This window comes from Strix uralensis, chromosome Z (genome assembly GCF_047716275.1).
Source record: "Strix uralensis isolate ZFMK-TIS-50842 chromosome Z, bStrUra1, whole genome shotgun sequence".
Taxonomy (NCBI): Eukaryota; Metazoa; Chordata; class Aves; order Strigiformes; family Strigidae; genus Strix; species Strix uralensis.
In genome coordinates, this window is record NC_134012.1 from 72,394,311 (window position 1) to 72,682,668 (window position 288,358).

At 40.5% G+C, this 288,358-nt stretch overlaps 5 protein-coding genes across 23 annotated transcripts; 2 read left to right on the forward strand and 3 right to left on the reverse strand.

Annotated features, from left to right (window-relative positions):
• Positions 1 to 536: 536 nt before the first annotated feature.
• SEMA4D (semaphorin 4D) lies at positions 537 to 104,111 on the forward strand. Of its 11 annotated transcripts, XM_074856504.1 has the most exons (21): positions 1,406 to 1,480; positions 57,109 to 57,172; positions 63,795 to 64,183; positions 66,523 to 66,668; positions 67,903 to 67,965; positions 70,410 to 70,508; positions 71,716 to 71,809; positions 72,748 to 72,861; positions 73,806 to 73,957; positions 75,637 to 75,812; positions 75,924 to 76,080; positions 76,868 to 77,090; positions 77,526 to 77,641; positions 81,439 to 81,611; positions 81,844 to 81,887; positions 83,015 to 83,341; positions 85,850 to 86,056; positions 100,997 to 101,206; positions 102,574 to 102,671; positions 103,237 to 103,308; positions 103,393 to 104,111. In XM_074856504.1, the coding sequence occupies exons 3-20, from the start codon at positions 64,090 to 64,092 to the stop codon at positions 103,264 to 103,266; spliced, it is 2,523 nt and encodes an 840-aa protein (XP_074712605.1). In that variant the 5' UTR covers positions 1,406 to 1,480; positions 57,109 to 57,172; positions 63,795 to 64,089; the 3' UTR covers positions 103,267 to 103,308; positions 103,393 to 104,111. The 11 variants fall into 11 exon arrangements, 10 of the variants coding, with proteins under 10 accessions (XP_074712602.1, XP_074712605.1, XP_074712607.1 ...); XM_074856506.1 differs by lacking the exon at positions 83,015 to 83,341 and having other exon boundaries at positions 103,237 to 103,466; XM_074856505.1 differs by lacking the exons at positions 102,574 to 102,671; positions 103,237 to 103,308; positions 103,393 to 104,111 and adding an exon at positions 98,395 to 98,416 and having other exon boundaries at positions 100,997 to 101,127.
• Positions 104,112 to 105,522: 1,411 nt separating this feature from the next.
• On the reverse strand, positions 105,523 to 134,958 carry SECISBP2 (SECIS binding protein 2). 7 transcript variants are annotated; one of them, XM_074856492.1, is made up of 17 exons: positions 134,655 to 134,958; positions 130,956 to 131,148; positions 128,861 to 128,990; positions 128,236 to 128,459; positions 127,214 to 127,301; positions 124,922 to 125,067; positions 123,584 to 123,739; positions 119,923 to 120,024; positions 118,017 to 118,136; positions 116,717 to 116,849; positions 113,218 to 113,387; positions 111,501 to 111,639; positions 110,914 to 111,043; positions 108,943 to 109,163; positions 108,051 to 108,205; positions 107,413 to 107,614; positions 105,523 to 106,595 (listed from the first exon to the last, which is right to left on the reverse strand). In XM_074856492.1, the coding sequence occupies exons 1-17, from the start codon at positions 134,954 to 134,956 to the stop codon at positions 106,486 to 106,488; spliced, it is 2,721 nt and encodes a 906-aa protein (XP_074712593.1). In that variant the 5' UTR covers positions 134,957 to 134,958; the 3' UTR covers positions 105,523 to 106,485. The 7 variants fall into 7 exon arrangements, with proteins under 7 accessions (XP_074712593.1, XP_074712594.1, XP_074712592.1 ...); XM_074856493.1 differs by having other exon boundaries at positions 111,573 to 111,639; positions 123,584 to 123,742; XM_074856491.1 differs by having other exon boundaries at positions 123,584 to 123,742.
• A 7-nt stretch (positions 134,959 to 134,965) lies between these two features.
• On the forward strand, positions 134,966 to 238,037 carry SHC3 (SHC adaptor protein 3). Its single transcript, XM_074856509.1, has 14 exons — positions 134,966 to 135,161; positions 176,890 to 177,032; positions 177,322 to 178,454; positions 200,429 to 200,499; positions 212,803 to 212,866; positions 215,456 to 215,575; positions 218,653 to 218,706; positions 223,001 to 223,052; positions 227,171 to 227,297; positions 228,418 to 228,571; positions 229,552 to 229,648; positions 230,554 to 230,748; positions 232,941 to 233,236; positions 236,245 to 238,037. Exons 3-14 carry the CDS (start codon positions 177,915 to 177,917, stop codon positions 236,371 to 236,373), a joined length of 1,899 nt encoding a protein of 632 aa, XP_074712610.1. The 5' UTR covers positions 134,966 to 135,161; positions 176,890 to 177,032; positions 177,322 to 177,914; the 3' UTR covers positions 236,374 to 238,037.
• CKS2 (CDC28 protein kinase regulatory subunit 2) lies at positions 136,745 to 140,145 on the reverse strand. Its single transcript, XM_074855511.1, has 3 exons — positions 139,930 to 140,145; positions 138,329 to 138,456; positions 136,745 to 137,208 (listed from the first exon to the last, which is right to left on the reverse strand). The coding sequence occupies exons 1-3, from the start codon at positions 140,097 to 140,099 to the stop codon at positions 137,156 to 137,158; spliced, it is 351 nt and encodes a 116-aa protein (XP_074711612.1). The 5' UTR covers positions 140,100 to 140,145; the 3' UTR covers positions 136,745 to 137,155.
• A 3,900-nt stretch (positions 238,038 to 241,937) lies between the features above and the next one.
• On the reverse strand, positions 241,938 to 253,869 carry S1PR3 (sphingosine-1-phosphate receptor 3). Of its 3 annotated transcripts, none has more exons than XM_074856510.1 (2): positions 253,780 to 253,869; positions 241,938 to 248,551 (listed from the first exon to the last, which is right to left on the reverse strand). In XM_074856510.1, the coding sequence occupies exon 2, from the start codon at positions 248,371 to 248,373 to the stop codon at positions 247,228 to 247,230; it is 1,146 nt and encodes a 381-aa protein (XP_074712611.1). In that variant the 5' UTR covers positions 248,374 to 248,551; positions 253,780 to 253,869; the 3' UTR covers positions 241,938 to 247,227. The 3 variants fall into 3 exon arrangements, with proteins under 3 accessions (XP_074712611.1, XP_074712612.1, XP_074712613.1); XM_074856511.1 differs by lacking the exon at positions 253,780 to 253,869 and adding an exon at positions 253,444 to 253,601; XM_074856512.1 differs by lacking the exon at positions 253,780 to 253,869 and adding an exon at positions 250,292 to 250,315.
• Positions 253,870 to 288,358: the final 34,489 nt, after the last annotated feature.

Below are 288,358 nucleotides of genomic sequence, written 5' to 3' on the forward strand. Positions count from 1 at the left end.
ATCACCCTTTTGAAAACGTGATGAGGGGAAGTGGATTTCCCAGTGTTTTCCACACAACAGTGAACTGTTCACTGGCTATGCTAAAATCCTCCTTCAAACCTGACCGTTTCAAATACCCTGAAATATCAAGGTGGCCAGATCTTGCCTTTCATGTAAATTTTCTTCATCTGACGTTATTATCATGACTCTATGTGTTTAAGATGCCCTGTTTCCTCAATAATTTCATTTTGACAGTATTCTCAGCTATACCTAATGTGAATTACAGATATTAGAAACTGACTGTCATGTTATTGTAACAATGCATACATATTGCATAATGCTGGAATTAGGTCAGCTAGTAAAGCAAATGACAAGACCCGATAAACTAAGTATTTTGTTCAGTCTAGCTTAAATGACTCCTGTTACCAGAGCTATTAGTAATCAAATGACATTGGATATCACCTGTTCCACAGCAATAAAAAAACCCCCAGTCATCCATGTGTTGGTTCATGTCATTCATCAGAACAGTCACCACAGGCATGCATGGACATGATGGTAATCAATAACTCATCAGTGACTCAGCAGAAGCATCCCAGGTGAGATCTGTGCAGTCACTGACCTGTTTGGTTTTTTGTTTTTTTTTTTTTTTTTTTGTGCCAAGCTGCTCCTCCTTTAATATTACCAAGCAGTCACCTACGCGGGCCTATGCTTTAAGGTACAGTAATCCCAGTAATGTTTGCTTTCAATATAAATCATTCATATTTCCGTTGTGCCAGAGCTGCACCCCGGATGCGATTTGCTCTGCGGTCTGCAGCGAGAGGATCCATCCTGCCCGAGATGAGACCGAGCAGGAGTAAGGGAACGGGAATGGGAATGTGACAAGCAGCACTGGGCGCGAGGAGGCGAGGCGGCTGTTGCACAACCTGATTAAATTGCGGGGGCATCGCATCTGCTTTCGGCAGAAGTGCCTCAAAACCTTCTCAAGCCATGCAGCCCTCAAATCGTTAGGGAGGAGCCAATTCGCTGGTACCATGGCCGGGGGTGTCGTCGGGCGGGCATGATCAAGCTGTTGCCCTCTCCGGCCGGACCCTGCAGGGGTGCTGTCGTTAATGGGGGATGCGCTCGGGAAGGGGAGAGGAAAAAACAACAGAGTTTATTGAGAAGAGGACGGCGCAGCCCCCCGCCCGAGCGCCGCCGGCGCGGGGGCAGGCGCCCCGGGCCCCCCCGGACAGCGAGGGCCGGGCCCGCCCCCCGGCGCCGCACGGCTGCAGCCTCGCTCCGGGCGGGTACTGCCGCCCGGCCCTGCCCGCCCCCCGCGGGCCTCGCCGCCATACTGCGGGGCAACCCAAACTTGTTACAGACGGGCACCAACTCCTCCTCCTCGTCCTCCTCCTCCCGCCGCCCTGCCCCCGCCGGCGCCGGGAGGCGGGGGCTGCGGCGGCCCAGCCTGTCGCGGCGAAGGCGCCGAGGAGAGCGCGGGGAGCGCCGGAGACCCCCGCAGGTAGGAGCGTCCGGCCGGGGGGGGGGGAGGAGGCGGCGGCGGCGGGGGGGAGGAGGAGGAGGAAGAGGAGGAGGCGGCGGCGCTGGTGGTGGCGGCGGCGGAGGAGGCAGCGGCAGGGCGGCCGCCGCTGGGGCGAGGTAGGTGCGGGGGCTGCCGGGGCGGTGGGCGGGCGCCCCGGTGGGGGTGGCGGGTCGCGGGTCTGCAGCGCGGCGGGGATCCGGGCGGGCGGTGCCGGCACACCTGCGGAGCGGGGCCTCCGCCCCAGTGGGGCCGAGCCCGCCGCCGGCTCCGGGGAGGGGGCGCGGGCGGCGGCAGCCCCCGCCGGAGCGGCGCGGCCGGAGCGAGGCGGAAGGAGGAGCCCCCCGCGGCAAGTGAGCACGGTCTGGCAGGTTTATAAATGTGCTTTTTCTCCCACCACCCCCACGCCCCGCTGACGCCCGCTCCCCGCGGCGGCTCCCCCAGGTGCGTCCCCGGGGCAGCGCCTGGGCCCCCGTGCCGGTCTCGGCTGCACCTGCCGCGGCGGCGGCGCGGGGCGGGGGCCGGCGGCGCCTCCTGCGTGGTGTGAGTGTGACTGCGGGGCGTTCTCGGGAGGCGGCCCGGTGGTTTCCGAGTGCCAGCCCAGGTTGCCATTAGTGTGTCTGGACACTGGGAGGAGGCTGCTGCCTGCCGGGAGCCGCCGTCCCTTACTCGACGAGTAGCAGGCACTGGTCTGGGTGCTTGCGCTGGGGAAGCCGGCTGCACATGTTTTGAAGAGCTATTACGTGCTGTTTTATTTTCTCAGCTGTCAGGAGAGTTTAAATCAGGTCTGCACAGAAGTGCAGAGTTTGCAAGGGATGGGTAAAGCGACATAAAGAGTTTCCTGTCTATTCCTGTTTGTCCTGCAGCTAATTACGAGGGTATGTCTTTACTGCTTCGGGGAGGTGTGGGCTGTTTGGGCGGCGTTTTCTGCGTATACGAAAGCACTGAGCATCATCGGTGTTTAAGGGAGAAGAAGTGGATGAATGTAGCGATTGTTGCAGCTCGTTTCTATTATGTGACTGCCATTAGCCGGGAGGGGAACAGGAGCTCGTTCCTGCCCTGGTGGGGAGAGAACCTGATGGATCTGCAGGTTGAAGGGCTTTTTCATGTCCGCTCTTCGGTTTCATGCTGAAACATTTTCCTGCCTTCCTCTTACCTCCTGCTTTATTATCGGGTACCTCTTGCAAGGAGATGCTTCAACTGAAAAATGGGAAACATCACCTTTGAGTCTATGACACCCAAGTATTCTAGTAGGCTCTGGAAATCAATGTAGTAGTAAAGCCTCTTATTTCAAATTCCTACAGTAATTAGTGGTGGACTGTTGACTCCTTTATGGCCATCAGGCTCAGAAATAGCTACTGATCTCATACTCCCTTTTGGATACCTATACAGAGGTTTTGTTAGAGAGCTGTTCAATGACTTCTTTTATTAGAAAGCGTGTGAGTTTAGGCAGTTGTGCAAGTGCACCTGAAGGAAACCGTGCTGCCTGCGCGCCTCTGGGGAAGGCGTGTGAGAGGCCGAGCCGGAGTGGGGGTATCATTTACAGGCTGGGTTAGAAAGGGGCCTTGTAAGAGAGAGAACCGAGTAGCTCGTGTATGGTGGAACCCTTTATGTACTCTGTCCCCTGTTGCACAGGGAGGTGTGCGAGTACAGTGTGCTGCCTGGGGTGAGCAGGATGTCCATGGGCGCTCGTAATTCTTTCGGGTAGCAGAGACGAGGAGGTGCAGGCGACTCTTTTCCACTGAAAGCAAATGAGTGGCAAGGGAGTTGGTTTCTACGTTTATGTTCATCAAGGAAAAAAACCCAAAGCGTTGTAAATGTAGAACTGTCTTGACAGATGAAGTCTGTCTGTACTGGGATTTCTTGACCTAGAGAGGAAATAATGCACATTCCCTCCCCCATCCTACCCCCACCCCCCCTCCCCCAAAACAGGCAATTACTTTGTGTACACTTTGTGATGGTCAGGGGTTGCTGCAGAGTCTACTGACAAAAGCTGTTTGCATTCATACCTACCAAAACAGGTCTATAGCTGTTTTCTTTGGGTTTTTTTGAAAGAAACAAAAGCCATTGTAGCTTGGGGGAGGGCGGTAGCTCCTTCCACAGTGAATTTGATGTGAGTGGATTTATTTCAAAACTGTAAGACTGATTCACACATTTTTCTTGACACTGTAAGTACAGGTGTGCCTGGAGACTTCGTTTAATATGCTGTGTTGCCCTCTCTTTGCTGGTGTTATGATTTAGTCCCCTCTCCTCCCCAAATATTACACTAAACACTTGATAACCTTTTGTTAACCTACTTGCATGGGTACAGCTGTGCCCTGCCAAAAGTGTGTGACTTTACACCACTTAGAGGTCCTGCAAGAAGGAGAGATGATATGGATGCCCTGGTGCTTCCCTCACTGGCCTGCCTCTGAGCAGCTGAGCTTCAGCATTACCCTCTTCGAGCAGCCACTTGCTGGGGAGGAGTTGGAGACCTCTTGGAGAGGATCTGTAATCTGCTCAGGGCCTCTTGACTGTAGTTGGAGACTGCACTGTGCTCACTCCGCTGGGTGCTCTCGTGCTCTCTCCCAGCCTACTTAGGGGGGTGCGTATTGAATGAACATGTTGATGTTAAAATATGTTGTTTTAGATGTTTTCTTGCAGTTATGTAAGTGGAGGTCTCTTTCAGTCATGCCAAAGTTCATTCCTGATCTGGGCTGCTAGTGTTAGAATTAATACTTGCATATGCCACCTAGTTTGCAAAAGGTGTTGGATAAATTGATAGATGGTTGTGCCTTACTCCAATTCTAAGGATGGCTTTCCATAGTGGGACTCTTATTTAAATCAGTGAAAATAACTGCGATAGAAGTGCCGCAGGATTTTGTGTTATCTCTGAACTCTTCAAGTGTTTCATTTTAGTCGTCCCCCCCCCGCCCCCGGAAAAATGGAATCTCAAGCCACAGTTGTTGCAATAGGGACTTTGTAGATCATAAGAAAATAAAGTATTTCCCCTGAATGTTCACAGATGAGGTTATTTATCCCAGTTTTTGGTGTGCAAAGGTAACTTGAAATGAGTAGTGACAGGGAAGGAAAGATGTAATTGCCGAGGTTGACTAACGTTTCTTGTATCCCCTCAGTACTTTTAAGTGCTGAATCTTGTAAATATTCATATAATTCTATGATTTAAATGAATTGAAAAGCAGTTTCTAAAGGTGCATGACCATGAAAAGTGTTAATCGTGAATGGATGCTGATGTACCATGCTTCCCTCTAAACTGAGGTTTAATTACTTGTAGACGTGACTGAGAGAATTTTTCACAATGTTTTACTTTTAGAAAAATGCACGGAACAGTAATATATTCCAGGTAGCATGTGGCAATAAGGATGGTAATTTAGAGGTGACAACAAAAAGAAGCAAAGCAGGTCATAAACTTCCTTGAGTTATCCTTTAAAGGTTTCTTTTTTTACACTTGTATGTAAATTACTGTTGGAAGTTTAAAATGAGAATTCAGATTGTCATTATTGTGGTAATATTAAACAGTTTTGGGGTGTTCTTTGTTGTGCTTAATACTCAGCTGCTGTATGCCATGTTTAGTTAGCTGAAGAAAGGTGTGACCAATTGAGAGGTAGTGTAACAAGCAAGGAGCTGGTAAGGGCTTTTGGCTGTTTTATTGGATTTTTCTTTCCCTGAAGCTTTCCCCCTCCTCCCATCTAACTGATCATTTCTCTGATGACTAAAGCGGTGTTTTTTAAGGCCGCCTTCATCTGTCTTTGCATAGTCCCATGCTTGGGTGACTTGGTACGAAGGTGGAAGTGTATTGAAAAGAATGAGGAGGGTCCTACTTGACTGGTGTCTTGAGTTTCCAGAAGGTGAAGTGGCCGCAGAGTTGCTTTTCAGTCTAGCACACAGTTGGTTGTGTACCAGGAGGAACCTGAGAAAGCCAAAAGGATACTGCTGCAGCAGCTACCATTTGGAGAGGTGACTCACCTGTGTGTTGACGTAGCTGTGCAGGCTGAGTGGAAGCTGTTTTAATTGTTTCCCTCCTGAGATGAGGGTTTTGTCTTTGTTTCTTGGATGAGTTAGTAATGAAAGGAAGGAAAATGACTTTTTCTGTTTCCACAACTCTTCAGTTACAAAGCAAAAAGTAGCACTTCATATCTCAGGCTGATGCATGCCATCACCTTGGATGGGGAAGTTACAGGTCGTCTTGTCCAGAACTGGATTAACCAGGTCTTGCATTTAATTGTGTTCTGGCCAGAAAGCTTTTATGGTCTGTCTTTTATCTACCTGTAAACTTCCAGGAATGCAAAGGGCTGCTCAGCTTTCTGGAGACATTGCTGTAGCCTGCCTTCCCTTAGAGGGCAGTTATTACCTGTGGTAAGAAGGGTGTTGTGCTCCACTTCTGTTAACCTAGGGTGTCCAGGAGCAGTTCTGTCCCTTCCTGCTTCCTGCCACACCAAGCAGTGCACCAGCAAGCTTCTGGGTACATGGACACGTTTCTGAAAATGGCATGAGTAAATAAGAAAAAAAATATTTTTGGTACTGTTAGTGTGGTGTGTTTTTTTTTTTTTTATGATGGGCTGGAGAAAGGAAGGAAAAAAGGCGCGCTTTTTTTTTCCAGTGGGGAGGCATGCATGTTATTTGTCAAAAATCTCGGTCACAGTACTACAAACAAGTGTTTTAAAGCACCAAACAGCAGCCTTTACTTCAAGAGTATGTTTTTATGGGGCTTGAGGGGGAAACAGATGACAAATTAGTAAAAATTTGGAGTATTGATATGAGCAGATAAGGAACTTTTCTGAAGAGAATAAAGTTAATTGAACCCCATGTATCAAGTATAGAACAAGTTTGTTGGTAATCTAGAAATAATACTCAATTTCCTGTCTTTCCCTCCTCATCCACCTATTTCTTTTTTCTCTCTGTTCATGTACACCAGTGAACTCATAATCCACCAAGCATTTTCTGTATTGATCCTCTTAAAAAATTAGCATTAGCCTATATATGAGACAGGCCAAAGAGGATTGAACACTGTGCTGCAAAATTAGCACCTCTTGGCCTCGTTGCAAGGACAGGCAGGTTCCCCGTCTCTAAAGAGTGCTTTTGGTGCTGGGGTACGACATGGGCTTGAGAGGAGAACAGGTGATCATGTGTTGTGAGGAGCTTGATTTGTGCATTCCTGTGCAGGGCTGAGCAGATGTGTAGGTGGTGGAGCACTGATATGAAAGTGACTAGGAAATGTATGGAATTAGCAGACTGAGAAGTCCTGACGTCCTTAGTGCATCTGACTACTCAACTGAGCTGTGAGACAGAAGAGGATATGTAAAGCATGGAAAAGTTTATGGAGACAGGCATTTCTGCTGGGAAAGCAGGCAGGAGAGCAGAAACTTCTGCAAACTTCGTTAGCTCTTTGCTGGTATGCAGCAGAGACATCAACTGGTTGTCTGGAATCCGCTAAAGCAGGTCTGACACAACTGCAGCGAGGTGAGACGGAGCGGGAAGGCTGGTGTACCCCTGTGGTTGAATATGGCCTGCCAGGTCCACACAGATTTGCATGCATTGCAAATGGCAGAGCGGGAGGAGAAGGGGGAAAAATGCATGAAATGTGATTATAGTTCTTGCTTTGTTCAAGAGTATTTTTCAGGGGCAGGCTTTAACTGTGTTTCTGCTGAGTTTTTCCTTCTTCTCCTGCTATAAAGCAGGCATTCTTCTTGCCCCAGATGATTGTTTTTTATATGTATATGCTCAGTTGTACTTGATTTTTCTTTTTTTTAATAAACAAATGATGCTCTATGAACTTTGCCATTGTATATACAAAGACATGCATAGAAATGTGAAGGCTTTTTTTTTTTTTAAAGAATGTCTTTGTTCTCATTTCCACTGAAAGAGATAATGTGTTTTGGTTGTTTGTTACTGGAAAAACAATGCAGGATGTAGGGAAGAGACCTAGAGCTGTGAAAGTTCTTGGATTTGTGTTTTGAATCCTCTCAGAGTAAATTGGATGTGTTATGGGGAGAACGGAACAGTATAGACTTTTTTTTTTTAAATGAAGTGCACTATGAATTTATGTCTTGAATCAGGTCATTGAGGTTTCTGCTTGGCTTTGCTTAGGTTGTTGTAGGTTAACTCCCAGGTTTGAAATACTTCAGAAGGAACTAGCTGTCTCTTGCATTGCTTAGCATAAAATAGGCTGGTCAGAGTTTGTGTGAGGACACACTAAATTTGGTAACTTATCTCTGCAAAATTCATTATCGTACCTTCCTGGTTTGCAAGTTGTCTCTTGCGGCAGTAGGAAAGAATAAACCAGCTATACTTTGTGGTGTTTGAGACTGTTGTATGCACGTAGGTAGCACTGGCTTGATAGCCGGAGTTATAGTAACTTGTGAGAATGTATGTCAATATGATATTTTACAAATACCCTTCTCTGTGCTTTTACCTAATCTAGTAATGTGTGAATTTATTCAGAAAACACTTATTAAATCAGATTTAAGAAATAAAATCCCAGTTGTTAGCGCAAGCAGAACACTTCCCTGAACTGTTCAGTGAAACCAGATGAGATTCCTCTTGCTCACCCAAGGATGTAAGGAAGACAGAGTTTGTGGGAAGAGGCTATACCATTCATCGGACCAATTGGTATAATTGGGAAAGTGATGGGAATATAGACAGGCTTTTTGGACAATCAGTCTTTTCTCAACCTAATCTAATAAAATACTTATCACTCCCTCTGTAAGCTCCATCTTGGATGTTCTTGGTAGGCTCTGTAATTCTTGCCAGACATTGTAGTGTGGTCTGTGAGATACTTCTCTGCATAAATGTGTACTTAATTTGACTATAGTAAGAACTGTCTACATTGCATTTAAAAACAGGTGAGTGTTCTTCACGCAGAAGCTAATAATCAGGGCCCTGACCTTGCTAGCACGTTTGTGTGGGTGGAGCATAGCTGAGGTAGGGGATATGCCTGCAGAGGTTTACCTGTAGAACAGGGGCCCTGCACAAACATCCTGTCCTGACCTTTCAAAGAAACCCAAACAAAAAACATTGCAGTAGTAACAGGGCAGTAATGCTCTAGTTTGTCATTTTGCATATAGAAGTCTGCTGTAGCAATGTGGTGCTCAGAGCTTTTTTTTCTCTCCCACATCTGTTGTTGCTTTTAACAAAAAGTTCGTAAAATGGCCAGAGGCAGGAAATTATGCATTCCTGTTTCCACTCAGCAATTGCATAATTACAAAGGATTTGCTGAGATGCATATGTACACGCACACAGATCCCCTTCGGTAGTTGGCTGGAGATGTACCCTACCTGAAGGGTCCATTTGTCAGAAAATTAGTTGTCCATCAGAACTGTAGGTGTAAAGAAAATAAGTAACTTCGATAGAACTAATATTCCGCTTCCCACCCCCCCCCACCCCCCCACCCCCCGAGAACCCAAACCAAAAAACCCTACAAAGCCACTAAAAAGTATCTGTCTTTTTCTAAGGACTAAGATTTTTTTTTTTTCCTGTTAAAATCTGGTATTATTTAGATGAGAGAATGGCTGCCTTTTTCCTCTTGAAATTATTGGGATTTTAAAAAATCTGTAGTTACATGTTTAGATGCTTAGCCCTATTGAAATAAGTTTACTATTCAATTGATTCTCTGTGTCAGTGAAATTGATAAACAGCCTTGAAAGGTCATCCTGATTATCTGCTAGGTAAGTGAGACATATAATGGCCTTTTCATTTCACTTCTTTCAAACAGGAGGGATTATATGATAAATAGGTAGAACAGACCTTTTCATAGGCTTGAGAGCTTTCTTCTCTGTGCAATTCTGTCCCCCCAAAGAATTAAAAAAAAAAACCCAAAACAAAAGGCAAAAAACCCAACCTATATGTATACATTCACAGCATATTAATTGTTTAAACTGTTTAACTAGCTATTTTCAATGAGGGTGGATACTACTGAAACAATTTTGTCTTCAAATATGCAGATAAGTATTTCTGAATGTGTTTTGAAACTCATATTTTATGTGTCTAAGGGATTTATTATTGCAAAGGCAGAGGGTGTGTGACAAATCTATTGCATATGAACGTGTATGGCTGAGTAAATTATATGTGTGCTATTTGCTCACAAAATTACCATGCTGATAAGGATACATTTTCAAATGGTTGAATTTGCCTATTTGGAATTGATTTTTTTTTTTTAAAGGGATCTGCATGCTTCTCTCCTGAAATGAGCGTGCTATGTACATAAATTGATTGTGCATCAAGTGGTACATACTGATATTCAGGAATTCCACTGAGGTTTTTAAGAACTTTTTTTTTCCTACTTTAGTACTGACAGGGGAAAAAGTATGCATTATACAGAGCCTGTCTTCTGTTCTCTAATTTAATTGTTGGCTTTTATGAGAGTTCAGTTCCTGTCGCTGCATGTCTGCCTCTGTTTTTCTTCATAGCTGTGCCTTCATCTTCTGGAATAGGATGCAGATTTATTGTATGTCAATTGCTTTGGAAAAAGAAATTTCTCAGCAGATTATGAAATGATGCTTTTCATCAGATGAAGCATCTGATGGCCTTTGCACTCTGGTTTCTGCTTAGTGTTTGCCGAGAATTCTGTACGCATTGAAGATCAATTTGCTGCTGTATGAAGGATGGTGCTGAAATAGGTGTGGGAGTGTGTGGAGGGGAAGGGGTGAGTGCAGCAGAAAATCCCTTGACCAGGAGTAGTTAATGTTTGTCTGTGAAAGGTGAATGGAGTCAGCGGTGCTAATTTCTATGCAATAAATGGGCTTTGGGAGTCAAAGGTGTTAATGTGACTTTGTCATTACATGGAGCTTGGTGGTGGAGGGAGCTTTGAGTTTCCCACAGAGACATCTTGGCCTGCGTATTTCCATGGCAACTGCCATCACTTACAGATTTATAACCTTTGATTAAAGATATGAGAAGAAGGGGAAAATCTTTTAAACATTACAAATGTAAATCTTTAACTAGATCTTTCATTTTAACAATATTAGTTTTTTATATTCCTTGGAGTGTGGGGGTTTTATAAGGAATGCAGCTGTCCCTTCCCCATTTGGTAGACTTTGATATGACATTTTGGGGCAAATGTGATGTTCTGGAGATAGCTATCTGACTTTGATCATAGCTGCACTGACATCACCAATATAGTTGCTATTTATTTACATTAGTGTATTTTGTACCAAAATTATACTTGAAGTCTGTTGTGCAAGGAGATTTGTCTCTGATGAAAAGATTTGGGGGAAAAATCTAGTTCTCGACTGAATAAAACATATTTTTAAAGAGGAGGAACATGAGATATACCCCAAATTATAGTCTCTTAAGGAGTATAATAGCTGATATGCAAAAGCCTTATGCTAATGGCAAGAACAAGCTGTTGCTGCAGAAACTGAGGCTTATTAACTATGTGCAAGGGCATGTTTATGCTTGATGTGTCTTCCCGTCTCTCCCTCCTCTACCTCCTCTACCCCACTTGCATGTTCTTGAAAGTATTTTACTTCATGGTGTGGTGGCCATGTAGCAGTGCTGTGGAAGAAATGCTCTCTCTTCAAGTCAGGTATTCTCACATCAAATGCTCAGGTGCAGCATGTTACACTTTCTGGGAATTTTTCACTGCTGTAAAGCAATGGAATTTTGAAGCAAATTGACTAATTTTCTATTACGTTTTTCTGCCTTTTTTTATCCTGCTTTTTTTTTTCCCCTTGCCACCTGCCACTGTTTTTGAATCATCCTTGGGGAGATGGAGGAAATATAATGAGTATACCAGTGGATTTCATGTTTATACTACAAATAGTTGAGCTGTAATGTCAGGACTAGTGCAGTGGGAACTCTGAAGAGGGATGAAATAAAGAAGAAATGTTTTTCTTCTGTGCCTTTCAGGCAGCTGAAATGTGGTTTTGCTTTGGACTAATCAGTGTTGCCTGTAGGTTAGGGCAGAAGTGGCTGGCCATGACTAACTCAGTGAGAGAAAATGACAAATGTAAAGGGATGTTTTGCTAGGACTGCATGCTGAATTTCTCCAGCATTTTGCCATCACTTCATTTCTTTCAGAAGAGATGTATAGATACTGCTAAGCCTAATGTCTGGTGATTGGTAGTTTAAATGGACAGGGCTGGCTATGGTTGCCAAAACAGGGAGTTTTACTGCTACAGATGTATTGTTCCATCTGAATTTCTAAGGCTGAGCACACTGTATGGTTATTAGTAGCCTCATGTGCTGCTTCCACTGGGAGCGTGAAGGGCCCCTCGTGCTGCTCTTGTATGAGCCGTTCTCATTATTTGAGAAAGTTTTTAGTACTGAAAGACCTGGTTGGTTACTGTGGAAAGTTCATAACAACTATGCAAACATGACTGGAAAGGTCATGATATTGGGATATTTATAAGGATGTCCTCCATTGAGAAAGAAAAGAACTTAGAGGAAAAGTTACAAGGCATTGTGAAATAATTTTTTAATCCAGGCTAGCTATGGATATTGATGCTGTTATTAATCCATCCAATTTTTGATTGGGAATGGTTTTCAGTAGCTGTTGTGATAGGAGTAAGTACTTCTGGCTACCCTGTGAAATAAGAGAAATAACTTTCTCTTGGGATCTAAGTATGCTTTTGAAAAGCAGCAGCATACAGAGGTCATCCTGATGTCAGGACTGTATATGTCAAATGGATTTAGCATAGTTAACAGCATTTCCCACCATTTTCATGAATCAGAGAGGTGGGGTTTGGGATTAGTCCAGTCTTTTTTATTTTTTTTTTTTAAATAGTCAGAGGATGAGGTGGTGTGTTGACAACTTTAGTTTTTAAGCAGAGTTAAAACAACTGCATTTTAAGGCTGAAGCAACTGTTGATCAAGTTGCCTTACCACCTGAATACAAGACATGTGAGTGTATCCAGTTACACGCATGAAGAGGATGTTCATTTGTCTTTTGATGGTGTCAGTGAATCACCGAAGTCACAAACCCCCTTTCTAAGGTGGCTTTGTGCTAGTGGTGACAGGAAAGACACGAATTTTTTGTCAGTTCCTGCAGTGGGGCAGGAGAGCACTCTCATACCTGTCATACAGTGCAGAGAACGAATTGGGTCAGTTCTTGAGGAAAGATCTTACTTGTTAGCTTGCTTCTGTATCATGTACAGCTACAGTTGTGATTGGTATTTTAGGGTCCTGAGAACTTATTCAGGAGCTTTGTGAGGGTTTATGTCCCATTTCATCACTGAGAGAATAACAACAAGCAAGCTTCACATAAATAGTATTTGAAACTTCTGACAGGCAGGTAGAGATGTAGAGGTGGGGAACTGAGTTGTCAAAAATTAATGATCTTGAAAGTGCATGTTGAAGTCTGAAGATGGGTACTTAAAATGCAGTGCAGACTCTGATGGTCCGAACATGTGCCTCTAATTGGAAAGGTGCTGCAGCAGCTCTGAACTCATGTGTTCAGACCATAACATTTGTGGAGTCTTGGTAATCAGTTCATCCAGATCCTGAAGTGTCTGTCTGGATAAAGCTCAGTGGGAACAGAGACGTACATAGGAGAAAATATTGTAGCCTTTGTTCAGAATTTAAATATTTTTGTGTTGGTTTCTGAAAGATGTTTTAATGGTTTCACTAAAAGACCAGTGTGGGTTTTTAATTAGGTACTTTCATTACAGCCAGTACCACTGTGAAAATGTTTGTTTAGATGTCCATGTAGGGTTGTGATTGCTGCAGTGACTTCAAAAGTTCTTCAGATATGATCAAATGACTTCAGGAGGCTTTTTTGAGATGCTTCCTGCGATGTTGAAAATCCTTTGTGATTACATGAGTTCAAGATGTTCAAACCTTTAGTTTTAAGACTTTACACTTCAAAACTGTAAATGTGTTATTAATACTGAGATGCTATATTTAGTTATCTAGGCAAGATGCTGTTACCTTTTTTTTTTCCACACATGGCCACCCGTGAGTGTGCCTTTCCTTCACAGACAAAGGAACCTTTGATTAGCTTTAAAATTAATCAAATATTGACAATAAAGCCACAAGCATTTTATAGGCCATACATACTATCTAATACTGGCATGCATTAAGATTCTTCTGGGAAGCAAGGATATTAAATAAAGTTTTATTGCTGAGATACTGACAGTAATGATGCCTATTGATTTCAGTGTGCAAAGAGGAAAAATACAGAGTTTTGAGTCACTGTTTTTTTTTTTTTTTAGCAAGTCATTTTTTGAAAATGTATTGATGAAACTATTTGTACTGTTGTGAGCCAGAACACTGTCAGGTGGGTACTGCCAGTACTGGAACAAGCAACTTTATTGTTTCCTGAATCATCCTGAGTAGGAATGTGAAAGCCAAAACTGTAATAAAACGGGATGATTATTTCTTTTCCCTCAGAGAGGAAAGCTGTAGCTCAAATTCAATTTAGTTTTAATTCTTGATGTTTCATTTCCTTTACTTCAAAGCAGTTGATTAAAACATGGCTGATACTTTGCTTTTAAAGACAAGTATATTCCATGGGATTTAGAATTCAGGCTTCATTAAAATTAAAACCACTTTAGTCTAAATTTTAATATCAAACTGTTTAGATATGTACATGGGTAGAGCAAAGTTGGTATTAGTGACCGAAGTGTAAAGTGACTAGTATACATAGGTTATATAAATCAGGCTATATGTATAGCATTTCTAACACTTAGGACAAAGAAGAATTGTACATAAGGTTTGCTTTTTGGCTGCCTGAAGTTCTTAATGTTGTCATGTACAACAAATGTACACATAGCCATCTGTTCTCTTTGCAAATGATGTGCTACAGATAGCCACATTGGCACAGATTTTCCAGACACATTGGGCTGAACCAGCAGTGGAATGTGTGCCAGAGGGTTAAGTGTGTAGAACAAGAGGCAGGGCATGCGATATCCAGCACATCACCATTGTCTTTTCTGGGACTTTGCTGTGATTTGTAAAGTTTGTGCAACAATCCTTCAAAACCTTGTGCTTGTATTACTACTTGCAGTGCTAGGGTTTGTGACAGAGGCAGTGAGTGGGAGGGTGGGAGCTGTTCACTTTCATCTACAGCAAAATTCAGCGGAGCTCTGTCTTGTAAGCCCAGCTATCAGCCAGTGGGCTACTCACAGGGGTAAAGTACTTGTGCTTGTTTCGGGATTGGGCTTTGTGGCAGGCGGAAATTGGAGTTCACCGAAACAGCCAAGTATTTGCTGCAATGGTTGTGGCATACTTCTGGATTTACCACTGCTCAGCTCTTTGGCAGGAGGACAGAGCAATCTGGTCCAGAGCCTGAGGTCAGCTACTCGGGCTTTTACATCTGAGAGGCATGTGGAACAGCCTAGCTCTGAAATTGGTAAAGGGAAAGAAACAGCATCTGCAGAAAGGCCGTCTGCAGAGATGAAAACACATCTGCGAGCTTTAATGCGTGCTGTGTAATGACTGTCTTCGTGCACAGGGGTCATGTATATGTGCATTATACAGGAATACATTGATTAATCAAGGAAGTGTTCTAGTGTGAAAAGGAAACTGTTAAAAATGTGGGCTTTTCAGTAGCATTTCCCTTTCCCCGGCTCGGCTCTGTCTACTGAAATAATGCAGTATATTTGCTTCTTGACTTGAATGTATTAAGCACTTAACTTAATTGTAGTCAAGCTTTCTGTATCTACTTACATTGCTGCTGTGTTTTTTCTACTTAGTAAGTTTCTTAACGTGTCTATGCTTATTTTAAGGATATAAAGCACTTATTTTGGGTCTTCCAAAGCAAGGATTGCTTTCTCCATTTTCAAAACTCCTTGCTTTAATTTTGACACCTAATTATACTTGTTTTTCAAAGTTTGTGTGAAGAGGTTTAAAGGTTTCTGTGTGACTATGATGTGGGATGGACCAAAGGCAGTTTAATCTTCTATAGTTGATGAAAAAGTGAGCTTTTAAAAATGTTCAGGAAGCAGAGACTAAAGCAAGCTGAGATTTAACTGAATCTTTGTGATGTTTTGGAGGAGACTATGAAGGCTCCTGAAACTTTAATCCAACAAATAAACTCTGTCTAATATAACAAAATTAGTAGTTCTCTTTGTGTGGAGGGGAGGGACTTGAGGGCTGGGGAAGGACAGTGTTTGTCACTTTCTCAATTAGTGATTTCCATTTCCTGCAAAAATCTGAAGATGCTAGAGTTAAGTGTAATTGATGATTTTACAGTACTACCAGGGCTTTTGTATTCTGGTGGCATTTGAGGGCCCCAAGCAGACCTTTGGTGTGTTAAGAGTTTATGGTATATAAATACCTGTGGGAAACTCTTTTCCTTGTGAAGTTTACAACATTGTTGGGAACAAGAAGAAAGTGAGCTTCATGGAAGGAGGAGAAGCAGAATTTGGAAGAGCAAATTAAAGGTAACTTGTGTGGTCCTGCTGCATCCAGTCACTGAGCTGTGCCTTTGGCCGTTGTATCTGCAAATTATTTCCTGTAAATCTTGCTGCAGATGTTAATCTCAAATGCATGGGGGAGAGAGAGGGGGCAGTAGCTATTGGTTTACTGAATGAGCTGCAAAATGAAATGGATGTGGGGCAGGGAATATGAGCGTCAGCCGCAGCTTTGAGCTGTGTGACTCAGTGTCAAACTTCAAGGTAACTAGCAAGGGGGCAGAGTTGAAAAGGATGGAAAACTGGATAAAAAGAAACAATTACAGGATTTAAGTGTCCTCACAGAAAAGGTGATTCTGGTGGCTCTTGAAGAATGAGAATAGTGAGGATCATGTCTAGATTTTCTTTTTCAAGTAAATGTGTGATGTGGGGAAAAGAAGGTGACTTGTTCTGGAGAAACACACCCGTGCAATTTCTAGGTGCTGATGTTTCATTTTGGAGTGAAACTACAGCATGCATTACTGATCTGATGAAAGCTGAAATTTGTATTGCTCTGATTCACACATTTCCTTCTTGGTATATCCACTACAAGTGTATTAGCAAAGCCCACAAGCATGTTTTTTCTCTCCATCTCTCCAATTTATCGAGAAATAGATATCTAGTTTTATTTTCTAAGGTATTTCTGTAGAGAGGTAAATTCATCCCATTTTGTAAATCTAGTGCAATTTTACTGTAAGCCTTCCTCTGCCAGGGCATGAGAACTTGAAGATCTACTGCTGCTTGTTACCATGTTCACACTGTGATAAAAATTTGAAGGTAACACAGTTGATTATTGCTTGTATATATATATCTAGGTATACCAAATGTGTTGTGAGTGCATTTCTACAAAAGGATTTTCCCTGGGGTTTGTATGCAGGCTGCACTGATTGATCTTTGGTGATAGCTGTATTGATAAGCTAAGTCGTAATACGCAGCTGGTGTGAAGTGGGTTTTTGGAGGGTGGCCTTGGAATATGGTTCTCATTAGAGGAGAGCACCACATTTGAAGTCATTTTAGTTCTTCATGTTGCAGTAGTGCCTTCTGGAGATGGTGGAATTACTCCAGGGAGAAGGTGGAAATGCCTCACATCACTCAGCTGTCATCTTGCTGATTAAGGAGTGACACTGTCCGGGATGCCTCTTGGAGGCAGGCAATTATTTTCAGCCGGAGAGATGTTAAGCAAGAACTGAAGCCTTAGGGGAGGAAAGGGTGAGCAGGGCTGGAGAGGGAGGGGGTCACTTGTAAAGCGTGTAAGCTTTATTTTGCTGCTTCTAATTTTTCACCATTTGCGTAGTGAATCATTTAGTGCTTGTGGCTGACTCTGTGCAGAGCAAAGTGTTCTCTGTGTCATATTCTTATTTTTACACTTGCTTAAATACAGGACAATCTAGTGCTAATTTGCATCCTGCTGTATAGTTAGTGAGATCAGCATAGAGGCTTTTTATTCTTGTTACTCTTTGCAGATAGTATTGGTGGGTTTTATTTTGTTTTTCTTCTAATATTGATCCCAAATCTAGTTTTAGGCAGCAAAGGGATTTCTATCCAGCAGGCTGCTGCCATGTGGTCATTATTTTTGTGGCAGGCTCATTACCTGATGACAAAATTCAGGTCGTTGCTCAAGGCAACCTTTTGCTATGGTCTTTGTAAGAGAGCTGTGAGAACAGCCATGCAGCTTGGGTTGCAGGTAAGAAATTAATTTTTCAGGTATTTGTAAGGCAGTGTAAATTGAAAGCTCATTTAAGGATTCTTTATCAAGTAAATTAGTTGTCATAATAGAGAATAATTTAGTAGCAGCAGAGAATAATTGTTTTACCTTGTAAAATGCTGCAATCTAGGCTCCAAATGAGAGAGGTTATATAGTGTTCTCACTGTTGACTGACCAATTTTATTACATCATAACTAACAATGAAGCTGTTTGAATTACTCAGCAGATTGCAATTTCTTAAACTGACTGTGAGTCATACTGCCTATGGGGAGATTAATTGTAAATGATCTTATGTTTATGTGTGTATTGGAGAGGGATATCTTTCTCTAACTAGTCGTCTTAATTTCTGTAATAGCATTGGTCCAGTATGAGAGTACCCAGATATACACATGTAGGTGTAGTCCCCATGAACAGCAGTGTCTCAGCAAGTGTTTCGGAGGTGGTGTTATATGACCTATTGGAAAGCTGTCTTTTTTTGTTGATACACTGTGTATAGATACTGTCTGTTTTCTGTTGCCATACAGTTTAAATACCAAGAATTAATAAAAAAACCCTCTGAGTGTATTGTGTAAGTTGTAGCTGAATTGTAGTGGATATTTTGTGTACACTGTGAGTGTGTAAAACTGTAGTTTGAATCTTGAGATCTATTTTGAAGACATCAGACTTTAAAGTGATCTGTACTAGTGTATACAGAATAATCTGTGTTTATATCAGTAACTGGCAGTTGACTATCAGTATTTTTTTCCTAAAGAACAGTCATGCTGAAGTTAGAAGAATAAATGGCGGGGGACAATGGAGACAGGGACAGACCTCAAGTTGTGGTTGTGCTCTAGAATGTATTACTGGGTTTTCTGGGTTTTGCTATTAAATCATGCAGATGCTTTTTTTTGTTAAAACTTAGAGTATGTTACATAACTAGTATATACTTTTTCTGGTTTGGTGCTTTTAAAATTTAACTGTACCATGATTATCAGCATCACTGAAGCTTGCTTGAATAAACAAACAGAACTCACTCCACACAAATCCAAAATCAATAGGGTGTTGTTTGCAAATATGTGCAGAACGAAAGGCAAACCAAGAATAAAATCTGGTTTTTAGAAGACATCAGAATAATCTTTTATGCTTCGAAAAGTTCTCTTTTCCTTAATAACAAGTATCTGTTTAAAATACTGAAAAGAAGCTGTTACATTTTAATGACATTGATGCTTTATGTAATAAGAAACAAAACAAAAGGGGAGGGAGTGAGTGTTTTTGAGAAGCTAAGAGTTTAAGTTAACATCTCTTTTTAATCTCTTTGGAAGGTTTCATTACTTTGGTCAAGGTCTAAGTGAACCTGTTCTTAATTAGGGTTTTTTTTTGGTCAAATTTGATCAGGAAGGGAAAATCAAAACTGTCACACTCGGGGGCAAGGGGGTGGGGGATCGAGGGGAAGAAACCTTTGTTACATGTGTATATATTTATATCTGGGGAGACGAGCAGATGGTGGACAAAATAAGAGCTGACGATGTAGAGTGCATAATGGGGAAGGTTTTTACAGTAAGGGAGACCATGGTGCAGGCAAAGAATTGGGATACCTCTCTTGAGGAAGTCCACCTTTGTTGAGAAGGGAGTTTTTCCTACAAAATGTTGTGACTGAGTAGATGGTGGTCATGGTCAAGCGACAGCGAGTGCAGAACAGGTGCAGGCAGGAGAGGAGAGCAGCGTTTGGCCTGGAGGTGGTAGGTCCTTCAAGAAAGTTTGCTGCAGCAGGCTTTTCTTGGTTTTGGTTTGGCTTTTGGGGTTGCCAGGAGATGAGGTTTGTTTTTGTGGGTGCAGGTGGCTTTTCTCCGTGCTCGGTCTTAACGATTTGAGAGTGTGGTGGGAGATGTGTATGATACAGACCTGCTTTCTCCTTAATGGCCAAAAACTGACACAGGGAGTAATTTTGGGGAATGGTAAGCTGATACTTCTTATCTGGAGTATAGCTGTCTTTGGTGTCTTGCTCAGTGGTTGGTCCTGCTCTCCCCGTTTTCAGTCTGGGTATGTAGCTGTGTCTGCTTTTTCCTTCTCCTTTTTCTTTCTTTTTTTTCTAAGCTAATCAGATGCCATGTGACTGGTGTCTTGTGTAACTCTTTCTAGGGCCTGATTATTAATGTTCTTTAGGACAGACTATTCTGCCTTTGCTTTTGTACCTGTCCCTTATGTTGTAATTAGATTTCCCCTGGCAGGCCTTGGAAGCCAGGGGCAAAGCTGCCAGTACTGCAGAGTGGCTCAGCAGGTCCTCTGCTGACCTGGTGGCAGCGTCTGCTCCTGTGGGAGCCCCACTGGGGCTCCTGCCTGCATGCTGCCTGCAGGCTCTTCTCCCAGCCTGCCTATGGGCTGCCTGCCTGCCTGGTCAACACAAACACCCAAATGGGCTTCATAAAGGGACCTGCTGGGCCACCCAGTATCGAGGAGTAAGCTATAATGAATGGTAGCAAGGAGAACTGAGTGTGTTTCTCACATTAAAGTGGTGTCCCCTTCGACTGCTTCTCTCTTGTTACGCAGAGCACATTTTGCTGGGGCATTTTTATTTTTTTGAAATCTACAAACCCTTGTATTTGCAAAGTATTGTTCATAATGTGATTTTTTTGTGTGCTGAGAATTACTGCTTTTTAGTGGCAGAGTTGTGCTGTTAAGTGTAAGCTGAAGAAGTGTAGTTGCAGATTTGGAGTGGACAGGGTTTAGATTTTCATTGTTCTGTCAAGAGCTAAATGATTAAAACAATGAAGAGAGGTTTCCGGTTATCATATTTGTATCAGTTGACTGTTTTTCTTATTAATGAAATGTGGCTAACCAAGTAGTTGGCATCTGCTGTGAAAGGGGGTGAATGGGAGAGGGAAATACTAAAGATCAGTTTCATGATATTGCTTTGTAGATCAACTATTTAACATAGTGCAGTAAAATTTAGCAATTTCAGCAATTCAGAATGATCCTGGCAGTTTCACATTGTTTTATTTTGTGAACAAAGTAGCTATTGTTCTGGTTGTTGCTGTTTGCCTTCATCAGTGTAAAATAAGGTCCTCAAGAACTGCTGTGAAACTAACGATCTCTTCTGAAAGAATCACAAACATTTGGGATTACTCCGGCATTGCTTCAGCAGCGTGAACAAGGACCAGATGGGGGTGTGTAGCACAGCATGTCAGAGCAGGAGCCAGTGGTACATGCTGGCTTTCGTAGCTAAAGTGGCTTGTAAAAATAATGCTGACAAAGTCGACCCATTGCATTAGCTTCCAGAGATGCAAACAATCAGGAGGGCTTGGGAAGGACTGCAGTGGCTGAAGTGCCACATTTTGTTCAGCCTCTGGGAAAGCCACAAAATAGCCAAATACAAAATGAAGAAGTTTGTTTTTAAAAGTTTTATGGAACTTTGGGTGGTAGCCTCATGATTGTGAAATTAAGTTATGTGAACATCATAAATCTGGCAGTTTGCATCTTACAACTGGGAGGAAAATTTTCAAAAAGCTCTAAGTAAGGTGCTTAAACTTGCCTGAAAGACCAAAGCAAATGTTGCTTTAAAGTTTAAAGCCATCATTCAATTAAATTTTTTTTAAATGTAAGTAATTATATTACTTATATGTTAGGTACTACAATATATATTAATAATATATACTAAAATTATAAGTAGTTATAGTAATTACATTATTAATCATGTAAATAAAATTTTTCTTGTCTGGAAGTCTAGTGGAGGACAGGATCCTGAAGGGCCCCATTTGCTTGAAGTTCAGATGTTATTCTGAGAATGCATTAGGAACTTCGAGAAGAAATAACAAGTTATACCTGTCTCTTTGACTTGAGAAGCTACTAGTTACAAGCTCAGGAATCTTACAGCTCTTATTATAGGATTTGACTTCTTGCTTCGGATTTGTGGGTGACAGAGCAAATGAAATATTTCAGGAAGTAGTCAAGAATGGAGAAGGGAGGCTGCTTGAGCTCAGTGTCAACTGATCAGGTTTTGTCCATCTTTCTAGGTGATGGGGGTTAATTATTTCCAGGCTTGAGGCTTGCAGGGCTCCTTGGGGAGTATGTTTACCTGTGGGTTAAGAGTAGCACTTCCACACCAGGCACTAGAGCAGTGGCCCTGTTCTGAGAATTTGTAGTCTTCTGGAGGGAAGGACTGACAGGGGAAGAAAGATCCTTGCATTGTGCTGGCACATGCTGTTGGCTTCAGTCTGGCAGATGATTTCCAGAGCAATGGGTTCTGCTAGTTTATTTTCAGTAACCTTCAGCCTGTATGTCTTTGTCAGGATAGTAACAGTGGGAACACATATGCTTTGTTTGCATGATAATTTGGGCAGAGATGTGTGATATCAATAGGGATGAGAGAGTTCCTTCAAACCACGTTGCTACCATAGGTTAAACACCACATACTGCTGCTCTACTCTTGCTACAGATTGTCCCAGACGGGTTCAGATCCTGTGTCAGGTTTTAAGAGAAAGTTTTCTGATGTCTGGCATGCATGCAGAGCAGAGTGTCTTGAGGCTGAAATTTACCTTCCCATTAATTTGATTTTACAGTCACTTTCCTGGCCTATGATGAGATTTTTCTTCTCCCCCTGGGATTTCTCATGAAGACTCTTTAATTATCATGTGCAATTCGGGGAGTTCCCTTTGCGTTACCTTCAGCTGATGTTCTGTCAGTGTACTTAATGTTGTAATTTATATTGTGTTATAATTGCTGTTTATGAGTTACACCTGCACTGTGCTAGAGTTTATCTAGAAATTGAGAAGTAAATGGTGTAGCACAATGTAGGCATAACATAGGAAATAAATGTGTACTGAGACATTTCCTTTGCATTAGCATGAAATGCCTCTCAGTTAAATACACAAAAATATGCAGAGAACTTCTGTAATTATGCCATGCAAGGTTGAAGGAGTTAATGTGGAGAACTTGTACTGAAATGATTCATGGCAAGTAAGAGCAGACTTAGAGGAGAGTGGCTTTGTGAAGGAGACTTTTTAAAATCTAGATGGGACTTTTCAAAGCTGTGTATATTACCAAAGAGAAATGAAGAAGTTTTTTTTCAAAATAGTTTTCAGGTAGGTGAATGAGCAGAGTTTTGCTTCCAACTTCCTAATGGGTTAGGCAGAATCATGAAAAAAATCTGTGCTGTAGTGATGAATTTTTTTTTTTGTGGAAAAAGAGAAATGTGTTCAAAACAGCCAGAAGACTGATGACTGTCTTAATCTTTGCTGTTTCTCTCAGAAGTCTTTCTGAGCACTGCATGGGGTCGTGAGGTTTTCTCTAAGAGAGTGTAGCACTTGGAGCAGCAGGCAGGTGTGTAGGTTGCTGCCCTGACAGGCAGTTACGCTGCAGAGCCATGCATGCTACTGCTGCAGCTGTGCTGTAGCTTTCATTCTTCTGGAGCTTGTAGGTACAGCTGCATTGTAGACATATTCGGCAAAAATGTAAAAGTTAGGAAGAATCTTGATAAAGCCAGTTGGACGTCTGGTGAAAACATTTGTCTTCTATCACCCCAGAATTACAGCTGCTGGTATCCTGCCTGCCCCTTCAGTGCCCCCTCTCTTGCCCAAGACAGAGGGTGGTGAGCTACAGCTTGTCTGAGGTGAAAAGATAAACTGGTGAAAAAAGTAATCCAGTGTTTCCTTGAAGAACAGCAAATTAAAGGTGTTGCCTTAGGCCCTGAGTAACATGAACCTCTGTAATGATTGGGCAAAATTCGGTACCGAGCCCTGGGGTTTGTCCCCTGCTCTCATTTTCTCCATTCAGAAAGTGGATCTCTCCCCATTTTGTTTTTAGTGATTGCAAATCCCCTGTATCATCTTATTTCCAATGGTTAATTAGTCTCCTCCTTGAGAGTCTGTACACTTACTGTTAATCTTCAGTTTCTAGCTGCTGGATCTTTTCAGTACTTTATTAAATGAAAGACCATGCTGTTCAAAATCACCTTCTCCTATAAGCATAAGCTCTAAGTTGTGTGCATGTTGCTTAGACTATTGTAATAAAGTGTTTTGGTTTGTTTTTTAAATAGTTTACCGTCGAAAGTGTTGATCTCTGTGTTCAGAGAGTTGTATAAATGTCTAAATGTTATAATTCCAGAATATAGTGTTGCAAAGCTGGAAGTCTTCAAATATTGTAAAATGAGATTATAGGAAAGAATAAATGACTGAGCAAAATCAGTAATAAATCTTGTGGGTATTTTTTTCTGTTGACCTACTAAATGTTTTAAATACAGTGCTAAGTAGCTCACCACCTAAAAGCACAGTCCTAGAACAATCAACCTGATTATTTGGTTTTAAGTAAATAATTAATTTTTCTGCTTTTACCTTTTGTGAGAGCATTGGAGGGAAGGATGGATGATAGTGTTATTGAGTGGAGTAATTAAATAACCCAGGCTATTTACACTGCAACTAATTTTATGCCAAATAACTCTGGGAATTAATTTGTTTTTACTTAGTGTGAATAGAGTTCTATAGTAGTTGCATGCTATATTAAACATGAAAACAGTGTTTAAATACAGGTGGAGTAAGAATTTCTGAACCAGCAAGGGCAGCAAAACTTGAATTAAGTTCAATTAATTGTGTGTTGGTAAGTGTGTACTAATCCATGCACTGGAGCCACATGGTCTGCTGCCGCCCCTCCCCGTAAAAACAAGGTGTACCTTCAGCAAACTCGGCTCATGTCTGCTTTAAGCCCTGCTTTTGCTAGCAAGGGGGAGAGGAGTGTTTTCAAGAAAAATCAAGCCCCAAGGGGAAGAGCGGTTGACCTGTGATGGGCAGCAGGGGCTTGAGGCAGCACACTGCAGTTGACAGCGTGTGTGGGGTGGTTGGAGTCAGTCAGGGTTTGGGTCCTCAAAGATGTGAGGTGGGGCAACAGCTGCTTGGTGCATTGCCTATAGATGGGTATGCTTTGACAGTGAAGGAGACCCAGCAGCCAAAGTTCTAATTCTGAAGTAATAACGTTTTACTCAGTTTTTCTGTAATATTTATATTAGTATAGGGAAAAGTCGCTCTGCTCCTGATTGTATTTCTTTTTTTTTAATTGGTCGTATCTTGAAGTGTGTTTCTGAACCAGGGACCAGCCTTGGTCAGTTCTTGAAAAGCTTTGCAGAGAAGTATGTATGAAATGAGTTTAGGAGAAGGAAACTAGCAGTTGTGTGAAACTGTTCATGCAGATGATGCTGACTTGCAGTGAAAACAGGCACTCCTGTATTTATGCCCTTAGCTTCATGATGCTGATGTGCTTGAGTGGCAATTCTCACAAGATGTACATATGCAATCTCAAATGTCCCCCTTCACACTAGCTTTTTGTGACATACAGTGTGTTTTTCAGCGCAATTTACCTTGACATTTACTCAAGTAGGGGTTTCTGTTGAAAAGGGTATTTTAGCTATCTTATCTAAGGTTTACAGAAGAATTGTGTTTAATTGCTCACACTGAAGTGCTTACCCCTCCCCACTTTGCACACACTCTGCCCATGAAACGTGTTAATCCCCTCCCGCCCTCCCCCCATTGAAGAAGCCTGATACATTTCCCTTTGCATTAGTTAGGCCTTCTGGGAAATACATGCAGAAATAAAAGGCTTTTCTATAGCCCTTTCTCCCTTAGGAATGCACAGAAACCAGCTTCCTTGGATCTGGTGCGCAAACTTGGAACTTCATTTTAGGGGAAAAAAAATTAATCTATAATACTGTACATGTGTTACTGAGAGAGTCCTTATTACAAAATGAGGTAGAGGTATAGGATCTCATAAGATCGCATGGTACTTTAAAAGAAAAAAAAAAAGTTCCTTATTTGCAATCTGTATATTGTGCTGAGGTTTGTCTCCAAAGCAGGTATTTAAAATGCTCTTAGCTTTGTGACCTTTATTTGTCCTTCATCTTTATTAGCAGTGTGTACCCAGACAGTCTGCATAGAAGAGGCTTATTTTGTTTACAAAGATTACTCAAGTACAGTGATGGTTTCTCAACTACCAGAAGTACTCAGACATTTTACCTTAAGTATAGCAATGTGTGCCCTTTGCCTTGTGGTAACTATTTGTGAATGCTAGTTACACATGCATGAAAACCCATGAGAAAAGGTACTGCAGGTTTTTACAGTGGTATCGCTGTATTGGTCATTGATACCAGTGCTGTACAAGAGGCAGAAAGGCCAGGCTGAGCCTGGTGTAGTCTCTACCCCTCTGTGCATTGGGACATACAGGAATGCAGGAATTCCTGCAGCTTGGGGTGGGCTGACTGTCATATTACAAAGGATCCTGAGCTTTGAGCTACCTAGGTGTCTCCAGCGGCTCTTGGGGCACACAGGTGATGTGCCTTCCTAAGAAAGACCTTGTGAGGAGGTAACGTGGGGTTAGCCATGGTGGCACGGTGCTGCTGCCAGAGTAGGGAAGATACCCAGTGGTGCCATGGCTTGCCTGTCCATGTCATTGGGCATGTGCCGGTGTCCATGCTGATTCACGGAAACAGACTCTACAACTCGAAATAGAGTTATAGAGCAGGTATGTTTACTCCGGCCGGGGTGCAAGGGGGTTTCTCCACAAAGCTTGCACACCCACCGCACATTTTACCAGAAACTTATAGAATGTGGATATACATATTCATTGGATTACATAACACAAACATACATATGCATGAGTAAGGCTGGGTTAGTTCGAAAGGCTGGTGTCAGCAGTTTATGTTCTCTTTGCACCTGCGCATTGCCTCCTGGGGGGCGTCTTCGGGGTGGGGGGGGGTGGGGGGGGTGGGGGTGTCTTTTGGAGGAAGGCTCGTAGTCTTTCTCACCTTGTACTTTTCCCCGGAGCATGCGCAGATTCTCTTGGCCAATTTCTTGAATAACAGGAGTGTTTTCAGACGGTTTACTCATTCTATCTTAGCTCAGAGAACCAATGGAACTTCTACAGTCGGTCCGTATATGGCTATCTTTACTCGTTACCAAGACCCAACTAGGTAGAGCACATCTGTTTCCCAAGGACAAAAACATGATATTTTGCTGAACACTGCAGTTCTGGGTAGATTTTCACAGTAAACTGCTTTGTTTTGATGAACACAGCAGTCCTTGGTAAAATTCCACAGAACAGTCTGGGCAAGCAGGATTCTTAGCAATATTCAAAAATACTATAAGTAATACTATAACTTGCTAGAAGTAAGTAAATAAGTTGCTAAGCAGTTTTCTATAAGTAAGTAAGTCTTAAAACAAGTAATCATTTCTGTGTATCAATGCACTCCTCCTTCTGCCTAGAACAGATGTCAGTGTGGCCTGGGACATGTGAAGCATGAATGCCAGCCGTTATTGGTGGGACATTGTGGTGGTTCCCAATGTATGCTTGCCTGTGGATTCATCTTTACCATGGGCAAAACCAGAGTTGCCTTTTTCTCCACCATGAATTATATGTATTCTTTGAGTGTAGCTTGAAAATTGAACAATAAAACTGTTTTATTGTGAATACATATGCAAATACCCAGTGTTGCTGCTTGCTTGTTAGACATACTTGAGAGCGCAGTGGTGGTGTTTTACATGGTTCAGGTGGTCATCGCATTCATGCTTCTCAATGTTGGTGCACCACTGCCATTGCATACGGCAGAAAAAACAGCCTAAACTTTTGCCAATTCTTACTCCCTCTCCGTGCTTCCATGCAGCCTCTTCAGAAGCAGTGGTGCAGTTGCTAGGAGGCCTGACACTGCACCACATCAGTGCTGCTTGCTGATGGTACAGCCCCACCAGCGACAAAGGAGCGCCGCTGCGGGGGCAGGAGCTGCTTCAGCTGGTTTTGCCAGCAACAGGAGTGTTGGTGAAACAGCGGTGAGATCTATGCTGTGGTGAGCTGGAGCATGAAAATGGGCACCAACAAATTGGGGGTGAATCTGACTTGACTGAAGTGACAGTTTCTTTCAGCTGATAAAGATATTTCGTAAATACTGGCTTTCTTTCAGTTATCTAGTGTGGAATTGTAGGTCGTGTTCCTTGGCAGCCACCAAAGGATAAAATTATTTTAATTCCATGCCTCTCCCTGGAGCGAGAGATTATGATCTCTGTGATGACAGGTTGTCAGGTTATCTGTTCTCTCCCCTCAACTTTTAGGATGGAATTGCAGAGGACGGGGTTTAGGAGACCAGTTGCACAATGTTGTTCTCCTTTTGATGCAGATATCTTCACCTCAGGGCTCTGTGATCTCTGCTCCTTGGCTTCTGTTACAACTTGGTTTAATAACAGCATCCAGCACCCTAATGTCTCCTGCTGACAGTTTCTTACAGTGGGCTGCATATTTTGTTTACTCTCTGATTTTAATTTCAGGTTAGCAATTGTTCTTGTTTGTTCAGGCACAGATTTTTGCCCTCTTGTTTGCTCCCTGTAAGTAGCATTCTGTTCTGCAGGCCATCTTGATTTAAAAATGGACCTTCATGGTAGAGGCCTCTCATAAAGTGAGCAAATGTGGTTGTTAATCTGGTAGGTAGGCTTTTCGGTCTGCTTTCCAACACTGATGAGCTTGCTACAATGAATCACTTTGCTACCCTGAGAATCGAGGGTATTTTCTGTGTTTTAGTTACTTTAAGCGGGTGGTGCTTTTTGACAGCAGACATTCTTGCTGCTGAAAGTAGTTTCCCTAAGACTTAATATGCCAGTTCCAACTTACAGTTTTTAATTATGTTGAGCAAGGTGCTGATTTTAATATGGAATAGTCATTCAGTAATGACTTTGCAGGCAGTAGGCAGTGGTTTGCTACAAAAATATCTTGCTTTAGTGCTCACCCTTATGTGACAGTTTGTTGGTCCAGCTGACTTAATGCCAGCCCACTTACTAGATAAGGCTGAAAGCAGAATTTTTTGTTTTAATTTGAAAACTGTTAACTTTCTGTGGATTAATATACCTTCCACAGAATCACATAGTATATAAATAAAGCATATGGGTAGTCTTGTTTGGAAGCATTGTTTGCTTTTGAATGGTGGAAAAATTCTAAGAAAAATGTGTTAGAAACTACAGCTGTTTAATAATGGGGGTCTTAATTTACTCCTTGATTTAAGGTTTTTATTGTTAAGTATACCTTTCTGTATCAAAACTGGCATCACAGGGACAGAATGGTGTGGTGCTTCTTCTCTTTAGTCATCTTCCTGAAGGAAAGGATGCTATAGGCATGATGAGTCTTGAATCTATTTGTTGAAGAGTGTCTGGAAAATAAAATGTACTTAATCAATCTGAGTGTGTCCAGCACTTTAAACTCTTAATTTGCTGGGTTTGTGTTATTTAGACTGGTTTTATTTCAGATAGTACATTTCTCTGTGGAATACGGCTTGGGGATGGGGAATGTACCTTCTCCTTTTACAAGGGGTACAGTATTGTTTTGTGTTCGTGGGTCAGAATAGTGTGTAGATCAGCTAGGTTTCTTCAAAGCAAAAACTGGGTTACAGTTGGGGTTTTTTTAGGGCTTTGTTTTGCTTTTAATTCTAGTTAAAAAAGCGTTTGTGAGATTCTAAGTGAAAAATTTAGGCAAGGGTTTGGAGGTATAAAATGTGAGCTAGTAAAAGCTGTCTTTGTGTGCCTTAGGAAAAGAGGGCTGACCATTAATGTGAAACAAACTGATCAGTTAATGCATTCAGCATGGATATGATGCCTTTTAAGGGCCTGATAAATCAGTTGTGCAGTTTAACATTTGAACCAAGACCTTTTTTTTAAGTAATAAAACCACCTGATATTGTGCCTCAAATTATTAATGGTAGATGATATCTGTAGATGAGGTATTTCAATGTCTGTCACTTAGGGGCCCTGGCTGCTGCAGCAGTGTTGGCCAGCAGCTGGTGGCTTGGTGTGGCCAGAGTCCTTTGGGGCAGCCAGAGGCTGATCAGGGATGTGAGATGTGGTGAGGATCCAGGGAGGCTTTGACCCAAACTCTTCATGGAACAGAAATGCAGCAGGACATCCATTTAGGAAGGAATTACTGCTGTGGTAGCAGGTCTTTCAAGTTTGTATATGTATCATCTGAGGATTTTTTTGAAGAGCATGGATTTAATTTTCTTTCTAAATTAGGTGTGGAGTTATTTACCTTTCTTGTGTTTGATGGTGACTCTTCTTTTTAATATCTGTATGCTCATTTTTGTCCCCCCTTGTAAGTACATGGAATCTGATGGAGCAACATCAGCCCAGTGGCAGTAGGGTTGGTCTCCGTGGCCTTTACGCCTTTCTCGCAGACATTGAGGAAAGACATTCTCGAAAGGGCCTGTCTTGAGACAGGGAGGAACAGCCACTGTCCCTTCCCTGCTTGTGGGTGGTGTGACAGGAGGGCTGTGCCCCTGCGGCACCATCTCTCTGAAATGTCAGCCTTTGTGAGGGGTTGCTGGAGCTGAACGTTGCAGGGACAAACCCTCTCTGGCTGACAGGCGGGAGGCATATTGTTTTTTCTTCCCCCCTCGGGTTAATGATTGAGAGAGGTTCAATGCTGCCACGGCTCCTTTTGGCACCACTACAGAAATGGCCTCAATTTCTAGTAATTTATGCCTCTTACCAAGTTTTTACATGTCACGGTGTTTTCCATCTTGAGCACCAGGTGCTTGATGAGTTTCCTGCCCTGCTGTGTCCCCTGTGCACCTGTCTGCCCCCTCCCAGGCTCCCACTGCCTGCCAGAGGGAGGAGGCCCTGAGCGTCTGGGAAGAGAGAACTATCTTTTGCCCTCCTTGTGTTTTTGGGGGGAACAGTGTTGGGTGGTGTGGTTTGGCTTGTGTGGCAGATAGCTAAAATGGTAGTTTCAGAGCTTATGGATCCAGGCTGGCCTTCGATCCAGCGCAGGTGGGGGAGAGCAAACCAAACTGTCTAGTGCAGGGCTTGCTCCTGCTGGCCTGGGGAGGTGGAGCTGTGACCTTCACAACAGCTTCAGTGGCCTGTGTCCCTTTGTCATGTGGGTGAAGAGCTGTGAACTGCCTCTATGGGTATGTACAAGTGGGATTCATCAAAGACAGCATAAAAAAGCAGGTTAATGAGTAAGCAGTCGCCTTCAGGATTTGAGAGTTGGGCTCTGTCACTTTTGGGTAACAGTGCCGATAATAAGGTTTTCTTATGTGTAATATGGGAGGATTCTTTGTCCAAACTGACGTGTTCTTTCCGAATGCTAACTTGTGCCATCTGGGCCATCAAGTTTCTGCAACTCGCTGAGCTCGGTTACAACACAGTATTGTATTGCATTTTATTTCTGCTTTTCCCATTTTGGTGTTGCTGAGCTCTTTTCTGAATTCCTTTGAGTTCTGTAGCCTATTTTTTAAGTAGGCGTTTTTACCTGTGTTATTAAGAAGCTTTCTAAAGCAGACACAGTAGCCACTACCTTAAATCCCCCTGGCTTCTGCTTTTCTGATGCACTGGATTACCAAACCGAGATGACATCGGTTACTTCTTAAATAAGTCAACCTCTAAACAAAAATGGTCCCCCAAATCAGAAGGCGGACTGGTAGAACAAAAGACAACACTCTTCCTCTTCCCTTGTCTCCACTCTGTTTTTCTTTCTGTGGTGAACAAGGCGCTGGTGTCTGGGAGGACATGAGGCTGGCTGCGGGGCGGGGGCAGGGCAGGCTGTGTCGGGGAGCATGTGCAGCATTGGGCAGCGTGGCATGGGGGAGCTCAAGCCCTCTAGCGTTGCGCTGGGCAACCCTCCACTCACCTTCCCACCATTTCGTACCCACCCTGAAATTTTCATTTACTCTTGCCCATGTAATGTTTCAAAGCTCAGGTGAGCGGAAGGCATTGACATTCTTGCTGCCTGAAGAAAGTGCAGGTGGTAGTTAGTCCATGTGATTTCTGCTGAGTGATGAAGGCAAGAGGTTTGCTGGCGTGTAATGGATAAAAGGGGAAGAAGGAGATGAGTCAGAAGGTTTAATTTTGTTTTTCATAATCCCATTTGCTTCCCTTCCTCCTGGAAACTTTTATGTATGTTTTAGCAGATGGGAATAAGAGGATGAAGGATTTTTTGTTTGTCTTTTAGCAATATGAGAATTGGACTCAGGTTGAAGTGAAGTATGTGTATTCATGGTATGGTCAAAGTTGTGTCACAAGAAAAATCTGTTCTAACTGTCTCGGTAGCTTATCCCATGTCCTTATTTAGGCAGAAGGGTTTCTACTTCTTGACTCAGCTTCTTTACCCACACAAAATGGTGTATCTAGAGTCAAGAAAAGAATGCAGAAGTGCTCTAAAGCTTACTTTTTGCTTCCCCACCCTAGGAGTGCTCTTTCTGTGCACATCTGACTGAAGTTGCATCACTTAATGAAAGATCTTGATATACCAAAATAATAGCTGATTTAAAAAAACAAACAAAAACCAGAAGAAAACAAACATCCAAGAGATGGCCTTACCTATGCCCCTTCTGTTGTAAAATAAAAGTACCTGTGTCTTATATTCTGGAGAGTAAATGCTTGCTGGGGGCTTCTTCCTTTCAGTAACTCTAGAGCTACATAAATTGGCTTGACATCGGAGGAGCCCAGTGGTGACAGCCCCTGGAGGCTGCTAGTCTGAGTCACAGCTTTTGGCTTGGAACCTGGTTCCTTTGGGAAGATGATGTTTTGCACAGCCATTGTCTGAATGTCTCAAAAAACAGATTTAAAAGCCACTGCAAAGGATGCGTTGGAAAGTTTGGGGTTTTTTGTAGTGTCTTAGCCGTCATGAACTGGCTCTATGCATCTTTTTAATCTGTGGTGCTTGTAATGCATATCAGTTTGGCTAAGCTCACAAAAAATTTGGTTTAGTCTCCTTCCGTTATCTTGTTTGCCTGTGGACAAGTACAGGATATTACCCTAGACTTGGAGGGTTAAGTGCTAGAAAATGTGTTTTTAGTGAGACAAATCCAAGAAGCACTACCTGTGTAATTTACCAAAGAAAAGGCGATGCTCATAAATTGAAAAATACAAATGATGCGGAGGACAAATTTAGTTTACTCGTCAGGGTGAGGTACATTGAACACCAGTATTTGGAAGCTGAATGCAGTCATTTCAGACCAGTAATAAAGCACAGTACGTAACAGAAAATTGGTGGTTTTCTGCCTCTGCAAGAGGCTGTATACTGGGGACGGTCTGCTTTTCTAAGAGCAGATTTTCACTTCAGCTGACTCGTGGAAGGGTTTAGCAGCCTCTGTTACCTAGGAGGGCAAACTGATTTTCAGTGACAGCTTTTGGCTTTGTAGCTGCATGTTTTTCCACCTGTATTTTCCCTTCTGTAAATGCTTAACGTGTATTAATTGTTTTTTGTGGTTTTGTTTCATTGCTTACAGGTTTCTCCCTTTCTAATTCATAGCTGTTGTGTTACCTACCCCTGTGTCTCAGCTTCATACATCATTTCTTCTGTACCCTAATTTAGAAACAGAGACGTTTGAAAGTATGAGAAATGCTGGTATTGAGGAGAATTACAGTTTACATCTACCATTCTAATTTCTTTTGGTTTACTTTGAAGACAGCGTTAAGGCATGCCTTCATAAACTTAGGGTCATAAAAAGTAATGAATTTTAAGCCATTGTTTAAAGTCTTCATCTGTCATTTTTGTGAGATTATCACTTGCAGGCACTTGATGTCAGCCAACCCAGATCCATATTGCTAATTGAAAAACATTTTCTCCCTACGTGAATTCCTAAATCATGTGGGCTCATTACATAACCTGACGCTAACAGGCTGTGATAGAATAAATCACTACCATTAGAGGCCCTTTACTTGTCTTAGCTTGTTACTTCTTTTTGTTCAGGGGCTTCTTTCTTTGCTCTTTTCTGAAACATTGGACATTCTTTCACCTGTTTGTCTCAGGAAAATTGGGATGAAAGTATTTCAGTTGGTGCTCACATTATGCCAGCTGTGATTGCTGTTTGCAGTTACTGCTGTTGATAAAACGCCACAGAAACAATGTTGGTATGAATAAGAATCAATTCTTGTTTTTAAATGTGTTGCACAAATTCATGGAATACCACCACAAGCTCAAAATCCCCCTTACATTCCTTTATGCGAGAAACCTCCTTACCTTCTCCTTCTGCTAAGTGTTTTGCAACTTGTTATGTCTGTTTTTTATTGAAGAATAACTCTGTATCAGAAATGTTTTAGGAAAAGTGGGTATCTCATTTTTTGACACATTTGTCTCATATTCAAATGTCAAAATGTATTTTTTCATATGTTTGAAAACTTGTAAAAGAGCACTAAATGTGACAACTTGGGAGGATGGAAGGAGAGTAAACTGGCCTTCCTTGGGAGGCATTTTGTGCTATCTTTTCTAGGTAATGATAGTGGCAAAGTGTTATGATGCTGAACTTAAAAAACTGATGGCACTTATGAAAAGTTGCTGTTCAGTAAACATTGTAATAGAAAGCTTTTAGGGTTTTTTCTCTCAGACTTTTCTCCTTCCAGTGCAAGATCTCTTTTGCTGTTGTGTTTGTTGCTGAGAAGCAATGCTACCTGCAGAAGTTCAAGTCCTTGTTGAATGTGCAACCCTTTTGTTCGGCAGTTGAATATGTAAAGGAGAGGCTAACAATGGTTTCATTATGTGATGGCTCCCAATTTGCCGTTGCCTGATGGGCAAAGAAGCATCAACTTTAATTAATGGACAGTCTGTTAGTACAGTTTGTTTGAACTGTGCTTACAGGCCCATTGCTCAGTCTTACACTAACCTACGGGAATATTTAGTTCTCTGCCTTGGAAACCTTTTGGACCTGGTGTATGAATTGCAAGATCAGAAATCCACTGATAGACAGAAAACTTAAACTTGTGCTGGTAGTTGTGAATTAAGATTTATCTGTGCTGAAGCTCCCCTTTTGGGTGACAGGTTTAGCATCCAGCTTTTATGACAGGGAAGTAAATGGGTACCATCCATCCTTAGGTAGGGTTTTAATCACAGACCTCCTGCTTTCTCTTTGGGACCCCCTGGTGGTTTACATTTTTAGTGAGGTAGACATACCTCACATATCCACTACTCAGGTGTGCATGGCATGAGAAGCAAAGGTTAATGAAATGCCCGTGTGTGAAGGTCTTAGTTGTACGTTAACTTTTCGTTTGGCAGCACTAAGCTTTCCTGACTATAGCTTTGGGTAGAAAACAGTATTTTCTGTCTGCTGCAGACATTGTGGCTGTACCGTATGTCTTGGTGAGTTCGTCACTGTTCGTTGATCTGGAGAGGGCAGCCGTTACTCGTTTCGCTACCTGTTTCTCTAGCAGTTTTGCATTTAGGATCTTTTGATGAGAATATCCATCTAACTTTGATAAAATGAGATGAAAGTATTTGATTAAACATTAGTTTATTTCAAATTAGTTTATTTAAAATGGTTTCTTCAAAGAACTGTGTCTTTCACGTTGATTTTTGTTCTTGCACTCTTCGCTTTCTGTATTTGCATCAAGCTGAGGGCTGTGAGACTTGTAACTATAATGCAGACAGTTTGCATGTTTGCTGTACCGATTGCCTTGGTTTTGTACATGATCCTTTATGGTACATTCTCAGTCTTCAACCTATGAGAAGTGAAGTTTAAACATGCAAACAGTGCTTGTTCATACTTTTTTTGTGATATCCACATAGTGAAACCAACTTGTGGTAGAAATTGTACTTGCTAAACTTGTGGTTCCGGGGTTTATCTGCTCTATCTCACAGGTCTCAAAAGGCGTTTGGGGTTCCAAAGTTAATAAAGTTGCAAGACAAAAATAAGTAAACAGTCTTCAACACAGGTGACTCGTCCCTCTCCCTTCCTCCTCAGTGGTCCTTTTTGGGTCCTGCTGCTGTCCATTTGGAAGCGTTATGTCCCTGCCACAGGCTGCTAGCTTTCATCAGCATGGGAACTGAAGAGGGCTGTTGGAGAGCTGCTGATTTTGTAATCCTCTGTGAGCAGCTCACACTGAGGCTGGGGGTGTGAATGGAGTAACAGAGGCTGGGCATCCCCTATGTGCCGCTGCAGACAGGCTTTGGAGACAGCTGAAGCCTACGTTGTCTGGCTGTTCAAGGGACTGAAACAAGGTACAAGGTCTGGGCTGGGACAAGAGCAAAGGTGGCACCATCTGCGTGAAGTCCTGCTGTTCTGAACTCTGGATCTTCTGCTTTTTAGTTCATCCATGTTACAGGCTTTGACATGTTGCCAGTACTGTTGTAGATCAGAAGCCTTTAGCTGTGTGGTGAGTGTGTTTTTGAAGTGCACTTCTACCTGTGTGTCAGAGAAGCACAGCTCATGCAATTGCACTCATGTTTATTCAGTTCTCTGGCATCAACGTGGGGCTTTCAGAGCCTGCTTGGTCCAGCCTTTCTGTATGCTTCTCACCTTCACTGGAGTTCAAACACAGGTTTACACAGAGTTCAAATAAAATAGGTTGTTTTTTGGCAGTTCTTTCTCACTTGGTTATCAAGAGTGCCCTAGGAGCTGATTAACTCTGTGTGAGCTGTGAGCCAAAGAGGTTTATAACAGAGTTCATGTCAAGTCTCTGGTGCAGGTGTCAGAAAGAAAATTGTATAAAAGAAACTCAAAAATATCCTCATGCAAGCAGAAAATTAGGAGACAGATGGATCAGTGGAAACCCCAGTTTGTGAGGAATGCATTAAAGATGCTTTGGTCCATGGCAGCAACTGTCTGGTAGCTTCCAATCTATTTTCTTTGGTTGCTGGAATTTCAGTCAAAACCTTAACACTTTCCAGAATGGCAGTTGTGCAGAGTGAAACAGAGGGAGCATATTTTTATTGCAAATCTGCAGTTAAATGTGCTCTTGTTTCCTTGCACTAGTATTAAAACTTGTCTGGCTGTACAGTGAGCTACATTCAGAAACTATCTGGCTGAAAAGTGACATATCACAACCTCCTTTTCTCCTCATAAAAGCAAATGGCTTAGTTTTTCAGTTTGATAAGATTCTTAAACCAGCATAAACTTTAAATTTAGTATTTTCATTTATCTCTAAGAGCAAGGAAAAAAACCCGTGCAAACATAGCTTTCTGTGTTTCTTGTACTAGCATGTAAGTTACGTATTTTCTGATGTTGAATTGTCATTCCAGGCGCTATCAGCCTGGTGGCTGTGTAAAGTCTCTTGTGAATTTTTCTGTTTGTGTGCCTGGTCCTGTTCTTCTGGTCCCTTGGGTGATGACATTATGTCCCTGGTTGTGGAGGCGGAGAGGAGATCGTGTCTGCTGCTGGCAAGTCTCTGCATCTCCATTAAAGCTCTGCTAATACTTGTTCAAATTCTCTTCCTTCTCCTGGCCAACACGCTTCAAACAAGTGAGCTTTGGGTCTCTTCCAACTGAGCAAACTTCAAGCAGTTGGTAGTTTACAACCTCTTTAATCCTTGATAAATAACACTGATCAGACAACAAGGGGGAGAAAAAAAAATGCATATGCAGATGTGATTCTAGCACTAGCCTGGCAAATATGTTTTTGCTTAACTTGTTTTTATATATCCCTGAAGAATATTCTCCAGAACATGTCAGGTCTGAGAAGTGCTAAAACAAGTAGCAGTATGGGTTCCTGCCTTAATCCTTTTAGCTAGGATCCCTAGTTAAAAATGAGGTGTGTTTGGGGGAGCACTCTTTCTCTTTCCGCTGTTTTGGTAGGGAAAGCCAGCTTTCTCCCCCTGTAGCCTAGGCTGGTACCGTATGCAGCAGGGGACGAAGATACTCGGAACTTCCCTTGCATGTGAGAAGAGCAAAAGGAGTTGGATCAAGGTGCTGTTTAAGCAGTAATTTGCTAAGCAGCCGCTAACTGCCTAGCACAGACTCCTGTGTCACCTTTGATGGGGAGATCTTTTGCTTCCCTTTTGCACAGTGATGAGATACGTGTTTTTGCTGCCTGTTTTCTGGCCTGAAAACAGGAGTGTTTTTGGGGACTGTTTCATGGAAATGGAGGGCACAGCGTCTCAAATGCATTTGCAGTGCTGGTGTCCAGATGATTTGCAGCAGTGCCAGTCCTGCCATTGGTCTGCCAGACGAGCCTTACCACACAGAGGGTGAGCCTGAATTGGGTCAGTTAGTAAAGTTTTTGCGGTCAGGGCACAATTTCTCAGGCCAGTGCAGAGAAGGAGGGATTTGTGTTCTTGTGTAGCAAGCACCTTCCTTAGACCATTTCCCTCTGAATCGTGGGGTGGTTTTGTTTCTTAGAACAGGAGATGTTGTGTGTCTTCAACACTCATGGCACCCTGTTGGTGCTTCCTGCTTTGGTTTTCATCCAGCCTCATGTTTCAGTTGCTTAACAAGTGCAGAATGAGGAAATAGCATTGTTTGCAATGGGAGAACTGGCTGCTCAGAGAAGTTAAGTTTTGGGCTTATAAAGTCCCTTTGGTAGCTCTGGCCTAGTTTGGGATCTGTCTGTCAGCCACATTATTTCAGGTGAGTTAGCTATGCCTGTAACAGTAGCAACACACTTGCTTTTGGAGAATCCTGGCGCTGGAAAAAAAATTGTCTTAATCACTGCAGCGCCATTTCTACTTCTGCTTCTCCCTGCTATGAAATCCAAAAATGACGGCCTTGCTTTCATTGCTCTATGAATGTGAAAAGGCCATGTTTGAAAGGCAGGCTTTTTTAATGAATAACAAGTCAAGGACTGGTGTTTATATTAGAGAGAAATCTGTGAGAAAAACTGTACATCAGGATGATTTTCTGGTTTTCTTCATGCTACAAGAGGCTTATCTCTGTGAAGAAGCAGCTATTTGACAAAATGTTCTGAAATGTGAATGCAGAACTGGGATTTTGTCACTCAGTGCTGCAAGAACAGAGCAACTGTTCACACGTTTTGGTGTGAAATTTTGCTGATTTTTTTAATAGCAGCTTTACTCTTATTTTTGCCTGTCCTGTGCTACTGCTGTAACTCTCCTGGGCATCAGATGATTACTAAAATTTTGAATATGCACTCTTAGTATGTTAGATGTAACTCCCACTGAGAAACTATACCCTGTACCTTTTGAAAACTGGCACCAGAAAACATTTGAAAGAGGGATTCTTTGTCCCCTGCCTCCCAGAAAGTCTTGCTGTGGAAACAAAGAAACCCAGAACATGCGTGCTGTATATTCAGGCTCTTGCTCTTGGTTGGTGTGTGTAGGCTATGCTCCCCTACAAATAAGTGTGGTTTTTATTATGCCACTCATAGTTATTTGGGGTTTTTTGGTGATATTTTGTTTGTAGCTGAAGACAATGTTTGTGTTTGAAAGTGATCTAGAAGTGCCAGGCAGAATTGAAGACTCCATTGTGCTTGGTACTGTGATGTATTTTCTGTTCCTAGATGACTTGCAGCGCTATTAATTTCAGAGTCATCTTGGAAACACAATGAAACAGGTTTTTACCTTTTTGAACTTGCGTTTTGAGTAAAGTATTTTTCAGTTGGAAAAGCACACTTATGCTTACTTACACTGCCAGGTGCAGCAAAAGTTAATCCTGTGCTGAAGTATATCTCCTTGGAAAATCATGTTTTAAGTTTGCTGCCAGAGGGGTGCTAACAGACGGGAAATTGGAGAAATGTACCCCTAAGTACGGAAGTGTTAAAAGTCAATATACGTTACATATCTCTACTCTGTGTAAAAGCAGTAACTTCATGTAGGAGACTTACCTGTGCTCAGGGTTTGTTCTCACCTGGTTGTGCCTCTTCCAGTACTCTTATCCCATACATTCCTGACAGATGCGCAACATCCTGGCAGCTGAAACTGACCACTGCAGGTGTGTGGCTGTTGTCATATGACAGCCTTTTCCTATAGTCTGTACAGCAGTTGTTTTAAATCTGTATCTCCTGGTTGGTATTTTACAGATGGGTTGGATAAAAGTTTTGGAAACTAAATGAATATAAGTTCTTCATTTCTTGGTTACGCTCATATGAGGCTGTAGCACTGAGGTATTTAAAAATTGTGGATCAGTTAGCTAGCTTCCTTGATTTGACATTTGTTTATTTTACCAAATAACACATTCAGATACTTAAAAACAAGTGCAAGATTCAATATTGTATGTCCATTGCAACCTACTATTCTACTGCCTTTCTTTAAAATACAAATATTGCCAAAAATGTCAATAATATATCTGTATATGAGATATGCAGATACGAAAGTATTTTAACTTACATATGAGCAAAATGTTTTCAGTAATGCTTCTTTCTGCTTCTTGTTTTGTTTTTTGCAAAGGTTGTAGCCTTGGGATATTAGCCAGGCTTTGAACTGTAAAAGGGAGCATAAAGAATGCAGGATGTTTTTAGAATAGTCACAACTGTGAGCAGATGGCTTCATTAAATTCTCTTTAGGAGCAAGGAGAGCAGTTGGTGCTTTTGGAAGAAAACTGGCTAGAGCAACTGCTTTTACACTGCCATCCCAAGTGTGTGGCAGGTAGCAAGAGTATTTGTACAACAATTTTATGTAAAACAATTGGTCCACGTACTTTGAAAAAATAGCTGTTAGAGTGGTGCCGTCGTTCTGTAAACTGATAGGTACAAATTAGAACAAAAGACTTCCTCTGCATGTTTTAAATCTTGGACACTGGAAGCTCTGCTAGTTGCTTTGCTTTTTGCTCCTCAGTGCTGAACACTTCATAGAGTTCTCATTCTTTGCCACAAAATCTTCTGGCTTGTTTTGCTTTTTTTGCTGCCTTCTCTGGAGAACACTGAGGAAAACTACATTTATAACTAAATGTAGTTATAAACTACTTGTGAAGAAGAGTGGTGTACAAAAGGTAGTTTTCCTGTTGAATACAAAGACTTCTAGCAGAAGTGTATCAAGAGTCTGGTTGTTCCACGTTTCAGTGCATCAAAGTTAAGTATGGACAGTGTGAGCAAATTTTTGCTTTGCTCGGACCTAAGCTCTAATTAGGTACTTTATGCTTGATTTCCTCCCTGCCCTTCCACCCCGAATGTTAAAAAACAAACTTCTGAGGTTTGGGTCAAGGCAAATACTCTCAAGCTGTGGTACCTTTTTTTGAGGCTGAATAGCCAGCTAAAAGCAGAAGAATGTCTTTTGGTCTTTAAAGATGGGGATGGATTTAAGGAGGAGAATTTGAAGCTGACTTTCATTCTTGTAGATGAGAAGTTAGAGATGTGGAAAAATGTTGTACCTGTTAAGCTGTTTCAGAGTTGCGTGTTTCCTTTTTAATTTGTTATTTTTAGAATTAAATTTGGAGGCAGTAGACCTGCTAGCAGGAAAGGTAGTGTCCTGCTGTAGTGATTTTGTCAGTATTGATTAATGCATATTCATTCTTTTGGCTGTGAAATGCCTCTTTATAACAGATATTAGCCTATCTTAGTAGCAGAGGAAGACTGGTGGGTCTGCTGCTGGTAGGCCTGAACTCCTGTGTTGAGGCTTGTCTGTTGGTATATGGTACATTCTGGGGAAGGCTTGGGCTCTAACCAAGCTGCTTGGCTGGTTTCAGCTCTAAGTCTGTTAAAATGCCTCCAGCAGGTAATCTGATACAGTGATGTTGAGATGCATTTGCTAGCAGTTTGAGATCACCGAGTAATGGGAATGCCTTTATCTATGCAAGTGGATGCAGATCATTTGTTTCACCATATTGAAACAAATACTTGTGTGTGATAGGTGTGGAGAAGTTGTACGTGTGTTTGCACATATTTGCATAATAGAGCTAGTCCATGTTTTTTTCCCAAGTTTCTTTTTAAGGGTAAATTTGTAATGCTCATGTGTTGCAGAAGCTGTCTGAACCAGGTATCATATTAACCTCTATTGCTGCAGGAAAATTTGTGCTTAATTAGAATCAATACATTCCACAACGAGAGAAGAAAATGACCTTGTATTTGGAATGATGAATTACTGCAGTATTACTGGTCTTATTCTAAGGTTTTCCCTGCGTTATTCTCAACCCAGATTTTTCTGTGAAGTTGTATATGTCTATGGTACTTGCTTTTAGAATACTATCTTTTGTGTGTGTTCTCCACGACTGTGGGGTACTCAGAGGAGATGGACGGTACTATTATTTTGATAAAATCATGTGAGCAGGTCCCCTGTAAATACAATTCTGGCCCTAGTTATCTCATGCCTGCCACCCTCTGTAGGACAGATTTTTTGAGCTTATCCTGGCACATCTTTATCAAACGGAACGCGTGTGTATCAAGTCTGTAAGTGGAATACTTCCCCCCACCTGTGGTGTACCAGGTATTTTCCAAGATGCTCAGGCTGGCAGCATTTTTCATATCTCATTTCTCTGCTCCACCTCCTTGTTGCTGACAGGTGCAGTAGTGCTGCATAGGGGCAAGGGGACCCTAATGGTCAGTTTTTTTACAGCCAATTTTCACCTTTGGACAAGAACTGAAGGTTGTATAACTACAGTTGTGGTACATAATTGAGTTTTTAGCAATATGTGCTACCAAAAATAGTCTTGTGAAACTCCAAGCCTTGCACGTATGCTGGACAGGAACTTGGTCATGTATTTGTGTCTGTCATTCTTTTTTGATGTTTTGCAAACATCTCACAACAAAGACTGCTAAGCCATTCGGACATCTGGGCTGAATCACATTTAACCAGCTTATGTGAGCAAATGTTTCTACCCATTCACATAGTGAAATGTTAGCTGCAGAGCCTGGGACATTCTGCCACAGAGATGAATGGCTTAATGTGGTTATGATTAACTGAATTCACTCAGCTTATTCTGACTCTAGCTTTTTCCCATGAAGACAGAAATGATTGCCACTTTGCAGTCTAGGTTTTTTTCATTTTTAGACCTGTGGAAAAATCTCTATTTTTGCACTCACTTACTCTGTTTAGCTTTTGCCAGCCATAGAACCTTTATAAGCAGAAGAAAAGGAAAGACTGCAGACATATCATAGATCAGGCGCCTCCCATGTCTGGTCAGCCTTGGTTTGGACCAAATAATGCACAATATCTGAAAACATCCTTTTGTTGGTGATAACGGTGTTTTTCGGTGCTGGTGGAATAAATTATCAGCTTCCTTGAAACTGGAGCTGTAATAGTGGCTTGTATGTTAAAAAGATAAAATGTCCACTAAGAATGGAGTGTAAATAATCCTCAGTTGGAGTTAGTCTGCCCTGTTTCCAGAGCTTTCCTAATGTGCAGTAAAGGAAAATTATCTGGCGTTCTCATATTCACTCCTGCAGCTTGGAGCTGGTTGTCAGTGCTGGAGCTGATAGGTGGGAATAGCTTCACACTGCTCCAAGCTGCTGCAGGAAGCAGCCCAGGAGTAGGGCAGGAAGAAGGACAATCCTTCAAGGATGCAGCCTCAAGTCATGGCTTCGGGTTATGCTTAATTCAGTAACTGCAATTGCCTGTTCCTTGTCCTGTTCTTTTCTTCCCCGACCTCCTGTGCTGCTGCTGCTTCCCTTGAATGAGATCTTAATGATGATGGGACAGTAGGGTGTCCTCGCTAAAAATGTATTCTTTGTCTTGTTCCCCTGAAATAGCTTTTTTTAAATTTCTACTTTTACTTTTTATCCCCACCATACCCTTTGGCCATCGCTGTCTAGTGCATTGCTTGCCCAAGTCAGCAGTGTTTCTTCTGGTCTTGTACTGCAGTGTCCTCTTTAGTGATGAATGCAAATCCTGTTAATCAGCAAGGAGTTGTTGACTGTCCAGGTGAAAAAAAATTGAGGCAGTTTTAAACTAGCTTCCTTAAGTCCCAGCTGACGGGCAGCATCCACTGTGTTGAGAGTCTGAACCAAAGCCTGTGCTCCCTGTCCTGGATGCTGTCTAAACACTGGCCTTACTATAGTCTTGTCTGCAAGAGTTGACTAATACTTGACTTTCAGGCCGGAAGACTTGGCTTATCCTCCTTTTGCCAGTGATCAGCCTTCCGCAGTCTCCTGGATATAATTGTCACACCCAGGCTTTTCTAAAAGTGATGTCACCCTTACTAATCCAACAGAGTTTAATCTTTTGGACTATGAACAATTGATGTTATTGAAATGGGGTTTGACCATAATATATGTTCCCTAAGCATTTTAACTTGCTATTTTCCATTTAATTCAACAAACCAACAGCAGAAACAACCCCATGTTCTGTGGTACTTCACAGCTCTGAAGACCTCTTCATTCAAGAAACAAGGATTTGTGTTTTGGTCATGCTGCGGTAACATGTTGGAAGTGTTGCTCCATCTGCTTTAATAGATTACTAGAAGATCTTCTAATTTTATTTGTCTCAATTTTGCAGCTATTGAGGGCAAGGAGTGGAGGACTACAGGATTTTATTTTATGAGCTTTTCACCTGAGAAACATCATCCAGCTCTAGATTTTGTAGTGCCTTGGGGCACTCCACCACCTGGGCAGTGAGGTGATCCAAATGATCACTCATTCATTTCTTGAAATTGTGCATCTTAGGTGTCCCAGAATAGGCCATGCACTTTGCTGTCAAAGAGACAGTGCACCTTGTTGCTTCTTGGTCTTAAAATTTGTCACCCATACAGGAGTGAAAATGATGAAACAGGACCCTGCGTAGCAGTGGGATAGAGTTGCCCACCTGGCTCTTGGCTCTTCTGGCACCATGGGAGGTAGTGTAGGGGCTGGTGTGAGGCCCTTGCTTGCACCTGTGTCTTTAATGTACCAGAATTGTGTGGAGATGGGTTTATTTAGGGCACAGGGGAAGTCTGAGGATGCCATTTTAGCTGCAGCTCCTTGGGAAGCAGATACCCTGCTGCTTTAGCAGCTCCACTTAATGTGTTTTACACTGAGTTGAGAAGGAGGTAGATGATACCCGCTCTTGTAAGGTGGTGGCAGAATCTGATCATCGCTGCTGCTGCTGTGATACTTTTGTACATGGTGCAGTGTTAGTCTGCTTGATTTCTGCATGCAAGCTGTTAAAGACCAGATAGGGTGATACTGTGAGAACAGGCACCCTTTCAAACCTGCCTGTATTCGTATGCGTAAGAGTAAGAGTGTAATGCTGCTGGTGTTTTCTAACCTTGCACGCTGAAAGTGTGGTGACACAGCCTCATGACAGCCATGGTTTGTTTGATGCAGTTGGAAGAGCCCTATGGTGGTGAAGGAGGAGTGGCTGCTAGGATGCAGCTGCTTCAGGAGGTGGAGAGGAGAACTGTGAGTGGCTGGGAGATCCTCACAGAGGTGGATGGCAAGTGGTGGGAGATCCTCACAGGTTGTGCTGCCGACTTCTCAGCCTGTTAAGGAGCCAGAAAAAAGTAATTATTAAACTTGTTTTCCTGCCTGAAAATTTACGAAGTGTCTTAGGTGTAGGAGAAAACTGGTGAGTGACATAAGCATTCTTTAAACTGAAAGTGGTGCAAACTCTGTGTGGTGCAGACTTCCACTTTCAGGTTCAAATTGTAATTTTTACAAGGGACACAAAAATCCTTATTACAGTGCTGTGGATCTCGGTATGCAGTCCGCTCACCTTCTTTCTATTGGAGTTGCTGAAGACTTTTCAGGTCTTCCTGGTAAGCAAAATTTTTTGTTTGAACTGTCGTTCCTGGGCTTTACAAGGAAGAACCTTTTCCTTCAGTCCATTGTGACACTTCTCATGGCTTCCTGAGCCTGGCTTTCACCAGGAGCCTTTGCGCACCACAGGAGCTGATGGTGCACTCTGCTGAGCAGCTGTTTTCCCAGGGATGGTAAGCTCCTGGTTTTGCAGTTACTGTGTCCTTCAAAGTCAAGTGGCTGATCCCAGGCTTTTGCAGTCTTTCTCAGGCATGGAACTGACAACTGCACTGGCACATGTCAGGGAAGGTTAAACCTAACATGTCAGTGAGAGCTGGAAACGTACTAAAGTGTTGGACAGGAGATAAATGCCCTTGAGAAGTTCTGGGCCTTGGATGGAAAGACCCATCCACCCACAGAGGGTCTGAGATTGTTAGCAGCTCATCTTCAGACAGGATCTGACTAGATTGTCTTTAAGACATGCTTTCTCAGAATTGTACTGTGAAACTTCACACCTGTCAGACACGAAGGGTTCCTGCAGGAAATCCTGCAAAAAATCCTGTAGTAGGGAGAACGAAGCAACCCGTTTTCATACCCAGAGAAGCAGAAGGAGATAGGAAATCTTTGGTTCCCTGTGCACTAGGAGTGATGTGGTGGACCTAGGTGACCATCAGTGCAAAGAAGCACCTCACGTGCATTACAGCAGTGATATAAATAAACGTTAACTTTTTAGCTTTCCATTAGTTTGTCATTGTCTTGAAGGTAATTTTGAGCAGTACTTTCAGACGTTAATGTTTGAATACTTTGTTTTATGTTAACAAAAAGATAAGTCAGCAAGGGCTTTTTTCCCGCTAAAGTGGTATCAGTTCATATCATCCGAGATGACCTGCAGTGTGACAGTATTTTGTTAGAAGTCTTGAGGGAAGGGTCAGCTTCCCTTTGCAGGAATTGCAAAGCTGTTGGCTGTCACTTAAACGTTGACTGTGCCACCACTCTCTTTCAAAGCATGTTAGAATTAAAAAAACCTGTAACCTATTCAGATACTTTTAAAGCACCATGGCTCAAAACAAAAGAGGTAACAGTAAAATGCACAATATCCACCGTGTTAGAAAGATAGAGAGCTGTTTGAGCATAGCTAATTGAGTACCTATATTTTTTTTTCTGCAGAATGACTGTTGCTTTTGGGCTTTCTCAGAGGGAAGTCATGGAAGTTTTGGGGTCAGTAAGGAGCAGCATGTGTTGTAGTTCGAGGTGTGCAATCAGCTGACCTTGCTGGTGAACTTCTCAGGCCATTGCATGCAAACTGTAGCGCAGTTTCCTGTGTATTGCTGAACAGTGAATCTGTTGTTAAAGACGATAAGCGTTTTTGTCAAGCAGAAATATGTCTGCAGCTTTTAAGAACAAGGAAGCTTAGATGAAGCTTGCTATTTAAAATCTGCCATAAGTGAGGATTCTCAGCAAACAGACCAACAGGAGACAGAACTGTCATTCAGTCCTTAATTGTAGAAGAGCAGTAGCAAAACGGCTAATAAATGCTTGTTAATCTGGAGTACTGATATTCAGCTTGTAGTCTATATACTTCTGGGTACCATGGGTGACTTCTAAGAGATCTGCAAAAGCTACTTAAGAAAAGCGAGCTGATTGTTAGTAGACTTAATTCTCAATGCAAATCTGCATATCTTGTAGGAAACTTGAAAATTAGTGGTTTTTGAATTTCTAAGGAAAAATTTTCTAGACTTAAGTTTAAATCATAGTTTGCTTAGAAAGAAGACTCTGTGAGAGGCTCCTCTGTTCATAAGTAAATAATATTACCTAGCTAAGGTCACATTTTAATACTGGGGCATGGTTTTGCTCTGCTGTTACATACTCTTGCTAATATTCCAGTTAGAGAAAACTGAGGGAAGCATTAAGGGAGAGAAGGAAACTAATGTTTAGTAAAAATAGTTTTGTTTACTGTGTTCAATCTGTCACTTTTAAAAAAAAAAAAAAAAAAGGCAAACCAGCAAATTTTTAGCAAATGAACTGCATAACAATTGAAATTTATATTTGGGAAATTAATATATTCACAGAGAACTTTGAACTTAAAAGTTTAATTGATTTCAGTTAATATAGAAAGATGATCTCATAGACAATGACAGTTATCTTCTTGAGTCCTATCTCTGCCTGTCCTGAGTCATGCAGCAGGAAAGAGGGTATAGCTGTCTCAAGGATGTTCTCCTTTTTCTTTGCATACCTTTTGATGATGTGATACCTGTAGCTGCTGAACTCAGTAGGTTATAAAGTGATACAGGGAAGCAGCTAACAGCTTGAGCACCTCTACAGGATCTGGTTCACAAGTAACATCAATTGCCATCAAATTCTCTGACATATCTCTGTAGGCTGGGATTAATTTTTGCATATGGCTGAGTTTAACACAATTTTTCCACCAAATATGAAAGCTTAGAGTGGTCTGGGGTGGGGATATCTGGTTTGAGATAAGACATGGATGGCTGTTGCTGCATTTGGAGGTCAGCTTTGCTGAGGAAGGCTTTGTATTTCACTGTTGATCCGTAAACCTTGATGGAAGCACATAAATCTTACCTTGCTTCTAATGCTTTCATATCATTTTATAGTTCTGCTTTTCTATAATACTAAAAACCTCAAGTTTAGTGTTCAAGGGCTGGAAACTTGGAGTAATTACCAGTTTTGTCAAGACACTTTAAGGCAGAACCTCTGTAGTGTGCAGCTTTCACATCTATCTTTCTCTTTCATAATGTCCTTAATGATAGTGCAAACAAGATTTTTAAAAGTTAATTATCAATTGTAATAATGACTCTACTACATTTCATTTGGCATAAGAAAAAGCTCATTTTAGGCTTGGCAGGAGTTAAAATCCCAGTAATGCTCATGAGAATGTTCTACAAGCAAAGCTTCTGTTAATCCTGTTCCTTGACATGCTCACACATAATTTGATGTGAAATCTGAAGTACTTATACTGAAAGATCTGCACCTGTGTTTTTGAATGTACAGAAGGCAGTAACATGGCCACAAAGCAATACTGTTACTACCTAAAGGTCAAAATGACCTTTGCATTGTTAATATCAACACAAGGGTTGTATTGAGGCAGGAGCAGGTATGATTGATTTTCTACAACCTCACACAGTGGATGTAGCAATATGTGATAAATCACTGCATTTGTCTAAGTTCTCCCAAAGTCATAGCTGATTTTTTTCAAACTTGAGTTAGTCATTGCTGAGTTGTTGCTAACCAAATTCTGCAAGGAAACACCTATGTTTAACAAGTTCTGTTCTGCAAACTTTTTTGTAGTTACTGGTATGTATAATTTCTTTGTATATCTTACGGAAGCTCCCTGGCTGTACATGGTTAGTTTAAAAAAAAAAGTGAAGGTTAGTGAGAAACAGTATAATAATGTAATGATGATTAGTAAAATCTGTTGCCTGTGCTATCTGTGAAAAGCACTACAGCTTTTTTCAGAAGTATGGTTGTTTTACTTTTTAAGCAAAAAATGCCAGGGCTGCTGTAGAGGTTTTAACATGGGGGAAGAAAGGGGAACTCTTTCCTGAGATATCATAACCTTAACACAGCAAAACCCCAAACATTTTAAAATGCTTGCCACTGAAGCTGTTTGCATTAGGTGTGTTTCTTACAGTAAACTGATGTTTTCTTAAATTTTAAGGCTATTTTACTGCATTTCTGTGGTGTTTGCTAAGAAAACATGAGTTGCAGTCTGGTATTGGAGATTAATCTCCTTGTCGAGATCTCTGGTATTTAAAATGACCTTTGCAGTGTGGTGTGAATTCTGGATTTTGACCCTAAACCTGGTCTATCCTGATTTGCATGGGGTTGGCTGGGACATGCTGTTGTCCCACGGGTACGTGCTCTTTGCCAGTCCTTCAGAGGCAGCTGAGTATCTTGAATATGCAAGTAAATGTAAGGGTAACACCCTTGTGGCCTGGGTTTAGCTGACGAGAAGGAACTGTTGTTTGTTACTCACCACTGGCAGAATAAAGTAAATTGTTTCCATAATGATGCTGCATCAGGAAGAGAGCAACATTTACCACTGGGGGACATAGCCCTACCCTTGGGTGGTTCTGACTTCTGTCTTTTCAAGATCTCTTCCAGCAAGGAGTCCTGCAGAAGGTTCTGTCCCATGGTGGGTGCTGTGCAGCATCAGAGGGGAGAGCTGCATCGTGTCCATCACAGGCCTAATCCCAGACAGAACGTCAGTCTTTTAGGGTTTTCTTTTTCAGGCAAGGATCCCCCAACTCTTCCTTGCTTTTTCTTATTTTGGCCCTGAGGTGACACTGGGAGTACTTGGAGGAGTAAGTGTAGCACTTACTGGACTTCCCACTCCTTTTTTTTTTTTTTTTTTCCCCCCAAGGAAGGCTCAGACTTAATGTCTCTAATGGTGTTGCACATACATCTCCTCTGTTACAAGCTAGCACTGCTGGTGAAAGAGGTGTGGATGGATTTAAACCACCCTGACTCTTCCCCTCCCCAAAGTAGGTTTTAAGCTGTGGAAGTTGATAAGTTGACTTCCCTAACTGGTTGCACAGTGGCACAAGTTTGCGCTAGGAGGTGGGGATGGGTGGAGACTCGGGGACACAGAAGTGGCCAGAAGTAGCAGGTAGACAGAACAACTTAAGTAAGCAGGCTTGACCCCTCGTAACTGTAAGGGGGAAGCGCAGTTACTAGCTTGTTTCCTCCAGTCCCATTTTGGGGATTCAGGGGATGATTTTTAAGCCATTCATCTTGGGACACTGCTGAATTTCTGATGTGTGTCTTAAGAAATTATGTGAACATCCTAGTTTTATCAGTGCATAGTTGCTGTCTAGGACCTATAAAGCCTGAATGTGCTGTAATTATATAAGACTATGGATGGAAGTATGGGTTACCACATACTACAAGTTGAATACTTCAGGAGAAGGAGGAAAACACCAGTGACTTGGTGACAAGCCAGGTGTGAGAGCCAAGCATGTCAAACTCTGCTCAACAGTGAAGGGAAAACAGCATTGCTGCTTGGTGCAATTGATGCTGTACCTGGAAATAGAACTTGACATCTGTAGTCTGAAGGTCAGATATCAAAGAATGGGAATGGAAGGTAAAAATAAGATGTTTCTACATTTGTTCCATTAATATGGGGATGAGCAGACCTGAAGGAAATTACCAGTTTTAAGTGGGTTTTTTGTGTTGTTAGTCTTCAACCTGTAGCGGGTTCTCCATGGAAATAAATTTGGAAACTTGGCTGATTTTAATTTGAGAAGGTTCCAGGTGCAGCTTCCATTCCACGACTGGTTGATGGGGAAGAAGGAGTTGCTGTTCTGTATAACTCAAAATGCTGCTGTCCATCTCTTGTACGGAAATGTGACTGTTGAAATCCGCTGCAGAAAAAGGAGCTTACAAAACCAACAGCAGCTGCATAGAGGCACTGTGCCTTCAACTCAGTACTTATGAAAGAGAATTGACAGAACTTGATAGTGATTCTTCAAGAAGCTGCCATACAAATACAATATGTGTTTTTCTTAAGCGAGGGAAAAAAAAAAACCTGGCATTTCAAGAGAGGGCTTTAACCACACCACCTTCAACATATGTACATGCCTGATGTATGAAAAGTTGCACAGGTCATACTGTTTAGCCAGCATGATTCACATCAAATGCAAAGCTGGTTGTGTGTAGTGGGCAGCAGAAGCAGCTCCGTGGAGTATCAGGTGAAGTGCTGAGAGCAGCGACTCTTGCCATCTCCTCGCTGTATCTGAAATGGAAACCTCAAAATTATTATCGCAGAGCCATTTGCGAGTTGGATGTTGTAGTTCTTTGTCCCAAATGAAACTGGAAATGTGATACAGGAGGCTTCAGAAATGTATGAATTTACTGTGATCTGTTCTGTTTGTTTTGCTATTGAGAAGGCATGTTTTTAACATAATATGAAGTATCATCCTAACCAGTCTAATGACATTCTCATTACATTATGACTTTGTGCAATTGGACATGAAGGAGAGGAAGATAGTTTTAAAGGGGTGTGTGATAAGGGAGTTGTAATGCATGATCAGTAAGATAAGGATATTCAGAAGCACAACAAATTTTATCTGTGTTCATAAGTCAGAGATGCACTTACATAACTTGTAAAGCTTGAGGAAATCCTTTTTTATAGCTTTTTTTGGGTTTTTCTGGACATGAACAGTTTTGTTTTGTTTTTACAAAAAAATGGGTAAATTCCACCTGTGAGTTATAATTGTTTTTTAATAGTAAATACCGCTGCAAGGTTCAACTTCTGAATTTCATATAGCCAAACACATGGAGTTTTGTTTTTGTTATTCTCCACTGTTTTGAATAACTTGGTTCAAATCCCCTACTTCAGCAACCTCACGCAGCTCCCTCGGGGAGGTTGTGCTGTGACTTACACAACCAGGGAGCTGAGTCTCACTCCTTGAACTGAAGTTCGCACAGAAGCCTTTATTCGGGACGGACAGGTAACCTCTACCAAGGCTTCTCTTTAAGTTACAAGATGTTTTGCTATGCTGGTTAGAGAAGTGCTGTTTTTTAATCTTGTGTGCTGAGATGAAAATTACTCTTACTTTTCCTCCTCTTCCACCTAGTTCTAATTCATTTTAGGGGAAGAAAAAAAAAAAAAGGAAGGCAGTGATTTGGATGTGCTTTAAAGGTTTGTTTAAAAGCTGGCTTTGCATTTTGCCTTCTCTCTCAGGTGCCCCTGAGCAGTGAATAGGGAGGGGTATGTACAACTTAAGTTGGGTGTTTACAGTGGGCAAACTGGCTGAGGATGTTTTGGTACTGAAAACCTCTGCTGTGTGCACAAGGTGGCTTTTGTATTTTCTTCCTCTGAGAGTCAAGAAACTTCAGAGGCTGGCACCTGTCAGTAACTGGCATATTTGTTAAACTGTCTTGAAAACGTGAATCTGTTACTCAGTAACAGGGTTCTTCTACACTATTGTGATGGTAAAATACTCTGTTCTTTGTGCAGTGAAGACTCACTTCCATGTCTTCTCATTGTCTGCGTTTTTTGGAAGAGGCCATGCATATCGCAGGGCAAGAGCAGATCGAGGGGAAAAAAAAAAAGGCAGGAGAGCATTGAAAAATGCTAAATACAGAACACTGAAGTAACACCTGGGTGTTTTGTAATCTCAGATAACTTTCCTGAATATATTCAGACTATCACCTGTAAACACTGGTAAGTGCAGTTTATGTAAAGAATCCGAGAAAGTAAAAAAAGGAAATGCTGAAGTAATAAATAGTTGAAAAGTGATAAAACGTGTACCTGAAAGTGACAAAAGATGTGATCCAAACTTTTAAGAAATTATGTGGTGTAATACAACATGTTGATTTTAGCTTTAGCTTTTCTGGGTTGCTGTATTGTCATAGTGAATATGGAAATACATGACATTAATTCACTTCTCTTTTTAATATTATGAGGTGTTTCCACATAATTGCCAGCTGATAGTCTTTTGGGTAAGACACATCTGTGAAGTGAAGTTTGTAGTACAGAGTTCCTGGTTGGTGGTGGGGTTTTTTGTTGATGTTTCATTTTGTTGGGTTTTGTTGGTTGGTTTTTTGTTTTGGTTTTTTTTTTTTTACTCTTGCTTTTCTTGTAGTGTGTTTCATTCCTTCTATTAAAGAACATATACCAAGAATACAGGCAAAATTTAAACTTTGCTTGCTGTTGTTTTTCATTGAATACTCAAGAGTAAGATTTGGAGGATCATCTGTTGTTTTTTCTTGTTCAGGTTTTAGCACCAGCAAATCATTTGCTGGATTGTTCCTTTTCTGATAGGAGGAGACCTTGTAGGATAATAAGGGATGATGCTTGTATGGTGAGAGGAGAGGTAATTTTCTCCTTTGGTACTGCCTTTGCAGAAGTAAAAATATGTTGAACATGGGGATGCTCGCAATGATATCTGTTCTTGAAAGACTACATTGTTTATTGACCAAAATATTCTAATGCTGCCTTTGAAAGAACATTTGCTTCCCTTAGCAAATGCACCCTGTTTTGAGTACGTATAAATTTTACGTGTCCCTAAAGTGGTGGTTTCAAAAGTTTAATCTGAGGCCAAAGCGCTGGTATTGGCTGTTTTCTTTGTGCAGTTTCTTCTTTCATTTCTCTAGTGCTCTGTGGCTCTTGGTCTCACACAGTTGTAGTGCTGGTGCCCTCTGTCTTTACTGGAATTTGATTCAGAACCACTACCATGTTTTTGATTAAAATTTTATTAAAATAATATTGTGTTGATATTTGTGTACTATTGTAATTGTAGGAAAATTAGAACTGTGAAATACATTCAGATCCTTTCCTGAAGAATGCTGCCATCAGTTTCGTTGAAGTTAGATTACTTATTTACAGTTTCTTGTAATATCCTTAAAAACAGAGGAACTCCACTCTCAGCAGTAGCTGGCCCAAACTTGGTATTTGTATTTTGTCACTGGGACACAGGAGGGATTCATAGCAGTCCGGGGCTTTCTGCCTCCGTAATAGCCTCTACGTTGTTCTTGGCTTTTTTGAGGGTGCTTGCAAGATCTGAAGAGTGTCAGGGTGATGAGGGAATTGAAAGCTGAAGTTCCCAGTCCAGTTTGGGCTAAATTAAAATGACTGTTTGAGACATAACAGAACTTTTCTGCTTTGTTCCTAGTTTAGCATGGGGCTCTGCTGCAGGCTCATGCACATAAAGTTAGGCCCAAGGCAAACCTATCTTTAACATAATGTTTAGAAAAAGTAGGGGGGATGTTGATAGGCCAGTAAATGGTTCTGTGAAATAAAGGTGTTTTTATGAAAAGTGAAGCTTCACAAGTGGGGAGGGGAGAAACACTTGAGGCTTTGCTCTGTAAATCCTGTAGTGTGATTGTTACTTGACTTTCTTCCCCTGCAATGTCTTGCACAGGTGACTAGCAGATATCGTGACTGATCACATTGTGAGAGGATGGGAGCTAACAGAAATTGCTGCAGTCAGCAACAGTTATTTTGATATGCCATATACCCAATTATTTAAACAAAGTGCACAGTTGAATTTTGCAGTCTAGCCTACCTTTCCATATAATTATTTTAGAACTCTAAAACCACACATAGTATTCACAGGAATGTTTTTAGTGTGCTGCCTGTGGGCAGCATGCACAGCCTTAGTTATTCATAGCTATATGTCAGCTTTACCTGTGGCTTCCTTACAAGCATTTAAAATAAGTTTTCTGAGAAAGCTAGCGCATAGAGGTTGTGGCTGACTTGAGATACAGATAGCAAATATACCTCTAGTTGCAATCATCAAGGTACTGGAAATTGTATTTTGGTAAGGTTGGTGAATAGTGCTGTAATACTACAAACATTTCCAAACTTAGAGTTTGCCTTCATGGTCTCCCAAAGAGTTCTCTGAGTAATTAAAATTCATTTATATGCTGTTTTCTTCTCTATTTCCTTTCTCCTTCTTATTTAGAATCCCTAGGACCTGGTTCCAGCAGGTGTATGCTTGAATAGAGGATTAAAGAAATGCTTCTGATCTGGATGGTAATTGATATGCAGAAAGAAGTAGTACAAGTTATGTGTTGTTTTGTTTGTTTGGTTTGGTTTTTTAAGTACAAGTAGGCTGTGACAGCCAGAAGTACCTTTAATACATTAACGTGCTTTGGAATTTGACAGATTAGAAGAAAGTACTCAAATTAAATATATGCAAATGCATATATATGAAGGATTGTGGCTCTCTTATGAAAAATTTCCTTAAGGTGACTATCTTGCTAGTCTACATAATATATTCCAGGCTGCCTTTCATTTATAGTCTGGTAGGTGTTTTCTTTAATCTTTGAGGACTTAGTCACAGTTGTCAAAATAATGAGCTTTTCGTGGTGTAATTTTTTGTTGTTCCTGTATCCTGCCCTTAAGCTTAAGTAATTGTTACCAGAAGAAACAGGGTTTTTTTTCCCTTAAGTTTACACTGAAATATGGTTTTCACTCTTAAAACCTGACAGCGTATAAAGTTTTATTAGGGAGCTCCTGCAGTGCCTGCTTTGAAGGATTACCTGTGAGGCCTGATTCAAACAAGAGGACCCAAAGTGTGCACGCAGACCTGCAGTGCTTATGTGTATGTTAATTTCATACTCAAGTCCTGGTTGGATTAAAGGGTTTAATTATGTCATAGCTTTTGGCAAGCTCTGAGTAGTTACTCATGTGTGTAGCGTGACTACAGGTGGTGTCCAGACAGGCAGCCAGCAGCGGTGTGATCAAAAGAGAAGAATCAGCCCCTACTTGCAAACCACCCTTCACCTGAGCCCAGCCTCTGTTGCACCCAGCCCCGTGTCTGTGGCTTCTCTGCCAGAAACAGCAGTGGTTAGTGGCCCCTTCCCAAGGGGCAGGCCAAGGAGGGATACACACTGCTCTTAGAAGCAAAGTTCTTGAGCTGAGGTGCTGCAGCTTCAAAGTCCTTGTGGCTCATCTGCTTCTCCCCACCTCCATGGAGATCCAGGGGCTGGCCTGGGCTCCAGACGCCTGCTGGCCTGGCTGAGTGGCCTCTGACCCTAACTCAGAACCCTGGGGCCACTTGTGGAGATCTGGAAATCTCCATGGCAGGCTGTTTCGAGAGCTATCTGAGTGTCAGCTAATTTTGCTGCAAGGGTTTTTGTGAGCAGTTTGACACCTACTGTAGCTAGCTATTTAGGTGCAAGTGCTTCGATATAATGAAAGTGCTTGTACAAGCCACAGGCTGCTGGAAGTCCTTTCTCAGCAGAGGCAGAAGAGAATTTTCTTTTCCTCTTAAGGTACCTACAGCTAAAATGGATGATTAGACCTTTGGTCCGCAAGCAGTAAGCATACTGGGATCTGAAAACTCCAGTTAGTGATAGTGACTGTGGCAATTGATGGCCTCTTGTGGCAAGCAGCAATTTTTTGTAAATTTTAGCTCTTCATTTAAATATTGAGTAGCTACAGCCATAGAGGTGATCTGGTGTAAGTTAGTTCATAGAGAGCTTCATAACTGGTCGGATGATTCACAGTTTGCCTGCTCTTTTTTCTCCAGCAGAATGAAAGGTAGACTGTTCTTTTTACAGCAAAACCAAGTCAGTTATCTCCTGCTAGTGCTTGTCAAAAATACGCAGCAGATAATAGCATAGATGGGCTACAGATTTCCATGGTGTATCTTGTCGAAAAAACATCATGGGGAGAGTCAGACTAGGTTGCCCTCTCTAACACAAAAGATCCAAAAGATTTTAAAAATACTTTTTTGTAAGCGAAAGCAAAAGTGAGTCTGATGTACTGTTTGATACCTGCTACCATACTGGCAGCCCCAAAACATGCACTGTTGAAGGACAGGGCAGACACTGTGCCTTTGAAAAGACCCTGTGTAGGCTCTCCCTTTCCTTAGAGACCTACGGTATTGAGCTGTTTCTTGTAATTTTGTCTGGCCTGTTTCTTTTGGGACCTTCTGCCTTGTGAGCCTTTCATTGTAATCTTCTGGATCAAGAATTAAGCCTTCAGATGTGCAATGGAGATTTTTTTTTTACGTGCACCCTCTTCCCGTTTGGATCTGTGGGAACCATCTTACTGTTGACTTCAGTGAGATCTAGATCAGATCCATGGTGACTCACATTTATAAAACACTATCCCTTCAGGTAGCACACACCCTTCTAAAAAGCAGTTGGGTGAACAGGAAGTATATATGCTAAATAAGCTGATGTTAACAGTATTATAAGTCTTCATATTTAGAAGTATGTTATCTAGGACAGTGTTGGGATAAACGCATCATTTGCCTTGTTGTGATTGCTCTGGAGTGGCCCACTGTTCTCCTTTGATTACACCAAAATAAATATGAACGTGTGAGGTTTCGTTGTAAATATCCAGGTATTCTTGTTCTAGACTTGTGCATAATGCGGTCGTTCAGTAATGCAGGAAGGTGTTGGAACTGCTTTATATGGATTTAGTAAAGGTAATTGTTTGTGGGGCTGGCTGGTGTCTAGCCTTTCTGAGCTTTATTTATACATCCCATACCAGCCTGAGAGGGGTCTCAGACCTTTACCAGGATCAATATTTGCTACTGCAATGCACATGCTAAATAATTTTGTACTGAGTAGTTACCAGCCAACTTGGGGTGGAGGAAACTGAGTTTGAAAAAGGCTGGTGGTGCATGCTTTTTATCAGGACTGCTTAATAGTTGTTTTGTATTAAGTGCAGTGTTGGAATCTTGGCTCGTTGGATGCAAATGTGTCTGTTCTGGTTTCTGTCAGAAACGGACTGCCTGGTAATCTAGAACATAAAAGCCAAACTTTTGGGGGAGGATTTTATTATAATTCCTGTATCAAAACTTGCCCTTCGGGTTTTATGTGGTAATGATGTGAAACCCTGTTTCTTATCTCTTTGCAGAAAGGACGTGTTTCTGACATCTCCCCATCTCCAGGGGTGTGCGGGAGGCTCCAAGGGGCAGTAGGTACGTACAGTGTAGCTAGGGGTACCCCACCCCCCTGCAGCCAGGACGCTGTGGTACAATGTCTTTGTTAGGAAAACAAATAAATACACTGCAAGAACACTAGGATCTTAGTTCATACAGAAAAACATAGATAAGGTTTTAATGATATACTCAATTTATTACTTTGTTTTACTTCAAGACCAGAATACTTCTCAAGAACCTTATCAGAAAAGCGACTTTTTTCACTTGGGAACATACTGTATGTTTACTTGTGCTTTAGTTACCACTAAAAGGTCCTGTTCAGGATTGCAGCTCTCCTTGTGTTATGCGCTTTATGTGTGAGGGGTTACCGGGCTTGCTTTCAGAGACATCTGAATCTTTGAAAGTGTCACCAGACACTTAGGATAGTTTTTTTTAAAAGCACATGTGCCTGTTAATTTAGACACAGGTACTTTTTTTTGCAAGTGCCATTAGTTGTTAGTAGGTATGTTCAGATAACTTCGAATGACTGACTCAGTCCTATGAGCCCAAGAAGAAATGAGGAAGAAGCTGAGCAATTTTGTGAGAGTGTGTTTAAGTGGTAGGGGAAGACTGACTTAGAATTTCAGGAACATTACTTCTTGGTCACTGGAACAGTGTTCACTGTAGCACTGACTCTGTTACAACTAGGTTCAATATCTGGGAGAAACCAGTGAGGTAGGAAAGGGTTTTAAAACACATCTCTCCCCTGTACAGCTCTTTAATTCTGGATTTGGAATAGCTCAATATCTAAGTTAGCAGAAGGTGCTGGAACTGCAGCTGTGGTTGGGTCCCACTGATCATCCATGTAGTTTTACATTAATAATTTCTGTTTAGATTGCTTTTATGCAGCCATGCTGAGGATCCACGACAGTGCCTATGGCTTCTGACAGCTCAGAGGTTGACTTGTCCAAGGCCAGAGTTACCTTTCTTTTTTGTAAAGAAAGTCAAAGCAAGCAGAAGCAAATCCATTTGGTCTTTCCTATTACTCTTTGGAATTACAGGCTGACATGATATTTCTAACAATCCACCCATAATAATCTGAAAAATAAGAATTTTAATCTACTATTTGTCTTGTAATATTTGCCTTTTTTTGTTTTTTGTTTTGTTTTGGTTTTTTTTGCATAATACTTTGCCGCCTTGTAATCTTTGGACAAAAAAAAAGCACATAGTAGTAAAGAAAACTACAGGAATGTGAGTTAAAAAAAAAAAATAAATGATTTCTTCAGGTATTCCACTGAAGATTATATTCTCTGCTTTAAGCTCAAGCATTAGTTTCCAGAGTACTACTTGATAGCATATTCAGAATCAGGAAAATATTAAATTTCTGTCTTCACACAAGGTTTCAGCCTAATACTGGGAATTTCAGTTTTCTCAGAATTTTTATCCTCTTTTAGCACTAGTGTACTTCCTCCAGCAAGTTTTATGGTAGAGATAAAGACCACATCAGATTATTTTAAAAAGCTTCATCTAATTTGTAAGCACCTAGCAACTACAAAGTATTTTGGTTACAAATTGAAATGTAAATAATCCCATGCTTTTACATTTATGTTAGTCATAAAGGGCTACTGGTCTGCTAGTTTCACGTTTTAACTTACCTCAGCAGAAAATGAGTCCATGCATATTGTATAATAAGAAGATTGTAAAAATGATGTTTTTCATGAGGCAGTCTAAAAATGGTACTGTGCTTGAGGTTTTTGAAAGGGTGAGAACTAAAGCAAAGGATATATCCAGCCTGTCCTTACCAGTCTAAAATAAACAAACTATGTAAATAAAACTCAGCTGTCAAAGGTAAATTGTGCACTTTTTACTGTGTAATTTTGATTACTTAAAATACAAGCATTGCTTACTTTTTCCTCTATTTTTGGAAACAAAACTTCGGGCAAACTGAAAAAAAGCAGGTTTAAGCAGAATCTCACAGTGGGAGTTCAGTGGGTTTGTTTTTTCATGTATGAAGTCTTAAAATCTTTTATCAAACAGGCATCAGTAGACATTGAAGGAGGTCTGTATTCTGTTAAAGCTTTCAAAAGCCTTTGAAGAAAGTTATTTTGGGAGAACTTGCAATTTGTGCCCTCTGACAGATGACTCCTTTAACCCCGCCCCCTTTTCTGCCGGAGGAAGCAATTCACTTGTAAATTTGCCTGTCTCCACATATCCCTTTTCAAATCCCTCACCATGGTAACTTAAAAGTTTTACAAATGCATAATTATTATTTTTTGATCTTTTAAAACCTAAAAATAGCAAGGTAGGCTGTCTGGGAAACCTGCATGGTTTTTTATTCCTGGTGGTGGGAAGGGAGGGTGCCTTGCAGTCAGTTGTTGCTTATTGTGAGGCCGTCATTTGCTGTGCCTGGACAGCAAGTGCTGTGAAAGGGATTTTGTGGAGAAGGAAAGTATATATATTAGAAGGTCTTCTAGCCCAAAGAAAGGTGGTCTTTTGTCTGGCAGCCTCTCTGGGTCTTACATCACCTGTAGCTGTGCACTGCTTGTGTTGGGGAGGAGGATGTGCTAGCAGCACGGATGGGAGCATAAACGGGGAGTAGGTGGGGGATCGCAAGAAAAAATAGCCCTGGAGAGGAGAATAAAGTGCATTACAAAATGGGAGGAAAGTGATGTGGACGCCTGGTGTGCCTGGGGAGTCAAGAAGAGAGTTGACAGGATTAGGCCAGGAGGGCCAGTGCCTGTTTGGCTTTCTGTAGGGAGAGACTGGATACTCTGTGATGTTAATGGTAATTTCTTGGGAATTGCAAGGATCCCCAGTTACAATGATGACTACTGTAGGTGTGTCAGTAAAATCTCATACGGTTTTAATGTTCATAGAGAAGATAAAGGTACATACATTTAGAAATTTCTGTAATAACCGAATTCAGAATTTGCTCAATGCAACTAAGTATTTATTAGAAGAAAAAAAGATTTCAAAACCAGAGTTGCAAAATGGGGCACTTTCTAACTTCGAAATTCCTAAATTTAGATACCTTGTGCGAGTGTCATGCACACAAGATGCACGTTTGAATCCAGCTTTACAATGCTGTCTGGGGAAGAAAACACTGACCTCTGGGGTTTTGATATTGCATTTTATTACTTATCAAGAAGTTAATTTGGTACTGATAAGGGTTGCTGAATTGACATCTGTGAAAGGGGAAATTTTATGTTCACAAATACCTCTTTGTGCTTGTTTTGCCTCTGGTCTTGGAGGATGAGAAAGATAGCAATTGTCTTTCCATTTTTGGTTTCTCAGCTTCTCTCATTGCAGGGCTAGTATTTTGATTTGTTCTAGAAGGTGGACTGGAGCACTGTTTCTTTGCCCATTGACACAGGCGGTGTGAGGGACAGATATTTTTCAATCTTTGTAACAGTCAAGACATGCCATTGCAACTTCCTGCTTTCTTAATTTGTGCTAATGTGCACTATTAGCACTTAAGCAGCCTGAACAGTTTTGATTTTCTGTCCTTTGAGAGAGTAGAAACTTGTTTCTTCCTGTTTCTCTGCCTGTGCACTAAAATTACATGTGTCAGTGGGAATGTTCACAGCTCTGAACTTCCAGCTGTGCTCTCCCAAACTGACAGGAGCTCTGTTGATTGTTTCTCTTTCTATAGTTTAGTCACCATAAATACAAGCATTATGGAAAACTCATGCAAGTAGTGTACATACTATTTTGCTTCAGTTCATCATTATACATCGATTTAAAATCATCATCAGAGTAGCTAAATTAAAATTACTGGTTTAAATTTACCTCAGAAAATTTTCAGCAGTTTTACAGAAAACTGAAAAGTAGACCTGTGGTCATTTTAATTAGATTTTAATTACGTAATGAAGTATTTCAGGTTTCTTTCTGCTATACTTCTTAAATGTTCTTGTTTTCAAGCAAATTATGTCTCATTTTTAGGAGTAAAACCTAAAGCATTAGGAGACCTAACGTTTCAGAAATGCAAAGCACTCAAATCTAATCAAAGCCAGTGAACACTGATGGAACTGAGCTAATCTGGAAATTAGGCCATTGTCTGTGCTGTTTTTTTTCTCCTTCTACCCCTTGTATTATATAAAAACAGGTTCATATTAGATTATGGATGACTTCCCAGTGGATGTCAGTGAAGGAGTTATCCCAGATAATTTTCAGCATGGGGGTGGGAGGAGAAGAGTAATTAAATTGAAGGATAAATTAAAGGACAAGGTCCTGAGTGCATTTTCATCTCTATTTAAACTAGTAGGAATGAGAACAAAGTGGATCTTGTACAATTGGACATGTAATGTTCACTGTAGTCTGTCTCACTCCCTTTTTTAACATGCAAAATTTTACCTTAGATTGACAAATATTGTCCCACAAACCAAACTTATTGATGTGTGAAGAAGGGCCTGTCTTGCAAACCTGCACAGTGGGAATAAAATGACAGATTTCTGCTTTGTGTGGCCAGAGCAATTCTCCGGCCACACAGCAAAGTAGGCACTAACTTACCCAGCCAGACCTTTTGCCTTCTTCAGAAGGTGATGTAATTTTTGTTTAAGATTTTGTCATAATTTTGCCTTTTCTGAAGTAGGTGAGCTAGGCTAGGAGTGTAACTGTGTCTGTAGGGAGACTCAGGATTTGCCTTTATGAGGGCATAGGTTTGCTAGTCCTATTTTAAAGTCCAGAAGATCTACAGGAAGTCTTCTCTGGAGACATCTCTACTGTATGGTATTGTACATAAATGATTCCTTATTGTTGGGACTGGTACCGAGTAATGGTGTTCTGGCTGTCTCTTTTTTAAAGAAATCAAGAGTTAACAGGGAATTGATTATTATGTGGGGTCTTCTCGGTAACAAAAGGTGGCATAAAAAAAAAGAATTAGCAATGTGTAGAAATAATGGCTCAAAGATCTTTCTTAAAACTGCTGTTTTTCCTCTTATACTTCCATTAAAATAGAATTGCTAAACTGTCTTGAACTTAATCATTGAGCTACTGTTCACTCTCCGAATACTTACCAGTAAAGCTATTTGTCTCAGAATATGTTTGTGTGATACCTTGCAACTCTGGGCATTTTTTAATGTGTTGGAGAGCAAAACATGGAATTGCTTGTATGTGATGATAAACAGGAAGGATGCAAGACAGACAAACAAGCCTAGTAAGCTTAACTGAAAGTATGATGCCTTAAAAACCAAAATGACTTATATGATCCATTACAAACAGTTGGATCTCATCTAAAGTGCTTACCAAAACTAAAAAAATCTAAAAAAATTAAGTCACAGATTCAGCTTGAGCAAGTTGTGGTTTTGTGTGGGTTTTTTGTAGACAAAAGATTTGTAGGAATAAAAGATATTTTAAATTTTTTTAAACCTTGCCTGTGATCATTTCATAAAGCAGGTGTAAAAGCTTCTAGTGTATTTGTCTGTCTTCTACTCAACCATGTTACTTTTGTGTTTGTAGCAGATTGATGGCTGCACTTCCCAGAGGTTCCTAGCCTTTGCCTGCTTAAACCTGGGGCCTCTTCCCTCCTAAAGATGCCGTCAGCATCACACTTGTCCTTAGAGACATTCTTGCTGCAGTTTTCCCTTGTTTTTTTAATTCTGTCCTCCTTGAGTGCTGCCCCTTTCCTCTTGAAATCTACTACGGATCTTGTAACCCTCCCTTGCCCTCATGCTGACTAACCTCTAGGCATTACAGCTATCTTGGATTGTGGCTGTCCCTGAGTAGTGTCACACTAGTGTCTTGGGCTATGGCACAGTGTAAATCTAGCACCCTCTGTGTACTGCTGCAGAGGACAATGTACTTTTCTCACACCCCCAATGTCCCCCAAGTGTGCATCCCTCAGAACGTATCCACATGCAGTAATCTAGTCATCGATGAATATACTTGCTTCTCCTGGTAAATAACTTAAATGAGTCTTGACATTGGAGTGGTTGTAGGAATACAGGAGCAGTGGGGACTTGTGGTGATGGTGTAGAAAGCAGTGAATGGTTTTGTTGATTGCTGAGTACAGAACCCTTTCTGGACATGAGAGTAATGGGTGGCTGAGAGACAGAGTGACTTTCACAGGACTATCTAGCAGTTTTGGTATTGAAGCATTTTCTCCCTTTATTTTTGTATGCAGTGCATTAGCTCTTTGTTTCCGTAGCGGTATTTCTTTCTAGCCCTGCACACCTTGACTGCATTAGTAGCATGAAAAGACTGCTAAAAATGACACTTCTGTTCATAAGATTCCAAGGATGGGAGTTGTGGCAGGTTTGTGTGACCAGTGCTTAAGATTAATGCTGCACTTCTCATGTCTTTTGCTCTCTGAACTTAGTCATAGTGATTTTTATTATCTTTGTTTATTATTTATCAGAGGTGGGATTTTCTTCAGCTTGCTATTAAAAGTAAGAAAATATGTAAACTAGAGTTGAATTTTATGCATTAAACATAAGTGACAGTTCAAAATATTTATATTTTGCATTCTAGATTGAAGTGATTGCTTTCAGTTATTCCTGTTTGACATGTAATGTGTGGCTTGTTTTTAAGAATTATATTTTCACCAGTTAATGTACTCTCTATCCAAATTAAGCCATGCAGACAGCTGTAGAAATATGGTAAGATCAGTGCATACAATGTGCTATTTTGGGGAGTACTTGGTTTGCTTTCTCTTCTACTTCTTTCTCCCCTCCTCTCTCCACAGTATCATTTACTTCTGCAACAAAACAGAAGAATGCACTCAGTCACACCGCTCTGCAGCCTGTGGAGAGTGTGGGCAGTCTCTGTATGCAGCATCCTGGAAAATGTGCGTTCCCCTGAAGAAGTGATCTGCTGAAAAGCACGTACTTGTACAGTTGTTCCAGCCTGCCTTGTTGCACTGCTCTCAAGGTCTGAAATGCCTGGTCTCTGATACTCCCCTGGGATTTGCATTTCTTCTGCCAAAGAAACACTACCTGCCACAGTTACCCAAGGAGCCCTGAAGAGCAAGGAGACTGAAGATGACTCTGTGTGCTTTTTATGTGGTTTGGGGTTTATTACTGGAACTGGCCGTAGCATTTGGGCCAGTACCGAGGATCACTTGGGAACACAGAGGTAAGAAGAGAAACTCAAGTAGTGTAATATGGGACATTGCCACAACCGTAGGTTTCTGTGGGATCTGAAACTCACTGAGGCTGTATATTCTTCCAGCCTGCTTGCTGTAAGTTTGGTCAGGTGTTGCTGGCTTTGCTCAGCTTACCAAGTGCTTAGGACGAGAATATTTGAAAGTGATTCAGGTACTGGGTTAACTGATTTCAGATCCTTCAAGCAGTTCTGAAAACATAGATTTTTAAAGGAGGAATTGCAAATTTGACTTTCTCAGCTGAAGGATCTTGCAGCTGAAACTTGCTTCAAGAGAAGAACCCAGCAGACATACTTTGTTTTAATCAAATTATTTTTACTTTGAGTCTGAACATATTAGCAAAATGTACCTCTCCAGCTAGTAATCTTTTTAAATGCTTTTTCAGACTGAGATGTATTTTGACACTAAGCTGTCCTGTACGCTAAATAAAGGACCAGATGAAGGAAAGATAAGCGTTTGGCCCTCTTCTGTCAGCATTATATGGTGCCTAGAGTTGAAACAGTCTTTCACAGGACACCACTTTCCCTGTATTTGAAGTTGAAGCAAATATTTATAACCTCACAATACAATTAGTAGGGGTCAGCAAATGTGGTGTGAAGAGAAGTAGTAGGGATCAGAGAATTCTTTAGCTTTTGGTTTAATAATATAGCCTGGGTATGAAGAGAACTCTGGAGCAAGGACTATAGACCAGTTATTTGTTGCTGTTTGTAAATATATTCCACCACCACCACCCCCCTCCATGTGCATGGATGTTTTAGGTTTTACAAGGTTTTATGTTTGGATTATCCTTTACTACTAGTTAGTTAGCAACAATTACTTACCCAAGTGTGCTGTAACTGAACAAAACCAAGCAAGTATATAGGCAGTACGAAGAAGTAGCATTAAATAAAGATGTTTAAGTACTGAGCAGTCATAGTGTAGGTTCAGGTAGACGGAGATTAAAAATGTAGTAACAATAAACTGATCTGAGATGACTGCGGAAAGTGTTTTTCCTGTTTATTGGTATAGCAGTTAGTGAGTTGCTGATGTAGCTTTTCAGAAAGAATGGTCTGGACAAGGCTTGTAGTTCCTGCTTAGACTCCTTGTTGCTCCTATCTTGTATAATAGTTAAAATTTGGCAAGTTACTGTTTAATGGTAGTATGTTAATGCACTACAAACCCACATCCAAATTAGTCAAAATAAATGGAAATTTTAATCCCTGCTATTTCTTCCTGTCTCTGTCTACTGAAGATTGTTGCATTTACATATAGGAAACCTACTTTGACTAGGACGGGGGAATTTAGTTCAATGGAGGAGTGAACATGTGGAGTTGTAGGAACCAGTTAATCTGTTTGGGGAAAATATTCCTGCCAAGTGAAAGATTTTAAGATGGCATGCTTGAGAATCTAGTTTAAAATGAATGTTTCTGGAGCATTATAACTGAAAATGTGCTATATCTGATGTTAGAATTGGGAGCCATACTACATTGTTTTCTGCCTGTATTTTAAAAAGCCGCACTTAATTAATCTTCTGGTAGTCTCTTGCACAAAATACAGTCTCCCAAGCTTTCAGTCATTTTTCCATTATGGTTGTACATGCAGGAGAAATCTTCTTGTATATTAGTCATTGTGTGTCATCTTTCTCCAAGCTGTCCTGTTCCAGTCTGCATGCTTCCTCATTCCACTGCCTTTTCCCTTGGGTCTCCCTCTTTCTCTCATCTTCTTCCTTTTCATGTTGATTTTCCCTCATTTTATTTCTTTCAATTGTGTGCATTTCGTCTCTGGTCTCCACTTCAAAATCTGCTTATTCACCCTCTGACCCTCCGTCTTAGCTTATGTGTCTTTCTGCTATGGTAATATGCTGGAATGTCATCTTTTAAGCTGCAGGAATTTTTGAGAGATTTGTTTGGGGCAGTTACAAGGAATGTGGTCACTGACCTGATTTGCCACAGTAGGTGGGTACGTGGAAGGGAAAAGGTGAGGAAGGACCTCATAATGGATGTGTGAAATGGAAGGTTAGAAAAGAGGGAATTAACAGGTATTAAAAAAATGAAGGAAGATGCCAGTTATAGGGATCACTACCAGAGGAGGTATTTAGGCATTTGAAATTGAACGAGAAAGCGGGGACCAGTGGTTTTGATGTTGATGATGGGAGCTGCTGGTTTTGCTGAACCAAGCTTCTGAGGAGTCTGTTACATGGGTTGTCCAAACTAACCTTTGTTGTTTTCAAGATATCCAACATCTGTTAGACAACTCAGAAAAATGACCCATTAACTTGACCCTAAGTGATCATGTTTCTTCATGTGGTGCTACTTTTCTTTCATTTCAACAGAGGTCCAGCTGATACATTTTCATGAATCAGAAGTGTCAAACTATTCAACCCTGCTGTTAAGTGAAGACAAAGATGTTCTATATGTAGGAGCCAGAGAAGTGATCTTTGCATTAAACGCAGTGAATATTGCTGAAAAGCAGCACGAGGTATGCATTTTAATACATTATCCTCCATGTAAAATTCATACTCCAAATTTAACTTCATTTCCTGCTATCAGTAACGCTGCACTTTAGGAAAGTAGGTACCTAAAGGAGAAAATACTCTGTGTGGGCTACTCCTCTGTTATTTTTGGAAGACTCAGTAGAGTAAAACGTGCCATCAGATGAGAGGAGGAAAGAAGTTAGATATAAACAAGTAATTAGAAGTCGCCATAGGTGTATTCTTCTTGGGGACAGGATGCTGGACTGGAGTGACTTTGGGTATCATCTGTAATCGCGGTTCTTATACATGTTTTTATTATCAGGAGTTGACTGTCTCCTATTAATGTGAATCAGAAGGTGATCTAATCCAAAACAGAAGCAAAGTTGGAGCTTGCTGAGGAGTGGCAGACTGCAGACGTGCTTTAAATGAAATGAAGGCCCTGTCCTTTTGGTTTCAGCTTGTTATGTGTCTCTAGGTGTGTCTGCTCAGCAAGTGGTGGTGCAGACAGGTCTGATCCAACTTGCTCAGAGAAGTACTCTGGATGTGCTGACATTGGCTTCTCAGAGTAGATCAGCCTGTGCAGAAGTCTGCTAACGTTGTATTGCTTCCAGTCGTTCCTAGACTCCTGCTTTTCCTCCCACCAGCAGCACAGGCTGACACTCAGAGGTGCAACATGGAGTCCGACCCAGGATGTTTTGGAAGATGCTCATGTGATTTTTTTAACCAGAACAAAATGTTTACGGGTGGTGGTGGGCAATTTCACCAGCATATAAAACTTGTTTTATGAGTGCATGTGACAAAGTTGAACTTCTCCCTATAGTGTAAACTGGTACAGTAGTTTTCTCTGATTATACCCCACCCCCCAAGTGTTTTTCATTCAACTGTGAATGAAATTGAGAAGTACTTAAAATTGAGAAGTACTTAAAACAGTTAGAGTTTCATTTCCCTGATGCATATGGTAATGTAAACTTCATTAGCAATTTGAGGGGAAACATCATGATGAACCCAAAAGGTAATAGCAGTGGTAAAGCCCCACTTAAGGCACATGCATTTGAAAGTGTCACCTCCTCAGGAAAGAAAGGCTTTGTACCTTTGAAAGCTGCTTGCAAAATTGCTTGTACTTGATGCAGATAGTCTTAGGATTGCCTTTTTTTTTTGTGTGTGTTGCAAGATTTTCAGACTTTGCATTGAATTAAAGTGCTTTGAATGTGCCTTTTTGTTGCTTGTTTTCTCACTTAGTTACATTGGAAGGTCACAGAAGATAAAAGGACTAAATGTGCAGTCAAGGGCAAATCAGAACAGGTATGTACTTTTATTGAACTTTGAGAACGATGTTACACATTTACTTCAAGAGGAATGATATTAAAAGAAGGAAGGCTCCAACTGCTTGAAACTAAAATTTTCAAAAATCACCTAAATTCTTTAATTAACTTGAGCTTTAGAAACTGCCCCATGCTTAGTCTTCTTTTTTTAATTCTTAGTTCATTATTTCTTGCTAGTGGGTATTATTTGAATGTTTGAAAATCTGAACACACCCTGATGTGTACTTAATGTTACAAGATTTTCTGTTAAAATGATAAACCAGTATGACTTTCACTGAGGTAATTGATAGCATCTGTTCTGTTTTATTATTGCAGTAATTCCTCCCCAGCACTTGATTTTACAAAATGACTGATAATTTTGTTTGCTTTGCTTTAGGGCATAAGGTTTATTTATTAGGTCAGTGCTGTTCCAGCAGTGTGTTTTTCCACTAGCTACATATATCCTTATTGTAGTGCCCAGCAGGTGTGCCCTTTGCGGCTGCACGTTGCTGGTGTGGCTGCTCAGACAGCTCCTGGGCACCTGAGCAGCCTGATCTCCAGCCAGCTCGGCAGTGCAGGCAGCTCAGCCACTGCGATCACTCGGTGTTTCTGGGAACCTCGTGACTGCCAGTACACAGGCTGGCTTGCTCGTTTTTCCTCTCTGTGGAATTGACTTACTTGAGGTGGCGGACTGTATGTGGATGTACCTTTCCCTTTGTGTAGTGCCACTTCATTCGTGATACGGTGAAGTGAGAGTTTGCTGGGCAAGACTGTTGATCAGGCTTTTAGCGCAGGTTTGAAAGTGGAAGTCTGCAAGCCTGTGAATACAAAAAGCAGTCCTACTCTACGCTGGCAAGGATGTGACATTGGCACCCCCTTTTTGGTTCACACTGTTATAAAACCCCAGGTGCTGCATCCAGGGCTCATAGACATCTTGCATTCATGGGGCTTCTAGAGGTGGGAGTGGGCTCTCTCTCCCTTGGGTCAGTTTACTGCCTTTCCTTCGACTGACAGCCATCAGCCACCATACATTATCCTAAGGTGAAGTGTGACGGGTATGTAAGAGCCATTTCCTCCTTGTCTGTCTCTTCAGGATGCACTCAGAGAGTATTATTTGTGTTCTCCAGGTTCAGTTGGGGTTACTAGTAATAATACTCACATATGGCCACGATGAATATGAGATGTGAATTTGTCATATGCATGTGCATACAGTTTAGTGGAGGGTGTGTGCATCTCCACCAGTCCTCTGCAGTGATTATTGGTGTTAGTTAAAGGGATGTTAGGTCCAATAAACAGATACTTTGCCAGAGCTCCAAACTTCCTTTTTTTTACCCCCGCCCCCAGTTTAGCAAGTCACACATTGCCAGCCATGCATTTTTCTTATTGTACTTGTAATCTTTTGCTAGTCACATTTACGTTGTAGCCATGATGTTTTTCATAGTGCAATAGTTTCAAAAGGGTCACAGAATTAAGCCACTGATGCTGTTTCTTTCACTAAAATGGACAGTCCTCTCCCCCATCCATCACCATGTTATTTAGTGCCAGCAAAATGTATTTATGCATCTGTTCAATGACATCATCTGGCAGAAAATTTGGTTTGCTCTTCCTGCCCGCCCCCCCCAAGTTTTCTGCCATACCAAACTGACCATACAGTCACAGAAATACCTGCTTTGGCTCATAAGAAGGAAGAGTAAGAACAGTGCTTATGGTTTCTTAAGTAGTTTATGGAACTGTAGTACAGTGGTGGTATCTGGCTGTGTACCAGCAAAAATTAAGGGGGGTTGTTGACACCATTTTTTACCCCTCTAAGTGAGTGCTTAGAGTTGTTTTTCTTTGTTGTTATTCTGAAACTTTATGGTATCCTTTATTCAAGGCTTTGCTCAAACTCCTTGTTCTATTTCAGAGCCAAAGGAATTAAGAAGCTTCCTTGGATGAAAGAGCAATTGATACCAAGGACGGGGGGGGGGGGGGGGGGGGGGAAGTGACAAAGCTTTGTAGCTAACTTAATGGTATTAGAGGTTTCTCTCTTAAGAAACAACCTTGACTATCACTGTTTCATCTAGGCTTACAGGGCATGACAAAGTCTAAAACTTATTCTATGTTTAACTAGTTGTTCCCATGGATCGGATATATCTTTGAAGCTTGTGCTTTCATGGAACAAATTGAGATGCACCCTGCTGAGCACTTGGTCGTGCTGCCCTGATAGGTATGCTGAGGCAACTGCGCACTACTGGCTGTAGGAAACCAGACGCTGCAGGAGTAGACCTCCTGAGATTGTAGGGAGATGGTGTCCCAGTGGTGATTTTATCACCCAGCCTTGCTGGTATGCTGTGTCATAAGTAGCGGCAACAGATGAGCTGACAGCACAACTTTAATTGTTTCTTTATGTTGGAATGTGGAAGCTGTGGTTTATCAGACTGGTCCCTTTTTCATCCTTTATTACAGACAGAGTGTCGTAATTATGTGCGTGTCTTGCAACAGCTGAATGATACTTTTCTCTACGTGTGTGGAACTAATGCGTTTCAGCCAACATGTGATTACCTGGTAAGAATGTACATATGTTTTGACCCAATAACAACTGTAACTTAAAAACAGCTCATTTAATCAATGAGTTAATCTCCATTCCCAAAGACTGTTGCAATTTCAGTGCTGGTCCATAGTGTTTGGAGCATTTACTACGCTGTCCCACAGTAGTGGTAGAGTATGGAAATAAACTGTACTGTTTCTTTTTCAAAGTGCTTACTGAATTACTGATTCATCTTGTTTAACTGCAGATTTACTTTTTCGTAACTTTCATAATTCTTTGTGTATTGTGTGCTAGCATAAAAACAGTTTCTAATACTGAAGTGACATTCTTTGCAACTTCCATCCATTACCAAATCTCCCTGACATTTCTCAGATTCCTGTCTCTGCTTCTGGCTGTGCTACAGCTTCATAGTGCTGAATACTTCAGAGTGAAGTCTTGGCGCAAAATCAAAACTTGCTTTTCTCACTGCTGACTCTTGTATCGTTCTCCTTACTGTGGCTCTTAACAATTCTGAAATTGAGAAATCTTGTAATTGTACTTTTTTGTCTCCCCTGCCTGCAAGTCTGCCTGCCATCATGTCTGGAACATTGCCAGAAGTCATTGCCCTTAGCCTCCAATGTCTTCATTACACAGTGTAACTGATCGCTTCCTCAGTACTATGGCTATGGTTCTCTGTCATCTTCCTGATACTCACTCCCTCGGTTTTTAAGAGAGTTATAAAGTAGCAGCCAAAGTACTCTGTTGCTTTTTAAAATTTAGTTGTATTATGCCCCATCTCACAAATTTAACATAATCTTGAAAATGGCTAAATCCAGTTCAGAAAGTCTCCTTGATTTCTAAAAACTCCCCATTTTTGTGTAGGCTAATTCAATAATTGTCCACTCTTTCCATATATCAATTAAATTCTCTGCTTTTCTTGTTGTCTGGCTTTTTTAGGTGCTCTTTCTTGAGATCTGTTTGGATTTAACTTTTTTGTCTTCTGTTCTTTTCTGCTCCCCCCCTCACAAATCATAGGATCACATTTCCTCTCTGTTTTCTGGACTCGATAAGATTTTCTGAAAACACATATGCCTTTTATAATCTTAAAAAAACGCCTTTGATGCTGGAAGTTGATTGTATAGTTCACTATTTAGTGTTGATTTTTCAGTTACCTTTGCATGAATCAAGTGGATAAAGAAAAAGTGCTAACACTTGTTTTGTGGTTTTCAATTTAATTTTTTGCAGAACTTAATTTCATTTGAACTTGGAGGTAAAAATGAAGATGGTAAAGGCAGATGCCCATTTGATCCTGCTCAAAGCTATACATCTGTTATGGTTGGTAAGTTCAGCCTTTGCATACCTCATTATGATGTATAAAAATGTTTGATCTTTTCTGCTGTAATTCTCCAGGCTCTCAGTATCAAAATGGTAGATTGCATTCATATTTTTACATCTTTACTGTCTATCTAGAGAGACATTAAAATACTGATGTAGTCAACCTTAACATGTTTCTTAAAAGAACTCAAAACTCTGGGTTGTTTTGGAAGTAACTTTAAAAACGCTAATTTTTAAACAATATTTTCAGGTGTTTAACATATTTAGTCCAGGTAGCCTAAATGTACTTTCACTGCCTTTGTAGTATCAAGTACTTTCATTTCAGTAAATTTATCAAGTAGACTATTTTAGCTATCCTGAAGACATATCCATGAGACAGAATAGGGAAGTGAGATATTTGAGAGTATATTACTTCATGGTTAGACACCACTGAATCTTGATTGGGTGAAACCAGAGTTCACGGCTGTACCCTGATGTCACGAGATTGTAAAAGGCAAGCTTAAAGTAACGTGAAACAGGAAATGAGAAAGAAAAGAATATGCTCCCTGCATTGATGCCTAAATCCTTAAAAGGTGAGTTTGGATAATGGTGACATTAGAAAGAGAGTAAAATAATTACTTCCAAAACTTGTGTGGCATTTCTTAAGTAAATTTGCAACTTCGTACATAAACCGTAGGTTTACATGTTAAGTGTTAAAGTACCACAAAAACAATGCTGACTTTTGCCAGTTGCTTGTGTTAAAGCGATAATAAACCCGAGTGTGGAAGGGTTAGCCTTGAGAATGGTCAGCAGAAATGTAAACATAAGACATGTCTGGGGTGATTTAGAGAAAATACTTGTTTATCTCTTCTTGTGGGAAGTTTTAAGCTTACATAGTCTCCCGAAATACTTATGTGCCCTTTTGCGTAAGAAAGTCTAAAATACATGTTTTTTTGTTAAAAGATGAGGAGCTTTATTCTGGAACGTCTTACAATTTCTTGGGAAGTGAACCTATCATTTCACGGCACTCTTATCAGAGCCCTCTGAGAACAGAGTATGCAATACCTTGGCTTAATGGTAAGTGGGCCTGAGAACTGGCCCAACCAAATTGTTTTTCCTTCTTCAGTGTCACACTTAACAGACAGAGAATTTAAGTGTCTTACCTGGTGTAAGGGGCAATTGTCTAATACCTCAAAGAGACTTTGTTATACTGGCATACACTGATATGTGAGTGTGTGCCCTCATGTGTGCTATCAAGAGATTTTCTTTTGAAATTTCAGGATTTTTATCATCATTGACGATGAAAACACCTTCAAGACATGCAGGCTTCAACTTGACATTAAAGGGCTACAGTTTATTTTGTATCTACTTGTTTGTCCTTGCCAGCACAGTTACAATATAGTAAGGAAGTATAGTAACTATGCAACATAGTTACAATAGAGTAAGGAAGAGAATGGTTTTGGTCTCTAATGGCTTTTCAAATTGAGCTGATCATGGTTCAGTACCTGAATTTCAAAATTGACCAAGTTTTGTGAATGCTCAGAGGTTTGTGGCTTTCTACCAAAAAGGACCAAAATCATGAAGTTAGCATATTCCAGAAGATGCATTATGCCCCAAAAGTACAGGAGTTTTGTAATACATGTTGTAATGATACTGCCATTTTCAGTGTTTCAGCTAATAGCTGAAATAGAGGAGAGGCAGGCAAGGGAGGATACATCTGCAGGCCATCAGAAAACCACGCTTGAGTGTGGACTGAAGAATGTTGAAGTACAAGATACCGGACCATAGAGGTCTCTTGGGTACCTTAGTGCTTTCACATAGGGTTTGTGGTTTTGTTTTTTTCTCTAGTTCTGTTTTTTTAGAAATGCTATTCATATTATGAACAGCAAACTGTAGGCAGGTCAGTGACTGGAGAGCAGGTAAGTGCAGCATGAGGACTGGACAAAAAAGGACTCCTAGAGGGTCTTTGAGGGAATCAAGTTAGTAGTCTCATATATAATATAAAATTCTTCTCTTTGTAGAGCCCAGTTTTGTTTTTGCTGATGTGATAAGAGCAGATCAAAACAGCACAGATGGAGAAGATGACAAGATATACTTCTTTTTCACTGAGGTGTCTGTGGAATATGAATTTGTTGGAAAACTGATGATTCCAAGAATAGCTAGAGTGTGCAAGGTGGGACATAGTTCAATTTACTTTTACTAATTAAACTAGAATTTTGTGTGTGTGTGTTTAAAAAGAATTTATTATTGTGGACTTATTGCCAATTAATTGGAAATGGTCAAACTTAGTGCATGCTAATGAATCAGCAATTTCAATCAGTTCTTCAGAACCGAGAAAGCCTAATTGTTGCTTTGGGAACAAATACTTGATTTAATTTTGCACACTGGTGAAATGTCAGTATATCTGACAGTTCTTCCCGGGGAAAGAAAACCAATCACTACAAAACCCAGGAACAGAAAAAGTGTGTCCCCAGCTGTCCTTCTTACTTTTTTTAAACAACTCAAAGTACAGCTCCCTGGGAAGAACTGACTTTGGAGCTGAGCGGATAGGATGTTTGTCAGTTACGTTCAGGTAGCTGTATACAAACAAAACTGTAGCTGTGTCCACAGCAGAATAGCTCTTGAGTATGGTGTGGCAGATGGGACTTCCCTGAAGCTGTTAGAGCTGCCAGAACCTCAAGGGAAGTGGTCACCAGCAGCCTGATTCTGTCACAGTTGCTGTGTTTAAACCTCAATGTGTTGGTCTGATTCAAGTACGCACTCAGGAGTGTCGGTTAAAAATCTTGCTGATGAACCAGTTTTTTTCTGGTAGAAAACATTGATTTAACAAAAACTTTTCCAGTGGAATGTATCAGTTTCCTCAGGGTTTTTTTCCAACAGGAAATTTATCTAGATGTTTTATTTTGATGAGGTTGAAATGTTTTATTTTGACTTTACTGTTTTATATTTAAGCATGGAAGTCAAAACATCAATAACAAGTTAGTGCCCTTGAGATTTCCATTAAACAAGCAGCTGGAAACAGGTTTACTTGAGGCTTATTGTTATGGCCCTCTGCCCACTGACAGCTTGTGCACTCTAAAGGGGAGTATCATGGCATATGAGAGCTTTACTGCTGCTGTTTGTTTGAAATAGGAATCAATGGCAGGTTGCAAATGTGTAAGCATTTACACTTAATTGTTTTCATAAATTTTGCAGATTTCCTTTAACACTTTGCATAACAGCATTGGATAATGAATGGAAAATATTAATAATGTTCAAATATGATCTCCTTTTGAAGAGAAGTAACAGCTACAGCTCAAGTATCAAATATTTTGAAACATTTCTAGTCAATATATCTTTACTTCTTTAAGCCTTGGTACTGCAAATCCTTAATAAAGGTGGTAATTGCTGCATTTCTTCTAATGAAATAATTAATGTCAGGCAAGTTTAAGTGCATATTTCAACATTAGAATTTAAATCATGTTTTTTAGATGTCACAGAACAAATGAAATGCTACTTATTTCTCTTAAGGGACAGTATAATACCTCCATGCTTATTTTACTTGTTCCAATAAGCAGGTTTTTTAAAGGGTACATTTCTCACTTCAATTTTCCAAGTGTTGCTGAAGTATTTTTTATAAAAAAGCCTCATCTCTTTCTTCTGTGTTTTGATAGAAACCATTCTGTATTTTTTTTTTTTCTTGAATCAACTAGTTTTCCTGTGGCTTCCTTACTTTTCTGCTTGTGAATGTGTTAACATTTATCAGTGTTGCTATAGATTAAATGTTAAAAAATAAGTATAGCTGTGTTCTTAAATGCAAAAATGCTGCTAATTCTCCTCACAAACACTTTTTTATTTCCTTAATACCAAAAGAGGGACCAAGGAGGATTAAGGACCTTGCAGAAGAAATGGACTTCCTTTCTCAAGGCCAGATTGATTTGTACCATCCCGGATAAGAATTTAATTTTCAATATTATCAATGACGTTTTTATTCTCAAGTCTCCAACTTTGAAGGAACCAGTGATATATGGAGTCTTTACCCCACAACTGTAAGTGTGATAGAGCCTTTTCCTGAATAAATAGTTTTAATCCCAGTTGGTCACTACAAGAAGTAATAATTACTCCTATGATTTATTCTTTTTCTTTTCCTGAACTTTTAGGAATAATGTGGGGCTGTCAGCAGTGTGCGCATACAATCTGTCTACTGTAGAAGAGGTTTTCTCAAAAGGTAAATACATGCAGAGTGCTACAGTAGAACAGTCTCATACAAAGTGGGTACGATACAATGGAGAAATTCCTAATCCACGACCTGGTGCGGTAAGTTTCTCTAATCTTGGATCTGATGACTAGTCTTTTCTTAACACTCAGGAGTAAACAAACTAGAAAATATTGGGTAGCCTATTAAAACTTAATTTTAATTTGCCCTGATGTGGATACTTTTTGTTGTAAAGACTTTGTAGAAAAATACTCAAGTGATTTACTCTGAACTCTGTATCTGGGAATCAGGGTGGAGTTTTTTAATTTATAATTGAGTTATTTGCTAGTTTTATATTTTCATTATTTTGTTACTAATGTTCTATGGTGAAATAGATGTCAGTATACACTAGGCAACATCAAATACTTTTTAGTTCAGATGAACAGAAGTATAGCAATTGTTGCATTGTCTCAGTAGGTTCAGCAGGTTTATCCAATGCGGTACATTGCTCTGCAAACAAAAATGTTCACAGTGGAGGGCCTTTTTCACACTTTTCTTACTTTCTTATGTTGTCTGCGGTCATCTTGTTGCTACTGCTGAATAAGGTGACAGTTAAAAGTAGTCAAGAAGCATGAGAGTCCGGAAAGAATATTTTCCTGAAATGTATTTTGGGCCCAAACAAAAATGTAGTCTGAAGCTCAGGGATTAGTACAGAAGCAAAAGTACTATGAGACCTGAGGACCTTCCTCAGTAGAATGAGTGTAATGTAGAGGTGTGCTTACTGGCCAAAGTAATGCAGAGAAGAAAATGCAGGTAGCTGCTGTTAATTGTCTTTATTTTGTTACAAGTAAATGATTATAATTTGGTTGTATCTCTTTTTTGGTTTGTTCCTTCCCACCCTGCCACCAGTGTATAAACAATGAAGCCAGAGCATCAAACTACATGAGTTCTCTGAACTTACCAGACAAAACATTGCAGTTTGTTAAAGATCATCCTCTAATGGATGACTCAGTGACTCCAATGGGAGACAGACCTCGGCTAGTAAAACGAGATGTGAAGTATACCCAGATTGTAGTAGACAGAGTCAGAGCACTCAATGGCACCATATATGATGTCATGTTCATCAGTACAGGTGAGTTCTGCAAAACACTTTTTTTAATGATTCATTGATTCTTTAGGCTGAAGTATGTTCTAAGAGAAATTCTTGAGATTTCCATATTTACAGTGCTTTTACATCAGCTAGTGTTTTCATTTAAAAAGTAAGGGGCCATGTGAGTAAATGGAGAATCTTACGTGCTTTGAAAAAGTATTGCAGGAAAAGAACTGCAAAACTGCAATGAGTGCAGCAAAAACATACATGAAAGAAACCCTAAGTGGTCATTCTTTGTCCCAAAAGCTCAGAGCTCCTTATGGTGGCAGACTTAATGGTTGCCATTGGCAGAGAGTTTTGTGAAATCTTCAGCAGAACAGCAAGCAGCTTATTGAGATAAATTATAGCAATTGTGCAATTTTTTCCTGCTTTTTTGTTTTAAGAATCTTACTTAAATATATTGCTTTGTTATTTCAGATCGAGGAGCCCTGCACAAAGCTATCAGCTATGAAAATGGAATGCATATTATTGAAGAAACACAGCTTTTTCCAAACTTTGAGCCAGTCCAAAGTCTCTTGCTTTCATCCAAAAAAGTAAGTGCTATAAGCATCGCGGCATTCATCTCATTTTGCTCTTCCACAAAACTTTTTAGTACGACCTTGTAACCCTGTCATGACAAAAGATGACCATTACTGTGTATAGATCCAAAAGCTGCATCTGTAACTCCTCACACTGGAGCAATATCACATACTGCCTGCTGCATTTCAGTGTGTTTGGTAGGTGGCAAGGTTCTGAAGGTGTGTAGATATGGGGAAGGTTGGAGCGGGGGGACACAGGTGTGCAGGTCTTCTCTTGGATTCCATGTGCAGAAGCTGAAAGCTGTAACTTGTTTTAAGGTACCAGTTTTCAGATTAGGAGTAACATTAAAATCCTGACCCCTTGTGGCCATAGCAAATCTGTGAGGAAAAATCATTAGGGGGTTAGCAGAGGAGTGGTGTATCTTTCTGAGGAAATAAACTTAAGAAGAGAGAACAGTCTTGTCTGGCAGAGAGACTTATAATTGTGTAACTAATTGGTTTCTTCGTCCCAAATCTTGCAGGCTCCTGCATGCTAGATGTAGCATGGGAGCAGTCACATTGGTGTGGCTGGGGGTGAGGAGCTCTGGTTAGGTCCTGTCTGCCCATTGGGGCACCAGTTGCAGCTCCATGTGGGGGACACAACCTTTGCCACAGGCTCCCAACCCAGCGGTTGTTCTGCACTATTAGTTGCTTGGTTTAATCCTGGAGTGGTTTTGTGACAGTAGGAGGATAAGCGCTGTGTGTACTTTGTACGCTAGTTAGGCTTCTGGCCCTGGTTACTCAGACCTACAGGTCCATGAATGTATATGAAATTATTACCTTAAGCAGTGGCTTGTAGCATCAGACCCCTCAACTCGTGTGTGTGTGTGTGTATATGTGTTGTGTGTGTGTGTATATATATAAAAAAATAAATCATTTGCTGGTTTGTTTTGCTTTAGCTGCAAAGAAAGCTTCAAACGTCCTGCTTTGGCAGGAAGTTTCATCATTTTCCCTGTGATAGAAGATAATGATAGATAACTCTTCTGACAAATATGCTAATGCCCATTCTTCTAATTGTGGGTAAATTGTGGGATCATTCTACACTGGCTTAATTACAATTCCTCCATTTCTGGGGAGTGGAAGAGAAGGGATAGGCATTACAGCCTGATACAAAAGACACATGATCTAGCTGTTTCAGTACACAGTTGGTAGCCAAGGCTAGCATAGAAGTGATGGCACTGGATCTATTCAGTCTGAATCCAGGTGCCACATTCTCAGTTCCTCAAGAATATCCTGAAAGTGGGAAGTGTAAAACATGGCATAGGGGCTGTGTAGGGAACGTGCTGTTTTTTCACAGAGAAACTTTTCTCAAAGCTTAGAATTGAAACAAAACACTGCTTCCTGCATGGCACTGTGGAGAGTAACAGCTTATATCTCCTGCAAGGAAAGATTTCCATGTTGCAAGAATAACTTTCAACATATAAAACTAACACCCAAAACTGAAGCGGTGCTGCCCAGTACATTCCCATAAAAGCAGTGGTCCTTTTCAGTGATGATGAGTTGGAGGTTGCGTTAGGTGCCAGAGACACAAAAGTTGTATAGCTGCGGTACACCCAAGCAGGGATTACTTCTGCTCCCCAGTGTGAGAACACAAGTTTCTACTTTCTTGGACATCACAGCAGCAATCACAGTCTGTTGCTACTGAATTCCTTTATAGAACTGCTATTGTGATATGTATAGTGGCATCCCACAGTAATGGATTAACCACAAGAGGGTAATAGTTGTTACCCTGATGGTGGGCTTCAAACCGTCCTGGAGTCAGAGTCCCTTCTGAAAAGACTGTTGCAGTAGTCTCCAGGCCCTTCATACCTTCACCTTGTTTGGAGGGTTGTGGGCAGTCCGATGAGCCAATGGTAGATCCACATAACTACCATTTGACTGAAAGATGTGTCTAGATTTTTTGAAATGGTCTGCTCAGCTCGCTGCATGTTCTCTGAACTCATGGATGTACCAACTGGGAACCATGTCAAGACACTACAACCCATGCTCAGTGTTGTGCTTTTGGCTTGGATGTTAGCTGGCAGAGCATTCAAGAGATGAGCAGCACACGGTGCATTGGGGAAGTATTCTGGCAGAGTGGGAAGCTTTTGCTAGAAAGCTGTACATCTCCAACACTGCAGACTTCCTTCTGTGGGCACTGCAGCATAGTCCAATACTAACATAAGTTAAATTTCAGGATGAAAGACTGCATTTGAATGTGTGTCTCTGAAGTTTGATTCTCTTTCAAAGTCCGTCTTCCAGCAATGCCAGCAGATTCTTTTCTGATCCAGTTTTGTCTTTCATCTTCCAGTGTCAAAGAGCTTCCTTGAAAGCTGTTTGCACACTTCATATATGAGACGAATCTGGTGCATGGTCTTGTAGCTTCCTCTAGAGACTGCTGTTAGTCAGAATGCATTCATTCATTAGTTTAATTTTAAGACAGACTTCCTCATGATGACTGCATTAAAGAGACTAACCCATTCTGAGTTCTTATGGTAAAACCTCCTTATGTCCTTAGTGAAAGAGTGCCATTGAGCCCCAAAACCTAAATTCAGTCCTAAGATACCATGTTAGTTGTTTTCTTGGAGCTGTTTCTGATGTCAAGACCAAAAGTCTGCATCACAAACATGAGATTTTTGAAGAATGTTTCTCCACTAGAAATCTTTCTTGGATGTCTGCCCATCATCTTTGATCCACATTCATCCTGACAGAGTCAAGTAGTCCTGCTGCAGGCACGACCCCTCAGTACATTTCTACATAGTGAGATCCATACAACTGCAGTACAGGAAAAGCCGCTCTGTGCTTGAATCCGGCTCATTTGCCATGACAACTGCGATAGAGTGCAGATAAATCCACTCGGTATTCTGCTCAGGATGAAATCAACCCACTGCCAAGGTGGGGTGTGCTGTTCAGCTTTGTATGCACAGCCTCTCAAAAGGACTAGAGAGGGTGGTTTTGGTTTACAGTGCAGGCCCTTTTCTTGAGGCTTTGCATAATAATATGTAAATTCACAGCGTACCTTTAGCCATTGATTTCCCTGAGCTTTGAAACACATGAGTGAAATAAGGCAGCTGCCCTCCTTTTATGAGAAGGATGTTCAGGATGAGTGTGGTCTTTTCCTGCCATGCTCAGAGTGAGATTTGTTTGGGATTCCCAGCAACAGTGGGTCAAAGAGCCATTCTGTTTATATCCCCCTTTTCCTAGTTGTCTTGCCAGTGCTGTTTTCTTTGAATGCTGTTCAGTGTTCCTCCTTGAGTAGCAAGTAGTCAGCTGCATTTGGCTCTTGTAAGGCTGGTGCTGATGTGGCTGCAGAGACCTGAGTGGTAGAAGGCAGTAGGGCTGCTTTGGGTTAACAGGAGCAGGGCTAGGTCCTATATACAGCAAGCCTTGCCTGTTCAGACTTGTGTGTGCCTGCTGCAGCCTTGTTATCAGAACAGGCTTGCCTTGCCTTGTAGGATTGTTGGTGCATTTGTATTTGTGGAAAAACTGAGTGATAAAGCCATGGTTACACATGGTTACTTTCCATTTTTATAAACTGTATCTATTTCAGGTTTCTGTTCTTTTGTCTTTTTGCACTTCCAGCATTGGTGAGTATTTTCAAGACAAGTTTTCTTTCTAGAAATAAAAGCTAATCAAAATGCTTATTCCCCTCATACTCCAGTTTTTACAAACACAGCTGTATGTATGCAACTCTTTATGTCTAATAATTTTTAAATTTTCATGAACTGGATTGTTTGGCTTTGAGAAAGTGATTGGCTGTGGGTTTTTTTTGTTGTGCTTTTTTTTTTGTTTAGGGCAGAAGATACCTCTATGCTGGTTCAAATTCTGGTGTGGTTCAGTCTCCGGTGGCATTCTGTGACAAGTATACCACTTGTGTTGACTGTGTTTTAGCAAGAGATCCTTACTGTGCTTGGAAACCCCTTGAAGCTTCCTGCATTGATATTTTTAAAGAAAGTGAAATTGAAAGGTAATAGTAGCCTTTGATTACCCAACAGTTACAATCAATACTGCATCAGTCTTGCCCCTTATCAATAACTGGCATTTTTTTCTTAACTGAATTATTTCAGATATAGACTTCTTCCTATCCATTTATGTCTGCTTGTGCTATTTAGATAAGATGAATCTTACTTAGCATAAGAGGATGGGCAGGCTGTAGGAAACAAGATTTGAAGTTGTAATACTTGAACTTCCTTTTACAGGAGCTGGATTCAGAACATAGGTGGAGATGCTTCTTCTTGTTCTGGTGAGTTAGTCTTTGAAGAGCTCTTTCACATATCTAGGTGGAGTAGTGAAAGAGTTGTGTTTAGTATGGCTTCATTTTTGCGATTATCTGGATATTCATTGCTATTTTAATAGGTATGAGATTCTGCTTTTGAATATTTAAGCGTCTGTACAGCCTGCATGTTGTCTTAAAATGTCTGTGTTTGTATACATTTCAGTGTGCAGTGCACAAACCCCTGAAATGAACAGGGCCAGCTCAACAGCGACTTGTGAATGAAAGCAATATTTACCATAAGTACTTCTAGTGCAGAGGCCTCTGTCTCTGTGATACAGCATTCGACATTCTACTGTGAGCCTTGATAAGTGCTTGGTTATTGCTGCTGGATCAGTTGAAATGATCCTGAAAAAAGCTGGTTTTATGGTGAGAGGGGAGGGGGACTCAGAACATGATACAAAGCAGCTGAAGTACCCTCCATAGTGCTTTAAGGCAAGTAACAACAGGTCCTTTCTTTATAGTGTGTGCTGTTGCCACCAGATCAAGGAGATCTTAAAGAAGTGTTACAGGAGAATTGTACTGCAGTAAACAAAGCTCTTAAGAGTTTGATTTACTCTGTTTTATTTCTAATCCAAGCAAAGCATGGACCGCCATGAGAGTTTTGCTCATTAGTTTTTTTGTTAATTTATGGTGTTGCATTGTGTGTGTGCCATAAGTGCTTACATTTTTTTTAGAAGAAAGTTTGAATAACAGCACTTTGCTCAATTTCGTCTTGGATATTTTGTAGTTGCTGATTTACTTGAAATGCACTAACTGAATATAAAATTATATCAAGTTCAGCATCTTGTCAAACAATGAGTCATCTCAGATGCATGCTCAGTTGTGGATCAACAAGGTCTCATCTTGACCTAGAATTGGAGGCTGTCTTAGAGTTTGAGGTGTCCTATCTCTTAGTCTGTCTTGATGTCTCACACACAGCTGTAGCTTGGTATTTCACTGAGATTCTTGCATGCTGTCATCTTGGTCTTGTGAGGTAATCTGAATGCTGTAATCTTTACATTTCCATTAAAGACTATAGCAGTCTTGTGAAACTATATGATTAGAGCAAACGGGAATCATTGCTGATACTCTGCACGTTTATTTTGATGTTCCAGATAAAGTAAGAGAGAATTCCCTACAGCATACATTCAAGCATGGGAGCACAGCAGAACTCAAGTGTTCTCAAAAGTCCAATCTGGCACAGGTAGTTTGGAAGTTCAGAGATGACGTGCTGAGAGTGGAGAGTCCCAAGTACCGTCTCCTGGAAAAGGCACTGCTCATCTTCAATTTATCAGAAGGAGACAGTGGTGTTTACCAGTGTTTGTCAGAAGAAAAAGTGAAGAATAAGAAGTTTTCTCAAGTGCTGGCTAAGCATGTTTTGGAACTGAAAAAGATCCAGCATACCACGGTGGGCCCCACCGCAGCAGCTGCACCAACAGAAGGTAATAGTGATGTGCCGAAAGTGTCAGCTGTATCAACCGAGGGGTCTACCGCTCACATCTCAACCACTCATGTGGTACCAGTAACGACAGCAAGAATAGTAACAAAGCCCATTGGCCCTGTCTTAACAAGTGCAGCCTCCAACACAGAGCTCTTCAATTCAATTCCTGACACGGTCCCAGAAAAGACGATGTTTCTCAAGTCAAACGATAACTTCCTGTTGATGTTCCTCTTCCTCTTCTTTTTTATTCTCTTCTTGTGCCTGCTCTCCTACAACTGTTACAAAGGGTACTTGCCAGGGCAGTGCTTGAAATTTCGCTCTGTCATGCTGCTTGGTAAGAAGAAAACAAAGTCAGATTTTTCTGATTGTGAGCAAAGTGTGAAGGAGACATTGGTGGAGCAAGGCAGCGTCAGCCACCAGAGTGGGGAGCAGCCAAAGCCAGCCCACGACACCGGCTACGAGACTGAGCCTGACTGTGGGAACGGCCAGCTGCAGCTTGGGGATTCGCTGGCACCCCGAGAGGCCAAGGACAAGCCCTTTGATGTCAAGTGTGAGCTCAAGTATGCCGACTCGGACGCAGAGGGGGACTGAAGGACCCAGTTACCCATTTCAGTGGTGGAAATCAGCTGTGGTCCTGTGGCTAGCTATTTGAGCAGAGAGTGTGGGTGTGACAGCTGAGCCATAGCAGGGTTTACATGCTTAAACTGTACAGCAAGCCAATTTGCATTCAGATCTTGCCAGATTAGAGAAGCGGTGTTCTTGTCTGCAGACCATAAGATCTTGTGTTGTACTGTCTTTTTTTTTTAAATGGACAGTTTCAGATCACCATTTGTTTGTTCCCAGTTTTTCCCCTACTGAGCTCTAGTGAACAGTTACTTGCTTGTTCTTCAGCTCTATTCTTCCATAGGATAAAAGTAACTTTCTAATTCAGTTGTCTTTAAAAATTACTTCAGTCTACATGTATTTCTAGCTGCCATTAAAAAAAGACCTAGTTTCATTTTAATTCCAAATTGGAAATTAAGTTTAGTTTATCAGATTGGTAAATTATAGACTTTTGTCCAGATTGGGACATTTTTTTTCCCTTTGCTTCTAGTGATTATTTTTATGCTTCATGTTTTGGCACACTAGGTCTCTTTAGTTGGTCAAAGTTAATTTTTTAACTGCTTGTTAAGTATCTTAGATTCTAAGGTATAATGGGGATAGCATTGACTTGATTTGTGTAAGACTCTCAGGGATAATCTTGTTTAAAGGCTTTTTTCTTTGCTGCTTTCTAGAAATTTAGGTACTACAACAGTATCGGTAAAAAACATGGAGTAAGTGGGGGTGGGAGGGAGGAAATAATAGATTTAGGGATGCTTTTCCTCCCTGCCCCCCCCCCCCCCCCCCCCCCCCCCCCAGCAAGCTGGACATAGTCACATTCTATTTTCTATACAAAACTGGATATTTTTTTTTGTTTTCTTTCTTCTCTTTTTTTCCTTTTTTTTTTTTAAATGAAACAGTACAGGCAAGCAGCTGTCAGTTAGCAGTGACATGGAGAGAGGTCTTTTGCATTGTGGAAGCAAAACAGGAATGGAGAAGAACTACAGTAATTCGGCCAGTGATTTGCTGGAATGGACTGTTAGGATACAGCCTGATGAGAAAACATTGCCGATTTTTTTTCCTTTTTTTCAGATTCAGAAATAACTCATCTTCTTTTTGTGATAAATCTTTGCAGCGTCACCCTTTCTGGATGACACCTTCCAATCTCCTATGCAACTGGAGACTGAAGCTGGAGCTGCTCAAACAATCAGTCATTTGAACTGTTTGTGAATCATGCCTGCAAACGTGAAAGTGTGCATTTGTTCTCAGCCTGGTTCACAGTAGCACTGTTTGTCTGTAAAAACATCTTGTGTGGTACAGTCCTGAAGAATTGTTCCTCTCACTGCATCTTTCTGTAAATATTGCTAGAAGTAGAATACATTTAAACAGTTAATAGCAGTATACCTGGGCTGCTCTTCTATGTTCAACTTTCATGCAAACATAATTTAGACCATCTTAGTGTAAACAGTTTATATTTTATAAGATTCAGTTTGGTTTTATTTTTCTATTTTTAATTATGTACATATAACAGAATAAATATTAAAATAAATTGTATTATATCTTGACTTTTATGAAACTTGATACAATGACACTGCTTTCTATTTTGCAAGTACTAATGTTCCTTGTGGTTTCCTTTAAGGGGGAAAAGTGATAAATTCTGTAATTAATTTGAAGCAGATTCTCTTCTCAGATTTAGTTGAATGGGTTATAACTGGGGGCAAGGGAGGAGTGGATTGGAAGGATGGAAAAAGAAACATAGATGAAGCAGGAAAGCACTCTTCTCTAGGGGCCTAGGGACACCTCCTCTTATTACCCTTCTAAAATTCATTTGTCTTTTTGCATTATTTCTTCAGTGTGTGATGTATTTCTTACAACTTTTTTCCTTAGTACCCTCTTTTTTTTTTCTTTTCTGTCCTCTTCTGTCACACAGCCTCATCTCCTATACCTTTCCCTCCTACTGGTACCTCCTTTTTGTCCTGTGTGGGAAGTGATTCACCTCCTTCACTCACCAGTACCCAGCCTGATGTTTGGTCTAGCACAGACCCTGTAAAGGTCATATTGTTGCCACCTTTCCTAAGTGACCAGGCACAGCATGTTAGTGTCCGGGGACCCTTTCATCTCTTCTGCCAAGCCACAGGTAAGTTGGAGGACCCCTGTATATAAACCAGCATTTTCTGCATTAAAGGTTTAGCTGTGTCACCATGTATATATTTTACTTTTTTGGTGTTTAAAAAAAAACAACGAAAAAGACCATTTGAGGATGTGTTGTCAACATGCTGTTACCAAGAATCTGGCACTGTGAATACTGTGCTATAAAATGCAGGCTCTGATTTAGCAGCCTACTTTAGTATATTAACAGTCAATTGATTTTAATAGGCTCACTTGCATGCTGAAGGAGTTCACTGAATCATGATTACATATGGATGTTTAGCAGGTAAATATTTTCACCCTCAGTATGTATGCCATTTAAAAAATACACTTCTGTTGGATTTGAATTTAGTGTATTTTTCTAGACCAGGCGAGTTACTCATTTTTAGTCAAAGAGTAAAGTACTTGCAGAAATGACAACTTGCATTTTACAAAGAATATATTATCTGAGGTGTAGAAGAGAAGGATAAAGCTTTTTTTTCTGCAGGAATTCAACATTTGTCTTTCAGCTTTTGCTGGGATAGTAGTTGCCTGTTTAAGCTAAGTGAGATTTAATGGATCTAAACAAGGCTTAAAATGTAACTGTATTCCTTAAAAGAAGAAATTATAGATACAGATTAATTTTTAAAAGTAGCAGTGTTTCATATTGGTCTGTCTGTTAGTGTGTGTTAATGTTACATGTAATCAGATCAAAATGCATAAATGTTTATTAGAGTAGGTCTTAACAAAGGCATGATTTGTATTTCCATGTTTACAAAGAACAAAAGCAGGATCAGGGTTCTTTTGTAGAATACAATCATTTAGGTTGGAAAAGACCTTTCAGCAACTTGTTCACTGTTGCTCTAGACAATTCAGAAACTTTTTTGTTGTCTACATGAAAAAAATTGTAATAGTATAAATAGCACAAAGGATTGAAACAGTTTGATAATCATGCTACAGATCTGGAATTTATTTTAAAATTACTTTTTTCATCCAACAGTGTCTGTTTTCATAGAATCACAGAATGGTTTGGTTTGGAAGGGACCTTAAAGATCATCTAGTTCCAAGTCCCCTGCCAGAGGCAGGGACACCTTCTACTACATCAGGTTGCTCAAAGCTCCGTCCAACCTGGCCTTGAATACTTCCAGGGAAGGGATATCTACAGCTTCTCTGGGCAGCCTGTTCCAGTGTCTCACCACCCTCACAATGAAGAGTTTCCCCCCTTATGTCTCATCTAAACCTACCCTCTTTCAGTTTAAAACTGTTACCCCTCACCCTATCCCTACACTCCCTGATAAAGAGTCCCTCCCCACCTTTCCTGTAGGTCGTCTTTAAGTACTAGAAGGCCGCTATAAGGTCTCCCCAGAACCTTCTGTTATCCAGGCTGAACACCCCCAACTCTCTCAGCCTGTCCTCGTGAGGGAGGTGCTCCAGCCACCGATCATCTGCATGGCCATCATCTGGACTTGCTCAAGCAGGTCTATGTCCTTCTTACAGTGGTGGCCCCAGAGCTGGACACAGTACTCCAGGTGGGATGTCACGAGAGCAGAGTAGAGGGGGAGAATCACCTCCCTCGACCTGCTGGCCATACTTTGCTGGATGCAGCCCAGGATACAGTTGTGGCTTTCTGGGATGTGAGTGTACATTGCTGGCTCATAATCAGTTTTCTATCCACTACTACCCCCAAGTCCTTCTCTGCAGGGCTGCCCTCAACCCACTCGTCGCCCAGCCTGTGTTTGTGCTTGGGATTGCCCTGACCCATGTGCAGGACCTTGCACTTGGCCTTGTTGAACTTCATGAAGTTTGCACAGGCCCACCTCTCCAGCCTGTCAGGGTCCCTCTGGATGGCACATCCCTTCCCTCCAGCATGTCGACTGCACCACAGAGCTTGGTGTCATCAGCAAACATGCTGAGGGGGCACTCAACCCCACTGTTGATATCTCCAATAAAGATGTTAAACAGCACCAGTCCCAACACTGACCCCTGAGGAATGCCACTCGTCACTGCTCTTTGCTTGGACATTGAGCTGTTGACTGCAAGTCTTTTGAGTATGACCATGCAGCCAATTCCTTATCCACTGAGTGGTCCATCAGTCAAACCTATGTCTCTCCAATTTAGAGACAAGGATATTGTGCAGGACAGTGTCAAATGCTTTGCACAAGTCCATGTAGATGACATCAGTAGCTCTTCCCTTTTATCCACCAATACTGTAACCCGGTTATAGAAAACTACCAAATTTGTCAGGGACAATTTGCCATATTGACTGTCACCAATCACCTCCTTATTTTCCATGTGCCCTAGCGTAGTTTTCAGGATGATTCACTACATGATCTTGCTGGGCACAGAGGTGAGACTGACTGGCCTGTAGTTCCCTGGGTGTTCTTTTTTTTCATTTTTAAAAATGGGGTTATGTTTCTCCTTTTCCAGTCAGTGGGAACTTCACCGGACTGCCACGACTTCTCAAATATGATGGATAGTGGCTCAGCCACTTCATCTGCCAGTTCCCTGAGAACCCATGGATGCATCCCATGAGGTTCCATGGACTTGTGCACCTTCAGCTTCCTCAGATGGTCTCAAGTCTGATGTTCTTCTACAGTGGGCAATTCTTCATACTCCCAGTCTCTGCCTTTGCCTTCTGCACCTTGGGCAGCGTGGCTGAAGCACTTCTGACTGAAGCAAGAAACTTCTTGAGTACCTCAGCCTTCTCCATATCCTGGGTAACCAGATCTCCCTTTTCTTCCAGAGAGGGCCCACATTTTCCCTAGTCTTCCTTTTCACTGATGTACCTATAGAAGCTTGTTTTGTTACCCTTGACATCCCTTTGTGGCCAGATTTAGTTCTACCAGGGCTATTTAATCTATGTAAAATGGCCAGATCTAATTCTATCAGGGCTTTGGCCTTCCTAACCTGATCCCTGACTGCTCAGACAGTTTCTCTGTACCCCTCCCAGGCTATCTGTCCTTGCTTCCACCCTCTGTAGGCTTCCTTTTTGTGGTTGAGCTTGTCCAGGAGCTCCTTGTGCATCTGTGCAGGCTCCTGGCATTGTTACCTGACTTCCTCTTTGTCAGGATGCCTTGCTTCTGAGCTTGGAGGAGGTGATCCTTGAATATTAACCAGCTTTCTTGGGCCCCTCTTCCCTCCAGGGCTTTATCCGATGCTACTCTACCAAGCAGATCCCTGAAGAGGCCAAAGTCTGATCTCTTGAAGTCCAGGCTAGCGAGCTTGCTGTGTGCCCTCCTCACTGCCCTAAGGATCTTGAATCCACCATTTCATGGTCACTGCAGCCAAGGCTGCCCTTGAGCTTCACACTCCCCACCAGCCCCTCATTGTTGGCGAGAACAAGGTACAACACAGCAGCTCTCCTCATTGGCTCCTCTGTCACTTGGAAGTTATCATCAATGTATTGCAGGAACCTTCTGGATACCTTATGTCCTGCTGTGTTGTCCCTCCAACAAATATCGGGGTGGTTGAAGCCCTCATGAGGACCAGGGCTTGTGAACGTGAAGCTGCTCCTCTGTCTCTGTAGAGGGCCACATCGGCTCAGGTCTTCCTGCCCAAGATGCAGAAGGCAAAGGCAGGGACTGGGAGTATGAAGAACTGCCCACTGTAGAAAAACATCAGATTTGAGACCATCTGAGGAAGCTGAAGGTGCACAAGTCCATGGAACCTCATGGAATGCATCCATGGGTCCTCAGGGAACTGGCAGATGAAGTGGCTGAGCCACTTTATGGTTGGGTGGCCTGTGGCAGACCTTCACTATAATATTTCATGTCCCTGCGTTCCCTTTAATCCTGACCCATAAACTCTCAGTTGGCTCCTCATCCATCCCCAGACAGAGCTCCATGCACTCCAGCTCATCATTGACATAGAGGGTAACCCCCCTCCTTGTCTCCCCTGCCAGTCCTTCCTTAAGAGCCTTTATTCTTCCATTTCAACACTCCAGTCATGGGAGCCATCCCACCACATCCCCGTGATGCCAATAAGGTCATACCCATGCAGGCATGTGCATGTCTCTTAACTCATGGTTTATTCCCCATGCTACGTGTGTTTGCATAGAGACATTTAAGTTGGGTCCCCAATGAAGCTGACTTGCTGACTGGAGTGTCTGGAATTCCTTTGTACTGCTCTTCTGCTGACCTGGCCTTTTCAGACGCCTTCCCTTTGACCAGGCTGATTGATGAAAAAACTACCTGCTCTTCATAGTCCCTTACCTGTAGTCCTTTGTGATACTCCTCAGATGGCTCCTGACTGGATTGCTGGTGCCCCTGTGAAACAACAGCAGTGAATAACAGTCAGTGGACTGTATGAGACTTGGTAGTCTCTTGGTGACATCCCTGATATGAGCCCCCAGTAAGCAACACCCCTCTCTAGAAAGTGCATCAGGTTGGCAGATGGGTGCCTCTGTAACTCTCAGGAGAGAGTCGCCTGCTACTATCACCCATGACCTTTTCTTAGTTACACTGGTTGTTTTACGGGGAGCAGTGATACTCACATGCTGCTTTCTAAAAATTGTCAGTAATTGTAATTGCCTTGGCAGTGAACCTAAGAAGGAGCAGTGTCGTAAAGTCCGCCTGTGGAATTCACTCCTGAGGAGGTAGTGACAAATAGCAGAATAAACTGTAACAATAATCAGACACTCAAGAGATGCAGTGATGGCACAGGCAGGGGCAAGATGAGCCAGCTGGGGACACGTTTCCAACTTCTCTCAGAAAGCAATGAAGACTTTGTGTTATGGATGAGGGTTTTACTCCCTTTGGAAAACAAGACATTTTACTGTTACATTATGCTCTTCTCTTACCCAGAATTACGACTTTATTCTGTTGATTTTAAAGCCAAAAAACCCCAAATGCAAACCAGCATACCAAACTGATGTAGATCTTTTGCATCGTTCTGGCACCTGCATGTTGAGGATGTATAAATTTATGCTGGGAGGGGGGTGGCTAAGCAAATGCTTTTAATAGGAAGCTCTCTACATATATTCACATTCCTTCAGTGCCTGCTGATACTTCTTTATATAATGGAACTTTATTTCCCTCAGCTGTGACTATAAGGTAAAATGTGTTCACAGGGAGTGGAAGGGTTAAACGAGACTGGGAGAGAGTTAAATATGGTACCCGCTCTTCTGCATAAAGGATATTGTATCAGCAAAGGTATGATGCAAATACATAGATTGCAACATCATACAAATACCTGAAGCTTATTTTTAATTACACTTCTAATGTTATTTTTATGAGAATTACTGAATCTCTTCCTTTTTAAAATTGTAAATGTCTGTTTCAAGCTGTCTGGAAACTCAGCAGATGTTGCTGAGTTCTCTTACTCATCTCTTACTCATCCCACATGTTTTAACCTGAAAGCTCGCCTAAGGATAATACTTTACACCCTTGTAACTGGCTTGTTTCAACAACCTTAAGTTAAAGTGGATACAGCACAAACAGCCACTTGTCACGTACTGGGGTTGGGTTTTTTTTTTTGAAAATTAGTTTTTCAGGAATGGAGTACTCCTGCCCTTCCTGAAAAGGAAGGAATACATCTCCATTCACGAATTTCCTCCCAGTTTCTACTCCCCTGAAGAGTCTCACATCTTCAGATTTTTCCAAAGATCTGTAGGTTTCCTATATACTTTATCTAATAGAACTTTTCTCTCCCATTACAGAATTTTTAAAACCCTTTAAAGACATTTGAGGCAGTCTTCAAATAAATTGAACAAAATACTACACTGTCTGGTGCAGGGGAGAGGCAGTGAGTTGACGATGTATGCACCTGCTTCGTAATTTTTCTGGTATGCTCTGTTGAATTAAGGTATACTAGAAAAAGCCTGTTTCTACCAGTTTGGTTCTGCTTAAAGATGTTTTACTGACACCTCCTCCCCCAGCAGTAGAGTAATATGTATATCTTTGACCTTTCACAGACGAGTGACATACTAGAATATCCAGAGTATGCTGAGCAACAATTTAAATGCATTTATAATCAGAAACAATGCAAACCATTATGATTTATTTATATTTCTGGCCTGCAGATTCAGACTGCCTCGGTGTCCATGGTGTCAGGAAGGAAGCCTTGCCTCCTCCCTTAGTTCATCTGCAGTTTTTTCATAATGGTTTCTTTTCAGTCTCGTTAAAATAACTGCAGGAGTGTGAACACAAAAGTTCTGCAAACTCAGCAATATACTTTAAAGGAGTTATAATTTTGTGGAGATAATGAGTATCAGATAACACCTACATACAATGCCTGTTCCCTGTGGTTATGTATTTTAAAGGGAGTGCAAGAAGGCTTCCCACATCCATGTGGGAAAAGATCCATAACTTTCAAGAATCAGAATCACAAGTGATTCACTACAGTTTTTCTGTAGTTGTACTGAAACTGTATTTTAAAGGCATTTTAAAGTTGTACTGAAAGGCGTGCAGAAGGATGGGGAAAATATGATGCACTGCACTTCACCAAGTGCTGCTGCAAACTGAGTAAAACTCTAGACAAAGCGCCTGCAGAGCGAGTCTGAACAGACCCTGCCGAAGGCTGTGTCCACCTGTCTGAGGGTTGGCTGTACTGGTGTCACGAAGTGCTTGTGCAGCACGGGTCTCAGCAGCAGGGCTCAAAAGTCCTTGCACCCCAAGGGGTGCGCAAAAGAAATGAGTAAGCTTTCTCTCTGGAAGTGACTTGGGTGAGGTTTTTTTAAGATTAATTGCATCACCTGTGATGCCCTGTGGTGGGCTGTTTGGTTGACCTGGTGCAATGCATTAAGACCTCAGTCAGGAGAGGCATGGAGGTGTGCAGCACCCAAAGCAGAATGAGCCTGCATAGGAAAGTGCTTTTTGCTAGACAACAAAGTGTTTGTCTAGGACTACAAATTACAGCATGTCAGTATCTTAAAATGGAGTTTACTTTGGTTGTCACTTTGTTCTACTCTTACAAGAACATGAATATCAAATAGCAGTTTTCCATGGACATACACTTGTGTTTTATAACCAGTTGCAGTTTTCCAGCTTTTTTTCTTTTTGTGAACTGTTGTATAAAATAATCCCCAGAACATTTCTTTCTGCCTTCTTAATAATTATGCCTCTGGATAGATATATTCTTAGTTTTTGAAACCTGAAAATGGTTTAACTAGTAGCCTAGAATGGAGAAGCTCTGCATCTCCCAGGACAATTTAATCCATTGTGCAAATATTTTAAAACATTTTACATTTTTATGCAGTGTATTTTGAGATTTACCTGGTGATGCTTTGTTGAAGCAGTACCCTTGACTTTAGTCTGTATGGTTGCTTAGTAATCTGTGGTTGGTTTATCTTTATCCTCATATGGGAATGCTAAGTTTGTACCTTGTTGAAGTTACATATCCCACTTTACGCATTAGCTTCTCCACAGACTTGTGGTGTTCTATCTCATGCTATCTGCCTACAACTCAGTTTCAGCGTTTTTGGCTACAGTAATCTGATAGTAGCTGTTAATTTGTAATTTTGTAGTTTTGTACCACTTCTTTCAGTGATTTCTGCACTGACTGAACATTCATCAGTTAAAAGGCATCTTGGTACAATAAAACCATTCCTTTGTGCAGATCTCTGACATGCCACCTGTTGTTTGTTATTGAAGATGCATCTAGAAGACGAGTTGAAAAATTAAGATTGTTCCTTTAAAATATTAACAGAAAAGGACTTAGAAGTTGTGACTTAAGGTTATAAAATCAAGTAAATATTGCAGACCCATTTTGCATAAAAATCACAGACATTAAAAGTATCCTTGTTACTTTAGACTGCAATATCTTAGGGCTGCAGTTATCTTACTACAACGTTGGCACTTCTTTTTTCAGACATCATGGCCTGCTGTGCCCCTCTTACATCTAACTCTGCATGCAAAAACGGCAGCATTAGATGCCTTTCTAAGTGTTGGTGTTATCCTGGCTCTGATGGCTTCCTCCATAATGACTTCTGTAAAACAATTGTAAATTAATTTCTGTAAGGACTGTGACGTGGATGATGCATTCTTAAATTCTGGCATCAACAGCAGATTTGGAAAAATTTCTGTAGAAATTTCTTTTGCTGTGCACTTTTACATGTAAAGGCTATGGTCAAGCTAAGAAATTTGTGGAAAGACGTGCAGGAAAAACACCTATTTCCTTCTTTTAAAAAAATATATTATTTTCTTGTAAGGCCTAGAATAAGCTCTCTGTAAACATAATTTAAGGATAAGGCACATCAAGTTAAAAGAGGGGAGAGTGAGAAGGTGAAGTAGAACCAAGAGTGTCTTTATTAATTCTTCCTCAAAAAACTTCCTTAATTTTTTTTCTTTGAATAGAATCTTACCTTGCACAGTGTTCAGCTGACTGCATTCATACAGGTTTTCCCTGTGCAATGAATAATAAGGTGCAGTTGGGACACCTTTTCTTGTGTGACTTTTGATAATTTAAAACGCTTAAAACATAAGAGACACTAAAATACCTTTCTCCCCATGAGGAAATCAATCCAGCTAGGACTAATAGTTGTAGCCTACAAATAATTATTGCTGTTGTAATGTGCTTAAAACATTTCAAACTGCATGCATGTTGTAGTGTATATACCAGTAAGTAAGTGTTCTTGTACAGTAATTGGTAAATTTTTATCAGCTGTGTTATCTGTCAGCAGTGTTTAGGTAAATTAAGCCCATTGCATTGTTTTAAAAGTTTTTGACTGGTATCTGCACAGTTTGAGTAAGCTATCCTTTTGAGAAAGTAGTTTGTCAAAAGGTCTCTTGAGACTAAGCAAATCAGCTGGTACCTCTATGAAGGAGTACCTCTGTGAAGCAGCAGCTTTGCTGCTTAGTTGCTTAGTTCAGCTCTTCAGCTTCTGGAGTGGGGTGCTGTGTGGGCCGTTTGTAGACACGAACTGGTATGGTCACAAAAGAGGCAGTATTCATCACTTTAATATACACGCGTTTATGGGGAGGCTACAAGGGTGCAAGAAGAAGAGGTATTGCAGAGTCCATGGAAGCTTTTATAGTATGACTAGGTATGTATAAAAGAAGTAGTTTGCTTCACAGCGGGGTCTTAGAGATCCAAATTACTTTCAGCCTGTGTCTTCTCTCAGGAGAGATTCACTTTGAATATTTGCTTCTGTGTACCACTTGCTTACAACATTTTACTTGACCTCCCAGCTTAGCCTTTCTTCTTTTGCAATTCAGCATAGATATTTAAACTGGTTTTCTCCTTGCTAATATGCAACTCTGATACAGTAATGTCTCAGCTTGGAGTGGTACACTGGTACTAACTTCTAAACCCTGGCCATGATTGAGAAGTTGGATTTCCCAGTCCTGCCTAGTGAGATGTGATGGTTTTGGACTGGTGTCAGATTCTCTGGAGCATAACCACAACTTTATGCTCTTTTTCTCAGAACTTCTTGTTACCCCCACCAGCCTGGTTTGCAAACTGACTACCTGTACACTTATTTTTCTTGTCTTCCCCATAAGAACTACAACCTGTAGACTTGTAATAATTAATCACTCAGTGTGATGGCTGATTAACTGGGTACTGATTTGGAACATAGCTGTCACCTTTTTTAACTATTTCAGCAGAAATTGCTTACCAGAGCTGCTTCAACATGTCATGTGCATTGTCCCCTCAGTGGAGATGAAAAATCTCATTTCCTTCTGTTCCAGTCACCATCCTGCTAGATCTGTCTGGCAAACAAAGGAGCAAAAGCAGTAGCTTGTACTCTCTGGAGTGCGGGAGTGATTTCTGGAGAGCATGTTACTCCCTAAAATACATTCTCCAATTTTCTTCACTTTATTTTAAAACGTACTAGCCTTGTTAGCTGGTAAGAGAGCCAAAAATAAGTAAGCAAACTCAAACTGGAAACTCCCTTTTTTTGGCCAGTCCTTAGTTCTAAGCTTGCTAGTGCTTCATTTAATTATTCTTCACAGGCAATTATTTGGGTTCCCATTGCAAAACTTTTGGACCCAGTCAGAGAGTATCTAAATAAATGCTGTTCATGCTGGGAAGCATGGACAGTGCAAATTGCATTTTCAACTCATGCCAAGTCAGCCATTTTTCCAATCTGCTTTTAAATTCCATTCTGAGAAGGCAGATGCTGTGTCCTACTTTCATTCTTCTGCATGCACTGTGCATTGCTTCCTCTGGTGACTGGCTACTTCTTCCATATTTATGTGGTTTGCATTTCACAGGAAGCACTTCCTGCTTTTAATCTGCCTTGATAAGGCTGTATCAACTTGTGGTGTTGATGTTACATGAATGGACTAGTAATCTGACAAAGGCACCAGGTTTTTGAAGGAGTTATGTCATCTGTTCTTCAGTAGGAATTATTTGGTGTTTGATGTTCTTTGCTGGCATTTCAGAGAGCTCTGTTTTCTTTGGTTTTTAAAGTGATTACTTTTTTAAAAAGCTGTCAAGCTATTTTCAGTTTGTTTTCTAGAATGTATTGCCCCTACTTAAAAAACAAAAACAAACAACAAAAAAACCCCACCAAAACCCAAAACTACGACACCACCACCCCCCCATCCGAGATACAGGCTACCTACATTATTTTCAGAGAACTGGAAAGATGCTTGTCTCAATTTAAAAAGTCTTTCTTCCCCCACTTTTCCAATCAGTTACCCTCCTGATTGCTTCACTCACTATTTAATTATTATTTTGCTAGCTTGTCAGCAACAGTGACTCAGTCCTACAACTCAAAAAAACTGTGACCAGCCTTAAACCTAATTCATGTACTGGGTAGTGCTAGTGGTTGTTTTCCATATTAATGATTGACTAACCTTTTCCTGTGCTAACTTTGATCTCTGATTTAAAACAATCTTTCTGCACCCAGATTATAGTGTCTTTTAAAAACTTAATCCCTGGTCTCTGGATGAGAGCTTCCTATATGGTCTTGGTTTTATGCATCTGGGATGTTTAGTTCAGTACCATTCAGTACAAGCCAAAGCTACAAGCTAGATAGCAAGCGTTAAAACCAGGTGCCACTCTTTTTTTTTTTTAGATCTGCTGCATGTTATGAGCTTTGGAAGGTGTTTTGCTGTGTATTGGGGAATACAGGGGCATTTTTGCCCACACCTGAGCTTCCTGTCACTGGATAGCCTCTGGTAGCAGTTCTGTGTCTAGATTACAGGAATTTGTCAAAGACTTCTTGTTATCCTGCTAGAATTTCTCTGTGGCATACCTGTCAGTTATCTTCACTGCATTTGAATTCACTGTCAACTTTCAGAGATTAGTTTAGACAGGGAAAGCTTTAAGAGGTTTAGGCTTGTTGATGGCTCCTGTTTTGTTTTACCCAATGCACCTCCCCCTATCTTGAAGTGTTTCTCTGAATAATTTATAGGGAAGCCTTGTTTTAATGCTATCCTTCAAGAACTGTGTTAAAAATGCAGACAACTACTGTGCTAAACCAACAGTAATGGGGTAGCATTTCTGAGTGTTTCACTATACAGCTTCATTGCGTAGCTTTTGAAATGTCTACAGCTGTGCAAGTTGCAGCATTTGGCAAAAGGAGCTAGCTTGGCCAGTACTCCCTCTTGCTCCCCCACTCCAGCCTTTTGTTAGTGAGCCCTACTTAATCTATAATCTCTTGCTCTCAAATTAGTATCTCTAAGCTTTCTTGAAAGCCATATGTCCATTGGAATTTGATGTGTGTATAGCAAATGCTTCATTTAGTACAGTTTAGCAGGGCACATCAGCACACAGCTCTGAATCTGTAGCTCTATACTTAATTCTTTAAATCTGGATTTATTTATTTGTTTTTAGCGCAAGATTGAATGTGCACCAATAATTCAGTGAATACAGTTAGACTGTGGGTAGAAGTTTAGAAGCAGCTGCAGTGGTTTAAGTTTTTAATGCTATCTGTGGCTGCTGAAATTTTCCCTTGTGGAAAATCTCGAGGCAGAATCATCTGGCTATTAAATACATGGTTTGTGCAAACTTGCCGGACTTGACATAGGTGAGAGAAACGATTTTGCCATCAGAAACTACCTGGACAGTATGTGGGCTGTTACTACCCAGGCAGTACCATTTCACTCAAAAGTGCTGAAAGCAGAAGTATAAAAAATGAAATCTATATGGAAGAGGAGCAAACACTTCCACAGACACTAGAAATTGTGAAGGGCTTATGCAGGGAAAAGGTGTACTTCTGACAGCACAGGAAGGCTTTTCTATTTTTGCTTGATAATTGTTAACCTTTCCCCTCTAAAACTGTTGAAGTGGTGAAGCTGATTAATATATTTACTGAGACTGAAGCAATGTTTTCAAAGTAAACTGTTTGAAATATCTTTCATTATTGCTTAAACATAGCTACTTACATATCTAGACTGATGTGCTCTTTAATTTTCTGCTTGAATATTGTTTTAATAACATGACTTTTTTAAATCTTTCAAGCATTCTTAAAATGGATGACAAAGTAAGTAGATCAAATGTTAGAAATTCATATTTTAAAGTTCGAACTAGACATGTAATTACTTTGTATTATAGCAACAGTAGCAAATGCGAAGTATATGTTCATACTAATTTCCTTTATCTTCAGAAAATACTTCTCTAACCATTACATCTGAGTCTGAATTTATCTCACTCTGGAGTTGTCAATCATTTGCATTTAACAAATGTGATTCAAAGTTTTTGCAACTGAACTGTTTCAGTGTATTTTTTCTATTATTCAATGCTGAAAAGGAAATCATAGTAAAGTAGCACAGTGCCTGAAAATTAGGAACAAACTGCAGTGAAACACGGAGGTCAGTAAAAACTAGTGCTTGAACCTAAATTTTGCTGTCAACTAATTTGAATGAGTGGGGATGACTGTATCTCTGTGGGGATTTCCAGTGCTTCTGACTGAACAGAAAACAAAGGTAGGGTAAAATTGCTCAGTTGCAACTTCTTAAGGGGCTGACCTGAAATAACACAGCTTGCAAAATTTCCTATATAAGGAAATGGTTTGGTTTTAGTCTTTAGAAATCTGTATCTAAGATTTTGGCAGATTTCTGGAACAACTGTAATCTTTAGCACCAGGAAATAGAGCAGATTCTCTGGTGTGAATAGTAACATTTGAAGCAAGTTTAGTGAAATGTCCTGCACTGAACATGCCACTTCCTCACATGGCCCTAAAATGTCATTTTTCAAGCTCATGGTTTTAGGTAATGGCCCTATTCCCGTATCTTAGGACTTGAACTACTAGAACTTATGAGCCTGTGGCTTTACTCAAGCACCTGACTTTTAGCTCTACAATGCTAGAGTGATAACTCTTCTAGACCTGAAAAAGTTCATCCTGAGGCTTGTGCCACAGCATTCCCTCCTCTTATTTTCACTGCAGTCAGCTGGGCCTCTGCGAACACTATCGTTTAATTTCATTTCTGCATTAATGCTATGTCAGATTTATTGTAGCATTTATTAGAAATTATAAGCCAGCGTGTATTTGAAGGTAGGTTTCTACTCTTCAAAGCCCTTTTTTTTTTTTTTACTTCAAGATTTCTCTTTCTGCTGTGCTTGTATTTACTTACTATTCCTCCCATTTGTCCAAATTCCAACTTCAGTATTAGTTTACTGAAATAATTTGTCCCTGGTTCCAGACTTCCCATGATCTTAGCAACATGTAATCTATCTACTGTTAATTGTAGAATGAGTATAATCATCTATGAACCATTTTTTTTAAAATGAGTGTGTGCTAGGCTAGCTGTTTTCAGTGCAGCCTATGCTCTCTCCTTTGTCAGAGCTGTTGTCAGTCCTCTAGAGATTGTGCCACTTCCCTCCCTCCTTCTTTGCCTCAGGGATAAACTCTACCAGGCTTTAACTAGATCATGCTCTCTATCATTTACCCTTACTCCTACTAATAATTTATGTCTCCATATTTGTAGTATATTAGTTTTATTTCCAAACGAGTTAAGAATGTAACGAGATCCGCTGAGGAAGGGCACCGATGTAAAGACAACCCTTTTTTTTGTCTGCCTGCATGATTATCTAAAATTTAACTAGTTTTCAGGACATGAACCTAGAATCAAGTATTTTTTTCTAGAGAAAAATGCCACATTGATTTGCAATCTGAAAAGCTCATAGAAAAGCTGATTTCTGTAGTATGTTACTTGTTCTCTCAAGACATATTTGCAAAAATAAGCTTATTTTCTTTTTTACCCTAAATTTCTCTTTATGTCTTCTTTTGCTAAGGCTAGTCTGGATCCCAGGACTGAGGTACAAACAGGCATGTTTTAAACATCAGAATTACTGCAAAATTCTTAGCTTGGCCCAGATGTCTGTCTTAAATGAAAACGCTCTGATACTGTCAAGTACACTTCAGCCAACCTTGCTAATTTTCTGGGAACAGCTGTTCTGTCCTCTGGGCTACTGTCAATCTCCAATTTATTCAAATTCTGTCATTGCAGGTTAAGACAAATAATAGCAACAAGGCCAAAAGATTAGATTGCTCTTTGTTGTTGATCCAAGCTTGTTCCAAGTTCTGTCTTGCCTAATTGCCTGCTGTGACTAATGGTTCTGTGCTTTTTCCAGTTCTGCTTCTTTCATGATTAGTTCCAGCATCTTTGACACACTGAGTTCTTGACCTTTTTCCCCTCCTGGCCTTTTTTTCAGATTTTGCAAGGCATGTATCAGATAGTTTCAGCTTTGTACCAGAAGCTAGCTTGATCAGCAGTAGGTAACATGGTCTAGCTCTACAGTAAATCATATAGGCAGATAGTGCTGATGTTTATCATCTGCTCTATCATGTTTGTGGGTCAAGTTGCCCCTTGTGAGAATCCAGGCAGAATTCCTTTACACATATGAACTCATTTACAACTTTGGCTTGAACCTAAATTATCAGTGCTGGCTCCTTTTTATCTCGGGTTTTGGGTACCTAGAATTTCAGCTGAAGAAACCTAAGAAATACTACAATCAACCATTTATGCTTTTAAGTCTAATCTTGAGGTCTCAGGTTTTTGTTTTCTTTTCAAAGACTCATCTTGTATTTTCTTACAAAATAAACTGACTGGCATTTTTACAGGTCCGGATGACTCCTATTTTGTCTGGAAGAAGAACGGACAGAAGATGAATGCATGCATCACCGAGCAAGCTCATATGCTGTTTGATGGCAGAGTGCATGTTCTGAGTTGGGTGAAAGATTCAGTATCAGAAAATACAGAATATCAATGTTCATTCATCTCAAAAGTTGGGAATGCAACGTCAGAAGTGCTCATCACAGTGGAAGATAAAGGTAGGCTGGTTCTGAATGTATGCCATGTTTGGTCTGATCCTGTGAAGCTGTCCGATCTTCACTCATAAAACATGCATATCTGAAGATGATAGGTAACTCTTACTGTATTGGTATCCACTTCAATTGTTTATGACAAGGTGTTAAAGCCATAAAAATTCCTTCTTCCACCCCCTCCAACAAAGGACAAACCTGCAAATTAGCAGTTATGATCTAGAAATGAAATCAAAACTGCTAAACTACACAAATTGGAAGTCAGACGAGTACTAGAAAGTTAAAAATAGCTATTCTGCCAGAAGTCTACAGGGTAATGTACAAAAATTCTTTAATGCCAAGGAAGTCAGATGGTAAAGAGAAACCCCTACCACCCAGGATGTTTAAAAATCAGATGATTTGTAAAACACCTGTAGTTGGGTGAGATCAGTTCCCCTCTTCATGCAACTACTGATGCAACTTAAGCATTATTTGCAACTAGCTTTTGAGAACTTACCCAGGCCTGGAGAAGGTCTGAATAGTCTTTATGAAACCAGCAGGAGCAATGAAGATGATATAGTATAGATTTCCTTGGCAGGGTGAAGGAAAATCAATTAGCTGGTTAATGACAAACACAAATGTGTCAAGAACAGCTCAAACCTTTTTGCAGTGACAGAGAAAAGCAGTAGGAGTTACACAAGTTGTTTTGCCATCACTCCAGTTAATTTGAAGATATCTCAGAAGCAGAATGAAGAGCGTCTCAGTGAAACTACTGTAAATGTAAAACAGGGAGGCTTTCACTGTTCCAAAACCATTATATACTGTTGTTGCTAGTGTCCTGAAGGATACATTGAAAAAATTGTATCTGTGTATGTCACCACCAGTGTTACATTCTGCAAGAAAAACTGGCAGACAGAACTAGAATTTTATCAAGATGCAGAAAAATAGCCCTCCTTGAGTTTTCAACAGAATGAAGAGTAACTAACTACTAACATTACTGAAAAACAGGGAAATTGCAAACTGGACATAGTCAGCTCTATCCTATCCTCCTTCTCCCCAGGCTTGGTATGATCTAACTGGAGCATTCCTGTGCTGCTTAGATGGGTTTGAACTCTTTAACTTGTAGGTTGTATTTTCTAGACCTCAAATCTCAGATAAAGACACTGAATCTGTTTACCCTGGAGACTATAAAGTTTGCTGCAGAGGGGAAGAGACATGACCATTTGAATGGAACTTATTTCCAAATAACATGAGAGGAGGTAGAGCAAAATGAAGGACAAAATGATGGCTTCTGTTCCTTCTAGCCCAATCTTTCACAGGAAGTACTGCAACTGAACCGATATCAACTTACTTTATCATTACGTAGTTATGTAATCATCCCCATATACAATTCTCAGATAATGCTTGTCAGGATGGATGGACCAAAGAATTCGATACCTGGAGAAGTGCCATCAGTGAACATGACAAGATGATGCAAAACTGGAGGAAAACATGGGTAAGAATTTTTGGAAAAAATACATTCTACAGTGCTTTCTACATGACACACTACAGTCCCTATTTTATAAATAGCCTAAGATGCTTCTGCAGCTGCATGTACTTATATAACAAAGTCATTAGTGTTCCTGTACATGCCATCATTCTTGACTATCTCAGCAGTAAAATCTGCTTGATCTATGACATGTGTTACAGTTATGTCAGCTTGCTCCTTCAGTCCACTAACCAAGTGCTAATCAGGCAGTAGTTCTCAAGCTGCCCAAAACAGTAAGTATGTGTATACTGAATATAGTAGATTTATTTCATCACATCTGTAGACTTAATTGTGTTGCAGAGACTACTGGACTTCATAAACAGTACTGTTCATCAAAGCTGGCCTTCCTTTAAAAGAAAATACTTAGCTTTTAATGTTATTCTCCAACAGTTAGAACAAAGATTACTTCTGATAACTTCTGGATATGACATATGCTTGTTGCATGTGGAACAGTTAGTACAGGCAACCTTTAAACACTATTTTAATTTTTAAACCAATATTAACACATCATTCTGAACTTTTTCTTCTTCAGGAGAGCTGCAACAAGAAAAACAGCCTCTAATGGACAAAGGAACAAACAGGCTAGAAGGAGAAATGTATGCAGGTTAGAGTTCTCAGTACTTTTAATAGCACAGCATTCAAAGAGGTATTTGTGAGTGCTAGTGCTGCCATTAAAATTGATATTCAGGAGGACCACCTGAAGCTTGAGGTGGAAGAGGATATCCTTACTGCACTGAAGAATGACTAAGTTACATGCTACAAGAGAGGCCACCCATCCCATCTCCGGTTTTCTGATGCCAGTTATTTCAGCTTAATGAAGAACAAAAGTGGTCTCAGTAAGACTTGTGCTGCTCAGACAATATAATATGATGTACAGCTTCTGTTTTGAGTTCATTAAGAAAACCAGTTTATTTTGGGCTTGAGGATCTTGGCAGATGATTTAGACATTAATAAAAAGATGTGGATCACATTTATTTAAAGACACTTCAACTTGCCCATTTATTTTCTTTTAATATGTTTACCCTTATACTCTGTTCCCAGTGTTTTGAAGAACATTCCTTTCTGGTGTCAGCAAGTTCATTTCTTCAAACACTTTTCCTCTGGTAATAAAGCTTCTGTACAAAATAAAGAACTACTGACTAATGCTCAAAATACAGATAAATAGATTACAAAGCACCCAAGTTAAAGCAGACTCTTTAGTTTTTGCAAATTATTCTTCTATATTGGAGATAACTGGTAGAATTTTTTAAAGCTATGTTGAAGGAATTCTAAGACTACTCCTACTGAACAACTGCAGATTGAAAATGTTAGGACCTACTTAATCCACAGTGAAATTGTTTTACTGCATTGCTGTTCAGAGTTTTGTCCTTCTGCATCTAATAAATGAAAGTCTGAGGCATAATTAAAGTTTTCTGTCTTATCCTCTCAATGGTTTTCAACAACCTGGAAGCAAGCAAGCAAGATGCCACCTAAGAATCACTATAGCTTGAGTCCATGGGGACAGCTGCTCGTAGCAATAGCAGAAAGCTGCATACTTATCCCTGAGTTATCCCCTAACTGGTTAAGATTTAAGTTAGATTTGTTTCCCACATTGAAGAAAGCATTCTCCTTACTCTAAGACTTTCCTGAATGACCCTTTTTTTTCCAATACCAGACCACCTTGTCACACATGTGGGGTAAAAATTCTTACACACAGACAGTTTTCCCTATGATTGGCAATCATAGATTAATGCTGATGCAAACTTCTGACACCAAAGTTCAGAGAGAACTGTGCTTCTCTCAGGGCATCCTTTATGGCTAAAGGACAACTATAAAAAGACTTTTCTTGAATGTTCCTCCTCTATTTGTTCTGTAGATTTGGAGCAGACATAAGTTTAGTTCTGTGGTACTGAGTGGGAAGGTAAGGCTTTGTAAGACTGACGCCAGAGTTTTTGTTTAGCTCAACTTCTTTGTGAAAAAACATCTGTGTAACAAAATTAGTGAATACAGCTGTGACCCCTTACAGGGAATTTTTTTGCTACATTCTAAGAACAGGAAATAACTCCCCAAGATTTTGAACAACCTATAATGTTTCCAAAGTAACTTTTCATGCTTTTCTGTAGTAAGACAAAACAGAAAATGTGGCCAAAAAACCCAGCTGTTCATGTGATCTTACGAACTGGTCCCCAGTTTAGCAGTTTCAGAGTTTTAGATGTGTATCAAAGTGGCACAGGTCCAAATAAATTGCAACTTCCTCTAGATCAAGGATATCTGCTAACCAAAACCATCTGTCATCACTGAGATCTTTCACCCTCAATTTCCATTTAAGATTAGAAGAAACTAATACAAAAACATCATCATAACTAGTGACCAACTGTGCGTTTCAGCTCAAGGCTGGCATCCCTTACCAATGTTCTTCTTCAAAACTGACATTTCAAGTATCATTAAATGCCCGCTGGAGAATTTACTTAAATCACAACCATACTTTACAGAATCAGTATACTGTAACAGATCTTATACAATTTACAGTCTACAAAATAATTTTGAAATTCAAACAATTTAAAGTTTTTGCATCACTTCTAACTTCATAAGGCAGCTCCTTTCCAAAGTATTGCACTACTACTTCAATGTGATGAAGCATGCACTTACAGACACACTTCAGAGATGCTGGCAGCAGCACATGGCATCTATATCATCTTTCAGAACAGATGACAGAAGTTAATTACATGTGCATTCTCCAATTACTTTCTTTAGGCTTGTTCTCTTATGTCTGCAACTTGTAAACAATGGTATTTATATAGCACAGTCCCACTAAGGTGCTCCACCACCATTATGAGGACATTTTGATTTTAAAATTTTATTTCCTGTAAGATACAAATTTTCCCTGACTTTGATACAAACTGAGATCAATCAAAAACTATTACATATACATACTGACACAACCCCGGAATGAAGAGTCTGTCAGCACGAAGAAGTTACAGATAGGATAGCAGGCTGGCACCTTTGCGGTCCTTCAATATCCTCTAACTTCAAAGCAGAACCTACAATAAACTAGTCTCAGTAGGAACAGAACCATCATCACTGTACACTTCATCAGCTTTATAACATTTCTAAACAGAGCATTTTCACATCAGGAATTTCAGACCTTTGTAGTCCATGCTCTCTCTTTTACATCTGTATCATCCCCAAAGAACAAAGTATCAAACAGAAGAGCTAACTGGGAACTTTGTCATCAGGCCTTCCTTAAACAGTTTCAATCAAGTTTCCTGCCCAAAATTAGTTCTTGCTGACTGGAAGAAAGTGACATTGATGCCAGCCTGCCCATCTAAGCAGGTTTATTTAGAAGAAAAAAAGAAAAAACCCTCCACAATCAAAAACCAGTCTAAGTTCTTTAAAAAAAGAGTTAAAAATAAAAAGCAACTCCCCACAAGCCCCATCCTTCTGGCTCATGGAATGTCTTCCCAAATAAAATTATTAATTATCTTTCTAATGAGTTCTTTTGGAATATTGTATCACTAATAAATCAGTGCTAGTCCATAAAACCATTAAAGTATGCCAAGCCAGTTCAAGTGGTTTGGCCTAAGACAATTTGCTGTTGTCATCTGCTATACTGATCAGCCAAATATGTAAAATGTAAAAGCATTAGCTAGTGCCTCGTGTGCCCCGGTATGTATTTCACTTAAAGGGATTCAGAACAGTTTACTTAGCTGACTTCAGATATTTCTTCAATTATTTTATTTTGCTACCTTCTTCCTAGGGGTCTAAAAAACCCCAAGAAAGTCCAATAAAATTGGATCTGGATTTACTGATGCTCTTCTGAATTCACTATCACCATGTCAGCAGTTGCACTCTTTTCCAGTTCCAGTGCATATGGATTATACTCTTCTTCAAGTTTTCTCTTCCAGATTTTAACTAGGGAATATTAGAATAAAAAAAAAAACAACAAACAAACAACAAAAAAACAACAAACAGGTTACTGTATAATACTTGAGGAAAAACTTAAAATGAAAAGTCACACTGATTCTCTACTTCCTCCTCAAAATAAGTGCTGAGATAAATTGGCACATGGCCATGTTGGTGTGTACACCATGTGACATCAAATGACACATGAAAGAATACTTTGGGGGTGATGGGATCCACTGAGGTCCTTGTGTGCAGACCCCCTACTCAAGCAAGGCCAACTCTGAAGGTGAATCCAACTTAAAAAACCCCAGAAGTTTTCAAAACTTTCAAAGAAGTTTTAAGTTGCCTAGTATCCACGATAACTGTCATTGTCTGGTGACTGTGTAAGCAGAGCTGGAGGAATGCGTTTCTAAAAGAGGAAGACCTTTACAAAACATGAACACTTTTGGACAGGAAGATGCATTTCAAACAGGCTGCAATACAAAACTTAGTCCACTGCATTTACAGAGTATGCACTTCTAGAAAAAAACTTGGAGGATTTTTTAACAAATAGAAATAAGAAGAAGCTCTGTTAAACCTCCTTGGACAAAGCAACGAGTACCGCCTGCCATCAGTGGATTTCAGAGGAATTTTCTCTAAAACTTTCTCAGTAAGAACTGATCTCAGGTTTATAAAATTAGGAGGGCAGGGGGAAATCACAGAAAAGCAGAATTTCTCCCCTTACTAACCACTGAAGTGTCAGGTGTCATTTGTTTCAGTGCAAATCGTAGAATTGAAGAGCACTTTGCATGAAAACTGAACCAAAGCCAAGCCAGTAAATACTCACTATAATTTGGTACATCCTCATCAGAGTCCTTGGAAGATGTTTTACCACTTTCTGATAAGCCATTTTTTTCATATTCAGTGGTTAAGATGCTGGGTTGGGTTTCTCTTAGCTTTCCTTCAGCTTCTTCCTCTAAAGCTGCTATCATATCTTTGTAGGCCTTCCTGGCCTCTGTTGTCAGTTGTACCATTCTATGAAAATGGTCCTGGGGAAATACATAGTATTAGTACAGCTTAAATCACATTGTTAAGATTTAACATCTCCATGAAGATCTGTAATGAATATTCCTTATTCAGAACATATATGTTCATATATAAAAGTTGAGCAGCTAAGTATGTATAATGACATGAAAACCAAACCATTTAGAAGCATTTATCAAAACATCAATTCTCTTGAAAAAAAATTTTGGAAGATCTAGATGGATGTCAGGAAGAGATGGCCAAACTACTTTTTCGAACAGTGCTGAGTGGCTGTACTTCTAAAATCGATTTGTTGTATAAGCCACTGAGGTGGGATAAAGAGTACAAGTGTGCAAAAGCAAAACAAACAAACCAAACCTTAAAGTCATGAGTATGTTATTTTCCTCTTACAGGTAAAGAGTAAAGCTAAACAAAAACATGAACCTCTATATTTCAGCTTACCTGAGCCCCATCATAGCTAAAAATTCCCACCACACTCACAGGCACTGCTTTGTTCACACAGCGGCCTAGGGCCTTGCGGTTAAGGGCAAAAACAAATGGGATATTCTGTTCACAGGCACAGTCGATAATGTTGTGCAGAGTCTCATCCAACCCACCTGGAGCAGACAACAGAATTAGCAAAGAATGACACTATTCAGGGTGATTATAACTAAAGGACAGTACTGTTAAAAGATGCAAAAAATACCCCAAGATTAAGGATTTATTTTGAAATTACAAAATTTATAGGAAAAAATACATTGATCTCAATAACAGCATTAGATCTTAACTTTTAAAGGAGAATTTGACATTCTTTTCTTAATAATTAGCCGTTTCCTTTGACTGCTACTACTCTGTATTTTGTTATATGTGCAGTATAGTCTAATTGAGTATTTAAAAAAGACCCAGCTGCTAAGAAATTATTTAAAAGTTAATAGAAAGTAATGAAAATAATTACAACAAATTTTAAACAAAGTATCACTGACAACTTATTGTCAATCTGTGGCCAATCTGATACAGCAAGACTTCTTGTGGTGGCACAGCTGGCATCAGTAACCTTTGTCTCTTCTCAGCTATGCCAGTGCAATCTTTTGTGCAGCTGCACTGCAAATTGGTAACTAAACAGATCCTAGTCTCAAATAACTGCCCCCACCCCAGACAGTCTTGACTCAGCTCACACTTCAGCTGCACAGCAGTTAACAATCTGAAGGAGGAAGGCATATTTACATGACTGAATTTCAAAGGCTACTCAAGTAAGTTCCTCCAATACTAATAATTAATACTGCTGCCAGTATGGTGAGTCTGCTTTTTTACATTTCTTTTATTAAACAAACACTTTTTAAAAAAGCTTATTTACCCTTTGACTGAATCTTTTCACAGTTAGGAGAGATGATGACACACTTCAGTTTTTTCAGCTTCAGATGTTTCAAAACTTCTCTAAGACCCATAACAAGCCTGCGTTTTATCTTGGCCTTTATTGGGTCTTTCTGATACAAGCGATCTTGGAAACGAACCAATTCTTTTAAGAGATCTGTCACACAACTGTCAACTTCTTTACTAAGTACCTGGCTGCAGTAACTGGAAGATATAATCAATTAAATGTTAAAAACCCTAAAATTACAAATATGTAACACATAAATATGTAATATGTAAAATATAAACAGTTCACCTTCTATTCTAGTCTGTCTTTACCTTTTTTCTATTTCTACTCCAAACACAGTTCTCATATACATGAAAACAAAAATTTATATAAGATTTTTTTCAGTGGCTGGGAACTTATGGAAAGTTTTGTTACCTGTGGTATCTGGCTCTCCTATCAAACTATACCAAAAATACATACACACATGTACAATAAACCTGTATTTTATACCAATAAATATGTATGTACATATGTTTTTCTACTGAAGCATTTTTCTGAGGGCATTTATTTTGACCTATATAAATCAAAGTACAGCAACCAAAGTATAAAATTCTGATTTATTTCTATAAATACAGGGCTACTTATAACAAAGACAGAAATCTGGATCAAATTTCTCCTCCCCAAGTTCGTATTTTTTGTCTGTCATCCTATTTCACTTATCAGATTACAGCCTTGTGGTGTTCACAACGAAAGGATAAACACAGATGTACTTATCTAGTATTCCCTGTGAAAGATCAGGGTTCCAAATTATTTTTCCCCCATCTTTTACATAAAGAATCACTCAGTAAGGAAGGCTCACAAAGAGAAAAATGAAAGATATCTCAACTGCACAGCCAACAGAAAGATGCTAAGTGGCAAATTCACATAGGATTATGGGAAGAGATCACAAGACCTATGCTGGATCTTAGAGATAAATTAGATTTTGAGATAATTGTAAGTTACAAGAGTTTTTATTTACTATTTCCAGTTGATTTCACTAAGACTCAAAGACAAGTCTACTAAAACACTGAAAATCTAATCTGAAGACACAAAATATTCTAAGCTTTGCTGAACGCTCTACATGCTGTAATAGGTAGGACTGAGTTGCCCTTTACCTATTCAACCCAAACTCTGCTTTCAGTAAAACAGTGTTGCATAAACACAAATTAAATAATTTTTAATGCAATTAAAAGTTAAATTAGAGCTAACACATGCCATCAGGAAGATAAAGAATGGCTGTATCAATATTAACCGTTACTATAACATGAACTGCAAAAAAGGCCAGTGGTGCCTTTACTGGAGGAAAACTAAAAGTTAAAACACTGTTTACCTAAAGTAACTGTTTTAAACTGTCATGACTGGATCTCTGACCTCTTCACATATAGTAATGACTATTTCTTCTTTTATAAGGAAACATGTATACACATCTGTTTAAACAAAACTAAAAGTGTTTGCACACAATAACCCATAAACCTTCCCTTTATTTCTCTGCCTTGCCACAACATGAAAATGTCATCTGGATAGTCACATTCTTTACATTTTGCCATTTGGTCTGAGAGCAGAAAACCAAAGTACACACTAAAAATAAGTAAAGCGTACTACTCTTTTTCTTAAATATTAAGCTGGTACTCCATTACTTTAACAGCAGCTCCTTTTCCTTTCTTAGCCTCTAATGAATTTCTGATCTTTTTTTTCCTTCAAGGAAATCATGCATTTTGAAATCAGAATTACAATAATGTACAGACTATTTCTCTGGATATAATTTTTTGTTTGTGTGTCAGCTCACAGGAAAACTGAAAAAAAAAAATTTAGAATCTTCAGTCTAAATTCCAATTAGTGTGGCATAGAATGCAATTGAAGTATCTTGTGTGAAAAATGCTGTATTGGCGGTACTGTGGAAAAACAGAGATCTCTACAATCAGTACTTACTCTCTAAAATTTCTACTATGGATTTTTGGAAGATTGGAGTTTAGCTGCTTTGAAGTCATAGAACCTTCTGTAGATTCCTTCATCCCTGTGCTCTCCAGAAACCCTTCAGCAGCTTGCATTACAGGAACAGCTATCATGTAAATAAAGACATTTCAATGAAAAGACAGACCAAAAAGCATTGTGAAGAGACTAAGTTGCCAAGTGTCTCTTGGAGAGGCTTTACTTCACTGTTACAACAATCTGTGGTAGTAGGGGAACAGCTCATACATTTTTTTATCATAGTTTTTATTATTGTACCTCTTTTTAAACAGATTGCCAGAGAGATGCAAGGACTCTCATTACGACACATAATAAATCCGACGGGCATGAAAGTGAGGAACAGTATTCAGAAGCCAAATTACTCAATTACATTGACTGTCAGCTTTGGCACACTTTAAACTCTAGATAAGCCCAAGCTAAATTTTAGAAAATTCTGAAGGTACAGTTTTCATTTGACAGTATTTGGTACACATTTTTGAAAGTACTAAGTGTGCTCACTCTCAAATCTCCATCTACATACTGTGTTACAGCCTTCTCTTGAAAGATACCTGCTTGACTATCCTGTAGAAGCATTTCATCTTCAGTAGTATTTTCTGTGGGCTGACAAATATTATCTTCACCTTTTGATACTGCTGTCTGTTCTAACAGGTGTTGCTGTTTTCGTTGTTCTCTTTCTTTCAGAATGATCTAAAAATATATATATATATATAAACCAAATCAAACCAGTGTCACATAGATAACAAAGCAGCTTCTCTTACAAGTCTTTACATACAGACCATTCATAAAGAAGTTTGGCACTATCATTCAAAGTTTACAACATTTGGGGTTTTTTTAATTTGCACATAAGAAGAAGGAAAGATACTCCCTAAATCTACATAGCAAAGGACTTTTTCCTTGATTACCAGTGTCTGGGTGGAGGAAATAACTACTAGGGATCAACTACAACTGCAGAACTAAAGATAAAGCAACAAATTTCTTCAACACAGAGAAGTGGGTGAAAAAGTCTCCCTTCTCCCTTTCTTCTTCAGACTGTCAATTTGTAGCAATTCAGCCAAACACTCAGGTACATGTATGTATATATGTATATATACATATATATACACACACAGAGTTACTCTTCTCCCTTATTTTCCCGTTAAAAACTTGAGTCAGTCTAATAGATCGCTGTCTGAATTTTCTGGTTGAAGAAAAAGAGAAGAAATTACCATGGATAGCTAGGCTGTATGGTATACGGAAGGAAGGAAAGTAGGACATATGCTGGATCCAAACATGCTACTGTAAGTGGAAGCAATAATCAGTTTCCTGAAACTCATCTTCCTTCTCTGCTTTTGTAGCTGCTAAGAAGCAGTTATTATATATATGCCCACTAGCTCAGCTAATCTACTCAAAATTTGTAATTAATTACACCACAGAATCTAATTATTTTACTTTAAAAAGTAAATTTCTCCATTTGCATTTTTCAAAGATGAACAAAAATAAGCTCGCTACCATACTCAGAACACAGATATTACACAGACAAAGCAATCTTTGTATTCTCAAACCTACTTTGGAATCCAAACAGATGGCATGAAAATAGAACAGCCAGAAGACACAGTAACTAGTATCACCCACCTGAGTTTGTTATATGTTGTTTATATTGTACAGCTCTCAAATTCAATTAAGCAGCACAGAATGACCACTAAACTACCTTCTCTAGCTCCATAACAATTAGTCTAGGCTAAAAAAGCGATCTTGTGATTGAGTGGTATCTCAAAATCCTCTGTATAGAAGACACGACAGGAAGCAATGTGAATGAGCGGGGGGAAGATACAAGAGAAATCACCAGGTGGATCTAACACTAGTTGCTGCAGAATCAGCTGAAGTTCTGGCTTGGAAGAGCACAGAAACATTAAACACTACCTTTGTTTGATCCATCCTCCCCAGTCCTGCAAATAAGCAGATCTTGCCCAAACCAAGTAACATTTCTTTGGATGTCCCCCTATACCAATGATGTGTGGACACTCTTGTAGTGGCACTTCTTCAGCTACCAAGTGATTTACGTGAGAAAATATATCTTGGGGGAAACTGTATATGCTATTTAGCAAGACTCCCCTCTTCTCCCCTGCCCCTTCCTCCCCTTTTTTAAACCAAGGAAAGCTAAAATTGAATTTAGACAAGTGGACACTGAGATGCAGATCTCCATGCCAGAAGGTTTAACAGACTCACAGAGTAGTACTGAAGTTTCATTAGCCTATATTGTAGTATATAAGGTAAAAATGAGAGCACCTTTTTAAGAGGTGTTGGTCTCTTTGCTTTAGGGACTTCTCTCTGTTTCCCTTTCTTTACCAAAGGAGCACTGGAATCCAAAGGGTTATGAGGCATCTTTCCTTGATTTAACCGTTGACTTTTTGTGGCTGTAGGAGGTTCTTTAGAAAGCAAGGGTATGGCGCCACCAACTGAGATTTATAAAAAAAAAAAAAGTCTGCATCAGACAAGTATAACAAATACCTAAACTACAATCCAATGCAAGTTTAATGTCTGGATTAGAACTAGTATACACATATTAAATTTGTGTTATGTTGCTATTAAGAATATTTATAGGCAATCCTGTATCATTAAACAATGTCATTTAATAAAGATACTCCTCCTAAAAGACTGACATGTTCTCTACTTTTATTATACAACTAGAATCACAAGCTCTGTCCCTGAACTCTCAAAAGCAGAATTTGGCAAAACACGGCGCTCCAAGCTACCTTCAACACCATGCCATTGCCAGCTTGATAAACCTTCAGGAATCTCTAGTTCACTGGCATTTCCTCCTCCACGAGAAATACTGAGTTGCAATATTACAGATTTTAGATTTAATTGCTGAAAATAATCTGTAGTACTCACTCCTACCATTTGTTACACCTTAATGAAATTGGATGGACTTCATTTGCAGATGGGTAATGACAATGCAAAGCTACAGCTAAGTTTCTTTTGCTTAATCAGCACAGCTCTCAAGAGATGTCTACTTTACTTGCATCTTCCAGAGGGTTTAGGACACAAAAGCTTTAAATGACTGGCCAAGTCCCTGAATCTGGACCTTCCAAACCATGACCTCACATCCTAAAAACTACTCTCCTTTTTCAGCTTGCTGTCAGCAGGGACTGCTGTTCCTTGTGAGAGCACTTTGTCAAACTTCAGTTACCTGCAATATAAACCAGGTTACATTAGCAAGTGAATGAAGACAATGAGATGTATCAGTGGAATGAGCTTGACACCTCTGTGCCTCAGGCAACCTCTCTCACCTAGAAAACACCCAAAGCTTCTAGCAGCTTGTTTTAAGTCATCTTCATTTACTGCTTCCAAAGTATTTACATGTTGATCCTCCAACACCACATACAGTACTATTAGCATAAACAGTTTACTTCACAAAACTGCTATACCGCAACTTTTTTTTGTCTCTGTGTAACAAAACCAAATTGCCAAGAACGTTGTGCAGTATGTTAGCATAGGTCGCTACAAGAACCGAATCTGAATTTGAAGCAATACATAAGCATATGCCATGCAGACACATCCTATCTCCTTCACTGCGTACATCACCTCTTCATTTCAAATTCACAGAGTTGATTTGCGGAAACAGACTCTACAACTCAGAGAGTTATAAAGCAGGTATGTTTACTCCGGCCGGGGTGCAAGGGGGTTTCTCCACAAAGCTTGCACACCCACCGCACATTTTACCAGAAACTTATAGAGTGTGGATATACATATTCATTGGATTACATAACACAAACATACATATGCATGAGTAAGGCTGGGTTAGTTCGAAAGGCTGGTGTCAGCAGTTTATGTTCTCTTTGCACCTGCGCATTGCCTCCTGGGGGGCGTCTTTGGGAGGAAGGCTTGTATTCTTTCTCACCTTGTTTTTTCCCCGGAGCATGCGCAGATTCTCTTAGCCAATTTCTTGAACAACAAAAATGTTTTTCAGACAGTTTACTCATCCTACCTTATTTAAGGGAATCAATGAAACTTCTACAATCCATATATGGCTATCTCTACTCATTACCAAGGCCCAGCTAGTTAGAGCACATCTGTTCCTCAAGGACAAAAACATGATATTTTGCTGAACACTGCAGTTCTGGGTAGATTTTCACAGTAAACTGCTTTGTTTTGATGGACACAGTAGTCCTTGGTAAAATTCCACAGAACAGTCTGGGCAAGCAGGATTCTTAGCAATATTAAAAAATTCTATAAGTAATACTATAACTTGCTATAAGTAAATAAGTTGCTAAGCAGTTTTCTATAAATAAGTAAATAAGTCTTAAAACAAGTAATCATTTCTCTGTAACAGAGTTCTCGTGTTCCTGAACTTGATGGCTTTAACAATTTATGTCATTTTGCACTACTGATGCATTTCCAAAACACAATTTAAATTCAAATAATTACTGTTTTACTGTGCTGTTCCATCCACACATTATTTACCAAATGAAGTGGAATAAACTAACTCTGTCTGCAGTCAGACACTCCTTGCCCTTCTTGTTCACTGTGCTTCTCTTCTGGTTACAGAGGTCAGCACAATGCCACTTCACAAACTAACATTACATTTTGGTACACACCAATTTAATGGGTGCACTGAATGTTAAAAAAAGTTATAAAGCTGAGGTAACATCTGCCTTGTACTTCCAGGATATGAACATGACACATCAATTTCTCTTCTGCAGCAGTTTCAGACACAGGTAATTTAATATTAGAAAACAGGTACTGTGACCCGTACCTTTGTGCTCCAGCATCTACTCATAACCCATGCATTGTATAATTTTATAGAAACAAAACTGGTTATTAGCACCTCTACAGCACTGAGTTTAACTGACTCAAATGAAAAAAAGAGATCAATTGCAGAAAAAGAATTTTTAAAAGTATCTTACAAGTTCTCTCAGTTAGTGCAGGAAAATCTCATCGATGCTTGGTATTTTGAGCTTTTTATTTAAAAGCTCAACTATCACATTAAACATTGTGAGCTGAATTATCTCACAATTAGCTCTGTTTCTGAAATATTTTTTTAAAAAAATTCTTTACTGAAATAAGGAGAGAAATTTTTTCATCATTAAATTCTAGCAAACATCATGCGTCCTTTTGAAAAATATGCTGCACTCACACAGCCAAGACTAAATTTTGACCTACAATGAAAAAGATAGTGAGCTATTTGTTTCTGCTTCCTGGTTATGCATGCACAAAGTCTGAAAGATTCTGTCCATCACCAAAGCCTAGCATTTTGTTAACAGCAATTACTTCACAATTATCAGGCATGGCAGAAATTATTCTTTGGCTTGGGCTGATTGACTCTCATATAACCCCTGTGTTTGCAGAGGAGCTTTTTCACTCAAGTTACAGCTCTAGGATTCTATCATCTGAGTAGTTTACGAAAGCCTTTGTTACTGTGTAGCCCCTTCCTGCAGATTCAGATCACAACAGTAACACACTTATTTACGACAATGCAAAAATCTCCACAAACATTAGTATTTTTGTCAAAGCTAAACTTCGGTCACCACTCATATAAGGTACTCTTACAAATCATTATCCTGAAGATTTTTCTTTCCCTAAGTCTTCCTCCAAACAATTCAGACTGCCATACTTTAAAATTTTTTTTTTAAAAAGAACCTTCATTTTCTCTTGTATCTTGTGAACTGTGCTCCTGCCTGCATATTCAGAGATCATTACAGATCAGAAATCAGGCTACATTTAATGTTTCAATAATTAAAAACAACTTAAGTTGAAAGAAGGGAAATTTCATCATAACCAATACCTGAAAACACCACAGGTTTAGAAGACTGTTTTGACTTCTCTGTTTGCTGCTTCTGCTCCAAGGCTGCCAGCATGCCACCCAAATCCAATTGCACGGGAATTTGACTCTTCTTACCACTGCTCCTGGATGTTTCCTAAACAAGTTCAGTACCCATTAGTAATGCCCTCCATTTCAGAATGTAAAGACTATTATACTGTAAGGTGTGTTGTACACTCTTTAACATCTTCATCCATGATTTTTCAGTGAAAGTATTTTGATATTTAATACACACCAACTTTAATGTGAAAAGTAAAGAAAATCAGAAACAATTCAAATAACTTTTGAATAGCTACTGGAATAAAGCATAGAAGTATAAAGTCTTTAATAAAGGAGATGCTTTATGTCAGGCTCCCACTTTGGTCAGACTGCCACCTATCTTTGAAAAAGAAAAAAGGCATACCAGAATTAAAAGTTTTGTTAAAAGTACAGAACTGCTCCATGAATCTTCCAAGGTACATGATTGCAATACATATATATCATTATCTTCAACGCCTTATTAAAAAGAGAGGTTATCATCTTTAAGCACCACCTCCTCATAAGCAGTAATCTTTCTGTCTGCTTTCAAGAGAAGGCAAAAGCAGTGTCCCACACTTGACACTTTTAACGATTCAGAACAGAAAAAGACTACAAATGGATAGTCTAGCAAAGACTAACAAAGACCAAACTACAAAGGCTAACAAATTGACTCAGATTTTGTGCTTTTAGAAGTCTTATCCTCGAGGATCAATTCACTATGCCTTCTGTTATAAAAGGATTAAGGAATGACCTCCTCTGTCAGAGCCTAGGATGTCATCGTGCATCAGAGCTATACCAGAACCTACTCACCAACATGGAACTACTTACTGTCCTCACTGCTGCTCCGTATTTCTCCTCCTTGCCCCAAGCTAAGTGGATCTCCTTGCCTCCTTGTCTTAATCTGGCAGAACCACTTTTAAGAGGTTCCCAACTCCTTAAGACAATCAGTTTGGACTGGATTTATGCCATGATCAAATAAGACAGGTAAAAAAAAATAATTCCTGATATCTGAAACTTGCAGACATTAATAAAAAGCTAGTATTTTTCCCTAAACTGAAACTGGGGGCTAGCAATTACTACCTCTGAGTGCTTCTAATCAAGAGGATCTTGTAACTTATCTTAAAGTATAAATGACAAAGTATTAATACAGTTGAGGATGAGCTTGGGCTTTGTATTATATTTAAATATGCTAATTTCCTCTGTAATTTTTAGTTGTGAACTTCTTTTCAAATATGAATTAATTTACCTGCATTTTCTTTCTTTCTAATATAGAAGATGAAGCTTGCTTTCCTGACAGGCCATCCACCTTAGGAGTTCCATCCAGTGTGGGAGACTGACTATCCCAAGGCTCTTCGGGGAGATGGATCTTTGAAATTTAGAGACAAAAGGTGACAGGAGGAAGAGAAAATATTTAAAGACACATGGAAAAAGGTAAAGTGAAGATGATATTAAATTCAAATGGAACATAGACAGTGAGATTGAGTGCATCCTCAGCAAGTTTGTGAATGACACCAAGCCGAGTAGTACAATTGATATGCTTCAGGGAAGGGATGCCATCCAGCGTGACCTTGACAGGCTTGAGGAGTGGGCTTTGTGAACCTCATGAAGTTCAACACAGCCAAGTGCAATGTCCTGCACATGGGTTGGGGCAATCCCCAACAGCGATACAGATGGGGGGATGAATGGGTTGAGAGCAGCCCTGCAGAGAATGACTTGGTAGTATTAGTGGATGGAAAACTGACTATGAGCCAGCAATGTGCGCTCACAGCCTGGAAAACCAACTATGTCCTGGGCTGCATCAAAAGAAGTGTGGCCAGCAAGTTGAGGGAGGGGATTTTGCCCCTCTACTTCACACTTCTGTGTCCCCACCTGGAGTCCCGTGTGCAGTTCTGGGGTCCCCAACATAAGAAAGACATGGACCTGTTACAGCAGGTCCACAGGAGGCCCCCAAAAATGGTCAGAGGGATGCCATATCTCCTATGATAAAAGGCAGAGAGAGTTGGAGTTGTTCTGCCTGGAGAAGAGAAGGCTCTGGGAAGACCTTATTATGGCCTTCTAAAAGTGCGATCATTTACTGGCTGTCATACTACTTAATCAGACTCATGATTTCCTTTTTTCAGATTTGGAAGAAATAACCAGCAAGGCAGCTTCATCTTCAAATACTTGTTACAGAGGGTTATGAGTGGTTTAATGATCACGTCTTTACAACTTACGTAAGTGTTGAGAGGTTATATCCCACTTACGCCTACAAAGCTAAAAGGTTTCTCTCATTTGAGGTGCAAGTCTCTTTCTTTACAAAAAATCTGGTTTGAGCAATTACAGTGCCTTTTGCTGCTCATTCCTCCCTGTCAATGTAATTTACTGCCACAAATAAGGGTGTTGGGTTTTTGTGGGGGTTTTTTTTAAACCACTAATATTCACAGTGAAACAAAACCAAGGACAAAGATTTCTAGCAGCAAAACTAGTTTCAAAGAAACAAAAACCTGGAAATTTCACTTTTATGATTTATGATGTTTGCTTTGCAAGAGCAATCTTTCTTCCAATTCTTGCAATTTATGTTTGGGATTAATTCCCATATTGAATGAATTTCCAAGTTAATCACTGGGATTTATTTCACTCGTAAAAAAAACCCCAAAAACCAAAACAAGCTTGGATTTATAATTGTGTTAGACTCAAATTCTTACCCTTACACAGCTTGAGAACAAAGTATTACACTGTTCAGATGCCCTTAAATTTGATGATGTGAACAAACAGCAAAGGCAGAAATTCAAAGAGACTTAGTATTATTTTTATGAAATGCAAAATTAAACTAGAACACTACCTGTAGGAACATAAACTACATAAACACATTTCATCTCAACTAACTACAAGGGTACACAACAGAAGTGTCTATATCAGAATTAGTAGCCCAGAGTTCAGGCAGCAGTTGAGAGACCAAAAAAGTAACTCCTTTGGAATGATACAAATCTACTGAATACAGTGAGTAGCTCTTCACTGTCCACAGAGTACCTAAGGGGATTGCCATGGGCAGAGCCCCACATCATAAGCATCTACATTTAGTCAAAAGAATTTCACCTTTAGTCTCATTTAAAACTTGCAGTCTTTTCCTGCTTATTTTCTTAACATTCACATAATGTTGTAAGATTACTTACTTTAGACTGCTTTCTGACAGCAGGAGAAAATGATGATTTCTGAGATCCTAGCCTGTTTCTCCTATCAGAAGCAGCTGCCAGATCAGGAAACTCCTCGGCATCCTAAAGAAATAAATCAGAAGAAGATTTTATGAGAACTATCAAATCCGTATTCTCAAAATTGATTTTCCTGCATTCAAATTATTTTCTTCCTGCTTATCAAACATTCATCATGGTTTGTTCCACTGTATAAAATTCAGGAACCAAGTGCAGTGCCACCAACAATAATCACCACGACAACGGTTAAGTCATCTACATGGCAGCTAATTCAGGGCTGAAAGAGTTTACATGAGAAATTCTTCCAACAGCAGCTTGTTCTTGCTGTCACCCGATACAAATAATTAGAGGTAAATGGCTGTTTTTCAGATCATTTAACAGCCTTGCAAACACCTTCACTCTTCTTCCAGTACAGTCTCCAGCTCTGCAATTCTGCCTTAAACATGTGAGTGGTGAAGAACAAAAAGGGCAGGCAAAATGGTAATAACTCTTGGCTACAGTATGAAAATAAACAGATAAATCATTCAAGTGATTATGTAGCCTTAGACAAGAGAGCAAATTTTAGTAGCAGAGACTTTATCCAGACTTCAGATTAACTAAATGCATACAGGCTGGAGCTTGCTCTACACTGGTCCCCTTATATCTGCTATCTCAACCATAATGATCTTTGATCCACCAGCTTGGTTTTCACTCAAATGCTTCTCCTCCCACTTTCTGAGAAGCCTTAATGTGATACAATACTACTGAACACACTAACACTTCCTCTGCAGCCCAAAAGACTTCATTTAAACAGCCCAGGCTAGAAAGCTCTAGCATATGGACAGACACACCTCACTCAATCAACTGTTTTTAAAGAAGCTTGGAAGTATGCCAAAAGATGACTGCAAGAAAGGGAAAAATGTTTCACAAACACACTCTCATCCCAGCTTAGGGACATCTTGAACCAGAGGTAGTACCTTCACATTTAAATAACCCTCACTAGAATAAATTTTTATTTCAGTCTGTCCAATCACTTCTTGAATTCAAATAGGCTTCTGGCACTTGCAACACCTTGTAGCAAAATGAATAACTAAAATATAGCACTCATTGTGATGTTACACCTCCTTATATTTGCTCTTAACTCATCACCTATAAGAACCACAGGACATCAAACAAAATTAGGAGAAAGATCAAATAATTTCCTTTTTATTTCCTTGTCTCTTCCAATTCCCACTTAGCCATCTATTTTACATTCTAAGAAGTCCTAATTTATTCAGTCTTGCCTCCCACAGACACTGCTTCATAATTTTGATTATTTTTGGAGCCTTTTGTCTACCTTTTTTTAGTCCAAGTATGTATATTTTTTAAGGAGTGGGGGAAACACAAGAAAACAAAATCCATACTATATTTATATCAGACACATCCTGGATTTATGTATCGTCATAATCCATTTTCCTTTCTGTTTTCCTAATAATTCCCAGTGCTGTTTGCATGTTTGACCAGTACTACCAGCACTGACCTTATTACTGATAGCAGCTTCAATTTTTTTCCCCACAGGAAAACACCCAGCTCAGGGTCTATCACTGTGTATGGAAAAACAGGATTACTTTTCCCCAAATGCATCCATTTCTGCTCATTAACAGTGTCTATAAATGAATTTTATAAAACTAGTAAGCAATCCAATATATTGCTCCAGTGAGCAGCTATACATAGCAGAACCTTCTTAAAATTCTTGGGTGCCCAGAAGTTGTGTGTGTATGATTCTTTCTATTTAAAGTGTGTCACAGAAGCGTCTCACCCATTTTTCAAACTGATGAGCACACGTGCATTCCCAGCAAACCAAGAGGGTCTGAAAGCTGTCTGCCACTGCCACAACAGATGCTGCATCCACATCACAGATTTCAGTGCAATGCATATGTCCTGTTCCATGACTCTATGCTATTTTTTTCCATTTTTGTCTTCAATAGTCCCTTTACCTTCCTACTATTTTCTATGACTCCTGCTATTCTCATTCTGGTTAAGTCAGTCATTCACAGGTCTGACATCGTGTGGTAGAATATAGTAAAAATGGGGATGTTCTCATGAGGGAAAGAACCTGCAGATCTTTGATTCTACCCATAATTCTCAAACAAATTGATCTCAGTCATTCCTTGTGCTGTTCCACGAAAATGAACCACACAATGAAAAGAACACATAGCCATGGTTCTGCTCAATGTTCCATGTTAAAATGTACAGAACAGAAGCCAGCCAGGAAGGCTTCTTTATGCTGTCATTTCACAGATTGAACATTATGTACACTAGACCAAATATATAAATCAACACATGTACAGAGTGCTGTACAATACTGGGCTTTCAACAAAGTCCTGTTAAACCACAGTCCATACAACAATTCTCTACTGTGGGAGAATCTAAAGCCTTCTGTTCGTAAAGAGGGTGTCTCAAACAACTCGAGTGGGATGCCCTGTGGAGGAGAAACACAGCGAGCTCTGCAGAGATGGGGCAATGGACCATTTCTCTCCCCCTCCCTCCTGTTGTTGCCCAGAGACAGAACTTGCCCAACGGTGAAGGTACAAGCCAGAGAAAATGAGAACCTTCTGGAACAACCTGCTGCGCATGCGTAAGAAAGACTATATAAAGGCAACACCCCACGTGTGTCTCTGTTGACCCACCACTTCCCGGACAAAGCTGGTTAGTCTGAGACAAAGCAGGATCCAAGAGTGTTGATTCTCCTTTTCCTATCCCCTTCTCATCTCTTTCCTCTTTTCTTTTTCTGTTCTCTCTTTTTCTTATATGTATTTATGTGTATTAAGTTTTGTACTAATTGAATTGGGATCGGTTGACCGTTGATGGATTATTAGGAAAACAGTCTCATCACCTAAGTGCCTTTATTCATTCTCCCAAGGGTTATCAGTTGATTGATGCCAAATTGTCTCCATTCACTCACGAACGTGGTCAGTTAATAAAGTCACCAGCACCATTGCTCCTCGGAGTCCTTGTGGTGACTTGGCCCGCCCTGTGGCTCTGCAGAGACCAGCTCTTCCACCAGCACGCAGGCTCAAGTCCCCCACCTCGTAACCCACTGCATGGGACGAGACACCTTCACAATACTGATTCACAAAAGTTATCAAAATACTAATACGCATATTACAGCCATATGAATTAAAAAACCTTCTGGAATTAGCAATCAGAAATGTAAGAATATATGTTACATAGAAATAGCTTCCAAATGTGAGATGGGTAGAATTCTAATACTAGTACCACATTCTTTAAAACTGTGGCACAGGATCGTACCCTGTATATTCCCCATCCCTTGTGCACTTTGCTTTCTGCAACAGTTGCTATAGAATATTTTTAATTAGGAAATTTAACTTGTATTGTTATTGGTTAACATCCAGACTCTCAGATGCATCATTCCAAATTTGCTCCTCTCTTCTGCACTCCTCTGTGCTCACTGAAAACATAAGTCAAAAGGTTCAACTGTTCCCCATCAGTAATTTCTGACAACCATCTCAACTGAAATGGACCTGAACCAATACCTCTACAAATGGGATTTGAACTCCAATTTATACAAAGCTGTGTTAACATCCGGTCTTCCAATACACTCATAACACTTAAAAGAACAACAACAAAAACCCCTTCACTGTACCTCAATCCTTGGTGGCTCCTGTATTGTAGTAGATTCATTTTGAGGTTTCTCTACATCAGTGGGTGACTTTGGTTTTTTTTTCTTTTTCTTCTTTTTTTTCTTTTTTTCTGACCCTTCTTCAGGCTCAGTTTCACTAGCATCATTTTTTGTTTCTGACTGCTGAAAAAAATCATGAGGCATGACTATTGGAAATTTATTTCAATTACCACCTACCAAAATAAATGCAAGTGGCCACACTTATACAACTAAAGGGTATCTTAATTAATCCAGGCTAGGACATTAAGTGTGCCCAGGTGGCCAAGAAGGCCAATGGCATCCTGGCCTGTATCAGAAATAGCGTGGCCAGCAGGGACAGGGAAGGGATCTTGCCCCTGTACTTGGCACTGGTGAGGCCGCACCTCGATGACTGTGTTCAGTTTTGGGCCCCTCACTACAAAAAGAACATTGAATTACTCAAGCGTGTCCAGAGAAGGGCAACAAAGTTGGTGAAGGGTCTGGAGCACATGTCGTATGAGGAGCAGCTGAGGGAACTGGGGTTGTTTAGTCTGGAGAAGAGGAGGCTGAGGGGAGACCTCATCGCCCTCTACAACTACCTGAAAGGAGGTTGCAGAGAGCTGGGGATGAGTCTCTTTAACCAAGTAATAAGTGATAGGACAAGAGGGAATGTCCTCAAGTTGCACCAGGGAAGGTTTAGACTGGATATTAGGAAGCATTTCTTTACAGAACGGGTTGTTGGGCGTTGGAATGGGCTGCCCAGGGAGGTGGTGGAGTCCCCATCCCTGGAGGTGTTCAAGAGGCAGGTTGACATGGCGCTTGGGGATATGGTGTAGTTGGGAACTGTCAGTGCTAGGTTAACAGTTGGACTAGATGATCTTCAAGGTCCCTTCCAACCTAGATGATTCTGTGATTCTGTGACAAAGAAAATTCAAGGTCTCTTAGAAACTCAGAGCTACTGCAAAAACTCTTCATCTGAAGCACACTGCACAGTCAACAGAATGTATCAGAACTACTGATATTTCAATAGGAAATACCCACCCAAATCAGGCAAGAGTTCCACATTTTATGTCTCGTTCTGAGGGTCAGGAATTTGAAAAAAGTCTAGCCTAAAAATTGGAAGTTCATGTTGCTGGAATAGCACTGTCTTTTTGACATCTTGTTATTCTTTTCCACTCAAGAGAAGAAAAGTTCTAATATGGACAAGGTAACTTTATACCACTTTGTAAAGCTACATTAGAAGTGGACACTGCACAGAACCTAGGAAAGAAATGGCAATGTCTCACATCAAGAGACAACCACACAGTGACAGAACTTAGTTTAGAGCAGACAATTTTCAAGTACCTTTGCTTCACTATCCTGTTTCCCTTTGCCTCTGGAAGGACCTTCAGATGCTGATGATGACACAATTTTCTTTGGGGGCTGTGAAAGTACCATGGCCCAAGACACATGTGGCTGAGCAGAGCCATCTGCAGGTGTTTCAGGAAATGCTGTTGAGAAAAAAATTATACACAAAGATGTCTCAATATTTATCATATATTCAAAAGGATTGGTAATGAACTAATCAAGTACTAGCATATACAACAGAGCCATATTTCTTCTGAGGAAGGACTGAAATAAGACACTCACATATTTCATTTTTCCAGAAAGCTTTCTAGAACTGTAAGTATTCCATATATTGTCCAGCACTAAATACATACGTTTAGCCCAATTAAATTATAACTGGAAATCCAGACTGTCATACTAACTACATACAAATAATTCCATACTCATTTTCTAAGCTATTTTTCTTTAAAATAATGAACTTCTGCTATATTTATATACAAAATTCCTTTAATATTTATCCCAGTTATACAGCTTTCACATACAAGGCCATATCAGTATTTTCTACTTTCTAAAAACTTTCCGGTTTTACAGACATGTACCAGCTGAAAGACTTTCTAATGTGCCTTAGTGTACAAGAATTTTACACCCTACCACTCAGAGGTATCAATGTTTTGAAAGAGCTCACAGTTAATTAATTTTGTAAATATTCCTTACACACAGCAAATACAGAACAAAATTAAATTCTTAAGAATGAGAAAAACTTTAGTTGAACAATTAAATAGCATAATGGGTTTACATGGCAAGGCTTTGGCAGTGAGGGGAAGCTGCATGGGTAGCTTCTGTGAGAAGATGGACACTGCCAGCCCCAGCTAGCTCCAAAACAAGACCCACTGCCATGCACAGCTGAGCCCATCGGCGACGCTGATGGCACCTATGTGGTAACATATTTACAAAAGGGTAAGAAACACTGTGCAGGAGTTGTGAGAGGGAGGGGAAAGAAAAAATGTGAAACCAACAACCCTGTAGACACCAAGGTCAGAGGAGAAAGAGGGGGAGGAGGTGGTCCAGGTGCTGGAGTAGAGAAGCCCTTGGAGAAGACCATGGTGAGGCAGGCTGTCTCCCTGCAGCCCTGCAAAGGAGCAGCAGAGGAGCTGTTATGAACTGACCACAACCCCCATCCCTCTGTGCTGCTCAGGGCAGGGAGGAGGTAGAAGACTCAGGAACGAAGGAGAGAAGATGAGCCTGGGAAGAAGAGAGGGTAGGGGGAAGGTGGTTTTAGTTTTATTTTTGTTTCTCACCATCCTACCCTATTCTTAATTGGCAACAAATTAAACTTTTCCAAGTCAAGTCTGCTTTGCCTGTGATGGGTGACTGGTGAGCAATCTCCCTGTCCTTATTCTGACCCACAATTTTATCTTATTTTTTCCTCCCGCCCTGCTGAGGAGGGAAAATAAGAGAGCAGCTGGGTGTGAGCCTGGCTGCCAGTCAAGGTCAACCACCACAAATGGCTACTTTATTCCAGGGGGATAGGAACTGAGGATAGTGTTTGAGGAAAAAACATTATCAGATGACTTTAAAGTTTCTGGAATAACTTTATCTTTAGAAGGCCCTTCAGGGCACTTCAGCTGAATTCTGGATTTAAGTATTTCAGTTATATTTAAATACTTGAAACTAGCCCCTTTAGAGCTTGTGGCTGTCAAAAAAAAAAAAAAGAGTTTTGCATCCCCACAGCCAGACAACAGGTAAACAAAACAAAAAAGGGAACATTTCAGCATCACAGTTCTGCACAGCTATCCTTCCTTCTTTAACAGACTTGACAGAAATCACGTATGCCGCAGAATAATTTTTAGGTACATACTAGACTGCAGACTGCCAGCTATTTAAAACAAACCTGCTTATCAAGACTTATCAAATACTCACCTCTCACTTAATTCTTGAAACAAATCTCAAAATGACTTGACAGACTTCCAAGAATCAATATGCATTACTTTCTCTCCTCTTAAACAACATGGGAAGCAACTACAGCAATGTTTGCCCTTGAGCATCAATGAAACAACAGAGAAGGAAGATAATCCTAGTTTTGATCTGCTGGTGAAATCTATAGGCAATAATGAGCTATAAGAATGAAACTGATTTGGAAGAAACTGATAGAGGTTTACTTGTTTGTTTTTTTTCTTTTATAACGAGTTTGCTATTTAATTCCTTTTTTACTTTACACATCAACAGCTCCTCAGAACGCTTCAGTTTTCCAAATTGATGAGATGCAAGCACTTAAAATACAGACAAATAATTTGTTTCTGGAGCACTTACCTCTACCATCAAATGAAGAGGGAATTAATCTGGCTACTGTTTCATCTAAAGTTTTTGATGAAGCTTTGCTTTCCACAGAAGTATCTTCCTGCAAAATAGACAGTCAGGAATCATAAAAGTAGGATTAAAATAACTGACCTTAAAGAGAGCTAAACATAAAAAAACCCCATAAAAAATCTTCGATCTGTGTACAGATAAAGGTGTAGAAAATTTAGTAACCTGGATTTTTTTGTTCCTTACATTTTACAAAAGCATCCAAATAATGATTCTAAGAATGAACAAGAAGCTGCTTTACTGTTCTGAGTATATTAAAAACAAAGACCATCATCCAACTCAAGCTAGCCATGAAAAAGGAAACTCAAGTGACAGGAGAAAGGTCTTTTTTCCATCGCAGGTAGTTTTCCACCCAGAGGCACTGGAAATACTACGCTGTTTGGATCCTTCAAAATTATTCATCTTTAATCACTGTTGAAAACTCTGATTGAATATATGTGACATACTGCTGAATGTGTCAGTATTGTATTTACTAACAAATAGGGAACCAAGACTAAAGTTAAATGCTTATGTCTAAACAATATTTTTGCCTCCTTCTGGAATTCAGTTTCTTATTTTTATCCTTTAGCACAAAGCAATAAAGTACAATATTACACGTTTGTTTTTTTTTAAAAAAACCTACCGGATAAGTGACTGCTTACCTATTATTTCCAGGTGAGAGAGAAAGAAGAAGCTGTTAAGAAACCTCAGAAACATATGTGCTCTGTATAGGCAAGCTAGATGTCTATACCATAGCAGTACTAATCTAAATTGGCTTTCGCCTATCTGCTGGCAGCACAGACAAGGAAAGAATAGTGAGAAAGGGTAGAAGAGAAGCAAGTAAGCACTCACACCATCTACAAAAAGAACTGTAAAACCTCTACCTCTGAAACTCCTTGCCTGCAAAGTACTTCAACAGGTCTTAAAGTACCATACTGAATGCAGAATACTATTTTTATGAGTTCTGCAACATGGAAATATCAGCTAACCTCTGTGTTCAACAAAAGAGACATCTGTGGCTGATTAAGGCACGTAATGTTACTTTCCGCTGAACATATTGGTCCACTTTTATGCTGTACATTCAGTATCTCACTGCTTCCCAGACTCTGTGACTTGTGGAAATGCAGAATGGTAGCTTCAAAAGCAGGTACAGGTAGAGACTCTGGTTTTGGAGTTTGAGTTGACTTCTTGTTTGTAGTTTTATTGAACCTGTCTGAATAAAGCATGTAAGTCTACATAATTAAACTTGCTTGTGATCATTTCTAGGTATGTTCTATAGTACACTAGTTGGCATAACTACAGTAATCATCACAAGAACTATTGCTACACATAGTTCATATTAAAAAAAAAAACAAACTAGCAATTAGAACCAACGTATATACACAACACTGACTCAACAAGCAACTGTAAACTCAGCTTGCTTAGGAAAATTTTTGTATCAGTTCAATCAGCAAAAAGACCTAAGTCACCCCCCCTTATCAAAGTCACACAGAAAAGAAATCCTGTTCCTTAATTATTCTAAATTTAGAAACATGGTCACAAACTGGAGGCTACAGCACAGTCAACCATTTTATGTCTATCTGATGTATTTTTAACCAAACAACATATTTGTACCTGGCTTCACAGAATCTCTGCTGCAAGCAGAGGTCTGGTACGAAGTCCTGTTCACAATTCTGACAGAAGAGTCATCTCCATCATGCCTTTTCTTGTCTAATTTTTTCTCACTCTCTTCTGATCTCCTCTGCTGCAAGTATTTATGACATATTTAGTTGATTTTACTTTAACTTTGTAAAGTCATCAGGTTTGCCTTAACCTGAGTTACAGTTAACCAACACTTTGATCTTGACCATCAAGTTAATACAACATAGTTAGTATACCATAACCGCAAATAATGAATAAAAAGAGGAACAGCCAGTTAGAGACTTGTTACTTAATTTTATCTACCTTGTTAACCGTGCCATTTTTAGCACATACAATAGCCCAAGAAGAGGGATTATTCAATATGTTTCTAGACAACTGTACTTTTAAGATCTCATTAATCAGAGCATTTCCAATAGTTTAGAATTGTTTGGTCTTAAATCATCCATTCTGATTTTCTAAAACAGACTTTCTTCTAGAACAGGACTAAAAGCTTAAAAGCATTCCAGTATTTTGTCCAAGCTATGTATTATGGGCAAAACTAGCCAAGACTGATGTCACAACATCCAAAACACTTGGAGCAGACAGCATGCAATTAACACATTCACCTATACTGTAGCATCCTGAAAGCCTTGTGATTCTTGTGAGAAACATAGTTTGTCAGAGCTAGGCTCAGGAACCAGTACGGCAGGCAAGGAAGGAGCACTAGGCTTGCATCTATGCAAAGTATACTGTATCAACCTAGACAAGTGGCTTAACTCTGATTACAGGATGCTGGACTAAATTCAAAGTACATCTGGCAGCAACATTATTTTCTTGGGTGGGAGGGCAAGGCATTTCCTGACCTCCAAAGCTAAATTGTTAAAGCTTTGAGAGATGTGATCAAAATAATGCAAAGCTGAAAAGATCAATAATTTCTCTTCAAGCTCACAAAAAAATAAACGCCAGGGAACAATGACAAGAAGACTGTCAAACAATACACCGCTCAGCCCAAGCCCCTACAAAGATCACAGAACTCTTCCCAGAAGCTAAACTGTTTCATGTTACATCACCTATGCTAACATTGAGCTAATCATCTCTCTAGACAGCTTCAGTGTTCATTTTTCTCTCAGCAAGCAAACTACTAATTTTAGGTCTCTAGCCTTTTATGTCTAGCAATGAATGCTTAGGACCTGGTCTTACAAATTCCTCTACACAGGCTTGACCACAGTGAAGTTACCAGGTCTCTGCCTAGAGAGTAAGGTCCACCAGAAGGATGCGACTGGAGAACAGATTACTTGAACCTGTTGGAAACAACAGCCTTACAAATCCAAGAGCCACAATGTCTAATCACAGAGGGAAATGGGTTAATAATACATTTGATTTTTTTTCCTGATTTTTGTATTTTGCGGAGTTTGTCTATTTTTTGTAAGAAAATGTTATCCAAGTTTCATGAAATTTATCCCCAAATAGGCACACGCACAAAAAGACAGAAGATGTTTACTGAGCATCTCGTTTACTTTTGACAGAATGAGCAGATTTCCAACATAAACCTTTCTTCCCACTCCAGACCAGCACAACTTCCTCCTCTCTTGTGGATTGTTTTCTACCTGTAACAGGTCTTGGAAATCCTTCAATGACAGATGTGGTCTCATCACTTATCAGCCACACAGCTGATTACAGCCATCAGGTCTCTCTTAACTCAGGTTCATGGAAGCTGCCACTGGGCTCAAAAAAAGCCCTTCCCCCTTCACCCCAAGCCCAAATAATGAACAAAGGAAAGCACAGTTCAGAAATGAATGGTCTTTTATTTTTTTTTTTCCCCCAGATGATGGCTTCTGAGGAAAATGCATTAAATTATTCTCATGTTCCAAAAATACTGCTTGAAAAACTATATTAATTTGAACTGTAGAATTCCATGAACTTTTTTGAATTCTGAAGTTGAGTACATTACTACCATCCACTTTAAATGCCATTCATTATCACTACAAGAACAGAGAGTGATTATTCAGTTTAAAAAATGAACCAAACATTTACAGTGACTTAAAATAAGAATTTAATTTTAATTTTTAAAAAACATATATTTGCTCACCTTTGAAAGATTCTTACTTTCTTGTCTGATTGGACACATGTGTTCAGCAGATTCTCTGACTATTCCTGAACCATTACAGTGTGTTGAGTTGTTAGAATGATATTGTGAGCCAGCTACTGGATATACATTTGAAACACCATCAGGTGAGTAATAGCAGCTGGAGTATTCACAGAAGGCAGGATCTCCCAGAACACTATGTGATGTACATTGAGAGAGAGATGAGAAGTCATCCCAGTGCAAATCTTCAGCATATACATGTTGCCTAGACAAACATATTATTCCTTGGCTGAAGAATTTGTTTAACAAGAAAGGTATATTTCAAAAGAAAACTATTCCATGTTACTTCAATTAACTATTTACTCACTGCTATAGACTTTTAAAAATAATTAAATTTGGTTTGGGAAAACATGCAGTTTAGGAAATATTTTAAAACACAGATGTTATCTGTTTCCAAGTGTCGAAGCTAGTCTGCTTTGCAGTTACAGTTTCTGTTTGAGGTTATCAAGATTCTTTGTACTTATTTTCAGCAGGCTTTTTCTTGTGAAACAAACTAAAAGTGCAGTATAGCTACATGACATACATTATATACTTGACTGAAAAAACAAATATTAAAGAGTTAAACCTGTCTTAAAAAGTAGGAGTATAGCATCTTATGGGGTATAAGACATGTATGAAATACAATACAGAATTATAAGATAATCATTAACCGATCACCATAGTTTATGAAAACACAATATGCATGGGGCATGTCTTTTTCCTTCAAATGTATACTCAAAGTTCCCTTCCAATTTCCTCCTACACTTTGTACAGAACCTATAGGTGGAGATCCAAATTTGACTAGGAAGAAAGGTAATTTCTCAGCTTAAGAAAGTCTCATTTAGTTTTTAAAGCTGATCACCATGGAGAGGCCAACCTCTGAATCTTGAGTAGATAATATGAAACAGAGAATTTCCCATCAGAACAAGAGACTTCAGATAAAACATTTCTTACTGCAATTCTGATAGACTGCAGACAAAACAACTCTTACAATCCTAGTTTACACACAAAGAAGAAAAGTAACAAATAAAGGGAAAAATTATCTATGGCTCAGTCCCAACAAGGCAAAAAATTCATCAGAATATTGCTGCTCTTTGCTGTTTGTTTTTTTAATGCTAGTTTAAAACTAATGCTGTGTTTTTTCTAATGCATAGATCAGGCCACACTCACCTCAATGTTAAATTTCTATTACAAATCAAAATGGGTTGAAAATAGTGAGATTTCCTATAGGATATAACAAAGGCCTACAATGAATGTGTTTGCTAAGGCTCTAACTGAACTTGTTAGTACATACCAGTAACTTCACAGTAATTGCAAAGTTAATCCAATGCTTAAGAGTGCTGGGAAGCAACTAAGAGAATGATGTAACATCAGAAGATTTTTACAAGACAAGTTATTTCCTACCTTACTATGTAGGCTTTTTTATAGCTTGCTCTGGGGTTAACAATACTTTTATAAGTCTACCACAAATGCCTTTTTTGTTTAGTCCTTATTAGAAAAAAAACTTTAGAAACCTGTAGCATTCTTACTAAAACTGTCTTTCTGGAGATTCACAAGTTGTGAAGAGGAGATCCAGGATGAGCCCCAAACGTTATTTAAATGTTTTACAGCATAAGAAACTTTCTTGGAGGCTCTTCCTTTTATATGACTATATTTACACTGGCCTTGTCATAATGCAACCACTCTTTCACCCAAGGACTGGATTCAGCTCCTTCCAAAGCACAAACGAGCCATATCAATCATTACAGACCAACAAATCCTCCTGAATGCTCTGTAACAATACAGGCCTTTAGAACAAGAGACAAAGTACCAGATATACGCCCAAAGAACACAAATGCAAAAACTTAAATCATGAAGACAACACACAAGTGTTTCTACAGTTATCATATTCATGTATCAGAGCTTTGACTTTGTAAGAGTATTCAATGTCCAAAACTGGAAGGTTAAAATTGTTCAAGAAATAAGACTCAGAAAATACACATACCAAAGATAGTTCCTGGATAAACGGGTAGCATGTAGTTAAGTACCTAGGAAAGACACGTGCTTCTGACTGTTCTGACCATGTCACAGTTACTGCCGCATGTTTTGGAACAAAGTGTTTGATCTCTGCTGACAACTTGATGCTTTGGGAAACAAAACGTTTTTTGGCTATGTGTGTTTGGAGATTAATGTTACAAGTGAAAAATACTCATCCTTGTGAGCTCAGCTGTCATAGGAAAGTGTTTGCTCTTTTCTAACAAAACGTGCAAAACAATAAAGCTCACCAAAAGGAAACAGAGGAAAAGGAAGAAACAAAACAAATGAATTGTAAGAGATACGTGACTGCTGTGGAAAGTTATTTCCTTCAATACCCACATTTATCATGAAATACTCAGATCAGTTACAGAAAGAACAGACGCTCACTTCACACAAGATGCAGTAAACGCTAATATAGGAATTCTTACTTTAGATTTGAACAATACAAGCTAAAATTCATAACATGTACTAGCAAACTGTAAAATCAAGCTTGAAATATGTAACAACAATGGCTTTGTGTACGTCTGTATTTTAAGGTTGTCTGAAATGAATACTTAATTACAGAGCCTTCTCATTTCTGACACAACACAAATCTATTAAGATGAATTTTCCATTTATTCTGAAAACTGGGTATGTGTATCTGGAAGAACATTGAAATGAGACTCAAAAGTATTGCCATTACAGTGTTACACACCTTTACTCACTCTAATATATGCCACAAGTCATTCCTATGAGTGTATTTTGGGATAACTGACACACTACATGAAAACGGATTTTTTCCACTTGTCAACGCCAGTTTGAATAACTAAATAACACACAAGGCTTTTAAAAATATTTGAAAAGTAATTTCAATGCTTGATCATATAAACTGGACTCCTTGCATCCTCTAGTAGCTCAGCAGTCACCAGTGTTGTAAACATTTAAAGAGCTCTGACAGCCTAAGGTAAATTACAAATAGCTGCAAATTCTTCTGTTTCTGAATTTACCAGGCAGATCCAAATAGAGAATGAACATCCATTGTAACAGGCTAATCACTAACTTTAAAGACCCAGGAGCCTAATCTGGAAATAAATTGCAATGCAACGCCTATGATACTGGTTAGAATTTGTGCATCCGTCTTTAAAGCGACCGTTATGTCTACCTGTCCTTGCGACAGACTCTCCACTGACTGAAAAAGCCTTTTTCACACTTAAGCTCAGTGGAAGTAATGTCTGGGGTTCCCCCACAGGTGGCGGGCCGTGACTGGCTGTGCACCAGCCAGAGCTGCCCCCCACCCGGGTCTGCCCTTCCAGAAGGACTCTTCGCCTCCGCCCTCAACCGAAGCGCGACTCAAGGCGCGGTGCGAATCACCCGTCCCGACGGAGGCCCGCGAACAGGCGGAGCGCTCGGCCCCGCGGGGCCGCACGCAACTGCCCCCGCGCGGGCAGACCCCGGCTGCCGCCAGCCCGGCCGCCGGGCGAGCGAACGGCAGCTCGCCGCGGGGCCCGGGGTAGCTGCGGGCCGAGGCAGGCCGCCCGCGGCTCCCACACCCACGCCGGGCGGAGGAGACGGCTCGCCTAAGTGTGGCCCCGCAAGCCGTTGCGCAGCAGGCCGGGAGGAGCCGGGGAGGGCGCGGGGGGGACTGCGAGGAGGTGCCGCCGCCCTTACCTCGCCGTCACGGCCCGAGCGCGGCCGCCGCTCCGCGGACATGGCGTGGGCGGGCCGCGGCCCCCGCCCCGCCGCCCCCAGCGCACCCCGCGTCCCTGCCGCCCCGCGCAGCGGCGCGCCGCGATGACGTTGTCGTCGCCGCCGCCGCCGCAGAGGGGCCGCTGGGCCGGGCTGGGGAGCCGCCGCGGCCGGGAGGCGCCCGCCGCCGGAGCCCGGGGCAGCGCGGCACGGGGCGACTTTCTGAGAGAAGAGCACCGTTCACAGCACAGTCGCTTAACTGCGGCTGCGAGCTGCCGGCGCATGCGCCAAGAGCGGCCCCGGCCCAGTGTTTGAGCGAACAGGTGAGGGCAGCGTCTGATCCGGCAGGGCGTAAAGTTAGTCACCTCCCGGCGACGGGCCGGCGGAAAGGAAAGGCTTTTAAGGACCACCAGCGGCAGTGGGACATCGAAAGACAACGCCCAGGACTCTGGTGCTGAAGCCCTGAGGAAAAGCATGGTTTAAGCACAGGTCAGCAAGATCCTTCTAATAGAGTAATAATCCTTCTAAGATGGTTCTTCTGGTTACAGTGCCTGCTTGGCCCTTGCAGAGCCCCGCTATCAGGGGTAAGAGTAGGAAGTCTTGACCTTCAGCACTGTGAGCCTATTACAGGCCATGTGACCAGCACCGAGGTAGACATCTCTAGTACCCTTAGAGGAAAGACAATGAGGGTTACTTTTCTCACCAAATTTGGCAGGTTACTTACCTCTGCCCATCATCAGAACAGCCTTAATCACAAGCACACAGTAGACAGGGAGAGCATGTACTTCATCGGTTAAGCTATGTGCAGGTGGTCCTGGTTTTGTTGGCCTTCCAAGTCCTACACAGCTGCAGTGCTAGCTTGCATGTGAAATTAGACACAACCAGTGGTGCTATACAGTTATTCAAACACCAAATACACTGAAGAACCTTTTAAAAAAAAGTTGATGGCATGGTATGAGTACAGGGTCCCAAGATGCTAGTGACCATTCTGATGGAATTTATTACTTGTCAGACTTGCATGCCAGCAAAGGTGAGCTGCTGGATTTAATATTAAGAGTCGGGTCGACACAGCGCTGAGAGATATGGTGTAGCTGGAAACTGTCAGATGATCTTCAAGGTCCTTTCCAACCTAGATGAATCTGTGATGGGCTCAGCTTGCTAAGAAAGGCTGATCAGTTTCCTTGTATTAGGCCTGACCTTTTACATTGTTAAGGAAAAGGAGTTCATGCTCTCCTACAACCAGCAGCTGCTTTTGTCAGATGAAAAGCATTCAGTTTACTTTGACAACACTTCTAAACACCTACTGCCCACACAAAGAGTACATGCTAGCTTCCCAGAAAAAGTAGGATGCAAGACAGGAAGTATAGGCTAAAACCACAGACTAAAAAGCTTGCAGCAGAAGGATAACTGGTACTACTAAAGTAAATCAAACACGCATAAAAATATCTCTTAAGAAGTATTAAGTACTACTTAACACCTTAAAATATCACTGAATATCCCACACTGGAAGGGACCCACAAGAATTGCACCCAACTCCTGACTCCACACAGTGCAACCTCAAAGTTAGACCATCTCCAAGAGCATTGTCCAAACACTTCTTGAAAACCAACAGCCTCGGGGCCACAACCACTTCCGCAGGGAGCTTGTTCCAGTGCTTGATCACCTTTTTCAGTGAGTAACTTTTTCCTGATATCCAGTCTGAACTTCCCCTAACACAGCGTTAACTCATTCCCTTGCATCCTATCACCAGACACCTCATGAGAAGTAGGATGACAAGGAGTCACTGCAGAATAATTAGTCCCATTATAACCTACATCAGCTACAGAGTCCTCTAATTTCAGCGTGTCAGAAGCTAGTTTGAGTATTACCTGTCACTGCCAGCTTTCTTTTCAGACCGTCTGCAGTTCGCAATTCAAATCAGGATTAGGAACTTTGGCCTGTAGGGCAAAGTAATTCTTGCAGAGAAACAAAATAGGTTCACTAAGTTTATTTTTTCCTGAAGTAGGTACTCTTAACATGTTAGACAAGGAATATTTGTTTTGTCTGGTGAATTAGAACTCTAGGCACTGAGGTTTTATAGAGCATTAAAACTACAGTTTATTTCTTTACACATAAACAGGTGAGCCATTGGATTTGAACATACTACAGTTGGCAGAAAAGCTGAGTGCAAAAGTTATTGAACACAGATAACAAGTGATCACCTAGGCAGAGCATGCAATACATAATCTTTAATAAACAAAATTCACTGAAAAGTCAGGCACTTACATTAACAGTAAAGAAGACAGTGTCATCACTCTTTGAACACAATAGCAGCCTACTTGGAATTGCATTTGACTGAGCTTTGTTGCTGTGAATAATACAGCTCATGCACAGGTATGGATGTATGTTTTGTACATTTTAAAGTATTCACTGAATACTACCAACATATATACACTCATAGACATAGTTCCAGAAGATTTAGCAGAAAATTTATAGACAATTATTCATTTCTTCTCATCCTTTGGAAGAGGTCTTCGGAAGAGAAGAATATGCGGTTCTGCGGAAATAAAATTGAACAAAGTGTCAGTCTGTCCCATAAGACTTGATTACAAGGATTTATTCCATTTAGGAAGTCTTGAACAGTAGTCGAAGCTTGTCAAATAATAAGCAGATGAACAAGTCCACAAATACGGCCCCATGTGTAGTATTAATAGATCAATTTTGCAGTAACCTTATAACAGTCAAACTGGTGCTGCTTTTGGAAGTTTTATACCAGATGTTGGCAGTATCATAAACTTAAGGTATTTACAGGAAGGAAGTACCGGAAAAAATACAGAATATATTTAGTTGGTATTGGTACTAACTCTGTCTCTCTACATTAGGCTGTTTGATGAGCTTTGTTACTGTAACTTAGACTAACAAACTGTTGATGCTGTCCTTGTTAGGCACATATTGTGAAGCATCAACAAAAATGACTTTACTTAATACAGCCAGCTTACATTATTACTGATCTAACTTAATTGTAAACTCCTCCAAAAAAGCCAGAAGTATCAAAAGGTGCCCAGGTAAGGGAAACACTGGCAGGTTATACTAATTTATTCCCCTGGTTCTTCAGAAACTTGGAACTCCATACTGCTGCAATTCATCTACCACCACTTACTTTTTAGTCAGGCTTGTCAATGGTAAGCTACTTTGGCTGTTTTCAGCACATCCTAGTTGGCAGTTTTAGGGCTCCACACCCTGCTATTTGAAAGATTGGTTTTAAGTGTTGCTTTTAGTGGGCTGTATTACTAGAGTTCAAACTATACTGTAGACTTTCCAGAGCATTAATACAGGACCTTGTCTGCAGGAGCATCTATTAAGCATTTGTAGAAAAAGTACATGCTGTTTATTTAAAAATATACTGCTGTATAAAGTTTGGTTCAGTCACTGAGATACTAACATTATTCAAGAGCTCAAAGAAGCCTATTTCTATATGCATATAGGAACAATTTCCAGTCTGGCACATTTTGTCTACTGACAGACCACACATACCTAGGACAAAGCATTTTGCAAATCTGGGAGCAAGATGTGAAGGTTTAAAATAAAGGCTGTTATGTTGCTTTTGTTGACAAATGCACCAGGCAGTTGATAGTTTAGACCCTTTTGTTCATCTAATTCTGTTCAGATGAACTTACCTGGCTCATGGATCATATAGTGAACCCAGCCAAGACTTTGCTGAACGCCAAGTCGTCTCCACTCCTCTTCGGACATTAGATGGGATTTTGGCACTTGTTTTGAAAGTTCTCTTGGCAGCATCACATGTCTGTGGAGGTTTTATTATTAAACACACTACATACATTAACGCCTGTGTACACTAGAAAACTTGCACAGATACACACTGAAACACAGTAAGCAAGTTCAGTTATGAATACCAGCAATCCCTATAAATAAGTCTTGGGTGCTGACTGATACCACTGATTATGAAGCATCTGTCCCAGAATCCAGTTTTAAAATCACTTTGTCTACTAAACATTACATCTGTAATGAAACTGTATACTGGAACAGCCAACCTACCTCCTAGAAGAGACTGTATAGAAGAATGTGTTCCTGGCAACTGGCAGTCATATCACGTATTTCAAAAATAAGGGCTTTGGACTTTTAGAACGACTGATAAAGTCACTCGTTTGTATTTTGCATTCTGTAACCAACAATGTATTCTCCACAGAGAAAGTGCTGGTTTATAGAGACAGAACACTAACACCACTTAAGAGCCCCAATCTGTCAGCTGAGGAGAAACACAGTCTGCTCTCCACATTTTCAAGTTCCTTTATCACTTAGTACAAAGCAATGCGTTCAATTGTGGTTTTGAGAGCATAGCTGCTAAGAGGGACACTAGACCTCTACACGGAGGAACAAAACCCCTGATTTGCAGTAGTGCTTTCAAGTAAGCCTAGAGGACTGAATTTCAACAGTATCAGTTATAATCCAGATCTGACTGGTGATATATGACAGCTTTGAAAACTAGCAAATGTCTCGAAGGCAGTACGAACTACATTTATTAATACTAGGTGTTGGCGTGGCCTTACGAACTGCCTTCAAAGATGACACGTAAAGCAAAACACACGCTTCATCCACATTCAGAGCTCGATCGCGTCACTCTCCGCCGAGCAGAGCATTCTGAACACAACGGTTGGGGCTCCCTGCTTCAGTTCCCCATAGTACCTGACCGAGGGAGGCGGCACCGCCGGCCCGTTCCCCCCTCCCCCGAGAGCGGCGCCGCCGCGGCCGCGCGGTTACCTCTCGAGCCACCAGCGGGGCGGGGCGCGCCGCTCCCCCCCGCCCCCCCCGGCGGCCGCCAGCCAGGCCTCGCCCGCGGGGCGCCCCAGCCCCGCTCTGCCGCTCCCAGCTTCATCGCCCGGCTCCGCCGCTTCCTTCACCGCCCTCCGGGGCTTGCATCGCCCGCTCACCGAACGGCGGCCCTGGAAGGGCCAGCCGAGACCGGCACTCGAATCACCCGCCCTCCTCCCCCCAGCTGGTCCGAGGCGACGCAAAAACCCACCGCCAAGAGGCAAGGCACGGCCCCTCCCCGCAGGCTTTAAGCCCCTCTGGCCCCACGGAAGCCAGGGTCACGCTCGCTGCCGCCACAGGCCGAGCGTACTCCCTGAGAGCATGGCACCAGCCCCGGGAGAGACGCCTGCCCGAGCCGCCGCGCCCTCCCGCCGCTCCGAAAGAGCCGGCAGGAGCCCCCCCTTAATGCCTTCAACCGGCCCTCCCGCCCTCTCCCACTGCCTCGTACCGGTACTCGTACTGATCGTCAAAGTACTTGTCAGAATAGTAGATCTGCTTGTGGGCCATGGCGAGAGACGGCAGCGGCAGCAACAGCACCCGCCTCACACGGACAACCCCACCGACTAACCCCGCGCTTCCGCCACCCGCTCGGTTTGAATCTAACAGCGCGACTCTCATTGGCGGCGCCGCGACAGCCAATCGCGTGCCGGGCCACCGCGTGACTGACCGCTCGCCCTCCCACCCATCCCCGGAGCCGCCGGGGCATTACGTAAGGGGTGGCGGTGGGAGGGCGGTGCGCGGGGCGGGCGTGGCGGCGCCGGGGCGCGGTGGTTGGCTCAGCCGCCGGCGGGGCCGGGCGCTTCCAGCACTTTCCAGGGGAGGGCGGGGTGTGCGGGAGAGGCGGTTGGGGCCGGTGGCGGGCGCGGTCCTGCGCGTGTCGCGATGCCCTTGGCGCGGCCCTGGCGGCTGCGGTCCCGGGCGTCCAGGGGATTGCGCATGGCGGGCAGCGGGGGAGAGCCTCCTCCGGCCCCTTAGTAAAGTTTCAGGTTAAAATCAGGCGTGTGCTGTGCCTTGGTGCCGCTCTGCACTGCGTACCGTGGGGCCGGGGAGGTTTTGTGAACTCGTGGTACGCTGGTCTGCGGTCGTTTCACAAACACGACTGCTCCCCTGAGTTGGAAGGCTGTGGCGTCTGTAGTACTTAATGTGCTGCTTGCGCAGAGTGCAAACAAACGTGGGGTGCAGGTGTGCTCAGAGCTGTGTGGGGTCTGTGGAGAGGATTTCTGTTTACCAACATTCCTAGCCAGCAAAACAGCACAGTAAATGCTGTCATGGCAAAACATAATTAGCAGCTTGCCAGGATTTAATGAGGCACTTCAGTTCCTAGGATATGAGTGTTATTTTTGGCATCAGGCTTTCTCAGAAGGTAAATACTGGATTCTGCACTTTTCTAAACTCCAGTGGTATTTCTTGGGTGTAGCTGCCCTGTTGAGATAAGCTTAGTGGGAATGTTTCCAGAAAGGGCAATCTCACCATTACCATGTTCTGTGCCCCCTGCTGAACCATCCCACTCTGCAGGCTAGGGTAAGGTTGTAACTGCACAGTACAAGGAGTGAACGATGATCACTCAAAAGGTTTCACCGAATAACAGGTTTACTTGAAACTTGGCAGTGGCACAACGGATAGTGTAAAGGCTAGGCAAAACTCAACACCAAGACTTGTGAATACAATGGAGAACAGTGATTTAGGCAAAACGCAAAAGATCACCCATATGTGCCTAGAATGAGGTCAGAAAAGAGAGAGAAAAAGATAAGGAGTGGGAGAAATGAAAATGTATCACCACCTTTGGATTCAGCATGGACCTCTGCTCATAGCTGAAGTCCTCCAGTGGCGGACATGCGGGCCTGAATATGCGTCTTCTCCTCCTTTTACACTGTAAGTGCCCACCCCCACAGGCAGGGATTCTGGCATCACTGAGCAAGCGCAGTCAAGTTTGAGAACGTTCTGGAAATGAGTCAGTGGGCTGCGGGGGGTCTTGGTGATCTTGCACTCTCCCCTCCCCAGACTTGACCAAGGGTTACCTTCCACAGGTGCACACACACAGCAGCTTGACTGGGGATTAGCTTTCACAGGCACGTATGTGCGGGCAAAGGGTAGTCTGTGTGGTTCTTGAGAGCAGGGATGCTGCCCCACCTCCACAGATCCTGTCTGCTTGCTTTTGCTTGTATCAAGACAGAGGTTTGAGACAATTCCCTGCTCCATTTTGACGTGGGGCCTCACACCTCCCTATGGCGTGCTGCTGTCTCCTCTCCTTGTTGGGCCTCTGTAGTAAAAGAAGACTAATTTTCTGCTTTCATGGTGCTACCAGAAACACAGGTATGGTCTGTGATCATGTGATATATCTGCCTGAAATCTGTTCTGATTGGGGGGGGGGCGCAGAAAATGCAGTCATGTGAAGCGCAAGTGCTAAAACACATGCATGTGTAGGGCTGATAACTTTTAGCAGCATTGTTTTTACTGGTACTGGAGCCTGATGTATTAAATGCTAAATTTTAAACCAGTATCATGCATTTTATCTGTGAAAAGGAGTCTTTATAATCTAGCAGTAATATTTTTCTCTTGATTGCATCGCATGGCATGTTGATACAGGTCATTTATAGGCAAAATGAAGTCAGTATTTTTGTACTGATGTAGTTAAATGTGTGGAATTCCATTCATTAACAAAGATCCTCAGCAGGAGTATCAATTCCAGTATGATCATACAAGTACAAACCACCTGCAAGTTTTCTAAGGTATTGGTTGGATTATTCAAAACAGAGTATGGGTTTTTTTTTTCTTAGTTTCAGGCAGCACAATTGTTATTTTTGAATACTTAAGGCAGAGAATACACAATATTTTCTGTTAGGAATTGCGTTTTGTAGTAATGGAAAGAAAGATCAAACCACCACAGCAAAGGGGTTCAGCTGGATGGAAGACATTTCATCTATGTGCCTTCTTTATAACCTTTCAGTTTATCATCTCATGCATATGGAACGTGAGAGAAAATTGGCCTTTATGGAAGTCTACGTATAACCCTCCTTTCAGAAGTGAAAGCCTGTATTCCCTCTAAAACAACTTTTCCTTCTATTGCAAATACAAATGTACCAAATCATAGTTTGGAAGAGGATTAAAAGGATTCTTAGGCAGGTATGCATCCAATTCTCTTTGAGATCCCTCAAATTATATTGAAAATCATCATTGCTCAGAGTTGAATAACTTTATTTGTCAGGCAACTGGTAGAGCTAACAAAACTGACATACTGGTTTTAGTAATCCAGGGTTAGGAGATCTTACTTGGTACCGGACTGCCATTTCACCTTCTTCTTTCATAATTTCTTTTCCCTGATAAGACTTAAAAACATTGGTGAATGATAAATAATGTGACAGTAACAGGAATTTGTAAAGTTTCACTAATAATTTGGTATCTTTTTCCTAAAATGAAAACATTAAGGATATAATTTGTAAAATTATTGAAATAAATTAATAAGTTTGCTAAAAGGTTAAGCATATTAAATGGTTAAGCTTGATAATAATTTCCAGGCACATGAATGACAAGAAGAGGATCAGGAGTAGGCAGTATGGATTCATCAAGGGGAAGTCATGCTTGACCAACTTGTTAAACTTCTATGATCAAATGGCCTGGAAGAGCCAGGGAGAGAGTAGCAGTTACTGTCTACCTTGACTTCAGTAAGATTTTGATACTGTCTCCCATAACATCTTCATAGAGAAGCTGTTGATGTACGGGCTTGGTGTGCAGACAGTGAGGTGAATGGCCAGGCCCAGAGGGTGGTGCTACATAGTGCAGAGTCTAGTTGGAGGCCAGTAACTAATTATTGGTGTATCCCAGGGGTAAATACTGGGTCTGATCCTGTTCAAGGTCTTCATTAATCATCTGCACTATGGGGCTGAGTGTTCACAGCAGGTTTGCAGATGACACGAAACTGGGAGGAGTGGCTGATATACCAGGGGGTTGTGCTGCCAGGTCAGTGGGCTGCAGAAATGGGCTGAGAGAAACCTCATGAAATTGAACAAGGGGAAGTGCAAAGTCCTGCACCTGGAGAGAAACAACCACCAGCATCAGTGCATGGTGGGAACCAATGAGCTGGAGATCGGCTTTGTAGAAAAGGACCTGGGAGTCCTGGTGGACACCAAGTTGAACATGGGTCAGCAGTGTGCCCTTGCAGCAAAGAAGGCTAACTGTATCCTGGGCTGTATTAGGAGGAGTATTGCCAGCAGGTTGAGAGAGGTGATTTTTTCCCTCCATTCAGCACTGGTGAGGCCACTGCTGGAATACTGTGCTGAGTTCTGTGCTCCGCAGTACAGGAGAGAGATGGACATATAGGAGAGAGTCCAATGAAGGGCCACAAAGATGATGACGGGACTGGAGCTTCTCTTCAGAGGAAAGACTGAGAGAGCTGGGACTATTCAGCCTGGAGAAGACTCGGGGGACCTTATCAATGTATATAAAAACGTGAAAGCAAGGTGCAAAGAATACAGAGGCAGGCACTTTCCAGTGACAGGACTAGAGGCAATGGGCACAAACTGAAACACGGGAGGTTCCTCCTGAACATGAGGACACACATATTTACTGTGGGGGTGATAGGGCACTGGCAGAAGTTGCTCAGAGAGCTGCTGGAGCCTCCATCTTTGGAGATACTCCAAGCCATGTAGACATGGTCCTGGGCAAGGGGCTTGAGCAGGAATGTCAGACCAGATGACCCCCACAGGTCCCTTCCAGCCTCAGCCATACTGTGTGATACTGTGTGAAACAGGGCTCTTCAGCATTTTCTTCAAAATACAGAAAGACTGTGACAGCCACACTGCAAATAAGGCATAAACTGTTTTCTGTCCAGTGTGGAGAGAAGAAAAATGCTTAAACTTTGTCAAGGTAGCTTTGAGGTAGGCTTTAGGAAACATTTTGTATCAGTACCTAATTTATCGAATAAGAACATTTTAGAAAAAACCCCATCCTGCAGTAATGTTTTAGGTCCAACTGTTCCTGTCTCTGATCAGTGATTTCCTTGAGGCCTGTTTTCTGTGGTTGTGTCAGTTATGCCTTCCCACTGTGACTTTTGCCAGTATTGAGCTGTAGAAAAAAAGCATTTTTTAATCCAGTGCTGTAGAATGATCCTTTAATTTGAATTGTAATACATTTTCAAATTCAGCGAAGTTAGTTTCTGGAATTAGGATTATTAGGTGATGGATCCAGATCTTGACTCTGAAGCTTCTGAACCAGGTCAGAAGTGAATAAAGCCACAAATACCGATTTATTAAAGATAATATACTCTATTTATTAAAGAGAAAAGCTACTGACTAGCTCTTACCATACACTTGTGCCTCAGCATGTTGAAGGCGTATATTGAACCATATATCAAAGAAGTTTGCCATAGTACAGACTGAAAAGGGTTCCACATAGCCTCAGGGGCATAGGTCTGTTAGCAGAAACATGTGAGCTGCTCAGCTGAAAAGCGTGCTCCTGCTCAAAGCCTTGTCTGATTAGGTTTTGCTGCTGAAACACAAGATAAAACTTTAAAATGGCAAACCCTTGAAGAGAACATTCTTGAGCTTCTCTATCTTGTGTAGCTGTTACGCAGGCGTGTATAATTTTGAGCAGCAGTAATCTGCGTTCTGTATGAGAACAGCATGACTAGTCAGCATAGAACCTCTTCAGGACTAAAGATGGACTATGAACATGGGGATTTTTTGGATGATTTCATATATTTGGACAATAGCAGATTTAAATCCTCTGTGTAACCTTTTGCTTGTGACCAAAGCCATCCACAGAGCTATGTGGACTATGATAAATAAAAATCTGTCATAATGGAGGGCCCATGTGCACCTCACTATTACATATACAGAATCCAGGATGTAAGTTACAGTGGATAAAAATATTTTTCGTGCTTTTTGACAGAAGGGGAAGATGCAGAGTTTTCCATCTGTGGTGTACATAGAATTTCTGATTATAATTCTTTGCAGCTTTTTCTGTTCAGTTCTGTCAGATATATGAAAAATTTGAGTTACATGTGCTTCTACTGCAGTTCTGTTTTCAGACATCCTTATAATACACTAATGTTGGTTACTTGAATATATTTTGCTGAATAGAACAGCAAGATCACAGTCAAGGAACCTTGTGTTCTGTCTTCATGAGTCATAATCATATACACAGTCAATAATTTATGAATAATTTGCATGTGAATCACATTCATAACATATATTGACAAACCATTATCTGTGCTTTTATGTTTTTAATGTTTCCTGTGGAAACAAGACTTAAACTAATTGAACTCTCCATTGGTTTTGATCCTCAATTAGCTTTTGAACCTATTGGCTGGTTTGGTGAAACTTAACAGAAATATCGCTAAATAAATGGTTGCAGGTTTCATGATAACAGGTGGCCGTATAGAGCAGAAGCACTCTGATGTGAGACAACATTACAGTTAAACTAATATACTAGACACCAAAGAATCTGAATGGGAAAAAAGATTTTATATAAATCCCTCAGTGGTAAATCAGCCTTTGGTGCACATGCCTTCTGAGACAGTAAAGCAAATCATTCACAAACCATGAGTCAGTAGAAAATCAGCCTCATGTAGTTCTGATATTTAGTAAACTAACTTTTTATTTGAGTGTGATTTATTTTCTGGCTTTTATGGTATTTACCTAGTATTTCACAAGTCCAGTAATCCTCAAAGCACTGATCCTCCAGACTTGATCAGGATACTCATATGTGTCAAATTAACAATATTTGTCTTTGCAGACTTCAACTTTAGTTTATCTTAATTTAGATACGTAAATTTGGATTTACTGCCTTACTTAATTTGAAAAACATTTTCATAAGCATGGAGTTGTTTGTGTGCTAATAAACCTGCACTCAGTTAATGAAGAAAATTGATTAGTTTTGCTTTGTTTTTCAGTTCACACAAAAATGTGAACCAGGTCTTGAAGAGACTAAAGAATGATGCTATGTTTGGGTGGTTTAGCTGTCTGTAAATAAATCAGTGTCAGTTTTGAAAATCATCTACCTGAATTACTGAGGATTTCCATCTGAGAGAGGATAAAGTGACTTGAGAAACAGAGCCAATGATGCATGCTTCTTCCAGTACCTGCACTGGCTCAAGAACTCCATTTTGAGGCATTGCTGAATAAACTACTCTCAAGTCATAGAAGAGCCCAGCTTGCAAGGTGGGGGTAGAGATAATGTCTGCGATCCATTCAGATCTTTGCAGAGCTTGGAGGCTAGTGTTGATCTGTGTTGTTTCATTGAGATTTAACTCTCCCTAACTCTATGGATTTTCCTGTGAAAGGAGTGATCAGAACCTTGTCTAAAGACTACAGCTCAGATCTGAAAAAGAGCCACAATGATGTATTCCCATGTTAAACAAAATCAATAATGCTGAATTTAGCAGATGATGATTTCCATAGCAACCAATGCTCATATAACAAATTCAGGATTATACTGTATAATGACTGGAGAATCAAACACAAGAAGATGCTGTCAAATGAGTCACAATCCTACTCAGATTTTTCCTGTGGGCTGTGCAATGTGGTAGTATCTCAAAGGGGACCAATGGCAAAAAATCTGCAGTGGAATCTCAGAGTTTCTCAGTTACTGGATATTTTTGACACAGTGGTTAAATAGTTTTGAGTAGAAGTTTTATTTAAACTTAAAAAATGTCAGTGCTAGACCTGAGAAAAGGTCCGTTTAGCCAAACTTATCTCTGCAGCTTTCTATAATGGATGCCTTCCGTAATGGAAGAGTCTAAGTGTTGGAGAAGTATGTGATGATATGTTCCCAGATTACACTGGACTCCAGGGATTACTGAGGGATTTCTTTGCAAATAACAGGCCCAGGTGGATTTTTGTTTCATAAATTTTCCATCTTTGGGCCAAACATCCTGTCTCCACAGTATCTTGTTGCAAGGAGTTCTGTAGCTGAGTAAGTTCCCTTATGAGAACAGGAATCTTTTGTTTATGTTAATTCTGCTACATCCTGGGTTTTGTATTGGAAGAATTATTGTGATATATTTATTTATTGTCCCAGATCTTTGTAGTTTTCAGAGGTAGCATTTATATACTACAGTATTATAGGCTGGGATTTTGAATCTGAGCCCAATTAATAGACTTTTTTTTTTTCTCCCCTCCCCTTAGGTAAATATTTCTCATTGATTTCTGTGAAGTTACTCAAATGTTTAAAATGAATCACTTGTAAATTTTGTACATACACAGGAGGGAAAGCAAATGTATGTGACCTGAAAATACATCTGTTTGCAAGTATTATAAAGCGTTTTAATAGGTTGCTACAAAATATTGTTTAACTGAAGTAGTAGAGGATGAATGAATTCAAATGAAATTGAATGGAATCTGAATAAACCACATATATACAAATAGTTTTTCTTCTGGTTATTGTAACAATGTAAGGTTTAAAATAGCCACTGGAGGGCTCACTGATCTCATGTTAAATGACAAGCCGGTCTTTGAAAGCCAGTACTTGCAGTTTTGGCAGTATTGATTGGTGCACTAACCATTTGAAGAAGACTAGGTGATAACAGAATTTTTGCAGATAATGGGCAGAGACCACTTACATTTCCATCTCAAAGAATAACGCTTTTGTCATTAATACCTGTGTCACGGTGTGGGAACATTTACAAAGATTTGGAAGGTAGGAGGATCTAAATATCATAGAATAAATATAAAGGACCAGAGTTCCCACCCCCTTACCATAAAAATCTAAAAAGTTGTCCTGTCAGGCCAGCAGGGTTTCCCGATTTTGAGGAGCCACCCGCACAGCACATCTGACAGATCTTCCCCTCCCTCCTCTGTTCGGTGGTTGACACTGAAGCCTCAGTGATGAGTCAGGCCCAGGGCTGTGGCCTTTCTGGACTACTTGGTAGAGCTGGGATCAAATGCAACACATTCAATTGGTGTCAGTTTCTCCTGGCATTTTGAATGAAGTCTTTCTTTCATTCAGAACTTAGTTTTCAAAAACTTTGGGAACAATTCTGATTTCATACTGTAATCTTCTTCTATTGGCCTCAGCCTGAATTTTTCCTTTTGTCGTTTTTTTCATAATCTGTCTTGAATATGTAGATTATCATCCTATCCCTGATACAATAAATGCAGCTAAACAGTTTATATTTAGTATTGCCATCTTGCTTGAGTTCAGAGCACTATTTACCACTCTTCTGTGGGATAAACATGTGCTGAACAGAATACACTGTTCCTGGAGTGATTTTGCCAGTCACATGTGGGGTTGTATTATTCTTTCTGCTCCTGTGAGTATGTATTATCCCAGAACTTCACTAAGTCTGTTGCCTTACTTCATGGAAACCACTGGGAACTTGTTCTCCAGTGGTCATTTTCAGTTCTGCTTATTTCCAAATATTTCACTTGCACTGAATAGCTATTTGAATTCTTTCCTGTGATTTTGAATGCATTTTGCAAGCTAATTCTTTTTTCTTTTAATCCCTGCTTATATGTCTCAACTTTCAGTGTTCCTGGTGACTCCTTTCTTTATTATACATAGTAGAACAATCATCTGTTGCTGAGACTACTTTGGATGTGTCTTGGCAGGTAAACGTCTTTTATCGTTCACAATTAAGTATACATATTTTTAGTTTCTTAGTGTTTAACAATGAAAAATATCCACCAGTTAACTCTCCCATTATACATTACCATGCAGTATCTCTCTGGAAAATAATTTAACATTTATAGATGGGAAGAAGGTTCTACCTGGAAATAAATTTTGTCAGAGTCCATCCTTCAGACTCAAAACATTTATCAAAATCACCTCTGCATTGCATTTGCCCCACTCTTGCTGTTCATGGGGCCATGTTGCAAATCTGGTACAAAAAAGAACTTCTTAACATGACTTCATTTCTAAAACTGGTGTAAGTTGGAAGTATGCTCAGTTTGAAACCTTGTAGTTTTTTTCCAGCTTATCTAATGAAAGGAATTGACTCTGCCCTAAACTATTCTTTAGAAGAATGTAGGAGAACATGCCTTTTTTCAGTTATCCTAAGAATATCCTTGACTGAAGTCTTGCTTGGTGTGGTGGTTTGACCTTGGCTAAATGCCAGGTACCCACCAAGTCGCTCTATCACTTCCCCCCCTTTTCCCTTTTTTTCTCAACAGGGCAAAGAGGGGAAAGAAAATAAGATAGGAAAAAAAAACCCAACCCTTGTGGGTAAAACAACAGCAGTTTTAATATAAGCAAAGTGAAGCAAAGGTCCATGCGCGGAAGCAAAAAAAAAAAAAACCACAACAGATTTATTCTCTACTTCCCATGAACAGGCGATGTCGGTTCTTCTCAGGAAGCAGGGCTCCAATACGTGTAGTGGTTGCCTCGGAGGACCAAGGGTGACCCCACCCCCTTCCTCCTTTCTCCCAGCTTTATACTGAGCAGATGTCATATGGTCTGGAATATCCCTTTGGTCAGTTCGGGTCAGCTGTCCTGGTTGTGTCCCCTCCCAAGATCTTGCCCACCCCGTCCCACTGTGGGGGGGAAAATGTCAGAAAGAGCCTTGGTGTTGTGTAAGCACCACTCAGCAGTAGCCACAACACCAGTGTGCTATCAACACCCTGCCAGCTCCCAACATAAAACACAGCACCAGGAGGGCTGCTACAGGGGAAAACCAATTCTGGCTCAGCCAGACCCGGTACACTTGGCCATAATTGAATCTTACATCATTACATACACGTATATACAGACTTAGGTTTTTAAAAAAAATTTAAAATTCGCCAAATTCATCGAAGAGAAACACGGGCAAATGATTCAGCTGGCTTTGCAGGTATTAAAACTTGCCTGTTCTTGTTTTTAGCATCACATCAGCGGTGTTGTCATGGATACTGAGCCAGGTCCTGTTTTGCCAGATTGCAGATGTGCTAAAAATGGGAATTTCCCTTCCCCCCTGTTAACCATTCTTGTAGACTTGTTTGAGGGTCCACTGAAATCAATGAGAAGTCTTTGGTCATCTCAGCAGATTTTGGACTATGATGTAAGTGAACAGTAGAATGCCAGCAAATATTGTTTCATAATAGCTGTCAGATATTTTTTACATCTTACTCTGTTGAAAATTAGATGCAAGTTACAAGCTTTTTCTCATGCTGGAACATAGAGAACTTGAAGCTTCTGCTGGCTTAGTCTGGTAGTGCAGCTCCCACATCTTGCTATTCCTCCGATGGTAACCTGTTATCGCTGCAAGAGAGTCATGCAGGCTCAAACTATTAGGTCTTGGGGGTGCCCTTCTGGAAAACAATTTTTTTAACTTTTATTTTGGGGCATAATCTTTGCATCAGAGGTTGAAAATGTGGACTGACAGCAGATTTGGAAATAGTTCTCTTATATTGTTTTATCTTCTGATACTTTCAGCTCAGTGCAAGTGCCCTGGGAGCATGCCCCCACTCTGGGGGGAGTTGGCTGCAGAGACCAGGGCCAGCACTGAGCCAGTGCAGTCGAGGGTGGCCCCTTCCCACTGGTGACAGTGGTGGGAAGAGGCTCCCGGGCAGCACTGCCAGGAGGCCATACCAAGGTTGATCCCCGCCTGCAGGAGCTGCAGTCCCCACTGTGTCACAGGCACGACTGTCCCTGGCCAGCCACCCTGGATCTGCTGGCTGGGCTGTCACACTGGGCTCCCAGCACCCCTTCCTTTAGGAAGCTGTTGGTCCTTGCTTTTCCCTGACACTAAAATTTTTCAGCTGTATCTTAAAATTGTCATGTCTGTAATACCTCCTTTTTTGTCTTTCAGTGTACATTCAAATCCTGCCAATACTATGTGCCAGCTTACAGAGGGAGCTAGAGGGATTTCAGTTTCTCCTTTCCCCCAAACCCTTCTTCCAACTCACCCTCCTCTGTGATGCTGGAATCACCTGCCACTCCTGACTCACTGGTCATGCTCATCCTACCTACTGTACAGCACAGAGCTGGAGTCTGGGTGACCCTCCCTGTCCTCAGCCTCAGGCCAGAGGCTGTATGATGCATTGTATCTCAAACTAATGCCGGTAGCTGAGACTTTATGAATTGTCTCTTATTTTTTTTGGTGTGAAATTCCCTAAATTTACTGCTGGCCATGCTGATTTTAACCTTAGATGAAACAGTAAAGGCGATTGAAAACACAAGCTTGATTCTTTGTGAAGACAGAAAAATATTGTTAATTTGTCTCTTTACATGCATTCTGGAATAGTGCAAGCATTCGGCAGGGGGAGGATTGAGGATGTATAAGTTTGATTCACATTTTTAACTGAATCTGCACTGTGGCATTGTCTGTGGGATGTGCCCGCCAGAATGCACCCTGGGCTCTCCATTCCCATTCTGCATAGACCAAGGCCAGGCCAAAACATGCCACAACTTCCATTTCCTATGGAAACTATGGTGGGTGGTGGAAATGGCTTGTAGCGGCATCTTTACTGACTGTCATCTGCGAGACACAGTTGCCATACTCATCCAAATCTGATCAGAGCTTCCGCTTTCATCCTCCTCAGCTTACATAACTTGCCTTACAAATTTGTTTATTAAGACAATTGCTACATATTTGGTATATGTAGCTTTCCAATAGCGTATAACTTTAGTATCAAATCCTACAGCTGTCTTTACAAAGAACTGGGATAAATATTGTCACTGCTCTTGGTTTGCAACTGCAGTATGGTACGGATATAAATCTGGAACAGTAGTGTTTTAAAAAGCCATAAAATGCATAAAACTTTGATAAAGTACTTGGGTCTTACACCTACAAATCTGTTTTGGGAAGGTGCCAGAAACAAAAATGGGAGTAAGAAGTGTATGTTTCTGGATACCAGCTAAACTAATTGTTGCCTGAGATTGAGTTCACAGGTTTTTTTGTTTCAGCATTACAAAACTGTTTACAGAAATTATTATGCTTTGGGTAGATGGTGTTATACTTGGAGTTTGGGTTTTGACAGATAGAAAATATTTAATTTCACGTCAGAAGAAATAGATTTCGAAGGCCTTGTTGTCAGGTCTACTCTTTTGTACATTCGCATAGTGGCAAAACAAATCTGAAATGAGTCCCCATCCTTTGGAAAAATTCAGATGACACGGATCTGTCATTACGATTATATATTATTATCATATGTGGAGTGGGTTTGACACAGAAAGAAAATTAAATAGTAAAGGACAAACTCAGACTCGTTATCCATGCTGAAGGCAGGAGATGGAGTTCTTTCTCCATGGGCTCCAGGGCAGAAATATGCAAGCACTGTATGGATCTAGATGTGTGTATTTTCTTGTGAGATGAAAGGTTGCATGTGGGATGAATGCTCTGGTTTGATAATGCTCTGTTTTCTCCTGCTTGATATCAGCTACTAATCTGTACTGCTGCAAGGGAGACCTCAGTGAAGACAGGGCTAGTTTGATTTTTAAGGGCACAAGAGCAGTCTAAACTTAGTATAGCTGGTCATCTAGGTTTCTTTGGTGACAGAGATGGACTTTCATAAAGACAAAATTAGTATGTGCTCTCAATTTTCCTGTAAAAGAATCCTCTACTGACTGGAGAGGAAGCCTAGGCAGATTAACTTGTTCCTCAAAGTTAATCCTTATGTGTACCTCTTGACTTTTAATTACATTGATCATCGACATCAGTAGTTGGATGCTAAGCAGTGAAGTTTAGACTTCAAAATTGCCAGTTCACAGTCTGAAAATGCTTGAAGTGTGTTTTAAACAGCAAAATGTGTTTCATCTATGAAATACCAAATTGCCTTTCATTAGGGACACTTTTCCCAGTGTCTTTGTATTATATTTTTTTAATGTAAAATATATACATATATAACAAATCTATGAAATCTCATAAAATAGTATCTCTGGAGTGTTTCTCTGACATTATTGTGCATTTTTGTATGTCTTAGTTATGCCTGAGGAGTCTGAAAACTTTCTTCAATATGCCTTATAGTATAGCCAGCGTTACCATGGTGCCTTGTAACATTTTTCCCATCAGCAGATGGAGCTACCAGGGAAAAAAAGATTCAAGGGATGAATTTTGGAATGGATTAACACTAAAATAAACTTATTATAAAAATGCTCCATATGATTGATGGTAAATTAAAGCAAACAGTCCTGTAATGTATCATCTGTTAGTTAAACATGTGCTCTCATTTATCTGATCTATAAATAACTAGTCAGTGACTGTAGATTAGTAACAATTAATGACAACCTTTACTTAAATTGAAGCTGTATCCCCTTATTTAAGCCCTCACACTAATATTTGGAAGAGTGGAAAAAATTAACCTTCAGGATGTTTAATATTGTACTTTCTCAAAAGATAGAATAGAGCCATTGGTCTGCATATGGGAATCAGGAATGTGCTGATTTAAGATTTTCATAGAGTTGGTGTGATGGTGCAGTCAGCTCCTTCGTGGAGATGAGGTGGGGTGTGAGAGGGAAAAGATCTTACTGAGGGTATTACTGGTAGCATGGCTCCTCACCAATCCGTTGAAGACTAATAGTGATGCTTAAACAAATCCATAGTTTACCCAGATTTTCCAAAGCACATATTCCTCATGACTGCCAAAATACATCACTTTGCACTGTTTCAGAGCGCCTTACCAAGTATGGGTTTTGTGATGTTTCCAGGAGATAAGCTAGGTAGTGAGGCTTTAAATATGTTTAAATATATTGCTTTTTTAATATAGTCAATCATATGATTGAGCTTTTATAACTACAATATGCTTGCTGAAGACATACTGCTTTATCAGTATGGAATGCTTTGTGTGCTCCAGTTTCAACTGTCACAGGATAAGGATGTGTTTTGCTCCAACTGTTGTTCAAGATGAAATTTTTTTTAGATGAGAGTATATAAATTGCAATACGGATTGTACAATCAAGTAACCAAGTACTGAACTTACTCTACTCTGGCACTTCAAAGAACAAGGGGAAAACTCAGACAGTAAGAGGATCAAATTATTTTTGTCCTTTTGTTTGCTTCACTTTTATGGTTACCAAAATAAAGATATGAGGAAAGAGTCTGAAGCTTAGTCTAAAATCAGCGGTTCTTCAACACGTATTTTGGCTCTGTCAGAATTCTTCCTGCTGCATGAAGCAAATTAAAAGGAAGAAGCTGAGTATTTTGCGACACTACAAATGTAACTGCGTAAGTGTACCTCAGATTTTAACTTGGAAAAACAATAGCTTGAACCTTACTTTCCTCAGTTATTTGTCTTACAGTAAGGTGTTGTTGCATTGGCTATTAATACTGTTATCTCTTCTGTGAATGAACAGAAGAATTTCAGTATTCATGGTGACATCTTTGGAAGCATTAAATGCATATACAAGCACTTTAAAATGGCTGAATGTAATTAGAACCGTAAGTTTGACAGTAAATCCTACAAAATTACAGTTTTTTTCACTGTGCAGAAGGCAAAACTAAATGAAATGGATGTTGTTAGCATCTGGTACGCATGATTACAGTTTTTTTGAGATGGTTGCATGTCATATTTATTGCACTCTGTGTGAGATCTATAGATGTGACTGATTGTGGTTTACCATTCAATTGTTGCATCTCATTCTGCCTCATTTATAATTGGGTGTTATGAAAGATGCCTCTTTCTGCAGCTCCAAAATATGAGGGGGGAGGAGGTCAAGTTCCCTTTAGTCCTTCAACCAGGAGTGCTCCAGTGCAATCATATATGCAACCACGTGCTCAGGACCTCTTATTTGGGAAAGTAACTGTCTAGTATTCTTCCAGTGCAGATAACCGCCAGGGACAGAATAGGTTCCTTGGATTCAATTCTCCTCCCTCATTTAAGATTAGGAAAAACACCACTTTAGTTCTGTTCCTGCAGATACTCTGGCCACCGTCTTGCTCCTGTTATACCCTCTACTGAGTATTAACTGCTCACTTTGCCGCATGTATGACATATTAGCACCATGTTCCCTAGTCTGGAAAGAAGATTAAAGATTTGAGGTGGCATAGCTGTGGGTTATTTGCATAAATTCCTTGCATTCTTCTAGTTCTCCATGCATTTCTATCACTGGTACACTAAAGAGTATGTACACATCATAAGGGTGAATAAGAATATCTTAATTTCTCAGTCTATAAGCCAAATGTGCATTTACTCACTTACTACTTTCCATATGTCACAAGTATCCTTTCAGGGCGGTTTTAGCACTCTGTGAAGCCCCCATGCTCTATGGGACTTTCTCAGACTGGCAAATTTCTTTTAGTTTTTTTCTGTTTTCATTCAGCGTCTTCTATAATGGTGTTATGGTCTGTGACATATGTCACTGAAATGTGAATAGTGAAGATGATGATAATTAGAAGGAAGATAATGATAGCAGGGTCCCAGTTTGGTTTTAAATGAATCTAGAGATTCTGATCTGCTGAGTTTAAAACAAGCCTTCTGAAGCAAATGAGAAGGATTCCTGTAATCTTGCACTGTTTGGGCATCATTGTTAATTAATGGGCTCCTCTGGACTTAACTGGCTCCTCAAAAATATTATAAATGAGAGAATAGTGTTATTTGCTTGCTTCTGATCTTTGTCTTAGATACTCTACAAAGAAAATCCTATCCTAGTTAATAGTGAGCAGTAGAAGATTTAATTAGAGAACTGAAATATCATTCCATGTTATACTTTAATGAAATGTATTTTTATTCATTAATTTATTCATTTATATATTCGTCTCTGAAAGGTTTGTTATCTTCTCACAATGCAAGTAAGAAAATACAGTACCTCTTCTGAAGTGTTTATATAACATTTCAATAAATGTTGTCGGGCCCTGCGCAGGTAAAAAGGTCTCCTGCAAGACTTATTGCAGAGTTGTCTCCCAGATTCTCATAGGATATAATAAAGGAAGAGTTGCATGACTTTTTTTTTTAAAGAAAAGCTAGTATATAGCATGTATGACAAATTCTTTAGTGTACAGGGAAAACACCTGGTGTCTCTTATGTATGATGTTCCTAGAATGCAGAAACTGGTGAAGAGGAAGCCTCTGGAGGTAGATTTTCTGAGCAGCTCTGATGGCATGTAGACCTGAAGCTGTAGGAATATGTTTTTTGTCCCAGGAGATAAGCTTTTTTTTTCCTGAAACAAATTTTTTTAATAAGCATGTATTGTAACTTAGCAATCAGAAGATAATTATATCCAAAGATGTTTAAAATTCAACTAGGTTTGGGTTTCTTGTTTTTTTTTTGTTTCACATTTGCTTGATTCTGTTTTTGCAGTTGTACTCCATGTTTTTGCCTTTATTTAGTCAACTTATATTTGGCTCAGAAAATGTATCATTTTATTAAATACACTGACTAGATAGCTTCCTGTATTCATATTTTTAAATGTAGATGGTTGAAATAAAAAAGGCAATAAATGCCCTTATTTTTCCTTTTAGCATTTTCCAAGACTTGCTGTATCATCCTGTAAAATTGTTTAACTGTCAACAAGTTCTTTGTCAGTGGTTTTGCTTTTTGGAGTAAAATTGATAAATGATGATACCTCCCCAGGCTTCCTCTTGCTAAATAGCATGGGGGACAGAGCAGAGGTTTCATCTGTAAGAACAGAAAATGCTTGAACGCCATTCAAAGTATTTGAGAGTTATGGGTGTTTTTAAAGGATGCTAAGCCATTAGGTGGACGAGCTGCTCACCCACCTGTAGTTACCAAAAAAAGCCAGCTGTTGTGGTTGTCTCCTAGAGAATAGGTTATTACTTATATGCCACCTGAGGAAACAGGAGGAGAAAGGAGCCAGAATCATCTCTTTAAAAACATACTAAATACAGAAGGAATGATGATTAAAAGGCCGCTGTGTTGCTTTTCACAGAAACAGCTAATGGGAAGATTGAATTGGGGGAGAGAAGTATATAGCTCTTTTAATGATTAGATGGAATTTGTTTGTTCTGAATGCTGTTCAAACATTTGAACTGCTAATATGCATATAGCTTCCGTCTGAATTACTGAGCAGGCTATTCACTAAATGTAACTCAGCTGTGGTAAAATCTAATCAGCCCTCTATCACTGACTATCTCTTTCCATAGCCTATAGAGAGAGTTTAGGATAACTAGATTTCTAACTTAAGCCCCTCTGCTAAGTGCCTAAAATTAAGTGTGTTGAAAATGGACTTAAGGGACATGCCACTCAATGACAAAACTAGCTTTGAACCTGGAAACTCCCACCTGCAATCTGTATATTAACTTGTCAGAAACATGTGCTATATATGGGTGGGATAAAAACAGTTGTGCTGTTTATCGCCATGCTGCATTTCTGCTGAGGTGCAATAATTATACTTGAGATGGCTTTCCGTGTCTATTTTAAACACATTGAATTCTCATTGACGTGTCTGAACTTTCCCAGCAAACATTCATAGACCTCATTCATCACCTTTATTTGTTGTACTGAAAAGACTTGTCTGTGTTTGTCAAACTCTTACTATCTAGGAATTAATTCTTCACAAATACCAGAAATGGCAATCAGGAATTATAAAAGCTACCTGATCTCAGGCAGCTTTTTTAAATTGAAAATTTTTATCTTCCTTTTTTTGTCTATGCCACTAACATTGAGAGAATATTTTCTTTTCCATAAAATTCACAGTGAAAAATCTGTTTTCCGGCACTGTCAGTCGTACCCTTTTCCCACGTCAGTAACCTCTTTTGGGCTAAGCCCTTAAATGAAATGCTAGTCATGGATATGTCTAGTGTTTTATGACCACACATGATAAATGGAGAATTAGTCTTGTGTTACTCTTCCATTCCAGTTAATTTTGCAATTTTCTAACAGCAGATGGATGTTAATATTATATTCTTTATTAACATTAGAAAAACTGTTTTCTCACGAGTAAAGTCACACAGTTGTTAACATCAACAAATGTGACCTTACCTAGGAGCTCAGTAATCTTGGATCTCAAATTAATAATGTTTAATTATATAATATGATTTATCACTATGTCGATTAATTTCCTTCAAAATGTAAGGCAAATATTTTACAACACTGGTAACCATTAGTACTACATCCTTGGGACACAGAACAATTTTATGTTCTTTTGATTAATTGTATCTCATCTTGTCCTATTATAGCAATATAGTTTCGTACTACAGATTCAGTGAAGAGCACAAAGGACGAACTTTCAAATTCTCTGTAGCCCTCTCCTTAGCTTTAATGCAAGCTTTAATGCCCAATATGCAGACCAGACCCACTTCATAGGGAAGTCTGCTGCCTCCCTGGGGCCCGCGTCAAGGACCTCACGGCAAAACTCCCCGCTCTAGTGAGACCCAAGGACTACTACCCTCTCCTGGTTTTTCAGGTAGGTAACGATGACATTACCAGGAGAAGGCCTAAAGCAATGAAGAGGGATTTCAGGTCCTTGGGGAAACTGATGAAGGGGTCAGGGGCACAAATTGTGTTCTCCTCCATCCCTTCAGTTGGGGGGATGGATGAAGAAGAAAACCGGAGGACTCAACAGATGAACTTGTGGCTCCAAGACTGGTGTTACCGTCAGGGCTTCGGATTTTTCAATCATGGGTTAGTATACAGGGCACCAAACCTTTTGGCATCAAATGGGATGCACCTGTCCCAGAGGGGAAAAAGGATCTTGGGGCAGGAGTTAGCTGGGCTCATAGACAGAGCCTTAAACTAGATTTGAAGAGGGAAGGGGGCAAAACATCAGCCCATCTGCAGTGCATGTATACCAATGCACACAGCATGGGTAACAAACAGGAGGAGTTGAAACCATGATGAAACAGGAAAATTATGATGTAGTGGCTATTACAGAAACATGGTGGGATGTCTCCCATGACTGGAGTGTGCCAGTTGATGGCTACAAGCTCTTTAGGAGGGATAGACAAGGAAGGAGAGGCAGTAGGGTGGCGCTGTATGTTAGGGACTGTTATGATTGCTTTGAGCAAAAGTATAGTGAAGACAGGGTGGAGTGTCTTGGCGTTAGAATCAGGGAGAAGGCCAACAGGGCAGATGTTGTAGTAGGAGTCTACTATAGGCCACCCAACCAGAACAGAGGAGTGGATGAAATATTCTATAGACACTTAGGAGAAATCTCACTATCGCTTGCCCTTGTTCTTGTGGGAGAATTTAATTTCCCAGACATCTGCTGGAAATACAACACAGCAGAGCGGGACCAGTCCTGGAGATTCCTGGAATGTGTGGCAGATAACTTCCTGACGCAGCTGGTGAGTGAACTGACCAGAGAAGGTGCCCTGCTGGATCTCCTCTTTGTGAACAGAGAAGGACTGGTGGATGACGTGGTGGTTGGAGGCCAAATAGGGCACAGCGATCATGAAATAATAGAGTTCTCTATTCTTACAGAGGCCAGGAGAGGGGGCAGCAGAACTGACATCCTGGACTTCCAAAGGGCTGACTTTGACTTGTTTAGGCAACTGCTTGACAGGATCCTTTGGGAGATGGTCCTGAAGGGTATAGGGGTCCAGGAAGGCTGGGCACTCTTTAAGAAGAAAGTCTTAATGGCTCAGGAGCAGGCTGTCCTCAGGTGCTGTAAGAGAAGCCGGCGGCAGAGAAGACCACCCTGGCTAAACAGGGAGCTTTGGCTGCAACTCAGGGAGAAAAGGAGAGTTTACAGCTTTTGGAAGAAGGGGCTAGCCACTCACAGTGATTACAAAGAGGCTGTGAGGCTATGCAGGGTGGAAATCAGGAGGTCTATAGCCCAGCTGGAAATTAATCTGGCTTCAGCAGTCAAAGATAATGAGAAATGTTTCTATAAGTATGTGAGCAACAAAAGAAAGACCAGAGAGAGCCTCCATCCCCTGCTAGACGCAGGAGGAAACATGGTAACAAGTGATGAGGAGAAGGCTGAGGTGCTTAATGCCTTCTTTGCCTCAGTCTTTAATAACAAGACTAGTTGTATTGAGGGAATCCAGCCTCCTCAGCCAGAAGACAGAGACTGGGAGAACGACCCCCCCACAATCCAGGAGGAGATAGTCAGTGACCTACTGCATCACATAGACATACACAAGTCTATGGGACCAGATGGGATACACCTGAGGGTGCTGAAGGAGCTGGCTGGGGTGCTCGCCAAGCTGCTTTCCATTATTTACCAGCAGTCCTGGCTGACTGGGAAGGTCCCGACAGATTGGAAATTGGCCAATGTGACACCCACATATAAGAAGGGTTGGAAGGATGATCCGGGAAATTACAGGCCTGTCAGCTTGACTTTGGTGTCCAGGATGCTGATGGAGCAGCTCATCCTGAGTACCATCACACAACACATGTGGGACAACCAGATGATCAGGCCCAGTCAGCATGGGTTTATGCAAGGCAGTGTTACGGAGGCTTCCAAATAAGCAACCCACCACCAATTTAAAAAAAATAAATAAATTTATTTTTTCCATAAAACCACCAGTCAGCTCTCCGTAGATTACAGATCCGGATGTCCACAAGAGGAGAACAGAATAACTTTCTGGGGTTTAACAATAACCCGAAATACTTTACAAAGCCCCACTCCCCGGGGGTTTAACGACAACCCCAAACGAAAACTTCACTTCCTGGGGTTTAACGGGAACCCGAAACATAAAACAAAGCCTCACACCCCAGGGGTTTAACGACAACCCCAAACGAAAACTTCACTTCGTGGGTTTAACGAGAACCCAAAACGTAAAACAAAGCTTCACAGCCTAGGGGTTTAACGACAACCCCAAACGTAAACTTCACTTCGTGGGTTTAACGAGAACCCAAAACGTAAAACAAAGCTTCACAGCCTAGGGGTTTAACGACAACCCCAAACGTAAACAAAACTTCACTACCTAGGGTTTAACGACAACCCAGAACGCTCTATCACTCACCTAGAAAGTGAGGGCTCTCAACCTCGAGGACCTGCTCAGGGCAGCGTCCCGACCCAAAGTACCTCGAGGAGTTTCCTTGGGCAGCTCCTGACCCAAGGGGAGAGTCCTCTGACCGCAGCGTGCAGCTCCAGGGGACGAGCTCAAAATGGCTCCCCCAGGGGACTCCATTTATACCCAGGCCGAATCTGACCTGTAGTCAATAGCGGCTCCCATTGGTCAAAAGGTCTCAGCTACCGCGAGACCCTGAAAACAAAGACAGCCAAAAGCTGCCACGTTTCAACAGCCAGGAAGCTCTGTTTTCACTGGGCGGATGCACCTGCCACAGGCAGGTCCTGCTTGACAAACCTGATCTCCTTCTATGACAGGGCGACCTGCTTATTGGATGAGGGAAAGGCTGTGGATGTTGTTTACCTTGACTTTAGTAAGGCCTTTGACACCGTTTCCCACAGCATTCTCCTGGTGAAACTGGCTGCTCGAGGCTTGGATGAGCACACGCTTTGCTGGGTAAAAAACTGTCTGGATGGCCGGGCCCAAAGAGTTGTGGTGAATGGAGTTAAATCCAGTTGGCGGCCGGTCACGAGTGGTGTCCCCCAGGGCTCGGTTTTGGGGCCACTCCTGTTTAACATCTTTCTTGATGATCTAGATGAGGGGATCAAGTGCACCCTCAGTAAGTTTGCAGATGACACCAAGTTGGGTGGGAGTGTTGATCTGCTCGAGGGTAGGGAGGCTCTGCACAGAGATCTGGACAGGCTGGAGCGATGGGCTCAGGCCAACTGTAGGAGTTTCAATAAGGCCAAATGCCGGGTGCTGCACTTGGGCCACAACAACCCCCAGCAGCGCTACAGGCTTGGGGAGGAGTGGCTGGAGAGCTGCCAGTCAGAGAGGGACCTGGGGGTGTTGATTGACAGCCGGCTGAACATGAGCCAGCAGTGTGCCCAGGTGGCCAAGAAGGCCAATGGTATCCTGGCTTGTATCAGAAATAGTGTGGCCAGCAGGGACAGGGAAGTGATCTTACCCCTGTACTCGGCACTGGTGAGGCCACACCTTGATGACTGTGTTCAGTTTTGGGCCCCTCACTACAAAAAGGACATTGAATTACTCGAGCGTGTCCAGAGAAGGGCAACGGAGCTGGTGAAGGGTCTGGAGCACAGGTCGTACGAGGAGCAGCTGAGGGAACTGGGGTTGTTTAGTCTGGAGAAGAGGAGGCGGAGGGGAGACCTCATCGCCCTCTACAACTACCTGACAGGAGGTCGCAGAGAGCTGGGGATGAGTCTCTTTAACCAAGTAATAAGTGATAGGACAAGAGGGAATGGCCTCAAGTTGCACCAGGGAAGGTTTAGACTGGATATTAGGAAGCATTTCTTTACAGAACGGGTTGTTGGGCGTTGGAATGGGCTGCCCAGGGAGGTGGTGGAGTCCCCATCCCTGGAGGTGTTTAAGAGTCAGGTTGACATAGCGCTGAGGGATATGGTGTAGTTGGGAACTGTTAATGTTGGGTTGATGTTTGGACTGGATGATCTTCAAAGTCTTTTCCAACCTAGACAATTCTGTGATTCTGTGGAGGAGGAGTGACCTGTTATCCAAACTTTCATGCTGATTCCTAATTCTGTATCTGATAGCAGTGCTTTTGAAAAGACTCTTCTTGTTTATGAGAGATTCTTCATACTCTCTGAGTATAGCAGTAGGATATTGTCTTTGTTGTGTTTTATGAGTTTTTCCAATAAATAGTTTAATGCTTTGTTTCAGTTTGGAAGCAGGGAACTATTCCTTTTTACGCAACAAATATTAAGTAGGAAATATACTGCTTTTTTATCTTTTTATGGCAAACAGTCTTCGAGAATATTTTCAAGTCTATTCAAGAAACCTAATTGCCCTGTCCAGGGCAAAAAACCTGCTTTTCTTTGAGGACTTTGGTATTTTTAAGTTTGCCAATTATTTCTAAATTAAACTTGTCTTATTACAACCATGAATGTATTTCCAAATTTCTGCAGAGTCACTTGCTAAATTATTCTTCAGGTATGTTTCTGGTCTGATTATTTTTTTTCTTCCTCCTGCTTTCATCTTCTTATTCTTGGCTGCCTGCATATGATTCTTCTCTTTTCCTACTCTTAATCTGTAAGTGACAACCTTCATTCTTCTTCTCATGTGCATCCATTTTTTCTGCAGATACAGCATTTCATTTCTCTTCCAAGGAAAGATATTTGAACAACAAGGTTTGTAGTTTTTAAAATCTCCTTTGGTTCTTTTTCAGTTTCTTTTTTGGTCTGTGATAAGAAACTAATTAATTTCCCTCAATCCTGTATGCTTTAAATTTGTGGACAGTGTTTTCAGATTACTTTTGTCTTTCATGTCAAAATAAAACGAGTTTTTATTCTGATAACATTTCAAACACCCAAATTTGTCATTAGGGAATTCTTCAGCTTTCAAGCCTTTCTACAGGATCATTATTTTTCATGATAAATGAGAGGTAAAATCTTCATCAGTTGTGCCTATGCTTGGATATAAGATATGAAGCTATAACATCTGCTACTAAGAATGATGTAACTGATCTGTTATTTAAAAATGCCAGAGTGGGTAGCTGTGGGAGATGATATGAACACTTTTAGCAGGTGCCTCACTTTCCAGTAACCATGGACCTTAATATGGGATTATAGATACATGACTTTTTAGTGTTTATTGCTTGATTTTTTCACTAGAGTCTTGAGTTTCACCTTTTGATGTGGTATACAAATATTCAAGCAACAATTACACTTAACAAGTAGTTAACAGGCATATGAGGTATCAAGCCAAAGATAGCATTTGCAGTGAATAAACATGGGACAGATATAGGAATGTGAAGGCAGAGGAATCTATTTCAGAGCAGGGAGTTGTTCTTGTGCTTTAAAAACCCTCAGGAACTCAGAACAGGTTTTTTTGGGCTTCACAGCTAAGATTGCTTTGCTGTAGGTTTTACACCTTTCAGTGTTCATTTGATTGAAGTATTATTTCATAAGTTTTCTATCACAGTACAATGCATTGTTTTGCTCTGCCAATTAATTAATTCTTTTGCTTGTTGTTTGTTATGTGTTTGTTTTTTTCATCTGGAAGTGATCATTAATAACGTGGGAGATCTAAGCTGAAGAGAAAGTGAAAAAGTCATTTCACTTTAAGGCTCATATTTGCTATTTTTATTGCACCCAAAGAAAAAAATTCTATGAGAAACAGTATATTTGTGTCGTTCCAGCATTAGTCATAAGAGCTACAGCATTAACCAAAGGCTGCATATACACCTACAGTGTAGCATTTTGCTCTTGTGTGCTGTACTGTTAGAGTCCTCTTCTAGTTGCCTCGAATGCAGTTCAGCTCAGCACTGGATGCTGCAGTCTTCTATTGTGGTGCAGGTCACGTAGCAGTGAATGAACAAGATTGCATGAATAATGTGTTTTTTATTCAGCGATTGGATAAAAATGAATGCCCTCAACACCTACGTACATCCAATCTCCACCACTTCCTGTGTGCTTATTCTTCCTGAAGCTTTAATTATTTACCCTTGGAGAGAATTTGACAGTTACAAGCAGTCACGACTCAGCAGGTTAACCCTACAAACACCGGAACCAATCTCCGTTATCAAGTACACTTGAATGTCTCATGGAATCAAATGTTGATTTTGAAATTATATGACTCCCAATTAACATAAAAAAAAATCAGCATCCCTAAATACTACGTATTTTTAAATCTAACACTGTCTTTAATGAAATTAAAATTGGTCTAATATTCTTGTTAATTTCAAGAGGTAGTCTTTAAAGACTGAAGAGTGTGATGTGGTCTAAATACTGACATTGGCATTCTGCAATGAAAATGCATTTTCAGGAGAGAATGATCAAGTAATGGGGGAAGCAACATTAGTTGACAAGCCCAAATATGTTCATAGTTGCCCATCATACAGTATTGCGTAGTGATGAGAAAAAAAATGAATTACATAAGATGTCTGCTGATTTTGCTGCTTGGTCTTTATAAAATGTGTTCAAATTATAGCAAAACGGTATGCATAATACGAGTCATTATATGAATATATATTAAGAGAAAAAGAGCTTTACAAATAAACTGCCTCTTTATATTGGTTATACAGAAAGAAAGGGAGGGAGAGTGTGTGTGTCTCTATATGTATATATGTATATAAATATACATACATTTTGTCTAGTTGATCTGAGGGCAAGAAGATCTGCAAAGAAACAGTAAAATTATTTTTCATGTGAACATTTGTTTACTAAAAATATTTGTTATGTGGCTGCATTTTAGAAGCCGATGTTAGAAAGGCCAATATTGGACTACATTGCCGCAGCTTGTTTTTTGCTAAGTGTGTTGTCTCCCCTGCCCTCCGCTCTCCCTGGCAATATGCCCTGCACAGACTCAGAATTTTTTTCATTATTCTTTTAGGGAGGGCTTCCACACTTTTATATTAAAATTAAAAGAAACAGCAGAATATCATTACTCCTGGAGTCCCTAATCAGGACCCAGAATAGCACAGAGAAATTTGTGTATGTTTTTACCTGTAGATTGTACCCTTGCTCTGTTGAATAATGTTACTGTATTATCTGACTGGACTGCATGAATCACTGCAGGTGGGGGCAAATCTGTCTGTGTCATTAAGATGCATAATGTAGGAGTATGCCCAGCACTGGTTGCTACTAATGGATTGATTTAAGCCTTCAAAATTACCTAGAATATCTACAGCTGATACAGACCTTATTTATCTCCCCATGCTAAGAACTGACTCAAAAGTGTAATGTGAGGTGGTTTTGTTTTGTGCTTTTGCTTACAAACAGTAAACAAGTGTGTGACTGACTATAGTAGCAATTTACCCAGAGTTGTGACAGCCCCTATGAATTTTTAATAAACTCTAGATATTTTCCTTGAAAATAACACAGTGGTCCAGTGAAGAATTAATTCACAGAAGACGTTCCCTGTTGTTATGCAAAAGATTAGATATTACCAGTGGCCCCTTATTACCTTTTGTTCTAGGAATTATTAACTTTAAATGTTAGGATTAAGTTTATTTCAAGCCTGTTGGTAAACTGAAAATTGCATAGTGTCATATTTAGTGCTATTGAAATGAATGTGCAACTGAACAGCGGGACCAGTGGTTGAGATTTGGCGAAATACTGAGGAATCCTGAGGTTTGTATTCTAATTAGTGATAGTAATCATGATCACGGTGAGATGGATCTGTGATGGATGAACTGAAATGGTTCTAACTGCTTTAGTATATGGAACTTAGCAAACTCAGGTTTTAAATTTTTAAGTGTTAGCATGAAACGTACTAACTGAGATAACCATAATAAAAACAAGTGGACCAAAGTACGATGGTGTGCTGAGGTACTGTCAAGTGATTCTTTTAAGCATTTATGACAGGTTTATCCCAGTCTGCACAAAGATACCAGTGAAAGATAGGCTGGCATATTTTGTGAGATAGATTAAGGTCATATGAACAGTCTCAGAATTTCGGAGAAAGTGGTTTGAAGCTCCAAACTTACCTTAGAAAATCACTCTTACTCCTAAGTGTAAACACAGCTCTATGGCATAATACAAAGTCTTTTCACTTCAATACAATCCCAGCAAAACAACTCCTGCTAATTGTGTTGATTATATTGCCAATGTCTTTGACATTATCTGTGAAGTTTTGCAATACTGGTAATATATCGGATAATAAGTAAAGCATGTTTATTAGAAGCGTTAGATCTGAAGACATACAGGCTAACACTATGGTGTCTTCCTCTCTGGAGGCATGGGTAGAATGCTTATGCTTACTCCATGAATGTGTTGTTACTTAACATCTTTGAAACCTCCTCTTATTTGTGGTTTTTGGCTGAATTTGTTCAGTGGTTTCATTAACTGTTGATTGACCGGTAATGCACAGGTGGAGTTACAGAGTTGCTGAGCAGTTACAGAGAGGTAACCACGGCATGAAAACCAGGCTAAAGGGTATTTCATAGTCACTGTGTATACATAAAGGACAATTTTATGGTAGTTTCCTAGCAACTAATTTTACTTTACTTTAGCCAAAGTTCTATTCAAAACAAACAAATTAATCATGATTTAGAAAATAAATAGCTTTCTCAAAAAGGCACTTATCAACCCTTAAATATTTTCATATCGGTAAATTTCAGTAAAATCTCTGGTGATGCCAAATGAATATTCTGCTGGTTCAACCCACTATTTATTTATTAATAAGATTCTGGGCATCTGCTGTACTGAGAAGTTTCAAATTTTACTATCTTGAAGTAAAAATTAATTGATAAAAGGGAAAATTTGTCATGGGGAATAGAAAAATGCCTCTATTTTTTACTGTTACTATCTGTGTTATGAAGAATGTACCTCTTTTTTTTAGTCATCCTTTTGATCTCTTTGCTGGTTCATAGCTACAAAATAATTTTGTGGACATAATTGAAAATTATAGAAAGATTAAACATATGATCCTCCCTACGTTGCTCACACGTCATGCTTCTGTTCACTGTGCATCACCTCTCCTGGCAATTTATATCCATCCCTAAGTGATGGAAACACCATTTCTGCTGCAAAGGACCCCCCTAAAGGCTGAGGAAGATGGTTTATCTATTGGTGACATTTTATAGACTGCTTTCTTTCAAAAAGCACGAAAAGCTAAGGAACAATTGAAATAGAGTTGCTGGTTGATGCAGTATGCTCCTGAAAGAGATGAGACAGCCAGGCAGGACGTAGCCACACCCTTAAACAGGATTAAACTGTAGTTTTACTTTCTGATGGCCCACACTCACTTCAAGCTGCCGTAAAATGGCCTTGCAGGGACTCAGAAGTTTTTCATTCTCCTTACTTATTAGGTGTGATATGCAGGCTGGTGATTTGGCTGCCCGTAGATGCTAATGCTGTAGAGAGAGTTAATGTCCTCTATAGAAAGGAAAAGATCTTTCCAGCTTCTTTTGCATCTTGGACAGCAGAGGGCAGGTGTTAGTTTTGTGTGACTGAAAGTTTATTGTGTGGAATGACTGTGTGTGTACACATGATGAAAGTGTCTGCATGCTAGAAAGAGTTATGGAGATGTAGTATAGAGCAGATAAATATAATTTATGCTTTTTTATGTATATAGGAAGTTTTTTCTAGCACAAGATTCTTTTGCTTTTTCTTAAAAAACTTTTGGCCAAAAATGTTAAAAAAAAAATTAAAATGGTATTCACAAGCTAAGGGAGTGTCTGTCTAGGAACACTACCACCTACCCACATATCACTATACTGAAACCTTCTAATATCTTCTTTTTCTCTCAGACTGTCATCATGGTGGTCTGTGAACATTCACGTTGATATCACTGCATGGAAGACAGATGTGTATATTTGTTCTGATGCAAAATTTTGTACAGTAGGCTTATTTTAGCATTAACTGTTGAGGTTTTAGTTTAATTGTACTTAAGGATTTTATAGCCACATGGCAATCCTAATGCATGCAAACAACAGATTTCTGCCAGATTAGATATGCTGGTCAGGCATATGCTGGTCAGGTGCTGCACAAAAGCAGGCTCTTAGTATTTACACAATGTTATGTGCAAAATCATGTTTTTATTGGTATAGTTTCTTGCACCTGGGCATACTAGCAGCTTTAGTAGGACAAAGCATTGCTGTGGCATTGTTTGGGTAGTCCTAGAGACATAAAGTGCTGCTAGTCATATTCAAATATTAGTGTAAGGGTAATTGCTGTTCACGGTGGTCAGTAATAACTGTTAGAGAAGAGGCTTAACAGGTTGCTTCAGTGGCATGTAATCATTTGATAACAGTATAGATCCTTACTCTTTCCTATCCCAGTCAAAGTGAATAATAACAGCAGATGATCAACATTTACACAATGCTAAGATGTTGAATGTAATGATAGCATTCAGTTAGTCTCACAGATGTCCTGCTGCTTAAACTAGTTGAACCACTGGAGATAAAAGCACTACTGTTGCCAGCAGGTAAGAAGGCTGTTTTCAGTGCCACTTAGAAGGATTTTTCCTTCTGCTTTATTTATTGCCATAATAGGCCTTCTCAGGCCATGTGGTGCCTTCAACATCCCGTTTCCCTTTCTCCCTTATGGAACTGGGAGCTGGGGTCCGTGTCTCTGCCAGTGGCATTTCTCCTCCACCTCTTCGTCCTGTCACCAGTGCCTTGCTGAAGCCCAGTTCTTAGCGAGCCCTGTGCAACTCTGGAGTCAGGCTACTGATGCACGCGTTTCACAGCAGACCCTCATGGCTGACCATCTTCTCCCATTCTGGGATAGCTCCTCTGACCTGGATACCCATCAAATAGCTGTGCTTGGCTAGTTGCTTCAGTTCCTGCTTGTCTAAGCTCTGGCCAAGTTTCTGGGTCCAGCCTCTCTGCTGCACATCCTTGCTACATGTCTTTGTTGTTACTGAAATCTTGTCCTAGCTCATGTGCCCAAAGTCCTTTGGAGTAATGCTGACCCTCAGAATACCTGTAGCTTCCATCCTTTCTCAGCCTTAATTGTACTGAAGCTTCTCAGGGGCTTGTCCTGCTTGAGCAAACAAAACATCTTCTGATGGAACCTAGAGACAGTCACTTTTGCTATAGCAAAGAAGTACACAAGTTGCTGTGGATGACAGTCGAGCAGTATACACATCTTTGTCACCATTCCTCTGCCACTCTAAATGCTTTTTAATCTTGGGAGTCCTTTTTAGAGTGAAGGATGCTTGTCTCTGGTCTGCTTCTGGTCTGCTTCAGTGCATGGAGCCTAAGACAGAGTTTCTCAGTCTTCTCATCTGCAGCTGTTTTACTTCTTGCCTTTCCTCACATTACTAGCAATGGAATTTGTAAACTTCAGTCCAGACAAGCAATCATTTAAAAAGCTATTTAAATCTTATCACCCACCCCTGCTCCATTACTGGGTCTTTCGCAGGTTGGCTACCCTGTTTGTCATATCTGTTGTCATACCTAGGTAGTCTGACTCAAAAGGAAAGAAGGCAAGCAACTTAGCTGAGAAAATAATACATCCTTAATACATGCATGCATATGTGCACACCTGTGCACATGCACATATCTATGTGCCTGCAAATGCCTCTTCCATGTGACTGTACCCAGAAAGAATTTAACCATCACTTCAGGTCAGGTAACAAGCAGCACTAGCATAAACAGGTACAGTGACTCACACCAGCAATTTGTACAAATAATGCAAAAGTACCCCACATTCTGAATTCGCCAGGATAAGTGCTGTTGTGAACAACCCTCCACCAGCGCTGTTATCCACTGCAGCAAAATTGCCAGAATTCTTTCAGTACAAGTGCTGATCGGTAATGGCTTTGCTATAAATACAGCATTGCGTGTAACTCTTTGTTTGCCAAGAAAATCTGTGGTTTGGTGGCATGAGTTAGTAGGTTGTTTTTCAGGGTGAAGTTGATGCAAGTGGGTGTTAGGCATTTGTCCTGGCCTATGCAATTAATAACATTTCCTCTCCCTCTTCACATGGCTGCTTACTCCTACCCTTGCTCTGCCTTCAGTTCAATTTGTTTAGTGACTCAGAGCCTAGAACTGATCTGGTTGAAAAAAACAACCATTTTGTCTGTGTTACTCTTCAGCCACATGCCACAGCATGCATTTTATGTCAACACAGCAAAGGTAATGCAGTCGGTGACAGGAGGGTGAGAGAGGCTGAACAGCTCTGCTACTCCCACCAAATCTCTACACATCTACAGGTGTGCAACATAAGGCAAAGGTGGCCATTTATACTCTGTTGTTTTTTGGTTCTCATCATTTGGATTATACCCTTTTAGTTAGGGGAGGGGGAACGTATGGATTTGGAAAAATTCAGTATTGTTAATGGACTGCTGTCTGCTCATACAAGGTATAATTAGGCCTGCCTGATGCCAAAAGCTACAAAAAAGAGCATTGTGCATTTCTCTACATCACCCTTTCCATTGCTGCTTTTCTTGCCAGTATTTAGCTGTCCTAATAAAGAGTAGATACTGGATTATAAATCTTCTTGTGGTGGTAAAACACATATTTGTATGTATACTACGTATGTAATAAATTATTTTTTCATGTATTTAAAAAGAAAAAAATAAAGCCATTTAGATTTCCATAAAAATGTTTTGAATAGCAACCAATGAAATATAGTTTAAGAACCGATACCTCATAGGTATTCATCTACATTTTAATCAGTTTACCTAAGAAATCTTGTGCAAAAGTTCAGAAGCAATTAAAATTCCCAGACTTGCATTTGGATTGGGAAACCTGCAATAGAATTCCACTCCCATTGAAATCAGTAGGAAACTTGTGAAGTCAGAACTTCATATACAGGTTTTTTTAAAGCAACTTTGCAAACCATTCCTAGGAAAATAAGATCTAAACAAAATAAAAAGAAAGTGCACAAAAAAACCCTACCAAAACCCACCAAAACAAAACCAGACACCTTATTACAAAGTAGAAAAGAGAACAACTGAATTATTAAATACATCTCATGAATGAGGACCAAAAAGATTCTGGGTTAACAAATAAGTAGATGACTGTCTCTTTATCAAAGGAAGACAGCAAAAAGAGTTCTTGCATAATTTGTCAGTGAACTAGGTTGCTGTTTACTTTCTCCTCCAAATATCCAATTTTTCTGATTATTTAAAATAAAAACACTTGGAGACACTTGGATGGTAATGCATATATGCCTAGAAGAACTCTCATTTCCATCATGAGTATGAGTGCATCATAGGACCAGAAAGAAGGTTATAGGCCTCTTATTACATTATTCACAATACAGTACAGTTTGTCAACCATGTGATAGTTTGTGGACACAGCAGAAAACAAGACTGGGAGGTATTTCTTTGGGAAACAGAGTCCCTGCCTGGGCTGATGCTCCAGCTGGAGTGCGGCTCCTGGTGCAGAGGTCTGGCCTCAGCTTGGGACAGGGAGAAAGAGGAAGAGCACTGAAAAAAGGACTGTGGCACATGCAGACCACCACACAGACATGGTGAGCTTTAGCTTGTACTTGGAAAATACTGCCCTATTACACAGCTGCTACTTCTCTTTCTCATCTCAGGGGCTGGCTTACAGAAAAGAAGAATCTATTGTAAAAATTTGGGTTTTTGTAAGACCAGGTCCCATGTTACAAAGTTGATTTAGTGCTGGTTTGCAGATTTTAATGTACTGCCCTGTCTGATCATGCCTTGCAAAAGCTTAGTGTTGTGTTTGGATTCGGGTATTATCTCAGATCCATCTTTACTCTGAACTTTATAGTATGTTGACTTTTAACAATAGGCCCCCAGGAACCACAAATGGAACAGAAGGAGTTACAAGTTTCATTTTCTTCCAAATATTTCATGTTATATTTCACAGGGTGAAAGTGTCTTAAGACAAAATTGTTTCAGTATTTTCAACTAACAGAAAAAACATCCTCCTTGTTTAGGGTCAGCTTCTGACTCAAAGTCTAAGCATCCACACAGAAATTTGTAGGCATATTTCAGACCTTAATTTTACATTCCACTGATTTAAATTAAGTTGGAAGTTGATCCTTAATGATTAATGATCACAGAATTTGAACAGTGATACTTCTAACAGTGTGGTTTTCCAGAGAAATAACTTGCAAAGATAATGATCCCATTTACTGGTGCAGCCCACCCTTAGCAATAAGGTTGCCACGGAAACAGCAAAACTCTGGGTGAGAGAGAAGGGGCGAGAGAGAATGAAAGGGAGATGGGGCAATTTACAGCAGTTTTTTGTTTAAATAAATCAACTAGAATTTGTTAAAATAGTTTGGGGGTTTTGCTAGGGGAGGACCATAGCCTTTGCCTACAGGCCTTGTTTTTTTCTTGGTGGTGGTTGGGGTTTTTTTTCCATAGGACAGTAAGCTGAGGTCTCACTCAAACACCCAGTAAGGAGAAAAATCTAAGTGATGTGAGCCAAGTTTTATGTGTTTTTTCTGCAAAATGTTTTGAAGTAGAGGTATATAGTCATGGGTTTTTTTAATGACACTGACTTCAGTGCCTCTCAATATTTCTATCAGCTATGTGATGAGTCTCCCTTGAAATCACAGGAGCATGTAACTGAGCTCTGTGTGCAGGTATATCAGAGACAGAGGAAGGCAGAATATGATAAGTAAGTACAGATGGAATAGATAAAATTATTTAGAAAATTTTTTTATTATCATAGCTATATACCCTCTTAAGAAGGTTAGATCATAATGCTTTTTAGCTTGTCTTGATGTTGTTGCTTGTAACTACATCATTGGAGGTTGTCTCACATAAAGCTGGATTAGGCTGATTAATACATGGATAAGAGATTTCTGGTATATATGTAGCTCATGCAAAGAAAGATGTTATTTTCCCTTCTCAATTAACTAATCAAGAGAGTAAGTGTCTCCACAGGATATTAGAAATCTTTGTACTATTGAAACACTATCTTTTTGTGTGAGAAATTGACCATTTGTGATATTAAAGATTCTGCAAGATGATTTACTAAAGCAGAGCATTAACGCTTGTATCCATCATATTACAATGTGAGGAATAGCACCCTCTTTGCTGATGGCTGTTGCTATACTAAGAGGATGAAGAGAGATGCTGCATCATAGTAATGTTAATTATTTAGGGCTTGTTGTAAAGAGGAATGTCAACTACAATGGCCCTATGGCTACTTTTTGTGTACTGCAATTTAAACTAATGGCAACATCTGTATTTAAGTTTGTCTGACACATTCACTGTTTCTTATAATTTAGCTAACCCAAATTCAATTTGGATATTTTTTTTCCAGAGTCATTGTCTTTCTCATGCTCATTTTTTGTAAAATTCAGTTTACTCCACAAGCAATTTTACTGCCACTGGGCATAAGATGTTGAAATGCAAGTAGTCTTTCAGCAGAATTTTAAGTTTCTAGCACTTGTTTGTATAGAGTACATATTTAACCACAGTGTGTTACTGGAACAAGGTGTTGTTGCTGATTCTAATTATAGGGGCATTACTCCTCCAAATATGGGCCACTTAAAGTCACCTTTTTTGCATTCGGCAGTTTCTTACTACGGGTCATGGAATGTAGCAGTTGTACTGCCTGTGTTTCCTCTTGATGGTGACCACACCATCTTAACCTGTTTTAGCTTGTGTATTGACAATGTCTCCTACCTTTGGATCTGCAGCAATTTAAATCCTTTTAAACCTCATCCTAACAATGGAAACCAAAATGTAGCTTCTCCCCTTTCCTCCCTCTACTCTTTCCCCCCAGTATCTTTTTTTTCCCTACCCTTTGCTGTTAATAAAACTTACTTGCTTCTGAAATATGAGCTGCAGAGGGAAAGATACAGAAGGAAAAAAGATGGCAGCTAAGGATGAGCCCCTGAGAGCCACCTGGAGGAAGAAAAGGAGGAGCAGTCACATAAGACATGGACTACGTCAGAGTGAGAGGAGGATCCATGAGAAAACATAACTGAAAAAACAATGGAGAAAAAATTCAGAGAAGAGGGAATGGTCAGAGATGCCAAAATTACCAGTAGTTTGTAAGAAATGCAGTTCATCAGAGGCTGTGTACACCCCCTCACTGTGTATGGCTAGGATTATGTATTATTTTACATTTATCAACACTGAATTTCCACCTCCCATTTTATTACCGAGTCAACAATTAACTCATTGTTCAACGGACATTTGTTACTCATGGTGGCAGTGTCTGGCTCATATCCCTGCAAAAAGGAAAGAAAAAGGCTCATTTTCAACTAGCTGACCTAGCATAGCTGCAGATAGAGAGATCAGAGAGAAATGGCAGTTTGAATGTCTTGCTATCAGTAGTACTATGATAATAGTAGTACCAAACTTGTTTAAAGCTAGCATGGTATAGTCAGTGTGCAAGCTACAGGCATGTTATTGGAAATACCAAAGACATTATAATGATCTGGCAATAGCTGGAATTAACTAGATCCTAATTTTAATTGCCGTTTATGCCTATTACAAGGTCTCCTAATTTCGTTATTTCCTGGAGTTGGATTCGAACCTGCTGCCTGTAAGCAAAATTATCTACCTTTTCTAGTCCCAAGAACTATAAAAGGCAAGGTTTTAAAATGTTCAGTTCTCCCAGTTTAGCACCAGATTTGTAAAGGAAACCAGTTCCCAATCAGACACTGAAATGAGCACTAGATTTCAAGCACAGCATAATTCAGTGGCTATGACTCCTCTACAACATCTAATGTCAGATTTCCAGTAGAGCTCAACATTCATCAGATGTCTTAATAGCATTTCTGTGTCCAGTGAAGCAGTGTCAGAAATTAGTCCTTCTGCTTGGTTCTCTGGGAAGCTTTTATCTCTCTAGCTTTCTCTCTGCCTCTCTTCCAGTGGACTGATGATCATACTGTTTTTAAATATCTACTTTGCTAATAGGATAAATAAGTATATACTTCCCCCCCCCCCCCGCCCCCCCACCCCCCCACCCCCCACCCCCCCGCCAGCAGGTTGGTTGTTTGCAGTTTTTTGCATCAGGGGTCTCTGAAGACAAACCTGTAAAATCTGTGAATCTGCTAGTGCACACAGAGAGCAATCGAACATCAAACGAAATGTGCACATTCATGTTCCCATCCTGGATGTAAATGAACCGGCTGAATGAACACATCGGGGAGAAACCCAGATCTGACTCCCTGGTTTTCCTCACCTGTCACCCCTGTGGACACCCAATGCATTTCTCCGGCAACGCTCTCTTTTCCACGGGGCTTTGCGACCCACCCTCGTCTGCTCAGACGCTGGCTTCATTTTCTGGTGTTGCTGCAAAAAAGGTGCCGCCTGTGCTTGAAATGGGATCTTCCACTATTTAGCAAGGCTTTGCTGAATGAGTCATCAAAGCCGGCTGGTATTGGCTGGGCTGGTGAGCACCCAAGGGATTGCCTGGCAGAGGCTGCGAGGCCTCGCTTCATTCACAGAAATGTGGGGATGCTAGCCAGCCCTTTCATTCACTTGCACAGAATCTCATTCACATTTTGCAGTTTCGCTAGCCGCTTCTAATGAAGAGAGCCATTTGGGAGCAGTAGGGTTTTCTGGGCAGTAGGGACACGTAAAAATAGGCTATGGTGTGTATATTTGCTGTTGCTATACTAAGAGGATGAAGAGAGGAATGAATGCTGTGTGGATGCTGTAGCAGGTTTGCAGTATGATGATGAAAGGCTTATTCCGCAGATCACTAGAAACCTGCTTTTACACTGACTAGGACATTGCCATTACTCATCACTGCTGGGATAAGAGGTGCTGACTTAATTTAATGTGTCATGAATATATTAATTAAATACCTGTATTTGAGCTGGCTGTTTCACTGCATTTGTACTTGTATACTGCAGCCTTTAGTCATGGGAGAGGGAAGGAATTCCACAGGATTTTCCCTTTAAATTGTGCTGCAGTTAGTAATTTGTTTAAAAAATAACTTTGCAGTATGCAACTTCTCTGGTCTGAATTTGTTTATAATGAGTGTATTGTCCTACATTCAAAACATGTTTTGCAAAGAAGATCAATTTATAGAAGCCATATGACTTGTGATGGGCATTGAGTATCACAATGCTGTACACGTTTTGTATTTTTCAAAAAAATGTAGGAGAGATGAAATATCTGTTTTCTGCATGTTTTGCTACTTCTTAGAACAAGTGTTTGTGGCTGACATTTATGCTTAATAAGACCTGGTGCATTTTTTTATTTTTCACTGCAGGATGTCAGTTTGCTGCTACCTGGACTTTTGAATATTCTTTTAGTTTTTTTCAGTTTTTCAGAACGAAACCAAACATTCCAGTGAATTGAAGATCCTCTTCATGTTTTTCTTCAGAGCGAATATCAGTGGTGAAAGAAAAAAAACATCTGTTAAGCCTGTTGTCGGACATCAGAAAAATACTTTTCTTCACACATAGGTACTTATGTAATTCCTGCATTAAAATAGAAGGTTGTTGTGGAGTAACAGGGGAGAAGGATTTCTTTCTCTTATCAAAAATGGGATGTAACAGTTTCCGTGAGAGACAGCATTGACACAAAAGCACTTGTAAAGTCTGTTAGGCTGCTTTTGTGGAAGAAGATGTGTATATTCTGTGTTCTGTCATCTGTTCTGAAAACCTTTAAGGTGTGTGTGTTTTGCTGGGGAGGGGGGCATATATGTGTAAATATTATCCATGTTTTTGCTATCTAATTGTGACTTCTTTATAGATTCACAGATATGTGAGGTGGAAGAACATTTAAACTGAAGAATAAAGTGTGGTGTTTCATAAAGGCTGTTAATCCAGTTTTAGAGGTAATTGGCTTTGGTACCAAAAGGGTGGTGGTGGGGGGGAGGAATTAAAGGTTGGAAGAAAATATCTGTTTGAGAAGATAGGAAAAGGAAATTTGAGAATTGATTGGTGCTAGTGTGCTGTAAGTGGGTGGATGTTTTTTTTTTTCTTTTTTTTTTTTTTTTTTTTTTTGCTACAGGAAGTGATTTGCAGTGTTCACTGAGCCTTTTGTTGAAAAGGGTCCTTCTCATTTGTGTGAGTCATGCTTTTGCTGTGAGCGAGTTGGCAGCTCTAAGCAGGACTGGGATCTCTGTCACAGAAAACTGTTACTTCACCCAACCTTAACGGGGAACCATAAGAAATTTCTTAAAAATATATAAATTTTTTGTTCTTCTTTATACTCTTTTTTTTTTACCCCAAAATCTTGTTATCCGTCCGTGTTGTTATGAATTGCCTGCTATGTTAGCACAGGCATCTCCTGCTTTGGCATCAAATTTGCCAGAACATATGCAGGAAACCAGATAGAAGGGCATGCTTCAACGTACCAAGTACAACCGCTTCAGGAATGATTCAGTGACATCAGTTGATGATCTTATTCACAATTTGTCCATGAACAGCAAGGTCCCAGCAGTTGCTACGACTTCAACAGCACCTTCGTACCTGGTCTCGCCAGATGTTCTCCGTAAGGACCAGGAAGATGGACCCACCACCCTGTGTACCCTTATCCATAAAGTGTCCCACTTGAAACTCTCTAACACAGGCAGCCTTTTGGGTATCAAAAACCTCTCCTCTGCAGTAAAGGAGCTTGCTGTCTCCAAGTTGCAGGGAAGCTCGAGTGCTTCTAGCTCAGCAGCAGGGGCTTCAGACAACACATGTAACCTTGTCTCTGCCACTTCGTGTTCTCAGCAGGACGTGAGCAAGATGAGTATGGGGAAAAAAACACGGTCAGAGGAAATGCACCCAGGAGGTGAAGACTGGAATCAAAGTAGCAGCTTTGTCAATAAACCCTCTCGAGGATGGCTGCACTCAAGTGAGAAGATCCTGGGACCTGGTGTGACGTACATTGTGAAGGTTGGTCTGATTTCTTCCATTCCGTTTTTATCAGTGAAAAATTCTCTGCTGGTTTTGATGACAGGCTAGACAGGCTGAAAGGATCTCTATTTGTATACTCCTTTTTTTGGGCATAATGCATGGTATGTAAATGCAGGAAGGCAGGGTTGGGAAGCTGTGTTAATCTGTTAAATTAGAGCAAACCTGCAAATAGGTTCTTGTCAGATAATGTTCTACAGCTGTGTAAAAACACTGCTCCTAAGCTAAAAGCTGGTTTTCTTACTTTTTGTTTGGGTTTTTTTTTCCTTCTCAATTTAGGTTTTCAGTGATATCTAGCATACTGTATATATCTTGGATACATAGGCTTTCAATATGTCTGGTGCAATATACAGGAGGAAAGAAAGACTCCTTGATGTGTGAAGAACTGTTAATCTTGCATGATATTTCAGTTTGAAAATACCTCTAAGGACCTGTGTGTTTTTAAAGTGAAATTATATTTGAAATCTTAGAGCAGTAAGGCACAGAGCGCAAATCTTATGTTGCACAAATAGAAATACTCTTGTGGGTAGAGCAGGAAAATGCAGCTTGTTTTACATAATGAGAATTCAGCCACCTTAAATGTTATTGCTCTTTTCAGTTCATGATACAGCATGTCAAGAGCAGAGAATCCTAAATTTACAGGGTAATACTGCCATATCCTTTGAAAGTATTTTGAAATGACTTGTTAAATTAGAGCCTTTGAGAGAAGGGTATGTGCAATGTTTTTGTAGTCAGGTAAGATACTGGTTATACCTTCCAGCACAGTGTGCATAAAGTGTAAAAATAACATTGTTGTCCAGAATTCGTTCTTCAGTCACCATGTTTTATTTGCCAAGTGGCTTTTTATCTTAAGTGTTAGGCTGTTTTGTAGCAGACTATTAATAACATTACAGGTCTGTTTTTAATCTCATCTTATTTTGGGTATAAAAGTCACAGTGTGACTTTATATATAAAATTCACAATGTGACTTTATACCAGGATGCTTTAAAACTGAGTGACAGCCTTGGTGCTTAACTCTCACCGGTTTTTCTCAAGCCTCATTATCAAAAGCAGAGTGCATATTTAACAGTTGGAGCACTAGGAAGCAGTTTTCATTTCTTTCTGTTAGTGGTGATGGTAGATTTTGCAAGTGATGGTAGATTAAGCTGGCCGATTCAGAGCACTATTGAAATTGTACTGTCTTTTTTTACTACTCTGAAATTTACTGGATCTACGAAAGAATCAGTGCTGTCCTTCAGAACACAAACGGCTGCTCTGTTGCTGTTCAAGAAGTGTCTTGATAAAAATAACCCACTGATGCTAGATATAGTGATGTTGAGACACCGTTGTTCTTTTTCACGGAAGTATTCTGGTTACTGGAAGGTCATTTACCATTGTCCCATTAGCTCAGGGAACTCAACTATTTTATTTTTTATTTTGATTAGAATATTGTAAGTAAGCAGATAATGACTGTGAGAATTCACTGCTGCTGTTGTTTTACCTGAAGTTATCATGATGAAGCAGAACAAACACAGTCTTCATTTTTTTAACTTTTTCAGTGGTTGACCTTCTGTATGCTAGAGAAAGCTGATATCCTTGAATTGAAAAGGGAATTAAAATTATATACCAGTGGATTTACATTTAAAGTTAATAATTAACCCATATCTAACACTGACAATAGAACAAATATTTTAATTAGCACAGCTGGTGTCAAACACATGAAAGTGTATTTATACACATTGTGTATATTAGAATTTTCAAAATAAATCATTAGCATCACACAGCTTATATTTTATGTGTCCGTTAAAGCCATTAAAATGTATGGAACCTAGATTATTGTTTCTATTAAAAAAATATGGGGATATCTTTAACTTCCTCCTCCCTGGCATATAGGGTCACAGAACAGTGCTGTAAATGCAAACAGAAAAGTTAAGAATAAATATCAGAATCAGTGGTGAATGAATGAATGAAAATAAACCGGTCCTGGTTAGTTCATAATTTGCCTGTTCATTAAGTATCTCAGAATTTTCCTCAGCACCTGCAGCATTCATATAGATAAGAATTGAAATGCATTCCCACATCATTAAACATTGGTAGTTCCCAGGGTGTTTATGCATTCAGGCCATCAAATCAATACATAGATAATGTACACTGAAGGGAAGCATTCCTTGGATACCTCATGGCTATATTGACTATCTGGGAGACTCCTACCATGTTTAATTAGTACCATATGCCTTGCGGAAAATTCCATATGCCATTAGTTAAATGAGACAAAAATGAGATTTGTTATTAACCAGCAAAGCTTTTATCATTTTGTGTGTAAATATGCACTGGGTTACTCTTTTCTCATTAATCCACATTCAAAACATGAAAATTATCTATGGGACAGGGTAAATTGTAACTACTGGGCAGTTTGATAACTCACATGGAAATCTTCTGAAGTAAGAGATGCAAAGTTCCTGTGTGCAATGTATGACGAATCTGTAACTTTACTGCTGTCTCCACATTTTCACATATTACCCATTTTTTAAATGGGTAGTGTAACTCTAATCCTTAATAATGGGTGTAGGATTATGGGAGACGGGAACTGTGTTCTGATCTTCATGGTCTGCTGTGATGGAATTATTTTCAGCTATAAAAATACTGGCTCTTTCTGTATTTTTTTTCCCCCTGTGGATTTCACGTTGTATTTTTATATATTATTTTAATGGGAAAATTTTCACAAAAACAAAAAAAAAGATTTTGTAACAAATTAGGCAATGACCGTAGCCACATTAGGGGACGTAAAGTGGTGATGTACTCATATTTTACTTAACACTACCACTGAACAGTTTTAACAAATTATGGATTAATGAAAAAAATGAAATATTTTGCTGTGATGGAAGTCATTGAAGAGCTCAGTGTTTTCACCATAGAGGGACTGATTACTATAGGGAGTGATTATAAATGTTCATGTTGTCAGAAAAACAAATAACATATAATAAAAAAGTGTAAAATATGCAATGTAGCAGTAGTTAAATGTTTCAATGTAAACTGTTTGTTTCCAGTGATAAATGTCTACTGATGAGTTTAATTGGTAATGGCATAGATGCTTTGGGTTTTGTTACGTTTAATTAAGAGCACAATCAACACTCGAGGCAAATGTATGTCTGTCTTTAGGTAACTCGTGGTTGGGTTTCATAACAAGTGTTGATGAGCTTAAAATACTGTTTCTCAGCAGTTCAAAACTAAATAAACTGAAAATACTATAGCAGAATTTTATTTCCCTATATATAGTATATCCAAAAGAGCTAATGAGCTGTAAAACCATGACAGTGGTACAGAACAGACCTGGGTAAATCTGGTGTTAAAAACCAGATATAAAGATAGTATCTCAGAGATGGGAAGGAAAAATAAATTAATGTAAAAGAAGCACTGCAAGCCAGACATTTCAGTGAAAAGCATATTAAATTATTAATATTATAGCAAAGTATCTAAAGAGTATAATCCTAACTACAATTATTTCTTTATTGACACATACCTATTTTGACACTTTCATGTCTTGGGAGGGAATAACAGTGATTTAGATCTGGTGAGGAAAATAGACATCTTTTGCGAAGCTGTTCAAACACATCACCAAGTAAAGGCTTCAGTTCTGCAAACATTTCTGCATGACACTGTTTATGGGAACATTGTTACTGAAATAATTGAGGCTACTCCTATATGCTGAAGGTTAAGTAAGAGCTTAAGGATGAACTGAACTGCTGTGGCATGCTCTTGTTGCATCCTTTTATTCTATACTATGGTATTGTCTTCAATGTATGTGCAGGGCAGCTGTGATTTTAGGACATCTCTGCAAGTAGACACAGAATTTACAAAATTAGTTTTCTCTTTAGTGGCTAACCCAGACTGTGAAGCACAGCCTTACATGGAGCTAACATGGTAGAAACTGCAACGTATGGGGCCTTCCCCCAGAAGACTTCAGGGCTCTTTGGAAGAATGTTTTTCTTTTTTTCTTTCTGCTCTAACCAGAATTGATTTGCTGTCAGTTTAGAGTAGGAGCAAGATACCAATGCTTCGTGGCTTTGTGGTGCTACTCGTCAAACAGGTGCCCACCTGCTTGAAAGGTATCCAGTGTAGCCTGTAACAGAAAACGAAGAGGCTTTCTTGCTTCCTTCTTACTCCTTTAAATAGACATGAAGTCAAATTTACAATCTACTTGTTTGAAAAAAATAGAAAGAATATTAATATTACAGCAGGACTTTTTAGTTTCTCTTTTTGGTTGATGTTAAATTTATCTTCTTTCGTTAGAGAAAAATTTGTGCAAGGTTTTTCTGTTTGTTTGGGTTTTTAAAAATCAGGTTTAAATTCTGCCTTCTATCAGAGTTTCAGTAGTGTTAATGGTTAATCACTGATACTTTGACATGACCTGACTAAAAACATACTCAGTAGGATTGAATTCATGCATGTGATTCTAGTAATAAGGAACGCAGTCCCCAAGCATCCTGTTTGTGATAAGGTTTACATGTTTAAGAAGTGGGTTGTGTGTTTCAGCCCTATGGTGATAATAGGACTGAATACTGTCCTCGACCCAGGTACCTAAACAGTGTTAGACAGAGCTCCAGGACTTATGAAAGTGACTTACCACTATGGATTTTAAAGCTGCATGCATGCAGGTTAGGGGAGAGAGAAGTGAAGTGACAAAGACAGCACTGGTTTTAACAATTAATCCCTCCTAGTATGCCATATTCCTTTGCAATCAGTTAGTGTCCTTTGCATTTTCTTTCACTGTTATTTGGGCTATGAAAGAACGATACTGATGCCTGTTGCTCTGTCAGAAACCTATTTTTTGAGCTCCATGCATCTGAAACAGGGAGTCTGTTGCACAGCCCACTGATATGAAAAGTGTTTCTCACAGAAACTAAATCAAACCCTATGAGCAGAAATCATACAGTAGAGTCTTTAATTATAATATTATTCTAATTACATGAATCAAGTACTATTACTGTACATTTGCACACCTTTCATAGAAAGCAAAGCACGTAATGATTTTGGTGCTGAAGGATTCAACTCTCAACACGAATGTCTGTTCTGCCGTACATTTGGAGTGTTTGCAAAATGCCTTGGAAGCTTTGGCATAATTTCCACACCTAGGGTTATTTTGTGAGTGACACAGTTTGGGCACGGTTAATGTTGATTTGAATAGTTAAAGTCAGAACTGGTTTTGTTTAAAGTGACAATTATACAGTCCTGCTAGTTACTTACAGTTTTAAAATCCACAGATTAATTTAGCTGGTCAGTTTAGGAGGTAAAACTGCATTCAGCCAGAATTCCTCCTCTGTTTTTCCTTGAAAATTGAATTGTTGGTTTCTTTACTCATCTTCAAATAACAGTTACAGTAAGAATACTATGTGGCCAATGTAAATATCTGCCACTACAAACATAAAGAAAACACACAGATTAAATGAGATCTTCAGGGAAAACCCATGCCTTCCTTTACTGCTGGAGACAAGGCGCTCCTTTGTCCCAGTGACAGGGAACTCTTTTGTCCCCTAGCCACATAACCCATTGAGGAACCTCGTTGCTGCTAACACACTAGCTATACTTGTGCTGCAGCCTGGCTTCTTTTCATAGTAGAAAGTTGAAGTGAATGCACAAAGTATTAGTATTAAATTTTCTTACTGTTTGCAGTGGGAAAAAATACAGTTCTGCCCTGGGATAGTGCCAGAGACAACCAGCCTTCCCCGCTACTGACACTCTCTCAGGGTGATTACTCCCCTAAGCAATGAAACAAATTCCACAGTCATAGAGTAAGAGGGGTTCAGTATTGCTTCTCTGCAGTTCTACATAGTCATGCAATATTCATATTTCACTTGATTCTATATATCTATGACAAAACACGATGCAGCTTTACCTTTGGCTGCTCCAGGCAGGTCTGAGGCACAGCCTGTCTATTTGAGTTGTGATGGGAATAATGATGGGAGTTGTTGCCACCACATTTCCAGTCATCAGTTGTTTTCAGAGGGGGATTGGGTGCAATTCAATAAGGGTAATCTAGAATGTTTGTTTAATAAGTGATAGATATTCACCTAGATTTTTCAAATGAGTTTTTATAGGGCCAGGAAAGATTTCAGTCTTAAAATGTTGACTCAGACAATCCAAGTCGCAGCTAAAAGTTCGAAAAAAAGCCCTTTGAAATTAGACAGGAATGGCAAGCAAAGAGATAAAAAGTAAAAATAAAGAGGGTGTAGGGAGATGCAAAGAAAATAATGTGAGGTAAACAGAAAAAGCTGTCTAGGCCTTTTTTCCACAGCACCATCACATTACATTTGCTGATACAGGGATTTTTGTCTGTCTTTGTTATCTGAAAACAAATGCTGAAATTAGAGACAGAAGTTAACCAAATATGTTAAACAAGACTAAAAGAGAGATACTTTATCTTAAGATACTGTCTTAACTTGCTCAGCACCATTTCCATCCTTCTGGATATATTGTTGCATGCCTTTATTCACAAGGCATTATTTATTATACAAGAGAGTGCATGTCTTGTTAGACACCAGCATCCTGACTGATATTTGACACTGCATACCTCTGATGAAGTAATTATCAAAACAGAGTTGTCTCTTTTCTTACAGACAAGCTGCTTTAATTAACCACAGGACATTTTAAAAGTACCCTTAACTTCCCAGGAAATTAGAATGTTTCAGAAACACTGCCTTTGCCACCAAATGTAGGGGCCATGTTTTGTGGCCACATGTTGAGTGCAGATGCTACAGTGTCATTCATTTTTACTTACTTTTTTCTAAAGTCTGAGCAAGAATGAAGAGAAAAGGCCAGGCTGATGAACTGTGCAGAGTCTCCTTTTGAAAGAAAGTAAGTGTGAAGCTGCACCACAAACACCACAATAAACTGTTAAAAACATATCAGCCAAGTGTTTTGAATCTACCCAAAACCTTTTCTTGGGTCAGAGGCAGAAACTGTGAAGGCAGTCCACAGTATGGTTCTGTTCCTAGATGACAGTTATCCTTAACGATGCTCAGGCATGATAAAAACCATCAGAATTAATGAGCTTTACAAGGGCCTGGTATGAAGTCAAGCTGCACTGGCAGATGCATTGAACCTGTTTCTTTTACAGCACTTCAGCATCTCACTCTACTGTACGATTAATAATAATAATAATAATAATACCTAGCTCCTATGGAACACTTGTTGATAGATCCCCATGCTCTACAAAGTGATGTTCATTTACAAGCTTTAATACAAAGTACTATTTAATGCAAAGTATCAATCTTTTGGTTTTAGTGAAGAGGAAATAAAGAAGTAGAGTCGTTTGCTTGAGGATGTCCAGGAAATTATTGACAGAGATGAGACTTACACAACACTTAAGTACAGTGCTTTTCCACCAGACCCAACTGCTCTGTAAAGTTGCTAGAGTGAAAGTCTGGTGCTGTAAAAGGTCCTAGCTGGGTAGGCAGAATAGGCAAATCAGACAATGTCTTTTCAGTTTGCAAACTGAGCACATTTATGACAGAAATTAGACTATAAATTTTGGAGGGGCAGAAAGACAGCTTTGCCCAGGTCAGCAGACGCTACCTTTAAATCATGGTCTTCTGTGATGCACTTGTAATAGTTGTCAAAGATGGTAATCCAGCAGACAGTGCATGCCACAGGGGACAGGGTGAACGGAAGATTCCCTATGAAATGTATACCTAAAAATGTTTTGTAAAAACCAATAAATTGTTTATAAGCTCAAAGTTCGTATGATGTGTGGATGTTTTGCAGGATCAGAGTTGAGGAGAATACCCTGGGTACAGTGAGATACAAGATAGGTTTTGTTCATGTTAGAGACTTAGTCTGGTATATGTTGTAAGCTTGAAGTAAGCAATATTTATGAATATATTTTTTAGATCAGTGTTACGAATTGCGATTCGGATTGGTCAATGATAGGCAGAAAGAGTAGTAAGTTATGTGAAAGATGTCTGAAGAGGTAGAATTGATGTGCAGCCTGTAGAGTTAGGTGCAGCAGATTTTTCAAGTTGAAACAAGATTGAGACTACTTAAAATACTATTACTAATGTAGTGTAGATTACCCCCCAGATTTGAGACTGTTCTGTAACCATTCATTTGTTACAGCAATAGTTACATCGGCTAAGTAGCTTGCACATGAAGCAGGCCCACTCTGCAAGAGAAAACTTAAAATACCAGTTGTTGAAGATGTATCTTTCTGTCATTTTGAACCTTCTGCAAATTAATTTGATAGTCATAAAATAAGCAGAGAGCCCTAAATGAATAGAAACATACGAACGCTCTCTTGCAATACCTTTATTTCTGTCAAGGAGCTGAAATAGCAAGGCTGTTCGGTTCATGGGCGCAAGCTGGAAGCTGTGGGTGCCCATCCTCAGCTGACACTGACTTCAGGGATTTTGGACAGGGGTGGTCGGGAGGGGTCCCAAGTGAGACTGGTTGGGGCCATTAGGGTCTGGTGGTGCCCCCAGCCCCCCAGAGGTGCTCTGCTGGGACTTTTTGTGGCCTTTGTCCTGCAGGAAGACTAGTTCTAGAGTTTTTTTCATGCTTTAAATCCAGCCTGGGACATCTCTCACCTTATTCCTCTGTTCTGCACATCTGGCACTTTTATTGTGAACACAAGTAACTACAGTTTAAGCATAAGTAACTTAAAGATTGATGGGAAAAGATGTGTTTTAATTGCTAGACTCCTGTGATGAAGACCAGAGGTACATGTAGCATTCATATAAAAAAGGACTCCATCTCCCTCCCTGTATGTTTTGGATTTTCAGTTCTAACAGTGATAGCTCCTTCCTAAATCACACCTCCAAATGTACAATTTAGAAAGCATTGCCGTATAGCATTTCAGATAATGAGCACAGGTTTATATTTGGCATAGTGGAAAAGCACCTGTTAGATCTTCATCTTCTGAGTCTGTGCTTTTATAATAGTCCTCATCAAGCAGTTCTACTTAATGACTGAGGTAGTGTAAGTTCTTTAATAGTTAGATATATTTATAGTGTCCATATTTATGGTTTGAAATGTCTAATTATGATTTTCAGCTATTGAAGCATAATGTTTTGGCTGCAGAAGCTTTTGCATGTTTGTGTTTAAGGAATTCTGATGCAGAACATAAGCTGCTAGAACTAATCTGCGTGGTGCTTTAAAGGGAAGTATATCTTAGTGGATATTCAAGGTAGCAAGCAAAACAGACCAGAAGGTGTTCACTGAATTAAAGTACGCAACTGTGAAAATGGAACAGTTCTTCTGTGATACTGCAGTGCATACTCTAAGTGGTTCACAGTGATTAATATCACACTGCAATAATTGCATTCACCCAGTTTTATATATTTCTAAAATCAAACCTGAAAAGTATAGAACTAAAATTTTTTTCCAAATTTAGCCTTTTTTTAAAGAAAACTTCTGGCACATACAAAAAATTGAGGCATAATGCAGAATGTGTTTACATGTAAAATAATAGAATAAATCATTGTCCAATGCATGCACTTTCTGAGTTTTTGCGTGCAAAAATGTACATCTGTAAAATAAGAATGTAAGAAATACTGTACATGCAAAACTACCAATACGGGATTTTTGTGGAATCTTGTGAAAGCCCAGTCCATTTACCATGTGAACTGCGTGAATATTTTTGAGCGTGATGTTGGCGGTCTTATTTCATCCACATACAAGTAGGAAATAAGAAACAGGTATTTTCTTTGAAGATGTGTTATTTTCAGCCCCATTTGAGATGGAGATCAGAAAATTGTCAGAAGCAAAATTTGCTTCCCAGTGGTATCTTTCCCCTTACTAGCAAGAAATGAAACCTTAGAGTTGACTTAAATTGCTTTTCAAGATAAGAGAAAATATATTCTTCTTCCCCTTGTTGAATCCTTTGCCTTTCTTTAAGGGGTTCAGAATCCTTACTGTATGATTTGATGGTGAGGTGCTGCCAGAATGCTTTCAGAGGGAACAAATGTAAAAGCATTGTTAATATCTATTGAGAACTGTAGATGTATCCGAAATAGAATGGATTCTTCTTTTCTTATGGAGGTTTATGGGACAGTCTTTTTAATTGTTTTCTTACTAGTAAGATGCCCATATTCTCAGGTTGTGTGGAGATTTCTACAGCTACTCCTGTCTGCAACTATGATACAGGAAAAGTAGAAAAAATCCAGCTTATTCTAGTAAAATCAAGTGAAAATACATTCTGACAACAGAGGGAAGCTCAACTCTGAAATACAGTGAAAATATTGCATGTTGTTGCATAGCTTTTCTTCAGATACCTCGTCTCCTCAGCAACTGATAATATTTAGTCACATAAAATCTTCCTCATACTTCAGAGATGTGTCAACAGTTATGGAAAGTATTGCTTAGTATTGTTCCACCTTCTGTCCTTTCCTGATAGCGGTAGCACATACTTTTTTTCACAAACACTGTGCTCTCTCTGTACCTCATCATCAGTAAGATTTGGAGGCATTCAACAGATAGTTGTATTTTCTCCAAGGCCTCTTTGTTTATATGAAACCCTAGGTACTGAAGGACTTTACAGGTCTCTGATCTATGTGGGAAAAAAAGGAATAACCTATTTCCAGCTGTTTCAGATTGTTGGCAAATCTTGGTATCTTTTAGTATATATAATATTTGTTAGTTTGTTAGTAGATATATACAGCTGCCTGCAAAAACTTTAAAATAGTTATAAATATTTATATACTGCATTAAGGATTCTTTATAAGCTTTCTTAATAACAGTGGCACTGTATATTTGTGCATGCTTAAAGTCAGTATATAGGATTTCTGTATTTCAAAGGAATCACAGAATCATCTAGGTTGGAAAAGACCTTGAAGATCATCCAGTCCAAACATCAACCCAACGTTAACAGTTCCCAACTACACCATATCCCTCAGCGCTATGTCAACCTGACTCTTAAACACCTCCAGGTCTGGGGACTCCACCACCTCCCTGGGCAGCCCATTCCAATGCCTAACAACCCGTTCTGTAAAGAAATGCTTCCTAATATCCAGTCTAAACCTTCCCTGGCGCAACTTGAGGCCATTCCCTCTTGTCCTATCAGTTATTATTTGGTTAAAGAGACTCATCCCCAGCTCTCTGCAACCTCCTTTCAGGTAGTTGTAGAGGGCGATGAGGTCTCCCCTCAGCCTCCTCTTCTCCAGACTAAACAACCCCAGTTCCCTCAGCTGCTCCTCGTACGACCTGTGCTCCAGACCCTTCACCAGCTTCGTTGCCCTTCTCTGGACATGCTCGAGTAATTCAATGTCCTTTTTGTAGTGAGAGTACCAAAACTGAACACAGTCATCAAGGTGTGGCCTCCCCAGTGCCGAGTACAGGGGTAAGATCACTTCCCTGTCCCTGCTGGCCACGCTATTGCTGATACAAGCCAGGATACCATTGGCCTTCTTGGCCACCTGGGCACACTGCTGGCTCCTGTTCAGCCGGCTGTCAGTCAACACCCCCAGGTCCCTCTCTGACTGGCAGCTCTCCAGCCACTCCTCCCCAAGCCTGTAGCGCTGCTGGGGGTTGTTGTGGCCCAAGTGCAGCACCTGGCATTTGGCCTTATTGAAACTCCTACAGTTGGCCTTAGCCCATCGCTCCAGCCTGTCCAGATCTCTCTGCAGAGCCTCCCTACCCTCGAGCAGATCAACACTCCCACCCAACTTGGTGTCATCTGCAAACTTACTGAGGGTGCACTCGATCCCCTCGTCTAGATCATCAATAAAGATGTTAAACAGGAGTGGCCCCAAAACCGAGCCCTGGGGGACACCACTCGTGACCGGCCACCAACTGGATTTAACTCCGTTCACCACAACTCTTTGGGCCCGGCCATCCAGACAGTTTTTTACCCAGCAAAGCGTGTGATCATCCAAGCCATGGGCAGCCAGTTTCATCAGGAGAATGCTGTGGGAAATGGTGTCAAAGACCTTACTAAAGTCAAGGTAAACAACATCCACAGCCTTTCCCTCATCCAATAAGCAGGTCGCCCTGTCGTAGAAGGAGATCAGGTTTGTCAAGCAGGACCTGCCTTTCATAAACCCATGCTGACTGGGCCTGATCATCTGGTTGTCCTGCACGTGTTGTGTGATGGTGCTCAGGATGAGCCATCAGCTTCCCGGGCACCAAAGTCAAGCTGACAGGCCTGTAATTTCCTGGATCATCCTTCTGACCCTTCTTATACGTGGGTGTCACATTGGCCAATTTCCAATCTGTTGGGACCTCCCCGGTCAGCCAGGACTGCTGGTAAATGATGGAAAGCGGCTTGGCGAGCACCCCAGCCAGCTCCTTCAGCACCCTCAGGTGTATCCCATCTGGTCCCATAGACTTGTGTGTGTCTATGTGATGCAGTAGGTCACTGACTATCTCCTCCTGGATTGTGGGGGGGTCGTTCTCCCAGTCTCTGTCTTCTGGCTGAGGAGGCTGGATTCCCTCAATACAACTAGTCTTGCTATTAAAGACTGAGGCAAAGAAGGCATTAAGCACCTCAGCCTTCTCCTCATCACTTGTTACCATGTTTCCTCCTGCGTCTAGCAGGGGATGGAGGCTCTCTCTGGTCTTTCTTTTGCTGCTCACATACTTATAGAAACATTTCTCATTATCTTTGACTGCTGAAGCCAGATTAATTTCCAGCTGGGCTATAGACCTCCTGATTTCCACCCTGCATAGCCTCACAGCCTCTTTGTAATCACTGTGAGTGGCTAGCCCCTTCTTCCAAAAGCTGTAAACTCTCCTTTTCTCCCTGAGTTGCAGCCAAAGCTCCCTGTTTAGCCAGGGTGGTCTTCTCTGCCGCCGGCTTCTCTTACAGCACCTGGGGACAGCCTGCTCCTGAGCCATTAAGACTTTCTTCTTAAAGAGTGCCCAGCCTTCCTGGACCCCTATACCCTTCAGGACCATCTCCCAAAGGATCCTGTCAAGCAGTTGCCTAAACAAGTCAAAGTCAGCCCTTTGGAAGTCCAGGATGTCAGTTCTGCTGTCCCCTCTCCTGGCCTCCCTAAGAATAGAGAACTCTATTATTTCATGATCTCTGTGCCCTAGTCGGCCTCCGACTGCCACATCATCCACCAGTCCTTCTCTGTTCACAAAGAGGAGATCCAGCAGGGCACCTTCTCTGGTCAGTTCACTCACCAGCTGCGTCAGGAAGTTATCTGCCACACATTCCAGGAATCTCCAGGACTGGTCCCGCTCTGCTGTGTTGTATTTCCAGCAGATGTCTGGGAAATTAAAGTCTCCCACAAGAACAAGGGCAAGCGATCATGAGATTTCTGCTAGGTGCCTATAAAATATTTCATCCGTATTTGTAGATTTTGTCTGTGTATATATATAAATATATATATACATAATGTATATAAAATAAAAGGTTTGTATAAAGAATAAACTTTTTTTTGTCATGTTAAGGTGGATTGATTCTTTTTTATCGTTTAAACGACTGAGTGCAAGAAGGATGTGTGAAATAGAACAATGTAGTTACTTTCCTTCATTTAGAAGCTGAGTTTTTTAACTGGCAGCGGGTTAAATGTAGGATGAATTTATTTAGATGAAAAAGTTTCACAGCCTTTCAGTATTAATTAGTCAATGCTAGGCACTTTGTTTCATAGTTGATCCCAGAATCTCTCTGGAAGTAAGTCTCGCTTTACTTATGACGGAAAGCCTTTATGAAAATCTTCAGGAAATTCACTGTAAAAGGATTTACATGATTAAAGCTAGATGTCTAGCAAATACGGAGTGACTTAGACTCATACAGTGAAAATCTTAAAATGTGACCTTTCTTTTTATTATTTTTGTACTCTGGATGATAAACACTGTTTCTGCTTGGTTCAGTGAATCAAAATATATCAAGGCACAGATATACAGAGAAGGTCTTATTTCCCTGCAGTCTCTTATGAAAATATTTTATAGCTCTGCTATGATAATTAAATCAAGAGCTTACGGAGATTACCTCTTTATCAAAATAGTTTAATAGCATAATTTTAGCAGCATTCCTGTTACTGAAAATCAATTCAGTTCAAAGAATAAAATAGAGAAGCAATACATTGTAAACATCATAAGTTGCCAAAATAGCACTGAATGATACTAAAAATAATATGTTAATTAACTAATCAAAGTATATAAATTCTAGGAGGTACTGATCTCATGCAGAAAATACATTTCCTACCTAAATCCTTTTACTATTACAGTTGTGTACACCTGAGCCTTGTGTTCAAATAGGATAAGGTAGTTTGTTGAAGGAGTAGACTAACATTCACCAGTTAAGAATTGTTAAAGTATGTATGTAGGGACATTTCAAATAGTTTTATACTGCAGAAGCCAGTTATTATACAAGAGGAAATAGGAAAGAGCTAGGTGTTGGCAAAATTGGAAGTATTCTTGGGAGAACTGTGTTATCTCACCCATTACTGAAGAAGCAAACCACCTGTTTCCAAGAGAAATGCAATTGACAGTCATATCCATCATCATTTGTACTAGTTCAGAAGCTCTGTTGGTTTACTTGTCTTAGGGAGCAATTTGTGATGATAGATTTACAGCCAAAAGGTCAAGGCTTACTTGTAGTTGAACCCTGAAAAAGACTTTGTTTTAGATTTTTCATTCCATTTCCATTCAGTCAATCCTTACTTAGAGTTTTCTGTCTGGATTAGAATATGCATTCTTTAATGAGAAAAAACCCTTTGGGGGAAATACTGATTCACTGTAAAGCTCTATACATGATTACTTACTGGTATAAAAATTACCAACTGCAGAATACAGAAAAAAATTCAGAAGAGTGACTTTCTGTTTTTCGCTGCAACATATGTTTATGACACATTTTTGGTGTTAGATTCTGACAATGTCTAAATATAGGGCCTTTTCCTCATTGAGAACAAGGCTACCAGTGTTTCTTTCATGCAGGATTGCTGCTTCCCTGAGCAGGTGTGTCATTGTGCAGATATGGGGGAAGAACAGGGCAGAGGTATAGAGCCAGTCCCTCAGCATACGCTGATAGAGCACAGTCATCAGGTACCCTCAGAGATCTGCATCTCCAAGTAGTCCTGAACATGTGTCTTGCTCCAGGGGGAGGGAAGGGCAGGAGACTGTGGCAAAGCTGGGAGAATAACACTCGTGTTAGGTAAGATCTCAGTATCATGTTACTTGATAGCTAAGCAGAGCATTTAAAGGCAAATATTTTTATCCCAAACTACCAGAGAAAGTGAAATCTCTAAGCAGCTGACTTAAAGCTCTGTGACTACTGCTCAATACAAATTTATATCTCCCTGAATATCCAGTCTTTCTTCTGCCCACAGCTTTTTCTAATACTGTAACTCACCCTACATTAGAAATGTCAGAGAACTAATCTTCCATTCCATCCTTCTGCTTAAAATGTCTAGGTACACTGACATAAATCTGAACAGTTGTGTGCATGCAAGACCTTCTTCCCATTCCGCTGCTGTCTGCTCAGTCAATAGTAGTCAATATTTGCCAAAGGCTGCCTCTTCTTCCCAATGTGTGCTTTGCATTATCAGCAACAACTGCAGTGAAAGGGTGTCCTGAAGACTTCTGGGGTGCCAGAGTTTGGGTGGGATGTTTGCCACAGCAATGGCAGGACAACACCTGGAAAAGGTTTGTGCCACCTACCAGGAAAAGGTTTGTGCAAACACCCTCTTAGCACTGGGTAGCTGTTAAGGTTAAAAAAAAAAAAAAGGAAAAAAGAAAAACGTTTATAGCACATTAGAGTGCAGGTCTTCAGAAAATGCTGAGTTTTTGGTGATACAGAGAAGTACTTTCCTATACTGCTACCTTTTGTTCTAGTCTGGCTTCAGAAGTAGACCGTTGAGTCCAGAAAGATTTCCTGAGCTCCCACCAAGATCAATGTCCCAGTCAGGTATCTGAGCCACATCCTTAGGTCAATGACTAGCATCATCTGTATAAAGTCCCTTTATATATACTCTTTTTCAGTATGAATGCAGTTACCTCTATATTTAAAAGACTTAAAGTGTAAATTGAGCCTTAGGAGTTTCCCACAGTCTTCAGTTCAGTCCTCATAACTGCTCATGACATCAGCTCATATCCTACCTCTTGCCTGCTGTACTGATGGAGTATGCACGACAGCTTCAGTCTTTGCTATGTAGAGATGTTTACATCATCCTTCTAAAGCAATCTTTTTATTCAATGTGAATTCAAAACATAGGCTGTCTCCATATTTAGCCTAACTAAATGAAACATTTACCTGTTTTGAAAAGGTTTGAAAGTCTTTCTGGTAACTGGTGAGAGTATTTATGCTTTTCAAGCTGCTGTATAAGCACATCATATTTTATGTCATTACTATTGGAAACAAAATTTTATAGAAATTTAAGTGAGTGCTGTAAATACCACTCAGTATTAGCTGTTGTTAAAGACTAGGCATCATTTAGCAAATGATTGCAGTTAAAGGTAACTGTGCTTAAGAGGATAGCCCCTGAAGAAACTTGCTGCGTTTGTGGGTAACATGCAATACATCCCCACTGTTATTTAGCACACTCTCCTTTTCTTTCCTTCTTTCCTATTCATTTTGCTTTGCCAATGGGATAATCTAGGTGAAGAAGAACTCAGGAAGGTCAGTTTTCTATGTCTGGGCCATTTCTCATGATCAGGATGAGTAACCACAGTTTCATATTAAAAAGAGGATTCCCATAATTACCTGGATTTAGAGCCATGCTGCCAGACCTTATCTGCTTCCCACACAAATCCAATGAGCTAGCCTGGTACAAGGGTGTGCACAATAAGTAAAATTCAAATGGTGCAAAACTATTGGTGTGGAGGCTTTATGTCCTCCTTGTATAGGCTGCATGAGTGAGGATAAATTTGTCTGCAAAAATGCCAAGCTGTTATCTTTCCTCCTGAAGATGTGGAAGGAAAGGTCCTCCTGCCATGTGCCTATATCTTTACACTCTTCTGTGGAAGTGCTTTAGCACAGGGGATTTTGCTATGAGTAACTGAAAGGATAATTACATATTTCAAATACCAGGTATAACTCTGTACTCTGTTTATCTTAAAAAATAGCAAGGACTGTATTGTTACTGTATTTTTTCAGACAACTTTTTTGTTAATGGCTTCCTACTGCCTCTGTTAGCAGATGGATACTATGAAGAACCTGGCAGACTGGCAACTACCAATCAGAAGGTTATTTTATGGATTGGCAAGGATTTTATATTGCCAGATGTGCCTGAAGTATTTCAGAAAAATGTATTTTTCTCACTTTTTTTCTCAACATAAAAGTTCAGTGTTTTCATGAATTTATAATGCTTCTAATATTCCACTGTCTTCACAAAATTAATAAATTTACTGCTACAGGATACTATGTAGCTTAATCAACTACACTGTGATCTCCTTAGGAAGCAAAAAAGCAATCGTATGTTGTGATAAGCTATCTTCTATTTCTGTGATTTTTTTCTGCTGATTAGCTGAGTTAAGTAATTTGTGGTGCATGTCTCAGTCAAATTAGTAAGGTATTCAAGGTAATAAATGTTCAGTTGGAGCACAATTAAAAAAATTAGGAAATATTGTGGCACTTATTTTTCTTTTAAATAGTTTATTTTATTAAAGGGAACACCTTCTGATTACAGTTCCTTGTTTGTTTTTTTTTTCTCACTTCAGTGGTTGAGAGAGCGAATTGTAAATTCAGTTAAACTGGGAAATTTGTCTAATAATGATAGCAAAAGAATTCAGGTTCACTGTTTCTTATTAATTTGATAAGGAGAAAAACTTTTTGTAAAATACTTGCAATTATCAATCCTGCAGTCTTTGGCTATGACTTGGGTTGCTTTTGTGGTTTTTTCTTCTCTTTTTCATGTATCCATATGGATATTAAAAATCCTGGCTGGGTACAGAGTTACCTTGAAATCAAGTCCTGGACTGTTACTATTTTTGTATTACACACTGCTTGTTATGTTGTACCTGGGCTTGAATCTTAATATGATTTAGGGTAAATGGAAAACTTGGAAGTAAGTTGTAATTATTGTGGAGCATTGTGGAACTCCCACTGTTCATTTCACAAGCCCCTTTGGCTGTTAATGATGATTCTGAAATTAGAAGGAACTGTCATTTTGATGCATAAATAAATGCATATTGCAATAGAAGCAATATAATCTAACTCCAGTAGTTCCGACTCAGAGATTAGGAGTCGTTTTGTTTGAGAGTAGGTGATGGGCAGATCTTCATACTACCTATGTTCGGGGCAGACACTCATCTGCTATTAGATGTGCATATGCCATTCAAGCATTCAAGCATTTGTCACCTCTAGGTTGGACAGCTGCAATGCTGTATGGGGCTATGTCTTGCTACATTTTTATAAAAGTATTTGTTGCTGTTGTTACTACTAGCTTCTGAGTGAAATAATGGAATATTTCTTTCGGTAACTTGGTGTTTTGAAGAGCTTGTTAGGAAACACTGAACAAGATTGTTCATGTTCATGAAGCAAAAGGCATCTCTGACAGTGACTACTCTCGTTCGCCTTCTCTCTTTGCTCCAAGCACATGCGTGCACCCAGCACTCCTGTTGAAATGTCTGTTTCTGACAAATCTTGGGAGAACTCAATACCCTTTCTTACACAGGGTACAGTAAAAAATTTTAGTTGTTAAAAAGAATTTTCTGACTGAGTCATAGAGAAGACAGAGGTACTTTAGGGAATATGGAAGAAAGCTTCAGCTATGGGACAAACCAGAAATATATGGCCTTCTCTTACATTTACCTTGAAAAACAGTATCTGGTAAAGATGTTGGAACCTCGTTAAATGAGTGAGGTATGGTCCCAGGAGTATGTAGCACTCTGCTTTTAGATTTATGTCAGCTTCCTGCAAGGTGCTGTTCAGCATGCAGAGTACTAGTTATGAATCTAAAACCTCTGAATGGGAAGGTATTCATTCATATGAAAGACTTTTTCCTCGGGGCATAGTACCATTAAATGAAAGAACACAAGCTGAAAATTCATTCAAGTATCAGAGAGTGAAGAGAAGGTAGAACGTTATCTAAGAGAGTTTGGAACTGGTACTCCCAAATCTTCCTACTTCAAGGTGGGCTACATCTTGGTATATTTGTTTCCTGAACAATGAGAGGGAGGATGCTAGTGGGAGCTCATAAATATCACAGTGTGCAGGAGCTGATTGGTTAGAATATACATAAAGTGCTGGGTGAAGAGGAGCTTTTTAAGAAGTACACTGTTTTATAACTATATTTTAAATGTTTCATGGAATGCCTAAAGATAGCATTTCTTTTTAATCAGGATATTTATTTGTTGAAATAAATGAATAATTTATTTACTTGCTATCTTGGTTGTATGTCTCCTTTCTGTGGATCCTTGTCAGGATGTACTTCAAATGGATATTTTTAGAGAGCAATGTTGGTCTTGGGGAATAATTGAAGCATAGCAGTAGGTGAGTTATATGTCCCTGTAGTTGGCCTTTGGACCTTTTGAATGTCAGTTTTTATAGTAATTTCGTTACTTGAAAACATGCCGTGGTGATTAAGTGTTCACATCTTTTATCCCAGAAAATCAGTTGCCATCTTTGCCTTGATCAGTCAGGAATACTGCAAGCCTTACTATGTTGTGTTCAGCTGTCTCCATGCTATACATAAAACAAGTACAGGGTAATTTTTCCATCTGACCTTTCTTCAGTCTGGTTTTGTCGCTACTTTTGTTAATGTAGATCAGGTAGTACGACTCAAAGGAGTCTAAATGCACGCCTTCTAAGTATGTTTATGGGTATCTGTCTAATTATTTGTGTGTTTATTTTGACAGTGACTTGTGTGCACATGTGTTTGTGTATTTATTTGCACGCCTGCATGTATTTGTCAAACTGCCTTCCAGAGTTTGCTTCTAAAATGTTGGACCTGGTTCTTAAACCTGTACAATCACTTTGCTTTAAAAGACTGGTGGCAAATACAGATAAGTGAAGGAACAACTGCAATCCAAGAGTGTTTTAGTATTGAGTGGTCTAAATGAACAGGTTGATAAAATAATGAAAACCAAGTATTTCAGTAACCAAAAATCACAGTGATACCTTTGAACAGTTATACCATTTACAGCATATTTAATTATAAAAGTATTTTATATGAAATAAATACTTGGGAAAATTTATCTATAAAAGCATCCTAGAACTAAAACAAAATAACACAAAAATAGTGTAAGAAAACATCTTTCATTGCTATGTATTGGTATAAGTTAACTGCCTTCAGCTGATTATCTCAATTGATGTTTAATGAACTTCATCTCCAAGCAAATCAAATCACAATCTGAGATACTTAAAAATAGAGTTAATGGCTAAACTTCCTGCATCAGAGCATGAAAATGGTGTTCTGGATGCTTTAAGTACTCAGGCAGAAGTGTATGTAAAAAAGAAATCTACTTGTAATAAGATACAAGGGTTACCTAATTTTGCACTGATAGAGGAGTGATGATAATATAAACAGTTTGACAATATGACCCTTAGCTTGAAAGTTCCATGTGCAGGATCGCTATAGATAAGACATTTTCCATAAGGATTTTACAAGCTTTTAAAAAAAAAAAAAAATTACAGGAGATCTCTAAAACATTCTAGGAAATGGATCTTGAAATAACCTTCCCAGAAACTGTGGGCTATTATAATCCAAGTTCGAGCAATTTAATGCATAGGAGTCATTTGATACTCTATTTTATTCAGTGTTGTATTGACTTCATAACATTTGACAGCAATAAATTAAATAATAATGGACATTTGAAAATAAACTAGATACTCCCTCAGTTTGTAAACAGTTTGTGATATACATGTTTCTATAGAAAAAAACATTTCTGAAATTCTAGATAATATAGTTACTGATGTAATAATTTTCTAAATAAAAGATCATTTTTTCAGTATAAATAAAATTCCCCAAAAGACACAAGATGGTGGCCTCACTTGATTTTTTGCACCAGTTTCATACCCAAACAGATTGCATTACGCTGCGAATACATATAAAAACTGATAGAAATCTGATATAAAAGCTGATACAACAACACAATTCTAGAGTAGCATTATCAGGCTCATTGTGTAAAGACTCATCCCTCTTTCCCCTGACTTTCAAAAGGCAGGTGTGTGCTTGAATACCTAACCTACATGCAAAGATACTGCCATGGGATATGCCAGTCATGAGTTGGTTTGTACTAAGCCGCTATCCAAATATCTGACAAGAGCCATAGCTGCATGTAGACTTTAGCACATGCAAATTATGCCCACTTTTGGAAGCAAGTCTAGAAGATTCACTTGAGTTTTTCTCAATCCTGTGCTAGATACTGTTATATTTTAACATATGTTCTAATGGTATCCCTCTTTTTCATGGAGATGCAGGGCAGAAATCTGGGTCAGTAAGTCTGGTCTTTTCCCAATATTAGCTAACCTTCATGTCATTCCTCTCTTGAATGACCCTGTTGAAGCCATCTCCCAGCATGCATTATTAGTATATTTTGTTAGCATTTTCCTATATCTTTCTACTAGTGTCATTAATGAAAATATTCAATCCCACCTATCCCTGAGCTGTTCATTAAGGAATCTTCTTTGGATTGCTGATGCTCTTTTCAACTTTCCCTGCTATAAGTTACCTTTTTGGTTCCAATAAGGCTTAGTTATCTCCCTCTTAAATAAGATTTTCCTGCTAACCAGTGCTAGTTGAATTTGCTTTACCACACTTTTTCATTAATATTATTTTTTACTTTGATTAGCTTTATATCTAAAATGGAACAATTAAGATAGAGGAAAATTAAAAAACACACCAACACATTATGAACTAGGTGTATTACAGTGATTAAACATAAAAAGATATATTGAACCAAACTTCAGGCTTAAATGAAATAAAATGTCTATGGAACAGATCTATGACATACAAGAACATAATCCTAAAAACCCACCTGACGCATAGGATAAATGTAAAAATAAGAATTGTACAATGTCTTTTATGATTAGCTGCATTTTCTCCCAGAACTCAAGAATAATTATAAGACTTTTTCCAACTGTTTATTTTTCCTTACAGTACTTGGGGTGTATAGAAGTCTTACGCTCAATGAGATCTCTTGACTTCAGTACTAGAACACAGATTGCAAGGTAAGACCTTGTACATGTATGTTTTTTCAAGTAACTTCGAATTGTGTCCCCAAAGTGGAAAGACCATGAAGATGGCAAAACACATAGTAAATAATTTTTGGATACTGTAAGTCCACTTTTTAATTTTGCTTTTACAGGTAAATCTCTCACCTGGTATTAATATAGCTCCAACAGGTCTTAAAATGTATTTTCTTCATGGTCTTTTGATGTGCCAAGAACTGCTTTAGAAAATTTTTGCCTGTTTGTTATGCTAAATAAGGCACTTATTTGGGTACCAATTTCATGATGTTTAAGCCAGTGAGAATTAGAATATGCTTAAAATCTACAATGCATTTGTCAAAATTAGTCTAGGGAGCTGTTTCGGAGCTGCCTGTTATAGGTTTTTATAGTAATTCCTTATGAAAAGATGTCAGATTACAAACTCGCTGTACAATGGATATAAATGAAAATATATCACTGCAATGACATCAGAGACAAATGAAAGAATGTTGTGTTTTCTAGACTATATGTAAGAAACAATAAGCTTGTATTAGGTTCTTGTTACAATTCTTTTAAACTTGTCATGGTATTTTTGTAAGAGCAGTACATAAGTACAGCACTGTCTCAAGAAGTGTCCATGAATATTTTTTTTCCTAGGAGACTCTTTTCTGAGCACTATAGAAAGTAAGTGTTTTGCAGGCATTTTCACTTGAAAAGCTGAGCTCATTGATTTTAGAGGACTGTACCACTGACATCTTCTAGCAACTGGAGACCGTGTTTTCAAATTCTGGCATTGATATAATGAAGTAATCCTTTCCAAAGGAACACATATAAAAGTGATATGACTGGATACAGTGCTTGAATTTCACCTCTTTGAGGCATCTTACAGTTGCTGATAGTCTATCATAAACCATTTGTCATACCATAGATAGCTAAGTATTTCTTTTATTAAATGAGAAAATTTACTTATTTTTAGGCTTGGATGATGATCATATGGTCTATATGCATTGACTTTGAATTAACACTTGCATACAGCAGCTTTGAATTGGACCCTGTAAGTCCTCAAAATGTTAATCATTAATTTGTCAAGATACTGCTTTGATGAGGTGTGTGAAAGCACAAGGACAGGTAAATCACAAAACTCTGGTTTTCAGGCAATGTAGACTATGGAGGCATTTGAGAATTTTACTGCTGCAGGTTTTTAAATCATTGTGTACATTTCTGTGGTATTTGCAGCAGTGAACTTTAAAATAAGCAGACTTGTAGTTCCAATGCAGGTGGCGCCTGTGTTTATCACTTAGAAGTTAAATGATACTGGTTTATGAAACACTTGTGGTAGTTACTGTTTTTGTATTCTATACCTGAAGACAAACTGAATTCAGCTTTATTTTTCTGCACAGTGTCTTTCACTATATGGCTTCATTGGATTAGTGTTGCACTTTTCCTATTATCTAGTTTAAAGGCATAACTCTGCCATTAATACTTAAGCACACTTGCTGATCTAAAGCATTATGGTCTGCACAAACAAAGTATCTTTGTCTTATAGTTCTTTCAATACAAAAACAATTCTTGGTTTTTACTGTGAAACAGACTTGGAATTATACTTTTTTCTAGTGAAGTTATAGCGTACTTGACTACATGGTGAGCATTTTCTTGTCTCATCTTCCTCTGACCACGTCTAGAGCACAGGATATTTTTTCAAGCAGGAAGTTGTGTATCTTCCTATTTTGCTCATTACTTTGCAATTGCAATTTTCAGTTTATCATAAAACAATGAAGACTCAGCGTTCTGATCATGTAGTTCCTGATCTAAAACTTTTAGAAAGCATGAGGTTTTAGGTGATTTTTGAATCAGGATCTGTCATCTTAATCTGCATTTCATTAATTCATCTGCTCTAGAAATCCGCATGCCATGTCTTAAGTTTTATGTACCCACATGTTTTGTCATGTAGCACTTCACACACAAGACTTCTATTAAGAAAATACTATTAAGGAATTATTAAAATTCACATTTGCTGATTAACTTGCTCATGTGCATTAAGAAACATAACAGGCCTCAAGGTATGTACTGAATTAATAAGGCTGATGTTCTGATATTACAGGCACCAATTCCCTCTTAAGAAGACACCTGGCACCAAATGATCTGTTTAGCCCTTTGATTTCAAATAAAAGCACCTGAAAGTTACATTTATGTCTACTATGTCATACATTTATATTTAGGTATGTCCATTCCTGATTTCTCTGCAGCCTGCCACCAGTAAGAAAACTGTCCTTGTAACATGATGGCTCATGATGGAGTGTGACTGTGGCTTGGGTCTGTAGATCTAGTAATGTTAGCTGTGACTGCTCCAGCTGGGGAACCTCGATCCATAGCTGCAGTAGAAGCTTCTCTGTGTATGGGGCTGTGTAAACCTCTCTGTGCCGTTTCCTATAACCAGGGAAACAGATGTCAAAGCAGCTCTGATCCCTTTCTGATATATAACTTCATAAATTGATCCTACTGCATGCATCACACATATTTTCTCCAAGGCCTTGCAATACCAGTCACAGAAGAAAGTGATCTGTCTTGGGCCAGTATGACTTCTGGTATTATGCAGTATTTACTAAGTATGATTAAAAAACAGTTAGAAAAGATGAACCAAGTTACCTGACTTAGTGTGGAAATCTGGATGCATCTCTTCCTAATAAGCACACATCGTGCTTGACACATACGCCTTTCTAGCACTGCATCGCATCGCTGTCCATGCCTGCTCTCTTACCCTTGCTTTTCCTTCATGTTGCACAGGTCGGACATAGGAAGTCAGCCATTAAGAATTCTACATTTAACTTTTTTCTGTCTTCTGGTTGTTGCATATGTCACTTTTTCTCTACTGGCCTTGAGGAGAAACAAAATGCTGAAGTAAGATGAGCAGCACAAATTCCTAGAAGAAAAAAACTTCTGTGGCTCAGTCTTGGGAGGGTGAGGTGTGTAGTCTCTGGCTCTGCTGCAAACTTTGGGCATTATTTTGGAGAAACCATTAGCACCAAAGACAACTGTCTGATTAAATGAATTAGTGCTTGTAAAGGGCACTTAAATTGTTGGGTGAACATTTAAAAATTACTTATCTGGAAATCTTAGCCCAATTTTTATCTAGTGTATTAGACACCCATTTTAAATAAGTTAGTGGAAGAAGGTTGTCCACATATTTTGAATGCTTTGAAAATCACAGCCATCGTAAATATATTAGGAAAGCATATACATCAGTGTATATGCATGGACCAATCTGACAAATTAACTGCGTCTTCAACTCCAGGAACTGGATCGAAGCCCCTGTGTAAACAGTGTGGTCAGTGGTCTTTCCTTCCTTGTCATAGTTGTGAAAAACCAACCTGTGCCATCTAACGCTGTTGTACCTGGCTTGTATCTTGGTTTTGTTTTGCTTTTTCACTTTCTGTAAGTTAAAACCTGCAGCAATACATTTATCTTCATGTGAAAGCAGGGAGAAAGCACTTTCACTTGTCGTACTCTTCACTGGATCTTAACAACCTCGGTGGTGCCGGACAAAAGGTGTTGTCCTAATTTTGGATCTGATTTGAGGAAAAATGAACAGCTATGTACAATTTATAACAGATTTTTTCCTTTATCATTACACATTTGAAGTCTCAAGATTCTTCCACTACAGGAGAAATAGGAGAACTAGAGTAATATTAATCAGTTGTATTTATTCTTTTCTGTAATGAATGTGATGTCATGTGAATTCTTGAGGAAAGAAATGAATGCATGCGCCAAGGGCCAGCAGTTCTGCATAATGATAAATAAAAGCCAGCTGAATCCACATGTTGCATCAAATTACCCAGTGATAATTCTTGTAATACATGTGAAGTCAAGATGACTTTCTTGGGCAGCAAGACGAACAGAAGCATTTCATTTTCAACATAGTGGAGGAACAGGAAGACTAGCAGGCGAGACTACTGAGCTAACCACAGGTGGCAAGTGGTCCTAAGTTCATCTGAAACCTACCATCATCATCACAGAAAGGGGGAACTCGTAAGCTTGTGTGGCCAGGCCCTTTGTTCTCTCAGGCTGTTTATTAAAAAAAAAAAAAAAAAAAAAAAAAATCAGGTAAAATTCTTTTGCAACATGTGCAGTGTTTGCGGTTCATATAATATGTTTGTATGCTTATTGTTAAATCTGTTACAGTGTAATGAGTCTTCACTACTGTGTTGTATGCATGAGTGTAGTTATGCACTGGTTTGAAATAGAATAATGTTGCATGCACTGTTTGTCGTACAGCAGTCTGTGGACTACAAGGCTGCATGTTCATTGGTATTTAATTGAATGCAATCAGTTTACTGCATGCAGCTTCAGAAAGTCACACCTCCCTGTGCTGAGTAAAACATCATACTGCATGCTGTTTTAATAGCAATTAGCAAAATAGATCAGGGGACTAAAATACTTTGTATCAGCAGTGGACCCAAATCCAAACTCTGATCCCAGTCCTCTCCGTGAACTCTGTTGGGCTGAACAATTTGAAAGAAATTCCTCTCCAAATTTGGGGCCTGAACTTTATTAATAGTGAAAACCAAACCCATTTATGCCAATATCACAAGCTTCTGGATGGGGGATGGTAGAAATCCAGATTTTAGAGCTGGGTTTGAGTCCAATGCTAAACAATATGAATGAAATTCAGTTGATGTACTGTTTCTTTCAACCATATCTGTATTTTTTGCAGAAATTCGCTGTCAGCAAGCATCACTGAAAAAAGAATGGAAGACACTGAAAAGGAAGAATGTTTCCCCTGGGGTTTTTGAAGGTGGATAGGTAACGTGTTATCTGCAGTGAATTCTGTATTCAGTCTACTCCTTAACATGCTCTGTTGCATGGAAGGTGAGTGTGGTTCACCCCTCCTTTCTGCTAATTGGACTCTGGATGTGGGGTAGTGCTTAGGGAATGGTGCTTGGGGGATGGCACAACATGCATAGCCAAACTGCAGTCTTGGATACACAGCTGTATGCAAGAAGGAATGTGAAAGAGAATCCTCTTTACGTGTGCACAGTTACTTCAGGGCCAAAGCTCGGAGAAGCACAGGGTGCTGACTACTGCTCAGTTTACCAGGAAGCAGGAATCTCCAAAGTGGATGGAGACATCCATATAATTCATACAGCGCACCTGTAAGTGGGGCAATGACAGCTATAGTGCCTGATATTATGAGAGAATAATTTAGATTTGCTGGTTTAGCTGTCATTAGCACAGAAATGGGTTAGAACAAATAGGGTTTTGTATGCTTAACACTGAAATCTTTCATTTTCAGTGTAGTATTAGTGGGGAAAATGTTACTTAGTATTTGGGTTAATTCAACTAATATATGGTAATGCAAAGGCCTAAGTGAGAGTAATTAACTGAGCTCCCCCATTCCACTTGGCTTTGTGAGAAAGCAAAAGAGCCTCTTGGGGATGGGGAACATGGAGAGTTGAAAGCCAAATGGTCAGGGAAGCAGTTATATGGGTATAGCTGTACTCTGGGTTTTCAGAAAGCTGGTGACTCCATGTGGTTCTGCAGAAGCAGAAGGACTGAGGCAGAGTGGTCTTAACATATTTTAAATGCAAATCACAACGCAAAGTTAACAACTGCCTAGCACCTTGGAAACAGAGACACTCTCATGTTCTTCTGCTAATAGCACCTAGCAGCTTGATTACACAGAGAAACGAAAGCAGAATGAATTTGAATGTCTTTTGTATGACATGTCCTGTCACACGAGACCATTCATCACCACTGAATGGTCCTTTTTGGAAAATACAGCTTGTATATTTATAAAATGTCGTATATCTTATGGGGTCATTCAGAAGGGCAGTGCCAGAACTTTAATCCTCTAATAAAAAAGAGATTTTGCAAGATACCTATCTCCAAAGTCCTGCTTTGGACATGAAGCCAATTAAGGGTTAGAGAAACATATTTGTTAGACTAGATTTTTTAATTTTATTTTTGTAAGGTTTCCTATGCCTTCCTTTGAAATATCTGCTATGGGCTACTCTTTAAGAGAGAAGATACTATAGTAAATGACCTGAAGCTGAATCCAGTTTGGAGGTTACTATGATCCTGATTTAGCAACAGAAGACAGTTTTACTTTCTCTCTCTCCATCTCCTTGACCACTACTAGGTTAATCATCTAGAGACCAGGCTGAGGGGAAAAAAGCCTGAAGGTCACAAAAGAAGTTAAAGGATTGAACTACCTAACAGATCTAAACCTCCAAGTACATTTTTCTTTAGTTTTTTGGTGTCATTAACCTTATTCTTGACAGATGGAGGGTGGTGCAGAAGGAAGGCTTTGTATACCCCCACTTTGTGTTCATAAAAGCTGCAACCAATATTTTAAGATGTTTCCTCTTTGAAAGGTACCCCAAATTTTGGACCAAGACTGTCAGAGTCTAAATAATGGTTAAATGCAGATGTATATGACTGTATTCTCAGCAGTGGAGGAGCAGCTGTATGCCTTTTTTGGCATCACCTGTTGGGGTCATACATTTGCCATAGCTAAAAGGACAAAATGGGTATGTTTGCTTCTGCTAAGCACAAATCTGTGTGTGCACACAGGGTGAAGAGATATTTCTAAATAAGGTGTGCTACTGGATAAACAGTTTCATTCTACATTTCCAAAAATAAGACCATTGTTCAGAACTAATGTGTTAGAAGAAGTCATCAAGATCAGGTAGACTTCTTTGTTACTGATGAATGAAACAGTTTCTGAAACTTACTTGCATGTTATAAAAGAAGGTACAGATTGTACTGAAATTGCTTCAAATATTCCTTAAAGTCAGATCATCTATAAATACTGAGAACAGAGCTGCCACTGAGCATACCAATAGATAAAAAGTTTCTCTGGCACTAAAAACAAGAGAGTCCTTTCAAGTGCATTGACTTCTGTTAGCGGATTGATGAGAGTCTCCCACTGAAGATGCAGGAGTGTAAGAATAACAACCATTGGAGAGATTGCATACTACATACCTAATAGCATGTGGTACTCTATGTCTAACAGTTGTCAAAGCCAACTCTTTCACTGTATAAAGTTTATTAAATAAACCAAAAATGAATTTGGCCAGCTTCCCTTCATTTTCTGCTTGTAGATTTTCTACACATGAAAAAACTCCGTTTCAAGAAACAAAATGAGGAGCTGAGAGGAAGAAAAGGAGGACTCGTCGTCTCCTTGCTCTATGAGTGACAACAGCTTGCATGTCACATCTGCCGATGTCGCCTCATTCCACAAACCTTTTCTTCCAGGCTTCCCATCACTTGTGCAGTCAGGACAGGCTTCACCTCAGTCAGGCTGGTGTGACAAATGGCATCACTTGGTCTCTGCGCCACTTTCAGGGGGGGCTCCCCCGCAGGGGTACTCCCTGCACTGTACTCTGAATTCATGGCAGTAGGCGCATCCACACCACACAATTAGCCTCCCCTTCCTATCTATACTCTCTGTTCTGTTTTCCTTAGCTACTTCTCCAGCCTTGCATCTTCCAGACATGGAAATGATGAATTTACCAGTTGGTGTTTAAGGTTCTGTAAACAGTAATATACTGGTTTAGTCTTCAGAGCTTGTGAATGTCCCCTGTTTTACTTCATACAGCACACGCTCATTTTGCCTGTTTTGCAAATGAACAAATAATATTTCAATTATTAAACAGATTTCTAAAAATGCATTTTTGGTCTCTGTTTTTTTCTTTTTCAGAAGCAAGTTATATTTAGTATAGACTTTGTTTCTTCTCAGCAAATACTGGTACAACACTTGGTAATGATTTGTAAATTATTTTAAAAATTTGGCAAGAATATAATACTGTTAAGAAATAACTGGAGCCTTCTGTACAATTCTTCTAGACATGTCATGCTTTCATTTAAAAAGTCCACCTTTTGATGTCTGTTTTTTTAACCTGTGAAGCCCTATGCTTTGGAGGTGGCAAAGATAAACTTGAGCACTATAGGATACTAGAAGATATCATCGAGAATATTAGTAGGTTTTAGGTCTTGTCACAGAAAACATTTCAAACTAATAACTAGTCAGTGTCTTGTCTCAATATTTGAGATGGCTATACTTTTTGCAAATGTGTTTAGAATATCTGTGCACTCTATATGTGTTTGTCATTTCCCTGAAATATGAGTTCCAGAATTCTGGTTTTTAATCAATTAAATCGTTTTAATTAAAAACAGCAACAACAAAAACTAGCATCACAGCCAAAAGAATCTTTGAAACCACAAGAAGGGATGGTATTTTCGTGTGATGGTGTATCATAGAGGAACAGATTTGAGCTTCCTGAGTGGGCTACTTTATATAACAGAGTAAAATATGACTAAAGCTATGAAAAATACCAGGGCATTAGCCTTTTTAATGGAACAAAATGGCAATGTAAAATGTCTTTTTTTCTGTCTCAGATGTCAAGTCACTTTAAAGCAGAATAGGTCAGCCTCAGAAAATACATATTGGTAATTTTTCACTCGATACATTTGCATGCTGAAATTATATTCAAAATACACAACACATTTTGTGCCAAGAAAATGACTCCACAGTATGACCATCTGCAAAGCAGAAAATACTCTTGGACAGATTTGGAACTCAGCATGTGGTCCCTACTGCAGACAGTCCAGTAGCTAATTTTACGAGAGATCAGGACAACTCTATACTGGTATTTATCTGAGCCTAACTAACAAAACAGCATGTGTCTTAGAAAGGTGTAATGTGTGTCTATGTCAAATAACTTTATTACTGGAAAGGAAGCAAATGTAGTCACATCCAACTTTCCCAAACTCTGTGCTGTTTAGCCATGCAGATATGTCCAAAATTTCTACTTAGACAAGAATTTGCATGCACAAGCCAGGTAATGGCACTCTCAACCTAGCAGTGATACCTATTTCTGGGCTTGATTTGTAGCTCAGGTGTTCATGCTGCAGAAACATTTGCAAATTTGATTTGCTGAAAAAAAAGCTTATGTCTGCCGCATGCTGCCTGGCAATGCAAGCTAGAAAAGTCTTCAGGATGTCCTTTCCACATCACCAGGCTATCTGTGTAAAGACACCTCCCCCAAAATGATCTAGAATATTCTGAACAGAGAGATCCAGGAACCTTTCCCTGGAAAAAGTGTGTATCAGAGCAATGGCAGATATTCAGCTGTCCTTTTTCTTCTTGTTTTCATCAGATACTTCTTCAAGACTCATTAACTCCCAGGTGGAAAGAGTATTGTGCCTTTTGTTGCAGGTACACAAAGAGTTGCTGTCAGGCCTCTCTGACCTTGCCTAGGCAGAATTGGTCTATGAATATATTTTTTGAAGTTCCCAGCATTTTCACCAAAAGGATTATTAACTTAAATCCTGCAGTTGCTTGAGTACGTTTAGTATTCAAGTTTCAAAAAATGAAGTTAAAATAATTGTGAAATTTAAGTTCAGACGTCCTGCCACATCTGAGATGTATCTCAACAAGCTGTCACTTTTCTCAGGTCCCTTCCCCCACTTCCAGTCTTCTTGCAGACTTTGGGACCACCTGACTTCAGTAAAACCAAGATATTTTACTGAAAGGAAGACAGTTGGAAAATCTATAGCACGTTGTTACTGGCTGAAAGGATGTATATCCTAGCTTTTCAGCTGCTTAGTGCTTTCCCTGCTCTGCCGAGACAGGGCGTACAAACAGTAACCACAGCTGCCTTGCCAACCCTCAGCCCTGGGCTTCAGCCTTTTCAGCTGGTGCATTTCCTCTCCTACACTCAAGTAGCAGTTTTGATCAACAAGGTCCTTGAGTCAGATGGGTCTATTGAGTAACACACTTTATGGCTGATTATCAGGAACTGGCAGGCTGAAGAGGTAGTAGCAAAACCACTACAAACCCCAGCCCTACACCAGAAAAATAACAAGTTTGTAAACGTTTTTTGTCAGGTGCTGTGGCCTGAAAATTTGTTTTGCTTCCTATCTGCTCCATGTTGCTGCTACAGAGAGAAGATAGTGGAGGCATATAGGAAGAGAAAGGAAGTTACAGTTGAATTTATCCCTCAAGCACAGTTCATATCTCTAAAATACAAATCCTTTTTGTGAGAGGCAAATCATATGAGGGATCTCAATGTGCTAATTGGACCACTGAAGGAGACAAAGAGGATGAAGTGATGGTGATGCCTCTGTGTCAGCAACTTGCAGCCAAAATGCCTGGGAAGCTCAGACACACCTGGTGAACAAGAGGCGTGGGTCTCAAAGACAGCAGTGGGCTGTGGACTGCCACAGGCCTGGACTTTCCACCTCACTGCCTCCAAAGGATTTGGTTCGGTGCAAGAAAGAGATGGGAAACCACAACTTTTAGCTCAATAGCAAGGCTGAGGGGATGGCTCTGTACAACATAATGTCTGTTTGCTTTTCCTGATTCAAAGAAAAGCATTTTTGGTGGAGAAGAATATTTATTTTTCCAGATTACTTTTTTAGGAGTAACCTATGTGTCAGTATCATGATGATCACTCTGTGTGATGCTTGCTGTGCTGTATTTCTAAGACACATCAGGGCTGCTTTTTTAAATCAACCAATTTTTACTTGCTCTGTAAGAATAGTAGCTACTTTATCTAAAACACTTGTTTGGAGTCAAAGAAGTGTTGTGGTAAATGTGGGAACTGAATACAAGCGCTGAACTGTGAAATGGAGTGCTGTTGTAGCTGTGATGGTCTGAGGGCATATGCAAGGCAGGGTCTGTAGTGAGAAGCAATTTTATTAGATGAGCAGATGTAGTTGGGAAAAAAAAAAAAAAAAAAAAGACAAGTTATGGAACAAACAAGCTCTTCTCTAGACCCGAAGAAAGGATTGTGTGCCTGAAAGCTTTTTTGACTATCTCTTGCTATAAATCTCACACTTCTTCAGAATGGCAGGAGTTTAAACCTGCTGCAAGACCTATTCCACCCCCACAATCACCCACCCCCCAAAAATAATAAATTCATGTGATTCTTTTAGGTGATTCAAACTTTGGATTGGGCCCTAGGTAAAAGCATCCAAGACATAACTATATAGCGATTACTGATTACTACTGGATAAACTTGTGACATTTGCTGAGTCATTATATGTTGAATGCTTATACACATATGACATTTCTCTCCTGACTCACTTGTTGATCCTGTGCATTCGCCTAATGTGTAGTTGAAATATCATCCTGCACATGGCATAAACTTAAAATAATTAATGTTTTTATCAAGGTGATGTATCCAGGTTTTGATTAATTTTGACTGTTCTTTAGCTTGTAGTTAATTGTCTTCCATCCTGTTGGTTTTTTTTTTATAAAATACATGGGTTTTTTATGTTTTTAGGTCTAAATATAATGTGATGTTAGTCTCAATCCATATTTAAAACAGTTAAACAAGGTTTGGAGTCACCTTTACTCATCTTTGTGCAACTGTTCTGTCTTACCAATGGGATACGTCTATTACAGCTAATGGTCACAGGAAGGTCTTTCTGTGCATGGGAGAAATTCTGAATACTGACCAGACTGACTATTCAGATAATAAGTTGTTAAATACTGAAAGAATCTGTAAGATTTGTTTGTGGCAATATGATTTCAAGAGTTTTTGTAGTATACAGTTACTCTTCTGTGAGACAGTATGAATTCAAATTTTTTCAACATGCATTTCTTTCATTCAGCCTGAGTGCAATGGGAAGAAGGAAGCAATATTAGAAAACTGAAGCAAAATGTTAATGGCATTAATTTTGCTTACAATATAAAAATGGGATCACAAATAAATTATTCAGATCATACTGAACAAATATCAATTACAATTTTTTACATTGGATGTATTGTATACAACATGCATATTACCAGGAATATTTTAGGGTTCTGCTATCATCTAGAGCCAGGTGGTTTTGCTCTGATTGGAAAAGTGCATAGTATAGTAGTGAGAAAAATGATAGTTACTACCTCTTACATGACAATAAAGGTTTAAAAAAAAGGTGTAAAGCAATGTTGATTAAAGACATATTTTATGATCAGATTCCTCATGACTTAATAAGGTACAAAAATGAGTCTTGGAAGAAGGTATTTAAAAAATATACTAAATTACAGTGAGAAAAGGTCTTTTTAATAGAGCAAGAAAACATTTTTATTATTTGTAGTTCTCAAGATACTGTTCCTTACACTAACACTGACTATTTACTGTCTTCTGCTTCACACTGAGATAATCTAAATTTGAATGGCACCTGTTTTAGCCTTGAGAAGAGAGCTAACTGACCTGTAACTATCCTCACTTGTGAACAGAAATAGGTTTGAAGCTGTTCTCTCCCAGTGCATTTCAGGTATAATGAAGAAAACCACATATTCATTTGCTATAAAGTTTTTTTCTGTCTCTTCAGGGAAGCAATCAGTTGTGTTTGTGAAGCCGTGCCTGGTGCCAAAGGAGCCTTCAAGAAACGAAAGGTATTTTTCTTTTCTTGTAGTGCCGTTGACTGTATTTTTTTAGCTCAACACAGAGGAGACGAGGCACAGCAGGCAGGTGACTTTAAAGCAGCTTTGAGAATTACAGATCATTAATCATTTAAAGTATTGGCTGTTGTCACCCACTGTATGTTGCCTCTTGCCCTTTTGGTCAGCATCTGCTTTTATAGGCATCTAGGAGTATGAGTACATCTAGGAAAAAGATTGTGGCTTGCCTTTATGTTCCTACTGTAAAACCCCCCTCCTTTTTCTTTCTTTTGTAGATTGCAGGTGGAAGGCTTAAAACTAACAAAAATGGATGCCTCTTCATAAAATGCATGAGTAAATTGTAGAAATAGGTGCTGGAAGCTATTGCAGAGGCCAAAAATATACATAGTTTTGAAAGTGATTAGATCTTTTCTTGGAGCATAGCTCTACTGGTGACAATTAATGAGTCTGGGAATCACTGATTTCTGGAAATGGAGAGAACATACCAGGTGATCCTCTGTTTCCTATACTCTTTCAATAACCACCTGTGGCTGATGCTCCATGGCCAACACTGATGGCAGGTCCAGTGGGTGTTGGCCTGACACAGTTATTACCATGCTTTTATTCTTATTTGTGTGGTGGGAGTTATGATCTACAGGCAAGGAGTGGAGGAGGCCTCAGCTCAGCTTCTGCGCTGTCTGATCTTCCAGGGGCCTGCTAGTAAAGCTGGGATTTAATGCTAGCTCTAAAGGAAGGAGCATAGAAAGCAGTTCATTATAGCCCATGTGTGTGTTGTTGGGTGCAGGAGGAGAACAGGCAGGTGAAAGAAAAGGTCTGCCTGCTTCCCCCGCTGCTCCACCATCTAGGTGGAATCCCAGCAGAAAGGGACGGGATGAAATGCCACTTGTTTGCAATGGAGAATCTTCCCCTGGTAAAATAAGGCATATGTGACAACATATGTCACAGCATAGTTGGAAATTGTCTCAGAACTTAAGGTGGTGGTTTCCCCACCACCACCACCAAATTTATCTCATTGGCATTTCTAGGTTCTCTGGCTTTTGTTTTTAAACCTGAAAGTAAAGAGGAAAATATCTTTTTCCTTGGAAAGCAAAGTGATGCAAAATGTCATTGGAAAAGTAGGTTAAACAGAGTCCCAAGTGCCTAGTGAGACACCTTGCTGTATTACTGTTTTTAGAAGCAATGTTGCTTATCCATTATTGAAAAGAAATAGTGTTTGTAAAGTAAAGTTTGTAAAGTACTGGCTGAGAAGAAAATTCTCAGTAACAGAATTTCAGATAAATATTAAAGACAGACATTGTTTGCCAGCCTGTGCTTTCATCATGTTTTTGCCACTAGTGGCTTATCGATTTGGTTAAGGTGACATGTACTTCTTGAGGCCAAGTTTTCACACTTTACCCACACTGTGGGCAGGTGATCCTTAGGCATGACTTGGGGAATCATGAAGGTTTAAGGAAAGAAGAGAAGAATATCTAAAAGGGCTTGTTTTAAAGTGAAGTTAATAAAGTACTAGCTCTGTAACATGAGAAAGTTAAAATAGTGCAGCACAAACATTACATATGAACAGTGTGTAGGTAGTGGATATTTAATCAATTAAACAGAGGGAAAAGAAGGTAAAACTGAATATATGTAAGCTTTAAGGAGTGAAGAAGTACAAGTGTGTCCATCCTGCTAGGGATAAAACTTTCCAAACTTGCAGGCAGTTTAGGACAAATGCAAATACAGTGGCAGAAGAACCCTGCCTCCAGTCACAGCTTTGCTTTCATATCCTAATGACTAGCATAAATATTCACCAGTGCAAGTAGAAGGACTTGGTCTGTTATTGCTGGGCAGCCTGATTTTGTACAGGCTGTGGTTACCTGAATGAGGCTGCTCTCACGCAGCTATGTGGTTCCCTGTAGCTGTCAAAGGTGAGAAGTTTGTAAATTTTGCTTTGGCAGCATAACTTGTATTGCTACAAAATATCTAGTGAAAGGCCTACAAAAGTTATCAATATTATTACATCCCCTTTATTACATTCCAACACTTTGTACTTATTATCTGATTTAAGAGTAATCTTTAGCTGTGTGTTGTACCCCAGCATACAAAGGTTTTAGCCTACTGCTAAGAAGCCTACAAGCCCAATGACACTGTGTATCCGTTTTTGTGAGCATCCCATCAGTAACACCGGAGTCCCACTTTACATGTGGGAAGGTGGTAGAGCAGTCAGTAGATGGAGAGCAAACAACAGATTTCGGGAGTTTAAGCTGTTTTTACAGAATAAGAACATGCCATTTTAAGAAACTGATTTAAGGCATTCATCTTAGTCTGCTCACTTAGTCCCTTGGTGAAGATGAGACTGCTGTCTCACAAACCCCTTATTTTGTTAGGTCAAGAGTGGATGAATAGCTGCCTAGCTATTATTATTATTAGTAGTAGTATAAATGAGAAATTATCTCCAGAGCAAAACAGCTGTTGCAGTAAAATGATCTTTGAAAAGTCAGCAACTTTTAAGAAACCTGTAAGATTACAGCTAACCCTGCATACAATGAAGGTGATCCCAAGTAAATGGAGAACAAAAATGTGCTTTTTTACCCCCCCTCACAGCCGCCAAGCAAAGTTCTTTCTAGCATCTTGGGAAAGAGCAATCTTCAGTTTGCAGGAATGAGCATAATGCTGAATATCTCCACTACCAGCTTAAACCTAATGACTCCTGATACAAAACAGGTGAGTGTAACTGCCATATTAATTTGTGTGGCTTTTGATGAACAGTCTACTGCTCAGTTGTTTGCTGTCTGCCAAAAAACTCAGTTGCTCGAAGATATTATTCCTCAATAATGTATATAAAATGAATGAAAACAGGATATAAACTGTAGTAGGAGTCATAGTTTATTCCACTATTCAACACAGCTTTGGTGAATTATTCTTGCCATGCTTCAGGTAGCTCGGTTTTGCTCTTAAAAGACCTAGGACATGAAATGGCATTTTCTGGTAGTGGGAGTTCTTGTTGGGTTCAATTACTAACTTTCAGGGTGTTAAAAGGGATGCATTTGGAGTGACTAAAGGAGTGAATGGGCATCCTGAATTTTGTTGTAGTTCTTCCCATTTAGAGCCTTAAAGGGCAATGTAGTCCTGAGGTGCTGCTAAAAATACAGCCTCAGGGATTTTGCAGTGCAGTGAAATGCCAGTCTTTTCGAGAGACAAGGCAGCCTTTTTGAAGCAGCCCATTTCTTCTTCTTCATTGTGCTGAAGGTACAGATAGACTTTGGGGAATCACTGCAGTGGATTGTGAATGATGTATGAGATGAGAAAAATCCTTGCTCAGGATATATGTAAAGAGAAAGCAGACAGACATGCATAGTCACTGCTGTACTATTTGCTGTGAGCCACACACTGTCTTAGGTCATGCAACTTTCTGCCCAGATACAGCTAGAGAGGAAAAAAAAGTAATTCCTGCTGTCCTTAGGAGCCTCAGGATTAAATAACATGAAAGAATACGTCCATCGTCTATTAAAAAGCTTGCTGTTTATTATTATGTTTTCATTGTTTTATCTTCATTCTTGTCCTTATTTAGAAAACATCATAATCTTCTGCAGTGAGCACTGAGACTGTGGGAGCAGCATTATGGCTGGTTACAGTAGTTTGGAGCCTTATTAGGGAGGATACACAGCAGTGCCTTTCATAAGGGCAGTTGCCCCCAGTCAGAAGCATAGGAACTTAATGTTAATTAGATCTACTAAAAAAGTGCCATACCCTGCAAGTCGCCTTGTCTTCAGCTGACGTCAGGGTAGAAGTGGAGTTAAAACTGATTTATCCCAGGGAAGAATCTTTCCCCAGATGTTTTGTCTTTTCTCTGAGTTGACAAAACTGTTTATCTTTCTCTCACATCATTCTTTTTGAGATAGACTTGGTCTGGGTGGTGCAGGCCTGGGAAACATCTGGTTTCTCAGAGATCTCCAGTCTGGCTGTGGTCTCCCTTGTTTCTTGTTTGTGCCAAGCATTCAATTTGAAAATAAGCATGGCCCAGCAACTTTGCCCTTTGAGGCCCCACCCAGGAAGATGGCTGTGAACTTCTGTAATAGTCTCTTTTTGCCTGGGGAGCTGGAGGGAAAGAAAGAAGAAGGGTGTTGTTGGCCCTTGGGGTAGCAGGAAAGCAATTGCGTGTATCCCTGCACAACAGTTTTGTGAACATGTTAAGCACGGATGAGTGGAAGATGATTTTGTTTTGTTTATTTGTTCAACATGCAGATTTGGGTAGATGGAAATGTTTTTAAACTATGTGCCAACATGCATGAATCATTTCATTTTAAGCAATGCAAGGCATTGGTAATTTGCTATGCCTTGTTTCAATATTTGGGGGGGGGTGGGGAGGGGGAGAAATACACTTATCTCAAACTGAACTAAACTAGCTGTGGAATTAAAACCAAAAAAGTGTCTGACTTGAACTGATGGTTCAAGCACTTTCTAGTTTTCTTAAAATTTGGAAAAATAAGTTTTGAGGCAATCTCAAGTAATTTTGGTTTTTATGATGCTGAACTAAAAGATTGGGTTATTTGCTCAGTTCAAGACAGTGACAATATTAAATGTGTAACAAATCTTCACTAGTTCACCTTTATTGTTAGGATCATTTCATTATGAGAAAAAGAGAAAGAAATCCTCACTGATGAGGAAGACAATGATAGTTCACCACTGAACACTTAAAAATTAAGCATGAGTATTGAAAATGAAGTACTCTACATGAAAGTAGTACTACAAATAGTTGTCAACTCTCTCTGACTTAGTGAAGCATCAAGATCCAGAGACACTCATGTTAGGCGTTTTTTCCTTCCAAAGAAGACACTTGCTAGTTCAAGTCTTTAAGATGCAGGATTGGGGAAAACAGCCCAGAGAATATCTTTTTAGCCTCATTTTTTTCGAAAAGGGTTTTCTAAAGTAAAAATATGCCATACGCTCTCCGAAGTGAGCAATCAAGATCCAAATGACTATTACCACATGCTCTGAGTCACTAAATAAGGGGTCCTGTCCTATACCAGCCAAATTTCTTGGCATGGTTTCAGTGACTCAATTGATCTAGTGAAATTTTCTTTCAAATGACCTTTTCTTGCTTGATTGTTACATGATTTCTTTATTAAAAGATTTCATAAGTTAAATCTCAGAATAGCAATGGAGCAGAACTGTTCTCCTTGTGTGAGAGGTTCATGACAATTTGTCTCTTTCCAGAGAAATATCATATTAGTTCAAATTGTACATAAGCAAATTGAATTTCAAATGCCCTGGAGTATGCCTGAGATTTTGTCCACAATGCTACATTGTAGCTAGATTCAAAATTCTGTTTGCATATTGCAAACATGTTGGTGTTTGAAACATAAAATGACACAGTTGGTACTGGAAGTAATGCTAGGATTCTTGGTGTACAGACTGGCATGATTTCATTGTTTTCACCAGAGTGGCATCAGCAGAAAACCTTTTGCTCCATTCATCCCTATCTAAAATAAAGAAAGTGAGCTTTAGCAAATTAAAATTTCTCCAAATGTACTGTATGACAGATCTATATGATTTACAGGAGTTCTGAGCACATTTAGCAATTTTGCCATGTCCTGCTAGGTTTTAAAGAACACCAGAATAGATACATTCATCCTTAAGTTTGTTTATATTATCATGCTACTCTTTGCACTCCTTGTAGGTGAAATGCAAAGTTAATTTTGATCTTGGTTTTTGATTTTCACCCCTACACAAAAAGAAATCAAAAGGGTAAACTGTAAGAAAACCTACTGAATCACACTTACTCTTTCTGTTCCATGCAGATCATAGCAAATCACCATATGCAATCTATTTCCTTTGCGTCTGGAGGTGATCCGGTAAGCATTCCTTTAAAGCTTTCCCCCACGTAGATACTGCTTTATGATGACTATGTGACAAAATTTATTGCGTAGCTTACTGCAAGAAAAATATAACCACAATAGCTCCTGTTTCTGGTTTCATAAATTCTTCTTGATTGTTGCCATCAAAGTCTTTTTGAGGGAAACGACTGACAAGCAGTCATAAATCCTGCTCTTTGAATGCCTGAAACAAAAAGTATCAAAGGGCTGTGAGCATACATATAACAACTGATAAGCAGAGCTCTGTTTTTCAGAGTAATGTAGTATAGACATATGGGTTTCATGAGAACTTCTGTTCTGAGTGGTTTTTACACTTTTTACAGTAATAAACTATGTTGCAGTTATATTTATAGCAATGCATGCATTTATTTTTTTTCTTCTTGTCTTTAAGTGCGCATTGAGAAAACTGTGCTAAATACTACCTTCAGGTATATTTGCTACACTCATGCAGCTTGAAGACAGGCTTTCAGGAAAAGCCCAGATATTTCTTTCTAGTTTTGCAAAGCTTTCAGATACACCCACACATTTAGTTCATTTAGATCAAAGGGCGGTCTCCTGCTTGCTGCGCTTTTCCCTGGTTTTATAAGCAGTCCATCCAAAGGCATATTAAATGTTCTTAAAAAGTATTTGTCACCCAGGAAGCAATGGGAGAATTATAAAACAGGGACATTGTTCACCTCTTACTTGGAGGTTTGAAAGCTTTTAAATCTAGATTAATTGAACGAGTTTGCTTTTTCCTCCATCATATGATTATCTGTCATTTATCAGTCATGTACTACAGGTAAGGCAATTTCTAGCCTGCTTTGTGAGTTAATTTTCTCAGTTCAACTCTGTTAAGTTGAAGATCCTTGGCACTTTCTCTGTTCATTTCACTACCCCCAGAAAACATAAGGGCAAACTTCAGTCTCAGTATAGCTCTGCTGAGCTCAGTTCAGTTCCAGAAGGGAAAAAGACACCATATCATAATAATTTGGGGAACAAAAAATGGATCAACAGCAGCTTTGAAATACAACAGATTGCAATGGATGCTGCAAATGAACAATTCCTGAAGTGGGCAGAGGAGTGATTAGCACAGTTCCCTGCCTCCGTAAGAAGATTCTTCATTCCCCATCTGCCATCCCAAATGCTAAGTCCTAGAAACACCATTGCACACTGCCCACTGATAGAGTGATTTTACCAGGAAAGTGGAGAGGAGCAGCAGTAGAGATTGGATTTGGAGTAAACAAGCTCTTCCAAATGTTTTAGAGAGAGAAAAATCATGCTACTGAGTCAGTGAGCTACCAGAGAAATAAAATTGCATGGTGTAAAGGAGCCTACAAGACACAGCAAATTGTAAAGTTGCATTCCCAATAAGACCAGTGCATGGTGATCTCGTTCTGGGGGTGGAGAAGGTAGATATGAGTGTATAATGATGCTCTACAGGCTTGTCTCAGTGGGCTAGTATCTGGCACAACTTTAAATCAAAAGCTTGTTCATAAAGCAGGTGGTTCCTTTGTCCTGCATGCACATGGAAGAAGACAAGATGCAAGGACGTGATTTAAGTCACAGCATTATTAACCCATCTGAGGGTCATCCAGACATAACTTTCATCAGCCTTAATGATTTCCACTTGGTGCAGGACTGCCACCACCAAACCATGTTCCCCAAACACAGTTGGACTCCAGCCCATAAACTCACTTTCTCATATGAGATTTAAAATGGATGGAGAAAGGCCATGCTGAATTAGGAACCCAGATCTGTGCCCATGTTTCTTCAGGAAATACTTCTCTTACTCTGAATTTTGAAGTTTGGGTTGTTTAGAAGTGAGACTGCCCCCACTTCTCACCCCATCCACTTTTCTGCTCTGAATAGCTCCTCCATATTTGGGCCAGCAATTAGCTTTGCAACTTTCCTCCCACTCCCTAAACATTAATTCCATTTCAAAATTACCTATGTTAATTACCTAATCAAAATATATCCACTGGAGAAGTGTTCCACAGTCTTGGAGAGCAGCTTGAGTACCATATATATATATATATATTTTTGCAATATTCCCCTTTGCAGTGAGTCAGACAGTTTCTGTCTGTGTCAGTACATGGGAGCTTAAAAATCTCTCCACCAAATCCTTTTACACACCATTTTGGAATAATTTTTAGTTCACTTCCAAGACTGTTCTGGAACAGCTTTAGCTCTCTTCAGCCCTTCTTTATGATACACTAAATAATTTTTATCCATAGTAATTTCAGGTAGCTGTTACCAGGCTGCTAGACAAGACATCTGGTTTTGGAGATGCCTGCTGAAATTTTAGAGAGACGAATCTCATAAGGTCTAATAAGACAAGTCTCTCAGAGGTCCCTGAAGGCAGTAGTTTTTCAGTTTCAGCCATACCTCCAAATTTTAACACCACAATGCAATTTCTTTGAGGTGAAAATTATAGCTCATTCATACTTGTCTTCAGTACTTGAATGTCAGGAACCACTTTGCTGCATCAGCTCAGCCCTATTACAGCCTTTTGATGGGAATCTTCTAATTTAGCCACTGTGAAAAGTGCCCAGCTTAGGTCCTTAATGGTTTGTCATAGTCACCTTGAATCTGAGAGCTTTAGATGAAATAAAGAGTAGGTGGTTCCAGTCTCTCACACCCACACTAGCTGTGAGATAGATTTACTCAGGCATAAATGTATCCATTAGCTATGTCTGTACTAGGAAATAAAATGATCTGTGGCCTGTTTTCTGGCCCTGAAACTAAATAGCTCAGTGCAATTTCTATCCACATATTCACTCTCTTCTCTCCCAGTGGTCTCTTGGTTTCAATGCCCAGCACATGCTGGTCCCTCAGAGAGTTTCAGAGCATGTCATGGGAAATCAGCACAGCCAGGCAAAGGAGAGTAGCAACAATTAAACAGTATGGACAACTCTCAGGCCTTTACCTTGGCTCTGTTTTGTTTGCTACTATAGACAACGCCACTTTTCTTGTTCCTTTACTTGTTGATATGCATCATTACTTTCACTCAAGTCATTGCCCAGACACTATGTCACTGGGTGCTTAAGAAATTACTGGGCAAAATGCTAGGGCTATTCTTCTCTGCTCTGTTTTTTTTCACAGACCAACTTCATTACTGCTGTGTCTGAGTGCCTTCCAATAGTGCATTAAGTGATATGGCTACACATCTGTCACCAGAACCATGAACATGCTTCATCATTTCCCTTGCCCTCTCCTTAGGAAGGAAATTGTACAGACACACAGCACAGTGATTTGTTTTGGGTGGGTGGTGGTGGTGTGTGCTTGCACTAGAGAAAGCTAAGCTAAAGAAGTCTGTCTTTTAACCGAAGATTGACGTTTGTTGTGACATTAGGTCTTGACATAATTGTCAATGGTCTTGGATCGGTCACCTGAAAAGGCTTTGGGTAGATTTATGCAGCCAGCTGTAGTGTATCCTGTGTATACCTCAGTTAGGTTTAGCTATACTTGACTAGCCAGGCATGTCAGGAAATAACAGATCTAAGCAGGACTTTCTGATCGCATCAAGGATATATGGCATTTTCCAGATGTGCCAGCAGGCCTCATGTTTCCCAGAATCACTGGCCTTTCTGTTTCATCTGCACAGTGATAAAAGTCTCCACTGCTTGTGCACAGGAGCGTGAGAGTGGCAGGAGAGCAAACAAAAAATCCACAAAGAAGATGTCAGCCTGCTCTTGCCAGAAAATCCACCTGGTGTGTGGCAACAGGGATGGCTGGGAGAGCCTGTGGCCTCGGGGAGATCATCCTGGGATATTGCTTGTCACAGCCAAGCCATGGTGGAGTGCCTCTGTGTCATATGGCATTGTCAGTAAAGTAAACACACCTGCTTGTCACACATGAATAAAAGCCATTCTTAGTATTTCTGGGGAGCAGGGCTGTTACTCCCACTCTTTCTGCCATAGAACCAGTTGATTATTCATGTTCTGAACCAAAATCTCTGGGTAGTTTGAAGATAAGGACCTGTAATTCTATTCCATTCTAAATGAGGCATGATCCAAATCCTACTAAATTTGTTTAATTGATTTTCAAAGGTCATGGAAGAGATTTTTAAGTTCTGCTGGAATAGATCACACTCTGGAGAAAGCAAGGTGGTAGGATCAGTACCAAAACCCATAAACGTTTTATGGGGTTAAAGTAGTATACAGCTTGAGAGCAAAACATGTCATTTGAGGCTCTACCCACAGGAATATGCACGCTCTGTACTGTGATATTTTGGTATGATCAGTGCAAAGGTTTTTTTGCATTCATTGTGGATATCTTAATTTTTTGACAGGATACAACGGACTATGTTGCATATGTAGCTAAGGATCCTGTTAATCGGAGAGGTAAGTTAGAAATATCTACTTGACATCTTTTTTCCTTTGAGAACATGAATTATTCATGGTATAATTCAGTTGATTTTTTTTTTTCCTCCGGAAGACAATAAATGCAGCTCAGTAAAAAGATTGCCTTTGACAGAGTCATGGAAAGATTGTGTAGCAATAAGGAACAGCCATGCACAAGTTGGTTCTCAAACTTGGAACAGGTCTTGCCTGTAGTTCATCTCCAAATATCACTTTGATTCTCTTCAACTCTTAAATGAAATGCTTGCCTTACTTGGCTGCATGAGCTTCTAACAGCTAATTCTTACCTACACCCAATCACTATGCAAGAACTAAGCAGTCCTCTGATTAAGTCCTCCTATGAGGTGGCTGAATCTGTTAAGTCTTCTCAGTATATGCCTAATTCTTCCTGGCACAATCAGATTCTTTACCAAATAGTGAGCTTTTGAGCCAGCTTGCTGGAGGCTATAATCCTCTTTCTCAACGAAGTTTTATTCAAGGTTGTATTACTTTATGAGAGATCAGTCAGGAACAGGGAACCTCTTGTCTTCAAAGACTCAGATCCAGTTCATATTCTCAAAAATAAAAGTAAATTATAAAAAGTGTGAATTACAGTGTGAAGTAATAGGTAGAGAAAACATGCCTGCTTGTAATGCAGAAAGTGTCACTAGGTCTTAATGCTAGATACAAGGTATTGCATAATGTACCTGAGAATCTATTTATTATTCATAAATTCATAGAGGAAAAAAGACTAGCTCCAAAAAAACCTCAAGCACTTCCAACATGATTTCTGCAGAATTCAGACACTTTAACTCCAGAATTCCAACCCTGCAGACCCTGAGCTGCCACCTTACCATGGGCACAGCTAATTCAATAACTTCTGTATTTTGTCATCTCTAATGATTTTTAATACCTTAACCATGTGCAGAGATGTCCAGACTTGAGAGTGTTAGCTTATAAATAATACCTGCACTAAACATACTAATATGGGGAGTGGGAGGTAGGAAGAGAGTCCAGTTCTTTGCCATGCTTGTTATGTTCCAACACCATGTGTCCCCCATTAGAAAGGCTGTGGCATCAGACTGTAGGCTATATGGTGCAGAGCTACTCTCCACCTGCTTTAGCAGTACCCTTCTGCTAAACCAGGGAATGATCTAGTTGTTCTGAGAGATCTCAGTAGCAATGTAGTGGACCAGCATCATAGACCAGACATTTGCACTGTAGGATTTGGAGGAGTCCTGAGCTCTGTCTTCTGTTTCTGTGTGAGTGGATTTTATATAAAAAATGTTTCAGGAACAGTTGCGGTTTTTTTCCTTATATCTAAGTTGAATGTGTTTAGCTGTGTTTAGCCTTACTTCCTGTCACTGTTCCTTGTTGAACTAGTCTGTCCTAGATCGAGGAGTTATCTAAGCGCCTGGTATTGTCTTCCTGTGGTGTAATTTAGTTCAAGTCATGTCTCTTTTCTTCAGGAAAAGTTTGACAGAGTGAACTCCGTAGGTCTCCAGCTGCAGTGCACATCCTCCATCCTTCAGATAATTTCTGTTCCTCCTTCTTTCATTTTTCTGCATTGTTTTACCTTCTTTCATTTTTCTGCATTGTTTTAGAAAGGTAGATGATGCCTGTTATTATTTGGATTAATCTAGTACTGTCAGCAATCTATAACAGAGGCTGCACCTTCCTACTCTTACTTGGTTTTGTCCTCATCATTAAATGGTTTCTCATAAGTCCTTTTGGTGCAGTGAAGCACTGTTACCTCATGTGAAATTCTTCCACGCTGTGATCTTTAAGCCTTCTGTGTTACAGCTTTCCATGCGAGCTTTCCCCAGTTGTGTGTGTACACCAGGGGTTTGTACATCACTGACTTTGTATGTGACAAGTATTAAAACACATTTGTTTAAAAGGTCTAGTTTACCAAGGGATCTGGATTGCTCTTTTTCACCATCACTGGCCATTCTGTTAATCTTTGGTTTATCTGCAAATTACTTTAGAAGTGAGTTCAAACTTACTTCCGTATCTAGTGAAAATGTTACTGCTGCTGTTCTTAACACTAGCACTGATGCTGTAGTATAGCTTTCACTTGCATATTAGACTCATTTCTTCTCAAAGATGGAAAAGCTCTCTTCATGCTTTATATCCTGGATCTAGCAATCTAAAGGCTGGCTGTCTTCTGCTGTAACTTTCATGAGAAGTGAACTCTGTGTGATCCAAACGTTCTCATCCTTTTACAAGAAGCACATCTACCTGCTGAAAGTCCATCCATGTATCCAAGGAAACAGGTTATCATTATGTCACCTTCTGAAACTACTTAATGACTCATGCTTCATTTTAGCTCCAGACAGGTTTAGCGGTGAGCAATGTAGCCTCTTTAAATCCCCACTTGGTAACTAGAGTGCAAAAATTGTAGCTTTGTTTGGCCTAACTACTTTCAATCCATGTTCATGGAGAGACTTCTGCACCTTATCTGGGGGCTGTTTGTTCACTGCTGCCAGCAGTGGTGCAGAGGGGCTAAACAGCAAATATATTGTCCTAGCCAGGGATGTCTACCTCTGTCTTTGAACACATGGAGGTCCTGTTTTTGGCTGCCAAATCCACTTTCAACATGCAGCTAAGGACATTTCCCCTCACTCGGGCATTGCCTCAGCATGCTGGTTGGCACAGTAGATGCTATAAGGTGCATCACTGGATCTGTTTAGCAGGCCAGCATCTCATACCATCTCATGCTGTGCAAGGTGCTGCTGATGCTGAGGGAGAGACAGCTTGGTGTCCTGGTCACTCCATACCTGCATAACTGCAGGTTTCTTGGCCCTTTATTCTGGCCTCTTCAGAAGTCTGTCCAGTAGATCAGCCTCTGAGAAGTCATTGCTAAACCTCCTTGGTTTCCCTATATTGCTTTAACTAAAATTATGTCATACAAATGTCATGACCAACCCTTATTTGTAGGACATTGGCATCCAAAGCTCTTGATTCCACTGAGCTGGACACTGGGCATATACTAAAATGCAGTTTTTCAGTGGAAGAATTTATATTCAGGTCATTAAAGCAATCAGGGGTGATAGAAATTAATAACTTTGGAGAAGGTCCCACTGTGCTGCGGCACGACCTTGAAAAGAACCAGAGTTTCAAATCCAATCCAAGCTCTAGCCAGTAGACCATGTGCTTGTCCAGCACTGGATATGGAAAATGAACTTGCCTGGGCTTTTCTGAATATCACCGAGGTGGTGTTCATTCAGATCTTTAGCTTCTAGCTCTTAACACCTATCATTCCCGCAGTGTTTGGTGAAATCTTCATGAGTTCACCTGTTTATGTTGTCACATAAGATGACACCTCTGAGCCATTATCTGATTTAAAACAGGAATGGATTTGGCTGTTCAGACAGCTGATAAAGGTTTCTTGGTCTCCCATAGGAAGAGAGCTTGTGTTGCCAGCCCCGTCCTTACTGCATCTGTCATGGTGGGTTCATAGAAGTGGCACATGAGGGAGCACTGGAGTTAACCGGGGTCCTGGTTCTGTGCTCCTCAGTGATCCCGCAGTTTGCTGGGAGTGTCTCCATACAGACAAGCAGGAAGAGATACCAGACTCTATTACTGGAATCAGATCAGGGCCTGGGATCTAGAAAGTATCCTAGTTACTGCTCCTCCCTCAGCCTGTAATCTGGGAAATTCTGGAAACTCAAAGGAAGTGAACAGCTTGAGGACTTGGTGTGATTACACATAACTGAAGTAATGAAATGGAGGAAAGCAAAGAAAGCTTTTTTGTTGTTACCATCCACTAATACTTTCATAATTTCAATTTATATCTTAGAATTTTCATATAATCTATTCAATTTGGGTAATAACAAGTGAAATTTTATGAGATTTCCTGTATTTATGAACTTGTTAAAATTGTGGAACTGATTTGTGGTCTTGCCTATTGCAGTTACACACTAGAACAATTTTATTTAACCTTTAAAAAGACCCCATTACCTGAAATTCACTGTGCCATAATTGGGCTTTATTGAAATGTGCACACCACGAATAGGGCAACTATACCTGATGTGTAGGTGTTTTCTCATAGGTCAATGCACCCCACCATAACACGAACAATGATTTTCATGTGCATGTGTCAAATCTTTTTCATTTAGCTTGTCATATACTGGAATGCTGTGATGGCCTGGCCCAGGATGTCATCAGCACCATAGGGCAAGCGTTTGAGCTTCGATTTAAGCAATACTTAAGATGCCCCTCTAAGATACCTACGTTCCATGATAGGTGAGTATGATTGCACGAGACTGCTAAAGGATCTTCTTTAGCTTTGTATTTACTTGATAAAATGTGCTGTGGACAAAGTTGGTGAAGACAGATGGGATTTAAATACTTTAAAAAGAGATTTCTGCTGAATTAGCAAAGCAGCATTTGCCTAATGAATATGAAAGGAGCACAGTCATTTTAAAAGAATGGGCTAAATACGGATTTCACCGTGAAGTTATTGAAATGATCATGCATTTTGTCTTGTAGTTAGTAGACAGAGTTTGATGGTCAAAAATGGATATGTGTGGCATTTCCTCATTGTTACTGTCATAGCAGCTCTGTCAAGTGAGATGAAGTAAGCTAGAGTTGCTGGGCTTCCAAAATGACTAGTGATGACATCAGCCAGGTGAAGTTTTTAGGAATGTGATGTATTGTACAGAGGCTTTGGCTGCATTGTTCTCTGGAGAATACAAAATTTGTCTGCTTGTTTAAAAGGTTGGGATGTAGTATTTTGTTTTGTTTGGTGAGCTGTGTTTTTGTCATGGATTGCTATACTCTTGCTAACAATAGTATAAATCACAGTGAGGTGGCATCTTGTGTAATCTCTTATATCAGAGTAAAATGAATTTATGGTGAATATAAAATGCTACTATCCTAATTGGGAAGCATTCTTTACTCACTTCAGATTTGTGTAAATGACTGTTAAATGTAGACTGAAACCACAGATCTGATATCTTGATTTTGTGAAGTTCTTCCAGATTTATGTTGGTAATAGAGTGGCCATAATAAAAGACAAAGTTTTAATGCTTAGTCAATCAATCAGATAATAATATCACAAATGCTACTGTAAGGTTAAATAAAATAATTTGTTAATACAGTTTATAAAAGTCTTTAAAGCTAAGTAAAAACATCCTTTACTCAACATAAAGAATTTAATCCATCGCAAAGGAGGTTTAGATTAGTTTGTTTAAACAGAGAAGGTCTGCTGCATGGTCCATAATTGCTTCCTGACTTAAAATGGTAGCTGAATTGTCAAAATAATATGCAGTAGTGATCCCCTGACAGGCAGTCTTAACATGCTGCAAATATCTGTAAGGGCTTTGCAAGTGAGGGACAAAATAAAGCACTCACTTTCTTACAGAATGAAGAGTTTTGATGAGCCATGGATGGAGGAAGATAACCAGGCAACAGAACATCCCTATTATAACAACATCCCAAATAAAATGCCCCCCCCTGGTGGCTTCATTGATGCTAGGCTCAAAGCAAGACTTCCCACTGCTGCAGATACAGCTCAGGTCAGTGCAATTGCATCTCTGTCCTCCTGCTAATGGATCCAAAATTTTTTAAAAAATGTGTATTTTAACATGGATACATTGGGATCATTTATAGCTCATAGCCTTTCATGTGTGGCCAGTTTCCTTTTGAATGGACATTGAAGATCTAGGGTGCAACAAATTAGGCAGGTTCAGAACAAACAAAAGGAGGTGAGTTCCTCACAGTGTTAAAAGATTACACAGGTTCAAGGAAGAGAAATCCATGGAGGGTGACTACATTTGTAGAAACCATGTCTGCTTCAGAGAGTGTCAGTGCACACTAACTGGGAAAGATTTGATGCACAATCATTTAAACGATCTAGTACAGTCATTGCTATCTGTTCATTATGTTAATAACTCAGCAGTGTTCAGCCAGGTTCCTAGGTAGGTTTTCTACCTCATGTTGAATTGAGGTCACTCTGGATATTTCTGCCAGCATTGCTGTTGAAAGTTTGACTGCAGTATCAGCATAGCGACCTAAGAGGAGTTTACAGATCCAGCACAACCCTGCTTAAATCCAGAGACGCCTTGTCTGTTGACAACATCCTCCCTTCAGTACCTGGGTATGTCCCTTGGTACCAATGTGAGTCTTTCAGCTCATGCTTTGGAAGGTGCTGGGGGTGTCATCTGGTCTCAGGTGTGTTTCTGTAGAATGCTTTTCACAGGCACGGTTTGTCAGGGCTTGCTATGTGAAGACAAATGTATTAGAGGAGATGATGCATCATTTGGGGTTGCGGGGGCTAATAAAAGCAGGAAGCAGGGAAGTTTACATGAAGGTCACCGGTAACATCTTACTCCTACACAAACACATTTGTGAGATATATATTCTGACACTATGATGAATCGGAAATGAAGAGTGGGAGTACACAGAACACAGCCAAGGAAATTGTCAGAGCCACTCATAATATATCTGAGCATTTTAAAGGTAATTGAAAATGTCTTTGCACATGTGTCCATTCTAGTCTGCAGCAGGAGTGGGAGGAGAGCAAATCTATTACCAGAGTCGTCACTTAGGAGACAAATTCAGTGAAGACTGGCATCCTGGGCCTGTTAAGCAAGGTGAGTTTTGCTAGTTTTAGCTGTAATACTGCAGGAGGTCTTGGGTGGACAAAGCATGCGAAAGTCTGATTTCTTAAAGTCTTAAGCAATGAACTGAACTTTGTTGATAGATTCCCTTTGTCCGAACTTTAGTGTTGATATAACTGAAAGCATTTAGTAATTACCTCTGGATAAATTATTAAACGCACACCTTCATAAAATTTCACCTTTTGCAGAGCAGTTCATAGAGTTGCCCCAAATCTTCAACTCTCTAGCTTGCCATATCTGTGGTATCTGAAGACAGGCTGCATGGTCTGTTCTGAAAATCTGACCCACTAGGGTATGCAACATGGAGTTTCCAAAGGAATAGCCTAAAGTCAGAAGTTTTTTTTAGATGTGGAGCCATGCGTGTGTTTGCACATGATCTCTGCTCCATGAATAACAAATAATGCATAATGTTCTTTTTGTTGTTGTCTGAATTTTAAGCAAATCATATCAAAACATATGTGTGAAATTTCACCCCTCCAACTTTATGTGACAGCTTTACTGTGTTTCTGGGGACACTTTCTTTTCAAGTGCCAGATTACATCATCTGTTGTTAATCTGCACAGATTTAAGGATTTTATTCCATTTCCTCCTCTCATGACTCCTCAACTGAATATCATTTTTGAAACTGACAGTCTTTATTTGCAAAAGTTTTCTTTCCTGCTGAATAATAATGCCCCCCTGCAAGCCCTCATTGAAACACAGTTCTGAATCAATTCATCAATATTTTCTTCTACTAGATCCTGCAGTTACTCACCTTACATCTCCCATTCCAGGGAATTTTAAACCTGTGGTGATGGGGTATGATGTTATTTGGTCATTATAACAACACTGTTCTGTCAAATACAAAAAAAGAAGGAAAAAAGTCTTGAATTTTCTAGGATCTCTGGATATTTGTAGTATACCGGAAGGGAAATCAAAAGGAACCCCAACAGCAGAGATGCCAGCATATGTAAACACACAGAATATAAATATAGAAGCTCTACTGGCACTTCAGGCAGATGCTGAAAATACCTTCACTGGAACAGCAGATGATACCAAAGAGAACAGCCCAGGAAAGGATCTGTTTGACATGAGTGAGTTCCCTTCCTATTCACTCCCTATCTAACAAGTAACCTAATATGTTTATGCATTAGTACTGTATAAAAATAATTTTAAATTTCTCCAAATTTTAGTATTCCTGGTGGAATTATGGTGAATTTTAGAATTCATGGTGGTTTCATATTGAACCGAGTTAAAATAAGGGTACCCAGAGATATCTGAGTTAAGGTGAGTTGCAGCCTGTTATCCTTAGCGTCACAGGCAACTACGTCAGAAGGAAAATAAGTCAGGAGGCTTGTCATGCAGAAAAGCGAAGGAGTGAATGGCTGGAGAATTAGCTCCAAGCTGTCCTGTGAACATGTTACTAGAAAATCAATGCATATACAAAAAAACTTTGTGCAACAAGGAAGCTGGGAGGGAAATTAAAAGACTGAGTTGTCCGTTGCTCTGGATAGACCTACTATCCTATCTAGCTATCTGTTCCAATTTTGAAGTCAGCTTTTCCAAAATTAGAATCATAGCCATAGCCATAAAACAATGATTTAAACATTAGTCCCAATTTGATGTTGGTGCTACCAATACACATTGTTTTCAGCCTTGAAGAGATACTTAACAGGAAATATGGGGAAAGCAGGTTGCTGCACAGAAAATTTTTTTTGTTTTTGTACTCTTCCTACTTCCGATCAGTTGCTGACATGTGATATATTTAATTCACTTCACATAATTAAAAGGCAGTGAGACAAAGCAGTTACTGTCTATATGCTATTTCTAAAATAACATATCTACATTTCTGTTTTCTCAGTATACATGAAGCTATCTTCCCGGCATGTTGTTGCTGAGACTTAGCTTTATTTCCACAGTTTAGGGAGATTTTGGACTGAAAGAAAGGGGGAGGGAAGCAAGTTGAGAGAATATCTATATGTGAATATAGATCTGAAATGAGAAAAGTGTTCTGTCTGAAATCATGGATGTTAACCTTGTTTTCTGACATGCTTTACCCTTAAAACATGCACATGCTTCTATTTTATATGCATTCCTTTCCTAAAAATAGGGAAAACTGATTTCTCACCTTCCAGCCTTCATTAATCTTTATTAACCATTGGATCATTGGAGAAAAGTAGTATTAGAAAATGTGTCAACTAGCCCTAAGTTAGTGGTTTGTCAAGCTAAACGTGTGTTGGGCTTAGTGCAGACTGCAATGTAATGGGGACATATATAAGCTGGTTTTAAGAATTAGCTGAGGTATCAGTAAGCTGTGACAGCACAATATTTGCCTTGTTTTTCTGAGCTAAATTAACATCTCTGTTGCCCCATGCAAACATGGCTGTGTACTCCTGGCATCTGAGCAGTCTATTTAGAGCTGGTGTATTGCTTCACGGTACTGCTCTGCAGATGTCCTTTCGTAAGTCTAGTGGGCACAGAACAATAGCTCTTTTTAATATGCACTAGTTGGCCAGATGAAGGTCTTGCAAGAGAAAATTACTTCCAATAGGTCAGTACAGCATATAATGAAGCATGCACTGACCTATTTACTATTTCTGTAAGACTGTTGGGATCTGTAATGACACATCTTTCCATTCCACTCTACAGAAAATAACACAGAGTTCAGGATTTAGCTGAGGTTTAAAAGATATCAGCTAAGTAAATCACATTAAAGGTGTTAGCCTATGTCTATATTGCAAAGTCCTCTTCCTAGGTGGAGGCTAGGGGTAGGCTGAGTGGTAAGGGCAACTGATCCCTTCTAGACATACCCTTGGGCTGGAGACTCAGTAATGGATAATTTTTAAATTAATATGTTGTTTAAAAAGAGGCCAGATATGAGTGTAATGACATTGGGTACCCATATTATGCAATTTATTTGAAATGAAACTGTCTGACATACCTGGCAAGACAAAAGGAGAGGTCTGCCCGGTACCAGGGCATATAAATGCAACTGTTGACAATAGCCATTACTGAAATAAAATCATTACCTTTCAAAAGCTCTTGCCAAGGTTTGCTGATTTTTATCAGCATCTTTCTGTGTGTAACATGCATTTTTAACATATTAAACTCCTTGGTCTTAATATAATCAATAAATCAGTAGGCCTAGCAGTACATCTTTCCTCAGCTTTTTCATAAAGTGGCTATTACACAAAATAAATCCAGTTAAAAATGACTGGAATATCACCATTTTTTAACATGATTTACCTCTGAATGATCTTGCCCTTGTGTCCATTTCCATAACCAGAACCATTTGAGGATGCCCTCAAGAACCAAACATCTGAGGCTGCATTGAGGAAATCCACTTCTACAGGATGCATCAGTCCTCTTTTATCCAGAGCAGCTGATTGGACTATAGCTGAGGAGCTGAGTACAGAGCCATGGTATCAAGGAGAGATGAGCAGGAAAGAAGCAGAGCAGCTGTTAAAGAAATGTGGAGACTTCCTCGTGAGGAAGAGTACCACAAATCCGGGCTCCTATGTGCTGACAGGCATGCACAATGGACAAGCCAAGCATCTTCTTTTGGTGGACCCAGAAGGAACTGTAAGTGCTGACTCCTCAGTAATACAAGTATTCTGACTCTACACGTTTTCTCTAAATGTGTTTAATCTTGTTTACAGCTTATTCACAACTGATTGTAAGTACAGCCTCATATCTCTAATATGCCATCACATCTCTAATTCTCTCCCTGATGCCTAGCAGAAGACCCACTGCATGATTTCTGCACGTTGCAGGGAGCCTTAGCGACCTGATTTCCCAGCAAGGTCAAGCTTTAGCCGCTGCAGTACAGTCTTAGTCAAAAGTGCAGCTAGGCCATTTTAGCTTTCCTGCTGAGAAAGCTGGTGGCTGTGCAAGTTTGGCCAGTTTGCATGCTGGCAGTTTCCACATGACATCTCCATTAGCCAGGATACGGACCAGGCCCTCTGTGTTTTCCTCCATGTAAGCTGAGGAGAGAACTGGAATAAACCTGCTCCATCTCTTTACTGCACAGGGACTCAGCTGACAAAGGGGCCCCCCTAGCAGCAGGATGGAGAGGGCAAGGGAGCTCCAGTTTTCTGCAGCTGTCCTGTCCTGCTTCCAGGGAGGCTTAGTTTCGTCTGAGAGAATGAGAGCATTGCCACGCATTTTATTCTCGGTTCCTGGTAGCTGAGAGTGGGCAACTCCTTTTCCTCTGTAAAGGAAAACTGTAGATGATAAGCCCCAAAGTAAATGAGGAACTCCTGTAAAGGAGTTGGCCTGCTGGCATCTGTTTCAGCTGAGAAACCTGCGGCAGAATTCTGCCTGTCCTGCAGAGTATGTAACGCTGCAGTGAGGAATGCCCTGGTACTTGTAATTACATTTGCCACATGAGGCCAGTCAAAGAATGGTTTTGCACTTTTTAAGTGCCAACTGCTTAGTCCTGGGCTTGACCAGGACACCAACCTGGGGAACTGGCCCTACACCTCTTGGTGGGCAGCCTCCTTTGCTAAACTTTTGCCAGTAGTTTTGTGACTCCTACAGCAGGGCCCCCTAATTCTCCCTTCAACATAAACCCACAAATAGCTGTTACAGGCTACTGTGAGGAAAACGCTGCTGTGTGACATGACAAGTGCAGGGACGTTATGTCCCACCAGGAGCTCTGCTGCTCTGCTGACTGGCATGGAGTACTCAGGCCCTATGATGACTCCTGGGACATTTTACTCCTGCAGAGGACAGAGGCCCTCCATCTTTTCTGCACTGACTTTAAGAGCAGCACTAATTTGCTGACGTTCTTGTGTAGGGACCTGCTTGTTCTCTGAACCTGTCCCCTCCCTCAGCCTACTTGTGATGTGCCGTCATGGCCCAAATGTCTCCAAAACTCCTCACTCAGGAGGCACCGCTTGAGAACAACAGCTTTTCTGTGTCTGTATTTAGGTTAGCTGTGCTGTCTATATGATTTGTGGAATCCTGACACAGCTCCTGAGCAGCCCTATTTGTGACTTGTCAGAGCAGAGAATCGTCACTAAAATGCCAGTGTGTGGCCAGCCACAGCAGCGTGCCAGCAGCTTGCATTTCTTCTGTGTGGCCCTGGCTTGATTATTTGTAAAAAACGATTCACACAAAGGCTGCCTGAAAATTCATGTCACACACAAATTACCCAGTCACACATTAAGTGTGTGTTTCCAGAGCACAGTTAACTGTTCAGTTGCTTCTGCTCTCATCCAGTTGACAAAAAAAAGGATCTCTAGTTCAGGTAAGGGATGCTTAAAATGGAGAACTGTAGAATTTTTACTGGATTTAGAATTAAGGTTTGAACTCTGGTGATGGCAGGAGCATATTGCTTATGATGAGAAAAATCTCAGCTGAGTTGAATGGACTGAAAATGTGTTACTCTGAATATAGATAAGGAAAGTTAATGCTGTTTTAAAGATATCTTTTCATTTTGAAAATATAGCTTTGAATAATTACAGAAAACAATGTTTCAAAGCAGTATTTTTTAGAAGTTGGGAGAGCCTGTTGGTTTTCTTCACTGATGCAGCTACATGCGGACCAAGCAGATAGCATCATTTGCCACCTAAATTGTTTCTGTTTTTTACCCTGTGACATCCTGTGCTAAGTTTCTAGCAGTTTTGACAGAACTTAATGATGAAGACAAATATTTCAAGAAAGGTGCCCACCACAGCATAAGCTGGCTTTGGAAAGTTTTAACAAAAGTCATTCTTTCTTTCTGAGAAAAGTTCAAGGAAAATAGATGACATGCCTCACTTCGGGGCAGTGCTCAGAGGGTTTTACTTGAGGCAGCATAGAGCCATCCCAATACAAAGCTTTACTGCAGCATGACATTTGCTTGAGGAGACCTGTAGCTTGGAAGCTGTATGCCTAACTCGTTTTAAACATAGGAAAGAAATGCTTTGTGAAGGTGGTAAATAATTAATTATTTTGTAGTATAGATTAGTTTTTGGCCTGTCCTGATAATTTTGACTGTTTTGCCTTGCAATATCAGTTTCCTCTTATCATGGGTGTAATACTTGGCATACTTAGCAGGATGCCAGTGCAGAGGGCTGGTAAACGGGCTAGTTCAGTTTCAAAGGCACAGGGATGTGCCGCACAGCATGGGACAAATCCAAGCCTAACACACGTGGTGGCTGGATCACTGTCGGGGAAGGGGATTTTCCAGAAGAGTTGGGTTCTGGCATATCTGGAGGGACAGCTCGTTCTAATGAAAAAGGTGAAAACACTTAAAAGAAGTAGGTGATCTCTTGGAGAAGAAAATTTGATCTAAAAACCCAACTTACAGTGAATCAAAATGTTGTACAGCAAATTTTCAAGCAAACCTATTCAGAAAGAGTAATAGTAGTAGACTGACCCATAGGTAGCATGCAAAATACCTGTTTGGCGAGAACAGAGGGAGTAAAACACAAAACAGAAGCAAACCTCCAGAAATACCAAATTTCCACTGATTTTGATGGGAGAGGGATCAGTCTCTAAAACATGATGAATTGTGTCATTTTATTCTTAGAAAATTTTAGTGGAAGTTAAGGGAAAAAGTATTTTGCTCTTTAATCTATCTTCCTGCATCTTTTTTTTTGAAGGTTCGTACAAAAGATCGCGTCTTTGACAGCATAAGTCATCTCATCAATCATCATCTTGAGAATAATTTGCCAATAGTTTCTTCTGGGAGTGAACTCTGCCTGCAGCAGCCTGCGGAGAGGAAACACTGACTCCACATGACTATTTTAGTTTTTGTAATTGGCAAGCTTAAGTGGTAGAAATTGCAGATATGAAGAAAACTGCACATTAAAAAAAAAGCATATTCACATATATTTCACCAGTATGTTTTCTTTAGAAGCCCCATTTCACATGGTACACTTGAAAATTCTCAATGCTTTATGTAGATGTGAAGTCACAGCAGAAGGCTTTCTTAAAAAGTAATTTCATAAAATTGTTCAGATTCTCTAATGTGAATATTGATAGTGTATATATACACATTATATATATAAATACAGTATATATTTATATTTTTCAAGTCAGTCTGTGGATGGTATAGAACTATCTTTTGTGCCATGTGTTTTTACCAGAAGAAAAATGCCAATTGTGATTGTTCAGATAAAAATAGAATTCAGCAGTCTCAATTTCTTGAGAAAATGAATATTGGGAAACTTATTTCTGATTTTACATAAGAAGCACAACTATGGGACTACAGATGGCTTATGCTGGTTAACCATGGAAGCAGTCTGAATTCAGTAACTAGTATTCCAACTCGGAAATTTAGCATAAAATGATTTTTAAAAGTGTTATTCAGTGTCACTGATATCAAAAGCATTTTATCTTGCTAATGTCAAGTTTGAATTCTTATATGATGCTACCCAAAACATTTGTATCTTGCTTTAACAATGATTTGGTGTGATGTCTCTGTGTATGAGGTGTGTGCATTTGATTTTTCTAATGATAATGTAACAATATTCTGTAATTTTAATTTATTCGAGTGCTAAGGTTATTTATAAGTAGTTCTCTGCTTATGGTGAAGATGTAGGTGTCCTTGACTACTAGTCTCCAATGCGATGTTACATACCGATCAGGCAGGTTCAAGTAACTTGTGTTTAATAGGTTTAATGCAAGATGTACATGGCTGTTCAAAGACATACCTGAAAAATCTTTTCTTCTTATAAACAGTGAAAACTGTCAGGACTCAGTGGTCAGTTTTGCAAATTATGCCATTTGCATTTACCTACCAAAGCATAACTTCATTTTGGCCTTCAGCATGTGATAGGAATTGCAAATATACTGGTTTTCTCTAAATATTGAGTTGAAAAATACCCATACACTAAAGATGTGTTTCTGGCAGAAATGCCCTTGCCTTTTGGTACTGGGAAATGTTTTAAGGAAGATTTGTACTATTCAAATGAAGCACTATTATGAAGTTACTTTCCTATTTGATGAAGCTTATCAAGAGCCAAATTCAGTAGACACAGTTCCTGTAAAGGCAAAGTTTGTACCAGACTCAGGATTTAGCCTTCAGTGTTCCAAGGTCGTCTTCTTGAACAAAATCTTCAGACTTGGTTCATGAAGGCCAAGAGTCAGCAGGATAAGTCTAGGTTAAGCACCTGCCTACCCTGAAGCAGTCAATACTTAAATCTACTTAAAATTATTTTGGTTTTAAGATTTTGCTAAGATTTGTCAAACTACAACCAAACTGACTGCAGGGTTCACTTAGAATACATTCAGGTAGGATCATGATATTAAAATTCTGGAATAATTTTCTTGTATCTTCTGCTTTGTTCCAGCTTGGGAAGTTTGCTTTTGGTTGATCTCAAGAACAAAAATGATTGAGGCACTGAAGACTAACCACATGATCCGTTCAATAAAAATATACTTTATTCTGTAATCAAGACATTAAGAAGCCAAACTAAGACATGAGTGAAAGAAACGCCTGTGATTAATTTTATTGCAGATAGATATTAGTTGATATTTCTAGGTCTGGGTGGGAGCTGAGAGCAAAGGAAAGAAATTAAATGCTGCATCGCAACCCAAATTATTATGGCACTGAGGTTAGTGGAATTCTTAAAATTTTGTCTTGTCCTTTTACCAGGTTGGAAATTGCAAGGGAACGTGAGATCTTATACCCCAAAGCAATATCCATCGAAATTACTTTATTTAAGAGCATCCATGTCTCACCATATTCCAGTTTGGAGTATCTCGGTTGCTACCTTTTTTGTCACATATAACGCTTATAATTCCATGCTCCCACCTCCCTATAGCCACATCCTTGAAACTTTTTAGTGTGATACCACTAAGAGAAGGCCTCTTTTGTACTTTGAATGTTGTATATCCCTTCAATGAGACCCAGGTGCCTAACTCCCATAGGTGCCTTCAAAAATCCCACCTGCTGCTTATGTCTGGTTTAGATTCCTAAATACTCTGTCAGTGTATGCCTGGAAAAATGTGACAAGATATGGGTGTATGAATGAAGGCACTAAACATACACTGAAGTAAGTGTCAAATTTTTTTTACCATTGTCCTAGCTGCAGCTTTAATAACTTAACAGCCACTTAGCTCCATGTTTTGGAAATTAAAGCAGGTGGCAAGGAGACACAAAATGAAACAGCTTGGCATAAATATTAAATTCCCCAGACTACATTTCACAAACCCTGCCTCCAGGAAAATGTGGCTATTTTAAGCTGCTCTGTCAGCACATCCAATTTGCCCAGCTCAGCATGCCCCTTGGTGATGCAAAGGTTACACATAGCTTGATCAGATGCAGTTCAGTCCTAGGTAGTGATTGTGCCTTTGGGCTGTGACAGTGCCCTGCTGTGTCAGTGGGGCAGCAAATCCTGTCTGGCCAGGTGTGATGATCCGGGATTTTCTAAGTCACTGGGAACCAAATAATCTCAAAGCTGTCCAGGAAGGAAGAGCATGCAGGCCAATCAATGCTCCTTTTGCAGATCCTACCATTGCATTTTGTCACTGTCACTCTTATAGATTTAGCGTTCCCCTATATGAAAATGGTATAAAAACTGTATAGCCATTTGGATAGCAGTTCCAAGCCTGTTGTCGTTACACTGAGCTCAACAAGAGCTAACTGATCCTGCTAGAGAGGCAGGCTCGTTTCTGTGAGGAGCCAACACTGCCAGTAATTTTAGAGAGGTAGAAGTTATGAGATGGGCTCAAATGTTGTGTGACTGGCTGAAAACCAGACAGCTGACAGCATAATAATTTGAGCCTTTTAATGTTTGCCTTTGGTTTTGAGTCCCTTCACCTTTTTTTGTCCTCTTTTATGCAATCCCAAGGGCTAGACACTTGCTGGTGATAATTCGGTACCATGACTTCAAGAACTGGGATTTTACTGAAAGAAAAAATTTAATAGACTCAATAGAAATCACTGAGATTAGACTATATTATAGTATCCTTTGATATTTTCCCAGGGAATAGCTGAGAAGTCAGAACTGAAGCTAAATATCCTGCAAGACACTCTAGATTGATTCTGAGTCCTATCTGATTATCAGTTCAGATTCCAGTTGTGTTGCAACTATGTGAACTATGGGCAATGAAAATGCATTTGATTCTTTTAAACAAAGAACCTTCAAAAGTGAACCAAATGCTTCCGATTCATTTTATTGCAGATCTAGAGTAATTGTTAGGATAATAAAATTTTCCAGTGAGGCTGGCAGAGATAGACTGGACATTGAGGTACAGTCACGTTCCCAAACTTTCAGTTATTTCAGAAGCAATGAAACCTCAAAGGTATAAAATGTGATTTGAAAACTGAATTACATTCTGACTTAAGTGGGGGTTTGCTAAGAGTGAGGACTCCCAGGTTCCCTTCCCTAATGCAAGAAGAGGACATTCAAATTGGCCATGCCTGGGTGGAGACCATGGGAGGAGATGCGGTTTCTATGGCTTACTGCTTGCCTCTCTGTCCTGAGCTTTGCACACATAGTGAGAATAGGTTATATAGTAGCTTCCCTCCACATTCTACAGGGTTCACAACGGGAGATAACACTGGTTCTGCCAGAAACCTCTCTGCTGAACATGTCCAGTAAAAGCTTGAACAAGGGACATAGTTCTGGGAGCAGGTTTTGAGTGCAAAATGTGCACTGTCACCAGAAGAAAATGTTTACTAACAGTCTGGTAAATGTCACCTGCCAGCACTCAATCTTCTATATCCTGGGTTCATTCTTTTTCTCCTCTGAGGAATAATATGCTCACATTTCTTATCATCACAGTTCCTAGGCATCATGCTGTGCAGTAAGATGAGGAGAATTTAAAAAAACTTATACCACAGTGCGATTGCTGCTAGCACATCAAGTGCCAGATGCCAGCTACAATGTATTCATAATAGAATTGATGCATATTTAGATATCTGTAAGTAGCAAATGCTCCATTTGAAAGCCAGCAGTTTTGCAGCCTCCAGGAAATCTGCAGCTCTAAAGGGGAAATTTGGAACTTGTGAATGTTCTGACAAAAGGTTACAAATCCTGATTTCAAGTCTTTGTTCTTAGCATCCAATATGTATCTGAAGTAAGTGGTAGAACCAAAAATTTATATTAAGTAAACTACATTTGTATAAACAAAGTCTAAGCTGAAGTAACACACACACTTCCCTTTTTATCTTCCAGACATTTTCAAAATATGTCTGCATAAAATCCAAATTCAGATTTACCTTAGTGTACTGCCAAAAATACGTTGTTTTGCAAGGTCTTTTTGCTCCAGCCTAGGGTTGCACTCTCCACAAATCTACGCTTGCTCAAAGCTATTGGGATATGGGCAGATTCCCACTAAAAGCTCTGTGCTTAGCTGTACTCTACACACTCACAGTGTCTGTGGACCTTGCTCACATCTGCATTGGATGCAGCTGGAATGAGGGCAGGCCTTGTGGAAAAGATATCATGGATATACAGTTTGCCTGCAGTTAACCAGAGGCTGGGATAGGGAGTGAGAAGCTGTCTTTGGAGAGAAAACCCCAGGGATAAGAAATGTGAAGCCTGGAAACACAAGCCAACAGGCATATAAACCACTAATAAGAATAGAGAGCTGTTGCCAAATTATAAACATGCTAATTGTTTGATAGGGTTAAAGCAGAACCTCTAGGGAGGTGAACTGCAAAATACTTAGGCAATGCCTACTGCTCATTTATTTTGAAACATTTTCATTCATAAACTCTGATTTGTTCCTCTGCATACTCCAACATAAGCATCTTGTATGGCTTCCACTGAGAAAAAGCAGGGCCTTTTTTTTGTCTCAGTAAGGGGGTAGGATTTTAGAGCTACACATTTCTAGCAAAAGCACCATATAAAGAGTGTTTAAACCTTGTCTGACAACAGAACAGGCCATGAAAACCAAAGAAAGAAGCTAAAGCTGGGTGACTCATTCTGCTACCACACTTTGTGGGAGACAGCATGGATGAATCAGAAAAGGTGGCCTCAGATTTTGAGATTAACATGCAGATTTACATTTTATGTAGCTATCATGAAAGTCAAATAACAAACATACAGGTCAAATGACAGCTTTTTCTTCTGTGAGGCAAAACCCACCAAACATACCCAGGCATATATTCATTCAAAAGAAGTGATTTTTTTTTTTTAATTAGGTGAAGAATGTAAAGATTGTAATTGGTACGTATTTGTCCTTCCTGGCTGGATTGGTGTGATAACCGCTTTTCAGTAAGTCCTGCAGAGTTAAGCCTCGAAAGAAGCCAGGTTTCTTTTTTTGAGGTAAATGTGGTTTTTTGCATTGTGTGGGCAACAGCAGCAAAACAAAAAAGTGGCTATTTTGCTGTAAAAAAGAGTTCAACTTTACATTTGTTATTTATTAGTATTTATTACTTTTAGAAACATTTTTAACAGAGCATTGCAGGAAAAATAATGTATGTGGAAATATTGTGATCGTTTACATTCCCAACGGCTTTTGTGAATCTCAAGTTTTTGCCTGTCTGCTGATTGTGGTATTCTGGTTATAGAGGCAAATATTGTCTCTGAGGAAGTTCTTGAACAACAGAATTTGGAATATGTGTCACGCAACTGTTTTCTGATTATTCAGTTTGTATATGATTAACCAAAGTAATAAAATAATGAGCACTACTATCAGATCGAAATGCATGTAAAGTGGGCTTGAGTCTGTTCTCCTATGCCCAAATTCCCTAATGGCCTAATTTGTTTTTTGTTTTGTTTTGTTTTGTTTTTTTTAATTTACCTGAAGGGATGCCCATTTTGTAGCAGAATAAGTGGTTTACCTGGGTATTGAGTATTAATAAGTCAATAAACTACTTTCTTTGACAGAGGCAACACTGATTTTCACAAGTTCATTTTTGACAAATACCATTTTCATGATTCAAGTAATCGCTCATACAGGCCCTCTTTCTGGGGCAGATGATCCCCTCTCCTGAAAAGGTAGCTTTCCTGCTTGGCACATTTAATAGGTGAGCGTAGTGAAGGGTAGACCGTTCCATGGTCTTTCCGTGGAGAGTGACTGCAAGGACAAGGTCCATGCAAGAGCAGCTATTTAGTGTACTGCGGAGAGGAGGAAGTCTCCACATCAGAAGGAAGCTTAGCTGGGCTGATGTTCCCCAAATCCTCTTCCTCCACCACCTGAGCATCTCCTTGAAAAGGACCTTCCCTCTTACCCACTTGGAGAAAAGCTGAGCCTAGGGATGCCCTGGGAAGTTATGTTGCTCTTGGGGAGAAGAAATGCAGCTCTGAAGGCAGCATGGGCATCAGCACACCTCTGCATGCCTCTGCATCATGCCTCCAGCCCACTTCAGTTGCCAGGAGGTCTCACAGCTCAATGGTGGTCAAGCAGAAATCCCTGATCACTGCTGTTGTGCCTGCCCTGTTTTATCATGAGAATGGAGTGGCTCCAGGCCTGGGGTGGCCATGGGGTCCACAGCTCCCCAAAGGGGCTGAGCTGTACCCTTGGTTGTGTTAGTGGGTTAAATGGCACTACTTGGGGTGGATGCCAACACATCTTGGCTCAGCAGGGGTGGACCGGCTGCTCTTAGGACCTCAGCTTTACGGCACCTGGCACTTCACACACAGGTGTGTTTTTCATTTCCTTACTAGAGCAGTTGGAAATCACAAACCTTGTAGGCAGCACAACACCACAATTACAGTCACTCCTTGTAAATTTGCCTTTCCAGGAGAGCAGCCACAGATGGTGCTGCCGGAGCAGACAGCCCGCTGAGGAGGTGAGCCAAGGTACTGAGTCTGCTCCCAGGAAAGCAGGGGCAAAGCCTTCCTCTGGCTCCAGGGATGGCAAAGACAGAGCCTACCGCCTTCGGCTGCACAGCATACTACAGGTAGTGCTTTCAGGCATGATGCCCAGAGCTTAAACACGTTTTCCACAGAAGGCCAGAACCTTTTTTACAATTTTTTGAAAAATGACCGCTACACAACAACTTTGGTTCAAAGGTTTGAGACTTAATTAAAAGTTTTCAAAATGTTTATGGTACCTAATGAGTTGAAAATACTCTGTAAGACTGTTGGCAATAAAAGAGTCTTGGAAAGCATTTTGTGAAAGCTTTTTTTTCTCCTTAGGTAGTTTGATTTGCATTTCTTTTGTAATCTAGAACCAAAATAAATATTCCAATTCATGAAATAATATGAATGAAATGTTAGTCTCCATTGTAGCTTTTGCTCCACGCAAAACCAATTGGGAAAGGGAGACCTGATTCAGTTTCTTATATGCTCAGATCAGCCTACATGATAGAAAGCTTGGATTCTGGGATGTATTTTAAGGAATTTTCTAATATTTTAGGGTGAAAGAAGCTATTCTCCATCTTTTTCCAGCTTCAAGGAAAGGATCACTGCTGTTAAGCCCTTGACTTGTCCTACTTCAAAATTTTGCTCTAAAATCTTCCAGAACCTGTGCTTTACCTAGTATGTCCCAGTGGGATGTACCCACTGAAGACTGTATCCACAACAGTTTTTTTCTCTTCAGTCATAAGTACTTTGTAAACCCATGAATCTTAGGAGCCTGCTTAAGTGCAGCAGAGCAGTGAACGAACAAAATATCCCCACAGCTCCAAAATAAGAGAAGGAAATCAAAGTAGAATGAAAGGTTATTGTACTGACACACAATCACATGGCCTCCAACATCACATGGCAAGTGGAGTTGCTTGCATTACTTGTACCTTGCATCAACTCTGACAATAGCTAAGGCTAGAATCCAGATGTTAAAACTCACTCTTGTGTGCATGTTCTTGGACTTTGCCTATTAAAATATTAATCTTTTTCACCTAAATAGTGAGAATCACATAACATCCTTGACATGAGAGCTGGTGTGGGGTCAGCCATAATGTTTTCTCAAACCACTGTGTTACTAAGGCCTCTCTCCTCTACAATAGCAAGGAACTCTGTCACATGCCACCATGTGAAATGACATTTAGAAATATACAAGTATTTTAGCTAGCATTTTTCAAAGACACAACTTCAGGGTACAACACTCACACTAAAAATACAGCCAAATATCACTGTAAGATCTAAAAACTTAAGCAAGCCATGGCAATGCAATGTCACCAGTTTTACGTCTCACAAAGCTACAGAGCTGTTGACCCAGTCTGCATCTGCACTTCATAGTTACATCATGCTTAGCTTAGTTTAGCTTTTTCTTCTTCCCTAAGTGCACTGCTTTTCAACATTTTTGGTAGAAATTACTTCGTATTTACTACTGTCTTTCACAGTTATTTCATTCAAATACAGTTTTTCTTTGTTCTCACGCTTTTCTAACAGCATAAAACATTTACAAGCACACTGTTAACATGTAAAAGATAATCAAATCACAATGCAAACTTCTACATTTCAAAGGCTTTTGCTACACACATTACACAACTTACACACTGCACATACTTGAGAAGAATCTAATGCTACTGCTTTACATGATTAAGACCAGAGTAAAGCTAAGGATGAGCTCTTTCAGGCTGTGTATTAAAACAGCCTCAGCTACTCTTTGTGCATAAGGCATGGTGTGGTTTGAGACATTAAAAACAAACCTTTGAAAGAGCCCAATAAAGTTAGATGCTTACATTCTTACTGAGAGACAATGGGAATTAGTCTCAGAATTTCCCATTAACCTCTACTGCAGCTTCCAGCCATAAAGTACTATTGATGAAAGTACCACAGGCCACTTCCATGGGGACCTGAAACCAGGTGTTTATGAAGGCTTAACTGCTCTAGGTCTCAGGAAATCCCTTTGATGCTGAACACCATCCTGTACTGTTTAAAGGCTTTTGCCACACACATTACACAACTTACACACTGCACATACTTGAGAAGAATCTAATGCTGCTGCTTTACATGATTAAGACCAGAGTAAAGCTAAGGATGAGCTCTTTCAGGCTGTGTATTAAAACAGCCTCAGTTACTCTTTGTGCATAAGGCAAGGTGTGGTTTGAGACATTAAAAACAAACCTTGAAAGAGCCCAATAAAGTTAGATGCTTACATTCTTACTGAGAGACAATGGGAATTAGTCTCAGAATTTCCCATTAACTTTACTGCAGCTTCCAGCCATAAAGTACTATTGATGGAAGTACCACAGGCCACTTCCATGGGGACCTGAAACCAGATGTTTATGAAGGCTTAACTGCTCTAGGTCTCAGGAAATCCCTTTGATGCTGAACACCATCCTGCACTGAGGCTGGTAAGGCCTCAGTGATGAACCGTAACGTTGTTTTCATACAGGTTTATCTGGAGCAGCCTCTCAAAAGAGTAAGTCTGAAGCTCCAGTCTTCCAAACTAAACAGGCCTTCACTCCAGCTCCAAGACAGGGTCAGGTATAAATGGAGATATGCCCTTCAGCATGATCCTGTTGTACCGCATCTTCCCTCTTGTATCTGCGAATGTACCTGGAGACAGTAGGAGTGTAGTGTTCCATTGCCAGAAAATGGGATCTTGTCCCACTGGCTGAACTTCCCAAGGAGAATTTCTAACACAATCCCATGTTGTGGTAGTGCCTGGAAAGAAAAAAAGGAGCTCCCCAGGGACTCGTTGTAGTTCCTTGCTTTCTGAAATGATATGTTTCTGTTTCAAAACTGAAGAATCTCAGATTAGGTAGTGCATCCACAATGTACACAGGTTTACATAGGTTTGACATACATTTTTAAACACATTGGAAATAGTAAGTAAAAACATATGCATTGAAACAGTGCATACACTTGATACACATGTATTGTTACGTCACATTTTAACTACTTTAGTGAACATATAAAGCCTCTTTCAATGGTTATTTACTAGTGCTTGTTTAAAATTAAGTTGTGAAATGCCACAGTGACAACTGTCATGTTGTCTTTCGCTAAACATGAAAAGTTTGAGTAACAGTGGAAAAAACAGAAATACTGCATTGATATGACATATTAAAGTTCTTGTCAATTAACAGCTACTACGTCATATATTTTCACATATCCCCATTGAAACACATGTATTTGTATAATTTGTCACCTTACACCGTATACTGCAATATATTTAGCACATTGTTCAGTTAACAGCTACTACTTCACATATTTTCAAATATCCCCATTGAAACAACAACTATTTGTATAATTTGTCACCTTACACTGTATACTGCAATACAATGTTTAGCATATTGTAAACTTTTACGAAACAACTTTTTAATAAGGATTTGTATAAATATACAGCTATTTATACCACATACATATAAGGCCATTAACGTAACAGCAAGATACATACAGAGAACTATAATCACCAACATATGTAATGAGCTTTTCTTCCAGTCAGCAATAAACGGGCTCATTTTCCAATCGTCAGCAGTATTTAATGAATGACGAAGTTTCTAACAGGTTTTATCGATGCCTTGCAAGACCAGGCAGTGCCAAATGCAGCCTCATCATGCAATGCATCGTGGAGCACAATGTCATTAGATGTGCATGGACTCTGTCCTGGCTGTTGGGTAGCATGAAAGGTTTTTTTCTGAATCAGGAATGAACACTCAAAGCAAATGATTGTTGATAAATAAGTTCTCAAAGTTAAATAAGTGGTTAGTGTTTTCCCCTGTGACTTAAGTGCTTAAACTACACTTGCAGTTTAAGTCTAAAAGCCACAGAAAGGTACGTGACTTGAGGAGTCCTTTATTTACAGAAGTTTCCATTGTGAAATGAAGATTCATTTTTCTCAGCAATACACGAGGGAACATTCACCGGTGGGAAATCTTCCTTTGGCTTCTGGGTATTGCTGCTGCTGGATTTGCTTCGACTGTGATCTGGAGTGGGCTGAATAGGCAAAGATCGGGCTACCTTGGATTTCACCAGGCAGCCACAAACAAGGCGAAAGAAAGCCCGACGCATTTCTTTACTGGCCAGAGTGTAGATGACGGGGTTCATTGCAGAATTGATGACCGCCAGAGAAATAAACCAGTGGGCTTTGTACAAGATAGGGCACTCCTTGACTCTGCAGGCCACATCAGTGAGGAACAGGCTGAACAGTGGAGACCAAGAGGCAATGAAGACACTAACAACGATCACAACAGTCCTAAGGAGTGCCATGGCCCGCTCCGAGTTATTGTGGTTAGCGACATTACGACTGCTGGACTTTACCAGGATGTAGATACGGGCATAAAGGATGACAATGGCAACCAAAGTGACTATGAAGATACTAATGCAGAACACAACATACTTCTTGGAGTACAGAGGCAAAATTGTTGAGCAATCTGGTAAATTGTTTATACAGTTCCAGCCGAGGATGGGTAAGGCACCCAAGGCAATCGCAATAAGCCAGCATGTACCAATGAGAAGGAACACTCTGTATTTTTTATTTGCATCGTAAGGCCTCATTTTAATCATGGTCAAATGCCGCTCAATAGCAATTGCTAGTAAGCTGAAAGTGGAGGCTCCCAGGGCAACAAACACACTGCCTTCTCTAATGAACCAGATTGTGGAGGACAAGCTCAGAGTTTTCTTCCCAGACATAAGAATGTTTACTTCGTAAACAATTCCAGCTAAAAGATCACAGAGAGCCAGATTGCCAATAAAAAAGTACATGCGGTTGTGAAATTTATTGTTTTTCCATATGGCAATCAACACCATCAAGTTTTCCAGGACTATGAAACTACACAGGATCAGAAATGCAATAGTGGGCACGTCTATGTTATCAGTTGCCTTTTCCCTTAAAAGAAGCTTTCCTGTGTAATTATAATGCAGTACGATCAGAGAGTCCATCTCTTCATTTCCTTGAGGGCTGACAAGAGCATCAGGTGGCACAGTAACTGTTGCCATCATTTGTTTGACAATGCTGGACTTTACTTCTTTGGTATCACGAGAATTTAGTTACGATAATTTTCCACAAGAGGGAGATCAAGCCACGTTCCTCCAAACACTCCTCTGGGCAGGCAGTCTGTGCCCCCAGCTCCAGCAAGTCTTGCATATTAATTCTGGAGAGTGGCTCGCAAACCAGGCTCTGAAAATAAAATCAACAAATGCAACATAAATCTGTCTTCCCACATCACCCATGGCCCGCGCAGGTGCTCAAGCACAAAATACACCCAGGAGCCGAGAGGGACACTGGCTACAACGGGGCACCAACGTCTGCCATTGCTATAAACTTATCAAGGTAGCTGTGGGTAAACTGTCGGTCATGCTCTGCACAGATACAGCTCGGCTGCGGGAATACAAGGGTAATGTGGAAAACTACTCGAGTAGTGTTTCCCCCTACAAGATTTCCATGCTGAAAAAAATGCAGAACAGCAGTGAGAAGGATTACCAAACAGCCCCAGCAAGCCTCAGTCTGCACAGCAACTGGCTCACTCTTTCTGAAAAAGAGCTAAGTGTATGTGGTGCTCCAAAACATCACCCAACCATCACTGCCAGAGCAGCAGCAGGGCAAACTCACTGCTCTCTAAGCTTGCTGCTGTTCCCCATCCAGACCTAAGGTAGCAAAGACCCTGAGAAAGTTGGTGTCAAGTCTTGATGCCAGTGTTCATGTTGCCAATGCCTAAAATAACTTCCTACCCCTTATGGTAAAAAAATTATGCTATTTACAATTAAGGAGATGCTCTGAAGCCAGTCATTATAAAATCAATCCTACTTCCCATTCAAATTAGTTGGATTTCTGCTACCCTTTTAAAAATACACATAGCAAGTCACATCTTTGTAAGTATCGCTTTTCTTTATGGTTTACTTTACTTTTTTCCATTTGCATATGTATACAAGACATACATTTAATGTTTTTAAAAATAAAAAAGAATTATACCAACTTTAACTGTCCTTCTCAATTTAGTTCTGTTTTTCTTGAAGTTATACTTAGATTAACTGCAATATTTTCTCATAGACTTCAATAGGTTGCATTTTCGCAGCAGATCGTCCTAAGGTGCCTTTTTTTCCATTGCCATATATAAAGATTGGAAGAGATGTGCACAGATTTCTAAAAATATCAGAAGATGGCAGAAACGCTTACTGTTTTACCAGAAATGTTACAGTTTAGTTGCTGAATACTCCAATGAGAATCAGTGCTCATGCCCCAAACACATGTACTGAGGATGAACAGATAGTTAATTTTTCAGCTTGATAACCAAACAAGGATGGGGATGAGGAGAGAACTGGTTCCATCTGAACCAAATTTGTAAAGATTTGACTTTTTTCTGGGAAAGGTCAGAAAATAAAAATTTGTGCTGGATGGGAGGGCACTTTCCATTGGCCCAAAATTAAATAGCTTAGTTTAGGGAACTCTTTAAGAGCTGGAGCTCCTGACCTTACCATTTATTTACTCAAGGGTCATGAGCATTTCACAAACATATGAAAGACACTTTCGAAGGATGGGTATCAAGGGAAGGTGGGATGGAACTAGATGATCTTTAAGGTCCCTTCCAACCCAAACTATTCTATGATTCCATATACAGGTTTCCTAAAATCACAAAAACATGTGAGCCACTGCTGTTCCAGCACTCTGTTTTGGGCACCTGAAAAGTGCAATATGCATTTTCAAGTGCCTTCTGGAAGAGGGGAAGAGCAAACCACATCCCAGATGAATGTAAAGGGATTTAAAGAATGACCAAAACCCTCTTTTCCCATCCTCCCTTTTCCTGGGTTCCCTCCATCAGAAAAGAAGTAATCTGACAAAAGCATACAGTGAATTGACTTGAATTTTAGTACATTTGGGATATTTTAAAATTATTTTCTGAGAAAATAATTTACTATTTACCCATGATGATTACTATTATTTCCGCCAAACTACTTTGGTGAAGAGACTTGCTGGGAGACACAAATGATCCAAGAAACACAGTTGTTGCCTGGTGTCCTCAGTCTTTCATACTCTGAAGATGACAGCAACTACCTCATTCATTTCCCAGGAGCAGACTTGGGTTCTCGAGTTGTTGACCTCCCTTCTGAAGCATGGTAACAGTGAAGCTCTTCAACAGAACAACTTCACCTCAGCTAAGGTTCAGTTTAATTGTAATTCAGTTACAATCTGCACACTGTTATCACATAAACTATCACAGTCTTTCATTGTATTGGCTTATAACAAAATGCCACTGTGTCCATATGAATTGCAAGTGCTTTCCACTGTAAAATAAACAATTACATTGGACTAGAAAAGTATTTGTTAATGACAGCTCAACTAGCAATACTCACCAGACTGGCTGATGGCTGGCTGAGAGAATCATATCATTTAAGAGCACCACATGCAACAAAATAAATGTTTCTATAAGTTTTTTCCAAGCAGAGTTATCATACTAATCTATCAAAGGACAAATACATCTCTTTCTGAGAAGATAATTACATGCCAGACTTACGACTTTATCAGCCACAACTCAGCAGCTGTAAACTGTCGTAAGTCTACTGAACATAATGGTGCTATACCAGTTCCTCTGGCTGAAGGCATGGACAATGCACTCAATCAGCATAAATCATACAGAAATAAACATCTTCTATTGTTCATAATGACTTATTTTTTGAAAGTTATTACAGCAAACTTAGTATCACAAAAGTAAATTTTTGCCTCTGACAAGCTAGTGGCAAGGCAATGGAGGCTGTAACATTATTATTTGCCAGGACTCTCAGGGAATGAGTATCACTCACAAGCCACTTGAAAGTTAATATAAATAATAATGTCATAAATTAAAATTTATTCTCTTCTGCCAGCAACATTTCCAGGTAATATCTTTCAGTCATAATACGACTTTTTTTGTTTTCCTCCTGCTTTGTAGTCAGTAACTCAGAAAACACATTAATTTTTTAACAGTTAGAAAAACTGAAGTTTGTTGTGTATTATATAACAAGACAGCAGCAGCCAGGTCCAGGATATCCGTGTCACTGCTTCCTGACAGCTCTACGACTTTGTCCCACTCACATACAGAGGACTAGCCACTAGCTGCAAAGTATGGATCTCAGCTCAAAATATTAAAAAAATGACCTCTAGAGCCTGTCTGTGGCATGTTGTTATGTTGAGCATTGCCTTGGTTAGGTACCTCAATACCCTGATCTCTTGATAGCAGTGGAAATCAGTTTTATTCCCTCCAAAGCAAACCAGAGGATCCCTATCACTGCACCACCAGGTACTACTAGAAAGAGAAACTTATCAGGAGTGCAGGGCCAATCTGGCTACACTTCCTCATGTATGTGATGGCCAAAACAGCGTTTGCTAAATTACTTAAATAAAGGCAGTGGTACAATGTCAAGAACCAGTCATGAGGAGGACAATGCAGTTGCCTCCTTCAGCTGTTTGGCTGACCTTTGTCCTCCCTGCTACAAGGACGGAGGGAGCAGTTGAGGTTAGCAGCAAGCACCATGATTTCCCTCTCCTGGGTAATCTCCCTGCCCACCACCATGCTTTGGGGTTTCCACAGCAGTTAGCATGGTCTCCTACAGAGGTCAAGCATCCTAGCAGGGTTGAGCACCTTTCCAGGTTGGAGCAGGGGCTCTCCATGGCTCACATCCCTAGGGTCTACCAGGGTCTGTCTGGTCCCTAAGCCACATATGCCATGAAAAGGGCAATGCTGTGTGGTAGGCCACAGCCCCTCGACCTGCCCTATGGCAAGGCACAACTCCACTGCCCTCTCCAGTCCCACCACACAGTGGTACAGGCAGAGTCTCAGGGCCGTACCTCTCACCAGCTCCCCATAGATAACGCCCAGGGTAAGGCAGTTGGAGTCAACCTGCAATTCTCCTCTGGGGATGTGTAATTCCCAGTGCCAGAAGGCAACAGGGAACTTGTGATACTGGGGATGCCAAAGCCCTTCAGCAACCATCCCCAGTACATCTCTGCTCTCTGCTCCCAGCGGGCGCTCTGGTAAGAGTCCCACCGGGAGCTGAGGGCTTTTATCACCTCATGAATCACTGGTTACTTTACAGCTGGAAGAATAAGAAATTTCTATTTTCAAAACAGTGAGCCAAACTGCTCTCAATTTTCAGGATATCCTGAAGTCAAAGCAACAAGTGAGAATAAAGCATAAGTGAGAACATGACTTAACTTTCTGCTATCTCCTTTTGCCTAGACAAGAACATGGGATGCTATGCATTCACTACACTCACGGTAACTCAGCTGGAATCCTATTCTCCTGCCTTCCAAATATCCACAAACAGACTTCACTAGAGACTGGACACCCCTTCACCACCACCACTACCCCACACATTGCAGTTCTCCCTTCCACACACAGCCATACAATTTGGCCACCAATGACAGTTTTTAAAACGGCAAAGGGAAAACCAAGAATGCACATCTGAAGCCAAACTTTTGTATATTTTACTTACTTGTAAAGCCTTTCCCGATGAAAAGTAAACATGTGTAATTTATCAGGCACACCCTGGCAGTGTTAAATTTAAGAACAGAAAAGGCTTTTGAGAACAGCAGCATATTTCAATACACACTTCCACTCTAAAATTAAGCTGTGCTAGATGCAAATGAAGTTTAGACAACAAACATCTGCTGTAGAACAATGTCTTGGAAAACTCAAATAAACTTTAAAAAGATTTTTTTTGAAGTGAACATGCTGGCAGCTTACAGCCTCAGAAAAGCCTTTAATAAATGGTTATTTTTCTTGGCTTCTGGATTTTAGACATCAGTTTGTATTTCGTAATTGCGAGTAGCGCCCGTGCACGTCTCACCCAGGAACTCCCGGCTGGTTTAGTTCTTGCACCTTTAAGGCTGGCACATTTACTCCTTCCCCCCTCGCCGGGTCCCAGCGCTCCCGACCTATTCCTTCCACTCCAAACTCCGGAATTCCGCTGGCAAATTTGCATTACTGCAGCGACCTGTGAACTTTTTGGGACGACAAACGTTTTGCCTCAGCCACCCATGAATGTCCCCGACGTCTCCGCGACGTGACCGTCCCACACGAGAAACACGCTACTCACAGCCTTGGGATTTTTACTCAGCCGGCCGCCGCTCCGTGCCGGCCACGACGCCTTTACGTGACCTCCTGAAGGAGCCGCCTGCACGGGGGCTTTCTCGCTCCCACCGCAACGGGCGGGGCAGGCGGAGCGGCACCGCCCTCCCGTCCCGCGGGCCGCGGACACCTCGCCCGGCGCTCGCAGAAGGGGGACAGCGCGGCCGCGCCGACGGCCCCGACGGGCGGGCTGCGGGGCGGGCAGGCACCGGCAGGGCACAGCCCGCCGCCCAGGCAGCGGGGAGGGGGGGCAGGGGGGCAGGCAGGGTGCGGGCAGGGCCGTCCCGGCGGAGAGGCGAACTACCTGCTGCGTCCCCGCCGCGTCCCCCCGGCGCTCTGCGGCCGCCCCATCCGACGTCGCCGGCTGCACGGCGCCGCTCGGCCCCCGAGGCTGCGCTGGGCCGGGCGGGGCTGGGATCTCCCCGGCCCTGCCCCGCCGCCGCTCCCCGCGGCTCCGCGCTCGCCGCCGCTGCCCGGAGCCGCCCCGCCCGGGTACCCCCGCCCGGCCTCCCGACCTCCCCCGCCGGGCTTCTCTCTGCCCCCACCCCCGCGCCGCGCCCGTCCCCCCGGTTCCTGCCTCCGGCACGCTGCTACCACGCCGCCGTCCCCGCCGGACGGGGTTCGGTCCCGCCTGCACCCGTCCCGTCGCGCTTCAGCCCGCCTCTTCGCCCCTCGGCACCCGCCCGCGGCCGAGGGGCTGCCCCGCGGGGCTGCCCGCTGCCGCCGGGCTCGGCCGCCTGTGAGGCACGCGTTGTGCCCCGTTATCGGCAGCCGGGGCCAAGTGTGAGACGGCAGAGCCCGCCGCCGGGTATTTGTAGGGTCCACAAAAATGTGAGGGGGAGGGAGGAAATTCTGGGTAGTCCTTACTCAGCTCGAGCTATTAGCGTGCTTGAATGAAGTTTACCCCTCCTGCATCTGCCCCTCTTTTTTGCTGTGTCTAATAATGTGGCCTTCGGAGAGCTTGAGATGGGTGACGCAGGGTGAAGCATTCAGAAACTCCGAGTAAAAGTACGGCTAGTTTGACCCGGAGCTGCAAATTACAGCGTGCTCTTATTAAGGTACCACTTGACAGAGTTATTAATGGAATAATAGCAACTCAAGGATAGCAATAGGCATGCAGATTGACTCAGTGATGGGAGGAGCACTTTGGAAAAGAAGTTGAAGCCTGGATCCTACAACTCTCTAATTTAAACATACTTGTAAGATGCCTGTGGGTACAGCAAAGTTTTCTGTCAGAAACATATGATGAGCTGGCAAACAGGAACACTACATAACTTTGCTAAGCACAGGCAGGCATGTAGGGTTGCCTAGTTGTCTTGCTGCAATCTGTTTTTCTTGGGAGCCTCCTGTCTGGAGCTGAGCATTGTCACGCTGGGAGTTGTGCCACGGGTTTGGCTGTAAGGTCGCCTGCACTGCTACTCCGTAGGGAAGAAAAGTCCTGGAAGAAAGCAGAACTAGGCTTTTTATAGCCAGAAGTTTAAGCTGATGTAGCAGAACAAATGGTGTGTTTCTATGACTGCTTTTTATTTGCTGAAGATGAGTAGGAAAGCTCTTCTGATTTAGGACCTTGATAGGAAATAAGGACTACACAGGGCAAAATGCTGGTAAAATTGCTTCAAAGCTGATGAACCCAATGGATATGGCCCCACTTAGCTGTGGATAGGGCTATACTGCAAGGTGTGGTGGTCCTGGCTTTATCTCCTGTCCTCCCCCCACCTGTGCTGTGTGAAAGCTGCTCTCTTCTGTGGAAGGAAAGAGGAGTGGAAAAATACTTCCATGCTGCATAAAAGCACACACCACTTTTTGTCAAAGGGGAGCCTGGGCCTGTGAATCGCTGCTCCCCCATTGTACAGAAAAGCCTTGTCCAGCAGTTTCCCTGCAAACCACCCCAGGAAGATCTGTAGTTCTCCTGGCAGCTGCTTGCCACATGCCATCAAGACCCAGTTCTTGCAGAGCAGATGTTTCAGTAAGCAGCACCTGGTCTGGCTCTGTGGTCTGCTATTATTCCTTGTTCTTTTCCCTATTTCTTTGTTTTTCCTTTACTACCTTTTGGCTACTTGGAGAGGAGCAAGAAGAAATAGTCATTCTGTTCAGACTGTCATAGGTGAGGGGACAGGATACTGCCATCAGAAAGATTTTTTGTCAATGGTGCCAGGAAGTGACCGACTGTGCCCTGCTGCCTGTGAGGGTTTTGATTTGCTTCCTCAGTTGGGCTTGCCACCACCCCATAGGAGCAGCCTGTAGCAAGGCCCTGCTACAGTACAACGAAATTACTCTCCTCTGTGGAGGAGTATGCATGGGAAGTGGGGTATCGATAGTGCAGACCAGATGTTATCTCTGACTGAGGCCTCTGAGGGTGGCGTCTGACATGATGGTGTCTGAAAGCCATTCTGCTACAAAGCACCTTGAACAATGCAGTCCCACCAGTGAGCGCAGGGGTCTCACGCCCCAGCTCTCCTGTCCATCATGGAAAGGTGCCACAGCCATGGCTGTGCTGGAGGGGTGTCTGGCTTGGCAGCAGGCAGTGGTTTCTTGCAGCTGCCCCTTGGCCTCTGTGGATGCAGTGGCTGCTGATGCCGTCGGAGCAGGCAGGTGGCAGGACACTGCGGTGCAAGCTGGAGAAGCCACCCAGAAGCAAAGTGTGGTAGAGAGTCCCTGCAGAGAGGCTTCTGGGGATTTGCCTGGGGTGGCATCTCAGGCCAAAGCAGCTGTTGGCAAAAACATTTGGGGAGCTCAGCCTGTTCAGAAATAGCTGCTACAACCCACCGGTTCATTTGCAAACATCATGCCTGAGAGATACGCATACCGTACTCAGCTTTCCGCGAAGCTCTCGACCTTGTTGTAGTGCTCTTAAATGAAATTACATTTTTGTGGGATAAAAAGACTAATAACCAAGTAAGAGATGGAAAGTAAAGGCCCAGAACAATGATCAATTTATATAACAAGAGGAGGTTAACAGCCCAATTTCCTGGGAGTGAGGAGTCTGTTTTGCCCTGGAAATTCCTGAGTGAGTGGGCAAATGGGATGAATAATGGGAGAGCAGCATTTGCTGACGTTATTGGGGGTACTTGTCAGTGAAATTAAAACTGAGAACAAGATGTTGCCAAGACCTGGAGGTCCTGAGTGACCTGCTGATGAAATGCTGTGTTCATTTCCATGCTGCTAAGTGAAACAGGAAAAACAACTCTTAATGATACATGGACAAATTTACATGGAGTGTTACCACTCAGAACAGAGGTCTTTGTGGATAGTTCTTCAAAAACATTCAACATTCATTAACTGTCAATGGGAAACTGAATGGTAGGAATAATTAAGAAAGGAATGAAGAACAAAATGAAACCCTGGTTAAGCCCTTCTGTGAGCACTGCACCTTGAGTAAGACAGGTGCCTCTGGTTGCTTCATCTCCTTATGAATGCAGTAAAACACCAAAAGGCACAAAAGGCAATGGAATGGTTTGTCCCTGCAGGGAAAACGCAAGTTGTCTAGGTTTAATCAATGGTCTGAGGAAAGGAAAAAACACAACTAACTAAGATGGAATAGTTTAAAACAAAAGGCTACAAATTTCTGACAATGTGCTCTTGAATTGTATAACAAGTTGCTGCAGGAGAGAAAGGGGAAGAGTGGTTAAACAAACCACATGGAGTAAAGGCCCCTCAATGGCTGTTAAATACAATGAGAAGGCAGGGCAGGGTGCAGGGGCTGGGGGACCTAAGCAGGATCTGTAGATGCTCTGCACGCTTCCAGCAACAAAGCTAGCATCGGCTAAATCCTGTCTGGGCTCTTTTCTCCTATGTTGCAAGAAGGCATAGTCTTGACTAAGAGGACAAGCCGCGGCACACGTAACAGCGGGACTATCGCCCACTTCTGCAGGTATTGAGAAAAGGGGAGGTTTCTGCAGGGGTTTTACACTGGACGTGGCAGAGAAAGAGTCAGCAGAGCGACTCAGAGAGAGGTGGCTCAGCCAATGCAATGGGTGCAGAAGTCCTAGTGAAGTTGTCTGAATGGTCCTGGGCCTCACAGCATGCTGTGACAGCCCATGGATTTGATCTTCTGTCATGGGTATTACATGGAGAATAACCAATTAAAAAAAGGTTTTTTACTTCCATGTGTGGCATTTGGTCCAATGAATGCAGTGAAAGATGGATGCCATTGATATAAAGGAGTTTTCACCACATGCTTGAAAGTTTAAAAAATGATTAAAGTTATTTCTGGTTACAGATAGATAAAATATATAAATATGCAATAAGAGCTGAGATTACCCTCAGATGAACAATATTGTGGTTTCTGTACAGACAAAACAGATCATGTTTCAAGATTAATATTATCTTTCTTATGTAGTAGTTACAATTAAGTCCTTGAAGAATGTCCTTTTTCTGTTAACTGTTTAGGACATGATAAAATTTTGGAAATTTCTGTCTATCAAGATTAAAAAAATCATTCATGTGATGTTTTATTAATGCCTTAGTTATAATTTCTTCACACTGACAATCCTTCAATGCTTTACAGGTCTGTCACTGATTTACTTTGCTGGAGTTCCTGAAGGAAAGCTCCATCATTTGGAAAATTGGTTATTTATTTTTGACTGTCTTGGTATGTAAACAAAACAGCAGCAGTGCAATTTTAAAATTACAATTCAAAACAGTATGATATTTATCTGATGATAACATATTTTAGCTCTCTACTTTTCTATCGCTTAGCTATCTTTTTTATATTAACAAGATGTATTATGCATTATGTCTAGATGATGAAGTCTACAACATATTTTTGTTTGTAGCACCATTTCTGTGCTTATTTCTGTCCCTCCAACTCAGCTTTAAGCCAATATTGAATGCAATATTGTTTAATTTAGAAATTATTAAAAGAGGAAAAATATTTTGAATTAATATTTTGACTTAATATAAAATAAAAACAAACAAAAAAGAAAGCATTTCTTTGGAATGCTATTGAACCATAATCTACAGTGATCAAAATATGCTTGGTTACTACATCAAAGAAGTCATCTGTCAGTCACTGTTAAGTAGGCAGAGAAGATTTTTGAAGCTTCAGAAATTATGACCTTTTCCATATCTTCATACATTTGTATGTCATGGCTATGTATTTGCTGAATACTTTTGACTTCTCTATTTGTTTTAAAGGTATGTGTTCTCCTTTCTTTAGCAGCAGTAAATCTGACACGCTAACTCTATAAATCCACCACAGGAATGATTGAAGCCAGGATTTTGCAAATCCTGTTACCTCAACATTTCTAACATTTTATCAATGTTGTCTAAATCACAGCATCTCATAATGTATCTGAATTAATACATTTAAATTTGTTATCTTTGGAAAATAATATTCTGATTCAAAGCACCTTAAAATATTGACATAGCTTTCATATGCTATTTTGGAGTTTGTCCTAGAAATGATCAACAAACATAGTAACCAAACACATACACTCCTTACATTCACATCTACTTTCTGCTCCCTCAGATCATTATTTGAGATGATGAAAATGGAAAGAATTTGGATTTTTACAAGTTCAATACAAGCTTGTGTGAAGGCTGTAGCTTTGAACATCCTTTTTTCTTCATCTTGCTTTCTATAACTGTAATGGTATTTTTGAGAGGTACAGTCTTGTACTATGTATTATGTATAAATACAATAAATGCCCATAGGACCTATTTCAGCTGTATGTTGTATGTTAACTACTGGGATCATGTGTTTAGCTAAGCTGAACTCTGTCTGCTCCTGCAAGTGACACCTTCCTCTAGGAATAACAGTGCAGATGCTCAGAGCATGGCCAGATATTCATCATTAGCATTATGTTAAGACAGACTCAGCTTAACGTACAGCACTGTGCAGATTGCACATGTTAAAAGAAAGATAGTTGTTATCACAGCACTTCCAGCCAGACATGATGTATAATGCAGAGAAAGGAGAAGGGGAAATGAGTTCAGTGAAACATCTCCTTGGGTTTCCCCGTCTGCATCCTGTGGCTCAACACTCCAGACATGAAGACCATATGCTCACATCACTGTCTGAAGGCTTGTCCCTCCTTTCTTTTCTGCACATTACTCCCACCCTTCCCCAGAAGCTGTGGTCCCCTCCTGTGCACAGAGCTCAGGGCACCAGAGAGAGTCCCTCAGGGTGATCTGGGCAGCTCACATGAATGCCACCACTGCAGTGTCACCCACCACCCACAGCTCCTGTAGAGCTCCTGCTCCCCAGACTGCCTCCACAGGACCCAGCCCAGCCATGGACATTTATGCACTGCCCAAGAGGTGGGCAAAGCATGGCTGAGGCATGGCACTCACCACCAAATCCGTGGGCATAGCAGCATGCACACCATCCCTGGAGGAGTGCTATGCCTCTCTAACACAGCGTTGCATCATGGGAATGTTAACATGACCTTTGGAGCAGACTGCCCCATTTTATCTTTTAGTATGTGTGTATGGTTACAAAGGGACATATTTTTTTCTGTGGAAATCAATAGAGACGTCTGAAAGAATGGAAAAACTCAACTCTCAGCAAAGGTGGCAAAAAGCAGGGATTATTTTGTTTGAAGAGAAAAATAACTAAAACTGTAGGTGATCTGATTGAACTCCTTCTAAACTAGCCAAGGACTATCATGTGATTAAAAATTAAAATAAATTTGAGGTTTTTGAATGGATTGTACAGTAAAGAATGAGATTTTAATCAATAGGGAATGTAAGCAAGAAGAGGCTAAACAGATGTTATCCAATGAAGATGGAGATGCATATATGGATAGTTTCATTGCTGGGCAAGGGTCTTGGTTCAAGTAACACACATTTGTAAATGAAAATGGGACATCCACAGAATACAGAATTAACACATTCAAACTTTTTGAGTAACTTCAGTGTTCAGAGTATCAAAGAAACAAAGTGCCATTTTGAAGCAGCAGGAGATGGGTTTTGCTTGCAAGAATTTTAGCCAGTGGAAAAGAAGTTCTTTCCATCCGAGATCTGGCCAAGAACTGAGCCAAAGCAGCAAACTTGAATCTCTGGATTTCAGATTAAAAGCTTTCAAAAATGCTAACAAAGTGTCTGCCATGACCCTGATACTGCTGGTAAAAAGTCTTCAGAGTAAATGGGGCAGTTTTCATTTCAGAGACAGTTGGATCCCTCCATGATTCAGTGCATTTGAAGCACAGTTGAAGAAAGTTTCCATCCACTGAAGCAAAATGCAGAGTTAGTTCCCTGGCTGCCATCTGCCATCATGTACTGTGGCAGGCTTTGTTCACTGAAGCATCACTGCTTTGCATCAGGGAAGGATGCGACTGTTTAGCTTAGGAGTCTTGAAGGCCTGGGACAAAGAAAAAATCCAGAAAAAAACTAATTCAACAACAGTTGGGTTCTTGGGATGTCTTGCTGAAAACAGACCTCTTTTGGGACAGCAAAGGAGCACAAAGGAAGAAGGTAAAGTTTTCCCTTGATTTTGTATTGATACGATGATAATGTTTTTTGCAATGCTGGAAGAATGGACTTTGTTTCACTGTGATGCTTGATGTGCAGTATTTAACTGTCATAATACTGGGGGCACCAACTTTCTAGCCCTGCTGAATTAAGCTGAAGCTATTGCTGCCCACAGTTGTCTTATCAGCCATTTTGCTGGAAGTGGTTACCTCCTCTCTAAAGACAGTCTACAGCTTGGTCTTGTTGCTTTAAACCATCAATGACCATGTTGTACCCTGGGCTGTGGAGCGCTGTGGGCTAGGGTGGGTTTAGCATCAACCCTGATGTCTCCTTTGCAAAAGCTGTTCAAGCAGGTATGATCAAGCTGTGATGATAACACCTTTAATGTTTGGTAGCCTGGAGAGGGGCTGCCCTGCCAGGGGCCACCCCACGTGGCCAGGCCCTCATCCACAGCTCTGAGCAAGGAGCAGAGCAAGGGCTGGTCATGGGGCCACAGTTCCCCTGGGCATGGCCAGGGGACAGCAGGAGATGGGGCTGGATATGAGCCCCTGCGACAATTATTGCCCCCAGGTCCCTGACATCAAATCACCTCTGCTGAGCCCATGAGGGCTTGTGAGTCAGAGCTCTGTGGTATGTCATGCTTTAAAACAACGTGGTTGTGTCCCATGTCAAATTTATTCAGTTAACAAGTATCCTGGTTTCATCTGGGATAGAGTTAATTTTTCTTCTTAGTAGCTAGAATAGTGCTGTGGTTTGGATTCAGTCTGGGATTTGGTATGAGAAGAATGATGATAAAACACTGATGTTTTCAGTTGTTGCTGAGAGATCAAGGACTTTCCAACTCCCCGTGTCCTGTTCGTGCACAGGTGTACAAGAAGCTGGGAGGGAGCACGGCCAGAGCACCAGATCCAAACTGGCCAATGGAATATTCCATGCTCAGTATATAGAGGAAGATCAGCCAGGAAGCAGAGGGTTCTCTCTCACTTCCAGGATTGTGGTTTTGGGATCTTGGCTTTTTCCGGGATCGTTAGCCGGGAACAGGCCAGGTATGAGTCGGCAGGTGTTGAGCAATTGCATTGTACATTACCCTTTGTACTTTCCATGATTGTTATTATTGGTTTTATTTTATTTCAATTATTAAACTGTTTTTATCTCAAATTATGAGTCTCCCTTTATCCCTCCAATTTTCTCCCATCCCCCAGGTAGGGGAGGGTGAGTGAGCAGCTGTGTGGTGCTCAGTTGCCTTCTGGGCTCAAACAACGACAACTGACCTTCCCACTAATTCAGTTCCCTCTAATTGTCTCCAAATTCTCTCAAAGCTTATTCTGGAAAATGCAATCCAACTTGTGTTTTGATGCTCACCAGCAGTGTTCAGGGACTCTATGGACAGTTACATCTTGAATACCACAAGCTGGGACAAGTCACTGCTGGCAAGGCATGTCAGGAGCTAAGAAGGAAACTCATAGCAGGACATCTGGAACTCAGCTGTGGAAACCTAACACCTATTCCCTTGTCAGCACAAACAAACAGACACCTTGGCTACACCTAAGGTGTCCAGGTAACAGTGTGTTGGAAAGAAAGAGTCTGTTAAGGTTCTCCATGCCTGTAGAGCTTTGTAGCATACCTGCAAGTGTGGGCAGCCTGGATTAAGGCTACCTACGCCCCCCCTAAGACCTGTTTGGGAAGATCAGAACCCCGTAGGAAACACGTGTTGCCTCATAAACCAGTTTGCCTATTCCACAGTGGCCACGGAACATGGGCACAGAGTGAAAGCACTTCAAACAGAGGCCACTATTTGTATTAATAGCATACTAGGCTAAAACCTGTACGTAGGCTTACATCTAAACAGTCCGGATGTAAGGTCAGTTTAGGCACTGAAATGCTGGCTGTTTCTGCCATGAGTAATTTACATGATGAGAATGATTATAAGGAAGGAGAAGTAGGAGAGGAGAAGAAATAGCATATTTTAAAAGAGATAATGGACCTGGTTTTCAAAGCCATTGAGAAATTCTGACTCTTACCAGGGCTAATAGGGCTTGAGAGTGCTCAGAAATGTTGAAAATCAGGCATATATATTGACTTTTTAATAATGACTCAACATTATGATTTAAAAAAGTATAAAACAGGCACTGTTCAGAAAAGAACCCTTCACCCCCCACAGCAGCCCCTTAATGATCTCATGTCCTGCTCCATTCAACATCTGTTTCTCTTTATAGAGGAGATAAATTCCTCCCATACTACATAGCATTCTTAAGAAATGTTATTGCTCGTTGAAACAAGAAGTTCCCCAGAAGCACTGTGGGCCTCTTATGTGAATTAGACTTTAAGAGCTTCTTAGGAGCTAATGGATGGTGTATTTGTTGCTGTCTCATGGAACATGACATTGAAGTGCCACAGTAAGGGTCTGTGTAAGTAGTGCCCAGACTACAATATGGCCTGCAGGCCAGTCTGAGGATCGCTTGTCCCAGGTAGTGTCACTGGATGGAGTGGGATTGCTGGTGAAAGAAGCCCTGCAGGTGAGTGAGGCTGCCCAATGCCTTCACATATATCCATGTCGTATCATATCCACATGATGCCATACCTGCACAGAAAGTAGTGGTAAGTTGTTTTAAAGTTTTGAATGTGTTTTTCTCCTGTTCCTCTTGGACTGTGTGGTGTGAGGCAGTGCTGTGTGATAACACCCACACTGGCTTGGACAGATGCCTGCAGCCCTTATTGCTACTCTGGCATGGGGCACTCCTAAGTGACTAGCTCTGCTAAGGAATGCATATTCTTAGTGACATCCTATCACCTTTTCTGTCCTGTCTGTTACAGTCTCAGGGTCATAACTCAGGTCATGTCCTTACTGAATGCTGTACACTTAAGTTGTTTGGGTTTTTTTTAGCATGAAGCCATTTTCTGGGGCTGCTGTATCAGTTAACCCACACTAGCAATCACCACACACCGTAAGAGTTTTCCACCCTTTTTGCCAGGAGGACCTTAATAAATTTACTGGCTGGGTTCTGTTAGCAGAGATATTTGTCACTAACCTGTGGTTAGGTCTGTGGCCACCTCATTTTCTTTCATATATCACCTACGAATTAATACAAATAGGGTGAAATATTGGCTTTTTTTTAGCCTACAGAAAGATCCCCATTGATATTAATGCTCATTGTATTATTCCTATTTCTTAAGGCTCCTCTTTATTCACAGCTTCTCCTTTCTGTTCTGTCTTACACTTCAGCTTTTCATGTGCCTTACATTTTTAGAAACTCAGATTCTCCAGCTACTACATCTTCTTTTCCTATTCAGTTTCCTATATTAATTATTCCTATATTCCTACATATTTCTGTAACTCTACTTTCTTCTCTTAGACTTGAAACCTCTGACATGTATCTTCTTTTGCCAATATTTAAACTCTCCGCACCTTGTGCCTACTCCTTTAATTTCTCTTAGGTGTTCGTTGCTACTCTTTTAAAAGTCTTCTAGGAATGACTGGGACAGCAATATTTACAGCACCAGTGTTACCAAAAATTAACATCTTGTCGGTTTTAGTGCTACAGCTCATAAACTCCCAGCTCCCACCAACTTGCCTAAGTCAAACCTTGTCTCCTGGGTCTCTGGCAGCACTGAAGGTAAATGGATGCAGAACTAGATGTAGCTCATGGGTCAGACGATGTGTGAGGTGCCTGAGGAAAATCATTACCCGTAGTAATTTCTCCCACCTCCAGAGGAAAGTAGAAATGTATGTTTCCAGGGCACGTTATTTTCTGGGATGCTTTAGGAATAGTGTTATTTATGCCCCACCCTTTGGCAAGCCTAGGAATAAAAGGCATAATCAAAGTCTTATTTAGTTTAAATACACAGCTCTGTGGTTCTGGAACAGCAAATCCTTCATTTGTATCTCTGCTGATGGTCGGGTAAAGCATGTGGACACAGAATCATTACCAGTGGCATCCTTCCAGTCTTTGCCAGGTAACTGTGCATGCAATGGGGAGGGTTGTGGAAAGGGGAGGTAAACACCTTCACTGGCACCAGGACTGTCATTGCTATTACACTGTAAGTTGCTGTTATACATTAGTGTAAAAGATACAAGTATATGTCTCAGCATGCAGTACTTTCTGCTCCACACAATTTCAGATCTCCGCCTAGTTTAGACAACCCCCCCACCCACCCTGATGGCATAGGAAACAGATGACTCCCAAGACAGAGGACCCCTCATACTTTTACACCTCAGCCCCACGCAGCTGAAAACCTCAGGAGCTTGGGTTAGCCATCAAGGAAGTCCAGAAAGCAGAATCCATAGCTCAGCATGAGATTCAGTTTATAGTCTGTCATATTTCTCTGTATTTTCTTCAATGCTCTTTCAGCTTTCCCTGGAGTTGTGTAAAGGCTTGTGAATCCTGCTGATGCTGGTATTTCTTCCAAAGGAAAGTCTCCTAAAGAAAATCAGCTAAATTATATGTAGGAGAACATTTTCCATGATGTGATAAAGATGTAATAAGCTGTTCCCATTTCATTCTAAGAGCAGTTTGATGTCTGTGGTATTTATTTTTTTGGGAAGTCCAGACATACTTTTATAGGCATCTGTCATTGTTCTATTTCATTGATAAGAATCAGTTGCTGCATTAATTTTTTTACTACTATATCCCTTTTTCTGTGTATCTTCATATTTTAGTACTCATTTTCAATGGCTAAGAGATAAGCTGCCACTACAAAAATATGGAGGGGTTGATGTTACAGTACTCCTAAGAGCTGTGGGACCTGGACCAGCACAAGGTAGTAGTCAAAGACCAGTGTGTCTAGGAGTGGATGTCAACACATGAAGATGGCATTGAGGTTGTGCGCATATAAAAAATGTTGTGCTGCTAATAGCGTATCAGGAGATCTGTGTCATGATATTTTGTCAAATAGCGACATAGTCTTGCGAGCTACAGAGTCACAGGCTACCTGTAGACTACAAAGACTACAAAGAAAAAGAGCAGTAAAGTCAGCAATTGCATTCTGTTCTCATTTAAAGCACCTCACCACTACTAATTCTGATGGAAACTGTGTGTGCACATGTACTCTCACACTGGGTATAGGGGACAGTGGCCATGTGGCTAACCCTTGTATACAGATACAGCTGTGTCTATATCAGTCACCCTTTCCCCATAAATGCCGGTTTATAGCCATTCCTTTTCTTGTAGGTCATTTTCTTGTGCTGCCTCCAGACACAGTTGTCCTTGTCCTTGGAAGACAAAGGAACAACACATAATAGCGACAGTGGTGGAAAATAATTTACAGCATTCCTTTTTATTTGCAGACTTTGAAGGTTAGTTTAAGAAACGAGTCCTGTCAGTTTTGCACATTTAAATCAATGTGCAATTTTCAGTTTAGTTCTTTACTCACTTTCTAGAAACAGAAAATTAAGTGTTCTTATTCTCAACTATTAATTTGATTATGGTCCCGCAATGATGGGCCATGCATTCCTTCTCTGAAGTGATTTACAGCTGGTCAAAACTTCAGCCTGAAGACACTGAAACTGATAGACATTTTCTTGTCTACTGGGGTCCACATTCTGTGGCTTCAGCACCTAACTCTTTGAGGCCTACTTATGCATAAAAAAATGAAATCTTGTCAGTGGCGTAACCTTGCATATCCCATTTGAATTATGATTCATCATAAGTTTTTGAAGGGCAGGACAAGATTTAGGAAAGACTGAAATAAAGGTCTGATGCTCTTTGTGACACCTTTCTTCAACGCATAGCAGATTTCCAAGGACTCTGGGCAAAGAGAAGTACTATTGAAAGAGTATTTCCTCCTAAGAAATCTCATCCATAATATATGCATGCAGCAGTTTATAGGTGAGCTTTGGAAACAAAATATATGATATTTTGACTGCTGTTTGGTGATTTCAAAATCTGCTTTGTGGCCATATTTTCCAAGTGTTGATTTTGTAGTCTCAGTGAAAATAGCTACATTATTGAATTTCTGTGTGTGCATCTCATACCTTTTGCATTCTTCTCTTAGTTTCCATTCCCTGTGGTTAGTCAGTGGGTTGTCTTCAGAAGAGTCTGAAAGCACCAACAGTTGTGTCACTAAAAAGTAGTTTGTATGTTACTTAAGAGCAGATTCTTAAGATCTCCATAAGCAGAAGTTTTTAATGTGAACAATTTTTATTTTTTTATTTAAGTTCCAGACAGGCCTTCAGTTGGATCTCTGCATAAATTTGTTAATTTGAAAGGATATACATGACTTTTTCCCAGCCATTTAAAGAGAAGAAACGAAAAAGTACACTGCTTGTTTTGGAGTTTACCTGATGGACCTTGTGCTTCTTGACCTCGGAAGTAGTTCAGCATAGTCCTGCAGTTCTCAAGATGTGCATATGATAAGAAGGTGGACTATAATAACACATACCAGAAGTGTATGAGGTGAGACAGCTACCTACCACTCTAAGCTCTGAAGAGCCTCATTATTTTATTTGGGAGTGTTTCTGTGATCTGTATTTGCTGTCTTGCACTAATGGTCATGCTGACAGTGGTTGATGTTTTTACAGGCTTGTTTGGTGAGTTTTCTGTTGAACCTTGGTTCTTGTCCTATCAGTTAACGTCCTCTAATATATGGCCAGCTTAAAATAGTGTGGCTTAAATTAGTTTGTTTGATATGAATTCTTCCTATTACAAGAGTGGAGAATTAGGCATGATTACCTAGCACAGAAGAAGAAGAAATGACACAGTGTCTTAAAAGTTGCTCTTGAATGTGGCATGATTCCAGGTATAACCATGTGGCCATTGGTTAGAGAGAACAATGAAGCTGAGAAGCTCTCCCCACAGATGCCCTGCTGTAGGTCATGTGAGGTTGCAAAGATAAAGCATCTGCCTGTCTTTCTTGTACAAGTCTGTTTCTTCTCTCCCATTCCCCAGGAGAAATACACCTCACTAATTTTATTTCATCAGATACTGTAGTCTCAGCAATATCCTCTGCAAGTTTCTTCTTGTAGCAGTGAAGAAGTCCCTGCTCAGAAAACAAGGACCAGAGTATCTGGGTAGATTAGATCTGTTTCAGAGAGGGGGAAGGGATATGCTGACCCACTCAGCTGTGTATTTATAGCTCTCATGAATAATCACAGGATGCAGAGAGAAGGATATCTCAAGAGATCACCCACAAAAAGAGTGAATTAATACCAGAAATGCTATAAATATACAGGGGGTGGATGACTCGGGTAAGAGTGGCTGCTTTAATGGATGAACTGTGGCAGAACTGCAGGAGGAAGATGTGTGTGTGAGTGCATGTGTGGCAAAGCAACAGGAGTTTTCATGAGCATATTGTCTCTCTCTTAGAGACAAAGCCAGAAGGATTTATTGGTAGGAAAGGCCTCTTGAAGGGTATTGGGTTTTTTTACCCTTTTCTATAGCATATACTGTTAACTCCTGTGTTCTGCTCTTCCTCAAGTTATGTGTTGCTCATCTTTTCCACTGTCTGTGGAATATCTTCTTCACCACAGTCATTCATTAATCCTTCATGTCTTTCATTAAGAAAGCAGGGCAAAGGCAAATAGATTCTTTCAGGATCCTTCAGAACCAGTGCAATATGAGTGACATGGAAGAGGAGCTTGAAACCAAAGGAAAAATTCTGCCAGGTCTTTCCTGGAATGGTTGCATTTCTGAAGAAATGCTTCTGTGCTTGTCTGAAATGAAATCTCATCTGGGGCGGGATGAAACTGAAGACCTGGCACAGTGAGCAGGAGCAGGTCAATTTCTGGATGTAAAAGGCCACTTTGTTAGTGATGTGCAGAGCTGCTCCCAGCACTGCCCCAATGGACACCTTCACAGGAGCCCTGCTTGGTGTGAAGGAAAGTGCCATCATCATCTGGAAATTTACCATCTCTGTTTATAATTAATTAGTTGCTAACTGGTTTGGTGTGAGTAGTCAATACTGTGGTTCTGTGGGACTAGGTGTATGCATTGCTGTTGTCCTGTATAACAGGACTAGCCTTTCACCCTGGAGCCTTAACAGATTTTCACAGTGGCAATTACTGAGTGGTATCGGGACTATTGATAAAAAGCATATGGTTATTCTTTGCTTAGAAACATCTGTTTATGTACAGAAAAGATTATTACCCCTCCCTATTTTAAAGTCTGTTTGGTTGCTGTCAAAGATGTCCTAATGTTTATGTAGACCATCCTAAAAGGTCTGTGATACCCGGAACTTTAAGAGGTCTGAACTGCTTTTTTCTGATTGCAAGTGGAAGATCTGTGCTCAGAAACACCTATGGCATTGAGATCCTTCAATTAATTCTGGGGCAGCAAACTTATATTTTATTCCTGCAGTTTATTAATCCTTTTGCTGGGCACTTGGTTGGGAGAAAGGAGCTGGTAGTTCCCAACTGAGTAGCTGCAGAAAGAAATGAGCTTTTGGAAGATGGACAGAAGTTCCTGCTAGAGTTCTGCGCTGTTCAGAAGTATCTGCCTACTATGAGTGCTACTTGCTATAGTTCAAAAAACTTTTCCAAAAGCAGGGGAAACTCTGTGGCAGGAAGAGGTGGGCTGGCTGCTGAGCAATTCCATCAGTCACATTGAACTGCCCTGAAAAATGGTGTAACAGCTCTTGCAAACCAAGCCCTCGATGCTCTGTGCCCTTCCTCCTATAAGGAGGACACTTGGGAATAAGGTATATGCTTCTCTGACAGGCTTTGATGGTGATTACTGCAAATATTATGTCCTGTGTAAGAACAACTTTTTTTTTGGTGGGAATTTGAGTATACTGCATGTGTTTTTTTTACGTAAAGCATGTTCACAGTTTGTGCTGTTCAAAATGGAGACAATGAAGTGCTCAAGATGCACAACTACAGATGTAAAGATAGCTTCAAAGATTTTACAATAAACAACGGAGACTACGTCAAACTAGATGTTATTAATAATAAGGGAGAAAAAATCCTTTGCTTGGATAATAGTGCCATGAAGAATATAAACCAATGACAGGGAAAATTTTGTTGGAAAAGTGGTGTAGTAGGCAAATGGGCCCTGATTTTTTACAGCAGAGAGCCGCAGAAGTGAAAGTGGATCCTGTGCTACATAGACAGGCTGAGCAGATGAGTCTGCTCTATGGTTTCTGGGACACTTTGGGTGCAAGTTCTCTTTTTTCATTTCTGTGTATTGGTATCCAGCACTGAATCAAAGCCAAAGTCCCAGCAGCTGTTAGCCAGGACTATAATCTTGACACTCTATTTTCTGGATTTAATTTTCCTTCGAATCTTTTCCCTTTTAGGACTTCCTATCTTGGCTTGTGGTAGGTTAAGCAGAGAGGAGAAGCTGAGATGGGCATGGTAGCAACCTTCACTGCGAGTTATAATTGGTTGTATTTGGAGGTGGAAGGAGGAGACCAACTTTCTATGACTTCTGACATTGTTGCCATTTCGAGGAATGAGGAGGGGAATGAATTAAAAAAGGAGTAGCTTGAGAAAGAGGGCCAACATGACAGCCTTGCAGACCCCCCTCAGAGGCACATGGTAGTTGGGCCCACCAGGCTCAGAAAGGCAAAGGGTGGCCAAACCAGGGCTGCCATGGTACCCAAACTCACTGACATTTTGGCACACAAGGGACAGAGCAGGTGTCAGTGCCTGCTGATGCTCAAGCGGTGAGCGGCTGTTTGTAGAGGAGGGGGAGAGGGGGGTGGGAGGAAGGCAAGTGGGATCAAACAGCAAGCCAGGAAAGGGATAAAGCAGACATCCCTGTGGTTGGATGAGGCAGGTATCCATACCATTTTACCACGTGCCTCCACATAAATCTGGTTTTGAAGTGGCTTAATAATATACATGAAAACACCAGCTAATTTGAAATAAATTAAAAAAAAAGTTGTATATCAACACATTTTTATGCAGAACATGTCAGACTGACCAGGCAACAAAATGTAAATAAGCCTTACCACTAAAGGTTGTTTACATTACTGCTTGTCTACAGTGAATCGGGGGGGAGTCCTGTTTAACTGTTAGTCTGAGGGTAAAATTACCTGAGGATATCTTACAAACTGATGTTTTATTCACTCAAAGTATTTTGTAAATTGTGTTGAATGGTTGAAAGGTGCCAAGGTGTTCCTATTTGTGGAATATTTTATTTTCTCTTAGTGATTTCCTATATGACTGTTAGGTCCTTATTATGTCTAAAATAAAAGCACAGATAGTCCCACTGAGCCTTTTTAGTTTTATTTTTAAAAATGATCAATGTATTAGCATGTAAGTTGGCTGAAGTGGTATGACAGAAATTCTTATTACTATGTGGTGAAAAAAATTTATTTACCTTAGCTGTGGTAGCACAGCTCTTGAACAAACAACATCAAACCACCACAGTTAAAGGTAAATATCTAATGTGTCTTTGACAATTACAAGAAATGCTGTAAAAATAACTAGGGTAAGCGTAGCACAATTGCTGGCCTGGCACAGTGCCTGTGCAGGGAGCCCCGAACACTGCTGTGGGAAAGGGAAGATTTTCCCTGCTTGGGTCCATTGCATCCCGCTGGGATTGTGAAGGTGAAGTGCTAAAAGGTAACCCTAAGGTTTCTGGGGTGGCATAACAGCAGCAGCATAGCCGGGACACCTTTCCTGGCCACCTGGGAGGAGACAGCCAGGGCTGGCTCCAAGCAGGCTGCCAGCCCAGCCCTCTGCACGTCCTTATGCAGGGAGAGCCAGAGGCGTCTTCAGACACAGTCCAACAGGTATCAAATCTGACAGCATAACCCTGCTTAAAGGGTGTGATAGACAAAAAGCAATCAGCCAAGCAAATCTGCGTTAAGGCTTGCTTTCAAGGTCTCTTCTTTGTACTAATCTCTCTTTAATTCTGTGTACAGCTAGCACACACCAAAGGCAGTGAGGAGGCCTGTGTGGGCATGCAAAGATACTGCTTTGCTCATCACTGTGATCCTTGGCACAGGAAGAAATCTTGTCTGAAGAAGGATAAATATTCATTTTTTGTTATTAGGAGTTGTTTGATTGTCATTTCTAAACAGCTTAAAGCATAAAAAGATGTAACAATCAGCAGCCATAGGGATGCAAGGGGAAGCTACAACAGGCTTGCAAAAGTTTCTCTGACATACAAGTTTTCATGTTGTGAAATACCTCTGTTGTTTTTTTTGAGAAATAAATTTTGCACTTGCAATGAGTGTGCAGAGTATGATTACTCTGGACTCAGGCATTAAAAAGACAATGTGAAGTGCCAACCGATAATAAATTTCAGGCAGAATGAAGTTACAACTGAGTCTCTTGATTCCTGGGAATGCTCCTGAAATAAACATTTAACAAATTTGATTTTGGAATGAACCACAGATGTTAGAGGCTCTGGACACATGCAGGTTGGAGTAACTCTCAAAATGTCTTCAACTGACAGAGGATTGCAGTAGAAGTAGGGAAAAGGTGTACAGATCCCTGATGTACATAAATACCGGCAGAAGTGTGCTTCATGGCTAGCAAGCAAATATTTAACAGGAAACTCCAATGGCTCCTTCCATGGAGTCCTGGCAGGAAGAATTTCCTTTCATATTTTTGTAAGCTGACCTGGCTCACACATAAGTGAAGTCCCCAGGAGGCTTCCTTCCTTCTCTTTTGGGATTTCCACTGGGAAAAATTGCAATTAATGTGACCTAAAGCAGCTAAACATGCAACTGCAGCCTCCCAGCCCTGAAAGTGCAGTGATGTGGTGTCTGGGTTCTGTTAGCTCTGGGACATGTCTGCAGTAGCGCAAGGTCGTGTAGTTCCCAAATCACTGTTGTCTCATCTAATGCATCCAGACCGTGCTGCCAAGATGCCTGCATTGTATGTTCATGCTACATCGGCCAAGGGCCACACGAATCTGTTAGCGTGGCACTGAGCTTCAACTGACCAACCTTGCGCAGAAGTCCCCATTGGCAGCTTTTCATTTTGAAAATGTTCTTTTTTCCTTTATTTTCTCTTTTCAAGATTAAGATCTATGTTTTGATGAAGTGCCATGTGGACTTCTGAATTCATGGCAGCCTGAAGAGATGCCCACAAACACAAGGATGCTATGGTTGGGGTCATAGTCAAGGCAGCCCATGGCAGCAATGCCCTCTGAAATTAACCCTGTTTCTACGTCTTCTCCTATCGTCCTTCACACAGCATGCAAACACTGGGCACTGGAGTCGTTCTCTAAATGAGTTACATCAATTACTTCAGCATAAAATATTCAGTACAATCCATGTCCAACATACTGTTCCTCTCTCCTGTGTATGACTGTCTTTTCCACCAGCCGTTGGGATTCAGAAATGTGAAACTGTCCGCAGCTGGCATTTAGTTTGTTGGTCCTGAAATGAAAATGGTCAAACAAAATGTTTCAAATAGAAGCTGCATGTTCAGCAGCACCATGGAGTAAATGCGTTATGTAATGCACTTTCTGGTTTTGATGCACCACCCTTGAATTTCTGTGCCAAAAAATGTGGAATACATAGATGCTCCAAAGCTTTCACATGCTATTTTGTTTTAATGTATATAATATATTATAAATTGATAAATAAATGGAGAGCAATATGGCAGATGGAAGAAATTATAACCAGCTTTTAATTTTGAGTCTAGGTTGAAAACTGAGGAAGTTGGAAAGAAAGGATAGTATTTTCAAAGCACTGAAGTAAAACAGGAGCTTGTGTCTCAGAATTCACCAAATATCCTAGTGGTAATGGAAAGTGTATCTCTTCATCCAGTATACAGTGTGCTAGGGCAAATATGCTCCTAACAAATATGTCTGTTAGGTGCCTGAAGCTAGGTGGGATGATTCTGAGCTTTAGGACATACTTATACATAAAAGAGCAATGCAAATACTGGTTCTGACATTAGTCTAAGTTGGAATATCTGTGTTGGTTGGATACTACCTTGTTCTGAAAAACTGCATCTGTTTTGCTAAGCTGATCAGGCTCACTGAGCAGCAGCACTGGTGTGGTTACATTGCTTCCAGTTTCAGGTCCGTCTGAGTTTAAGCATTTATGTCACGCAATATAAATAAACCACTTGCTCCTACATGGTGGTGTTGTTTTTGAGACTTTGAAAGGTTTGAGACATATTGCTCTTGCAAAAAAAAAACCAAAACCCCACACTCAAGGATGAGATGAGTAGCATGGGATATCTATTATCCTCCCACATATTTTGTAGAAAGTACAAGAGGGTTGTATTTAATGAAACTATAAGGGATAGGTAATAAAATAGCAGTTGTCTTGTTGCATAACAACTGCCCATGATAACTTGATGTGGAAGTAATATATCCCTTGATGGAGCAAAGTTATCTACCTCATGCTAGCCGTATCTTGCAAAAGCAAAAATTTTAGAGGCTTTCTACAATATCTAGTCTAGCTCCTACTTCTACCTGCAGTATTTTGGCTAACTGGTTGGGCACAGCATCCAGCCACTTCCAATTCTCCTTGTGTTAGTTTCTTTACATGCGTATGGGGAATAGCCCAGACGGATGCATCCTAATGATCAGATTTTGATGGCTGATTTTGGAAAGAATCACATCATGTACTTCTGGCCATGATTGTACAGAAATGCTCAACAGGTTGAGCCAGAATGCCTGACAAGAGAAACAAGGCTCATCTTTCATCACGCTCCAGTCTGCTAAGAGCAAAACTGAAGTAAAGGCTTTGCTTACTTACAATACACCTACAGTCATTTGCATAAATTCTCCTCTCAAGACTCATTGACCTCATGCTATTTGCAAACATACATCAGGGCTATGAAAGTTCATCTGGTACAAAAAGAGGTCCCAGCTTTTTAGTGTTATAGAGAAACAAATACAGATCCATAAGCTATGTCTTCATCCTTCTGCAGACTCTTATCGACCACTGGGTATATAAATATAAAGCCAATACTTCTCTATATGTAATTCTTAGCCCTGTTGTGGCAGGAAAACCACCGATATGTCACCGCCAAATTTGTCCCCCACCACTGTAGACACTTAGCTGAGGTGGTTGGTTTGGGAGGGCAGCCATTTAGTTAGACGGTCACAGACACACATACATGTGCATGCACGTACACACGTCCCAATACCTGGTCAACAAGCCTTCCTGTAGGGCTTCTCTCTATACCAAACTTAGTGGGACAATCTCAGGTGATCATACATCTATCTTAGGTATCTCAGTTAACTTTCTAAAAATTAGCTTGGTTTAAGTGACATTTCTTTGTTCCTTTCGTCTGAAAAATACAAAACGTGTTTCTCCAAGGTATTAAGAACCCTAACCTAAATTATACAAAATGCAATATATCATTTAGGTGCTGGGTAATGGCTTCCTCTCCTGCCCCTCACTATGGCCCCTCTCCTGCCCTGACACCCTGCACCTGGCAGTAGAGCAGAAAATTTAGAAAAATAGTTTGGATGCAGACCAAATATGGTTGGAGGGACACAACTACCCTCCTGAGATATACAAACATCCAGTAGTCTGTACCTCTGTTCTCTTGGCATATGACTTCATTCTGTTTTCAAAGACAAATGATGTTAAAATGGTGTCAAGCTGGAGTGTATATACACACATAATTTTTGATAAAGTGTATTATAGAAATGTTGCAGTTGTCAAACAATAATGCTTTGTATAGACAGGAAGTTTTCAGCTAATAATAAGTTTAGTAGAAGTCCAAAACTTAATCCTTTCTTGTAGATATGCTTAATAGCATTCATGCAATAGTGCTTAATTACTAATTTTAATGGCTTTTTCTTTTTTTACATGCAGTGTGATTCACAATGGAAGAGGAAAAAAGACTGCTAAGTTGCTCCAAAATCTTCTGAAATAAATATAGGGCATATCTTTCAGTCATTAGCAACTAGTTTTTTACTTGAGTGATTCAACATCTCCCAAACAACTGTGGCTACATAAACCACTGCTCTGAAACTGGTCCCTCTGGAGTGATCTTCCTTCATTGATGGACTTTTTTTTCTAGAGAGAACAGAATGGATGGATGCCAGGATTGTTTACAAGCGGTTTAATCTCCCTAACAACTCTCCCAAACCATTCATCTGGTTCAGAACATGAAGGATAGTCAATTATTCAAAGAAAAGGTTAAGCCTGCAGTAAATATGCATAGTCAGTAATGAAATGTACTTCCCCTGGGTATTTTTTTAAAAGGATACAGACTGACAGATGTTTACCACATCCTTTCTGGGTATGTTTTCTGAGGTTTTAGTTTGTGACACTGCTTATGATTATTTTCAAAATGCAGTTCTTTGGCTTCATTGCATTACTGAAGCTGTAACTGTGTGGCAGTGAAGCAACTCAGCTATGAAAATCTGTGTGCATCCAAGCTAAGGCAAAACTTCTCATAACATTTCTGTGTAAGTGTGAGTACCCTGCTGCATGAGAAGGGTCAAGGAACAGCCCACCTAATTCTGCTGGCCTTAGGCTTTCACCCATCCTTGCATCCATCTGTATCTTTGCTTTCATTATCACAGTTTTTCTGCTAGGTATTTTGCATATGACCATCAATATACACTATGATACATACATAGGAGCTTGTAACTGTACTGCTGTTGATGTATTTGTCTCTGGTGCTTGGATAGGAGTTGATTTCTGTCTTTGGTAATGGCTGCACATTTGTTCTGTTAATCAAAACTTTTTGCAGAAACAGTGGGACTCTAAATTGAGTCCGAGTTTTGTGCTAGTGCTGGTTTCTAAGCGAAGAATACCACTGTTGATCCATCCCCATATTTTAAGACTGGATGCCGGGGCCACCTGCCTGCTTCCCAGTGTTCCTGTATGTTTTTTTAATCATAAAAGGAAACACAGCATTCTTCCACTGAGCTGCACAGGAGTTGTCAATGCAGAGATCTATGTGCTACAAGTGTCTTTGGGTGACTAGTGTTTCTCAGAAGCACCCTGACCTACAGCAGGACACTCGGAGAGTGGCCAAAGCCCAAGGACTCCCATGGCTCAGCAAATGAGACCCTGCTCTCCCTGTCTACTCTCCTGAACTCTCATGGACTGAGAGCAAATCTGCAATATTGTGTCTGATTGCTGGTGTACACAGGGAGAAGCAGGATCTGAAGTTAGTGGGAATGGATGTGAGACCTCTTAGCCTTCCCAGAAATCCATCACAAGGAAGAAAAGAAAGAAAAATAAGGGAGAAGTTTATAATTAATTCAATGTATTCCTCAGTCTGTGGGTTTGGAAATTTGGAGACTTTTTAGAGTACCTTCATTTAAGTAACACCTCATTTGCAGCCTTAACATTTGCAAATGTTAAGTGCTGGTCACCAAGGTCTTTGGTTTCATTTATTGCACCCTAACAAAATGAAATGCTTTTAATACTCATTAAATTCCCATACAAGAAGAAACAGTTCAATTAAAACTGTTGGGAGGAATCATGTCAAAATATTCATGATTTTTCTTATTTCCTGTGGAATCTTTTAGTGGGAAAACATCTCACAGTGTTTCAAGGATGTTAGCTGCCTTTGTTGTGGAGGGAAGAACTTATTATATGTGGTTGCTTTTTATTCTCCTATTGTATTCTTATCATTATTTAATGTCTGTGTTGCAGTAATGCCCAACGACTCCAAGCAAACTGAGGATGCCATTGCGCTAGAAAAAAAAGAGGCTCAGCCTTTGGCCTGAAAGGCTGGTGAACCAGTTTTTGTTTGCTTTTTTCCATCTTCCAGAAAAATAGGTCTTTGAGAGCTCAGCTTCAGTGTTGCTGACAAATGCAAGCAGTCTGGACAGCTTATAGGCAAAGGCCTGCCAGTTACAATGAACTACATTACACATTGCTCCTCAGCTGTGGGATAGTCCAGAAAGACTTAAAATACATGTATAACTAGAATTTCTGATAGATCTACAGCTAATATAAATTGTATTGAGATATTGTAATGAGGATGTAATGAGCACAAACATAGGAGGAGAGATAAACTGAGAGAGGTATTTAAATGCATGTTATTGGCTTTTTTTTTCCAGTGAAAACTACACAAAATGAAGCTGGACTCCATTTTACAGTAAGTAAGGTCAAAGGAATTACACTGTTGCAAAAGAGCAGGATGTGGTTCACAGGCAAAGGGAGAAATCTATGGAAATACAGGTAATACTACGTAAGAAAGAGGAACAAAGTTGGATGGGTTATGTGTCTGAAATTTACCATGACTTACTCTCTTTTTAATGGGTGACATGACATGCCATCTAAATTGTCTCATTTCTTGAAGAAGCATAAAGATGGGTATTTACACAAAAGCGGTGCTGCTGCATAAGCGGTTAAAACAGCCTTGCAACTGCAGCAATGGAAAACACCATCGTAATGCATCAAATTAAAGATGAGAGGAAATTGTTCTCCGAGCGGACCCTGACCAAAACAAGAAGCTGCTAGTTTCCCTTTGCTCGCAGCACATCGGAAAACAGCAGAACTCCCTTAAATAGATACTGTATGCTGGCAGTGAAACTTACTTAAATCAGCAAGAAAAGGTATGAGGGGAAAAAACACCCAACTAATGTGTTATGTGCTGTGGGGAAAGTTTCTTGAAGTACTGGAGTGCTTGCATCACCACTTATCACAAAGTATACAAATGGAGAACAACATGCTAACCAGGCAGTGCTCCACTAGAAAACTGTTTGCACTTCATGGACACTAGCTGCATCTTCACACATATAATAACCCTGTGTCATGACTCAACCACCAGGTTTCCAAGGGCCAGCATGAAGTTTGAGGGATTGCTAATAAAAGACTAGTTCAAACTCTCACCCAGATGTTTAGGAAAATTAAACTAAACTACTCACTGCCTAGATAATTAATTTTTCCCATTTACAAAGAAGAATCAATTGCCTTGCCAAACAGTATTTACTAAGAATTATGAGGCCGAAGCAGTGGGAAGATAAAGGAGTGAATACATCAACACTGAATTATTCCTCACTCAAAGCACAGCTGTAGTTGTTCCTAGTCCTGGTCTCCTCTCTGATTCTTGCTGAGGCACTGGCCTGGCTGTGTCCAGAGAAGCAGCCCCTGAACCCTGCATGGTGCAGGTGGCCAGGACACAAGGCCCTGCCCCATGCACTGCCCCAAATGCTGCCGGTCTCTCTGCTCAGGTGCTTTAGCAGTGTCTCTTTTTGACCAACTATTTCAGCTGTTCCACTCTCTGTAGAACCAAATCTCTTTCTCTTTTCAGCCCTCTGAAGACTCCTAAATGGATTTTAATTTTGTTTGTTTGATTTTTCTTTTAGGTTTTAGCCTGTGAGCTTCAAGGCAAGGAGCTCTTCCCTGGAGGGGAACTCCTAACGAGGGGCACACCTGTGCATCCGCTGGTGGCCCAGGTTTCTGACCTTTGGTGCTGTAAACTTCCCACTGCTCCATGATGCACCTCCCTGCTTTTTCTTTGCTAGAAGTGTCTCCTAACCTCAGCTCAGCAGCTTCTGTAAAATAAAAAAGGTTAGGGTCTGGATGTTTGTTCCTTTCAGCCATGTCTCTCTCTCTGCCAGATGTCAACGGAGGGATCCTCTCCTCCAGGGCAAGATGATGGCGGGAATAGGAGGGGATGAAAGAATAAGCTCTTTTTTCTTTTAGCTCTTTTTTTTCCCTGAAGATTTACAGAGTCTGTAACGTTTAAAAAGTTGATTCAGAATGGAAAGTCATTTGAGACGGGATTTGCAGGCAAAGATAAGGAGGCCTCAGACAAAGCATCTGTGCATGGCCCGAAGTAGCAGAAACTTCCATCCTGTTGCTTTGCCTCAGATTTAATCTATACAAAACAAACTTTACAAACATGCATGCAACCACAGAGTTACTACCAGTTTGGCTACAAATGTCTTCTACTCCTGGGAGTATTAGCAGAGGAAGTTTCCCTGGTATCAACAGCTGAGGTAACCAGTACTGCAAAGTAAGTACAGGGAAGGCATACGTGGTAGGGGGACAAATACAGCAATATGTCCCAGCTTTTAAAAGAAAACAGAAAATGAGGACCACCGGGTTTGCTACTCCTCACAGGGCCTGGGAGAGTTAGACTTTGTTTAAATACAAAAACATGGGAAATTTAGAAGCACTGGTTTGGCTGGAGTGGCTAAACCCAAAGCCCCATTATGCTCAACCACACATGGCCAGGATGCCTGTTATTTTATGGTTGCCCTAGGCAAATCAGATGCTTTATCTCATTTCACTGTAGTGGTGCCACAATAGTTCAAAGGTTGTCCAAGTTTTCCTTGTATTCAGATTTAATCAGTGGCGTAGCAGCTTAGTAAATATATAGATTTTTTTTAAATCTCAGCTTTCTCAGCCATGGCTTAGCTACAGTACTGACAAAAACCAAGCAGTTGGAGCCATGAATTAAAAGCCTGTGGTTTATTTGTGCCACTTAAACTATCAGGAGACTTGGGACAGGGAGGCTAAAAAGTCCAGAGTGGTGTTTCCTAAAACTCCAGGAACACAGGAACACCCAGCCCTATTTTAAGATAAAGGGGTACAGACTGTTTGGAAGAGTTGTTTCCAGGTTGTTGATATATTAGAAGTTGCTGTGCTGCAGGGAGATAACTGTAATGTAGTGACTTCTCTGTTGATACCAAGTCAGGTATCGACACCAAGTCAGGGAGGTTGTTCCTGTCATAGTCTCCATTAAGGGTGACCTTGGGGCACTTCAGTGTTACCAATCTTTGCAATTGTACAGAAGTTCCCACTGTTAATGGCAATTTTTTGGTGAAAGTCTTAGCCCTGTCAATCAGGTTATTATAGGGTCTTTCCAGATTTAGCTTTTTTAAAAATCACAGTTTTAAACCATATGATTACTTGGTATCCAATAAAAGTGCATCTGAAATATTAAAGGATGGCAGGAAAATAAAAGCAGCATGACATTTATTATGCTTTACAAAACCCACAATTTTTAAAGCTAATCTCTGGGTCATTCTGGGCATGACTCATGATTTCTGTATGTATGGGGTTAGCTATAGCACATCCTGATTTACTGCTTTCTCTGAATGTGTATCTACACTAGGCTACATCTAAGTCAGCTGGCTAACATCATGGTGGGAACAGCACCCATGACTATATCATTTTGTGGGCATGTGCTGTGTTCCTCACTGTGCTCCCTGAACTGTATAAGCTCTGCATTTTGTGTGGGTGTCCAGAGCAGCTCACAGGGGCCAAAATAAAAATAAGAAAGAATTGTATTTCCCACTAATGCACCCTCTTGCAGTGAGCATCTGGGATGAAGTGGATTTATGCATCCCTGGTTTTGTCTATGCAACCCAGAATCCATTTGTTCAAAACCTTTGTGGCAGCAGGGAGACTCTTATTTCCTCACCTGACAGTATTCCTTCCTGGTCTGTGCTGACCCAGGGACAACATCTTCCCTGGGACAAGAGCTGTGCCTCTCCGCTTGGTGGTCCCCTCCTCCCCTCCATGCTAGCTCAAGTGGCAGGTAAGCTTGACACCCTCTGGGCAGCTGGAGTTTCTGCAAAAATGCAGTCCCTCCTCCTGGGAAAGCTGCACCAGGAGGGTGGCTGGAGATGGGAATCAGGCACTAATTGCATCCTACCTACACATTGTTGTGGTGCTAGACTGCTCTCCTCTTATTTAGAGTGTAAAGCATTTCAGTTTTCCCTGGGTAAAAAGTCACTGCTTAAACATTAGCTACTGTCCCTTGGACGCTGTTTCTGCCAAAAAAAATTTCCTCCATAAACACTAACATCTGCTGGTCCCAGGAGTCAGGTCCATCCTTAGAGCAAATACTGCCTGCGGTCCCCAGAGGGGAAGGGTGAGCATCACAGTGCCTGGGTGTGAGAAGCACGCCACCCTCCCCCATGCTGCCCTGGGGACGGGGTCTTGCATTGAAATTCCTGATGTTTGATCACCCAAGATGAAGCGAGCCAAAAATAAATCTTCATGCTGTGTCCCATGCTTCACACAGCAGTCTGCCTTGCTGCTGCTCATACTGGCTGTGAGCATGTGCTGTGGGCATGGCCTGGGGCTGTATATCAATGTAATAAACAGGACAGCTAGTTGACATTGTGTCCTTTGGGTGACACCAGAATTGTCTTTAGAAGCTGCAGCAGGGCAAAATCTCTGCTTGGTATTGGGTCTGTAGAAGAAAATGGTGTAGGACTGCAAAATGTGTTTTTCCAGCAGGAAGCAAGCTATAATACAGATTATATCAATAAAGTATTGAAAGGCTAGGTTCATCTCTCACTAATTAATTAGACCACAGAATATCTGTTGATGATTAAGCACCTTAACAGATAGTCATATGTTTGGGGGGTCCTTGGTGGGGTTCCTAAAGTAAGTGTGTAATTTCACAAGACAGGCAGTGGACAGATGCAGAGACCTCTGCAGACCTCTACTGTGTGTTGAGATGAAGAAGAGACATGAAGAACTGATATCCCCTTGGGATGTAGTCTGGGTAAGGAGAGAGCAGGTCCTCTGGTACCTACAGCAGCAAGCTCTGGATATGTCCAACAAGATTTGTTGGTAGAGTCCCAGCCTCTTCAGCACCCAGTATTTTCTGCTTTCAGCAACTGAATCAGTCTAACATATCCCCTAACAAGATATGTTTCAGCTACTTCCTACAAGGATATTGGCATTCTCTTTCACAGAAAATCAGAAATCAAAGGGCTAGCATAATGGACCTTACTTTACATGAGATTTGAGAAAAGGTGCTGGGGAGTTTCTCAGTGAAATAATCTGATCTGAGCTATCCTCAGGGTCACTGGTGGTGCTGCTTGAACTGCTTGCAAAACTGAACTCCAAACGACATGGTTGTAATGAAAATCATCTCTGACCTGATACACTTTTGAATTATGGCAGTAGTTTGGGCATAGCAGGGTGCAGCAAGGGAGTGCTGGGGCAGACAACCACCCTCTGTCTTCTGCTAGTGGCTGTCTTGGGTTATGATGGCTGCTGCAACCTCAGGCTTGTGGATCCTACAGCACTGAGTTGTGACTGGGGACAGTGTCAGCCAAGAAGGTCACAAGAAAACATCTCCACAAGGTTAACTGGAAATTCAGCTTCAGCAAGTCTTCTTGTGGTTGACTCTGAGTTCAAGACAAGTGCTCGCTTGCCAGTCTTTAGGACTTCCCATCAGCACTGCTCTCTGCTCTCTTCTCCTGCAGAGCTAATTTGGTTTTGTTATTAATTGTCTCACATAAAGCCCTTCTGAAAGCTCAATACACCCTCCCTTCTACAGCAAGCAAGGCACAATATCTGCAGTCAAGGGAAGTTTATTCACAGATGCAGAAAATCCTTCTGGCCTACTAGCCTTGCTTACTTTAGGAAGTTTCTTCACAGTCTTCCAGTATGTTTTACTTTATGCTCTGGAATACCCTGTAACCTCATCTGCCTTTTATGTCTGTATTCTCAGTCAAGTGTTCTTCAGTCTCCAGGATACCTCAAGATTTATAGAGCACTTAATGGCCTTGATTAAATACATGAAAAAATACTGAGTTTTAGTGAAACACAATAAAACCTTTATTCATAAGAAAATGGCCAAGTATTATAACTGACCAAACGCAGTTGGTCTGATGCCATTTTTCTGTCTTTCACAAAGAGTTATTTTCCACCCTTTCAAACCCTGAGTACAGCTTATGACCCATTTTTTTTCCTCTGATTTATTGTTCCTTATGATTCTTGAGAGGAATGTTTTTGCTTTGGAGGGAGATAATTGTGTATTGGAAAGCCCACTTCTGCAGGAGAAGAGAACAGCCACCTGGCATCAGTGGAAACATTAAGAACAAGAGTATGTAAGATGTGTCTTGGGACTTGTGAGAGCTGGAGAGAGGCCATCTGTGGACAGAGGCACTGTGTGAACTTGAACATCAACACAAGTTCTTTTTTTTTTTTTTTTTTTTTGGTTGTTTTAAGGGAATGTGGACTAAGGTTTGGAAATACAAGAGAGAATGCACTTGGTCTGAAGCAGAAGGGTCTTGAGAATGACAGAGTAGGTTGAATTTATTTGGAAGTGCTAGGTTTCTTGTTATGTACTGCATTTCAGAGAGCTGTAGGAGAGAATGAAACATAATTACAACCACAACAAATGATGAATAGAAAGTTGTTCACAAATTCAGATGGTCTGGGCAGAAGAGATTTGACAAAGCATTTTGAAGGAGGGAGAAGGACAGAAGTGAGAAAGGCACAAAGTTTCAAGATAGAGAAAAAATTTTCAGAACTTCTGGTAAAATACCAGTTTGGCAGTAAATAAAGGCTTGGCAAAGGACATTTGTGTCAGATTTCTCTTAAGGAGGCAGGAAGCCATCAGTTGTAAAGCTGTTCCTGGATATTGGGTCCCCTGTGTGCCCTGGAAAGCATGAATTTGTTTATTCTTGTAAATAGAGGGGGGTTTTCTGTGTCCAAAAATCCCATGTCCTTTCACCAGTTTGTCTTTCTAACTCAAATAAGTTCCAAACCTCTAAATGCTGATCTAGTCAGGGAAGTCAAAAGAACTAACATTAATGTTTCACAGTAATTGTGCTGCAGCTAAGACGGGGAAAAAAGAGTGCTGACTGTATGACAGTAGGGAGGGAAAGCATGTATACGGAACTGATGCCTTGGACACCTCCTCTCCCCCTCTCCACATGGTGTACATTTGCATGCAGATGTCATGTGCCATGCTGGGGCACAGATCCTGTCTCCAGTCATGGCCAGAGCCAAGGGCTGCCAGCAGTGCTGTGACAAGTCAAGACTAACTAACATGGACACGTCTTGTAATGAGGATATTTTGGCTGAGTGGTACTGACAGAGGAGGTCATCACTGGTTATACCAGTTTGCTACTTCTCCTGGGTGATTTGAAAAGAAGCTACCTGAAACCTTACAGCTCAGCTTGCACCATTTCCCAAAGCAAGGGTTTATCTGTGCTTGCCTGGCTGGTTGCTGGATATGGTTTGCCTCAATCTATGCTGACTCAAATAATTTCAGCCCTGGGCCAGGCAAATCAGTTCACAACTGTGTTCAAACACTAATAGTATGTACTGTTCTTGAGACCTTAGTATCTTCTTATTAGCCCTTATCTAAGGCTTGTGCACAGTCTGCAGAAATGGGAATGTCAACAATCTAACACTTTAAGAAAGACCTTGGTTTCAATAATTCCAGTTTAAAATCAGGCTTACTTTGGCATCTGGTACCATTTCTTGGTGACAGCTTTTCTCCCATTTAGGGAAGAAAAATGATGTAAAAAATTTCTACTTCCATGTAAAGAACAATACATTAATTTGGCCCCTCCTAATAAACTTTTTTACTGTTCCAAAAATTCTTTTCTACTTCTTTTGTTTCCACATACCACCACATTATTCTGTTTTCATTTGTTATTTCCATTACTTGGTTTAACCGTTCTCTCTTGTGCAGCCTCATTTGGAAGGGTTTTTTTGTGCAAGATTAGTGTGATCTAGGTAGGAAATCCCTGTGCAGGTGCCATTAATAGATGTTTATAAATGTTGTCCATCTGACGCATGAAATATTACATTTAGATTTCATGACAGCTAAGAAGGGAAAAAACACCATGGGGCAAAACAGTGGTAGATGCACTAACTGATGGTGGAGGTAAGATGGTAGATATTATTTGTACACCATGTATAAATGATTTTATATTGCTGCTTCTTAATGTTTACATCCATACATTAGTCTCTGCAGGAAAGGTGAGTGTGGTGGTTTGACCTTGGCTAAATGCCAGGTACCCACCAAGTCGCTCTATCACTTCCCCCCCTTTCCCCTTTTTTTCTCAATAGGGCAAAGAAGGGAAAGAAAATAAGATAGGAAAACAAAACAACCCTTGTGGGTAAAACAACAGCAGTTTTAATATAAGCAAAGCGAAGCAAAGGTCCGCGCACGGAAGCAAAAAAAGAAAACAGATTTATTCTCTACTTCCCATTAACAGGCGATGTCGGGCCTTCTCAGGAAGCAGGGCTCTGATACGCGTAGCGGTTGCCTCGGAGGACCAAGGGTGACCCCACCCCCTTCCTCCTTTCTCCCAGCTTTATACTGAGCAGACGTCATATGGTCTGGAATATCCCTTTGGTCAGTTCGGGTCAGCTGTCCTGGTTGTGTCCCCTCCCAAGATCTTGCCCACCCCGTCCCACTGTGGGGGGGGAAATGTCAGAAGGAGCCTTGGTGCTGTGTAAGCACCACTCAGCAGTAGCCACAACACCAGTGTGCTATCAACACCCTGCCAGCTCCCAGCATAAAACACAGCACCATGAGGGCTGCTACAGGGGAAAACCAATTCTGGCTCAGCCAGACCCGATACAATCTCCACCCCTTATTCCATACCATTTACGTCATGCCCAGGTCCCACATAACACTCATTTATTCATTCCGTAAGCTTTCTTCACTCCTCTAGATGTTCAGTGACTTGGCTGCCATCTGTCAAGGTGGATGTTCAGGACAGGAGCAGTATGTTTGACTGTTGGACTCCAGCACCGGCTAGGTTTGGGTCATCATCGCATGTATCTGGTTCACTCTTCATCGTTCCTACTTCCTCCATCACTTCCTGCAACATACAACTCAGCTCACAGATTATTTCCCCCCCAAGGTTAAATCTCCTTGAGGCACACACTGAGTAGCCCCATTCTCCCGCATTACCCACCAAGTACATCCAGGTCCCTGAGCAAAAACAATCCCACGAGTGGGCTTGCCTTTTCCCAAGGGAGGAGCAATCCATACTGCCTTCCCCAGCCATTTCCCTGTGTGTACTACAGGGACCTTATCTCCTCCCACAGTATGAAGGGGTTTTGTTTGGGCAGGACCAGGACGGTTAACAGATCCTCTGGTATTAATTAGCCAAGTGGCTTCTGCTAAATTTATATCCCAGTGTTTCCATCCCCCATTGTCCAATGCTCTCAACATAGTCTTCAACAGTCCATTGTATCTTTCAATCTTTCCAGACGCTTGTGGGTAATAAGGGATGTGATACACCCACTCAATGCCATGTTTCTTTGCCCAGGAGTTTATGAGATTATTTCGAAAATGGGTTCCATTGTCTGATTCGATTCTTTCAGGAGTACCATGTCGCCATAAAATTTGCCTTTCAAGACCTAAGATGGTATTTCGGGCAGTGGCATGATTTACAGGGTACGTCTCAAGCCAACCAGTAGTTGCTTCCACCATAGTGAGTATGTAGCGCTTGCCTTGGCGTGTTCGTGGCAATGGTCCAATATAGTCAATTTGCCAGGCCTCACCATATCGAAAACTCAGCCATCGCCCTCTGTTCCAGGGAGACTTTACTCGTGTGGCTCGCTTGATTGCAGCACATGTTTCGCATTCATGAGTGACCTGTGAGATGGCCTCCATGGTCAGGTCCACCCCTCGATCACGAGCCCATCTGTACGTTGCATCTCTCCCGAGATGCCCGGATGTTTCATGGGCCCATCGAGCTACAAATAGCTCACCCTTGCGCTCCCAGTCCAGGTCCAGCTGAGCTACTTCAATTTTAGCAGCCTTGTCTACTTGCTCATTGTTTTGATGTTCTTCGGTGGCACGGCTTTTGGGCACGTGGGCATCTACATGACGTACCTTTAGAGCCACGTTTTCCACTCGGGCAGCGATGTCCTGCCACAGTGCAGCAGCCCAGATGGGTTTACCTCTGCGCTGCCAATTGGTCTTCTTCCACTCCTGTAGCCACCCCCACAGGGCATTAGCCACCATCCAGGAGTCAGTGTAGAGATACAGTACTGGCCACTTTTCTCGTTCAGCAATCTTTAGGGCTAGTTGGATCGCTTTTACTTCTGCAAACTGACTTGACTCGCCCTCTCCTTCAGTGGCCTCAACGACTTGTCTTGTGGGGCTCCACACAGCAGCTTTCCACTTTCGATGGTTTCCTACCACACGACAGGATCCATCAGTAAACAGAGCATACCGCCTTTCATCTTCTGGTAATTCGTTATATGGTGGTTCTTCTTGGGCACGAGCCACCTCCTCAGGCAGTGCTCCAAAATCTCTACCTTCTGGCCAGTCCATGATCTCTTCCAGGATTCCTGGACGGTTGGGTTTTCCCAGTCGAGCTCGTTGCGTGATTAACGCTACCCATTTACTCCAGGTAGCACTGGTTGCATGGTGTGTAGAAGGGATGTTTCCTTTGAACATCCAATGTAGTACAGGCAATCGCGGTGCCAAGAGGAGCTGTGCTTCTGTACCAACAACTTCGGAAGCGGCTCGAATCCCCTCATATGCTGCCAGAATCTCCTTTTCAGTTGGAGTGTAGTGGGCTTCTGATCCTCGATATCCCCGGCTCCAAAATCCTAATGGTCGACCCCGAGTTTCACCTGCTACCTTCTGCCAGAGGCTCCATGTGAGGCCATGCTCCCCAGTTGATGTGTAAAGTACATTTTGCACATCTGGTCCTGTCCGAACAGGCCCAAGAGCTACCGCCCGAGCTATCTCCTGTTTGATGTGCTCAAAGGCTTGTTGTTGCTCAAGACCCCACTCAAAATTGTTCTTCTTTCGGGTTACTTGATAGAGAGGGCTCACCAGCTGACTGTAACCTGGAATGTGCATCCTCCAAAATCCCACAAGTCCTAAGAAAGCTTGTGTTTCCTTCTTGTTGGTCGGTGGAGACATAGCTGCTATCTTGTTGACAACCTCCATAGGC

What these genes read in the sequence shown, in the direction of transcription:
- SECISBP2 (XM_074856491.1), bottom strand. Translation starts at nt 134,956, where the DNA reads ATGCGCCGGCAGCTCGCAGCCGCAGTTAAGCGACTGTGCTGTGAACGG. An exon ending in AAAGTAAGAATCTTTCAAAG is followed by an intron (nt 128,991 to 130,955) that starts GTGAGCAAATAT and finishes AAATACTTGCAG; the next exon opens with CAGAGGAGATCAGAAGAGAG. An exon ending in GACCAACACCTCTTAAAAAG is followed by an intron (nt 111,640 to 113,217) that starts GTGCTCTCATTT and finishes ATATATTTTTAG; the next exon opens with ATCATTCTGAAAGAAAGAGA.
- CKS2 (XM_074855511.1), bottom strand. Translation starts at nt 140,099, where the DNA reads ATGAGAGTCGCGCTGTTAGATTCAAACCGAGCGGGTGGCGGAAGCGCG. An exon ending in GACGATCAGTACGAGTACCG is followed by an intron (nt 138,457 to 139,929) that starts GTACGAGGCAGT and finishes AAACCTCCACAG; the next exon opens with ACATGTGATGCTGCCAAGAG. An exon ending in CTATATGATCCATGAGCCAG is followed by an intron (nt 137,209 to 138,328) that starts GTAAGTTCATCT and finishes TTATTTCCGCAG; the next exon opens with AACCGCATATTCTTCTCTTC.
- S1PR3 (XM_074856510.1), bottom strand. Translation starts at nt 248,373, where the DNA reads ATGATGGCAACAGTTACTGTGCCACCTGATGCTCTTGTCAGCCCTCAA.
- SHC3 (XM_074856509.1), top strand. Translation starts at nt 177,915, where the DNA reads ATGCTTCAACGTACCAAGTACAACCGCTTCAGGAATGATTCAGTGACA. An exon ending in TGACTCCTGATACAAAACAG is followed by an intron (nt 215,576 to 218,652) that starts GTGAGTGTAACT and finishes TGTTCCATGCAG; the next exon opens with ATCATAGCAAATCACCATAT. An exon ending in TTGCGTCTGGAGGTGATCCG is followed by an intron (nt 218,707 to 223,000) that starts GTAAGCATTCCT and finishes ATTTTTTGACAG; the next exon opens with GATACAACGGACTATGTTGC.
- SEMA4D (XM_074856501.1), top strand. Translation starts at nt 64,090, where the DNA reads ATGACTCTGTGTGCTTTTTATGTGGTTTGGGGTTTATTACTGGAACTG. An exon ending in TTGCTGAAAAGCAGCACGAG is followed by an intron (nt 66,669 to 67,902) that starts GTATGCATTTTA and finishes TTTCTCACTTAG; the next exon opens with TTACATTGGAAGGTCACAGA. An exon ending in CTAATCCACGACCTGGTGCG is followed by an intron (nt 76,081 to 76,867) that starts GTAAGTTTCTCT and finishes CCCTGCCACCAG; the next exon opens with TGTATAAACAATGAAGCCAG.